The 263,670-nt window shown below is 38.3% G+C and overlaps 37 protein-coding genes, 1 long non-coding RNA gene and 4 other non-coding genes across 104 annotated transcripts; 26 read left to right on the top strand and 16 right to left on the bottom strand.

The window, feature by feature from the left end:
- The first annotated feature begins 115 nt into the window (after positions 1-115).
- Positions 116-2,312, top strand: LOC6569024 (negative elongation factor D). Its single transcript, XM_001995408.3, has 5 exons — positions 116-295; positions 374-1,086; positions 1,161-1,607; positions 1,668-2,149; positions 2,212-2,312. The coding sequence occupies exons 1-5, from the start codon at positions 233-235 to the stop codon at positions 2,241-2,243; spliced, it is 1,737 nt and encodes a 578-aa protein (XP_001995444.1). The 5' UTR covers positions 116-232; the 3' UTR covers positions 2,244-2,312.
- A 730-nt stretch (positions 2,313-3,042) lies between these two features.
- On the top strand, positions 3,043-8,566 carry LOC6569023 (beta-glucuronidase). 5 transcript variants are annotated; one of them, XM_001995407.3, is made up of 10 exons: positions 3,043-3,061; positions 4,189-4,246; positions 5,928-6,334; positions 6,407-6,719; positions 6,775-7,312; positions 7,373-7,516; positions 7,587-7,671; positions 7,723-7,899; positions 7,964-8,102; positions 8,182-8,566. In XM_001995407.3, exons 2-10 carry the CDS (start codon positions 4,201-4,203, stop codon positions 8,373-8,375), a joined length of 2,043 nt encoding a protein of 680 aa, XP_001995443.1. In that variant the 5' UTR covers positions 3,043-3,061; positions 4,189-4,200; the 3' UTR covers positions 8,376-8,566. The 5 variants fall into 5 exon arrangements, with proteins under 5 accessions (XP_001995443.1, XP_043070380.1, XP_032596877.1 ...); XM_043214445.1 differs by lacking the exon at positions 3,043-3,061 and having other exon boundaries at positions 4,186-4,246; positions 5,982-6,334; positions 8,182-8,564; XM_032740986.2 differs by lacking the exons at positions 3,043-3,061; positions 4,189-4,246 and adding an exon at positions 4,760-4,854.
- A 567-nt stretch (positions 8,567-9,133) lies between these two features.
- LOC6569022 (beta-glucuronidase) lies at positions 9,134-11,804 on the top strand. Its single transcript, XM_001995406.3, has 5 exons — positions 9,134-10,523; positions 10,583-10,899; positions 10,965-11,229; positions 11,291-11,429; positions 11,492-11,804. The coding sequence occupies exons 1-5, from the start codon at positions 9,309-9,311 to the stop codon at positions 11,653-11,655; spliced, it is 2,100 nt and encodes a 699-aa protein (XP_001995442.1). The 5' UTR covers positions 9,134-9,308; the 3' UTR covers positions 11,656-11,804.
- A 234-nt stretch (positions 11,805-12,038) lies between these two features.
- Positions 12,039-13,070, top strand: LOC6569021. The gene is made up of 2 exons (XM_001995405.3): positions 12,039-12,581; positions 12,647-13,070. The coding sequence occupies exons 1-2, from the start codon at positions 12,066-12,068 to the stop codon at positions 12,983-12,985; spliced, it is 855 nt and encodes a 284-aa protein (XP_001995441.2). The 5' UTR covers positions 12,039-12,065; the 3' UTR covers positions 12,986-13,070.
- Positions 13,071-16,050: 2,980 nt separating this feature from the next.
- Positions 16,051-16,122, top strand: Trnah-gug. Its single transcript has one exon. It is a non-coding gene; the product is annotated as a tRNA-His (tRNA).
- A 473-nt stretch (positions 16,123-16,595) lies between these two features.
- Trnah-gug lies at positions 16,596-16,667 on the top strand. The gene has a single exon. It is a non-coding gene; the product is annotated as a tRNA-His (tRNA).
- A 337-nt stretch (positions 16,668-17,004) lies between these two features.
- On the top strand, positions 17,005-17,076 carry Trnah-gug. Its single transcript has one exon. It is a non-coding gene; the product is annotated as a tRNA-His (tRNA).
- A 417-nt stretch (positions 17,077-17,493) lies between these two features.
- LOC6568954 (Golgi-specific brefeldin A-resistance guanine nucleotide exchange factor 1) lies at positions 17,494-24,758 on the bottom strand. Of its 4 annotated transcripts, XM_032741180.2 has the most exons (11): positions 24,398-24,756; positions 24,124-24,322; positions 23,548-23,964; positions 22,973-23,439; positions 21,913-22,884; positions 21,614-21,822; positions 21,325-21,551; positions 20,014-21,250; positions 18,874-19,940; positions 18,335-18,606; positions 17,494-18,274 (listed from the first exon to the last, which is right to left on the bottom strand). In XM_032741180.2, the coding sequence occupies exons 1-11, from the start codon at positions 24,497-24,499 to the stop codon at positions 17,717-17,719; spliced, it is 5,727 nt and encodes a 1,908-aa protein (XP_032597071.1). In that variant the 5' UTR covers positions 24,500-24,756; the 3' UTR covers positions 17,494-17,716. The 4 variants fall into 4 exon arrangements, with proteins under 4 accessions (XP_032597071.1, XP_001995440.1, XP_032597072.1 ...); XM_001995404.3 differs by having other exon boundaries at positions 22,973-23,964; XM_032741181.2 differs by lacking the exon at positions 17,494-18,274 and adding an exon at positions 18,685-18,814 and having other exon boundaries at positions 18,551-18,606; positions 22,973-23,964; positions 24,398-24,758.
- A 947-nt stretch (positions 24,759-25,705) lies between these two features.
- Positions 25,706-27,495, bottom strand: LOC6568953. The gene has a single exon (XM_001995403.3). The coding sequence runs from the start codon at positions 27,009-27,011 to the stop codon at positions 25,761-25,763; it is 1,251 nt and encodes a 416-aa protein (XP_001995439.2). The 5' UTR covers positions 27,012-27,495; the 3' UTR covers positions 25,706-25,760.
- Positions 27,496-27,575: 80 nt separating this feature from the next.
- On the bottom strand, positions 27,576-28,852 carry LOC6568952 (grpE protein homolog, mitochondrial). The gene is made up of 3 exons (XM_001995402.3): positions 28,663-28,852; positions 28,235-28,565; positions 27,576-28,157 (listed from the first exon to the last, which is right to left on the bottom strand). The coding sequence occupies exons 1-3, from the start codon at positions 28,746-28,748 to the stop codon at positions 27,897-27,899; spliced, it is 678 nt and encodes a 225-aa protein (XP_001995438.2). The 5' UTR covers positions 28,749-28,852; the 3' UTR covers positions 27,576-27,896.
- A 953-nt stretch (positions 28,853-29,805) lies between these two features.
- On the top strand, positions 29,806-32,704 carry LOC6568951 (NAD kinase). 4 transcript variants are annotated; one of them, XM_032740826.2, is made up of 4 exons: positions 29,806-29,989; positions 31,174-31,491; positions 31,549-32,128; positions 32,191-32,704. In XM_032740826.2, exons 1-4 carry the CDS (start codon positions 29,826-29,828, stop codon positions 32,476-32,478), a joined length of 1,350 nt encoding a protein of 449 aa, XP_032596717.1. In that variant the 5' UTR covers positions 29,806-29,825; the 3' UTR covers positions 32,479-32,704. The 4 variants fall into 4 exon arrangements, with proteins under 4 accessions (XP_032596717.1, XP_032596718.1, XP_001995437.1 ...); XM_032740827.2 differs by having other exon boundaries at positions 31,186-31,491; XM_001995401.3 differs by lacking the exon at positions 29,806-29,989 and adding an exon at positions 30,552-30,789.
- A 672-nt stretch (positions 32,705-33,376) lies between these two features.
- Positions 33,377-40,846, top strand: LOC6568912 (NAD kinase). Of its 5 annotated transcripts, none has more exons than XM_032740822.1 (5): positions 34,953-35,190; positions 36,221-36,978; positions 39,071-39,448; positions 39,532-40,195; positions 40,251-40,846. In XM_032740822.1, the coding sequence occupies exons 2-5, from the start codon at positions 36,614-36,616 to the stop codon at positions 40,536-40,538; spliced, it is 1,695 nt and encodes a 564-aa protein (XP_032596713.1). In that variant the 5' UTR covers positions 34,953-35,190; positions 36,221-36,613; the 3' UTR covers positions 40,539-40,846. The 5 variants fall into 5 exon arrangements, with proteins under 5 accessions (XP_032596716.1, XP_032596715.1, XP_032596713.1 ...); XM_032740821.2 differs by having other exon boundaries at positions 35,025-35,320; positions 36,415-36,978; XM_001995399.3 differs by having other exon boundaries at positions 35,025-35,190; positions 36,588-36,978.
- Positions 40,847-41,264: 418 nt separating this feature from the next.
- On the bottom strand, positions 41,265-65,754 carry LOC6568911. 4 transcript variants are annotated; one of them, XM_043214517.1, is made up of 25 exons: positions 64,207-64,385; positions 61,964-62,726; positions 61,797-61,889; positions 61,677-61,734; positions 59,499-59,635; positions 59,260-59,433; positions 56,885-57,371; positions 56,241-56,296; positions 55,049-55,133; positions 54,061-54,871; positions 53,815-54,001; positions 53,360-53,471; positions 53,130-53,282; positions 53,022-53,072; positions 49,801-50,119; positions 49,609-49,740; positions 48,168-48,604; positions 47,494-48,085; positions 47,254-47,431; positions 46,975-47,168; positions 42,821-44,351; positions 42,511-42,747; positions 42,338-42,448; positions 41,850-42,158; positions 41,265-41,783 (listed from the first exon to the last, which is right to left on the bottom strand). In XM_043214517.1, exons 1-24 carry the CDS (start codon positions 64,230-64,232, stop codon positions 41,850-41,852), a joined length of 7,233 nt encoding a protein of 2,410 aa, XP_043070452.1. In that variant the 5' UTR covers positions 64,233-64,385; the 3' UTR covers positions 41,265-41,783. The 4 variants fall into 4 exon arrangements, with proteins under 4 accessions (XP_043070452.1, XP_032597038.1, XP_032597036.1 ...); XM_032741147.1 differs by lacking the exons at positions 56,241-56,296; positions 56,885-57,371 and adding an exon at positions 65,457-65,754 and having other exon boundaries at positions 64,207-64,390; XM_032741145.2 differs by having other exon boundaries at positions 56,241-57,371; positions 64,207-64,390.
- On the top strand, positions 60,515-61,025 carry LOC116805921. The gene is made up of 2 exons (XR_004365455.1): positions 60,515-60,544; positions 60,620-61,025. It is a non-coding gene; the product is annotated as an uncharacterized LOC116805921 (long non-coding RNA).
- A 494-nt stretch (positions 65,755-66,248) lies between the features above and the next one.
- Positions 66,249-72,324, bottom strand: LOC6568910. Its single transcript, XM_032741041.2, has 10 exons — positions 72,126-72,324; positions 70,434-71,489; positions 70,246-70,366; positions 69,997-70,178; positions 69,677-69,927; positions 69,439-69,613; positions 67,759-69,382; positions 67,566-67,682; positions 67,334-67,480; positions 66,249-67,271 (listed from the first exon to the last, which is right to left on the bottom strand). The coding sequence occupies exons 2-10, from the start codon at positions 71,480-71,482 to the stop codon at positions 66,642-66,644; spliced, it is 4,296 nt and encodes a 1,431-aa protein (XP_032596932.1). The 5' UTR covers positions 71,483-71,489; positions 72,126-72,324; the 3' UTR covers positions 66,249-66,641.
- Positions 72,325-72,873: 549 nt separating this feature from the next.
- On the top strand, positions 72,874-75,896 carry LOC6568909 (polyadenylate-binding protein-interacting protein 1). 2 transcript variants are annotated; one of them, XM_032740940.2, is made up of 4 exons: positions 72,874-72,932; positions 73,035-73,145; positions 73,460-74,385; positions 74,479-75,896. In XM_032740940.2, exons 3-4 carry the CDS (start codon positions 73,489-73,491, stop codon positions 75,346-75,348), a joined length of 1,767 nt encoding a protein of 588 aa, XP_032596831.1. In that variant the 5' UTR covers positions 72,874-72,932; positions 73,035-73,145; positions 73,460-73,488; the 3' UTR covers positions 75,349-75,896. The 2 variants fall into 2 exon arrangements, with proteins under 2 accessions (XP_032596831.1, XP_001995432.2); XM_001995396.3 differs by lacking the exons at positions 72,874-72,932; positions 73,035-73,145 and adding an exon at positions 73,238-73,346.
- Positions 75,897-76,161: 265 nt separating this feature from the next.
- On the top strand, positions 76,162-84,214 carry LOC6568908 (EH domain-binding protein 1). 8 transcript variants are annotated; one of them, XM_032740934.2, is made up of 14 exons: positions 76,162-76,221; positions 77,164-77,441; positions 78,145-78,352; positions 78,486-78,667; positions 78,739-78,938; positions 79,349-80,153; positions 80,223-80,425; positions 80,489-80,889; positions 81,119-81,217; positions 81,329-81,667; positions 81,948-82,674; positions 83,085-83,181; positions 83,248-83,436; positions 83,497-84,214. In XM_032740934.2, exons 2-14 carry the CDS (start codon positions 77,338-77,340, stop codon positions 83,576-83,578), a joined length of 3,636 nt encoding a protein of 1,211 aa, XP_032596825.1. In that variant the 5' UTR covers positions 76,162-76,221; positions 77,164-77,337; the 3' UTR covers positions 83,579-84,214. The 8 variants fall into 8 exon arrangements, with proteins under 8 accessions (XP_032596825.1, XP_032596827.1, XP_032596824.1 ...); XM_032740933.2 differs by having other exon boundaries at positions 76,179-76,325; XM_032740937.2 differs by having other exon boundaries at positions 76,187-76,325; positions 81,948-82,083.
- A 987-nt stretch (positions 84,215-85,201) lies between these two features.
- LOC6568907 (GPI mannosyltransferase 1) lies at positions 85,202-86,637 on the bottom strand. Its single transcript, XM_001995394.3, has one exon. The coding sequence runs from the start codon at positions 86,635-86,637 to the stop codon at positions 85,285-85,287; it is 1,353 nt and encodes a 450-aa protein (XP_001995430.2). The 3' UTR covers positions 85,202-85,284.
- On the bottom strand, positions 86,625-86,842 carry LOC116805886. The gene has a single exon (XM_043214487.1). It carries the CDS (start codon positions 86,840-86,842, stop codon positions 86,645-86,647), a length of 198 nt encoding a protein of 65 aa, XP_043070422.1. The 3' UTR covers positions 86,625-86,644.
- On the bottom strand, positions 86,625-87,598 carry LOC116805885 (cx9C motif-containing protein 4). Its single transcript, XM_032740944.2, has 3 exons — positions 87,430-87,598; positions 87,171-87,330; positions 86,625-87,114 (listed from the first exon to the last, which is right to left on the bottom strand). Exons 1-3 carry the CDS (start codon positions 87,491-87,493, stop codon positions 87,075-87,077), a joined length of 264 nt encoding a protein of 87 aa, XP_032596835.1. The 5' UTR covers positions 87,494-87,598; the 3' UTR covers positions 86,625-87,074.
- LOC6568906 lies at positions 86,820-87,103 on the bottom strand. Its single transcript, XM_001995393.3, has one exon. The coding sequence runs from the start codon at positions 87,101-87,103 to the stop codon at positions 86,846-86,848; it is 258 nt and encodes an 85-aa protein (XP_001995429.1). The 3' UTR covers positions 86,820-86,845.
- Positions 87,599-87,665: 67 nt separating the features above from the next.
- Positions 87,666-89,874, top strand: LOC6568949 (dr1-associated corepressor). Its single transcript, XM_001995392.2, has 2 exons — positions 87,666-88,023; positions 88,194-89,874. Exons 1-2 carry the CDS (start codon positions 87,982-87,984, stop codon positions 89,223-89,225), a joined length of 1,074 nt encoding a protein of 357 aa, XP_001995428.1. The 5' UTR covers positions 87,666-87,981; the 3' UTR covers positions 89,226-89,874.
- Positions 89,875-90,393: 519 nt separating this feature from the next.
- On the bottom strand, positions 90,394-100,914 carry LOC6568948 (low-density lipoprotein receptor-related protein 6). Its single transcript, XM_001995391.2, has 6 exons — positions 100,048-100,914; positions 92,793-95,785; positions 92,479-92,636; positions 92,146-92,415; positions 91,444-92,068; positions 90,394-91,376 (listed from the first exon to the last, which is right to left on the bottom strand). Exons 1-6 carry the CDS (start codon positions 100,232-100,234, stop codon positions 90,570-90,572), a joined length of 5,040 nt encoding a protein of 1,679 aa, XP_001995427.1. The 5' UTR covers positions 100,235-100,914; the 3' UTR covers positions 90,394-90,569.
- Positions 100,915-101,090: 176 nt separating this feature from the next.
- On the bottom strand, positions 101,091-103,167 carry LOC6568947 (protein CLP1 homolog). The gene is made up of 4 exons (XM_001995390.2): positions 102,991-103,167; positions 102,360-102,912; positions 101,364-101,871; positions 101,091-101,284 (listed from the first exon to the last, which is right to left on the bottom strand). The coding sequence occupies exons 1-4, from the start codon at positions 103,087-103,089 to the stop codon at positions 101,167-101,169; spliced, it is 1,278 nt and encodes a 425-aa protein (XP_001995426.1). The 5' UTR covers positions 103,090-103,167; the 3' UTR covers positions 101,091-101,166.
- Positions 103,168-103,560: 393 nt separating this feature from the next.
- Positions 103,561-107,163, bottom strand: LOC6568946 (exostosin-3). Its single transcript, XM_032740966.1, has 3 exons — positions 106,724-107,163; positions 106,540-106,665; positions 103,561-106,486 (listed from the first exon to the last, which is right to left on the bottom strand). Exons 1-3 carry the CDS (start codon positions 106,952-106,954, stop codon positions 103,898-103,900), a joined length of 2,946 nt encoding a protein of 981 aa, XP_032596857.1. The 5' UTR covers positions 106,955-107,163; the 3' UTR covers positions 103,561-103,897.
- Positions 107,164-108,719: 1,556 nt separating this feature from the next.
- LOC6568945 (ankyrin repeat domain-containing protein 13D) lies at positions 108,720-113,298 on the bottom strand. Of its 2 annotated transcripts, none has more exons than XM_032740850.2 (7): positions 112,806-113,298; positions 112,477-112,609; positions 112,100-112,414; positions 111,121-111,437; positions 110,939-111,028; positions 110,098-110,879; positions 108,720-110,028 (listed from the first exon to the last, which is right to left on the bottom strand). In XM_032740850.2, exons 1-7 carry the CDS (start codon positions 112,902-112,904, stop codon positions 109,842-109,844), a joined length of 1,923 nt encoding a protein of 640 aa, XP_032596741.1. In that variant the 5' UTR covers positions 112,905-113,298; the 3' UTR covers positions 108,720-109,841. The 2 variants fall into 2 exon arrangements, with proteins under 2 accessions (XP_032596741.1, XP_001995424.1); XM_001995388.3 differs by having other exon boundaries at positions 108,720-109,701; positions 112,806-113,293.
- Positions 113,299-113,906: 608 nt separating this feature from the next.
- Positions 113,907-117,403, top strand: LOC6568944 (lysophosphatidylserine lipase ABHD12). Of its 2 annotated transcripts, XM_032740851.2 has the most exons (5): positions 113,907-114,015; positions 114,216-114,336; positions 114,842-114,878; positions 116,011-116,129; positions 116,185-117,403. In XM_032740851.2, exons 3-5 carry the CDS (start codon positions 114,844-114,846, stop codon positions 117,252-117,254), a joined length of 1,224 nt encoding a protein of 407 aa, XP_032596742.1. In that variant the 5' UTR covers positions 113,907-114,015; positions 114,216-114,336; positions 114,842-114,843; the 3' UTR covers positions 117,255-117,403. The 2 variants fall into 2 exon arrangements, with proteins under 2 accessions (XP_032596742.1, XP_001995423.1); XM_001995387.2 differs by lacking the exons at positions 113,907-114,015; positions 114,216-114,336; positions 114,842-114,878 and adding an exon at positions 115,547-115,647.
- A 433-nt stretch (positions 117,404-117,836) lies between these two features.
- Positions 117,837-137,557, top strand: LOC6568943 (protein enabled). Of its 8 annotated transcripts, XM_032740980.2 has the most exons (10): positions 117,837-118,376; positions 126,778-126,959; positions 133,852-134,173; positions 134,234-134,472; positions 134,688-134,964; positions 135,185-135,856; positions 135,919-136,077; positions 136,807-137,034; positions 137,087-137,207; positions 137,278-137,557. In XM_032740980.2, the coding sequence occupies exons 2-10, from the start codon at positions 126,955-126,957 to the stop codon at positions 137,304-137,306; spliced, it is 2,052 nt and encodes a 683-aa protein (XP_032596871.1). In that variant the 5' UTR covers positions 117,837-118,376; positions 126,778-126,954; the 3' UTR covers positions 137,307-137,557. The 8 variants fall into 8 exon arrangements, with proteins under 8 accessions (XP_032596871.1, XP_032596868.1, XP_032596865.1 ...); XM_032740977.2 differs by lacking the exons at positions 117,837-118,376; positions 126,778-126,959 and adding an exon at positions 129,578-130,181 and having other exon boundaries at positions 134,700-134,964; XM_032740974.2 differs by lacking the exons at positions 117,837-118,376; positions 126,778-126,959 and adding an exon at positions 129,579-130,181.
- A 2,707-nt stretch (positions 137,558-140,264) lies between these two features.
- On the top strand, positions 140,265-156,054 carry LOC6568942. 25 transcript variants are annotated; one of them, XR_006246581.1, is made up of 16 exons: positions 140,265-140,296; positions 141,208-141,514; positions 147,255-147,745; positions 147,903-148,025; positions 149,079-149,180; positions 149,278-149,457; positions 149,538-149,747; positions 150,417-150,628; positions 150,696-151,116; positions 151,488-151,676; positions 152,110-152,305; positions 153,816-153,978; positions 154,172-154,279; positions 154,357-154,512; positions 154,716-155,422; positions 155,702-156,054. XR_006246581.1 is itself a non-coding variant. In XM_032741237.1 (16 exons), the coding sequence occupies exons 3-16, from the start codon at positions 147,305-147,307 to the stop codon at positions 155,748-155,750; spliced, it is 2,763 nt and encodes a 920-aa protein (XP_032597128.1). In that variant the 5' UTR covers positions 140,265-140,296; positions 141,208-141,514; positions 147,255-147,304; the 3' UTR covers positions 155,751-156,054. The 25 variants fall into 25 exon arrangements, 8 of the variants coding, with proteins under 8 accessions (XP_032597128.1, XP_032597119.1, XP_032597130.1 ...); XM_032741237.1 differs by lacking the exon at positions 154,716-155,422 and adding an exon at positions 151,245-151,271 and having other exon boundaries at positions 149,538-149,714; positions 152,110-152,524; XR_006246572.1 differs by lacking the exon at positions 140,265-140,296 and adding an exon at positions 151,245-151,271 and having other exon boundaries at positions 141,212-141,514; positions 152,110-152,524.
- Positions 156,055-156,208: 154 nt separating this feature from the next.
- Positions 156,209-157,639, top strand: LOC6568920 (methylglutaconyl-CoA hydratase, mitochondrial). Its single transcript, XM_001995384.3, has 3 exons — positions 156,209-156,402; positions 156,485-156,817; positions 156,959-157,639. Exons 2-3 carry the CDS (start codon positions 156,499-156,501, stop codon positions 157,534-157,536), a joined length of 897 nt encoding a protein of 298 aa, XP_001995420.1. The 5' UTR covers positions 156,209-156,402; positions 156,485-156,498; the 3' UTR covers positions 157,537-157,639.
- Trnaa-ugc lies at positions 156,825-156,896 on the top strand. The gene has a single exon. It is a non-coding gene; the product is annotated as a tRNA-Ala (tRNA).
- Positions 157,640-163,734: 6,095 nt separating the features above from the next.
- Positions 163,735-168,983, top strand: LOC6568919 (proton-coupled amino acid transporter-like protein pathetic). Of its 2 annotated transcripts, none has more exons than XM_001995383.2 (7): positions 163,735-163,812; positions 164,909-165,036; positions 165,666-165,900; positions 166,768-166,889; positions 167,177-167,657; positions 168,064-168,191; positions 168,254-168,983. In XM_001995383.2, exons 2-7 carry the CDS (start codon positions 164,909-164,911, stop codon positions 168,597-168,599), a joined length of 1,440 nt encoding a protein of 479 aa, XP_001995419.1. In that variant the 5' UTR covers positions 163,735-163,812; the 3' UTR covers positions 168,600-168,983. The 2 variants fall into 2 exon arrangements, with proteins under 2 accessions (XP_001995419.1, XP_043070441.1); XM_043214506.1 differs by lacking the exon at positions 163,735-163,812 and adding an exon at positions 164,774-164,848.
- An 842-nt stretch (positions 168,984-169,825) lies between these two features.
- LOC6568918 (chromatin-remodeling complex ATPase chain Iswi) lies at positions 169,826-173,838 on the bottom strand. The gene is made up of 6 exons (XM_001995382.2): positions 173,691-173,838; positions 173,327-173,544; positions 173,014-173,268; positions 170,842-172,954; positions 170,568-170,728; positions 169,826-170,487 (listed from the first exon to the last, which is right to left on the bottom strand). Exons 1-6 carry the CDS (start codon positions 173,736-173,738, stop codon positions 170,205-170,207), a joined length of 3,078 nt encoding a protein of 1,025 aa, XP_001995418.1. The 5' UTR covers positions 173,739-173,838; the 3' UTR covers positions 169,826-170,204.
- A 510-nt stretch (positions 173,839-174,348) lies between these two features.
- LOC6568917 (protein preli-like) lies at positions 174,349-176,122 on the bottom strand. 2 transcript variants are annotated; one of them, XM_032741025.1, is made up of 4 exons: positions 175,740-176,115; positions 175,444-175,641; positions 175,163-175,376; positions 174,349-175,101 (listed from the first exon to the last, which is right to left on the bottom strand). In XM_032741025.1, the coding sequence occupies exons 2-4, from the start codon at positions 175,542-175,544 to the stop codon at positions 174,721-174,723; spliced, it is 696 nt and encodes a 231-aa protein (XP_032596916.1). In that variant the 5' UTR covers positions 175,545-175,641; positions 175,740-176,115; the 3' UTR covers positions 174,349-174,720. The 2 variants fall into 2 exon arrangements, with proteins under 2 accessions (XP_032596916.1, XP_001995417.1); XM_001995381.2 differs by having other exon boundaries at positions 174,362-175,101; positions 175,444-175,636; positions 175,740-176,122.
- Positions 176,123-176,166: 44 nt separating this feature from the next.
- Positions 176,167-177,105, top strand: LOC6568916 (probable elongation factor 1-beta). Its single transcript, XM_001995380.2, has 2 exons — positions 176,167-176,363; positions 176,441-177,105. The coding sequence occupies exons 1-2, from the start codon at positions 176,284-176,286 to the stop codon at positions 177,018-177,020; spliced, it is 660 nt and encodes a 219-aa protein (XP_001995416.1). The 5' UTR covers positions 176,167-176,283; the 3' UTR covers positions 177,021-177,105.
- A 224-nt stretch (positions 177,106-177,329) lies between these two features.
- LOC6568915 (invertebrate-type lysozyme 3) lies at positions 177,330-180,372 on the top strand. The gene is made up of 3 exons (XM_001995379.3): positions 177,330-177,552; positions 179,738-179,908; positions 179,973-180,372. Exons 1-3 carry the CDS (start codon positions 177,471-177,473, stop codon positions 180,203-180,205), a joined length of 486 nt encoding a protein of 161 aa, XP_001995415.1. The 5' UTR covers positions 177,330-177,470; the 3' UTR covers positions 180,206-180,372.
- A 605-nt stretch (positions 180,373-180,977) lies between these two features.
- On the top strand, positions 180,978-182,016 carry LOC6568914 (lysozyme). Its single transcript, XM_001995378.2, has 2 exons — positions 180,978-181,157; positions 181,225-182,016. The coding sequence occupies exons 1-2, from the start codon at positions 181,088-181,090 to the stop codon at positions 181,644-181,646; spliced, it is 492 nt and encodes a 163-aa protein (XP_001995414.1). The 5' UTR covers positions 180,978-181,087; the 3' UTR covers positions 181,647-182,016.
- Positions 182,017-182,125: 109 nt separating this feature from the next.
- On the top strand, positions 182,126-183,113 carry LOC6568870 (lysozyme). The gene is made up of 2 exons (XM_001995377.3): positions 182,126-182,500; positions 182,618-183,113. Exons 1-2 carry the CDS (start codon positions 182,227-182,229, stop codon positions 182,830-182,832), a joined length of 489 nt encoding a protein of 162 aa, XP_001995413.2. The 5' UTR covers positions 182,126-182,226; the 3' UTR covers positions 182,833-183,113.
- LOC6568869 (lysozyme 3) lies at positions 183,107-184,610 on the top strand. 2 transcript variants are annotated; one of them, XM_032740914.2, is made up of 3 exons: positions 183,107-183,194; positions 183,910-184,092; positions 184,264-184,610. In XM_032740914.2, exons 1-3 carry the CDS (start codon positions 183,107-183,109, stop codon positions 184,527-184,529), a joined length of 537 nt encoding a protein of 178 aa, XP_032596805.1. In that variant the 3' UTR covers positions 184,530-184,610. The 2 variants fall into 2 exon arrangements, with proteins under 2 accessions (XP_032596805.1, XP_032596806.1); XM_032740915.2 differs by having other exon boundaries at positions 184,285-184,610.
- Positions 184,611-185,313: 703 nt separating this feature from the next.
- On the bottom strand, positions 185,314-214,050 carry LOC6568867 (protein bunched, class 2/F/G isoform). Of its 2 annotated transcripts, none has more exons than XM_032740911.2 (5): positions 213,407-214,050; positions 187,138-188,153; positions 186,420-186,901; positions 186,256-186,347; positions 185,314-185,662 (listed from the first exon to the last, which is right to left on the bottom strand). In XM_032740911.2, the coding sequence occupies exons 1-5, from the start codon at positions 213,554-213,556 to the stop codon at positions 185,537-185,539; spliced, it is 1,866 nt and encodes a 621-aa protein (XP_032596802.1). In that variant the 5' UTR covers positions 213,557-214,050; the 3' UTR covers positions 185,314-185,536. The 2 variants fall into 2 exon arrangements, with proteins under 2 accessions (XP_032596802.1, XP_032596803.1); XM_032740912.2 differs by lacking the exon at positions 185,314-185,662 and adding an exon at positions 185,827-185,939.
- On the top strand, positions 191,821-197,932 carry LOC6568868 (pancreatic triacylglycerol lipase). The gene is made up of 6 exons (XM_032740913.2): positions 191,821-191,987; positions 195,258-195,357; positions 195,425-195,579; positions 196,115-196,588; positions 197,240-197,396; positions 197,454-197,932. Exons 1-6 carry the CDS (start codon positions 191,936-191,938, stop codon positions 197,671-197,673), a joined length of 1,158 nt encoding a protein of 385 aa, XP_032596804.1. The 5' UTR covers positions 191,821-191,935; the 3' UTR covers positions 197,674-197,932.
- A 5,794-nt stretch (positions 214,051-219,844) lies between the features above and the next one.
- LOC6568866 (protein kinase C, eye isozyme) lies at positions 219,845-224,671 on the top strand. The gene is made up of 11 exons (XM_001995373.2): positions 219,845-220,265; positions 221,063-221,094; positions 221,161-221,355; positions 221,647-221,775; positions 221,961-222,117; positions 222,503-222,731; positions 222,810-223,207; positions 223,266-223,467; positions 223,983-224,171; positions 224,230-224,370; positions 224,436-224,671. Exons 1-11 carry the CDS (start codon positions 219,952-219,954, stop codon positions 224,586-224,588), a joined length of 2,139 nt encoding a protein of 712 aa, XP_001995409.1. The 5' UTR covers positions 219,845-219,951; the 3' UTR covers positions 224,589-224,671.
- The last annotated feature ends 38,999 nt before the right edge of the window (positions 224,672-263,670 follow it).

Here is a 263,670-nt window from a genome sequence, read left to right on the forward strand (position 1 = left end):
TTTCTCTTTTGGTGGTGGTATTCGATAATTGCTTATCTATACTTATGCAAATGCAACACTATATTTATAAAGCAATTGCTTGAAAGCATGTTGATACATATCGGAATTTATATTTATCGATATAAAAGATGCTTCGATTAATGTTGTGCATTTTAATCAAAATAAAATTGTAATATAATAATTTTGATATATTGAGTTTTAAATTCGTGAATGCGCCTTGTTCATTATAAATATGGAAGTTGAATACGATGAGTCTGGTTGGCAGGGCCGTGCAAAACAACAGTCAAATACTGAGGTAAACAACCATTTACATTTAATTCAACGTGTAGCCGTCCTATCAAAACAATTTACTTGTCTTTTAAACAAATCACAGGATCTGCACGAGGACAATCCACAAAAGACGATTCAAGAATGCCTGGAAAAGTTTCTAACGCCCGATTACATAATGGAGCCAGGCATCTTCACACAGCTGAAGCGCTACTTCCAATCTGGTGGCTCACCAGAAGAAGTGATTTCTATGTTATCTGAAAACTATAAAGCGGTAGCTCAGATGGCAAATCTTCTTGCCGAGTGGCTCATTTTAGCTGGGGTCAAGGTGACCGAGGTCCAGGCCATGGTAGAGAACCATTTAAAGGAAATGATTCTCAAGTCGTTTGACCCGAAAAAAGCGGATACGATATTCACCGAGGAGGGCGAGACGCCAGACTGGCTAACAGAAATGATCGATCATTATACGTGGCGATCGTTAATATACCGGTTAGCTGAAGAATATCCGGATTGCCTAATGTTGAATTTTACCATTAAGCTGATATCGGATGCTGGATTCCAAAGTGAAATCACATCAATTTCAACGGCCGCCCAGCAAATTGAAGTTTTTTCCCGCGTTCTCAAAACATCAATTGTGAAATTTCTAAATAATCCCGATGACGTTCACGGCGCCATTCAGGAGTGTGCCCGCATGGTATGTCATGGCCAGCACACGTATGTCTACTCGCAAGTGCTGATCCAAGTGCTCAGTCAGGAACAGAAAGGTGGCTTCAATATGAAGCGACTATCCCAGGAAATCATCAAATACGCTTTGCAAAAGTACACAAAATTCAATCACATTTTAATTTTTTTTTAATTGCTCACATTTTTCCTGTTTCTGTAATTATTTTTAGCAATCAAAATGTTACGCCCATCACAATGGCTCTTAATGGTTCGGCGGTATATCCGCAGGCGTGTCAGGCTCTAACCTCAATGTTAACACGCAATACCTTGAATCCAGCAGATATCACCGTACTATTTCGAAATTATTCGGGCTCAGATCCGCCACCAATAGATCTGATACGTAATCCTCAGTTTTTGGAATTACTGGTCGATGCACTTTTTCGAGCTGGTGTCAAAATCAATCCGGAGCATAAGCCCAAGTATGTTTTTCTGCTGGCGTATGCCTCGTCTGTTATTGATCAGCCAGCAAAGAAGCGGACCCTGACTGAGAGAATGCTAAACAAGGACGAACTGAAGAGCACCATTCAGGCAATTGAAAAGGCCCATGCTATCTGCAATGTGGACCAGGGCTCCACAGAACTCATTGCCGAGCTGCAGACACTATACAACTGCATAAAGTAAGCATGTTAACTTGGAGAAATTCAATCATAGTAAATGCATATATTTTATGTTTTAAGGTTTCCAGTTGTGGGAGTTGGTGTTATCCGTTGGGTTGAAAATGTTGTTATGGAACCATCTTACTTTAAACTATCTACTGACAGTTGCCCCACACATTTAGCAGTACTTGATGAAGTTGCCGGAGTACATCCCACATTACAGCAGCAAATACTTTTTCTACTTATACGTTTATTCGAATCCAAGCAGGATGAATTGGAGATACTTGTGCAACTGGAGATGAAAAAGATGATTCTGGATCGCATGGTAAATCTGCTGACACGCGGATGTGTTGTTCCTGTGCTGCGATACATAAAACAATGCTGTGCAATAGAAGATACGGATGTTTCCCTGATTCGCTATTTCGTTACCGAAGTGCTCGAAACAATCACCCATCCCTATTCCGCGGAGTTTGTGCAGCTCTTTCTGCCGATGGTCGAAAACGAAGAAATCACTGGCACAATGCGCGGTGAAGGTGACAACGATCCTGTCTCGGAATTCATTGGTATGTCCTTTACGATAAATAAGTTGATTACTTCTACTAATAACATTTTTCCTGTGTTTCAGTTCACTGTAAGGCGCATTACACCACTGTATGACAACCAATTATTTAGCAATTTAATTACGAAATATTTATTTTGAGTCCAAATACATATGTACGTGAGTTAGTTAAGTGGAGTTTTATTTTGTTGTCTGTACATTTGTTCGATAGTAGCACTAAGCAAACTAACAGCTTAGTGGCAGTAGACAAAGCGGTCATTTTATCACTATCAAAATTGGCCACCGAATGGGCCTCAATAGTTCAGTTTAGCAAGCTACTAAATCAAGTAAGCCCATATTGTCGATAATCTCACAGCTGAGATTGTTTACATTGCACTTATAGAGTACAATAACCCCCATGTGGGTAAGCAAAAGGCAAGCACGCGATCAAAAAGTCCATTTACATATAGATACGTAAATGGACATGCACACAATAAAAACAATGACAAAATCCTATTGTTAGTTCAATCTCATTAATTGAGGGCTTGCTATGTAATATTAGTAGTATGTACACGTTTATGTATAAAACTTAGAGGCAAGAGTGGCATAACCGTAAGCCTAGTTCAAGCTAAGCAATCAGTCGGTCTGCGTACGCTCGCCTATCTCGTCGACATCGCTGTCAAAAATTTGGCCATGTATTTGTGTGCGTATATGTGATTATTTGTTCATTTATTATGCATGGTTTCGTCTTTGGCTGTCGTGAGTTGACCTAAGGCAAAGTGTTTTTAATTAAGTGCTAAATGTTAAAGAAGACTAAGCTTAATATGATATGTACCATTTTAAATTCCAATAGATAGTGCGCCTAAAACTTAATTCAAAAAATTTGAAGCGAAAATCGAAGAGTTTGAAAGCACTTAAGCAACAAAAGTGAAAATGGGTAAAGTGTTATAATAAATAATTATATTGAAATTTAATATTGGTTAACGTAATATGTAATTTCTTATACATAAATAGTAAATATTCTTTCATATAGGCTTAATTTATCAATTTCAGTAACATTCACATTTAGATTTTTCGTTGCCATTATTTTTGTTAGAGTACACTATATCCCATTATAAATTCTTACCGCTTTTAAAATATTAAATTTGCCAAACTTGTTATAAAATATATTTATGTGGTAATTATGACAAGTTATAAAATGACAAGTGAATGTCATTAATCAGCTACAAAATAATATAATATAATATATTTTGTAGCTGATTAATGACATTCTCTTGTCACTTGTCATAATTACCACATATATATATATTTTATAACAAGTTTGGCAGATTTAACATTGTAAAAGCGGTAAGAACTTATATTGGGATTTAGTAAAAGGTAAAATCGAAGAACAATTGATGCAGCTAAGCAAGTAGTCTTATGTAGATTGTGATGGCATACAAGCAAAATAAATTGTTGAATTCATTGAAAGATAACCCCGATGACCCCTGCCTGTTCCTGGCCTGGCCGATCAAAGCAGTCTGATATGCTTTAAGTTGCAATTCTTGTCGGTTTTTGTTGGCCCCATACAATGCAATGAACACAGTTTTGGATTTGGAATGGTCAACTTATCAGTGTGTGCGCGTGTGTGTGTGTGGGGGGGGGGGGTCTTATTAGGGCCACATTCGGTTCATTGAGAGCTGCCTACTGTCGAACCGTCAACTATGACTTATGTGGTTGATGGTTGTATGTTAGTGTTGTGCGTGAACTCCGCGTTTGCCACACGCTTGAGGCCAGCCCAGCACTACATGTAAAGAGTGAATCGAGTGAATTACTAAATAGCCCAGCAATGCCCTGCTTAATGACACATCCGCCCTGCGTTTCGACGGATTCGAGTTCTGCGCTGACTTTTATAGAAGCCGCAATAAACTGCATGGGTGATGGGTAATGGCTGCGGCCACGACTTTGGGTATTTGTGTGTGCTCGTCTTATCCAGCTAGCTGTATGTTCACTGATGGGCTCGCAAGCGATGGAACTCGACAACTTATTCAAATTCAGTTCACATTGACCAATCACACGTTGCAGTTCACTAGAAGAATGCATTTGAAGATACGCCTAACGCGTCGGAAACTTGAAATCTGGGGTAAGTTGTTGGTACTTTAATTGACTTAAAGCCCTAAAAAACATATGCAAATGTATTAGCTGTGCCGCGCCTTTTATAACATACATATGCAAATGCAATTGGATGTGCCTTGCATTTTAAGTGATTGCTCCACTTGCGACTCTTTGGTCTTTTAAATGTAGCTGCATTTGGCGCACCGACTCCAGTAAGCTGGCTGCAGTTACAGCGCAATATTCAGCAATTCAGAGAAATGTGTAAGTTAGAGCCACTAGTGAATACCACAATTAAAATTAATTTCAATAACTTACAACAAAAAGAACATTTTAGATTTTTGAGTGGATATCCATTGCGTTTGGTTGATTGACTGTTTGATTTCGATATTTGCAAATAGCTGTTATCAAATTTAGAGTCCACCGAGAATAGCTTTTTCATGTACATTTTTGTGCTTTTACGTTTGTCAACGTGTTATCAGAAGATAAATATGTAGAAGTGCAGCACTAAAAACTAACACCTAACAAATGACGGCATCAGTGTGCTTTTGACGGGCGAGCGAGAGAGTAATAGAATAGCTCTCATATCACCACATCATTATAACTACGATATTATGGGCTTGAGAAGACTTTTTAAATGTTTGTTTTTCGATTTATGTTGTCTATAGTGTTTGTAGCGTTGCATGTGATTAATAATCTAAACAAAATTTAGATTTATCCAGTGTACGAACGCAAAAATCAGCAAATTATTTTGTCCGTGTGTGACGAAGAGAGAGAGAGAGAGCTATTGTGCGTGAGCATGCTTAAGAACAGCTGTTTATTCCAGCTACTCCTCTTGAAACGTTAAAAGCTTATTACTCATAAATTTGATGCACTTTTGATTTGCATTGTTTGGCATTGTGCTAAGTGTTTGTAGTTCATACTCCAATTCCAAAGAGCGCTATAAATTTTATGCTACTGCGACTGTAACGGACGAAAGAGTGCTAATGTTTTTAATCTCATTATTGTAAGATTGAACAATTAATATTGGATTCCATTTCATTCCGTTACGTTCCGCACACTGATTTTCAACATAACAAATGCAAATGTGAGTACATTCATTTTAGACATTATGAAAAAAATGGACAAACAATGCGAGGTATTCTTTTTTCAACTTACAATGTGCGTTGACATTGGCACTGGCCGACTTTAAAGAATACTATGTATAAATGTACATGTGTATATACATATCTACAGTGCTAGCAAAAAAAAAAAAAAATAGCCCGCTCGCCCTGCTAGCCCTGCTCGGTTAAGGAGTAACAAAGAGTTTTGAGTTGTAACTCGGCAGTCATGGAAGGCGATTCCCAATAAAGTGTGTGAAGACATAGTGGTAGACTTAGACTTATAAGTTATAAAATGTATGTGTATTTGTTCCTTATAATACATTTCTTGAAGAATTTCCGAAATTTTGCGTTTTATGTTTACAGTTCTATTTTTAACTTTTTGATAAGTTGATTTAGCTTATAAGAAGAAAAACTCTACCAAAGTCAGATATTGATTTTGCCGCTTTTTTTTTTATTAATTAACGAAACAAAGCGAAATTGATTGTGTTATCTATGTCTCTTATCTCAAGTCCTGATTCAGATAGTAGTTCTTGTCGTTTGTCACTTTGTTGCGGCAATAACGGCATATGACATATGATACATTTAATATGCTCTTTCTTCTACTTGCAGCTCTCTCACTCACATCTCTGGTATTTGCCTTTTATATTCTGAACTTAACTTTAGCGCTTATTATACTCAACAAGGACGTACAGACTTCACGTGGCATGCTGTATCCACGCGAGTCAGAGACGCGAGAGGTGCGTACCCTGGACGGGATCTGGAATTTTGTGCGCTCAGACGAGTCGAACCCAACGCAGGGGATACGTGATGGTTGGTTCAAGGATGACTTGAGCAAGAGCAGGCCAACCATTCCAATGCCTGTGCCTGCGTCGTACAATGATATCACAACGGAGCAGGCGTTGCGGGATCATGTGGGCACAGTTTGGTACGATCGCAAGTTTTTCGTGCCTCGATCGTGGGCTCATGAGCAGCGTGTGTGGTTGCGTTTTGGCAGTGTTCATTATGAGGCATTTGTGGTAAGCCGTTGGCGATAAAATAAAAGGCGGAATAACAATGTTTTGTTGACCCATTTTTTTATTTTTTTGAAGTGGATGAACGGTCAGTTGGTCGTAAAGCACGAGATGGGCCACTTGCCCTTTGAAACAGAGGTCACACATTTGCTGCAATACGGTGCCGAAAATCGCATCACGGTTATGTGCGACAATGCATTGATACAGACAACTGTGCCGCAGGGGAAAATATCGGAAATGGCCAACGATGGTGGCGTTACCATAATTCAAAGCTATACATTTGATTTCTTCAACTATGCGGGTATTCATCGTTCCGTGCATCTGTACACTACACCAAAAACGTTTATCGAGCAGGTCGACATCAAAACGAATCTGACCAATAACAACAGCGGTAAGATTCAAATACAACTCACAATGGAACATAACTAACCGTATATCTTTTCCAGTGGGCCATGTTGATTACAGTATTATTGTGAATGGTTCCGCTACTAATGAGGCGGACAACACTTTATATGCACGACTGCTGCTATACAGCAGGGAGGGTGATCTTGTATCCAATGTTCGTTCAGACAGCAAGCTCCTTGGTTCATTGCAAGTCGAGAATGTTAACCCCTGGTGGCCGTATCTTATGCATTCTGATCCAGGATATCTGTACAAGCTAGAGATCAAGCTGTATGCAGCCAATGAGCAGCTATTGGACGTGTACCGTTTAAATGTTGGCCTACGAACGCTAAGCTGGAATAACACAACATTCCTCATTAATGGCAAGCCGATATACTTTCGTGGCTTTGGACGCCACGAGGACGCCGATGTTCGCGGAAAGGGCCTGGACAATGCCTTAATGACACGTGACTTTAATTTGCTTAAGTGGATTGGCGCCAATGCATACCGCACATCGCATTATCCCTACTCAGAAGAATCGATGCAGTTTGCCGATCGACATGGCATTATGATCATCGACGAATGCCCCAGCGTGGATACTGAGTATGGTTTCGAGCAGTTCCAATAAGCTTAAATCTCTATCTAACGTTTTGGCAATTGCAGAAACTTCAATCAGGTATTGTTGGGCAAACACAAATCCTCTCTGGAGCAGCTCGTGCACCGAGATCGTAATCATCCAAGCGTGGTTATGTGGTCGATTGCTAATGAACCGCGCACGGGGCAATTAAATGCCGACACCTATTTCCAGTGAGTTACTCAAGTATTATTATATGCCCATAACTTTATATAATAAATTATTGTGCGTATATTCTCACAGATTTGTCGCTAACTACACACGCTCCTTGGATGGTACAAGACCAATTACAGCGGCTATCGCAGTACCTTCAACTGATGACAAGGCGGTAAGTAGCTTACTGAAGTATAATTCACATGCTTAGCTAGTCCAATTATAGGGACGTTACCTGGACATAATCAGCTTTAATCGCTACAACGCTTGGTATAGCAACACTGGTCGTTTGGATATGGTAACGAAGCGTGTCATTGAAGAAGCCACCGCATGGAACAAAAAGTATGACAAACCCGTTCTTATGGCTGAGTATGGCGCCGATACGCTAGAAGGTCTTCATCTTGTAAGATTACTAGTAGCGAATAACACAATTGCAACTTAAATGTAGATTTTATTTCTTGTTAAAGCAACCAGCCTTTGTATGGTCTGAGGAGTTCCAAACCGCGGTATTCTCACAACACTTTAAGGCTTTCGATGCCTTGCGGCGCAAAAAGTGGTTTATAGGCGAATTTGTGTGGAACTTTGCAGACTTCAAGACGGCGCAATGTGCGTACAATTATATAGTAATTATTTTAAAGGCATTCTGAACATTTCCTGGTTTTCTTTACTCCTTCCTTTTCACCAGCTTACACCAGAGTCGGCGGGAATAAAAAGGGCGTCTTTACACGTGCCCGCCAACCCAAAGCAGCAGCACACCTCCTTCGCCAGAGATATTTTGCTCTAGGTCGCGAGGTGGATCAGTGCAGCTTGCCAGATGATCTGTTCACCTACATTGCTGATGTGGGTAACAGTGTCAAGCACGATTCCAGTGACCTATGAAGCTGATGGGATGATACATCTGCGAAACCCTTAAACTAAAAGCAGATAGAAAGTACAATCATATATACCTAAGTACATACGAAAGGAAATTATTGTAAATATTTTTACTGTTTTTATAGCCATTGTTAAACTTTGAACTGACCACAAATGCATTTTAGTGGCAATGCCCTTTTTTAAATAAAATGTGTTTCGCTTGTAACGTTGATAGATTTAATGTCGAAGAAAAGGAATTATCTTCTAAATGTTGTGCCTGTGAGAGCTTTATTTTTATTCGGAGTTTGCCTGACTACACTTATATGCTAATGTACATGAGGGTTACATAATAAAATTGAGCAAGTGGTCTTTTATGGTATGCAAGAAATAAAACGTTATTTATTCTCCGAGATTTCCCGTAGTTGGCAAAAATCAAGTTCTTTCAATTAGCATACTTATGCAGAAGAAATTACCACGAATGTATATTTAAATATAATCTCGACTAGAGAACTCATACTTAGGATAGAATTCAAAAATTAATTCAACCCACGAATCGTGTTTATAAATTTAAATGCAATTTTAAAAATGAAAGAAATTCTTAAATAAAAAAAATTATTAAATGCTTTAAGGAAAACGGAAAATATCTCTCCAAAATAATCGTTTTCATCGGCCAACCACCACAGCAGCTGCTTAACATATGTTAAGCCTGGTACCTCAAAAATGAGACGCACAATCGTCATGTCACCATATTATGGAGAGAGAGCGAGACAAATACTTTCATTGCCACCCAGTTGAACGTTTGTTATCGCAGAAAGCATTCCATCAGCGTATATATGTGTGTTGAATGTAATATGAATAATATTACAGAGGAATTCAGCGATACGGGCATTTCAACACATTACACATATAATGTTATAGAAACTTTTACTTTACTTTGATAAACATAATCCTACCGACATAATGCGTAATTCGACATGCATTTGGATTACTTTGCTCAATGTTTTTCTCTTCAATGGATGCGCAGCTTGTCCAAAGGAAAATTATGACTTTGCCTATCAGCAGGAATTTGAGGCAGAGTTTGAGCCCGAGCAACATCAAGAACAGCAAAAACTTAAGGAAATCAAATATAGCTACTCAAATATTAAGCCACCAGCCACAGTGGGATTGCTGTATCCGCGGGAGTCTGAGACACGGGAGGTGCGCTCTTTGGACGGTATGTGGTTGCTGCTACGGAGCAATGCCAGCGATCCGCTGCAGGGCATACGCGAAAAGTGGTACAACCAGAGCCTTAGAGCGACGAACCATAGCACAATTTTGATGCCAGTGCCAGCCTCCTACAACGATGTGACCGTGGACCAGCAATTGCGTGATCATGTGGGCACAGTTTGGTATGAACGACAGTTCTTTGTGCCCACACGTTGGCGTACGGATAAGCTACGCACCTGGCTACGTTTTGGTAGCGTTCATTACCAAGCTGTTGTTTGGATCAATGGCCAGGCTGCGTTACGTCATAACTTTGGTCATCTGCCATTTGAAGCGGAGATTGACAGTTTTGTGAAGTACGGCAGCGAGAACCGCATTACGATTATGGTCGACAATCGGCTCAACAATCGCACCATACCACAGGGCAAAGTGCTCAAGCAGGCTAACGATGACGGTGTCGTCTATGTGCAGACATATACGTTTGACTTCTTCAACTACGCCGGCATTCATCGATCTGTACACCTTTATACAACGCCGCAAACCCACATTAGCGACGTGGAGTTGAGGACACTGATTTCTATCAATAAAATTGGCCGCATTGATTATCGTTTGTGGTTTGGAAACGAGGGCTCCTTGGCTAGGAACTCCAACTATGTGCTTGTGCAGTTGCGTGACGAAACAGGCACTGTGGTCGCTCATCAAATAAATCGGGAACTTCGAAACGGCACTCTGCTCGTAACGAATGTTAAGCCCTGGTGGCCCTATCTAATGGATCCCGTGCCCGGCTATATGTACAGCCTGGAATTCCTGTTGTTCTCAACAGATGAGAGCGACGCAGAGGCGAACAGTCAACTGATAGATGCCTATCGAATGCCCATAGGAATACGCAGTCTCAGCTGGAACAACGATGGCTTGTACCTCAACGGCAAGTCGCTCTATTTACGTGGTTTCGGCAAGCACGAGGACTCCGATGTAATTTCTATATCATCCTAATAGCATTTGATGTATAATAAATTCTTACTTGTTGCCAGATTCGCGGAAAGGGCCTGGATAATGCGATGATTATGCGAGATTTTAATCTGCTTAAGTGGATCGGTGCGAACGCATATCGCACCTCACATTATCCCTATTCTGAGGAATCCATGCAATTTGCAGACAAGCACGGCATTATGATCATCGATGAGTGCCCCAGTGTTAATACTGATTTATTCGAACCACAACTTTTGCTTAACCACATGTCTGCCTTGGAGCAGCTCATTCATCGCGATCGCAACCACGCCTCCGTGATTGCCTGGTCGATAGCCAACGAGCCGCGCACTCAGAAGATGACGGCAGAAGCATATTTTGGGTAAAATGAATTCAAATATAAAGCTTGAGAAGCTGAAAAGTATAGTGTGATCTGTTCTCTGACAGCGCTTTGACCAATTATACGCGGGGTATCGCACATGGAAGACCGCTAACGGCTGCCAGTAACGTAGACTCGCCTTCCAAGTGCAAGATGTCACAGTTTTTGGATATTATTGGCTTCAATCGTTACAACGCCTGGTATCACAATGCGGGACGCACCGACATGATTGTGAGTCCGATGTATGAGGAGGCAAAATATTGGCGAGAGCGCTATCAAAAACCGATCATTGTCTTTGAATATGGCGGTGATACTCTGGAAGGATATCACACAGTAAGACCAGTAGGACATTTAATCAGATATTGCACTAATGGCATTCTACATATATATATAGCTGCCCGCCTTTATCTGGTCAGAGGAATATCAGACAACGTTATTCTCAAAGCACTTCCAAGCATTTGATAAATTGCGACAGCTCAAATGGTTCATGGGTGAATTTGTGTGGAACTTTGCCGACTTTAAAACAGAACAGAGTGAGTAAACACCACTGGCGATATGACCTATAAATAGCTTATCTTAAAAATATTATGTGCAGCCATCACGCGCGTGGGCGGTAATAAAAAGGGAGTTTTCACGCGCGACAGACAACCCAAAGCTGTGGCTCATCTCTTGCGACAGCGATACTATGCACTCGCGTTGAAACTGGACAATGCCAGTATGCCCGTAGATCTCTTTAACTACATTATCGAGTGGAACTAAAATAAAAAGTCAGAAAAATATACCAGGCTTAGGTCCAGACGCACTTTAAGCTATACCCGTATTTATGTAAATATATTAGCTATCTGATAACAACACTGTGTTATATATCTATACTCTTCAAATATTATTAAATAAACCATAAAAATAAATGTTTGTATGCATATATTTTATTGTCTTTGAAATACATTCCTGGAAATGTAGCTTTACAGAAATAGTTAAAAAATTAAGCAAACACTGATAAAATTACTGGGCAAGGCTAGTAATGAATTGCAAAAAGAGCTCTTCCCAGAAAGTATTGCAGATTGGGTCTGGGAATCACATTACTGATAAAAAATAAAAAAAGAGCAGCATTTATATAAAAACACAAGCACCCAGCGATGGGCGACACAATCATTTGAACTGCTGCCAAGATGCAAAACATTTTCGTGCTGCTCAGTTTTTTAATCTGCCTTGGAGTTTATGGTACATTTTCTGCGGCCAATGTTTCGGTCTTTATGGAGGACTATGTAAGACAAAACCAGAGGCAATACGAAGCGAAGCTCAGTCAGCTTGAGCATGATTTGGCCACATTCCGAGATGTCTATGCCCGGGAACTGGGAGTCATTCCTGTTCAGGCTGATCAGCTTGTCATAAAGCTGGAAGAGGCCAAAGCTCGTCTAAATCCCATTGAGCTGATCGACTTGTGGCATAAGCAATGTGTCCAAAATTATAGCGCATCTATTCCATTGGCTGTCACAGTGCGAAGCGCTCTAACCACTTGCTCGAATACGGCCCAAAGCAATCTGAACAGCATTCTAACGAATACGCAGAACACCTACAACAGCCTGAAAAGCTATTACGCAAGCAATTTAAAAAACTCGTTAGTCGACTGTGAGAAACGAAACTCCCTTTCGCAACTGAACTACACAATCTGCATTACGACTGCTGTAAGTACTTATTAAAAGAAGTGACAAAGCAACACAAACTAAAAATATTTCGACTCACGCACTAGATGGCCACTACCAACGCCTTCACGGTGAAGACCCTGAAAGCCTTCAACACCTACATGCAAGCAGCAAAGTGCGCCGCCGATGGGCGCATTACACAGGCCTGGGATTGTGCCTTTGCCGCTGTATTTAGCACCAGCTCAATATTGGGAGAGTCCATGCGTCTGATCGACGATTGCATTGCCAATAAGATGGCCTGCGCTTCCGTAGCCTGCAATACGGGTTGTAATAATCATATGATAATCGCTTTACGAGAGAGTGATTTCCAGAACACAACTATTGTGAATCCCTTCTTTGGACTGGACAGTAAGATTGGTTGCTTGGAGGTCAAGTTTAAGTACTAAAAGTAAACTAAATACTATTATAAACATTAATAAATCGAATTATACACATTTATAAACATTAATAAATCGAATTATGCAATTGAAATTTTGACACGCAGATTTATATTGATCAACGAGAAAACGTTAATATGCTAATTTAATAAATAGGCAGCATCAAATTAATAAAATATCACAATAGGCGTTCAGGTCGAGCAGCACGTTGCTTCCTGGCAGGAATTTGAACCTCCATTATTTTTTAACCTGTGGAGAAAGTTGATAAGATATGAAAAGCCACCACTATAATTTCATTAAGGTTTCCTTTTTGAACAAACGAGTTTCTACACCTTTAGAGACTTGAAAATAAATTTCTTAATGGGTGCTGTGGCAGCAGTAGTTTTGTGAAGTGTCTGTCTCATCTGTTAATCTCGCTTATTTTGAATTCAGTGAATGTGCCTGAAGCAAATGAAAAAGTTAAAATCGACAATGCAGCATCTTCGGTGCTATCAGGCAAATATTTTTAAGGGACAGTGTCTTTTAAAAAGGATTAAAAACAACAACAAAAACACGTTTCAAAGAATGGTTGAAAATGCTGCAAAAAAAAACGGAATATTTGTAAGCCCAAAGGAAGACATACAGAAACTATGGTGTATTGAAGGTTAACAATTCGGATTTTTAGATTTGATCATTTGAAAGCTGAGTAGGAAAGGGATAGTAATAGTTTACCAAAAAATTCAAGGAAATCGAACTGCATTTTCCAACATTTACCGCACAAGGGAAATACCTTTGCTTTAAATAAATTGATGATTCTATTTGTGAGAACTTTTAGAGAACGTGCTGAACTCTGAACAAGCTAGCAAACAGAAATGCAAGAGAAGTGTAGAGCAAATTTCCCACGATGAGCCGCTTAATGGAATCTTCTCGATCTTTTCTTATTTTCAACTAATCTGCATTTTGAATGTTGAAGGCTTTAAGTTTCTGCGTGTGTGTGTGTTGTGTATTATTCGCTTCTTGCTTTTGACTATTCAAGATGCTGTTCGAAAACTAAAACTCAGATGGTACGCGTGAGAATTTTCCACGCCCTGAGGCAAATTAAGGCCAGGTAAACAGCAGTTTGCAACAGGCTGCCTACATATATGTTCTAATGCACACTGCGTTAGGTGCAACTGATCAAACTGCCCTTGATCTTTTCTTTGACGAAACAATAAGGCAATTTGAGCTCCAGGGTGCTTGGCAGCATTGCTATATAGCAATTACCGCTGCTTCTCGTCACGATCATTTAATGTTTTTGCTTAGGAGCACAGCAAATGCGGGAACTTCTCTAAGCAAGCATTGTATGGGATTAAATTACATTCATAGGAACATTAAATAGAGCACCTTTTATGACTTTCTGAATGTCTTTGCCTATTTCTCGCCTTATTAACATCAACAACTCAAGCAACATTTTCAACATGTAAATTTAAAATCCAAATAGAGTTGAAAAGTGTAACAAAGAACAGCGAAAAACTGATCGTTAAACTCATTTATGTACGTACATATCTCGAAAATCAGGTATAACCAAAAATTCGTTTGCTGCTGACCTGTTCAAAATCAATTAAAAGAAAAACAACAACATTAATCAGATGGTAACGCAGCTGGTGGAGTGGAGATCTGCGGTTTCAAAACCCAATCAAGCTGAACAAAGAGACAGGTATTCAGCATCCTTCTATCCCAGCATCTGGTAAATCTTAAGTAGGAGAAGTTCCATAGTCTACCTGCGCGATGAGCTCTCTGGGTACGTGGCTGGTTTCATTTTAGATTGTCAGGGGATAAAGCATACCTAGCTGATTTTCTGAGTGCCTATTCGAATGCAACCGGTTAAATCTTTGACCCTTTCATTGATCAACTTGCAGTTTGGTATGCTTAAAAATTGCAATTCGTTAATGCATCAGAATGGGAAATCAATGAAGCGTAACAACATCGACGAAAACAGCAGGTTATCAAAATTGGGAGAAAGCGTAAAGAAATATACTGAGAAGATTTTAACGACACATGCATAATGCGTCAGCAATAGAAAACAAAAAATCAATGAAGCGTCACTCAACCTATAATAAACCCTGTTGGAAAACTCTGATATTCTCAACAAGAAAATCTCTGATAGCTCTGCTGATGATTTGCCAAATCGGTCATCCCTAAGCCATCTGTGTGTAAGTTGTTTTAAAACTAACGTTTCGACGACCTTTCCAAATTCCAAATATAGTTCCATTCAGAACCCAATATACACATAAAGTATTTATAGGATTTTCTAACAAAATCGCAACAGGCAACTGCCTATCCCAACTGTTATATATGTTGACCTGTTATGAACTAGTAAAAAAAATCGATGTATTTAATAGTCGTTCCTAATGGAAGCCCAAAAACAACATACTGTTGGGCGATAATTTATAGCGTTATGAATAAATAAATGTATATACATACTGCAAGCTGTCTACAGAAATAATTAGCTGTGCATTAAAATTAGTTTCACACTGTGCTCCTGGTAAAAGTAAGCTAGTTAAATACACAACAAAATTAAAACTAGAGTCGTCATTTATTATTATATTAAATGTATACACATATGCATGTGTGTGTTCACAATCGACATAAATATTCACAGCAAATGCAGCAGCGCATTGTTCATCTAAACAGGACACTTGCTTAAAGACATGTTCGCCTAGCCGACTGTTACACTTGGTTACACATTTGCAACAATGCTTCATTGTGATGCTGCTGCAGCTGCGCCCGAACCACAACGGGTCATTGCAGTTGGCTGTGATTACTGAACGCCGGGTTTCAACTTAAGGCTCTTGCTCCACATTTATGAACTGATGTAGCAATGATCCACAACTCTTTAAGACATTAGTTATATTTTGTGTTTGGGCTACCGATTGCTACGAATTTTAAATTATGTATTCAAACTGATTTTTAAAGCAATCGTTTGCGTTTTAGTTAAGCTGTGTGTAAGTTTGGTTCACCTAAAGAGAAAGGAAAAATATGCATCAATATCTTTTATTTTGTAAGATTTCTTAAAAAACAGCTTTTTGGACGCCAATTATCGACAACCTGGTGTAGCCGTGATCGTCTAGTGGTTAGGACCCCACGTTGTGGCCGTGGTAACCCAGGTTCGAATCCTGGTCACGGCATTGTTCTCGGCGAGCATTGTCACGAAGTCAGGTTGTAGATGTATATGTAATATTTTTTTCTTAAGTTTCGATTTCTAATAAATTTACAAATTATTTTAACGAAAAACTTCTTTAATATAATTTATATTTAATTATTCGTAAGGCAATTATTCGCGAACAGAAAATTTAACTTAATAGTTTTAACTTTAATTACGGATGTTATTATTTTAAGCTGTTTTATTTGTGTGGCATCTATTACTAAACGATTTTCCAATGCTAATACCATTTGACAGTTTCTTATTTATCAAGCTTTTCAAGCGCCATCTATCTTTCGATATTTGTTGCCAACTGTTATATCGACATTTTTATACGAAACAATACTTATTTAAGCGCCACCTGTCTTTCAATTATAATTTCAGGAGAACACAAAAGAATGTATTTTTCATTAGTTGTAAAAACCGAAATTTGGGCAACATTCACGAACAACTGGTATAGCCGTGATCGTCTAGTGGTTAGGACCCCACGTTGTGGCCGTGGTAACCCAGGTTCGAATCCTGGTCACGGCAATGTTTCGAAGCACATTGTCACGGAATCTGGTTGAATTTTAAATTTTTTTTGAGAGCATTAACAATAACTATCATATACCAGTATATTATACCATAAATAAAATTGATAACTGGGTACATTTTGCAAGACTCATTTACTGATTAAGCACCGCAATGCAGAATTGACAGAGATTTTTTCTTGGGATGCAACATCTAATTAATATTTTAATTTGGATTATACACACTTCAGTTTAAAAAAACGTACAGGTGAACATTTGCTAATTAATGTATATTTCATGGGTTTGTCGCCCTGCTAATGTTTAGAGCTTTGAATGTCGGCTTGCATCGCCCAGGCATAGCCGTGATCGTCTAGTGGTTAGGACCCCACGTTGTGGCCGTGGTAACCCAGGTTCGAATCCTGGTCACGGCAATATTGCTGGAGCCTATGTTGTCACGGACGGAGTCCCGGGTTGGTTTTTGTTTTTTTGCTTAATGCGAAATCGTCTGTACGTTGAATATATTTTATTGAATCATTCAAAGCATATGAGCTTGGGAATCCAAGACAGTTTTTTCATTCACAAATGGATTTCTTTTGCATATGCAACATTTATTGTATATTTTACGATTAAGATTTTGATTATTTACAATTGCTGTCTTGAATAACATACATACATATTGTATATTCATATAAATAGCATTCTAATTATTGTAATTGAAACTATTTTCCGTTAATAAAGCAGTGGTATAAAGCTTTATCGTTTTGCAAATACCCATCGAATTGGTTCGAATAATTACAGAGCCTTTTTTAATATTACTCGTCATATTGTAAAATCATAAAACGTGCGCGCTCGCGGAATGCGTTTATTAAAATGTATACTAAAAAAGATATTTAAAACTGGAAGTTTTGGTTGACCAGGAATTCATAAAAATAAAATAAGCGTTTTCCCATCTTATTAGTGAAACAAAGGTTACCATCATGTTCGCTACCTACTGCTGTCCATAGAGCATCTCAGAGCCAGGCGGTATGGTGCTAGGATCGACATTAACATTAAAATAGTTGGCTGGCGTGGCTACAGCTGGAAAGAGCACCTCAGCCGACGACTGTTCTGTAGTGATTGATCTTGCGGCACCTGCTGCAATGTTATGTTGTAAGGATTCTGTACATACTCCTGATAGATTTCAGCTGCATTGACTGTCTGTACCGCCGATGGAGCTTCGTAGACCGGCACATAACTGTGCACAATGGATGTGTTCGGCATCTTGGTCAACAGATGACTGAGTGGCACAACACTTTCTGTTGGCGTTGGCGGATGTGTCTGCGTCGTTTGTTGCGCCTGCTGCTGGTAATGTTGATAATGGTGATGCTGATACATTTGCATCTGCTGGTGCTCCTCTAAATTTAGCGACGTAGCTGGCACCTCATTAGCGTAGCTATTACTGCTGGTGATGGGTGCGGGTGCGCCAATTGGAGCTTCCACTTGCCGAGGGCTGTGAACGGGTGTTGTTAACGTGGTTGTGCTATGTGCAACAGCCACTGCGGCTGCTTCATTGATCAAATCGGGCAGCAACGCGTTATTGTTAGTTGGAGTCTGCAGTTCTATGGCTTGTTGGGGAGGCACCTGTATGGGCTATGGAGGTTTTACAAATACAAATCAGCTGAGAAAGCAAACAAATTAAGACAAGCTTACTTGAGCAAATGTAAAGCTTGGCGCTTGTTGCAGTGCCTCCGTCATAGGCGGCTGCAGAATGATGCTGCGCCGGGGTGATTCAACAGGTGACACCAGTGGTGTGGCAGCACCACTATCCAGATCACTATGGTCAGTACCAGCACCAACACCAGAGCTGACAATCAACTCCGTGTGCTGCTGTTGTGCTTGACTGGGCATAATGGCCACAGACGGCATCATCTGATGAACGTTTGCAGCGGCTGCAGCGTTTATTAACGTTTGGGCTCGCTTGCCTGCAAAAGGTGCAGTAGGAAATTTCAATTCTATATATGAAAATGAATGCCAAGAAATAAAAATGATCAATGACGAACACAGACATGCGAGCAGCAATGGCAAGGCATCATCTCATCTTCTTGTCCAGGCTCTTTAGCAACTTGAACTTGACACGGAAACGGGTCCATGGTTTCTTCTTTGCCGACGAAATAGCTGGCGAAAGCAAAGCTGCATGCGAAACGTGTTACCCCCCTAAAGCTATGCTTTACATTTGACTCTAAACGCACCTTCATCGTGGAACAGTTCCGTTTTGAGGTTTGGCAGAAAGTCGCCAATGCGCCGCCATGTTAGCTCCCACAGAGCCTGCTGGAGTGTTCCGTCCTGATTGTGAAACACTCGCACCGAGTGCATGACGAGCAGCATGTTCTTGAGTATTTCCTGCATCTGTTCCGAGAGCGTGTCCGAGCCCACCTTCATAAATCGCTCAATATAGTCCAATATTTCGAGCCATAGCTCGTTGAAGATGGAGCCCAGTTCAATCAGCGTCGTCAAGTGCTGCAAGAACATCTTTGACATAATGGTGGCCGTGCGTATGCGCGACTCTTCCAACAGACAGGCGTCCAGCTGACTAGCTGCGACACTCTCTGGCAATAGCTCGTTCAAAAGCGGGAAGAGGACATGCTGGAAACAGGAACACCACTCAGCTCCGGACAAGGTCTGCAAATCGTGCACAAGTAGGGCACGCTGCTGCAGGCAGGATATAGCATGAGTGCGCACCTCTCGCCGCCGATCCATGGCCAGCCGGGCAATACCCTGGAGTAGCGGACACCAACCGGGCGTCCACAGTGCACCGGATTGCGGCACTGTGCAGCCTTCCTCTGCCCACCAGCGAAAGATCTGTGCCGTGCGCGTGTACAAGGTATACATGAGGTCGAGTAGTTGAATTGATAATTGCTCGTAACGCTGCGCCAATTCCTCCTGCTCTGCGGCATTTGGTGGATGATTTTCCCCAACATCGCTCACCAGCGACGAAGTCAAATTACCGGTTGCCGTGGACAGGTCAACGACTGGCTCACGTGTGTTCTCCTGGCGGTTTTTCACGTTACGCTTTTTGACTGATGCTTCAAATTTTCGTCGCTGGCGTATGCCACCATCCCGGCACGCTTCCACAAATATCCGAATGCATCGCACGCACGCCTCAAAGTTATACGGTGTGATATGAGCCACACTGCGCACGATAAAGGCAAGCGAATCCCAGCACTTGAACAGTGCAAAGGGCGCATGGTCCAGCAGCTGGCAGTTGAACACCAATGAGCTTACAGTGGGCGTGATGGAGCTGGGCGGCGACTGAGGCCTAGAATAGAAGATTTGTGATAAGATAGTACAGATAGTTAGTTTAGTACGGATAGAAACACTTTAAAACGCACCTAGATGCTGTGGTCAATTCGCTATCCTTGTTAACCAGTATCCAGTTCTCAACGCTGGGACTAGACGTAGGTGGGGCAGTCGCAGACCTGCCCAGTTCCGAGTCAGATGTGTAACCGCGTTCAAGAGAAGTACCTACATCATTTTCGCTACTCGGTGTGCCATCGGATGTACCACGGTCATTGGTTGTTGGGAGTGTTAGCTGTAATCCATCTTCGAAGTTGGGCGGAACAGCACCAGCGCCAACGCACTCGAGTAAGTTGAATATGATCTGCCAATCCTGCTCGGAGTGAATGTTCTGTGCTGAAGTCTTTAGCAGCTCGTAGATGCCAATCGAAACTTGCTTTGAAATGCGCAACAAGAGTGCCGGTTTCAGTGCAAGCAGCTTTTTGAGCGACTGCAGCACAACGGGACAGAGTTCTTCGTTGCGCATCAGATATATGGCCAGCTTCAGCATAGCAACAATGCAACGATTAAGCAAATAATCATACCCATTTTCTGCACTGCTATACAGCAGCTGAAACATTTTATCCCGCACAGCTGGCCACAATGGGATCATACGATCTCGGTTATGGACGACAATCTTGACGAGAAACTCCATCCAGAAGACAGTTATATCTTCGGCATAGGCCTGGCCGCCAGTAGACTTGGGTGTGTCTGGCCCCTTCAACAGGAACAGTACGCATTTGAGTAGCTCCTGCAATGACTCTAGCTGGACAAACTTAGACTCTTGCAGCATTTGATCCAGCTGACACTCTTTGATGCATTTACGACCATGCTTGATAAAGTCCTGCTCTTCGAAAGTAGGCTCTCGCTGGCCGTCAGAGCTGATGAACGAGTAGAGGCTGGAGAAGAGGCCCGACTCTTGCTTCTCACGCGGTTTCTCCAATATTAGCGTGGCTTTGCCATTAGGCTCGCAAAAGTCTTCCACCTCCATTAGCGTTTTGGGCAACAGCTTCAGACGGAACAGCTGCAGAAACAGATCCAAAATGTGCTTCCAACTGTCGCGCGGACTATCACCATAGCCGTGAACTAACAGAAATACCGTTCGCATGGCCGCCTGCGCCTTAGCATTCAGTCCAAAGTTGACAGCCTGTTGAATCTCATTGTTCGCCGGCGCCGGTTCGTGCTGTTCGACGCTGCTCAACAGCGTTGTGAACTTGCACAGGGTCAATATAAGCGCATCGAAGTCCGCATTCAGATTATAATGTGCTGATATAGCTGCCGATTTACTGAATCCTGCCAAGTGCAAATTGGACGCTTAAGTGCTGAACTAAAACAATAGTTGTCTAATGTAGTAGTAGTTCTCTTACCCGCTAAAGTGCGCTGGTATCCCGTCTCGGTGCTCTTGTCAAACATAAAACTCAGAGCACTGAGTGAGGCGCCCCACACAATGTTAAAGATCTGCTTATCGTAGGCGGCATCGTTGACGTAGTGGAAGTGACCATCGTGGGTGGCGCCACGCCTCAATAACACTTTCCACAAATAGTTTTCACGTACGAGACCCGTCTGCTCGGCGGGCATCACAATCTCTTCGTTTCTGTAAGCACATACACATATTTAAGCACATTCGAATATACTTTAATCGCAACTGCAACTCACTTGATGCCATTGAATATCTGGACCAGCATTTCCTGATCAAAATCTTGTCCTCCATTCAAACCTCTTAAATTCTTTGTGAAATCATCCTGCGTCATGGGCACATTAAGTCGCTTGGCATTCGAATTGTGCTGATCCATGTTCAGCATGATGATGGCATATGCCAAGCGGAAGGCGGCATCAACATTCGCAAACGGCTCTTTGTTTTGAATCTGAAAGTAATGACTCCGTTATTAAAACTTATTGAATAATTAAAATATTTGGCTCACGAAATTGACAGCACTCGTATATTTTTAACTTACATGCCAATGATCGGAGAAGTGCTCCAAAACGAGGAATATCAATGGCGCCTCGCCCGGTAAGCGGAAGGTCTCCAGGTAGAGACGCAATGCTTGATCAACGCGTAACCCCGTGAAGTCGAACGAGTCCACAAAGTTGATGAGAATTTTCGAATCGACGTTCTTCTTTTTCGATATATATTCACCAATCATTTTCTTGTCTAGGCCTGGATTCTCGCGCAGGAAAAGCGCCACTTGCATAGGATCAAGCTGAGTGTGCAGAATGCCGTGCTCCTGCAAGTACTGAATGCCTTTGTCGGGTCGCTGATTGAACCACTCTGTGCCCTTAGACAGCAGTTGCTTTTTCTGCTTAACGTTCGCCAGCTGTTCACTGGTGATGGTGCCACCCTCGCTTCCTGACTGCAGGCGCAAACGCTGTGAGCTATTGTTGATAAAGCTCGCAATGTTCTCCACAGGTTCCTCGCCATTATCAATAACAATGCCCTCAAGACCGCTATTATGACGGGAATGACGGCTGCCACCAACGCCTGCCGGAGATGACTGCACCAGATCGTTGTTACAAGAGCTGTTGTTGTTCTTGGCAGCAGCACAATTGTGTTCGATGCAATCAATCACACTAATCAGCGTGTCCATGGCGATGATATGCGTACTGTAGATAGCATTGGTGGCCGAGAGTGTGTATTTGCTTAGCAAATTGGTAAGACTCTCAAACACGTCCGTGCAGTATAGATCACAGTCGTAATTGATGTACAACTCAGTGACAAAGCCGGGAATACGCCACATTTGCAGCAGATTATCCAGCGCCAGTTCGCGCATCTCGTAGGGAGTTTTTGGATTATCGCTAGCAATGATCTCGCTTAGTTTCTTTAGATAGCACTCCAGCTGAAACTTCAGGTGGCCGCGCAGTGATTCGAAGAGCAAAAAACAAAGTTGCAAATCAGCGGCAAATATGCTGAGGCGCTCCGAACTCAGTAGCTATTGAAAAGAATTAAATTTAAATATTTAAGCAAATGATTTTCGGAGGTTGTCTATGTAACCCATCATTAAAATATGGTTGACTAACCGATATTAAGCTTCGACACAATTCATCTTTTACTAACTCCAGAAGTGACTCATATTTGCCAATGTTGTCGGCGGCCACCTCAAAGGCAACTGTGAGCAGACCCAAACCAGTGTGCATCATACTGTCTGAATTCTGCTTGTCTAGCGGATTGCATAGTATAATGAGAAACCTGAACAGTTCCTGGATAAATGGCAGCCCATATGGTGTCAGTGAGGTTGACAAGGCAGCCGCATCTTGTGAAGATGACTGCTGGGTGAAACGCACCCCCACAGAGTTGATATACTCGCTGCTGTTGGCCTCGGTCAACGAAGTAGTCGGGAGTGTTGTTCGCTCCTCTTCCGCATCAGCTGGCATCAGATCAGATTTGTCGTTCTCCACCTGAATATTTGGCACATAAAGTGAAGTATTGCCAACAATTGTTGTGGTGGGTGTTTGTGTGATCTTGCCCTGCATATCAAGAATGTTGCCTGCGGGAGAAGCAGGTGTAGTGGCAAGTATGGGCGCCTTCAAATACGTAGGAGCCATCGGCGCGCTGTGCGGAGTCTGAGGCGGCTCATCGGATGTGGATGACTTACGTTGCACAGCCAGAGCGGTATGTGATTTGCGCCTATGCTTTTCTGTAGGTGCACCAGCCGAAGCATCACAGATGGTAAAGCGCTTCTGCAACACAGTGTCGCTGCGGTCTTCCGTAAACTGTGGCAGCCGCATGAAGAATAACAGCACCATGTCTTTGAGTGATTCTTCGGCGGAACGACGAAGCAGCTCGCTAAGGCGTGGCTCAAAGCAGATCTTAAAGCAGCTGAGCATCACTTCACACATGGACTCATTACTAACAGCGGCACCCTCCGGACTACGGATGAGAGTGTGTAACACTTCGATGACACGCATAAATGTTACACTATCCGATGACTGATCCGTTCCCATAAAGCGGGCGTGCGTCACAGCATCCGCAATCATCTCGACAATCACAGCAAGATTTGGAGTCGTGGGATCTGAAGGTTAAAAATACTTTAACGCCTTTAGCAGCATAAAATATATGTACATGCGATTCCTTTACAAAGCAAATATATAATCTTATGAATATTTTCTCAGATGCTCATCTACTGATTTATATAGGTATGTTAAATGGTTGATGTACATGTCTTCCTTACCAATCAGGCCATATGACAAGAATTTGTTCACCGAGGCTAGAGCGAGACTAGTTAATGGTCCTGTGGTGTCAGCAGTGCGAATCACCTCCAAAAAGGGTGCTAGGAACACATTCGGTTCAATTAAACGCAAGTCCTCAATGCGGTTTAGCACCTGCTTCAGATCGATGAAAAGTTTCAGCAAGGCGTCCTTGTCATCATCCTGAATTGATTCACAAATCTCGTTACATCTACATCTATATATATATATATATAAATATATGTATTAGACACTTACCACGTAGGCTGTTGCATTCCAGCGCGTACCACGTCGCATGGCCGTCACTAGCGTAGCCATTTCACCGCGCACCACATAAATGCCGTTGCCTGGGAGTGACATTGCGTCCAGATTGTCGAGCTGCGTTCTATAATTGCACCTAATTGGCTTCCACCTTTTAGAATTTGGCACGCAACAAACAATTATTGAAAACCCGCTGCTTCTTTTCTCTCACATATGTGCATATGTTTTTACTGCCAGTTGGACACAGCAAAGGCAGGCTACATATACACGCTCAGACTCAGGCACACACACTCGCACCAAATGTGTACGGAACAGTATGTTTAATTAAACATTTTATATATACCAAATTTGTCAATTATTTGTTTTTTCCCAAGTTTTTGGTGACGTTTACGAAGTGTATGTTCTGTTTAGTTTATTCAAAAGCAACTCTGTCAAGTTGGTTGATATGACTTCGATATGTCCATATTAAGGGTATTTCTTAATTTTTCGATACGTAATCGATTAAGTCGCATTTTTCTAATGCCTTCAAATGTCTTAATGAACTTCATTAACAATGTTATGTGAACTTTTCCATATTTATAATGCATATTAAATCTATAGTTACTCATGAACGTGTTTATATCTGGACAATCCAATATGCACTTTGGTTTAATGATTTCGAACTAGGCGGGCACTTAAACGGCCGTTGCAAGTCGAAGGTACGTATTGTCGGATCTATCGGTTCAAATTTAGTATCGATATCATCTGTCCCTTTGGTCAAATAACTAACTCAGCTGTTAATGTTAATGCAACTCACGCTGTTATGTTATTCAATGAAAAAAGTCATTTACCAGGCATTCCTTATGTCAATCAGACGAGGACGGGTTTGCTAACAGGTGGAAGCTATTTATACTATATAATTTGTTAAAACGAATATTTTATGCTGTCCAATGCACGCTCGTTTGTTTAATAACTAGAACTTTCGAGTGCTATTTTTAATGGACAAAGAATAAATTAGCAATCTTACCAAAGTGCTGCACTAATATTGGGTGCATCATTTTTTTGAATTGACTAACAAATTTAAATGTAAAATAAATGATATATTGTTTATTAGGCTAATTTGCATTGTGCGTTCGACAGTAAATTTTCGATGACTGTAGATAGGCGAAAATTATGCAAGGCAACGCTAGACCAATTAGATGACGACATTTAATAATGCATTGGCCGATTAACTCAGATCTTGCATTTTGAGGTGTCGCCACATGTTTCGAAATAGGGTTATGTGCTGCATGTAAACAATTTTGATTTATTTCAAGTAAAGCTACAGACTAAGTGTGTATGTTTATTAATTTAATTATACTTTATTGACGCAGTTGCGCATCTATTTTAATGTCTGCGTAGCTCCAAGTAAACGCTTTAAACTCTCGTCCTGCGACAGAGCTCTCTTCACGGCCATAAATAACTGTGAGTCAATGGCCTGGCTATGTTGGTGGACCAGCGGCAATCGACTGATGCGTTTGGCCAACTCGGCCAGCTTGGGCTGCTGCTGCAGGGAATCATTAAGCACCTCAGGTGATATGCTGGCCATCTGGGCAAGCTGCTGAATATGCGGCGCTACACGTTGATGGGTGGCTGATGACGTCGTCGACGGTTCTTTGGGTATGTTCAGTTGGGTCTGCATCGGCCTCTTTGTTGGGCGGCTTGGATTTACGGTGGGGACTATAATTTGCCTTGGCATGGGCTTTGCAGCTTGAGGCCCCAGTGCAGGTCGCAATGGAATCGGATAGTGATATGGCAATGGCTTTCGTACGAGCACGGGAGGTAAAACCGACACCGCACCCTGCTGATGGGCTGCCTGGCTGTGTGCCACCAGCACTAGCTTGCCCAGCATAGATTTGGGCGCTGTGCTGTTTTCTGACCAACCAGCCACACTATATTGTTTCTCAAAATCATTGGGACGCTGTATTAAGCTGCGCTCTTCCCCCCAATCTAAGTGTGGTGATATAATTGTTTTCTTTGTTGTTGTTGGCTCGTTTATCTTGACGGACGTATCATAATAGTCTGCATCTATATCTGAATTATTTGTAATATTGTCCTCATCGTTATCTTTTTGCTCAGGTAGAGAATTACGAGTGGCTTCTTCTCTCGAATTGGCAAGATCATAGTCCAACGATTCCAAGTAGGTCTTCATCAGAAATATGCCCTGGTCACTGGAAGTAAGTGTGCGAACGTATTTAATGGTTTCAAAGGCGTTGCCTGTGCCCAGCATCTTGCCAAGCTCACCGATGCTGGGCAACTGGTCCAAACGCTTTACTCCCAACTTATTGCGTGCGATATAGAGTAAATCCCTGGGATACTCGTCGACAAGGCTTGGTGCTGGCGTAGTTGAGATTGCAGTTGCTCTTGGCACTCCACTGATTGGACTTATGACTTTGTAAACGGGTATATTATAATAGAGCGCATTCTGCAACTTTGGAATCAATTTTGGATTGGGCTTTTCAGTATTCACAATTATTGTACTGTCCTGGCCGTAGTAGAATTTGGGAATCGGCGACAACCGTCCGCTAATGCACTGCACGAGAGCCAAATGCAACAAAAGGAAATCCAGTAAGCGTGCGAACATTGTGCTCATTTCGAGGTTAAAAGAACAACTGAAAGACGAACTGAAACCGGCCCTAGGTATAGCTCCATGGAATATACTCTCTTTGTTTCCACGAATTTTCGAATAGGCCTATGAGTTGATTTTCTACCTGCAGAGTTCACAAAATCTCATTTCCATTGAATTTTCACCAAGTACCTGTGTTATTATGCTTGCTCAGGGGTTTCGTGTTTCGAGATTTTATTAGGACGCAGAGCCGTATTATTATTTGTATTCTTTTCGCTTCAGGAGGCAGTCAAAAAACATGTTTGGCTTGTTTACCTTGCTAGTAGAAGACTTGTAACTTTAAAGACGAATAATGATAATTTTCTAAATGTAAATGCATTATTCATCCAGATACCAAATTTGGTTTTGAAAATTTGTACTTGATTGGTATTCAAGGAGGAGAATGCAATATAAAACTAGATGACACTCTTAAATGCGATATTTCATGGAAGAATTTCAGCATGCATTTACAGTGATAATTGTCATAAATTTAAATTATTAAAAAAAGTTATGAATTATAAGAACTAATCAAGTAAAATCAAACACATCGCATTAAAAAAAAAAAACTAATTAGTTTATTAAAGCAAAAGCCCTAAGGTCTGGTTTCTTACAGACAACTGTGGTAAAAATATGTTTTTGCTTCTGAACGAACCATAGAGCACTTAAAATCTAACGTTGCCTCACTTTAAACTCTAGTGAATTCTAATTTCACTAACTACTATGCAATTGTCTATACATTGGCAAACTTATATTTACATAGTAACGTACATAGCATAAGACAAATTTGCAAAAAATGGAGAATGGCTATGTAAATGGAGCTTTCAGCAAGTACACAAAATATGATTTTGAGGGGGATATCACAAAAAGATGCTATCAACATTTGGACACTCCCACTAGGGCTGGCCGTATGCAACGCTCGTGCAGCTTATAGCCGAGTTTGGTTACCTCCACAACAGTATTGGCCTCAACCGTAGTGTCCTCCTTCTGGAATAATGCCTCGTGCATATTGGGATCAAATTTCGTATTGATTGGATCGACAGGCTCCAGGCCATGACGCTTGAAAGCCTGTAGCAGAGATGCCCGTGTCATGCAGAGCCCCTCGAAGAGATTCTTTAGATCTGCATTGCCGTTAAGCTAAGTACGCGAACACCAACAAAAAAAAATTTGATAAAGTTAGGAACAATCTGGATAACACAATATGTATGGCATACCTTATCCTTGGGGACTGCTTGCGTTGCGTGGCCTAGTGTATCGGCCACCTCAAGCAAATCCTTGCAGAAACTTTGTATTCCAAAGATTTTCGCGTCGCTAATCTGTTTATTGAGCCGTGTGCGCATATTCTCGCCATCGGCCAACGCTCGCTTATATTTGTCTAGTAGTTCACGGTTTTGCTCTTTAGCCGTGCTCAACTCTTGCGTCAGCCGATCAATTTCCGGCGATAGTGGCGATTTCCCCTCCATCGCCTCATTACCCGTTGGCTGCTGCTGCTGCTTCTCTGTGGTATAGCAGCGTGGAAATTGTGTCTTGGAATTGCAACGCAATCTGTTGGGATTTGTTAAAGGGAAAAAAATATCATGCGTCCAATTGGATATAGTTACGTCACGGAATAAGACGCGCGCTGGATAGAACCGTTGCGTACCTTAGATTTTGTGTGCCAGCCACGGTCTTAATGTGGGCGAAACAATTTAAAAGCATTTTTAGGGGTAGAGAAGCCTTTGATGCCATTGAAACGTTCGTTTATATTTAAATATGTATGCAACTAACAACTTGCTTTGAATAAAAAATTCCCAGAAATAAATTTTGCCGCAGCGCTTACTAATCAATCGAAGGTTGTAATCGATGAAAATAGTTTTCCTGCAGAGCTCAGATCGTAACCGATATACAAAATACTGAATTTAAACTGGTATTTTGAAACGCGCAGCATTGAGCTTTTTGTTGTTGTCACGTGCGGTAATTCAAATTCGAGGCCAATGGTGTCTTGTCTACCCAAACATCCCTCGAACAGGCAACTGGGCAAATTATTAAATGAAAAAATTTTTAGTAGAACTAGCCGTAGAATTTTAAAAACGGTATTTTTAAAAAAAGTTTGCTATAACATCAAAAAAGTAAAGTTGAATGCATGCACATCATTATATGTGCGATAAACACGGCTTAATTGATGACACTCATTGTTTTCTATTAATTTGATACGCTCTTACTTGTCGCCAAGAGAAAGCAATTAATAATACAAAAACATAATATAGACATGAAATATCTTTAATACTTATACGCCCAAAACTGTAGAAGTCTGCGATGAAAGATTTGAATTTTTTTTTTTGCGGATTCAAAGCCCATAAATATGGATTTAAGGCTATAATCATGTTGCTTATGCACCCAAATCCATCCAAACTATTAAGCTGCATACTAGATTTGTGTGTGGGTAGGATTAGATGCGGGGTATATCCATGTCGGGCAGTCTGAAGCAGGGCATTTTTACTTGATTTGTATGGGTGTTGTACAATTGCTTAGAGAATGATCTGAAGAAATTCAAAGTTACGAGTATGTGAGCTCATTCAATACAGTATCTTATTCAATATATGTGCGTGTGTATGCAAATACATTCAAACCTAGTAGTGTATCCATCCTCGCATGTATGTATTTATGTATATATTCACATATATGTATATGTATGTAAATCGAACTGTTTTAGAAGTAGAGGCATATAGTATTTAGTTGAATTTTAACACTGCGACAGTGCGGTTGAGAACAAATTTAGAATCTTGCACAGCTTAATTAAAATCCAATCATAGGCATCCTGTTATAATGAAAGACGAGGATATGCAGCTGGCTCTCAAAATGGTTGCCAATTCGATATCTGTAGAGGGTGAAGTCGATAATGACGCGTCTATAGCATCCCCCGAGAATTCTCCAAAGCCGTTGAGAAAAGCTCGAGTGTTGGATTTAAATGAGAGACGTAAACAATTTCGGTAAGCAATCAGAGCAATAGTTTGAAAAAATCTAAAAATACTTTAAGATATACACAATCTACACATATACACATAAATGCATACATTTCACCACACTGACTACTAAAAATTCAAACGTATGTATGGTAAAATTTGAATACATTTGCCTAAGTATGTAAATAGGTATGTGTGCGGTATTTTTAAGTAACTACATGTAATTTAAAAATATCGTATGCATTTTATCACGTAATTGGATAACACTCTCTATTTATTAATTTAATAATTTTTTATTTTTCTGCGGTTTTTAAATTGATATATCGTTCATTGCGTAGCACTTCTATTTTGCAATAGAAAATTAATTTTGAGCTGATAGAACGCAGCAATATATTTTTGTTAAATATCATTAATATAGAAAGGGCAAATTTATTCTTGGCAATTACTATTAACTGTAGCAAAGTATGCAATTCCGAAAAACAGGTATTCCAAGTTTTTTTAGTTTTACGTATTTTATTTGTTGGCAAGGGCAGCGATATGCGAGTATACTTTTATCAGTATTTTGCTCGTCTCAGTATACTGTCACACTTAATAAGACTTTTGATTGAAGAACTGGTTGCACCACAGAAAAAGGCCTGGAGATCTCGGACTCCGTATTCGGCTCCGTGTACTAGTACTTTCAAAATGTCCAAGTTGTTAGAATCCCCTAACAACCACAAATCATCAGTGACACAAGCACAGGCGAGCCACGGGAACAAGAACAACGACAGAATTGATGGCAACGAAATGTCAAATCCAATCTGCGGCATCGGCAGCAGTTGGTGGTGGTAAGCGTTATCGTCTATCTGCCCCATCAATTGAGACTGCGACTGCGAATGCAAACTGTACACAGCATATTTTTAACAACTTCATTTTTGCTAAGTTTTTTTTTTCTAACAATATACTCGGCTTTTAATAGGCTAATTATGTTGCCTTGTGCACGCACGCGCAGCATTTATTTATTGATGTTCAATGATGGCCAATGATGAAGCGAGCACCCAAACCATATACACTAGTTATGATCAACTTAGGGCAACTGTTATTTATAATTGTAATTACTTATGTCCAATAGATAAATCGACTTGGATAGATTGACCCGTGTCCATTCTGAGAATATTTGAGTAAAATTCGCTTTTCGCAATGGATTTTTATTACTGCCTACTTATTTGTAGGCGCACACGCAGCTTAAACGCACCGTCGCCATTCCAGCAATTTGGGCCATGTGGCCGCATCATGAAGAATTCGGCGGTGGTTATGCAAATTCAGGATCCCGCCAGTCAACGTCTAACATGGTACAAGCCCCCGCTAACTGTACTGGTCATCAAGAAAGTTAGCGATGCTTCCGTGCTGGCGCCATTTGTGCAGCTGGTCAGTTGGCTGCTGCAGGCAAAGAATATGGTTGTTTGGGTGGAGTCTGCAGTGCTCGACGATGCACTTCTCAACGAGGACATACAGTTTCGAGGTATTCGCGACAAGTTGGTGACTTTCAAGTGAGTTTCAACTTTAATATTACATTATCTACTACGTCTACTTTTCTTGTCCCATAGAGATGGTCGCGATGATCTCACTGATCGCATTGACTTTATTGTCTGCCTTGGAGGCGATGGGACCCTGTTGTATGCCTCGCTTCTGTTCCAGCAATCGGTGCCGCCGGTCATGGCCTTCCATTTAGGCTCATTGGGCTTTCTGACACCCTTCCGCTTCGACAATTTCCAAGAACAGCTCACCAACGTACTGGAGGGTCATGCAGCGCTCACATTGCGTAGCCGTCTACGCTGTGTGATGCATCGTAAGAGTGAGAAGCGGTACGAGGTCAAACAGGCTGTCGAGTTAAATGCACATGCGTCTCCCGCTTCTAATAGCATTCTGGTGCTGAACGAGGTGGTCATCGATCGTGGTCCATCGCCTTATCTGAGCAATATTGATCTGTTCTTGGATGGCAAGTACATTACATCCGTGCAGGGCGATGGCTTGATTGTATCCACACCGACGGGCAGCACAGCATATGCCGTTGCCGCTGGTGCCTCCATGATACATCCCTCCGTGCCAGCCATAATGGTGACGCCTATCTGTCCACATTCGCTCAGCTTTAGACCCATCGTTGTGCCCGCTGGTGTTGAACTGAAGGCTAGTAGTAATAACAAAACTATTTTTTTCGACATAGCTAACTTACTTTTGGTGATTCATAGATTTCCGTTTCGCCTGATAGTCGTAACACTTCCTGGGTGAGCTTTGATGGTCGCAATCGTCAGGAGATCTTTCACGGCGACAGCCTACGCGTGACAACCTCAATTTATCCAGTGCCCAGCATTTGCGCCCAGGACCAAATATCCGATTGGTTTGCCTCGCTGGCCGATGGACTGCATTGGAATGTGCGCAAGCGTCAGAAATGCCTCGACGAGCTGTCAGATTTAACAGCATCTGGATCCGAGGAGACCTTCGATGAGATTGAAAATATAAAATTATATGACGTTTAGTGCGTAAGTCAAAGAAAGAGCTTAACCAATTTGAGATGCATGTGTGAGTGTACCAAGTCAAACAAAGTAATTGCTGCATACATATGTACATATGTTGATTATAATTTAACATTCTACAATGTTATCTTATGGTATTATTTTTAGCAACTCGAATATTTTTGTTTCCTTAGCTGATAGTTTGTATAATCACCGTTGCGCACAGTCAATTAAAATCGTTGGTCATTTATATTATTTAACTATAACTCATAACAGATCAGCAGCAGCCAATAGCTTTTGTGCTTATGTGATCATTATAAAATAGATGTATATATACATATATATGCAACATCTATCAATCAGAACTGTAGTAGAAGTACTTGCTGCTCGTTGGTTGGTTACATGTTGGTTACATGTTGTTCATGTTGTTCACCTCGATTTTGTCTGTTAGCGCTTCGATACGCACTTGGGCTTATCGAGCATCATTAGAAGGCTATTTGAGTAGAAAACGAAACGAACGAAATTGAAAGTGACGACGAGCCCCGTTGCTAGTAGAAAATGTTGCCCTCAGGCCGTACATGAGATGCACGACGAGTTACACGCTTCAGATCTTATGCTATTGTTTCATGTTTCATGTTTTTTATTTTATTATTTTTTTTATATTGTTTTTACCTTTTTTGTTAACAAATTCAAGGTGTGCATATCAATATCAAAAGGCGCATGCGTGTGAGTTTCAGTGTGTGTGTGCATCGTGACAGGTGTGCGTGCTTATCTAGTCATATGAAGTGCATAAAATCTCGGATTATGGGCGTGTGCAATAGTTGACTCTGTACGTTGGCAGCGCACGGTTGTGCGGTGTTTGTGTGATTGATATATTTATTATATGCACATAAATGTATATAGTTTAATTTATATTTAATTAATATAAAATATTAAAATGAATGTACGCGATATGGAGCGAGCAAAGCAACTTGTTAAAGGCGAAGCGGCGACTTGGTGCTGTCTCCCAAAGGACCCTGTAAAAAAGACGCTAGTGGGTAGTCTGCTGGACAAGCGAAATCAATTTCGGTAAGCTGAAAATATCGTGATTCTAATAGTTTACAACAAATTAACAGCCTTGAACAAGAGCAAACACGTTTGAACTTGAAAATAACTGAAACCTTAGTGTTATAGCAGTCAACTTTTGTCACTCTGCATGCGTTAAATTTATAATATCGGCTATCGATATATTGAATAAAATTGAATTTTCCAAATAGAAAGAATATTTTATCTCGACTCTTATATTTCAATATCAACATGTAATTATTTTATTGATCCAAAAAATGCAAAATGAATATTTTCTATGTTCAATAACAGCGCCATCATGTTACGCTTCTGTTCCATTTGTTACTCAGTCAGTTTAGTAAAATATTTTACTTATAATATTATGTTTAAGAGTAGCCATTTTATTGTTATACTTTTGCAAAACTATAAAACAAATTAAATTCATAACAACAGCTTTACTCTGTTAATAAAGTTCAAAATGTGACTTGTAAATTATGCCAATATAACGAACTAAATGAACAGCGCCCGGAACAACGGAATTAGTTTTTTTTTTTAGTTTACTGAGTCAGTTAATTGAACTTATTCCAAGCGATTCAATCAACTGTCGTATATACAATAAACTCTGTGTAAAATAAATTACTGTTCGCACGATTGTAGCACGTTTGACCGCGACTGCAAAATATATCATAGTAACATGTTAGAAAGATAATTGTTCGCAACAATTGTGTCATACCAAGGCGACCAAATTTCTTATGCGCGCATCCGAAATTGTTAAGCATGTCCTCCCCCCATGACATTACTAAGGCGACATCTGCGCAGTCTGTGCCAGGTGCAAGCGCAGCAGAGGCGACATCAGGTCCATCCTATCACGGCAGCTACTTCGATGAGCAAGAGAATCACTTGCTAAATGTGAACAACGCACGCCAAAAGCTTGCCAGCAATGGATCCGCATCCTCTGCGCCTGGTCCTGGTATACTTACGAATGGCACAGCTAGCGATATAGAAATGCGTTGGTGGTGGTAAGTAACATTAACAGTGCACATATGTACAGTGTATATATGTACATGTAGGTATGCATTCTGTATGTGTAGATAGTGCCAAGTCATATTCAATTAACATAAGTGCTTGCTAGTAGCAGTGTACATCAGCTGATTTGAAATGAATGTGAGTATCATTTAAGCTCGACTGTCAGCAGCTAACAATTACAGAGATGTTTGCATAACAAGCTTACAGCTCTTTTACATACAAGTTAGCACCTGTTTGCTTTGGTCACTCTTTCGCTGTCCATTGATTATGCGACGCGTGTCGAACTGTGCAGTGCTCAGCTGTTGTTTACAACCTGATCGCTGGCGTGCGCTCTATGACAACTGACAACGATCGTAAACTTTAATTTTCAAATCGCACAAAGATTTACAATTTAATCACCTTTTTGGTGTTTCAGTTCAGTTCAGTTATCGCTTGTTCACCGAACAGTGCGGTCGTGTTTGGTTAAATCTGTGTGCACGCGTTCTCTGTCTCTCTCTCTCTCTCTCTCTCTCTCTCTATCTTTCTCTCTGTACCGCTCTTTTTCTCCCTACTTCTACGTTTACTCTCGCGTTGAGTTTTTGTAATTTTTGTCTCTGTCGGTCGTTGGCTTTGTTTGAAGCTCGGACTCCATGTTTCTTGTGCTCAAAGCGTTGTCTTATATAACATGTAATTAGAGGACTCTCGTTTGAAACTTTTTATTAGCTCCCAAAGACTTGGCGTTTAGTCGTGCGTTTGAGAATCAGCCTGGCTTCAAATGGCCTGAGCGATTCCGGCAATGATAATCACTTGAGTATTTGTTAGTATAGACAATTGGCTTGAGATTTACAACTTGTTTCCTATATGTACCTTTTCTTTGTTCAATTAATCATCATTGTGAATTTCACATTAAATTCTCATCTGTCTATTGTCCCACGCAGTAAAGCTTTCTTTGTTTACGACACACTACCACAATTATATACTAAAAATAAATATTTAATTATTATTTTTCTTAAAATTTTTCAAATAATTCCTGCTGTGCTGGATTGCCCCTTTGTGGCCGCAGGCATGGTTGAAACTTACTCATTATTCCCCTTTCAAGTATCTTAAAGACCTGATCTTGAAAAATGTACATTTGCAGGATTGTGCTTGTAATCTCCTCCATAGCGTCTTTTTAAATAATATCGTAGGCTTCTCAAATTACTCAACAGTAAATTTTGTGTTCAAAACTTTCATATTGAAATATTATATTTGCATATATTTAAAATACATATGATTATATATATATATTCATATGTCATTGGATTTTTATTAATTACAAGTTGACTGCGTGTGATTCTCCTCTCCGCCCTCGATTAAGAGAAGCGGCCAACGGCCATTTGTTTCTGTTGACAAATTAAACCTTAAGCCTAGGAAGCATCTTGTTATATTGGCCTCTTTCACCCGCTTTCTCACTCTCCCTCTCTCATGCTATCTCTCCCTCTCTCCTGCTCAGTTTGATTTTTTGTTGGAATTTCTATGCAAATTAGTTGACGATAGAGCCGGAACTAAGAGCAGATCGGAGACGGAGATGTGTACGTAAGCGGGAGCTACAAATTTAACGTTAAGGTTTTTGTTAAAGTTGTTCTAAAAACCAGTTCGTTATTATCGAGGCAATTTATTGTATACAAATTTGATTTAATATTTACCAAATATTTAACTTTAACCCCTTTTCCTTAAGCATTTTTTGATTCATAGCATATTTTCGGTTTTTTTGGGCTAACAAATTTGAATGGTTGGTATGCTGCCTGAATAAATGAGAGTTCAAAGTGTAGCAAGCATATATAATTTGTGGCAACATATTCCGAATTTTGAACACCTTTAAAAAAAAGAGATCAAGGTTAAGTCTGTTTACCCTTTTAACCAATAAAATAGCAACCCCTCAGGGCCGTTTTAAGTCATTGCGCTAATTGCTCGCAATGCCAAGTAATTGTTGAGCTAATTAAATTCTAGCTAAAATAACTGCAGCAATGTGCAAGTAATATATAAACAAATTTTACCTTTGACAACGTCCAATAATTTGCAATTTGTGATCGTCACCTCTGAAGTGTGAATCATATGTGTGTTTTTGGCCATGGCCTGCCGATCAGATATTGACTTGGCCACTCTTCATCAGCATCGGCTCGAAGAGCGTTGGCACTATGGACTCGCTTGGTGCGGTGCCCGCGGAAGCAGCCAGCAACAACATCTCACCCACTGCAACGAGCTGCTCATGTGCCCGAGTGCCAATCGGCAGCATCAACAGCGTTTGGCCAAAAGCGGCATCTATTGCGATATAGAAATACAAGCCAACAGCAGCAGCACAAGTGCGATCAACGGTAGTACCAAGGTTAAGGAAAACATTGCCAAAAATAATCATAATATAACGGAACAGGGATTGGATGAGTATGATAGTTACTTTACGTCCACGACCCGACGGAGACGATCCGGCACTTGGCCGTAAGTAATGGTAGTCCATAATACCCCAATTAAAATGTATCTGAATTTGTATTTCGCACAATATTTTTATAACTTTGACAGCCGAATTACATATACTTTATTTCACTATCGATTAAGGGCTAACTTTATAAATATGCTTTTTCAATAATTTACTGTTAGTTAAAAGTGGATTCTCTCGCTGCTTGAAGCCTGAGTGTTTAAATTTTGCTATACTCAATATAAGTAAATTATTTACCAGTGTACAGGTTGTTCTCAACAAGGCCGCTACTGCCTGTAGCATAAATATATTTATATTTCAAGATCATCATCAATATAACTGTAAAACTGAGGAACTAGTTCGCATTGAAAGCAATAGACAGACGGACATGGTCGTATCAAATCGACTAGTGATGCTGAATTAGAATACATGTGCCTTAAAAGATTGGAAACCCTTTGTTTGCAAACCTAACGACATATTTATAACACCCTCTTCGATGGTATAATAAACTTGACAACCATTTATCAAAAACTTTAAAATGTTTTTAAAATAAACAACATAAATAAAACACTTAGGAGGCTTCTTAACATATGTGGCCAGTACAATCAGTACCATTAAACATTGTGGAGCTTGTTGTATTAATTTTATAGTATTACAAATATCAGTTTTGTAGTCAAATTAATCATTCTTCCAATATATGTATACTCATTAAATTAGTGGTACGCTGCTACCTTGACTAGCAGTGTCTTACGCATTATCTGCTTTTTGGTTGAATATATGATTTTTTGACAATACGTCTCTTTATTCATACATAGCTAAACAAAACATAAATGCGCTTGACCAAGTCTCAGAATGGGAGGTCATATGCAATCTTATAGATCAGCTATATATTGCATTTATTATATATGCACATTCATACTAAGATCAACCAGTAAGAACAGCTATCTTCAGCACATTGAAGTTCACATACCCTTGTAGACCGAAGTCAATCTGCCGGCATCAAAATTATAAATTAATTAAAAGTTGAAGTTTTAGTCGTGAGTTGGTTATAATATAATATTTATTCATATTTCCTCTGACAGCTATACTTCAAAGTATGCATGACCTGTAGCAAATCTTGAAGATATAAACAAAATTGAGGGACTAGTTGATCAAAAATATATGTGTACATACTTTATGGGATCGGAGATGTCTTCTTCAATACCATCTAAAACGTTATAAAAATAATTATTGGGCGTATTTGAATTTGTTGTTTATGTGTACAATTTAGGCAAACACAGCCATAAGTATTTGACCCTTTTGCACATATATATATATTTATACTTAACACCTTTATGCGGATACTTAAAAACTAGTTTTAACACCTAGCACCTCGAATGACACCATAGACACTTGCTATGATGTCGCCGAGTGTTTACCAAAGTCGATTGGTATTAAGCACTCAAACCACTTTTTGATCTGAATGCGGGCTTAAAAGTTTTTGTTTTGGCTACAATCTACTCCATTTGAAACAATCCCAATTAATTTAATCAGTGCCAGTTAGTGCGAGGCGTCATTCATAAATAAAACTTATTATCGCGGTTTGATATCTGGGCAACGCAATAAATTGAAAAAAAAAAATGGTGACAGGTTCCAAAGGTGTAGCAGGTCAGAAGACTTCACCTTTAATTTACATGTGTCTGTACATTTTCAGTCTGTTCATCGAAAGACAGAAAGACGGCCCTTAATTAATACCGTAGGGAAATTGACAGAATATGTTAAAAAGTTAATAAAGCGTGACTTTTGGTCTGTTTCGGCGACGTTTGTGGACTGTGAGTCTCAGCCTGAAATGTATTTCAACAGGAAATGGAACGTTTATAATTATAATTTAAATTAGTTCTTAAAAGTTTAATCATCAGTACTATTGGTATCAACATGAACATGTTTCACTGCGATTCCGGCGAAGCTTTCGTTAGCTAAAAGAAAATACGTTGGCTTCTGAATTACTATATTAGCTGAAGGTCAAATTCCGGAAACCATAGAAGCCGAAATAGAATTAGTGTTAATAAATTCAAAGGCTTACTAAAATACCAATTCATTTATTAATATGGAATATTGTTTTCTTATGTATTACAGGCGAACGCGTAGCCTTAACGCGCCTTCGCCGGTTCAGCAGTTTGGACCATGCGGTCGCATTATGAAGAACTCTGCAATGGTAATGCAAATACAAGATCCCGCAAGTCAGCGTCTCACCTGGTATAAGCCACCACTCACTGTCCTCGTAATTAAGAAGAAGGATTCCCAAGTGCTGTTGCCATTTGTGCAACTAGTCGAATGGCTGGTGCAGGAGAAGAATATGGTAGTTTGGGTCGAGTCCGCTGTGCTGGAGGACAAGTTGCTGCGCGACGACGTCAAGCTGGATCATGAAAGCCCCAAATTTAGGCAGGTTCATGAATATTACAGTGGAGTGCGTTCACGTTTTCTGGGACTGCGCGAAAAGTTGGTTACTTTCAAGTAAGTTGTAAAATTATTATAAAAGTTCAGATTGAATGATATGGCCATGTTAATAACTATGATTATTTTTCTTTCGTCATCAGAGATGGGCGCGATGATCTCACTGATCGCATTGACTTTATTGTTTGCCTTGGAGGCGATGGCACGCTTTTGTATGCCTCACAGCTATTTCAGCAATCAGTGCCACCAGTTATGGCCTTTTATCTCGGTTCGCTCGGCTTTTTGACACCCTTTCAGTGTGATAATTTTCAGGAGCAAGTCACCAATGTGCTTGAAGGTCACGCAGCGCTGACGCTCCGAAGTCGTCTGCGTTGTTCAATCCATCGCAAAGCCGAGCGCCGCAAGGAGTCACTGCAGCAGGCAAGCAGCAATGTAATTAAGCCCAGCGTGCAGCGACAGTACAGTAACGTGGGATTCACTGACTCCACAGCATGCAATAATAACTGCAGTAATGCTGCGCTGCAACCGTCCGGTCAAAACAGCATTCTAGTGCTAAACGAGGTGGTCATTAATCGAGGACCTTCACCTTATCTGAGCAATATTGATATATTCTTGGATGGCAAGTACATTACATCTGTGCAGGGTGATGGATTAATTGTGTCTACGCCCACGGGCAGTACTGCATATGCGGCTGCCGCTGGGGCCTCTATGATACATCCTTCTGTGCCGGCTATACTGGTTACGCCCATCTGTCCACATTCGCTAAGTTTTAGGCCAATTGTAGTCCCTGCCGGCGTTGAGTTGAAGGTAAAACGATATTTTGCTTATGTCTTGCTTGAGCCTGTATTGTCGTTTTCTTTAGATATCAATATCGCCAGACAGTAGGAATACATCGCGTGTATCTTTTGATGGCCGGAACGATCAGGAGTTGAACCACGGTGATAGCTTGCGCGTGACAACCTCCATTTATCCGGTACCCAGCATTTGCGCACAGGACCAGATATCCGATTGGTTTGACTCACTGGCTGAGGGTCTGCATTGGAATGTACGTAAGCGACAAAAGTGTCTCGACGAGCTTTCGGATCTGACGGCATCTGGATCCGAGGACACGCTCGATGAGTTTGACAATCTAAAAATGTTCGATTCTTAGTGCCTGCAGCTAATAGTGGCCGATTGTAGTTATAGTTTAGATTAAAGCGTTTACTAATCGTGTGCAATTTTTATACATGTGTATGTGTATTTAAGTAGGAAAATACTGTTGAACTATATACAGACATCTACATATATTGTACAAATTGAAATACCGTTAAATGTTATTTAAATGAGAGATTAGTGTATTTGCTTGAAATCAAATCAATTTAAGCATAGGTCCTAAGGTTTAATGCAGGTGCCTGCTAAGATGTTATAATTTTGTGTTAACTTTTTAATAGTAATAAATTTCTTTATTTACTAAAACGCTACAATATTCTGTTTAATTTCTGCAAAATGTTCTACGCCCTCCTTGTGATGTAATGATTTTTAAATTTAATTACGAAAGTATGCAGAGCGTTTTTCGAAGCCATGTTTTTCAGCCTGCGTAAAAGTATGCAATTAAAATGTAATTAGTATTTGCTGTTTCTGCGTTATTTAATTTATTCGCCTGGTACTTACTGCCAGAAAACAATATTTTGGCTTTCATGGACAAATCAAATAAAATGCTTCTGGATGAGCTTAAATAAAAATGTAAATGGTCTGTAGGCAACCGCAGTACTTAAATAAATACATCAGTAAAATAATACTGGAAGCTCTTGGTATCCTAGATGGGCAAAAAAGTACTTTCTTTCATAAACACTATATAATCTTTTGAGTACATAAATAAGAATGCTTTGTCGTTATTTGAGTAAGTTTCATGTCATACAATAGGCGTATAAATGTATCGAACATTTCATATAATGCCATTCATTTTTATTTTACATTAATTATATAGATAATATATTATATACAATTATTGTTTATATCGAAAATTTATGAACATCAACTTGTATTGAATTATTTAATGTCACTAAATGGAATATACATACGTATTATAAATCAAGCAAATTTTCACCCTTAAGCCAGTACAGCTAACAACTTTTTAAAGCAAATCTAGCTTTATTAAGTAGTTGGATGTTTTTATGTTTTTATATTGCCACCGACACTGCCAATTCAATTGGACAATGTCGTTGCTAAACAAACAACAAAACAACTGAACGTTAAGATTTATGTTTATACATGCATCAAAGAACTTCTAGTCTATTTTATATTTTTCTTAATACATTGAATGGGGGCAGTCACAATAATATGAGCCCAAGGCATATTCTTCTCTAAAAAGATTGCGGAATGGTTTGCGCTAGATAAGCATGGATACCTCGTGCCGCTAAGGAATAAGATATTAAAGTTTATTGTATTTTAAATTAGTTATAGTATTTTAAATTTATTTTACTTAATTATTTTCGATCCTATTTTCTTTGCGCTCTTCCTGCTCTATAAATGAGAGTGCTTCCGGAAGCATGTGCGAACCGGGTACGATTGGCAGCTCGCGGTCAATATTTCGTTCAGTGCTTATTGTTTCTAGTGTATCAGAACCAGTAGATGATGGCTGATCTTGCAAGTCTACGTCACTGTCACTAGTTGGAGCTGAAGGTATCGGCGTGGGTGTCGGTGTAAGGGATGTATTGGAAATAGCATCAATATCATCTTCAAATTCTGCGTCAGCTGCTTGCAGAATAGTCAGGATATCGGTTGGAGTTTCCTTGATTTAAAAAAAAAAAAAGAAAGGAGACAATAAACAATCAACAAAAATTTTGCCGCAACTTCAAGATAATTTAATACGAACATTTATACGATTCATATTTAAGTAATAAATAAATAAATAAGTTATACCATGAACTTATATATTAATTTCTCATACAATGCTAAAGATCAAGCTACCTTTGTTGCATCAACTCGCTGACGTTCATGCATTGCGCTCAAAAGTTCACGCAAGTGTTGGTTTTCTTTGCGCAAACGCTCGCGCTCAATATCGCGTTCATTGATTTTGGGCTACGAGTATAAATGAGATATATAAATTCATCTTTATTATGCGAAGATAACGGTTTACTTACCAAAAGAAGCGAAATTTGCTCATTCAACACACTTACAATGGTACTGAGAGCATGACAGGGAACGCTCGGCTCTAAAGAATAGGCGTGCTGTATGCGATTGAGTCCACATGATTTCCCTGATCCGAAAGTGGACGTTGAGCTTAAAACTTCATCCTTCGCAGTGACGATCATGGGCTGTGCCATTTTTGTGGAGTTGTTAATCAATGATAATGTTGTATGCGCTTTATTAAGTGCAGCCTTTTTAAGATAAAAACAAAATTTAAATTTAAAAAAGAGCATTTTCCAAACTATTGCGGATTTAACTACTAACCAAATTATCATATACATCATTGATTTCAATGCGATCACTTTTATCTTCAGATTCTACTACACTTTGCGGAAAATCGACGGTGCGGTAGTCTTTTTCAACTTTTTCTTTTTTATCGGTGGATTCAGATATCTCTGTGTGATATATTTCAGTTTCTTGTTTGACGCTCACATCTTCAATTGGTATTGCTACAAGCTCCGATTTCTTTGCGCTAGAGTCTGAGCTGATAAGCAGCTCATCGACGGGTTTCTCAGGAATGCTTTCGACATTAACGTTGCACTGTCGCTTGGCTATATCAATATTATTGTCGTCTCCCTGAGCCAGTGTCAAATTATTTTCTGTGGCTGACACACTTGAAAATTTAAACGGCGCCAACGGTGTAGACGCTGGTGACTTTGCTGAAATTGCAGGCAAACGCAACTCATCGATTTCACAATATCCATCATCATCTTCATGTATGGCGACTTCCTCAACATCATGTGCTTTCAGTGTTGGCATTCTCTTCAAGTGTGGTGTTTGCTGTTGAGCCTGTGCTTGTTGTTTATTTGGTGGCGGCAACGGCGGCGGAGATTGTATCGAGACTTTTTTAAGATTCTCCTTCTCATGACAATGGTCACACACAGCCGTTGATACGGCCGAAATCTCCATTTCCGGTGATACATGCATGTAATCATTTAAGATTTTTGTCAACACCTGCACTTGATCATAGGCAGCTAACGCAATATCAGCGCAATCTTTGGGTGCTTCAGGCATCATAGCAATGTCAACAATCTCGTTAAAATGCTCCACTGGCATGCGAAATATATCACAAATTATTCTTTGCTTCTCCAGTAATCCGTCGCGAATAGACGCATCTAGGCGACGCAATCGCTCCCCAGGCGTAAGCACTGGCTGAGCGGTGTGCGCCGGGTTAATGCTTATTTGAATTGCTGTTGGCTCAACAAGCGGTGACTGCATGAGTAATGTACGCGTATTGTTCGAATTGTTAGAGCAGACGATGCTCGCACTGTCACGCTTTGACGGCCCACCTACTAAACCGTAGTTCATTGCGCGATCTTCGCTGTTTGGTTCACGTGCGGATTGTGTGTGACGCAGCGCTACAGCATTTAAATCCTGTCCAAGTCCGGTCGGATAATTGTTGTTGGCCTCGCCGCAACTGCGAGTGGACATGGTGCGACTTATTGATGTGCCTGTATCGTTATGGCTAAGCCGTCGCTTAGCTAATACATTATAATAGCCGGCATTGTCATTGTTTGCACTTTCACGGCGGCAATTATCATTGTCATAGTTCTGGCTAGCAGTTGGTGCTGGTGTGACTGTAGCTATCGGGAGCAGCGGTGCCAGAGGTGTTGTGGTAACGGTTGCAGTGGCGCTTGTTGGATGCGAGCGGTCTGGTGTTTGTTCCACTGACTCCCTGGGGGTTTGTGATGCTATGACGACAACCGTATCATCGCCGGGCACATCTTGACTATTGGAACTTTTAGATCTCGCCTTATGCTGTTGCGCAGCAGCGTCTGATATGTACTTAAACCATCTGCAAATAGAACGATTTCAAATTAAATATTGTGAAATACAATATGTCTTCATCTTCATTTCCTTTTTGTATATATGTATATACATAATGGAGAAAATATTGCTTTGTGGTTTCGGCTGTGTAGCAAAGAGCGCCGAGTGTTGCTTTTGGGAATTAGACTGTGTTCATTTCTTTTTTTATGAACTTGGGTCTAGCGATTTTGCAAGTAAGGCTATGCCGCCACTGCACATACTTCTACGGCGCAAACCTGTAATCATGTTGACCGGTAACATAAATCTCATGGCAACTCCATGCAAGCTAACAATATTTTCTTGTTCAACTAAGTAGTATTCTTTCTGGGTATTTGCCAATAATTACTGATATTTATTATAATTAAATTATATTTATGTGTCTCTCAGCTCATAAGGCCCAGTGTCTAGCAAAAAATTTAATTGCCTGCCATAAACTAATTATCCAATATTTTTCAAAAATTCCAAAGACCGATGGCAGGTACATATATTAACCACCATAATGAATATATAATCCCAATAAACTGGGGTTCCCCCACTGGCTAGGCCGGGTTATGTAAAAAAGTACCTTAATTTATGATCACATATTATTTGGACCAGGGGCGTTATGGACACCTGGGTGCCATAAAACCCGGATTTTTTACGTCAAGTTGATTATTTTCGGTATAAATAGACCAATCCTTCGTAGTCAGTTTAGTTATATCCTGCATCTCGGGTGCAACCAGCCAACAAGAACTATGGGCAAATGGACTACCATTGACCAACGGAATCTCATCCTGGAACATTTCAAGATCGGATATTCACATCGCCAAATAGCTAAAATGGTAAGTCTATGCACCACAACTGTATTCAACATCATTCGGCGCTTCGTCGACGAAAATCGGATAGAGGACAAGGGCAGAAATGCACCAAACAAGATTTTCACCGAACAGGAGGAGCGGAGGATCATCAGGAAAATAAGGGAAAATCACAAGCTTTCGGCTCCAAAACTGACTCCACAGGTGGAGGATGAAATGGGGAAAAAGTGCAATGTGGAAACTGTGCGCCGGGTTCTGCGCAACCATGACTTTAATGCCCGAGTACCACGGAAGAAGCACTTTATATGCGCAAAAAATAAAGGGATTGGGATGACGTTCACCAAAACTCAATATACCTCAATATATTAAAGGAAAATTTACTCCAAAGTGCCGAGAAGCTAGGAATCCGACGTACTTTCCGGTTCTACCAGGACCACGACCAGAACAACAACCAAGCATAAGTCCGGATTAGTACAGTCCTGGCTTATCTGGAATTGCCCCCACATGATAATTCCACCGGTCCAGTCTCCAGATTCAAATGTTATTTAAAATTTGTGGTCTCTGCTGGAACATAACATCCGGAATCACAGATCCGATCTCAAGAATGCTTTGCTGGATGAGTGGAGCAAAATCAGTCTAGAAACTACCCGGAAGCTGGTATCTTCCATGAATAATAGGTTAAGGGAAGTTATTAAGGCTAAAAGATATCATACTAAGTATTAACATCCTTATTTAAGTTTTTATACACTTAATATGTTACTTTTCTAAGACGGGGCCAAAATAGCTTTGACATGTATTTTGGACATGTTTTCAGTTTTTGACTAATTTTAATTAATTAATTAATATTTTAATAAAAACTAAAGTTTATTTTTCAAACTTGATATAAAATGAAACAAATTGGCATTTAAACATTTTGCGTTTGTATCTTTGTTTAAATCTTGTAGCACTTTAAATTTTTTGCTAGACATGAGCTGAGCGGCACTGTATATGTTATCCAGAGCTATTGTAGTTGAACAAATCGTCACAATTGTTGGGATGTTGTAAGTTAAGTCCATTGTCACAGTCATTCTCCCCGTTTTTTGTGTTCATACATGAGTGTATATATATATAAACATATCTATATCGCATCTGTATACCATATAACCCACTCATTTAAACTAACTATAACTGATACTATGACCGTAACCGTAGTAGTGATGCAACTGCCTTAGGGCATTTCTGAGCTGGGCACAGAGTATCTTCCGGTTTGGCACTCTACCTTCTTTTGTTTAATTTGCATTTTTCAATAAAATATTCGTTCGAAACTTGAGCTGTTTATTGTGAGACTGGACACATTACAAACAGTTAATTCTAAACATGATCTTTGATACCTTGTAATTCCACTGATATCGTCGGTCAAGTTTCGGAGCCATTTTAATAAATGGAAGAGCGTAGCTTGTATAAAAAATAATCGTATATAAGCCAAAGAATTAAACAGGTTTTTTTTTTTTGATTTATAGATATAACTATTATATAAATATACGAATTGCACATTGACATAGAGATCTCCATTGTGATTAGAAACATAAACACTATTAGGTAGAAGATACACATAACTGTAACTGTGCATAACTGTAATATTGAATTTACTAGCCTATGTCGTTATGACAGAGTAACATGCACACGCGTCAAACATTATATGGAAACTGAGATAGCAAAGTAAGTCGGACATAACACCACCAACAACCAAACTCCTTGTAGTCCATATGAAGCATTCTAAAGTGTTCGTGACCGTAACAATTGGTAAAATGAGAGGTTATGTAAAAATAAATGACTTACGTTTTGCACTCAGAACTGCTGGGAGCACGCAGTTCAAGCATTTGTGAAGTCTTTGTCTTGATTAAAAAGAACGAGTTCTTGTCAGCTGCTTCCTGACGAACTAAAGTCTCTGAATCAATATTCATAATCGGACTAACAGGCTTATTGCTGACTGCTAGTGGCGTATGAAGATTCTTTAGCAAATATTTGTCGTCCTGCAAAACAATAAAAACAAGAAAATAGGTGGCAGATGCGCTTTGTTTTAGTCTCATACAAAAAATATTGAGAAATTTTTCTAACCTGTTTTGTAAGCAAAACAATCATATTTTCAAAGAGTAATCCATGAAGCTGTATACTAGGATTCTTCTTCATTGTTAAGTTGCCATCGTGTACAAGATGATGTTGCGTAAGATCTAGTTTTTTAAACTCGTCCTTATCATATGAAGATTTGTCTAATTTGCGCTGAATGTTTTGCAGCCTATAAGAGTTACAAAACAATATAATATGTGTGTGTTTACCATAGCACCAGACTTTGCTTACTTGTGAGCGTCCTCGGCTGTCTTCACAGCCTTATTTACTTCGACGAGAATCTTTTTCGATGACTCCACGGCGCGCTGGATGGAGTCTGCTTCAGTAGTATTTTCGGGTAGCACTCGAACAGTGACCTTATAAAGATTCTCGAATAATAGAGGGTATTTAGTCAGCCGCTGTAATACCGTGGGCAATAAATCCTTAAGTTCTAGTCGACGACAAGCCTTATGTGACTCAGATTTTTTAAGCAGTTTCTGTAACTGCTCATCCTTATGTCGCTTTTCTTTCAATGCTTCAAGTGCTATTTGCTGACGAGCGCAAAACTGAGCAGCATGTTCGCAAAGCACCTCACCCGATTGACCATCAAACATATCCGTCAGCAAATCACCAATGTGTTTTACAACGTGATTGTGTTCCACTCGACGTTGCTTTAACTTTTGTTCGAAAGCGCCATGAAGCTCTCGCAGGGATAGCAGTGCGGGTGGGAATAATATCAGTAAATGGTCTTGGGAAAGCAAAGCACTATCGTACAGCGGCAAAAAGAACAAACGATCCAACAATCTCAGAGTGCGAACGTGGTTACGTTCTGTTTGAAAGATTTCTGTGCATGAGTGTAAGGTAAAGTAAAGTGAAATTAGTTGCTGATCGTCATGGATATTTGACATATGCCTTTTTTAATCTACCATTAATTATTTCCTGCCGCTTCTTCTCAGCATCTGATAGCGCTGAAAGCATCTCAACTGCAACAAGTGAACTCCAATCGGCTTCGTTGAAATCGTCCTCATCGTCGCTATCGATATTCCATGGGCGCTGCAATGGCTGGTGGGCATTCCAGAAGCTTGTGTTGCTAGCACTGCTGCCACTTCCCACGCTACCTTGAAACGAATCCTGCTGGCTGTGCTGACTTGCGTGCTGCTGTATTAGTAGATGTGGATGTGGATGCTGATGCAAATTAGATGCACTGGATATGGCGTTGATACCAGCGGTTGCACCGGCAATACCGCCGGTAACTTGTTCCATTGAGATGCTTGGACTATCAGAGTCACCTCCAGAAGAGAGACTAGAATTTGATCCTCCCGTATATTTGGGAGTTGAGATGCCCACGTCCGGTTGCTCGTCACTGTAAATTGAATAGATTTTTCGCATTACTTTAGAATAAACGAACTAAAAGAATGAAATAAATGAGCAAGAATATATATACTTTATGCGTTCGGAGATGTTTATTAATGCCTGTTACAAATTGTTTCCCACAACGTCATTTTACCCTTATGTAAGTTTGTGCTTAACAGAAAAAGACTTACTTTTCATAAATTAGGCCAACCATCTCCTTAAAACTTTTACTACGAGTACATCGAGCTTTGCTCTTCATTATTATTTTCAAGGTTTCATGTAACTTTAAAAGATTTCTGAAATTTTTTTTTTCGCTTTTTACGTATATTCACCGGAATGTATTGAGCTTCGCTGCTGCACCGTTCTAGTTGAGTTAAGCGGAAATACTGAAACTGAACATACATATATGAACGAAAGAGGTGCAGCCTCTCGCACTCAATAAGTATAATTTGCGATGTTGACTTAAAGGCGAGGGATTGCCGGTAAGAAAACATTACGACCCTTACCCGGCCAATAAGCGAGAGAGTTTAATAAAAGAAGCGGAAAGTAAATGTGATAGGAGGACGTAGCACATATTATGCATTATTATACACGACCCACTGCCACTGTCGTTACCATCAGCTAATAAAGTTGATGTCACTGCTAAGGGTTGGCTGTTAAATTGATTTCATTGTTAATAGTGTCGGAGATGCTTCCTCCTGCGTGTAACTTACATTTGCAAAACTTAATATTACTACTTTCGCCTTTTTTTAAGGGTACGACCTTTAAAAATATACAAGTATGTCGTAAATATATCTATTGAAATTACTATATTTTGGACTACTCTCGGCTTCTTCAGAATTAAGTAAACGCAATTTCATTAACATATCTTACACTTTTCCCAACTCAAATCGCGAATTCTATCGAGATTTTGAACGACTCTATTAATTATGTATCCACTTCAATTCACGTCAGATAAATTCTAGCGCCACTACATCAAATTTCACTTACGTCATGTAATATAATTTAACTTACGTAGCACGCGACGATAAGCTGGGGTCCGAAGTTTTTCGACGGCTATTACGGCTCCGCTTGCTTGATAAGCGTTCCTTATATGACTCGGATCGGTTAACAGAAACTGGTGCGCTTTTGTGTTGTGGGTGAAAGCTGACAAGAGTTGGAATTCGATTTGTTGGTCAAGTATTATACGTTTGCTCAACAACTTACGATTCTCTCCTGGCATCCTTACTTTCTGTTGATTCCGATGCATTTAAATCGGTTGTAGAATTCATACCGATGCCACCTGTCAAGCTATTAGATAAGGTCGCTGATCCTGAACTCGTTGTAAGGTCTGCAACACCCGCGAAACTACCACTGCCAGTAGTATTTTCGTTGGCATTGCTGACAGCGTTAAAAGAAGTCTGCAAATCACTATTATTAAGCACAGAGGAATTAATGGATGTATTCCCATTGGAGCGAAAAGATATGTTAGCATCTAGCCTGCGATCCGACGGTTGACGAACTATCGGCGATGATTGCACACGATCTACGAAAAAAATCAGAATGTTAGAACATTAGTTAAATAGCTTAATTAGATTATGTCGATAAGCAAAAACATAAGGGCATATATTGAAGAAAATCATTTATTTTGTCCAATTATCTGCTGCCCTTCAAGTTGTACATAACGTATTTTCATGGAATATACTTGTTGAAAGAATTTGTGTGTAAATCTTGTACGTGATGTACATATTTGTTAATTAACTTTCGCGAAAAAAAACTTTTTTTAGAATTTACGCTTTGGTAAAGAAAACAACCAGACTCATAAATCTATTTTTAAAACTTGACAAATGGTTTGATTATTGAATAAATATTAGGCTGTATGTGCATGCCCATGTATAAGAATTTCATTGAAGTTTTTGACATTTATTCAGCATAAGGCATTTATTCAGTTTGTTCTTGAACGTTTTGAATCAAGTGAGTAAGTAAGAAAATATCACAATACATTATCACAACGCATTAACGATGTACATACGGTCGAAGCTTTGGAATGTGTTAATGTATGAAAGTAATATTTAAAATTAAATATTGCTTTCTGAGGCATCAAAATTATATTATTCACGTGTATTCCTTTACACTATATATTTTTATGTTTAGTTCTAATACACTTTTACCTTTTTTCTTACGTTTATTCGTATTAAGTTTATATAATAAATGTTTTTAAATTTTCAAACACAGTTTAATCACTTTAAATGAAACTGTTTTGTTAACAATTTAATACTATTTTTTAGATTGACCGTAATTCAATAACATTTCAGCACACTCACGGAAAATTATACAATTGAACTTATAGTCATCTATCAGCAAAAGAACGAAAGCACAACGCTACTGTTAACATTAAAATAAAAAGCTCTTTTTGTTAAAAAAAAATCCAAAAATACCTGGAAAGCTTACAGCGGTAATTTAAAAACTTTGTGGTTTGCGACTAAACGTTTTGGTATTATATACACGAGCTTTTCAATCGGTTACATCTCTAAAATTTGCACTTGACGCCTGTTCTATTTCAATTTCCCAGTTCGTTTCTTTTTCGCTAATGCGTTTTCTTATCACTCACCTTGAGTCGCCCACGAAAACTTTAATAGCCGCTTAAGGCTGGCATTACGTCGCACGGATGGGCCTGTTATAACAGGGTAGCTGCTATCCATTTTGTTTGACACACGAAACCGCTTGCTCGAATCTTTCGTATTTTACTTTATCGCAGTTTTACTCAGCCAATCATTAAAACTAAAAATTAAATTTTCTTACACCTGGGGTTAGAAGTTCTAGGTATATTAATCTCGTAAATACGTTGGCTTTTACAATTACTTGAAAATTAAATTAAAAATATTAAGCAAATCTACATATGTACTGGCACATATTTTGTAATTCCAGAAGCTTACAGTTGAAGTCGCCGTGTGCATATAGAGACAGACAAATATATATCAAGCAAAAATGTTTTGTCTAAGATTGTTTTTTACTCAGTTGTTCTGTTCGTGCTTTGTTTTTTATAATTTTTCCCATAAGCATGAATACATATGGTACACATACACTTACAGATGTGTTTTTGTCTCTATTATTCACCAAAGATAAACAAAATGTTAATTTAAACAACTTGAAGTATTCTACCCGAAAAGCTCGTCAATACCCTGTACATAGGTATTTACCTTTCATAAAGCGTGCACGTACATATTCATAATAAAACTTTGAAAAACAATTTGAAATTAAATCGTTGCACATGAAAGCACTGCAATAGAAATAAATTTTGCAATATGAAAAATTAGCGCGCATTATACAAATTTATGCATACACGCTTACAGAAAATGGGGTTTCTTTCGTTGAATTTGATTTCTGCAGTCGATCAACATTACTGAGGTATATTTCTAGTAGAAGTAGTATCTTAAAGATTGTGTCTTTTATGGAAATCGAAATTCTTATGGATTATAGCGAAACAATTGGGGGGTTATCGATAAGATTAGGTAAACTTGATCTTCGTGCAGCATACGAGAGTCTTCATTCCAAATTTAAAATCTCTCGCTTCTATACATACATATTTGCGTGTTTATATAGACAGGCTGAGGAACACGGAGGCGGACTTGATTGACTCGCCTGGTGATGCCGATCATATATATATATATATGTATATGTTAAATTATATACATTTTTATATATACATATAGTTATTGGGTCGAAGATGCCTTCTATTACATACAGTTTCACATCTACATGATACACTGTATTCCACTAAATTTCGACTATAAAACAATTCACATATGTATGTATACATACTGTTGAAGCACATAAGTTTTGCTATGTTAAAGTTTCCAAACAACTAAAATAATTATGAGAAACCAACTACTTTGATTGAGCCCACTAAAGTGAATGGCATTCATATTATATTCACTATGCCTTTTTTATTTATTTATATGGACTTGTATACTATGTGTACATAAGTATACAATAATTTAAATGCCTATCGCGTAATTAAAATTGTACGTTTCAGTCCCGAGTGCTCACAGCAAGAAATAAAACACTAATGAGAGATAACAGCACAAAAAACAGTTTTTAAAAAACGAGAGAACTTTTCATTTGCTTTCACCGTTCTGTTCAATTGCTGGTATTTAAACTCATAATTTGTTTGAGTTTTTTTTGTAATTAATAAAGCACTTTTTATTCTATGCTGATATATATTTTCATATATTATATATGCTTAATATTTTAAATAAAAAAAACTTGTATTTATTAAAAACTTAGAAAATAATTAGGGGCAACTGTTTTGCATATTTTATATATGCGCGCATTTCTTTATCAAAAATAAATATGTTTAACTTGTTTTTAGAATAGAAGCATGAAACTATTATTTTCTTTAAGAAACAACAAACTAAAATAGCTTCGCGTGAGACTTCGGCACTTACCGTTGCTCAACTCAGTTTCCATTTCCTCATCCTGGCGAGCGCGCTTTTCATCTAACAAAAAAAAAACCCTTTAGCTATATCAAGTATTTTTTGCACATTTTAACTCACTTGCTATAAAATCGCTCGTCCTGGGTCGTATTTTACCCATAAATTTACTAATTTTATTGTCGTTGTGTGGGTGTCGTTTTGCTTGAGGAAGTGGTCCCGGGCAGCTTTCGTCCAAGACTTTCGAGCACGGACGATGAATGTTTAATTTGCAATCTGAAATTAAGTAAGAATAAACCACAATTGAGATTAGTATGACACTCAAGACAGTGGCGCAACATTATGACCTTTACCTGTGCAATGATAGCCTTGAGGGCTCACACCCCATATAATCGTTTGACAATGATTACAATGTGTTACTTCGTAGTATTGGCGTAATACTAATGGATGACCACGTACAATCATCTAGTCAAAATAAATGGACACAATATACATTAAAAGAAAAACAAAAGCGTTATCTTCGAAGTGCCGAAGATGATATACCCCGCCAAGTTCTATCGAAACTACGCTAGCAAGTATAGAATGAGATTCTCACATTGCCTGCAAACAAACAAATAGATCAATTTCGTTTTACAAAAAAAAAAATCACTTGTTTTGAGTGGAGTGTAAAAAAAATGGACACTCACTAAAAAAAAAATATTTCTGCCTATTTGGGGGATAAAGAGATCTTGAAAAAATATTCACATTTTCATCAGCAAGCTGTATTTAGATCTAATAAATTCAATCTAGTCTGAATAATTTCACAAACCTTTCGATTTTTACCCATCAAGCGAGACTTAAAACTCTTTTCACGGCTAACAAAATGATGCACACGATCCACAATACTGTTTGGGTGCGAACGAGTAGTAAATATGCGGTGTATCACCGTTGAAAGTGCAGAACATAAGGCTAGTCTGCGAGCATCTTCCTGTGGTAAATCCTTTTCAACTTCCTCACTGTGGAAATAAATAAAGTTAAGCTCCACGGAAAAAACACGTTGGCAATGGGTCCTTACATCAACAATTGCAGATTGGGCATTAGATATTTGTCAATGATTTGCTCTCTTTGCTTGTCTGCCTTAGCTTCAGCGAGCTTGTCGTCGGTGGGGCCATATATGGTACCCAGGCCAGCAGTCCGTTTCTGCTGAAATTCCCGCAACTGCTCACTGATAAGATCCTTGGCGCGTTTGCGACTGCGTAAGAATACAGTTCGCAAAATTTCCACTTTGTCAAACTCTAGCTGTAACACATTGTCCACCTCCCTCGCTAAAGACTCGTCTTGCCGATACCAAGATAGAGGGGCACGCGGCACTAGGAAAGTTGAGTGTATTTCATAGGCCCATTTCCGCATGTCCTTGGAGGTACCTTCTTTGTATAATTCAGTTATTAGATAAAAAAGAAGTGGCGCTGGTTCAGAGTTTGATAAAACGTAATTAAGGAAAACAGCTAGAAATACAACATTTTCGGACTCAAGCAAGCGTGTTAAATTGTTGAATGGTCCATTTTCATCAATAAATGGTTCTTCTTGATCGGAGGAGTTCTCATCTTCCATGGAAATAATTTCCTTTTGAGTGTCAGTTGATTGAGACGCCTGTATACGGTTGGAATGTAATGGCTGCTGCGAGGGTGACGTTGCACAAGCCATAGGCGTAAAGTGATGTGATTCTATAAAGATTCCCGCGCCACCACTGCAGTTCTCATTAGGATCTTCAGGTACGGGCATATGCGAGCTTGTTAAATAAGGCGGCGGCGGAGTACCTGGTGGCGTCACCTCTGTATCTTTCTCAACAATCTCCCAAGAGCCGGAGGTGGTTTTCACTAATCTATCTGCAGGGTAATATCAAAATACAACACAAATTGAATTAGTTTCTTAACTTACATTGAAAGGAACTACCGGGACAAATGTTTTTTTTTTTTTTTTTAATTTTCGCCCATTTTTTAAAGTGGGGGAGTTGAATTTTTATAAGCTAATGCAATTAAGAACATAATAAATTGAATGTTTACCCGGGTGTCTTGGATGCATGTTGTCCGGGGAAGATCCAACGCGTCGATGTTTCATTTGATTTAATTGGGGTGTTTGACCAAGGACCTATCAAACGTTAAAGAAAATGTGAATTTTTAATAAGAAAGTACATAGATATACATATAATCTTAAACGCAGGACTTAAGTAAGACTTGCAATATATAGAAACATAAATAATAATAATTGGTTATGTATCTATTCACATACACAATATTTGCTTATATATACGTATATAATATGTATGTTTAAGAAATTTTTCAAAATAAATACGTAAGAAAACTATTGTGTCCCAAATTTGTATACAGTTAACCATAAATTGTTATTCACTGTGCATAATGCATATAAAAGTATCTTAGGCGCAGTTTTTAGTAAGTAATATTATGATTACAACTTTTAAACAGATTTTCAGATACTGCAAATAAACACTAAGTTTAGTTGTAACATATTCGTTCGCATTTTAAAATCAATGAAGATGCATAATCCTTATATACATCGAAGGTTACTAATGTGCACACTTGCATGGTTACACAATGCGTGAAAAGTGCATAAAGTCAAAGTAGACAAAAATTAACTATTTAGCTTTGAAATACCAAAAAACATTTATATACATAATTAATAACATACATATACACGCACACTTGTACATACATAAAATAATATTATTAAAAAAGGCTAAATACAAAAATGCTCGACTAAATGCTGCAAGTAAATATCCCAAACTTAAATTCCCTTAACGCTAATCAGGATAATACATATATTTACATATTTAAATTATAGACTCAATTTGCAGTAATAAATTTCATGTGTTATTTTGATTGATTGAATAGGGAGGAAAAGTTTTGCGTGGTAATGTGATAACAAAGATGAAAATTAAACAAATTAATGGCGTGTTTAACAGCTGTTTTTAATGAATTCAGAATAAAAAATGAACCAAAAGAAAATGATAAATATTTTAGAAAGTAAGAATATCGTTTAATCGAATTTAGATGTAGGCAAAACAATTTAACTCACATAATAACATGATACAATAAAAAAAGAAAAAACTAAGAGAATATCAATGAATATTTTTGAAAAAAAAGTAAGCTGCATTTAATGTACATGTAGATAAAACGATTTAAGCAATGATCGCAACTATAATTATGAACAGGGAGTGAGAGATCTTTGATTACTTACTGCAGTGGGCACACCGCTGAGTGGCTGGTGTTGTTGGTGCTGCTGCAATTGTTTAACTATGTTAGGGCGTTGCGATAATGGAAATGCAGCTTTAATATTGTCGCTTTGAACTGCCGTACATGTCGAGACAAGTGGGTAATTATAAACAGTACATAGAGAATTTGGTTGTGGACGTCCATTATTAAGGTTATGGCAGCTTCCACGATTTACTTCCTCCGACAGCATGCCAGGCTGCCGTGGTGGCAGTGGCGGTGGAACACAATCTACATCGAAGCTGCTACTATGGACCATGTCTTCAGTTGCAACGGACCGACAGGTGGTTTCCATTTGCAAAAACATTTGCGTTGTCATTTTTGGATCCGATAAAGCTTTAGTCTTCACTTTTGATCGCTTTGTCTTGACATTGCTGTTACTATTATTGTTGTTAAATGGAGAGCCACTGCTATTGCTAGCATTTGCCAATGACTGTGGGGAATTGCGTTGTGGACTACCTGCACGATCCAAGTCGGAAACCGGAGAAAACAGATGTATATTGTTTGCTTTGCCCAAATCCAAGGCTAGTTGTCGTGTTGGATTTCTTTGTGGTAGGGGTGGCGGTATGTCTTCTTCGATCAAACTCTTTGATATTGTAAACTTATTTTTACCTTTTGTTGCCGACGTCGATTTCAAAGTTTCCTTAAAGCGCTGCTGCTGCTGGTACACATACTGCTGTTGTAAACTACGCTGCGTATTTGGTTGCATGTTTGCCATGTTCGTATGAATGTGATGATATAGGGACTGCGACATTGGATTAAAAGCATCAGGTGTTCGCTGATGTGGTACGATGTCCGTAGTATTATGTAATGTCGAGGTTAGCAAATCTTTGTCAATCTTATTCTTTCGCGTGCCCAGCGAAAGAGACGAAAGAGAACGTGGCAGTAGCGAAAGGAATGCGGGTGATGAGTGTTGTGCTGATTGCGACTGTGGTGTGCTAGCCTGTTGCCTGTGATGATTGTTGTTGTTGTTGGAAAGATGATGATGCTGATTGTGATGAGGAGTGGTGACGGCAGACAAATTTTGAATTTGATTGTGCATTAGTAACTCAGTATTTTTGTCGCTTGCAGCTGCTTGACATTTAATTGTTGGCGTATCCTGCATATTCAATTTATTTAAGTTGATCAAATTTAAGAATTCACACATATTGAGAAATATGTATATATATGAACATATGTATATACAGATATATACAAGTACATAAAAATACATGTATAAATGTGCCAGTGGACCTGCATATGTGTTGATCAACGCTCAACATGAACTTTCTTAGACTAATTTTTTTACTTTCTTATACATTTTTTTAGTAATATTAGTTTTTTAATTTGTGAAAGGTTTTAATTTAGCGCGAATAAAGTAATGGTTAGAATTCATCCACAACATTAACTGCGCCCTGATCTTTAATATAGACGTTTTAAAGTATTTTAAACAAACATAATATCATGTAAACATTGATCATTTTAATGTCACTATATATTTCGCGGGATGTTTTGAAGTATGCACATATAAATGCGTTACAGCCTGAACGACACATATGTGTATTTAATATTCAATGCATATCTAAGGATACACAAGAATATCCACCGGCACAAGATTGTTAATGAAGAGATGGTGTGTACTATTTAACTAACATATCAGACGGGATATATAAATATATATATATACGAGGTGTGTTCAAAAAGTATCGCGAATTTTGTGTTTTTTCAGATATTATTTATTTATTCATGAATATCTATTTTGTCCCCTTCAAAGTAATCCCCATGAGATATTATACACTTGTGCCAACGGTTTTTCCAATCTTCGAAGCACTTCACAGGGGGCCAGATCTGGGGAATACGGTGGCTGCGGCATCATTAGTGTGTTGTTTTTGGCCAAAAAGTCGCGCACAAGCAACGATGTGTGAGCAGGGGCGTTATCGTGGTGCAAAAGCCAATTTTTGTTCTTCCACAAATCCGGGCGTTTCTGGCGGATTGCTTCGCGCAAATTGCGCATAACTTGCAGGTAATATTCCTTATTGACCGTTCTACCCTGTGGCAAGAACTCATGATGCACCACGCCCCTGCAATCGAAGAAAACTGTCAGCAAAACTTTCACATTCGACCGAACTTGGCGCGCTTTTTTCGGTCTTGGTTCGTGCGGCAGCTTCCATTGAGACGATTGAGCTTTGGTTTCCACGTCGTAACCATAAACCCACGATTCGTCACCAGTTATGACCCTCTGGAGCAAATTTGAGTCGTCGCGGACAGAGTCCAACATCTCATTAGCAATGTTCATGCGATGCTGTTTTTGGTCGCAATTGAGCAATTTTGGTACGAATTTCGCGGCGACCCGTCTCATGCCCAAATCATTGATAAAAATCGAATGGCATGAGTCAATCGATATGTCTAGCTCCTCAGCAACTTCTCTAACGGTGATTCGACGATTGGCCAATACCATTTTCTCCACTCCATTAATTTTTTCGTCTGTTGTTGAAGTGCTCGGGCGTCCGGCACGCTCTTCGTCGTTCACATCTTCTCGGCCTTCTAAGAACATTTTGTACCACCGATAAAAGTTGCTTCGGTCCAAGGTAGCTTCTCCGTATGCCACAATCAACATTCGGAATGCATCCGCGTTCTTAATTTCGTTTTTCACACAAAATTTGATACAGGTTCTTTGATCCATTTTTTTGAATAGGTAAAAATCGAAGACGATCCAAAACACGTGCAAGCAAAGCAGCTGTCAACAATTAAGTGAACATTCAAAATGGCCGAGCTTGTCGGCATAAGTGAGAGACATGAGTACCAACATAACGCTACAAAAAAATCGAAATTCGAATATACGTAACCCGCGAAAATTCCAAAATTCGCGATACTTTTTGAACACACCTCGTATATATATAAATATACATAACGCTATAGAATACACACACAAAACTTGTATATGAATACGTATACATAAATCTATGTACAGTTACTTTAATGCAATGTAACGGACAACTTGTACTCACCTCAGCTCCCACCTGCCGTAATTGCTCGCGAAGCTTTCGAATGTTTGCCTCCGACAGTTTATAGCTGGGATTATGTGTATCACCTTTAAGGCGCTCCAAATTCAATTTTTCTTGCTCTAACATTTTTTGTAGGGTTTGTATCTTGTACGATTCCATCTCTCGCCGTTTGATACTCTGCAATTTGAATATAAGTTGTCGCATATGTTGAAAATAATTTGGGTTTTGGTAAAATTACGTACGTCAACAGGTTGAGGACCAGTAATTGATGCTGTGCGATCGCGTCCTGAGAGTACGGGTGTTGTCGGAACAATGCCCACTGAGGTGGGCCTGGCCACCTTCTGGCTGCGCTTAACAGCCAGCTCAACAATTGTGGAAGCTTTAAGAAATATATAAAAATGAGGATAGATAGGCGTTACGAAAATAGTCAAAAAAATTAATTTTTAATTTTAAATTAATAGTTTGTCAACTATTTTGGTAATGGTCATATTACATTTTTTGAAATTTGTGTTAATCTCCGAATCATTTTATCATTACCATTATGCAGTTGAAATTAATAAATTGGAGTAAATTAAAAATAAAAGCATCGACAAGAACACATTTGGTGTAGATAACAAACCGGATTGCAAATGTAATTCATCGGATGATCACTCCTGAAGTAAAGATTTTGAAGATGCATGGAGTAGTACTGTTAAGAAATTTCAAAGTCTTCCTAATCACTGACGTCGCGTAGCTCAGACAATCTAAGAAAGCATCCGACAATTTTTGAAGTGATGAAAAGTAGGCCACAGAAATGATTTCTTCAAAATTAATTATAGTTTATATCAAAAATAAACATTTTTCAAACATTTGACTCATTTTTTGCACTGCGGAAGAGTGATGGTAATCGGATCAATGGTTGTTGTGATGATTATCAAATTAAGTATTTTAGTTGGCACCGTCTGGCTGACTAAAGAACTAGGTGTTTGGGATGGCCCCGATGCAGCAGCGTCAATATACAACCATATTAGATTGAAATCAAAGACCTACATGCAGGACCTCCACCAGAAATATTGCTCCAAATATATTGGGACCAACAAGGAAACCACGACGCCATGGCGGGAAACATTTGTCGAAGCTTGGAATGATAGCTTAAAAGAAGGCTTTCTGACAGTCAACCGATTACCTATATACTGCCATCATTTTAAAGATGATGTACAGAATACTATCGATCGGCTTCTCAATGGTGATTCAGCTCAGTAGTAGACGTTCTTATGGAATATTCAAAATATTTCTATAGAGAAATTTGGTACCATTGACTTATCCACATACATCATCATCAAAGTAGCTTACAAATTTATTTGACACTTAGATTTGCTTCCAGGAGTACATCTGCCTTATATGCCCCACACATGGTTATTTGAGCTGAGCCAGCATGTTAAAATATTAATATCCATATATATAAATATGTCATATACAAATAACAGTGCGCATATTCCAAGTTAAAGCTTGAAAGGAACAAACACAAAAGGTATACACAGCTCAAGAACCTTTTACTCTTGGATCGCAGCAGTCTTGAGCATCGCATAAGTTGGATACAATAAAGCCAATCGTTCCATCAGAGTTGCTAAGAACAAGGACGACAGTACTTGTGACAACCGAAACTAATTTTATCTTAGGTGGCTGGTAATATTATAATTGTACTCTCAAAATTTCAAATTTAAATACATATATAGATTGGGCCAAACTTTTTTGTCTTTTTCCGAAATTAAAATCCTTTTGCTTTGAAATGACATTAGATTTTGTTTTGCGCACAGGAGCCGTATTTTGTGTAATAATGACCACAAAACATTATGGTGTATGGAGTTCAGCAGACGAGGTTCAAGATTTTTATCAAACAACAATAAATCGTGTCCGTCCTTATGGCACACGAACGTGTGAATACCTCAATATTAGAATACCAGCACTTCCTCCCCAGCGAGAAAAAACGTTTATATGTATTCACTGCTATAATCAAGCATTAATGACGATGGGGGACATACTAATCATATGTCCCACGTATATACAATATATTTTGGAAAAGATATCGAGCATCATGAGTAAATATGCACAACGTGCACGCGAAAAGTACGGGAAGTATCAAAAACAAAAGGCAGAGGAGACGGAACGCAAGAGATGCATTGATGATATGTTGCTAGTGCTCCCAGTTAAACCATACCCTGATGCGAGCTGCAACTGTAGACGGAACTATACAGATAAACGTTGAAACGTCCTTCAGTGAAGCAGATAGATGGTCTGTTGGCTAATGAGTACTATTATACAATCTTGAATAACAAACTGTCCGAAGCTACATTTCATCCATTAGTGCGATAAAGTAAAACTTAAGCACGCGTCAAAAAACTATCGTGCGGTATTTGAAAAGTTGACCATTTTTTACAAACCTTTGATTAAACTCACTACAGTTGGGTGCTTTTCCAGCCGCACTTCTTGTCCATTTACCTAAAAAATAATAATCAGGCAGATAACAAAAATTGAATATAAAAAAATACAATACTACAAACCTTTAAAATCATATCTCCAGCCACTAATCCTGCAATTTGTGCTGCTCCGCCGGGCTTAACGCTTTCCACAAAAACCGGATTGTCCCCAGAGACCTAAGAACAGTAAATAAATATTTTCCAAAATTATTATTATCATTAATGACATTATATTATGATTTAAAATTTACCTTCATGCCATAGCCATTTTCATCCTTACGAACCGTTAATGTTAAATACTGAAAATTTTTTGGTGATGCTGGGTTTGGAGTTGATGATTTTGTCGCTTGGACGATCGGAGTTATTTGTACCTGAGGACGGGGTGCTCCAGATGAACAGGGGCTTGCCTCCAAGCTAGTGCCACTATCGCCGCCATCAGTGGTAAATACTTGACTTAATTGGACATTACTTCCTATTCCCATAGTGCTTTTGCAATCTTGCAATGCATTATTTGATTTTACGGGTGTGACGGGTGCAGCCACTGGCGTAGCACTTGCACCGCCATTGTTTTCCGCACCATTCATAAGTTTCGCTTTATTTTTATTCTGCTGTTGATAACTGGTTGGCAACGGAGGCGTTTGTGGTGGAACGTTATTATTGTTATTATTATTATTGCCGTGACTGCCACTAAAGCTGCTGGCCAAACTGCTCAAGCTGCTCGCCAAAGATGGTGATCGGGGTATTTTTGATTTATTGGCTGCCGTTTTCTGCTTTTGCTTGTTCTTTGAATTCTTTACAGATTTCTGCTTTGGAGGTGGCAACTCTGGCGGCAAGTCCTCGGCTCTTATGCCGCCAACGTCAGAAATGTGGCTTGATGCTGTGACAGTATTGTCTCCAATGTTGATACTATTTTGTGACGTTGACGTTGACTGCAATACCTGACTTGATTTTGGTTCCTCTGGTAGCTCTTCGACCTCATCGTACTCATGGTCGTCGTTACCAACATCGATCAATCTTAAAAAATAACAACATATATACTGATATACATAAATCCAATTACAACAAACATATAATATATGTGTGTGTGCGTGTGCAAATAAAAATGTGATACAATGCTGCTAAAGCTCTTCTTTCACTAAAATACATAACAATGGCTGCTGTGTACTTTTCGATGCCATAATGCACAAATACAATTGTTACTCTCCACATTCTCTTAAATGAGTGTGGATGTGGGTGTAGGTAAGGTTTGTAGTTTTAGTTTTTATTCACCACAAGACCTCATAATCAAATAAATCATGTATGTAACAAGTGCCACGGCCAAAGCCATGAGATCAACTCACCAAAACAAAATGACCACTGTTTGACCTTTTTTAATTGGACACAAATTAAATTGCCATAAAATAGATACAATTTAATTCCTGTACGTATTTTGTTGCAATATTGACTATACTACATCTGAACTTAAATGTACATATACATTCAATCTAGACAGAAAAGATACAATGACACAATCGATAATATTAAATGTGTTTTTCTAAAGCCCCACAGTCGATATCACTCACTAGTTTGAATTTACTATTTAAAATTTGTGTACTTCACAAGCAGGAATAATATATGAACAGAATATAGATGCCTGGTAGAGACAAATATATAAATGTGCAGATATATCGGGAAAGCAGATCACTCTATTGTGGATAAAAAGACAAATATTTCCATTTGCGCACCTTAAGTGTTGTTGTCGCGTTTCTGAACTGATCTTCACTACTGATAAAAGATGTCAGAATTACTTTGTTTGTCATCTACTGCATGTTGCATGTTCAATTGTGAAATATTTATAATATTCAGTCAACCACTTCGATACAGAGTATTCAAATTAAAAACTATTATTTAAATGCAAATTTTGGAATAGAATTTGGTGTACGGAAAAACGATGTGTGTACATTGGTATTTAGAGAATTATACCAGTTTCTATTAGCTTTTATTGTTATTACCGCGCAAATTTTATAACGATCAGACAATATACACAGAAGCTGTTCTATAGTGCGGAGTAATGGGAGGCAGCGACGCTGCCGCTTTCTAATGCCCGCAGCTTGCGACGAGCGTCCATGTATTTTTATACCCTTTTAATGTGTGCAGTGGATATATGCGTCCACTAGAAGTCCATATATTAATTTTTGAATAGTCTCTATAGGTGGGTAGATCTTAGAGCCTATAAAAACCAGAGACAACGAATTTGGCATCCTCTTATACTAAAATAAATTTTATTTGATTCGACATCACAATTTTACATTGCTGTATACATTTGATTTGATTAAAATTTATAAAAAAAAAATACTATTCGGCCCCCTTTTACACCTTTGCACTCCATAAATATCTTATTTATGGAAAAGTAAATAATTACGTATATATTTAAATTTTTGGATTAATTGAATTTAAAAAAGCATTTCTTGATAGGATTGCCCTGATTTATGCTTACACAAGAACCAGAACTTACCGCTTTTTAATTGATGGGTCATCCATAGAAAATCTCACAATGAAAATATCCAAATTTGTCAGAGAATCGCAGAAGATACTTGTGATAGCCGAATTAGTCCGTATTTACATAAGTGTAAAAAGCTTTTTATATTATCCAAGTAACATCAAAAGTGGATCCGGATCTTTAAAGGCACTGTACTTATCTGAAACACGATCAATACGTTCTAGGCAATTAGAAACGTCTAGAAACATATCCCAATTTCTTTTGCCAGGAAACTATATATAAATATGCACGCGATGAGGTTTAGTTTTGACAGTTTTTTTTTTTTTATATTTTCGAGTGCAGTAAAAATTAGCACTAGTACGTTAAGTGCGATTTAAAATATAATTTTTTTTTGGAAGGGCTGTTCGCACTAGATGCATAGTAAATGCAAGCCAATGCGCCCTTTTTTTTGAAGCTCTTACAAAATCTTAAAATCTTAGCTCAATTCGCGATCGCTTTGTTGTTGAATTTAAACGAATTAGTTTTAGCTGACCCTATAAAAAATACTGTAAGTGGAGGCGTGTATCGCCTGGAACTGGTTTTAACCAAAAAAAGGGCTGCACCCAAATAATTAACAAAAAAAATATGACAAAACAAATATATATATATATATAAAATACTTTATATAATTATATATATATATGAGTTATGCTTTATCAATGCACTGTTTTAATGCGCTCAATGCGTTGAGTGAAGGACTCATTGCATTTTGGGACGCAAATTAGTAATTGAAAGCGATTGCACACACATACGTGGTCGGTAATTGTACATACATACATACACACATGCATATATATACAGATACGTGTGTGTATGTATAGAAACAAATAATAATTCTATGTATTTATTTCACGCAGAATCCAAAATAATTGGTGTTGCAGCAAGAGAAGTATTTAATCTGCATAGTTAATACGTTATAACATCCAACAAGTGGCGGCGGCAGCCATATTGTTTTGCTCTGTGTTGCTGCTAGATCCAGAGGTGCGGGCGTGACGAATATTTTGACACAATACCATATAAGTTAGAACACATATTAGATTTCGGTTTATTTATTTTATATTATGCCAATATAGCGAATTAGTTAATAAATGTATACAAATTAGTACGATCCAATAATTTGAGTCGGAGTTCTGCGTTGGATGAGCACATACATACACCCATATTGTGTCACGAATACAAAAAAAAGCACGACACGAACGCACCTCTGGTTGGATCATCACACTCACCACGTAAATATGCATACATACGTATATATGTGTTTATTCATATGCTAGTTTATATACACTCACACTCGCGCACTTGACTGTTGCCTTTTTCTTTTATGGGCTCGATTTAATTGGTAGCGCACTGCGCCTCATTTCCTTTTACGCGCTATAAGGCTGACATAACTTTCATATGTATGCGTATGTGCGCAAATGTATATATATAATTATCAAGTGATTAACATTAATTCATAAATTTTTAATCTTAAAAACTCTTTTTTTTTATCACACAGCCGAACGCAATAAATGTTAAATCGACACTATGTTATACTCAAAATGGACACTGTTATTAGAGATGAGCGACTTATCGATGAATACGAAAATATCGATGTTGTCACAAATATTCCAATTTAAGAAATGTGGGAAAAATAAAATCTTATATGGGCACACCGATCGCCTTGAAAACCCGTCATTTTAGGAATATCATTGATGCCTTTTATACATAGTTATTTTAAATATTTATATATAATCTTATCTTATATATAAAACAACAGCAAAATATGCATCGAATATCTCTGAACCCACAGCCCGTCTTCGACAACAACCCGATAACAAATCTTTAAACCAATAACGCAACACAATCAAGAATCATATCAAATTTAGATTTGATTGCTATTTACTATGTTATTTTAAGTATTTAAACACCAACTACTTCGCTGTAAACAAATCTGTGGAATTAAATAAATAATTTATCTATATATATATTTATATAAGCAAACCTTTCTTACCTTGTTTTAATTTTAAAAAATGAAAAACTTCAAAAAATTAGTAAACTTTATTTTAAAAATAAATTGTCTTACAAGTATTAGTTAGAACTTATGCAACTACATATATTAATTAAAAGTCTTAATATTCTTCTCTTTGTTTGATATCGGTCATTCTAACTACAAATGTAAATACGTATACATTCACATAATAAATACGAAAAATTGCACTCGCTTTTTATCACTCTGTTTGTTTTCTATTTTTAGACAAAAGGATTATCATTTAAATTGAGCGTATGAAAAAAGAAACTTACGTGTTTAAGTGCAATTTCAACCATTCAAATACTATCATCACTGGGTAGCATAGTAACAATCCTATAAGTACGGTTTGTAAAAATTGATAACCATTTGCTGTGCTCCACCAAAATGTGGCGCAAGGTTGGCGTCACCTCCGATTCAATTGATCATATAAATTACTAGCAGATGACAAAGACTCTGAATGGGCATTGCCAGCTACATCAATACCAGCATTGTCGTCTCCATTCACATTACTGACAAATGGCCCAAGTGCTTCTAAGTGACGTGAACTCGCAATCGCAATCGACTCTTTATAGCTTTCACTTAAATATTTCTCTAGTACGTTAAGGTCATAGAAAACTCCCCCGTCGTCTAACACATGAAATTGGGTAAATTCGGCATTCGTATAGAAATTACGTGCTTTGTTGCCAACAAATTTTATAGATGACAGCAACTCGGGCAAGGTGGCATGACCACGCTTATCCTTCCAAAAATGTGTCTCTGTGTCTCTTACAATACCCGCCGATGGCATGACATATTTCTGTTCTACGGATTGGTCCGAGCAAGGTGACGCATCAACCTCCTCGCAACCTTTGGGGTGAATCTGCGCCTGACTCTGATTATTAAGCATATGTCTCACGCTCCAAAAACACAATTGGTCTCCACAGCTAACAAGAATCTGTAGGCAGGGCGAGAAACGCAGTTTCATTTCATGACCGGGCTCATGTCCCTGTTTTATGGTGTAAATATGGCTTAGGCGATCATTGAATGTGTAAAGCTATAAGAAAAAAGTTAGTTAATTAGCTCTTGAGCATGGGTCAACATATGTAACAGATTTACCTTTATTTGACCATTCGACAAGCCAAGGAAAAGCATTTTACCATCATTAGAAACTGTCAGATATTTAATCAAAGATTGACTATTTATATTTTCAATGCAGAGTTGCTTGATGTTCAGTTGATCGCCCGTTTTGTCCAATTTATAAATCTACAAACAAGTGTTTATGATTATTTAGCTAGAATTAATTGATACTTTTAAAGCTTAAGAAAACTGTAATTTTTTTGGGGCTCACCTTAATTATGCCGTCTCTTAAACCTAAAAACAGAAGCTTATTTTTAAGATCAAATCCCACCAGATCCTCCTCAGGTTCTTCAATAATTTGTAGTTTGGAATTAGGCGAATCTAAATGCTAGCATTTGATTAATAAGAAAGAGAAAAAATTATGACTTTTTGTTTGTTTTGATTAAAAGATTCAATCAACTCACATAAACAGAGAGAGCCTTCTTGGAAAACAGCAGCAAGAAATGTTCGTCAAAAAGTCGCGCATATATTGTGTACTCGCTCCACCAAATTGGTTCTCTTGTTTTGTTACCTTCTACTCGTGGCATTAAATATATTAAAGTCTTACGAGCATTTCGAGTTGACGCAATCAATGTCCTTAAATTGACCACTTTCAAGTAGTCGATTTGCTCAGTTATATAGTTCTGCGATATCCTTTTTTCGTCGCTGATATTATATATTATGCCATTATTGTAGCCGGCATAAATTGCATTATCATTGCAAGGGTATAAAGCAGTTATGTGGGTCGCGAATCCCAACTGTGGCGTTGGAATCGTTGACCAGTACGCGGCACAGTGCCTTCGGCCAAACTCTTCTCCGACTGCCGTTTGTATTTGGTGAATACGTGATTTGGAGTCTACGCTGAATAGCGTACCATTACTAGACATTTTCAATAGAGGTCGCAGGTGTACGTTAGGTTCAAGATGTACATTTGTATCACTGATATTGTCCACAGACTGAGCACTGTGTACCCATGTAATGGCATGGTTGTGATCGCCTGCAACATTTCGCAGCATGTATAAGTGTAAGAAATTTGTTCCAGCTGCACCACATAAGACAATGTATTTATAAATGGGGTGCTTCAAATCGTATACGTCCAAACAGATTATTTGCTCACGGACGTTGCTGATCAGAACATAATCGGAAAATTTTAGATCGTACACAATTAGGCCCACATCTTGGGTCCCAAGTACTAAGTAACGGCCATCTTTTGATAGTTTACTACATGTTATCGAGAGCGAGAGTCTTTCCAACGAGGGCAAAGTGCTGGTGTCTGGCTCATTTATACTGTTGTCATCGGTCTGTTGGAATGTGAATCGCTTTACGCTTGATTTACATATAAGCAACACTATGCATAGGTTACCATTGTTAAGTCGATCATTATATGATTCCATTGAAAGTGCCTCGTTATTGGGAAACTCAAGTTCCTGATCCTTTGATTGTCGGTTTAAGTTCCAAACAGTAAGCTTGCAGTTTGCTGTGCACAGCACATAAAACCGATCTAGGATTAAAGAAAAACAGCGCAATTTCAGCTGCTGTGTCTTTAACATCGGTGTACACGACTGCTTAAATTGTTCTCGTTTAGTTTCCCAATCGTATATACAAATATCTCCATTATTATATGCCACATGAAGTTGAATGTGAGTGGTCCTCCCGTCCATAAATTTCTCGTGAAGAAAAAATGATAAAATATTCTGGATAGAATGCGATCGATTAATTACTCTGTTAACCACTTGATCGTAACCTAGAGAATTAGTTGGATTGTTTGGACGTCGGAGCAGTTCTCGCAGTGACCAAAGCTTTAGACTTCCATTGCTGTGCAGTGTTAAAAGGTGCATTTGTGTGTTAAACACGCGCATCTCGATTATATCGCTGGGATTGTTTGTGTCGCTTAATAGATAAGTCGTATCGCCCTCCAACGACACGTCGGTAAGTAATATCTGCTTTGTGTTTAGTGCCATCAAGCAATAGTCACCGTATAGGTAGACTACACGTTGCACCTGGTCCTTACCCAAATTTATGATTCGACGGTGCTGGTGAAACCGCCCACTAAAAATAGAAGTACGTTCATAAGACTTTATACAAATATATAAAGATATAGTTACCGGTTTGTAAACCAAACGTATTTTGAGTATCGTTGCGCTTGACGAAGTGCCTCTTCAAAAACCGCACCTTTATCTGCCATCAATGCAATTTGCAATAGATTTGAATATTTTGACTTTATCAGCTGTTCTTCCACATTCGGCAAAAAATCCAGAAGAGCATCAATAAGTTCATCATCTACGTATTTTGAAGATCGTTATGCATTTGACATATTGTCTTTGTCCAGTTAAGTCTACTTACTATCTATATGCGCTTTGTACAACTTTAGAGTCTGCAGGGTAGGTAGAACTGATCCGCGAGCATTCCTTGGCGTTGTTTCGTTACGAATTTTTTTATCGAGAAATCGAAAATCCAAAAAGATTTTGCGAAACAAATTGGAGCGGTCGGTACTGTTACTGAGTTTGATCAAATGGTGGCCGATATGGCTATAAAAATAACTATCCAGATGTGGTAAAGTCATATCGTTATATTGGTCAAACTGTAAATGAATGCTAAACGGATTCATTGATTGTACATTTCAATTAATTACGTATACATTGGTCATGGTTAACAGCACTTACTTATAGTAATTTATAATTATTCTGTTTAGCTCAGCTTCATTTTTCACGGGCAAGTTCAACTCTGAGTATATGCCGGGCAGAGTTATTGTTAGGTTATTTGAATCCTTGTTTACCAACGAGTACTTGCAGAATTTATTTACGATAATCATTGGATTTTCACTCGTCCACACGAGGCCTAATAACTGTTTACGAATAGGAATTATTGAAAGAGACTCATTATAACTGCGAATAAGTGATTACAGTACTTACTCCGATAGGTATGTGGGCGGACTTAGGAAATATGAAGAGAGCTTCATATAATTGCCTTTCATTGAAATCCAAAACACTTAAGGACTTTTTAATTTTTTCAGTCAACTCTATATACCTTACGCTTAAATAGTTTTAAAAATATATCTTAAGTTTATTAATATGTGCATTTGTAGGTGTAATTTACTTACTGTTTAAAATTGTCTATTGTACAAATATCGTTGCTTATGCTCTTAACGATTATACCCAGGTGGAGCGGATTTGTTATTTGGTGTTTAGGTAGTTTTGCCTTTAATTCTTTTAGTAATTTTGGCTTTTCGGTGAGATATTTGGCACATAATGACTCTGTCTCTGATTTGGTGAGGGCGTCTTTTAGGGTGATATGGGTGGTCGTTTGTGCCGATAGAAAAGAAGCCACACTCTTGTATCCTGTGGTCAGTAGGATCTTGCATCCTAGGTTAAAGGCTTCCCACGTTTCCTTGTTCTTGACATTACGTAAGACCAACAAACAATTTTGGTAAGGTTTCTCTTTCAATAAATGTTGAAGCTCAGTTTTTAGCACTTCGATGCGTACGCGCGTATGCACGCTTTGGTCGACATTAGAGTGCCCTTTAGGTGAAATTTGGTAAAGAAACAATTGAAGCATTTGTAGACAAACCTCAGGTGTGCAGCACTCGCGTACGTTTAGCCAAAATATCTTGAAATTCATTTTCAATTGAACATCAAATGAGGAACAAACGTCTAAAACAAGCCACTGCTTTCCGGCCCCAAGGACGCCCTCGACTACAACGTTTTGAGCAGGTCTTAGCTTCAGTAAAGCCAATTCCAATTCCAAGAATGGTTTTATTCTCGGAACATTATACTTTGTGAATTTATGGTTGTCATTATACAGGCGGTCAACTGCTGAAATATATTTTTTAGTTCGATCGGTCGGAATCCTGCACTCATTTTGAATGGCAGACATTAGAAAGCCATAGTTGAGGTCTTCAGCGTCTTTCAGTCCCTTGACAAACATTTCCACAATTTCCTTTTGTTGGTCGCGCAATATCCACAACAAGCGATACGTTTGCTCATTTGGTGGAGACTTCACAATATCATCGACCTCTGTTTTTTTCAATATAGATCGCAAAAACTCCTCGATATCTCTGCAATCCAAATCCTTTTTGAAGTCTTTCCGAAAAACGTGTATTATATCCTGGCAGCTATGTTGTTGTTGGTCCCACGAGTTAATGGAATTCATCTTAATACTGCAATATCGACACAACATTAAACTATTGCATATACATTCAACTATTCAAATTACTCGGACAATATTATCCATATTGGTGTACGACGTAATTAAATAGAGAGAGATTTTTAAAACGCGAAAAGCACATAAAAGGAAACGCCAGTTAAGACACGTTGATGCTGCTTAGTTTGGGCAAACAATACTTTTACACAAGGTCGTGCTTGAATGCGACTTTAAAAAGACACAAGGACTTCGTTATATTTGATTTGCGATAAACGCTTTAAGCACATGAGTCATGAGAGAAGTATTATGTGCATAAAACGCATTCCAAATATATAAAGCATGCAAGACTAGTAAGTTCCCTAATTACTGAACTTAATAATGTGTATATACTGTCAGTAATGGGGTATATATCTCCCAATTCTCATAAATCGCACAGAGAGAGAGAAAGTTTATTTGTAATGGGCCACTATAATCATATATAACATTTTGAAGAAGGAAGTCATTGACCAGGATTTAAATTTAAATTATTAACAGTGCATAAAATACTAAGTTCAATGAACTTTTACATTACGTACATTATGCACGTGTACTTCTCCAATAACATACGTACATCTGTTTATCGACGAATAGTACAAGTTTTTGCTGAACTTACTTTGGATTCGTTTCGATTGAATATATAAATTATTCCAAATTTGATTAAAACTTGCGATGACACTTGATGAAAAATTGATATTGCTTATATACGAACACACAACGCACAGTGGGCATGAGCACATGGATTGTACATGAATGTACAAATATTATCTTTTCAATTAAGCTAAGAATAATATGAACTACTTGTCATTTCTTCTGATTTTAAGATTTTATCGAACACCCAAATAATATTTCGCTGTAAACCAAATTTGTGACTTGTTTATATATTTTTAGTGATCTGGCAGTGTGACCGAAAAAAAATACATTTACTTCAAAGCAAAAATACCAACAAAAAAGTGGAAATTTAGCAAATTCACAATACATACTAACAAATAAAAATTGGTATTTGGTCTTATAGGCCAGTCACAAAGAGTGAATTCTTGCGGGATGCATGGGAACTATTTCACGATCTGAAACACTGAAAACACTTCGCATCTGCTGTGATTGGTTATGGTTGAAAAACAAAGGAATGTGTTATTGCAAGTATCAACATTATTTAACTCAATTAGATGTTAAATTTTCCGAGTAGTTGATTTTGGGAATACTTTTCAGTATACAATATACTAACAATATTGGAACTTAAGCGAAACGATATTGAACTTATATGAACTTCTTTATTCGTTCAATTTCGTTCTTCTAATCGATTCGATACAACTGCACAACATATCGATACAATCTCAATATCAACTCTATGTAGATGTCGCGGTGAAAACAAGTTATTCGCAATAATTTAATACAATTTTCAGAAAAAGTAAAACTTATACTGGTAAAAATTGTAAACCATAAAACTAAAGTGAATAATTGTATACATCTGAATGTATCTTATATTAATTATGGTATAAATTTATACTTTATATATATGTACTAGGAAAAAGGAATAGAAAGTTGAATTGACAGCCAAAGGTGACGACGCAAGCAAGACGAAGACGAAAAAAAAATAGCATCGACGTATACGTAAAATTTCTGAACGATAATTAAGGTACGCTATGGAGTAAATATGCCATAGATGTGACATGTAAATTTTGAACAAAAATATTAGTTCCTCATTGCTGGTCTGAATTAGGGGCCAGTTTCCTGCAATTCGTCAAAATACAAATATTTTAAAATGAGGGAAACAAAATGTCTGCTGCTGCTTTAACCGAATTGGCGGCACTCGACGTAACCGCAATGGAGCGTGAATGTGATTTGCATTTTTAAAATTTCTTACAAATATATATATATTTATATGTATATATACGCTATATATTAATGTTGTATATTTACATGCATATTCATATACGTATTTGTTTTTAGTTTTTGAGTACGACGCCGCCGCTTCCGCAATGCAATCATGCCGTGCAACCTTCCAACCCGAGGATCAATACGAGCAATTGCGCCCACCGAATCCCGGTCCAGGTGCCCCAATTCCGGCCGCACCACAACACACGGGCGCGATTCCTCTCGAACAGCAGGCTCACATGTTTAACGAATTTGCCTCGGTTGGCTATGCACCAGCCGCATACGTAGCCGGTCCTCCTCTAAGTTTTGCAGCTCCATCTCAGCCACCGATTATGGGTGGCGATGTGGCGAGTAGTTTTGGTCAGTCAAAGCTTTCCGCTAGCGCGACTGTCTTTGTACCTAACCAACCGAGTAACAGCAATATGGGTAAGCGTGGACCGCCACCACAGCAGCATCATCATCATCATCAGCAGCAATATCAACATCAAGCATCTGGGCCAGCTCCATACTCACAACAACACCAACAACGTTATGTGAATGGTTATAAGCAACAGCAACAACATCAACACCAACAAAATTACAATCATCATCAGCAAAATCAGCAGTATAACAATGATATGCAGCAGTTGTCCAACTCGGTTCAGGCTCGCCTCCGCATTGGTAAACAGCCGTCACACAATGGTGCAATGGGAGGCAATTACTATCATCATCAGCAGCAGCAGACGCAGCAGCAGCAGCAGCAGGTACAGACACTGCAACACCAACAGCACTCACAACAATCACAATCGAAATTTCAACGTCATGCGCATTTAAATAATTCATTCCAACAAATTGCACAACAGCCGCAGCAGCAGCAACAATATTTCCAGCAACAGCAGCAGCATCACCCACAACCATCGACTTCATCGGCATCCGTATCAACTTCGTCGGCATCGTCGCATCCCGACATGGAAACGATTGCTTTAGAATACCTTGATACTGTAATACATTGCCTTAACCAGGTGAGTAATATTTAAAAAATGCAAAATTGTTATGTATGTTAATAGATAATCTTAATTCTATTCATATTTGTATTGTATTCACTTTTCATTCAGAATCCCGGACAATTTGATACAATTGCATCACGTTTCCTAACGATATTCGATGGCATGGAGAGCAATAATCATGTACTCTCAATCGCTATGGAAGATATATTTGAAAAATCGATCGAACAACCAAATTTTCGCTACATGGGAGCTAAATTGTATAATTTACTGCATATGCTGAATCTCAAGCCGGACTCTTTGTTTCACACCTTGCTCAAGCTAAAGCTTGACTATCACCAGGCCGAGGTGGCCAAGTATATGCAATCGGTTGAAAATCAGCAAAAAGTGCGGGAAACTGCCCTATTTCTAGCTGAATTGTATATGCAGTTGCGTGGCGACGATGATGCCCGCATCCAGCTTATAGCTGTGAATATTGTCTACTCGCTGAGGAAGCTTTTGGCATACGAGAGCCCCGAAAATGTGCGATGCATTTGTCAGACATTGAAGCTGGCCGGTTACGACCTGAGTGCCGATTGCCAACAGGACATGATTTTTATTATTACGGCATTGCAAGCGATCGAGACCAAGTCACCGGGTAAATATGCAATGGCTGCGAATGTAATTGCCTTGCAACAGAACAATTGGGGGCGAAAGGTTTCGAACGCTCTCGGTGGTGATGATGATGCTGTTGCCAAGCCACCAGAGCCGCCACGATTGAGCGATGAACCAGTGTTTTACGGACCCGATGGCCATGAGCTTACGGCTGAGGAAACTGATTTCCTGGCTGCTGAAGATGATGCCCCTGGCAGCGATGGCGACGATTTTGATGTTAGAGATAACGACTTGGAGCTTGACCCAGAAATGGATGAAGAGACTGAGCGTGCTTACAAGGACTTCTGCAAACAAGGCAAACAATTGCAGGCTAACAAAAAAACTTAATTTTTTTGTATGTGTGTAAAAACTGTGTGGTGTTGTTTTTGGCGTGGCAGTAAGGTTATTTATTTAAGTATACTCAACATATATTTAAAAGAGAATGTCTGGCAAATTATTGGTTGTGTAGTTGATATTTCAAATCATTTTTTTTCATACTTAAAAAAAAAAAACAAATTATTCATGGTTACAAATTATTTGTGATATATTACATCTATGCTTAGCTTTTATATATATATTGCATGTGTACGTGACTAATTATGTGCGTATGTGTGAGTGTGTGTATGCATCAGATTTTAAAAACATGGCACGTTCGGAAGTAACTATCACGTTTTTAAACATCTTGGTTTTATGTAAAAGGTATAAGTTGTAAAAAAAAAATTCTAAACGTTTTTTCGAAAACCTCTGCCACGCCGTAAAAAAATAAGAAAACACTTTTTGAGACTCGTACAAAATAGTATTCGCATGCCTCCAACACATCCATATGTAGATTCCTAACTGCAACACATTCAATTTGAAAATGCATTCTCTTGATCATATAAATCTAAAAACAACAGCCACGCTTAATTTTTTAATTAATTGTAATTACTGTTAAACAAAACGATTTAAATACATAAATAAAAAAATGAATTGCGGTTGACTTTGTCGTTTGCTCTTTGTTGTTTATCCAGAGTATTTTTGTGGACCATGATATCGTTGAAATATCGATACATATAAATAAGCATATATATCGAATCATTTTTGCGTTTTGCAACTCATTTTTGCGTTCTGTCCGCTTTTCGTGTTCTGTTTGGATCCCAAGAGCTACAATTTAAAATAAATAATGTTATAAATGCTTTTATAATGGCAAGCCAGTGACGTTGGTGAAGAAAATGTGTCAAGGTGTGGATTGACATATGCCGGAATGTGCAACTATAGCATATAATACAGTTTTTCTCTAAAGAGCGTGATGTCATTGTAGTGCTTTACACAAGCAATATGTACATGTATGTTCGTACGTATGTACACTCAATACTTTTCGTATATGTACATACATATATAATAATGTACATACATTCATTAAAAGTGCTAAATTGCTGAATATCAGTGGATGTAATATACATACACAAGCAATGAATAAACACTAATCATTTGTGTAGATGTAGATGTGCGAGTTTTTCAACCTTATCTGTTAAACAAATAATAAGCAGCAAACTCAAATTTAAAGGTCACAAAATGTGCATTCTTAGAGACATATCTATGCAAATGTACATTCATATGTATGTATGTGTATTTATATTATATGCGCTATAAAGAGAAAAAGAGTATATTTTGTTGCGCGAGGGTTTTCACATATAATGCCGATTGGTCGGATTGTTCGATATAGATTCTTATGTATATTTGTATCTGCAAAGATTCATACAACAATTCACTTGACATAGACATTTCAGTTTAAAATGCGGTAAATTCGATACATAATGTATTATTAACTGATGTCTGTATATGTTGTCACTTACAATTATGAACGAATTCATTACATTAAATGTGTTGGATATTCATTAAGGGTTCTAACTGGCCAACATCTGAATGTGGTGATAATAGTGCTAATATCTCCCAATTTCTCTTCCCTTTTTTTAATTTGATTAATTTCTTGTAAATAAGGAAATTTTTCACAAAATAAAATATGTGTTTTGGTCCGAGCAAAAACAGCAAACTACATAATAATAAAAAGTGTAACAACTCCAACTAAATCAAGTAAAGAGAATATTGACTTGTAAATGTGATATCATACGTATATTTCATGGGTATTACTTACAGAGGTGTATTTTGTTTTGTTTTGGATAGAACTTCAGGATAAACAGGTAAAACAAGAGACAAATATTTCTGCCAAAGTACGTATTTTATATCATCATAATTGTACTCAATAAAAGAAGCACAAACTTTACCAATCAACGACTGTGGATTGAGTTCGTGCCTTTACTGAAAATCCATTTTATCCTACACTGACTTTGTATCGCGATGGGCAGCGTTTGGAAACGTTTGCAGAGAGTTAATAAACGTGCGGCGAAATTTCAGTTCACTGCCTCCTATCATGACCTACGATTGGAAACCACCGCCAAGTGGTAAGTAAGACACTCAGTCATGATATATATATAATATACAATATTACTATACTATATATAATTTTAATATCCGTTTTTGCATTTGGTGTTATTAAAATGATTTCGATTTCCTGTTGACTCAAGATATACTACTCTACATTAACTGTTTCCTGGCACATTCAAGATTTATATACGAATACTTGTGTAAATGATTAAGTCAAAGCATATCTGCATCATGACTTGTGGCAGCAGCTTTAAAACGAAAATAAGCCATTGTTGATATCAACAACTTCTGCGCTCCTAAAGCCATTTACTTTTGTGATTACTTTTGAAATTGCGAGAAATAGCATATACAAATCTTAATATTAATTAGAATTAATTAATTAGACAAATAAAAAATTGTTTTTTAAAATTATTTACTGAATTTTAGTATGATTGTTTCTGCGTTGTTAAACACATTCGATTAGAAAAAATATATATATTTATATTACATCATATTATTTATATTATATATATTATGATTATATATTATATTATATATATTATGATTATTATATATATTATGATTATATATATATATACATATATATATATATATAATACATGTATATGCGAAATAATCTTTGCTTTTACGTTGTCCTCAAAGTTGTTAAACAAACGTACATACATTATTGTGTACATTTTATATGTATTTGCTTGCATATGTTATTTTAATTTGTCTTAGGCGCCCTTCAAGTCTCTCCGTTGTGTGGACGAGACGTTCGAGACGTGTTGCTAGCTCTCCGTTGCCATGGGAACCAGACATGATGAACCCACTAGTGGGCAATATTACGTGGCCAGTACCAGACAATCACGCTATATCAGTTACATTATTCAAGGATCCCCGCACTCACGAGCTGGAGGACAAAGATTGGACATTTGTAATCGAAGATGTACGTATATATATTATAGGTTAGGTTATTTAAATCTTCACAAAATATGTATTATGTAAACCCATACGCTTTATTTTATTAGGCGAGCAAAGAACCGTTCCAGTTTATATAATTATTTTATAAATGTTTCTAGATTTCACTACTGGGCAAAAAGCGTGTACTGGCAAACGCAAGCATCAATATGCGTAAATATGCTAGTATTGAGTCTACACAGCAGAGTTTTACATTGAACCTCAAACCAGTTTCTCGAAAAATAACTGCCGCTGATTTGGAATTGACAATCAGTTGTGTCTTTTTGCGAGAAGGAAAGGCAACGTGAGTACTAATTACAAATCCTTATACACCTCCTGTACATGCAAAATTAATTTATTCGGAAACCTCTTCAGCGATGAGGATATGCAGAGCGTTGTCTCATTTATGTCAGTTAATAACAATTGTGATGTAGCACCCCTTGACGATTTGGAGGATATACCAGACTTGGAAATGTCTGGAGATATCTCGGATAACTTATATGATTTCACTCAACAGTTGGAGCAGATGACGACAAGCCTAAATGGTTGTACTGATGTACCAACGCCGCTGAGCGGTGAGTGCTAATATCTTTATCTGTGGTAGAAATGTATTTGATTAGGCATTCAAATAATTAAAATATATATATGTATGTCTTTTTGTTTAAATGAATTACCATTTTAGATTAAAAACCATTGTTTTTTTGTGATAAAATGTAGTGGTACGATTTAGTATTTTGTTGTCATTTATATAATAATTCAACTCCTATTAGTGTTTGTATATGTAGAAAAGATGTCTTATAATTTACTGTAAATATTTATTTGACTAAAATGTGATTCAAAACTCTCTTTTTTGGTTCGTAATCTGTAATCTGCTCCAATGCAACACTACGCTGTAATGTCACAACAAAAATTTAAACACAACGGAATATGTATGATCATCGAATTATTGTAAATGTTAATATTTCGGTGTTGTTATTGTTGGTAGTCCCATCATTATCCGAAGACCCAACTCCATTGGCTGAGTCATTTAATAATTTACGTTTTGAACTAGAAGCGGATCGTGAAAACAAACAGAAAGTCGTAGGATCACCGCCTCGGATTTTGGTTGAAGCAAATGAAGCATTAAACACTCCGAGTGCATCAAATTCACAGCATGTTAGTCTCAGGACCCCAACCAAGGGTGTAGACGATGATCTGCCAAATGTAGAAAAATCAACCTTGATATTCAATCACAATGAAAGGTTCTATGAAGTGCTCACATCGACGCCTGTAGAAAATACGGCCGCTGCAACAGACAAGATTAAAAAAAGCAATTCGAACAAAGCTCTTATGTTTGAAAAGCAAGATTGTAGCTCTGCAGAAATATTGAAGTCGCCGAAATCCAATTCTTATGTCGGTAAATCAACTGCTGTCTCGAGTGTTACAACTCCCACCACCTCCACAACCACCAAGACATCTGAATTAGCCCAGTTTGTCGAGGAGCAGATCAAACCACTAGAGGACTTGGCTGTAGTATCCATCACTAAGCGCCCTGAACTGCAGCCCTTGAACTTGAAGAAAAGTTATGAGACTGCACCAATCATAAATAGTTTGGCAACGATTAAAAACTCAGCTTTGAATCCAGTAGAGAAAATCGCGCTGAAGGATAACACACCTGGCCAAGACTTGTTAGAGTGGTGCAAAGAGGTTACCAAAAATTATCCAAATGTTAAAGTTACCAATTTGACAACCAGCTGGCGCAACGGCATGGCTTTCTGCGCAATAATTAACAATTTCATGCCGCATTTGATGTAAGTAATAATTTAATCTCAACTTCTGACCAAAAAAAAATAATAACTGGCCACAATTGTTCATTATAGAGATATGACGAAGCTGAGTGCCCATGATGTTGTTGGTAACTGCCGCATTGCCTTCGATGCGGCAGAAACATTGGGAATACCACGGGTTATCGAGCCACGAGATATGAATTTACTCACAGTACCAGATAAATTAGCAGTTATGACCTACCTACATCAATTGCGGGCACACTTCACAGGAAAACAATTACAAATAGAGCAAATTGGTAAGTTAACCATAAAAAATAATATATATATATTTATTATATACATTCTTATTACGTTTTTAGGGCCGACATCGGACGAGTCCAGTTATGTTATCGGCAATTATAAGTCAGACAACTTGTCGCAGAACCTTATCAACTTTTCACACCTAAAGACACAGCTTTTGCCATCGCTGGACGACGAAGTCGTGAGCCAGCAGCAACAAATATCACCGACGAGTAAAAAAGACGTCAAGAATCTTATACTAACAAGTTCAAAGAGTATATTGGGTAAAGTCTTATCGCCGACAAAAGATAAAAATTCGATAAATGCAACACAGCCACAGACAAGTCAAACAACCAAATCTTTACTGGGTCGCCAGACTCCTCCGCCGATCGATGGTAACGGCGACACTGCATATGAGGAAATACAAAAGATTAACAAGGAACCAACGTCGCCTCTGACGCTGGATACCAATGCAACAAATGTAAGTGTAGTCTCAGTTTTAGATTAAGAATTTATTTAGCTGTAGTTTGCTCTTTGCCGCATAGAAGGTGCAAATATTTCGAATTGATGAAGCTCGGTAATTTTATTAATTAACATTATATTTATAGTTTTTTGGTTTACGTTAATTATTGATGTTCATTAATTTACATTTTATTTTGCGACTGCTTTGGCTTCTGCTTCTGTTTTTATTTTTATTTGAATTTTTGTAGCGAATTTTAATGCGCCACAAAGAAATGAGCGAAAAAGCTAAGCTAATGATGGAAAAATTAAAAATTTCGAACTGTAACGAGCGCCCAGATGCTAACGATGTAAGTAGTAGCACAAAGCTAGTTGCGCGTTGCCTGCATGTGCCGCATTTTATTAAAATTTAAAAGCGAGAGAATATATTTTAAACTTTTTGCATAACTGTCTTAACACAGGAGGAGCGACAGCAGCGATTACGGGAGCAGGCACGACGTCTCATATCAGAAACGAGAAGTAAAGTGACCGGACCAGTGAACAGTGGCGTCGATGGCCCCACAACCCCAACTAAGTCTAAACGTTTCAACTACACACCCGAACGTACCATTTCACCTATACACAATGGTGGGGATTCCTATGTCGACGTCACTACAAATCAAATAGCTTTCAACCGGAATAAGGCCGAGCACTTCGTGAACCACGCGAGTCCTAGTCATAGATTAAGCGATGGCAATAGCACTCCCTTGCAATCCTTCAACGCGGCTGTCGAAAGGATCTCACCAAAGCACGAAAAGAGAGTTTGTACTGGTTTTTAATTCATATAGTTCTTGCAAAATATCGCGATTACAATCTTAATATTTTATAGTTTTGTCCTCATGTCAGTCTGCTTGACAACTTAAGTCGTCGGAGATATGTAGTTAAACGATAGTATTTGTTTACTACTCTTCGCTAAGGGGTAAAATTCGGTAAAAACATAATTTAAAAAATCAAATAAGCAAACTTAAGCATATGTAAGTTTCGGCTTGCCGAAGATATTACTTATTTTTTTCTTATTCAATTAAAAATTTTGTTTTACAGAACGATAAGCTCACATATATTGAGTCCGAACTGGAAGCACTGGAACGCGAGCAGGAAGCAATCGACCAAAAGGCTAGCAGTCTCGAGGCCAAACTGCGGGCAGTCATGGGCGGTAATCCAAGTAATAATCAAAAGGGTACAAATCCTTTCCTTAGACTAATACGAAATAGCATCGGTGGTGGTGATGTCATTCGCATTAAACTGCTTGACTCAGATGATTCAAACTTATTTGGTAGTGATGTAAGTGGTACTGGTAGTGGTAGTAATGACGACGAAGATACACACAGTGACACTTCCAGCACATGCAGCCCCAAAGTGCACCGTCGACAAGCTCAGGCGATCGAGATGCAGCCGATGCAGCTGTCACGACCACGGCCAAGGCCAAGGCAACGCGCTAATTCTTGTTTTGTAAATGCAAACCTTAACTATCCAATTATTCGACCCACATGTCAACAACAACAACACTTACATGACCATCATTGCCATAATCATCATCAGCATGGTTCTGGCCAACGTCCGCACCACGTTCATCACGTGGAACCATGTAGTCATTTGCTTGGTATCTCCGCCTCAGTTGCGTCCTCCCGGCAATCCTGTGATAACCTGCAAGTTTATAGTGTATATGATGATGCCCTGCTAGTAGCAACCTCAGCGCCTCGGCGTCAACATGATCGCCACAATGGCAGCCAGCAGAAACAGCGACGTCAGCGTTCGCGTGGTCTTTATGGTAATGATGATGTCGTGTCTTAAAGGCCGAATATGTTGTTAACCGCTTTTGCAATAATGCGCGCAACAGCACGCCACAGCTAAACGCCTGCTCGCCCGCAACTCATTCATCTGTGTTTATGTGTTATTGCTTTTAACCTTACTGTTCAGTCAGCTCGTTGCATTTCTTTTAAATGGAGTTTAAACATTGACCTGCCTTGATCTAAATTTCTTAAAAATTTTAATCATAACCACAATGAAAATATCACTAATCGCAAACTAGCGCTCCACGACGGCGAGAAAATACAACCGCAAACATACTGTTTTTCTATAATACAGACTGTTTAAATCTTTACTTAATATGTATTACCTAGTTTTTCGTTTTTTTTTTTTCGAGTTTGGCGAGACTCAACAATCTTTTAATTTTCACAGAAACTGAAGAAACTGAGGAGCAATTACTTTCACAGTGGTTTACATTGGTAAACAAGAAAAATGCACTTCTGAGAAGGCAGATGCAGCTCAACATTCTGTAAGAACAAAATTTAGAAGATAACTTTTTTAATCGCCACTAAATCACCTTTAATTCTGCTATTAGCGAACAAGAAAAGGATCTCGAGCGGAAATTCACGATGCTTAATCAGGAGCTGCGCGCTGCTCAGTCCGTTGAGGATTGGCGTAAAACGGAGGTGCAACGTGAAAAAGAGCGACTGTTACTCGAAGAACTGGTGACTATTGTTGATAAACGGGATCAGCTTGTGCAACATTTACACAATCAAGAAATAGCGTATGTATACACTCTATATATATTATTATTAAACCAGCTGATGTTGTGATCCTTCGGCAGTATTGAGGACGACCACGAAATAGCCCGCGAACTTGAACAAGTAAATATTAGCGGGGGCAAAGAAAAGTGTCTCATTCAATAGACACAAATAACATAACAAAAACCAAACACCTGATGTAATTCAACTTGACTGGAGATTATACCTATAATACAATACAATAAACATACTTATGAAGCAGATCGAAGATTTCTTCGATAATCAGACGGGAAACAAGAGTTTAAAATGGGATATAAAATTTTCAAAGCAAAACGTCCGATAGCAAACTAAGCAGATTTCAAGTTTCATACAAATTTAAATAATTTAATCCAAAATAATATTTTCATATTTTAAAATAAAATTTTTACAGCATAACCATAACCATAAATTACGGAAACATTTCCTTTGTGCCATTAATCTTTTCCATTTGCGTTAAATTTCCGGAATTAAAAAAACAATGACCCAATTGTGAGTTAAATATGTTGCATAGCCTAAATACGTATTAAGCATTAAACGAAAACGCTTCATCCCTAAGAATATGTATAATATATTTTGTATATAAACTGGTCTTATTTAGTTTTTACCTTAATCTTATTTCATTATTTAATGGTGGTTTACTTTATGTTGCGATTGTCGTAATTGGCAATATGTAAAGCCGATGCTTCAACTTAATGATCCTTTTAAAATACAATTTTATATGTAAAATTAAAAACAAAAAAATTGCAAATAAACATGTGTTAATTACAAATTTGGCATTCACTTAGCTTATAGAAATATGCTGAGTGGGGATGTAGCTTGGCAAATAATAGAACTAATTATCGAAATTCTCTACCGCTGTACAAAACATAACATGGATTCGACCGAGTGTGCCTTGTGAAACTTCGACCGTATCATTTAAAAAATCGAGAATTTTAATTTATAATGGTTATAGTACAGAAAATATTCAAGCTGCAACAATGGAAGAAGTTACAACTCCGTTGGCGTTAATACCAGTTGATTTTCTTCCATTTTATTTAAGTGCAGCAGAGTTTTTAATGTTGCCACAAACGGCAAAAATTAAAAATGTGACGTGTACAGTAACACCTTTAGGTACCAGAACAGCTTTTGATACGGGAACCACTATAAGTGGTACAGCAACGTCTTAATATGTACATATAGGTTTAGTTTCAGAAGATTTAAACGTTAGTTTTTATGGTAGAAATGTTGAATATATATATTTTGATACAGATCCAATGAAAGTAACAGGGTTGGGTAATGTTAAAGGTGGAGAAATGTATGCAAATTATTAAAATCACGTTAATTCAAATGCAATGTGCGTACCACCACATATTAAACTATATTTTGTCCATGAGTGGAATCGTAATAAAAATCCAGATGAATCTAAATTTCCAGACTATTTGATTCATGACAAAGGTTGCGTTCGTTGCAGCAACATGCTCTTACCAACCATAAAGTGGTCATTTTAAGAGAGGAACATATTATTTCATACCTTTTAATAGCAAAGATTTTTCAATAAATTGAAATAAAACACGTACACATAATTCAGTTGTTTCTTTTTTCAAGGACGCAACCACGAAGAAAAGTGTACCAGGCGACATTGGTTTAAAAAGTACAATAAAATATGATGTATTGATAAATAATATTAATGATGCATATTGTAGAACTTTAGACACTAATTCCAAAAGCAAAAGCCATTTTTAAGGGATGATTATATTTTATTTAAAACAATCAATACAAAATTTTAAGCTAGTGTATAAATAATATATGTGATATCGGAGTTTGCTTATGTCACTTTTACTTTAATTCCTAGACTATTTTTTAGATCTTGCATTAAAAGATTTATGCTCGTAATTACTTATCAGCTCGACTAGGATGTAACCATTAATTAAGAAAAACACAGCACCCTGAACACCAATCCAAAAAAATGTATGCCAAGTTTTAAACTCTAGCAAATATGCTGGCAGAAGCCAGAGTACTTGACCACATAGCCACAAAGAAAGTAATGATGCACACCGAACCAAGGACAGATGCTGCAAGTTTTTAATGCATAACGGCAGAACAGTCAAATACCAAATGAAGTACTGGGATGTGACCACAGAGTTATAAGTGACAACAACAAAGGCCAAACAGAACACGCAAAATGCTAATGTCTGCCGATGTTGCCCAAAAGTCCAGCTCAAATAAAATAGAAGTAACAACTGCGGAACTACCACAATACACTTTAGAAGCAGACTGGATTCCTCAATGTCTTCTGCATTGCTAAGATATTGCAACAAAAAATATAGCGAAAAATTGTGGCGCATATCCTTTCGCATAAGGTGGTAGAAGTAGGCTTCGTAAATATATTGCCATCCATATAGTGCATAAAAAATCCAAGTGAAGGTTACCAATCCCAATAAAGTGCCGAACACTAGCCATAGCTGCTGCTTGTTAGGCAAAATTGTATTGAGTTTAAATGGTTTTGGGAACGGGCCAGTCGATAAGCACAGATAGTAAGCTAAACTGAAGACTATCGGGTAGATGCGTAAGTGTACCACAAATCCATGAGACAAACCGGCACAGAAAATGATTAGAGACTTTGGTAATTGCTGTTCCATTCTAATAAGTAAAGAGATACTTAATAACACAAAGAAGCTTGGTATGCTATCACCATTGCCACGGGTCGATATTACCGCTGTAAGCGGATTGTAGAGCCAAAAGCATGCAGAGATTAGTGCTGTTTTTTCAGTACGTTTACACTCGTCTCGATCCTTCTGGTGCTGCAGCAGTAAATCCAAGCGTACTTGCCCATAAATTAGTATACCAAGTAGTAGATCAAACATCGCATATATTACTTTCCCGTAGGCGGGATGCAGCAAAACGTTCGGTATTTGCATGTATGCTAGAAATGGGCTATAGCGGTAGGTGTGCCGGGCAAAAGGTGTATCTCCATTTAACGCCAACCGTGCACCGTCCGTTACCACTTTATAGTCTATGTCTGTAAATGGCACTAGGGATCTTGCATCGTGTAGTTGGGCATACAAAATGAGAACCAGTCGCAACACAGCAGATATCAGGAGATGATTACGGAAACTAAGATGGGACAGGTACCGGCATCCATTCTGTAGCCAAGTGTTTTTTTTAAGCGCCATCATTATCGAAGTACTTTGAATAGGATTGGACATAAAGTTCTTACAGCTTTGTCTTTAATTCTTTAGCGGTTTTACGTATACAGTCTAAAAACTCCTTAAACTCGGTCTCGCAAATCTTTTGCTGCACGTTAATATCCCGAGACACACACGCTGCATACAAAGATGCCTTTTCAGAGCACCTCGTGAGCAGTATTGGATAATTACGAAGTCGAGTATTGGCTTTGCGCACGGATTCCATGCCTTAGCGTTTATGTGGCGGTACACGTGGACCCCTTAGGGTTAAAGGATCTGCCACAAAGGCGTCGTAAAGCGGCTTTGAGAAAAATATCAAAAGTGATGTGGTTAAAAACGTAATTTGAAAGAGCCGCGGATTACGCTGAATCCAAGAGCGTTTCGGCAGTACAGCAGTCCGCTTGCGCAAATATGTTTGTTGTCGCTTGTCCAACAAATCCTGGAGTTCTTTGGGTGGCTTATATGGTGGCACTGATGATGTTGGCATTATTTGTTATACTAAACGAAGAGACGTTAATATTCTTGCAAGTCAAGCATATGAAAATATACAACACCCGCTAGACGACTTGGGAGTGCCTTTTGACTTTGGCTTTTCTAGGCGAGGTTCTTCCAAATTAATACCGCTGCAGCAAAGCGATTTCTTGTGCCACTTCAAACAGCAAATCCGCATTTCCTCGAGGACCTCAGTACATCTGTCTTCTTGGTAGTTGTTTTCTGCAATTGAATTTCAAATATTAAGAGCAAATTATTATTACATACTACAGAATTCAGGCATCAAATTGCATAATATGTCGAATTTTGCTATTTTCATACCTCTCAAGCAACTTTGTATACGGCAAGCGTAAAGTTTGCATGGATCCTTACTAACCTTAGGCATCTATGCAAACCACTGCAGTTTGTAACAATAAATTGGAATAAAATACGGAATTTGCTGACACAGAGATCAATTTATTAATGTGACTTTACGTTTGACATTCACAGCGAATTTTCCGCAGGCTGCCACACTGTTAAAATTTGTAAGCAATAAAACGACAGTCACATTGTGGAAGAAAAAAAAGATTTTGGAAATAAATAAATAGAAATCGGAAATACAAAAGTTCTGCATCATCTTTGAACTTTGAAATATCAATTGAAGTATCAAGCAGTTACAAAAATATTTGCTGATTGTTAAACAATTTATAGTCAACATATCGAGGTGAATGCGTACATAAGTATTTCTATGTGAATTTTTGCCATTCTCAATAAACTAACTATTAGGAACTATTCTTGTGTAAAAAAAATTAAGCAAGCAACTTATAATTTGGACTTATTATCTTAGTTAAAGGAAAATTTGATTAGCATAGGGATTTATTTGGAAGTGTAGAAATGCCGTCGAAAAAGAAAAAATATAATGCACGCTTCCCAGCGGTAAGTAAAATATCCGGAATCTTTTTTGGCAGAAATGCATTCTGCTTGTATGTAAATGCTGGGCGTCCATCAGCACCACGACGATGGGCTTATCAGTTTGTATATGATGCAAACGTGTGTTAGTTTATTAATTTGTTGTTTTTTATCGGTTCTTTTCGTTTTATTGGCAGGGTCGCATTAAGAAAATTATGCAGAGTGATGAAGAAATTGGTAAGGTGGCACAGGCGGTGCCCGTTATAATTTCACGGACTTTGGAGCTATTCGTGGAGTCGCTGTTAACCAAAACGATGCGCATAACAAATTCGCGTAACGCCAAAACCCTATCGCCATCCCACATGAAACAATGCATCATGTCCGAGCAGCGATTCGATTTTCTAAAAGACCTTGTCAAAAATATACCAGATATAAGTGTGGCCGAGGAGGCGGCATTCAATTACAACGATGATGATGCCCATAGTTCGGAAGAACAATATCCAGACTCGGATACGCCATATGACTTAAGCCTGCCGTCAACATCAATACGATCATTGCCCAATGGAAACAATGCCTCCTATGTGCGCTCTGTTAGCTTGAATGGAGCTGGACAGAAGCGAAATCATAATCCAACCGCACCACAGTCAGTCATAATGCAAACACAGATGCAACACCAACAGCAGCGAGTGCATCTGCCGACAAAGTTGGCACGGTCAGAATCAACGCCTGCGTATAATCCCCGTGGCAGGCCACCCAACAACAATGCTGCCCACTATAGTAGTAGTAGTAGTAGACGAGAACCTCAAGAAACTGCCATACCTGCGCCAATTTGCAGCTACGAGCTGCTGAACAAGCCTATAGTCAAAATTGATTATAGCAACGTCCAAATGACAACTAGCCCATTGTGCCCAACAAATGTTGATGCCGGCAGCACATCTTCTAGTACCGCATTAAACTTAAATATTGCGTCACCAGTTATAAACATTGATCTAACAAATATTGTCGCATCTGGCACTGTACCCACCCCAACGAAGATAAGCTACGGCATATTTTCGATGGATAAGACCAAGTGCTTCAGTGGAAATAATAATTCAATTGCAAAAATTGATACATCTGTCGACTACAGCGCTGGAAAGAATAAAGCTCCAATCATTCCAAAGGCCAATTTGACATCCGCGCCAATAACTGAATCGCTTTTTGAATTAGATGAAGACTACGACAACATTTAAATATAATTTTGTAAATGCACTTTAAATTATTACTATATAATATTATTATACTTTAGATATAAGTATGCAGATAATAACTTTGATAAATAAAGACCAGCGCTGCGAAATTTCGTAAATATGTTATCTAATTAAACCCACCACCCAGTAGTAGACATAAGAAATTTTTGTGGCGGCATTGCCAATAAATTTAAAAGTAGTTTCAGTCGTCCTTTGCTTAAAATTATAGTATCTGAATATATAAAAAAAAGGACACAAAATACACCAACACTAATTATTGGCAGGCATCCAACGGACTCTTCGAAGAATATATAGGAAACAACGGAAAAATAAATCATCTACAGCACAATTTTATTCAATAATGATGCCTGTAGACTTGGCAGCTTATGCTGATCAGGAATTAACTAATTTATCGGAAGAGACGACAACTTGATGCATTTCGTACCAAAATTAGAATACTTTCAGCAGACATTTGAATCGATCATTCATACTTTTGTAGTTCACGATAAGATTTGGAAGTATGAATTTACATAATTAGTTATCACTTTTTATATTTTATAGATTATAATTACTTGGATCTGTTATTTATTTTTTATAATTAAATAATTACTTTCACTAAATTGAACCATAACTAAATAAAATACTGTCACAATTACAAGATTTATTTAAATAAATATTTATTCATTTCTCTTGCTTATTATAAATCATGTATAGGAATTAAACAATAAACACACATTACTGAGGCACTTTTTGGCGTTTATAACAATGAAGAAGATAATTAAATAGAATGCATATCTTGTCAATATTGCTTTATAATAATAATTGGCTATTTACAAATATAGATCAAAATAAGTATAACAAACAAAATTTTATTTGGGTAAAATATATATGCGCATATCTAAATTATTTTTTTACTAGGAATAAATAATCATATTTTGTGGATTATACAAATTTTGGCACGCGGAATAAGTTTTCTTAAAAAAAATAGGTTGTTCTATTTTGTAGTATTCGTTTTAAATCTAGTTTATAATAGCTAGTTACCCTAAAGGATTGCAGTCTATAGGTGACGAACTTTATTTTATATGTTACAATAATATAAAAATTTCGCCGGACAAATGAAACTTAACGAGATCGAAATACGTACATATTAGTGTTTAAGATTATTTGCAAAGATATTTACACGATCCGGTCCTTTAAAATCGTCTTACTTTAAAATATACACATAAATATAAACAGTTAATAAATGATTAGGAATATATTAAGATATAACTAAGAATTATGATGACATTCGTTAATGTTGAATGTGCAGAATTGTGTTCCTTTTTTTTACATATAAAACTCGAAATGTTACGTAAATCCTCGGCTTGGCGACTGCACCGGTGAAGGTGGCGGTGGTAGCGGTGAAAAGTACGTTGAGCTTCGTGACGATGGTGATGGCGGACATGAGGACTCCGGCACAATACGAACATCGCTGTGATAATGGGAGCGAGGTGTTGGTGGCGGCGGATACGGTTCGCTATCATAGCCAAATTGCAAACAGACAGCAGCCGAGCTGGATGGCAACTTGCTGGTGGTGCCACCATTATTACTATTGTTGCTATTCGATTTGCTAGTATAGTTCGAGTCCGATTCGTCACAGATATCGGTGGAGCATGGTGTGGGCGGGGGCGGTTGATTAATGATCTTGTAGTGTCTGTAGGGACGACGCGAACGCGTTGCCGGCGATGGCGGCGGATTAATCGGATATGCCACCATGCTGCTACCATTGGTTGTTGAGCTGGATGCACCGGTTATATGATTGCGATCATACGAGTTCATACTGTTCCGCGAATTGAGAGTCGACATGCGCACCGCATCCGCTACGGAGGCAATTTTCGAGACTCGTTGCGATTTGGTGAGTGTCGACGGTGACAGGGGATCGGATGCCTGGTCATCCTTTGGCTCTGTGCGGCTCTTGCCAATGCGGGTGCGACAGAATTGCAGCAGATACACAATCGAGAATATGATTATCATCGTAGCACCAATCAATATCATAAAGATGCGTTTATCTGACGCTGGCGCCATACGACGCTGCACACAAATATCCGCAGACTCGTCGGCACCATCTGCGCAGTTCTCCCAACCATCGCAAAGAAGCGCAGTCGAAATGCAAAGCTGTTGGATTATTCGAAATTAATGTTAATATTTATATACAAGTTTCGACATACACATATATACCCACCTTATTGATGGGACACTGAAATTCACCCGGCCTCTTGCAGCAGTCTGCTTCGTCGTGGCCATTGGCACAATTTGTTGTGCCGTCGCAAACCAAAGCTTTGTCAATACATTCACCAGATTGGCAACTGAACTGATCTGCACGGCAGGAGGGACAACCAACCTCATCGGATTTGTCTGGGCAGTCTTTTTGGCCGTCACAGCGCCACGACGCCGGTATACAATCCTTGTTCATATCACTATTACCAGCCACGGGCGCCGCACACGTAAAGTGATCCGGCCCGCAAGCAGGCAGCGCACCACAATTTTCCCTATCCTCAAGCAACATCAGATGCTTGGGACAAGAGCAAATCTCACGTGAGTGCCCAACATCATCACCATTTGCTATGCAAATGTGTGAGCATTTCGTGCGACTATGCAAACAAGTGTGACTACGCAGCAGTTTCGCATCCGGTGTCCACACAGCGCGTATGTCCGTGATCTGCAGCAGTCGCTGAAGCTCGGCCGAACGACGCTCTCCTGTCACCGTGATGCGTTCCACTCCGGTTTTGTCATCCAGCCAGTAGACAAAACCACCCAACGCCGCAATGTTTATCACCTGCGAAATATGCATGGACACCAGCGTTTTTCTGATTGCAAATGAGAAGTGGAAATTAATTGTAAGCAAAGCAATGCTACGGGTCATATTTGTCAATGATTTACTTACATGTTTTTGCCATTAATGTCCATTGCATCTATCCGCTTGCCGTGTGCATAGTATATCATATCAGACTGCTGATCCAGAGCAAGCGTTGTAACACCCTCCAACTTATAGGCCAGTTCCATGCGCTCATTGCCATCGACGCGCGCCCTAATAATGGCCTGATGGCTGCCCACATCTGACCAGAAGATCAAACGCTTGCTCGCATGCACAGCTATATTGCGCGGCTTTTCAGAGTCTCCTGTGTCAATTACACCAATTGATTCGCCCAGAAAACTATATATATAATGTAGAGTACCCATTTTTAGATTGTTTTCTTCTTTTTCTTTTGCAGCGTACCTGGTTACGTTGATGCTGTTCGAGTAGGAGCACGTCCAGAAGAGTAAGCGGCCAATAATGTCAATGGCAATGTCGAATGGTTGGCCTGTGTTCACCAGCACACTGGTCTTGGTGCCGTTGGCCAGAGACCGTTTAATGCTATGACTGCGTCCTTCGATCTGAGTACGTAAATCGGGAAAATAACCAATTTTTATCATTGTGAAAATCATCGATTTATCTGCGCTATTTAATTTATAATATTACTATTAAACTTGTGTCGGAGATTAATACTGCTGTGTTAGATTACATTTATATGGCAATACTTGTCTTCTTACCCAGTAAATGTGATGCGTAATCGGATCATAGTCCACAGCTCGAATATTCTTGCCTGACACTGGCAATGGCACATTGGGACAGTCTGTGGAATTGGGGAGCAAGCGGCCGAAACTGTTGCGCTGACTGAAGATGATGTAGTTGCGCGGCGGTATGCAGGAGACGCCATCCTTGGCCAGCTGATAGTGGGTGGGGCATGCACAGATCATGCCTCGTCTCAGGGGCTGGGCGAGACACAAGTGCGAGCAGCCGCCGTTGTTCACCTTGCAGGGATTAACGCCTGTCTGTCGCTTGTCGTTGAAGACGAGCAGCGAAGTAATATACGTCATGCCAGAGTGGACAAGGCTACGATTTTGCCCAGTGACTTTGTGGACACGCTCAATGTCACCGGTGTTCCAGTCACTCCAATAGATATAGTCTTGATACAGCGAGACAGCATAGGGTTCATCGATATCGCTGTTGACGAGAATCTGTCGCCGTTTGCCATCCCAGTCGGCACATTCAATTTTCGCTGGACGCGATTGTGTCGCCCAATACAAACGCCTTGTGTCCTGGTCAAAGGTCAAACCGGCCGCATGATTTGCACCCGCAATAATTGTTTGGAGGTCATTGCCATCCATGGTGGCGCGTCGTATCAAATCGGACGGTGATTCCGTCCAGTACATGTAACCACGTCCTGGTTCCAGGACAAGGGAACGCGGCTCCTCCACACCTTTCCATAGTAGCACCCGACGACTGCTACCATCGAGACGGGCGACCTCAATGCGACGTGCTTCCGCATCCGACCAGTAGATGTTGTGCCCCAGCCAATCGACGGCAATGCCATCGGGTCCAATCAGACCAGAGTCAACAATGCGCTGCACATAGGAGCCATTCAGAAAGGCACGGTAAATGCATTTGCTTTTCTGATCCGTCCAATAGATGCGACGCTCCTCCACAGAGACGTCCAAGGCATGCGCATCGCGTACGTCTTTGAAGGGTATGCGTTCATCATTGTGATTACCCTCATTGTATTCAATCGAGATGCGTCCAATGTGCTCATGCCGTGAGAACAGTAAAAATGCCGCTGGCACCACACAGGTGCGTTTGTCATTCGACAGCTCGTAATCGATGGCACAACGGCAGACGTAATCACGCGGACGATTCAGGCACAGGTGAGAGCAGCCACCATTGCGGACAGCGCACGCATTCTGGCCACGCACCTCACGGAGTCTAGTTACCTTCAGCCCCATCAAATCCGGATACTGATCGACGACAACAATTCGATTATTCCCTGTTATTTTGTGCGCCCGATCAATGGAGCGCCGTTGCCAATCTGTCCAGTAAAGATAGTCATCCAGAATGCTCAGGCCAAACAGATGCTTGAGATTTTCACTGATCACCACACGCCGATCGGAGCCATCCATGTTGGCCACCTCGATTTTGTCCGTTTTGCCATCGCACCAATAGATCGTCTTCTGCTCAATGTCCAGGGCAATGCCATTGGGCCAACCCAGATTCTCGGAGACAAGTACAACACGCTCGGAGCCATCGAGGGAGGCACGCTCCACTTTTGGCTTGCGCTCATTCCAATCACTCCAGAACATCCAGCCGAGCGAGGGAGCCACAGCAATGGCACGTGGCTCCTCCAGATGTTCGTAGATGAGTACTTTCCGCGCTGTACCATCCAAACGGCAGACCTCAATCCGATCGGTTACCGTGTCCGTCCAATAGAGATTACGTGCCAGCCAATCCAAGGCCAATCCATCCGGATGCCGCACCTCTGAGGTGACAAAATCCGTAATACTGCTGCCATCGATATGTGAACGTCGAATTGTATACGCTTCCACATCGGACCAGTAGATATGCTCATCTACCGGATCATAATCAATTGCGATCGCATATTTCACTTTGCCCAGCGGCAATGGAAAGATCGTGTAATCCGGCGAATCCAGGGAAATTTTACTAATCTGCGTCCTTTGGACGATAAAGAGCATTTCCTGTGAACCATTCGCACAACTATTGGCAGTCAGGAGTTTAACGCCCGTAGGACAGGCACAGCTAAATCCTTGCGCATTTGTCGCCAGTAGGCAAAGGTGCGAACAGTTACCATTATTCTGGGCACATGAATTATTTTCATATGGCTGCAGCGAAGCGGACCAGGCGCGCACTGAATTTGGCGCCTTCGGCGTATCAATTAACTCCTTTAGCTCTTTGGTCTGCAAATCGAGAGCATTGAGAGAGCCACGCGACCAGTCTGTCCAGTAGAGGCGATTATCAAAGTAGGTTAAGCTAAATGGATACTTCAAATTGTTAACTATGGTGCGTCGATTGCTACCATCAAGTTTCATCACATCAATGAATCGATACTTTCCGTCTGTCCAGTAGATGAGTTCATTTTGCAGGTCAACCGCTAATCCATTTGGCCAGAACACATTATCCTTGACAAGGGTCATTCGTGTTAGGGGATCCCCATCCATGGCGGCGCGCTCAATCTTCGGATACTCGCCCCAGTCCGTCCAGATGAGCAGACGCTTGGCGGGCACCACAGCAATGGCACGCGGTTGATCCAATTCCGTCCAGAAGAGCACCTTCTGATAGCGGCCGTTCATTGTAGCCACTTCAATGCGATTCTTTTCGCCATCCGTCCAGTATATCTTGTCCGTATACCAATCGATAGCCAGTCCTTCCGGCTTATCGAGACCCGTTGATATGATTGTTTGCTTGGGTGCCTTAGCCAGCGGCAGGGATGAATTCATCTGAGCACATTCGATGATTTCACGGCCGCAGTCTGTCCAGCATACCAGATTCTTGGAATGGTAAAAGTCAATGGCCATCGCCTCGGCCAGATCCTTGACAAGCACATCGATCTGTGGGCCACCCGTTGGCTTCGTGATGTTGGCCACCTGAATGTCATGCCGTGTGGTGAACAATAGCGTCGCTGGCGTGTTTATGAACTGTTGTTGTGCAATCGTCGATGTGGACACCATCGGGGATGAGGACGCTGATCCGTGAACTGCAAAGGAAATCAATCCGTACAGTTGGGTTATCACAAAAACAAATTGTATCTATAATAAGTGCTTTTACATAAGTAAAACACCTCTCGTATCTACAGCAAGTGTATAGTAAACATAGTAAATCTTACATTTGTATTATTATTAAACAATAACATACTAATATTTAATAATAAAATAAGTCAAGAAATACAGCAAGCTTTTAGAAATTGTATAGTAAACATAGTAAATCTTGCATTTGTATTATTATTAAACAATAACATACTAATATTTAATAACAAAATAAGTCAAGAAATTGCTGATATAAGAATGAATACGGCGGATATTAGTAATAAAATTATGGTACGTTTGGGGTTGTTCAGGGTATCTCCTAGTTGAGTTTTTTTGACTTGACTTGATAACTGAAGGAACTTGAAGTGAGCATTCGTAACTGCTGGTTGTTTTTGCATCCAAGCCCGGACGGATGTTTATCTCCGGCGTTGAGCCAGTTGCAAACGGAAGTTGAAGCTATGGGCTTGGTAAACAAAATAGCCACTCAGCAGAAGTGGGTCTGACTGCCAACGAAGGTTGTGTGCCTGGGAGTCGAATTTTTTTTCTAAAAAGAGATTGGACAAGTTTCAAGCAAGTTTTCTGAAATGTATGTAAATATAAATTGCATATGCCTTATGAATGCAGTTTTAAATGTATGTATTTATGTTCATGAATTACAATTATTAGAAGATTTCCAAGCAAAGAAGGCTCTTTGTACGAGGAGCTTGATAGATTATTGCACCTACTTATTGATTTCTTTATACATTGAGCATATTTCAGACTTTGAAAGTCGACATAAATAATATTTTCACCTAGTAATATAAAGGATTGAAATAAAATAGTTATGTAACTAGTTGATTTTCATTTATATCGTTAGCATCAGGAGCATATATATAGCATATATATATATACATATATTCTCCTGTTTTCTCGTCCGAGCGCCATTAACTCGCAGCACAGCATGCAATTTGCACGCTTACAAAGACTTGCCAAAACTCAGCTTTTCGTTCACGCTTCGAGGAACAAATGGGAAAACTTCATCATGCTACCAAACATAAATCAAAAGAATGCTCGACTATAAAATACCCTGTACACATGTAAATATTTAAGTCAGATATGTCATCACAAAATATTCGTTTTGACTTATAATGATGTCTTTCACATATGTGAGAACAAGCCGACAGAAAATAAATGTAAGACATGCAAAAAGAAAAGCAGAATTGAGCTCAGAGCAATGCCCAGTATAGGTTTGGAGATAATGCAGCAAAACCAAAACCAAATGCTGCACCACTTCACTTCGACAACTCAGCAGTTAGCCAGCAGTTACATGACTATGTATAGTGTTTCTCATGAGTGCGCTGAGCTCATAATAGAATATCTGCACACCGCCCACACACTCACTAACCAAGCAACCAGTCAACCAACCAGCCAACCAACAACAACAACAACAGAAAATGCACGAGCTGCACGACTTGATGTAACCATGGCCAGACCAAACCTAAGCCCCACAATTCATATTATAATAACGATGTGGGTTGGTCTGAGGAAACAGCAGCAGCACCAGCAGTAGGAGCACCCATTCAAGGCAGTTCAGCTTTGCTTGCCATTCGCATGCAATATATATTGTGTTAATTTTTATACACTCAACCCAGCAAAGCGAGGTATAATGGTTTTGTGCTTGAGTATGTAACAGGCAAAAGGAAGTAATTCCGAGACCATAAAGTATATATATTCTTGATCGGCAAGAACAGCCCAGTAAATGTGGCGATTTTCTGAGACTATAAGAACTAGAAACTTCAAATATTGAATATAAGTTATCGTATATGTCGCGCAGATCAAGTCTGATTAATGTTATCGATAATTGCCCGCGTTATCGAATATCGATACACATCGATTTCCGATAGCAATAAAGCCACAATTTTAAAAGCAGTAGCTTCTTATTAATATGTAATATATATTGACAAACTCTCGATCAACAGCCCAAATTTATACAAGGTTGGATAAAAAATATCCAAGTCATATTAATCTCATTAGTTGTGAATACAAATTATTTTTTCTTCTGTCCCAGTGCCAGCCACAAGAAATGAGAATACTTCGAAGCATGCATACATTTGAGTGGGAAAATAATATATTCAACAACTGGATGCAGAGTATATCGTAGTGCAGCGCTCACTCTCGATTACAACATTCTTACTTCTTCTGCTGCTGCTGTTACTTATTTGTTGGCTGATAGTTAGTATTCACTGCAAACTGCTCCATCTATTCGATCTGCTTGCCTGCTTCATTTTACACCGTTGTTCTCATGGATAAAAGTAAAGATTGGGAGTCGTGCTCAACTCAGCGTCAACTGTTGCCCATCAAGATTGTTGCTTGACTGCTGGCTTTACGAAAATCAGATCTGAAAAACCCCAACACACACATTCACTAGGGTATATTGACCCATTAGCCTTTGCAACTATCACTATACAAAGTGAGAGGAACAGCATTTTGTGTTGCTCAATATTCCAACAATTTTCCATTTTGTCTCAACTAAGTTTGATGTTTTATTGGTGAAATTATCAGAGCTATTTTGTTCGTTTCACACAAGCACTCCTTTAAAAAAGCACACAATTATTTTACTGTTTTCTTTCTTTTCACCATTTGAATCAGGTAGTCCAGCAGCAACTAACAGCAATACGGTAAAACAAGGAATCGATTGAAATAAGAAAACAGCAATGAACACATAAGCATGTTCTGAATAAAAGACACCAACATATATCTTTTTATGTTCTTTTATATTGCAGCTCATTACTATAATGTGGTTTCAAACATTTCATATTAGTATACAAATGACTTACAAATGTTTCTCAACTGTATAAAAAATGAAATTCTCGATAAATTAGTATGCAAAACAGGATTTTCAAATAGTACATATCAAATCCATAAACTTACAGTTAAAGATCAAAATTGAGGCTAGGCTGCAAATAAAATAAATTTTGATATACAATATATATAATTTATATAATAAATGCGCACAATTTTAAACATCGAAAATAAGACAGCAGAACAATTTAGAGAGAAGAGCGAACAGTATATATAAGATTATGTTCACCAACTCCAACTTCAACTCCAAACCAAAAGTGACCGAAGACGCAGTATGCTCGTTTTGAAAGGATCTTCGTCGATTCTTAACGAGTTGCTGGTTTATACCTCGAAGTCGACGACGTCTTCGTCGCCGCAGTAAGGCTGCCAAAGACATCGCGTAAAGATAACAACAACAAATTACCATGAACAACAGCAAGGGCAAAAAAAAACAAGTAAGAATGATATAGTCGAAAGCGAGCTCGACTTCGATATACCCTGCATACAGCTGTTGAATATATTACTCTAGTTTATTTGCCAATCGTAATTAACGGGAAATATTTATACATGCAGAAAAAATATGTTTTCGACTATGACTTGGGTGTTTCTTATCCTACTACTGCTTTTAAAATTGTGGCTTTTATTGCTATCGGAAATCGGCGTGTATCGATATTCGAGAACCGAAAGCAGTTATCGCTCAAATTAAGAATACTTGATCGACGTGGCGTATTCGAGAATTGTTGCTCATCAAGAATACATATACCTTATGCGGTCGCAGTTGCTTCCTTTTGCCTGTTACATAATTTGGAACGAAACCATTATACCCTTTTTAACCAATTTCAATGCGTTCAGGGTATAAACAAAACTGAGCGGAGCACGTTGCAGATGTACCCATACATATATGTAAGTATGTATACTTATATGTAAATTGTTAGCAATGCATACATGGATAAAGCAAACCGCTCGTTTTTTTTTTGTTTCATGCTGAAATCGTTGGTTGATCAACACCAACACTAACGGATGTAAAAGGTGGACCTCAACACATACAGTGATCCAATTATTATAATTGTTATATTTAGTTTCCTTACAATTACAGTTAACACTGAATTTTTGACTTGAATTTTAGCTAGATAATAACAATAACAATAACAAAACCTAAACATATTATTTATTTAATGTCAACTAATGTCAATCAAATATACATAAAAACAGTAAACGAAAAACAAAAAAAAAAATTGATGAAATTAAAGAAAAATATCATATAATATCTTTCGTATTTCTGAGTGTTACGAAACATGTGCTCGCAGCAGCAGCAGCAACTCAACTTAAATTAAGCACAACAACAACTTCATCTAAGTGCAGTGATTAGTATGTATAGAAAAATAGCACTTACCATTTTTATACTGGAAACTATTTGGGATGCAACAGCCAATGATAAGTAAGAGGCTTATCAAATAATTGTTGGGTCGATTTTTACTGCAACAGTTAATGGCATATTTTGTTCTTCTTTGTGTTCTTTGGCACAATTGTTTATGCTTAATATTAGTACGATGGCTTGTGTATGGCCCACGACGAGTCATTTTACACGCCCCGGCCCGAAAACTGGAATTGCATTTGACTTAAAAAATCCTAAAGGCAAATAAACCTTCTCTGACCGCTTCTAATTTTCGCAAACACAAATATTAAATACACATTTTAAATTAAAAACGCAGTTGTTTTTTTTTTTGTCAATAAACTGATGTGTGCCACAGTTAGTTGTTGTGGGTGAGCGGGTGTCAGAGGTGTGTGCGAGAGGGGCGTGTTCTTTGCCTTCGGCTAACTGAGATATTTGGGTATATTTGGCGCAACAAGCCGGCAACTGTCGCACTCGGCCGCCGTACACTGCATTTCCGCACAAAATAGTTGCATATAAATACAATAAATATATTTAACAAAATATATTCGTTTCGTTCTACGCGTGTTTATTGCAGGCCATCAAAATTTAGCTGCGTTGAGTACAAATTACACTTGGCAGAAACTTGTTTTTTTTTACACTGCAACAAGCGACGAGCACAGCCTGGCAGGCAGCATATATATATTTCAAACGCTAAGTGCTACGAAATCAATTATAATTAATCAAACACGAAACCAAAAATATTGGTCTTAAGAATGTTCACTCGCACTGGTAGCCATTTTGTTGATGTTGTTTAATTGTTGAATTTTTTGTTAATTCGTTAAACCCTGTGATGCTTCCACTCCACGCTCGATACTACTCGATACTAAACGTAAGCAGACGAATGGCCAATTCAGCAGTTCAGCAGCCTTAACAGCAAACTGTTGTTTACATTTCTGTTATATGCTGTTGCGCATTATTTTGATTTAACATTAAATAAAAGTTAATGAAAGAATTAGTCCCAAAACTGTCTGCCATGTCTATAAATGAAAAAATTCATACTGTTTACAAATTAGATATATGTATTTGTTATTTATTTATTATTTCGATTTAAAACTAATATTGTGTAGCATGCCAATGTTAAGCATGATTGTCCATAAACTGTAATTCCGACCACAAGAGTAGCGCATTTGGCGGCAACGGTCGGGGCTGTGGGGAAAGCAGCATGACAGACTGTCGCTCCATGTCCACCTCGGTACTATATGTAAACAAAATGTAAATGTGAATCTATCACTCATTTGATCGACACAAAAATATTCAATCGGCTGGCAACTCACACACAACAGAATCCAGCAATGTTGGTGCCAATAACATCATCGTCCGTCGACTCTGCAAAGCTCAGCGTGAGAATGTGATGTAATAGTGCCGGTGTTGCCGTAACAGCGACAACCTTCTTTTTATTATCCTCTGCCTTCATGCCAATGGGCATGCAAGAATCAGGCAGCGGTGGAGCACCAATTTTGTAGAGACGCAGATCCTGAAACTTTACCTCAAACGAGAAGGGATAGAAGGGTGTACGGGCATTGCCATAGAAGTATTCCTTGATGCGTTGCTCCCGCGACTCGTGGCGCAATCCCTTGCTGCGTTCGACGACGCCACCACTTTTGGGCAGCAGCACGACATGCACGTTGGCGGGCACATCGCGCAATAGATCGTTGTACAAGCGTTCCTGATCCAGCACGAAAATGGCACGAGCACGATACGCTCGTGCCGCGTGCAATAAATGCTCATAGCCCGATCCCTTCACCCAGCCACAGGTGTTCACAATGATGCCCGAACTTTTCGCTGTGAAATTAAACATGGTTTTTTATTTTTATTTTGTACTCTTCTATCGAAGGTTAAAGTACATTATCTTGTTTGTCAGTCTGCTGAGCGCAACTTTTTTCTACACCCTTAAAGCTAGAGCCTTGAAACTTTGAATGCTATCGACAATTGCAAATCGATAATCAGCATAGCTGCCTTAATTTAAAGACTACGGTCAACAAATTCTGTTGGTAATTCGTTGGCAACGTCCTTCAAAGATCGGCATTGGACACTTACACCGTTTGTTAGTAATAACCTTAAAAGGGGAAAATAAACAAATCTTTGGACCACGCTCACTGGCGCCCCCAAAATCGATAAAGACCTAAATCTGCGGTAATTTAAGTGGTAATGTTACCAAAGTTCGGAGATAGATTACTAGAACCGACTATAATATTTTCTTATCCACCATCCATTTGGTAGCAGAGTAATTTTCAGTTGGTTACTATTATTTTTGTATTTGATGCACTTACTGCGCTTATTGGCATCCAGGGACTGGAGCGTAACTTCAGCCATTTTGGAGACTACCGCATTGTAGAGAACACTATTCCCACTGGGAGACTTGTGGCCAAAATGATAAACGAGCGGCGCCGTCTTGGCAAATCCGTCCTCAATGCTCGCCGGCCGTTCAATGAGAATGGTGGCCACGTTGCCCGCTACGGAAATGGCACCTTGACCCACATCAAGATCAGCATAAAGGGGTCGTCGGCCCACACGGACTGCATAGTTGAGCAGGATGCGGCATAGCGTGCTCTTGCCCACGTCCATTGGGCCCACAATGAGGACGCTCGGACCGCGTTTGTCCCTTTGCTCGGCCTCGAGGCGGAACTGTTCCAGGGCAGCATGACAATTAATGTATTGGACCATTGGTGTCTCCTTGGAAATGTAGCATACGTCCATTTGGCCAGAGACGTGGATTACACAGCCTTGGTAGGTGAATATGGCCACTTTGGCTCCAACACCAAACTCATATTTCTTTTTCTTTACCAATTCGGTGCCAAATAGCTCTGCAAAGCCAGTCAAAAGCTATGCCAAAAACATTATGATAGATTTTAATTTAAATCTGAATAAATAAAAATTATATATAAATAATTTTTTACATACCGTCACCAGCACCTTGGCATTCTTTTGCTCGATCTCGAAACGTAACTCAGAGTCGGCCTCCAATGTGTACTCCCTACCTTGACTGTTGTCTTCGGACATGGTCAAGTTAAATCAAGTTTATTATTAAATTATGTTTACTAAATAAATACAATTGCATCGATTGGAATTTGTAGTTCCCTTCAGTTCCGAGTTCGTTTAAACGGTTCATGGAATTGAACAAATGAACTGATTCACGTTCATAGTGCTGCCAATTTGGCCATTTTCCGGCTTTGCAATTATGTTGTTTTCTTGCTAAATGTTAAAATACAATTAGTGAATACTGAAAAGATATTAATAATTAATATTCATTTTAAACATTGTACATACGTAAAGTAACCATAAGATTGCACTCTGATTTGCACAAATGTGTCACTTAAGATCGCCAATGTTTTGTTCAAATACAATTTTTTTTTCATGACAAATGTAATTACAGTTCCGCCTAATTTTGTAGGCAAACTCCATTACTAACTACATACATACATCTCTACAAATTAAAATATATAACAATTATGCTAAAAATAAACAATTACATTGATGTATATTTCATTTATTTTCATTATATACAAAGTCACAGAGCTTAGCACATATTAAAAGTCTTACAAACACTTTGGGTTAGCTATGCATCCATCTTCGACAAGTCGAAGCTGGAACCTAGAATTTATTTATATATGGCAACTATTGTTTGATGACATATCCTATTTACATATAACATAAATTATTGATTTATTAAGTTTCTGCTTTACAGATAACAGTCAGAATAATATATAAAGATCACCATATAAGAGTGGGTATATAAGAGTCAGCATAAGTACGCTCGCTCGCTAGTGAATGATATGTGGAGTCGGAGTCTGAGTCTAAATCTGAGAAACTAAATGTACTTGAAGCATTTTTGCTTGTCATGTGGAATTCGCGTCTTGAACAGAATCGAATCGGCCCGGAATTGAGTGTTTAACAGCGGCGTATAGCCAAAGACTTGACTAAAGAAATTGATGCACTTGTGCCGCTCCTGAAAGTGTGTGTCATCCTCGCTGAGTGACACGGGGCACGTGGGACAACGGAACGTCCAACGCGAAGTGACCTTGACAGGCGGCCGACGCGTCAAATGTGAGACAAGAAAATTCATGGCAATGTCCTCACAGTTCATATACTCGTCGACCTTGTCGCGAATGGCCTGTGGCAGCTGACTGGTGTACAGATACATGTAATACTTATGGATGAAGGCGGCACCGGTTAGCACCATGCTCAGCTCGCAGCTGTAGTTCGAATTGTAGTGCCACATGCTGTTGCTGCTCAGGTCCCAGGCGTGATAGCGACCCGGGAAACCGACGACCCGGTCGCGATGTTCTCGCCACACGCGAAACCCGAACAAGATCTCGTCGTGCCGCAAATGAGCATCGTCGTCCACAGATAGAACTGCTTCCGTTTCGATCACATCGAAGGGCAGAAAGCGATTATTCAGCGAATTACGTGGCGCCCGAACCACGGCGACTGGAACACCAATGTCCGGCCAGCGTAGATCATCCAAGGGTGGCTTGGGCGAGTTCCATACGACGACCACTTTGTGGAGGTAGGGCAGGCCGTATAGGCGACCCAATGAGTCCATGAGCACCTGTTCTCGTTCATATGTCAGGATGACAATGGTGAACTGCTCGCGCGGATAATTGCCACCCAGTGCCTCACTGAACTCCTTGCCAGCGCCACCGATACCTTTGCCAATCGGTCGGAAACCGGTATGTGAACCCATGAACTTTGCCTCGGACGGCAGAGCTGGATCCGAGGGTAGTTGTGGATACAGGTAGAATGGATCCATCCAATCGTTCCAGGCTTCGCGCGAATGTATGCGTAGGACGGTGTAGTTGCGTCGGAATGCTGGACTTGCATAGGGTGGCTCAATGGGGCCAAGCGATTCTTCAGGTTCGGTGTCCATGCCCACCGGCGGCTCCGATTTCAACGGTATGAAGGTGCTATTGAAGACACTCTGGGCGACAAACGATGGCACCGGCCGTGGCGGTATGCCCAGTCTATCCCGCAAACTGGCTATCACAGTGTCCACCGTGGCCTGCACTGAACTCAGATAGCGTTCCCAAATGAGGCGACCCTGACGACGCAAGAGCAACAAATCCGCATCTTGAACGGCACGCAACAGGAAATGCAGCTCGGTTATGCGTGCCTTGGGCAGCAGGAGGGCAACACGCCGCCAGTCGATGGTCTCCGCATATGGCAGACGCAGCTCATCCGCACCCAAAATGACGGGCACGGCGCCGGAGCGCAACGCTTCATAGAGACGGGCCAACATTAGTGTGGAGCTGACTCGTTGACCCAACGGTGGCAGGATTAGCACATATGTGGAATCCTTGAGCAGCTGTTTGCGCGAGGAGTCCGAGCCGCAAAGTGTCCAGTCGCCCAAGGTGTCTGCGTCTTGTTGCTCCGTTGCGGGAACACACTGGAATTGCAACATAAACTGATCCTGCGTGGCACTACGCGACATATCTCGCAGGTGATCAAGTATGAAGTCATCCAGCGGCTGGGCGGGTTGAGCTGCCGAAGTAGGCCGTAGTTCACCCTGAAATGTGAGCAAGAACTTGCGTCGAGCTGGCACCATGCTTGCGCACTCCTGCCACACATCGCCACCGGGCGGGCCCAGAATGGGCGGCACAATTAGATCATAGCCAGGCCGGAACTGGCCACGATCAAAGGAGCTCTGCACGATTATGGCACGCATCGTGTTCTGTTCCAGCAGCGGATTGGTGCGTGCCGAATTGAGATCGCGACGTGCTAAATTAAGCAAAACATGATTGCGTCCATCGCCGCCCCAATGTGGCAACTTATACAGCTTCTCCATATCGATAGATGGCGATAGATTCCCAGCATCATCGCTGGACGGTGAACGCTCCTGCTGTTGTTGTTCAGCGGCCTGTTCCTGTGCCGCATAGCGATTGTTGCGCAGCAGATCCTGCTCCAGCAGTGCCTCACCCACCAGAACGAGATAAATGCAGGCCTGCTTCGGATCACGCACAATGTGCGCATTATAACCCAGTGTTTGTTTAATGGTCGTCTTTAGGAAGCCATCGATATCGTAGCCAGCATGCTGCACATTGTAAACATCCGGATCGTAGAGATAGACCGGAAGACCGGACGTAAGACTGCACCGTGAGTGATCAAAACAATTATGAATCTCACACGAAGCGGCCACGCCAGCACTGATCGCATTCATTTTGCGTGGCAAATAGCTGGGCAACAAGGTGCGTGGCAAAGCCAAATCAGGAGTGTTTCGCTGGACGGCTTCGCGTTGCGCCACCTGCGCCTGCTCCACGGAGATCTTGAGACGCTCCAGTTCGGTCTGTTCGCGCAATAGCTCCTGCTTCAGTTCCTCGATCTTTTGATTGTACAAGCTAATGTCAGACTGCAGCTTCTGGCGACGCGATTCTAATTCGCGCAGCTCCACAGAAACGGTGCTCTAAAAATACATTAAAAAATTAATATTTGTTTGCTAATGTAATTTACACTTGCCTTGATGCGGAGCATTTCCTCGATGCGCATTTTTAGATCGCCGGCCCGCATCGCACTGAAATCCTCGTAGGCATCGAGTAGTGGTCGACTGCGATGCACATCTGTCTGGGGTGCATCGTGCTCCACCTGCCACCCCATCAAACGAATGCATATAAATTTGTATCAGCTTAATTTCACAACTTACATTGAGCAGCTTGCGATGCGCCAGCAGTGGGAGCAGCACCAAAAGTAGCAGAATTAGAAGTGTTAACTTGTAGAGGCGACAATGTCGCATCCACAATCGATATCTTTGTGGAAGCGACGAGGAGAGTGAGGTTGTTGCTGTCACTTTATTTGTATCGTTAACGCTGTTGGCAGCTAAATTGTGATATGCTGCGTTCCCACTAGAGTTGTCCACGTCAAAGGCCAGGGACATGTTGAGGATATTACTGCCAGCAGCGTGCAATTTTATTCAAATTGTTTGCTTAAGCATGCAGCATTCGGGGTATTCACTAGTTTTTGCATATGTACACAAGTCTTCTTGGCTGCTGCACGTCGCAGATGGTGGCCGGTGTTTTCCAGCCCCATGCATTTTCAAATTACTTTCTATATGGGGCGGCACATAAATATTTATACATAGATTAATGTATTATTCACATATATAAATAATTCTTTTTGCTGAGAATCTATAACTCTTGGGGAGAATTAACGAAAATGTACAGTTTACTATTTGTTAACAGTTTTGTGAAGGTTAGCAGATTTATATGCGATATATCGATATATCGTAAATGTAATTAACGAAGCTGTTACACTTTCTCTATCGGAAGCACCAATATATCGCTCTGCCGGATAGCTATCGGTTCAGGTGGGGATCGACCGCGATATATTGGGCGGTAAGTTAACAATAATTTGCATTTCTTTCATAAATAAATAAAAATCTCTATCAGCCTAGTCCGCTCGCTACAGTGTTGGCTGTGTGGATGTTGTACAGTCTGTGTGTCCCTCCCTTCCTCGTCAATATTCACCGGAGAAATTCCCATTTACTATTATTCCATTCTCGTTCGTTTGTTATACGCTCATCTCACCCGATCACATTAATTAAACACTTCATCTTCATTCGTTTCATACTAGACTATTTAATTCACAAATCATGTCCCATTTTATTCACAATATACTTAGTTAATAATTGTTCATTGTGAATTTCTAATATTTTATTGGCCAACACTAAATTCTGTTAAATATGTAATATATTACTAATTATTTACTTAGCTTAAAGTTTACAAAAATGTATGATTTTTTTTTATATCGGCTGCTAAAGTGTGCACCACTGATGGGAAAAATGAGCATCACTGTTGCAGGCATTGCTCACCACTGATGCCTAAAGTGTTAGGGACGATCAGCTGTGTCTTCGTGCCAATTCTCCACAATTAATCGGCCGGGAACAAACTCATTGGTATGTTGGGATGATTCGAATCGTCTCAATGTTCCCTGGATTCCACTCCTTGGTTCCTGATTTGTCCCAGTTGTCCTCGGCAATCTCCTCCTTGGTGGCGGTGTTGGATTATTCCACCTGTTTTTGCCGCCGGTTTGCTTGTTTGTTTTTTATATTTATTATTTATTTTATTTTTTTTTATATATAATTATATTCCTTATTTTTCTGACTAATTTATTCACATTAAAAAAAAAATTTTATGAGCATGTGGCCTTTTTTTAATGCAAGATTGCATTAGCAGGGGCAGTTCATCTGAAAGAAGTTGGGCATCTTTATGGCTTAGAGGCTATGCTTGTAAAAGGCGCCAACACAGGTGCCTTGTCAGTATAATGAAGTTTATCGTACCCGCTGTTTGTCCGGGACAGCTTATTTACGCAGCTAACCTCCCGGGGGAGGCCGTTCGCTAACCGCAACCCGCGACTCGCCTGGTCGCCTCAGCTCAGCCCCATCCGAACCATCCCACAAGTTCTTTAGACATATTGTTTTGCAGAAACTGTTTGTCAATGCAGATAGTGAGGAAGGATTGCTTCTAAAATTGAGTACAATTTTTTTCGACAATGTTAAACCATAGTTGCCATATACCAATAAAATGTAGATACAAGTTGGTTCCAGCTTCGGCTTGTCGAAGATCGATGCATAGTTATCCCAAAGTGTTTGTAAGATTTTCTGTGACTTTGTATATAGCCTCTAAATGAAATATGCGTAAATGTAATTGTTTATTTTTAGCATAATTGTTGTATATTTTGATTTGTATAAAAATAAGGGAGATCCCAAACAGATGAGGCGCTATTGAAACAGTGACCTTTTACCAGCATAAATATAGCTTAGCTATTTTTTGCTTTTTGGTTTATCAAATTTTGTAGTGTATTTAAATTTCACAAAAATTCTCATTTAAAATATTGGTAATGCTGATTAGTAAATTGATAAACATAGCTTAAGATAAGTATATAAACTGAAATCAGAATGTGTTAGGAAAGTTTCCCTGGTGACCGGCGATTGACAATGTTTTTTCTTGTTATTCCCCTAGGAATTTGGCTTTGGACTTAAGATTTAAGTTTGTAAGGAAGATAAGTGGTACGATATATGTATATACAACTTGTAAAATACATTTTAACGAGTTGTTCTGAGTTGAGACCTTAGCGTTCCCTATTCAGAAAAAGGGATTTTTAGGAAGATGGGGAAATAGTTTTAGTTTTAGTTACATATCACAATCGAAATAAGAATATATGTTATCATTAGGAGAGCGAAACCAGTAAAAACTAATTTTAAAAAAAATCATTGTACAACAAAGCCGTAATTTTTACATACTAGAATTACATATATTATGATTTCAATTTTGGTATTGACAAAAGAGGAATATTTTGCTGCACACTTTGATTGACGCCAGACTTCTGTTTTTCTGACAACAGCTTAATTGATTGATTAGATGTGATTAACTAATTGGTTAAATGGGACGCGATGCGATGGGATGGACTGGCTAGTGCTCCTGCAGGCTGAGCTTGAGCGCTTGCTCAATCATCTCCTGCTCTCGCTGCCGTTCCAGTTCGTATTTATGCTGCTCCTGCTGCGATAGACGCATGGCCATTGCCAAATCCGAGTCTACATAGCGGAATCCACCGTCATCATCATCCTCGGAGACGGGAGAACCACTCGCATTCCCGTGAGCCCCCAAAAGCGATTCGTGCAGCACTCTAGAAGGAAAGGGAAAAAACAAAGCAAAGCACACACAAAGCTTGGGTCAAATTGCAAGTTTCTAGCAGTAAGCTTAAAGTTGGGGGAGGAAGGAAGGTTGGCCGAGGAATGTAATCTAGGGAAGGGAGGGGAACGTAATCTATTTGAAGATCTTCTTCATGTAGCTAAAGTCATTTTTGAACTGCGCACCCGCCGAGGCAGTCGCCAAATGAGAGGAAGAGTTGGGCACGGGAAAAGGCAATGAAAAATGGCGTCCATAAGGTTGAGTAGGTACGAGCACAGTGCGTTTATTCCAACAGGAGCGGGAACAGGAATTGCCGCTAGCACTAAATGAAGGCTCACTTGTTTGACAAACAGACACATCAGAATTATAATTATTCGATTAAATTGCTTACCGCTGCAGCTGTTCGTCATCCTCGGGTAGTAGTTCCGAGCCAACAGCATGCTGTTGACCGCGCAGCACCTCCCAGATGTCCACCTTGTCAGAGTCATTGTCCAGGCCGCATGCACCTGCACCTGCGCCGGCGCCACTCGTCTCCGCCAGACTCTGCTCGATGGCGTACTGCAGCATGTCGTCCTCGTCGAGAGGCATCTGACGTCGTGAATCGCCACCACGACTGACATAGTGGCTGGGTATGTCAAAGCAGCGATCGTCCACCAGGCATGTGACGCGATCCTGCTCCTGCAGCGTTGTCACATGATCTACTGGCAACCTCATGGCGAACACATTGCCAAACGTGATGCATGCATTGAGCACATGGAAGAGCGGTATTTCCACCTTGACCGGAAAACCGGCGGGCAGTTGCATTGTGATAAAGTCTTTCAATTTGGACACATGCGGACTGGCCATCGTGGACATTAGATCCAGTATGGGCAGCACTTGTTCCTGCAGCCGTATCGGATGATCCTCGGCCAGCCACAGATTGGCCTTGAAGCGCTGCACCTTGGTACTCAAATTCTTTGGCTTGCCAATATCCCGTCCGTGCAGATCCACCTCCGGACTAAAGTACTCCTCCACTGTGACCAGATGGGGTGTGCTCGCACCCGAGCCAGACACGCTGCTCCCATTGCTCTCCTCTTGAGCAGTCGCTGGCGAAGCACGATCTCCATTCTCACTACTACAGACGGGCGGAGGAGCAGCTACGGGAGCTGCATCACCGGGACGCGGCAAGGATATCTAGAGAAAGATTACAACGTAAAAGAGACTCCCCAGGAGAGTGAGCGATTTATACTTACGCTGATGGCTGCCGCATCCGTTGGCACATTCACGTAATCCTCATCAGCAATGCCCAGCAGACTGTGCAGCGGCGTCCGTGCAGTTTTGTTCTGCAAAGGAAAATGGATGAATATAAAATATATATATTTAATATATAATGAATGACAATCCTTATATATTAAGAAAGAAAAGAATAACTCACCTTAATCTGCTCCTCGCTGAGATGATCCATGCGCGTTTTGGTGACGAACTCCACATTGCTGGCGCCATATACCTTGCAATTGTAGCCATTAATCATCTCGGACTTTTCGCTGCGCCAGCCCCAAATGCCCGATTTGTTGCGCTCGAAACTGATCTTTTCCATCTCAATGTTGTTGGTGATGACGGGCGCCGCGAGACGAGCACGCACTGTGCCCAAGGGCGGTGGTATGCCCACAATATCACCAATATCGCTGCTCATCTGCTCGACCATAACCTCGTGGGTTACATGATCGATTTCAATCATTGTCGCCGTTTCCCCTAATGAGAAAGTATATCTAAATTAATTATATGTAAATAGGATTATACACACAAGTGGACATTACAATAAGTGTGAAGCAATTACTTTTAATTAACTATAAATTTGTAAGTATGAAATTGAGCTATCGAATAACATTAAATATGCCAAGAACATCACTAGGGATAGGAGATATGGCGTAAGCTCTAAAATGAAGGAAAAAATTAACACTTGTATTCACTCAAACTTCTCTACAAATGCTCTTAAGTCAGAAAAAACGCTGAAAGTCGCGGAGGATTCAATAAAAGTTCATCAGCAACCAATAATCGATAATCATATAGTGTTGGCTAAAAGTGATCCTTTTGAGAGTTATTACGAGCAATGGCAAGCGAAATTGGGAATTGTAGCCTCACCAACGGCTCAAACGCTCCAGTTAAGTTCCTTTGAAGACGCCGAAAAACTTTGCATTGGTTCATTAGGACTATCACGGATCACATGAGGCAAAAAAAAAACAAAAACACAATATTCTCTGCAATGATGAATATTAGATAAATCTGTTTGGTAACGTTAGTGACCGAAAATTAAAGAATTGCATATTAAATTAACTAGAAAAACAGTCAAGAATGGTTATTGTCTCCACATCCATTTTACTGCCCATGTAAGCATATATAGATTGTGGACTCACTGGCGCCTTTGAAGATGTATGAGCGATTACCACGCTGCCAGGTGTTATTGTCGAAACCGAGGAGCGTGGTATCGATGCGCACATTGGCTCCCCTCTTATAGACCTTGTAAGTGTCGCTAGGACAAAGACGCGACATGAGCGGCACCCACGACGTAAACTCCCACTTCATCTCGATGTAGAAATCTGGTGCGTCCAGCAGATGCTGCAACAGTTGCGGCACATGCGTTACGCGTTGCACATGCCGCTGTAAGTCCCGAACCTCAATGATGGCAGTCAATATATCCACATCCCCGGTACAAACGGCCTCCTGCACAACTGCAGCAGATATAAAAATATATTAAGGAGTTATATTTTAGAGGGAGGGGTTGGGGACTGACTTGACCAGCCTGCGTGCTCGTAGGTCGCATTGCATTTGGCGGCTAAAAGGCACTTGACGCATTCCAGATTCGCCAGACGCACAGCCATCATTAAAGGTGTCCGGCCCCGTGGATCGATTTTTTCCTTATCAATCTGCAAGTTGAACTTGGCTGAGAATATTGCTATTGTTTTTTGTTGTTTCTGTTGTTATCATTGCTATTATCAGCGAATCATTTTGGGGCACTAATTCAATTAGTAGCTTCCCCCAGTCCACAGCCCCTCACCAGCCACTCCCACTCAGAGCTGAATGTAGATACAGGCCCACCCAATGCCATCAGCCACCACCCACCTGGTCGGTCTGCAATTGTTGTTGCAGCTTCTCGGCGTTGCCATTCCAGATCTGCCAGTGCAGCGGATATTCCAATTTTACTTCCTCCAAACTCTTCATCCTCCTTCTCGCTCGCCCTCTCGCACTCACTCACTCACACTGTCGATGCGGCGCTGCCGTTGCTAACTAGAGTTGTATCGAATTGTTCAGAATACGTTCGATCGAACGACTTACTACACTGTACAAATGAACTGAGTCCCTTTACTGCTGTCGTTCATTTAGTTCGCAATTTCACTTTTTGCTTAACACATTGCGCTCGTTCTTGTTGTCATTAGAATTTGATGGTTTGTTAGTAATGGAATATTTGCGAGATTCTAGAAACACCGATTTTACAAGAAAAATTATGGAAAATATTTGCTTATGCTGCTCGAATCGTATTTGTTTATTGTTTCACTCGCTCACAATTTATAACATTACGCTAACAGAGCAAGCACAGGGCTCAGCTGTTTCTAACATAATTTAAATATTTGTATTTCACATTTTATACTAAACTGATCAAATGAACCGAGTCCCTTTACTGTTGTCGTTCATTAAGTTCGCTTTTCGCATTTTCACTGTTTGTTTAGCAGTCATAAACTTAATAATTCACGATTGCAATAGTTTTAAGCGATAAGCTCATTCAAGTTGGTTTTTGGTAATGAAATTTTAGCGAAATCTTTTATGCAGCTCGAATGGTTTATATTTACTGCTTCGCTCGCTCATCATTTATAAGAGTTTGATATCGAACAAACACAAAGCACAGCTGATCTTAACATTATTGAATATTTATTTTTCACACAGCGAGATAAAAACTTGAATCGCAAAAATGCCGAAAGGCAAATATACTAGCGAAATGAACGAAATTAATCGGCCAGCGACAGGGTGAGCTGGGCACAGTCATGTTCATTAATTCGTAATGGTAAAACTACAAGCCAAGCATATAATGACAATTACAAGTGAACACATTTTGAATACACATTCATTTCATTTATGGATATCTAGTTAAAAAACAAAATGTTATCGCAAATGCGATTGGAAACACAATCAGCTGTGTGGTAAATAGTGTGTACACACTGGCAACCGTTCTTGTAATAGAAAAATAATCCAATAAATGACAATTACTAAATACATTAACTGCATCACTGCCATTAACAAGTGAAAACAAAGAAATTAATTAATAGATAGGTAATTGGTGAGTTTGATATTTTTAATGCAATTCACAATAATGCAAATTTCGCGTCTGTAATTATGCATAGATTATATAAAATATAATTAAACTACAAATTAAAAATTGTGATTTTTCAATAACCAATGCTAAAGGATAAATGTAATTAAATTTGGGATGTGGCAAGTTTGAACTGAAAGTAATTAAAATAGTTTTTCAATTTACAGGTAGCCGTTGAAGAAAAAACCAAAAACACCCCATAAAATTACGGTTTAGATGAGAAGGATCTGAAAATAATTTGATTGCAAAATAGACAACTGTATTTGAATTACAGAACCAAAGACGTCGGTAAGTGTCCAATTAGCTTTAATTGAAGTATTAAGTAACAAGTGCATCAAATGAACTAAATACAACATTCATATTCAATTTAATTCAAGTAAAACTCAACAACAAAATGCTCACGATCAGCTGGCTGGCGTGAGAGAGAGAGGATGGATGGTGGAGAGTAGAACTGCGCTCTCCCTCGGCTTGTTGGTTTTTTTTGTGCATCACATTGTTTTGTTTTTGAGGTCAGTTAGTCACTCAGAGGAAACCAAACACGGCTCGCCTTTATATTCCCGTCTCTATTTCGTTCTAATTCCAATAATTTCCAATAAACGCAATCATCTAATCGTTACCTATTAATCGGTCAACCATTATGGTTTTTGCTCTGTTGTTGATTTTCTGTTCGTTACACTCTCTCTTTCACTCACTTGCTGATCGTGTTCTTGTTTTTGCTGTTGTTGTTTAACATTAATGCCAAACTTTCTAACCAAATGTTTTGTTCTCTTTCTGTCATTCAAACTATTTGCAGTTATGCTTTTTGCGCGTAGGCGGCGTTTCTTCAAGAGGTGAATTCCAGTGTTGCTTCCTTGTGTAAATAAATGCTTCATTAATTTTTTGATTTCAAGAAAGCTTCTTTATTTTTCATTGGTCAGCTTCTTCCTTTGGGGCTCTACAACATTCATTTATGTTTATTTGAGTATCTTTTATGTACGTGTGTGTGTGTAGTTTGTTGCTGATTGTGGAATGCGAAAATCGGTCAGCGAATTAAAGTTGTTATCGATTCTTTATCACAAATCACTCATTCATTAATGTGTCACACTTAAAAAAAAAAGCAACATGAAAACCTATTATCTGCAACAGAGTACAAAGTTTAATTATAAATATACATAAATATTAATTATATGGCTGAGCTTCGCTCATTTTTTTGGGGTTTTGCATGCATATTTAACGCATAATTTTGTATTGTGTGTTGTGCAATTATCTATTAATAAAAAAATAATCAAGTAACTTTGTTTATTCTCTTCCCGTTGATCGTTCGGCTAGATGCTTAGTACGTTTGCAATAATCAGTGACCACGCACACACAAAAAATAAACAATTATTTTGCACAATAAAGTCCGCAATTAAAAAGGCTCTGCTAAAATTAACACAAAGGCTAAATCGAAATAGATATATAGAGAAAACATATATATATATATATATATACATATATATATATATATATATATATATCGTAATCAGAGGAAAGAATGTACGAGTTTCACAATTGTTTGAAATTAGTTTTCTATGCAATAATCATTCCCGGAACGATCCTCATTAGTTGGCTGACGGGGCTGTAAGTATTTATGCTCGATGAACCGTACAAAATAAAAATTTAAAAAATTTGAACGTTAGAACAATTGCCTGCTTTGATTTTGATTTTTATATATGCACATTTGTATTTATTGTATAATTTTTTTTGTTATATTTGTCTATTTTTATTTAATGATTTTATCATATATTTACTTGAATCGTGGCATAAATATTTAGCATATCCATATTTGGCAATCCGGAGAATGATTCAAAAACAAAAATAAAAATGTTTCATTTATGCACACGTATATTATTTATAAATTTGAGTGTGTTTTTAGATTAGTTGTAGTATCCTTTGTAGTTATGTAAATGATTAATACGCAAAAACGATGTGTATCCTCCATAGAATTGGACTGCCCTTTCTGGTGATAGCGCTGTTGTTGTTCCTCGTCATCTTTGTGCTGCTCCCATTGGCCTTTCGCTTCTCCGTGACGTTACAGCGCAGCATACTCTTTCTCACATTCAGTAAGTATTACCTTTTTTTTGGAGTTGCGTCTCGATTAAAGTCGTCTTCTTTTAGTCACCTATCCGAAGGGATTGGATCTCACGCAACCAGCGAGCATTGGACTCTATGCCACACGCAACTTTTACATCACCGTCAAGGATCATAATGCGGACGAGGATGGTGTGAGGATTGGCGTATGGCATGTGCTGCCCAAGAATGCCGTGCGTCGCTTCAAACGCGAACTTCACGTAGAGGAGGCCTACGAGCAGGAGGAGCAGCAGGCTGGACAGTTGCAGCGGGAGCAGTCCAAGTCAACAGTTGAGCAAGCAAACAGCAACAACAACAACAAGCAGCTGGAGCAGGTGGCGCCTGCTCTGCGTAACGAGTTCCCCGTAATTCTGCCCGAGAACGAGCAGATCTTCTACGAGCGTCTCTTGCGCATTCCCGGCGGCACCGTCGTTCTCTATCTGCACGGGAATACGGCGACACGGGGCAGTGGACATCGCTCTGAGGTCTACAAACTGTTGCGACATCTCAACTATCATGTCTTTTCTTTCGACTATCGAGGCTATGCGGACTCGGATCCGGTGGCGCCGACGGAAGATGGCGTTGTGCGCGATGCTCTGATGGTCTTTGAGTACATTGCCAATCTGACAACGAATCCCATCTACATTTGGGGGCACTCACTGGGCACTGGCGTGGCGACGCACATGTGCGCCAACCTGGCGGCTCTCAAGGGGCGTGCGCCACGTGGCGTCATCCTCGAGAGTCCGTTCACCAATATTCGGGATGAGATTCGGCTGCATCCCTTTTCGCGTCCCTTTCGCCGTTTGCCCTGGTTCGATTTCACCATCTCGGAGCCGATGTACAGCAATCGGTTGCGCTTTGAATCGGACAAGCATATCGACGAGTTTCCGCAGCCCATTATGATTGTCCACTCGGAGGATGATGTTGTGGTCCCCTTTCACTTGGGCTATCGACTCTATCGCATTGCGCTGAACAAGCGTAGTCATGCCTGGGGCCCAGTGGAATTTCATCGCTTTGAACGGAGACACGGTTACGGGCACAAGTATTTGTGCCGTGCACCGGAGATGCCCGGATTGGTGCAACATTTTGTGGAGAGCTACCGCGATGCGATCTATTAGACAAGATAATTAGCTAAATATCATACATCCATCTTTGTATTTGTAACGGGAGTATTTTAATCTAATTTTATACCGACGTAATGTTACTAAATTTACGATCGCACGGTGCATACAAATTAAAATAGTAATTTCTAGGATACAAAAATGATTGTGAATTTGTCTTTGTAATTTTTTTGTAAGTGCAATGCGAATTGCGCGGCTACGATAAGTGTGTGCACACCAAGATATACTTATCGATTACTTCTGCACATGCATGCAATATCGATATCACGTTGCACTGTGTAATATGATTCCCAGCCAGTTAACAGCTGTTAAATGCCAATTTTTTAATTTCATTTCATTTCGACCAATTTACATCCACTTCTAATCATATTCATCAAAGACATGTATATTTTAAACTATCTAAAAAATTCTAAATAACAGCACTTTGCACGGCATACGCTGTTAAAAACATTTAAACAAATGTTATGTTAATAATGAAATGTTACTGTTAAACCAGGGCTGCTCGCATGCATTATTTTTTTTACATCAGATCAAATATGGCGCTGGTGTGTTGTTGTCACTGTCGCAGTTCGGCTAAAAATTAATTCGCGTTAATCGCGACGTCTTGCAACAAAAAAAATCGCAGTCATTCGCTAGTATTAATCTATGCAACACAAAAACAACAATTGTGCAAAGTTCCTTTCAAAGCTGCAACGAAAACGGCAAACGGAGCACAAAACGAAGTAGCCAAAAAAAAGAAAAAAAATTGATGTCTACTCCTTGACAAGGAGTTCGTAGTTCGTAGTGTATGTGCGTGCATGTGTGTATGAGTTTGTTTGTGTGAGTGAGTGCTGTCACAAAAACACAGAAACAGGAAAAGTGAAAATTAACGAAACTTTAGAGAAAAACACCCCTCCTCCCTCCGCCCACCACTCCACACCCGAAGTCAACTTGCAGCAAATAGATATTTACACGCGAATAGATTATAAGTCGCCCGCCGCCGCTCGCTTTGAGTGTGTGTGCAGTAGCAGAGGAAAAAGGGAGTAGCTGTTAAGCAGCAGCAGCAGAAGAAAAGGCAGCAGCAGCCGACAGCAACACCAAACGCGCCGTTTTCACTGTGCAATTAAGCAAAATGTTGTGGTAAGTGTTTTGCCATGCATTTATTTATTTTTATAGTTTCACAACTGCAACTGCAGCAGCATCTGCATCTGAGAATATATTTTCTGCGCATGTTTTTGCCCACAACTTCCGCTGCTGCGACGTCGGCGTCTACTGCTTCATTCCTGCTCCCCTTTTTGCTGCTTCTTCTTCCACACAACACGCCCTTTTTTCGCATACGTCTCTGTGTGTGTGTTTTTTTGTGTCAGTTTGTTTATAATATATATACATATAATAATTTATTTAGTTTGCATTTTGTCGTTATTTTCTGCCTTCAGTTTAACAGCTGTCTTTTGTCTGCAGCGTCTCTAACCCTGTTTTTGCATTTTTTTTACCTTCGTGTGTGCGCGTTTGTGTACCAGCAGCTGTGTCCTGCGTCAGCTAAAATTGTTTTTTTTTTTGTTGCATTGCCTTTTGAGCTGTCTGCTACAACACTCGGACTGACCGCCTTCTTAATCTTGTTCTTCGCGGTGCTTGTTTGTGTGTGTTGCTGGGCGCAGGCTCATTCTCCCTCTCGCTCGTTCTATCTCTCTCTTAACGTGCAGCTTTTTTTTTTTGTATGTTGCCAAACAAACAAAATTCTGGGAGCCAATTTGGCAGTGTGTGAGTGAGAGAGTGGGAAAGAGTCGCGACGCGGGTGGAGCTGTTATTATTTCTTTCTTCCTCTTCTCCTTCGCTTTTATCTTTATCATGTTTGTTTGGAACTTTATTTATGCCTGGGCAAGTGGCTTTGGTTTCTTTAATGTCAATGCACTGCAGAGAGTCGCCACTCCTCTTCCCATCATCCCCCCCCCCCCCCCCCCCCTCACACGGCCCCGGCCCACCCCTCCGCATATAAAATGACAGGCAAGTTGCATCACTGGAGTTGCCAGATGACTCACTTTTTATTTTCTGCCTGCTAAATGAAGCGGGCGAAAGACCCGCAGCTCTCTCTTCCTCAGACCCACACACACACAGATACAAAAAATAGCCCAAAACCAGTTCACAAACGTATAGCGAAATTATTTGTTATTGGCGCTTGCAAATTTGAATTCGTTTATTACATTTTTTTTGTGCTTTTCATTTCGTGTTTGTTGGCCAGTGTTGCATAGCTGCAGCTGCTACCAAACTGTTGCCCTTTACAGCGGAGTAGTTGACATTACATACACACATACTTGTGCTTACATGTGCTTACACTACACACACAAATGCACAGATGCGCATATAACCACATAAGTCGAACAATTTTAGACGAGTTGTTCTTCCTCTTCCACACAGTTAACAGCAGCAGTCGCAACTGCAATTGGGTCGAAACTAGATAACTATAGATAAGATAAGAACTAAAATTTAAATATGTTTATATATCATACACATACACACACTCACACACATTGCGCACAAATTCTTTTGTGCGCTTATACGCACATTCATATGTACATGTTTACGTTACTTTAAAATAAAAGAAATCTAAGAAATCTCTGCAATTAATTTTTCATCGTATAATCCGCTCCTCCACCACCTCGCCTCAGTGGCTTACCTTCGATTTGTTTATGTATGCTTGTAGCAGCTCAGCTGACTGCTCTGAATCATAAAGTTGCTACGTCAACTTTGATTCACTCTGCTGTGACTAAACTACGTGTCATAGCAGCCAACTAGCTTGCTGCTGCTGCTGCAGCATGCATTCAACTGTAGTTGTCTGTCGCAAATGTAATTAACATTTCCTCACCAGTGTGACCCTACGTCCCCCATACGCTGCTACGCATCATTCAACAAAATCCACATTATCTGTTTTTTGTTTTGCTGCTCTGTGCTGTGCTTTGAAATTATGCGGGCAAAAGGGAAATATAATACCCTACTCTCTTTATCCATTTTGTATTTATTTTTTCTAACTCGACTATGCTAGACGAGTGGGTGGTCAATTACTCAGTTAGTCAGCAGTTACCGCTAGTTTCCTTCCTTTTTGTCTGATAACGTAATTACTAGCAATCTTAAGACTTTGAATATATCTATATATATATTTAATTTTATGGTGCGCTTTAGCGTCATCACCTGCATAATTCATAGGAATTTATGAGTGTTCGTCGGATGCATGAAACGTGTTTTGATTTTCATTAGAGTGTCAACGTTTTGTTTTTTCTTTGTTATTGCTGCCTGTTTTAATAAGTTGCTTGGTTTTTTCATTCATTAAATTTATTTGCTTTGTTTCAGGAGTAGGGAAAAGTGGTTCAACGAGTAACTCTAAATGCAATACCGCTCTTTTGAAAACATTTATCAACGTTGTCAATTCAGACACATATAATAATATTTCCGTTTCCATTTAAGAAGTGTTTTACTACACAAAGCAATGGCAAGCAATGAAATATTAGGGTAGCCTTTTTCTAGTGCAGAGGAAAGCGCGTCAGATTAAATGCACTATGCACATGAATGCCACGATGAGTCTTTGAGTCTCTCAGTCTGAATCTGAGTACATAATGTATTCATATGCGTGATAAATAAATACCGCTTATGTGGCATAAATTGTAGTTACTAGTTATACGAACTGCACAGATAAGCACAACCGACAAACGAAAACCGAGGACCGAGTATGGGGAATGGAGAATGGAGAACGGAGAGAATGAAATTCGCTTAAGTGGCAGCTTTTCAGGCGTTTCGTTCCATTGTCTTGGCTTTGGTTTTGCTTTGACTTTGAAGGCCATCGCATTGGCTCAAGTACAGACAGACAGACAGAAAAACAACAAGCAGCACACATATGATATCAAGAAAATCATAATTTACAATCCTAAGCAACACATATATATAATGTGTATATAAGAAAAAGAATGATATTTGAGTTAGAATAAAGCAATAGCAAACTTTTCGCTGGCTGTGCAAATGCACTCAGCGAAATTCTGTAGTACCTTAAATTAAGGTAAGTGCTCAGATAAAAAGAAACAACCTTATTGCTACTGAAAAGTTCCAAATAAAAAAAGACATAAATAACGAACCAGCTGAAATTCTGATAATATTAATGGTTAGCATTTTTAATAGTTACTGAAAATGTCATCTAATTTTAATTGAATTTTATAAATATATATTATACTATACTTACTATATGTAAGAAGCAGCATCCTAGGGGCGCATGTTTTGAATTGCAAAGACGGCTTTGCTTTAAGCAAATTGTGTGTTCAAAAGCAATTGGCGGTGTTGAACAATTGTTTACGGCCTAAATACTTTTCCACAAAAAAGGAAAACAAGTCGAGCTCAATCGACTACGATATACTCTGCATCAAGCTGTTAAATATATTCCAGCTCTATTGCGTCTGCTGTTAGTAATGGAATCAATATGGGAATATGTTTTCGACTATAAGTTTGGGTGATTCCTATCCGATCCTAATGAAATTTGAGCAGTTTATCAATAATATGTCAATGTATATTATATATTTATTAAATTACTGCCTTAAAAATTGTGGCTTTTATTTCTATCGGAATTCGATATTGATCGGTATTCGCGAAACGGATTATTGATAAAATGGAATAAACTTGATCTGCGCGGTGTATACGAGATCTTATATTCCAAATTTGAAGTTTCTATACAGACGGGCATACAGACATCGCTAGATCGACTCGTATATTATTGATCCAGATCAAGAATATGTATTTCACAGATGATTCTTTTTGCCTGTTAAATGCATTTGCACAAAATTATTATACCCTTTTCCCATTTTTAATGCATAAATACAGACTTAGACATTGCTACAAGTTGTGGCTTGCTACGTGTTACAGCCACTGATTCTTGCCACCAAGAAAGCAAGTCGCCCGCATTCTCTCTTCGCCCTCCCTCTTCGCCGCGGTTCTTTTTCTGTCTAACGCTCTGTGCTTGATGCGATTACAATTTAAGGCAAAATTATTTCTGCAAATTTCTTTAATGGTATTAAAATATATATATTCAACTAGTCAAGTCTAACTAAAACGCCTATTTATTGCTGCACACTTTCTTTAAATTATTATTTTTTTAAGTGTGAATTTCTTGGAATAAATTTCCTTTATTTTTGTTGATATTCATGTTTTTTTTTGTTTTTTTTTTTTTTATGGCTTTCAAGGTAAATATCGAAAACGAATCAGTTAAGCTCCGTTGAAGGGGGAAAAAACTGCATGAATAATCATTATAAATATGTATTGTAATTCTGATATTCCAAAGACCATATATTTCCCCCCAACCTTCTAGCCCCGCATTCCCTTTCCCCAGTCACTCAGTCAGCTGCGGAAGTGCTCCATACGCTGATTAAAAAGAAATCTTGGCGATGGAAGGCAGCAAAATATGAAATTGAATTGCTTGCTACGCAGCTGACCATCTGAGTTGATATTAAGTCAATAGTTGCAAACAGCAAGTTGCAAGCTATAAGCTGCAAGTTGCCCTTTTTTTCAGCCCTTTTTTTTTGTCTGCCTCTCAGACTCTCAGACTATACGCATAGAGGAATTGCAGGCACTTGAAGTGCTTCCGCTCGGTCTGCAAATGGAAATGGAAATGGGACTGAATCTAAAATTTCACAGGCAACCAGCAGCAGGTTTCTTTTTGTTTTGAATTTTATTTTTTACTTACGAAAAGCAGACGGTGCCAAGTTTTCTTTTCGTTTTGATTGCATGGAAACACACACACGCACACATACAGAATGAGCTCAGTTAGCAACTCTTGGAGGCAGGTTGCAACTTGTGGAGAGATTTTCTCTCTCTGGCACTTGAGACAAGAGCAAAGTCTTCTGAATATTGCCCTTTGCCAGTATATACGAGTAAATATTGCTGGCAGTTTACCTGCAGTTTTGTTATCCTATATTATACGAATGCAGAGGGTATTTTAATTATCAATACGTTAAGTAACATATTTGATAAAGCTCTAACCCCACTTTAAGTTAGATTGATCAGTTTATAATTGCAATAATGTTCATAATTGATCAACCAAATATTCCTTGATAATAAAAAGAGACACCCACTGACTTGGAGGAGTATCTGAGATTAAACTGTATGCTGTATTTTTATGATATTCTGAACCCACAGAAAGAGACTGTAAGAACTAGAGACTTTAAATTTGGAATATAAGTTCTCGTATACCCCGCCCAGGTAGATCGATTTTGTCGATTACTGCCCGCGTTTCTCGAATATCGATTCCCAATAGCAATAAAAACACAATTTTAAGAGAGGCTTCTTATTGATACATCAAACACATTGACACATTTTCAATCAACAGCCCAAATCTCATCAAAATCCGAGACATGACACCCAAGTTATAGTCGAAATAATATTTTCATTTTGTTTGTGTACTTCTCCCCCTCTCCCCTCCCTCCCCCTCTAATAGTGCCCTTCTCTTCCTGATTTCATGAGCAATCTGATTGTATTATGATTATGATAGTTTTATGTCAGCTTCTCATTTTAATTCTGTGCAACGGCGCCAACGTATGAGTCTCATTGTCGTCACGTATAATATAATTGAAATTGGGATTTCTTATAATATATTTCTAGTTATGAAAAGGGAAGGCAGTTGAGAGTGAAGATGCCTTAATTATTTAATAATCGGCAGTCTTTGGCTCCCAAAAAGAAAAAAGATTTGTTGTTTCGCCTCACTAAACTGAAGCAAAACAACAAGTACATAATAATAATGAGCACAGACTACAGAGTTCGGTTGTGCAACTTGTGCTACGAAATAGAGTGTGTGTCCCAAGCAAAACCGAAACACATTTCGATGTGTTGGGGCTAAGAGCCACTAACTTAGATACCAGCAAAATATTAATTGGCAGATGAGAGAAGCCCTGCAAAAAACAACTTGACGCTTGACTGAATTGCTGATTGCTGATATGCCTGGGAGTCTCTTATGTTTTTCTACTTTTTTTTGTAGTCTTGATCGATTGATCGTCTTATGGATTTGGGTCAATCCCAGCAGTAGCCGGGTTTGGCAAATCCATCAGCGAGTTGACATTTGAAGTGGGCCGTAAGCCAAATTGAAGCACTATTATTTTTCCCAACCAGAGAGAAACAATGGCAAAGGCAAAGTTGCCACTTGTTAAACCAGTCTTGGGCTCTGCTCACCTTGGCCAAAATGAATTCGGCTTTAAGTGAGTGCTAGACAGATAATACCAGAACTATGTGGATAATTGAAGAGCAACTTGAACTGGGATTATTATTATTTTAACTCTAATCGGGCTAAAGATATTGCCACTTTTGATGACGTAAAAAGCGTTTGTCACGTTGAGATGAGTCAAATTTTTGCTTTTGACAAATCTAAAGAGTCACGCAACCAAAATAGGGGAATTTCCATTTGCAATGCGGTATAAATTTTTTTTGTCGTTTTTTGTTTTTGTTTTGAGTGCAAAACATTTCCAATTGGGTATGTAACAGGGTTGAATTTGCGGGCAGACTAACTGACATAATGCCGAGCGAGAACAGTTCTCGTTGGAGTCATGGAAATTCCTGGAAATATGTTTGTCAGTTTGTCAATGACAAAAACGTGCCCCACACTCGGGAAAAATTCGTTCTGAAAACTTAAATTTTTCTTGTTTTTAGAAATACGTTCTAAATATAAGAAAAAAAATTCGAAAAATTAGAAAAGCAAATCGACAATACCAAAATAATGGGGATTTTTTTGTTTAATTTTTTTAAAAGAAATTTTTTATATATTAAGAAATGCAATTGAAGAAAGCAGAAATACAAACCTTAATTTTCATGTTTATATATGGGAAATCTTAAAATACGTAATGTTTATTAATAATATAATATAAACAAATAAAAACTTTGTATGTATATAAAAAAAAAAGAGAATCCCTTGGAGTTACGTTTGCCACTATAATTATGGTGAATTTCCAATATTCATGGCGATTTTTTTTGCTGATAGTATGTCCTGTGGCCATGTATTCAAAGCTTGAAAGTGCGGACAATCAAGTCGTCGGTTGCTTTTCGGGTTGAATGCCAAAACTGAGCGCATATTGAAAATCGCTTTGATCGGACTGCTTACTTGTTTACCCATTAGATGCAAAGGCAACCAAATGCTAATCGAGAAGTGGGAGGGAGGTGAGTTACAACGACTGGGTGGCGGTTTTAGGGGTTGGTTTTTTTGGAAACCCTCATTCAGTGGGATAACATTTCACTTGTGAACGTTTTAATTGCCTGCTTCCTGAGTGAGGGAGAGCATCTCACATCTGGCAAGGGTCAAGACAAATGAAGCCTTACATGTGCTCAACGAGATCTTCAATGGCTTTACGGGATTAGTTGATGTGTGTTTGGTCAACAAACGGAATTGCATGCATAGCAATTGTCACGTTTGATTTTATCCTCTCAACAACACTTAGAGTTAGCCCATAGTAATAAGTTCTGTACCGTTTCCAATTTAGAACAGTTTTAGCAGATTAATGAATTGTTTTTCTTTAAAATGAGAATTCACATTTCTTCTTTTTAAAAAGGGTTTTCTTAAAAGTTTGAAATTGTTTCTATAAAAAATAGGAAAAATCTACATATTTTTGGGATTGTCAATTTAGGATAATCTTTTCTAAATGTTCGAAACTTTTTTCCTAATAATTAAAAATTATTTCTAAAAACACGAAAAAATCTATTTTTAAGGGCGATTTTTATTTTGGGGCTGTTTATTATAATTTAGAGTGATCTTTATTTTGAGTGTAGTTGGTCCTAATTCTGCTGAAAGTAACTTTCCAGGGTGCTTAATCTCTTCCAGGCAAGTGGTTAGAGTTAGACTATAATAAAAAGTTCTCTGCCGCTTCAAATTTATAACAGTTGGGCGTTCAATCGTATTCAGCACTTCCGGCAACAAAGCGGTCGTTGTATACAAGGACGACAACGATGGGGCAGGTTTTGCAGTGAAACTATTACGCAAGCCATGCTAAAGTGGGTTGGGGGTTGGTGAGAGGAGGGAGGCAAGATAAAAACTGGGTCAACATCTTTTTAGCAGCGTGACACATTTTGCGGCGCTTTATGCGCGCTTATGCGTTTTCTGTTCCTGGGGGTTTTACGCTGGTCGGTCTTGCCTAGGATAGAACCTTCTCCGGGGGCCATGCACCGACCCGATTCGAAGCTATATTAGCATTTATTATGGCTTTCGCTACCCGTGCTGCTCTCCATTATTCTTGTAAGTTTCTCAAGAAAGAAAGAATGAAAAAGTAAATAAGCCACGAAACAGAAGAAGTCGCATTGTCTTTCAATGGTTTTATTTCTGTGTATTGTTTGCCCGGTTTCGCTGTGCATATTATTGCGCTATTATGAGCTGGCTTTCACTTGCTGTTGATTTTAAGCGTTTGTTTAATTGATTGGGCCTAGTTGTAGTCTCAAGGTATCTTTTCATTGATCTAGAAGAAGAGCCAAATTCAGAAGAAGTATACATTCTATTCTAATCTAGATATCGTTTCTTTCATTTCCACTCCACTTGCAGATCTTATAATTGTTATAAAGAACAATTAATCAACGAGGAGAAAAGCAGCACCTGGTTGGAAAACCGGGAAAGCACAAGAAGCCAGCCCTTAGTTTTCTCCCCACATATATAGCTAGAAGTAACGCACAATTTTCCCCCGAAGAGTATCCAACATCAACAACAACAAACCAGAACAAAATGACGTAAGTAAAACATTCTGTTTTCTATATATATAATAAATATTATGTAGTTGAGACATTTTACATTGTGGCAAAGTTGCTGTAATTTATTTGTCGTTTGATTTTTCATTCGCATTTGATTAAAATGAAGGACATTTCAATTATAGTTAGATGGTTGAATTGTATCGATGGTCGCCGTCTGTCCATAAATTTGGTACTTAACTTAATTGACGATATGATGACAATGATGATTCTGCATTTTTTGGCATGGGTAAATGTGAAGAATGTATAGGGATCTCTTTTTTTCATTATATATATAAAAAAATCACCCTAATTTTTAGTAAGTCGCCATACGCAATGACGCCATGGTTTGGTCACCATATTATTCAGAAAGTAAGAATCTACAATTTATGGTTTTTAAAGCCATGGTTTGCATTTCTAAATTTCAGGCTGAACAGAATAAATCATCTTTTTGTTATCCTGATCGATTTAGGGCAATCCTTTCTAAATTTTAGTAATTTTTTTTAATATTTAGAAATTATTTCTTAAACAAGAAAAACTTTATAGTTTTTAGGGCGATTTTTTTTCTGAGTGCAGTTAAAGTACGGAATCTCCCAGTGTTCTTATGCGCCGTCATGAAAATGTGCTTCCCAGCAGCGTGTGTTTAATACTCGTAATTTGTTTGACTATTTGACTACGTTTTAGGCGGCAGAGGAGTGGCACATCCGGCTGCTTCCTACCTTTCTGCCATAGTCAGTTGCCATGTTTGCTTAGTCAGGGCTTTTGTCTGCTGTTGTTGTTATTCTTAACCGATGTATAAGCAAAAACGCAGTCAGTTTTGCGGCGCATTTAATTTGGGGCGTGCCATTTTTATGTAATGTCCGTGAAAATTCGACCGGCTCAGATGAGGTATGCCCCAAAGTAGACTATGCCAGACTAGACTAACTGAAGCGAGTGCTACATGAATCACCAACGAGTGTTGTTTTCCCCACCGATGTTGCGGCAAGTTCGGGACAAGTTTAATAACATAATTGATTTGAAGTACGCTTTCAGATTTTTTAAGCGTAATGGAAATGCATTTAGCTGGCCAAACATTCATTAATCCAATCAAATGAAATTGAGACAAATTATAAAACTATGTTTATAATGTGAAAGCATTAACTACACGTATTGAATAGTCTATTATCTAAATAATATGAAAGCAATATATTTTTGGTTAGGGTTATGGTCTAGCTTCAATATTTCACTTTAATTTGGAAACATGATTTTCATACTGAATATATCATTTCCATAACTTCCTCAAACCTAAACCGATTTTCAAAAGCAAGGCCGCTTTAGTCGTAGGTCGCTTAGATTAAAACTAGCAGCTAATTATACATTGACATATTTTAGATCAACTGGACAAAATTCATCAACATCGAATATGAAATATCCAAGTTATAATCGACAACGAATTCTAATATATATTTAACAGTTGAGTGCAGGGTACATCATAGTCGAGGAGTTTACACTCTAGTACAGCATTCTTGCCTGTTAAATATAAAGCGAATCTGAATTTTTGTAAATGAATTTCACTTGGGCCAAGTCAACATTTTCTTGTTTTGTTATACGTTGTGGCCAAAAAGTTGCCAAATCATTTAAGCCACTGTTTGATCTACAGATAAAGTTTGACGTTTGAAGTTACGATTTCGACTTCGATTTCGAGGTTGAGTTCGAGCTGGAGCTGGGCCCCAGTCAGGTTACTACAAAGCTATTAAGCTGCTCACTAATCGTAGTTCAGATCAGACAGAATTAAAGACCAGACGCGCGCAATATAACAAGCTCTAACAGCAACAGCAACAAGCATAACATTCACAACAGACAAATGCCATATTATTTGGAAATGTACGCTTAAGAATTGTAGAATACAAAATTAGAACTGATTCAGATACTCGCATACTCAACACCAGGTTCGACTCTATAAATATTTCATAGAATGCCGCAAGCTGTGTATCCCCCTCCCCCAAAAGACTTTCGTCGACCAAAGCTTTGACGAGAAAAAAGGCATTTAATAGTCGTCGCTTGGCGGGGAAATTATATTGGACTCGTTTCTTAAGTAATTATTGCACAGGAGCATGGAACAGACTGACTGATTGACTGACAAAATGAAGAACTGAAACTGAAAGAGGCTGAGTCCGCGTTTAAGTATGCTGCGAGCACGGCTTTAATTGAAATGGTCTCTCACGAGCAGACGACTATACGATCTTAAGGGACGGACGTAGCTGCTATGTATGTAGCACAACTCATTATTTTATTGTGTTTTTGAAGCATAATTATTAACCTTTTAGCCCAGTTCAAAGCCGCCAGACATATTTTTTGTCGTCAGCCCTAGTTCACGCTCTCTCTGCGCTCTCTGTGCTGTGCTTGCTCTCTCCGGTCTCTTTGTAGCATTCAGTCCTCTCTGCGAATGCAGCCAAACTCTGTGATTGGCTCGCCGCTCACTCTCGCGCTAGCTCTCTGGGCGCTTAACGCGAGCCTCGATTCGTTTCGTTTGGTGTGTTCAGTCTCGATTGAGGTTCGATTTCGATCAGCCGCAGCAGCAGCAGCAGTGGTAGTGAGATTTTTTTCTTCTATCGTGTGAACGGAGCGAAGTAAAGCAAGCAAAAGCAACGCTAAGATAAACATAAATTCCATTTACTTTATTAAGAGATTTGTGGAGACGCCGTGTGTATTGTGTGTGGGATCTCGCCTATGCGTGCGTGTGTTCGTGTGTCTTGTGTGTGTTTTTGCCGCCTCTGCAAATGTTTGCTAGCTTTTAATGGCCATGAAGAAACTCTATGCGAAAACCTCATTTACGAGCAAGAAATCCAATGGAAGCGTTGTCAAAACAGCATCTGGTCCCATTCTGGCCTACCATCAACAGCAGCAGTCCAATGTCGGCGCACTGTGCGAGAAGCAACACGAGCCCGACCAGCTGCTGATGGTCAAGCGTAGCCAGAGCCTACAGTACAGTAAAGCCATGCCCAAGGTCAGGGCTGGCAGCGATTACTACAGCATTGCGGACCTGCAGCAATTGGATCTGTTGGACTATCGCCATCCATTGTACCATCATTACCAACAGCAGCAGCAGCCGCATCATCCACATGCCACAGTCTACCATGAGCATGAGCAACTGGTGCTGCAGTTGCCCATGGCCACGACGACGACGACTCTGCCCATCTATGAGGCGCCAACCTGGACGCAGGCGCTACTCAATGATCAGTCCTTGTACGTACAGACTGGCGTGGGTGCTGTTGTTCCATCAATGCACAGCAGCCAACATGTCGATGCTTCATTATCAAAATCATCATCATCATCTCCATCGTCATCATCATCATTGCCTTCATCATACACAAATACTGTCTCAACATCGCAGCCAGTCTCTGCTTCCTCTGCCCCCCCTGCTTCCTCCTCCTCAAAATCGACTATTCTATGTTCTACGCTACGCAAGTGCGTACCCCTGCCCCTGCCACAGTCTCCGCATCCGTCCCCATCCCAATCTTATTCTTTCACCACAGCTTCTTCATCTGTCAATTGCTCCTCGGCCTTTGTCCCGTCCCGACTCTCCAGCTCCTCCTCCAAGTCGTTCTCAATTAGAACGCCAACAAAGCAGCAGCATCTCTACAGCAACATACATCATTATTTGCTGCTGCAACAACAACACCAGCAACAACAACAACACCAACAACAACAAAAGCACAATAAACAACAACATCAAAAACAACAACAACATATACAACGCATACCACAGCGTCGTCATAATTCGGTTAAAGACAAATTAATTGGTTGCCCCACAATGATTTTTACGTATGTTTTGTTTTTCATGTATTTTTTTATTATTTTATACTCTGCTGCAGCTGCTGCGTCCTTGTTGCCATCATAGTTACAGATCTTGGCCAGAAAACGTGATTCAATCTCTTATGTGATCTTCCATTGAACATCTCAACTGAATCTTAATCTCTCACGTACCACAAGCAAAGATTACATTCGAAAATCGAATTAGAATCGCTCGATTGCGGAGGGTTTTTCTTTTTATTTTAGCCTGTTCTGCTTTTTATCCACATCTCAGTCGTCGTCGTCAATGTGCTCGATAACTGTATATAATTTAACGCCAATTAAAAAATGTAAAAAAAAAGATTGCTTTCGTGCTTGTGAGTTCAGTTGAGTTGAGTTTGGATGATGAATCTGCATTGAAAACTTAACGCACGAATTAATCCACAAGTCGAGCACAAAATTTCAAAACTAGCGAAAATTTCACCAATAATGGAGTATTTAAAGCGAATGGGGGGAGTGCAATTTGCATTAATTTCATTACTTGAACACGGGCGATTATTTGTTTAGCCAACCCCATAATTCTCTAGAGTGAAGCCAGTGAAATGTTTGCGAATGTGAATCTAAACAAATTGGCATGAGTGTTGTGTAAGTAAGTACACTCAGGAAAAAAGCATCATAATTTTTGCGCCCAGGGTAACTCACCTTATTATTCAGAAAGCATATTTGTAAAAAAAATCGCGTTCGGCTGTCCGTCTGTATGAACGCAACTGTTTTCGACACCCTTAGAGATAGGGACTTGAAACTTAGAACATATACTGGTCTGTGCCCGCGTCAGTACGTTCGAGTGGTGCGACCACTAAGGAGCTAAGAAATCGATAAAATCGATATTCGCCAATGGATAAAGCCACATATAAATTTCGTTGGTAGGTTGTTGGCGATGTCCTTCAAAGATCGGTTTATGCCACGTCCACACCCGCCGTCTCCAGGAACTTCGACCCTAGAAATCTAAAATGCGTATATCTTATTTTACTACTGATGATATCAAAGTATTTCACAGTCGGTTACGCCCGTCTGCAACATTCTCTCTTGTTTTTTCATATGTGTACGAAGAATTAACATTCGTTTTTTGTTGTCTATATACATTATTATATATATTATTAATAAACATTAGTGTTTTAAGATTTCATATGTACAAAGATTGTATAGTAAATTTCATTAGTTGTTTCTGCATTTTAGAAAGGATATTTTTCTGAAAATTTGGGTTTGCATTTCTACCTTTTAGTAATGAATTATTTACTTATAGAACATATTTCGAAAATAAAAAAAACAACGTTTTTGGGATTGTCGACTTAGGACAATTTTCCAATTTTGTAGAATTCTTTTTTCTTATATTTAAAAATTATTTCTAAAAATAAGTCCAGTATTCTGACCGATGGTTTTTCTGAGTGTATTTGCCTCCATTCTGCCTGCCAACTGTTCTGCACAGATAAACTTCACTTTCGTTCCACGGCATCGTATGCTCACTTGAACCGATCCAAGCCAAACCAAGCCAAGTCAGCACGTTTGTTATATAAGGCCGCACAGCTGTGGACCCGCCAGGCTTCCCCCTGACTACTGTCCTCCCTCTTACTCACCAACTTTATTCATTGCTCGCTGTCTGAGCTCCATTTAAGTGCAAAACTAGTCAACTTTTGGCCAGGCACAGTTGTTAACTGAGAGAATTTTGCAGTAAGAAAAAAGAAAGAAAAACTCGTTTTTTCCTTTTATACCCTGCTAATGCGAGCATAAGAGGTATATTGCGTTTGTGCAATGAATGCAACTTTTTTTTGTCGACATTCCTAATGTTCGAGAATCGATAAAATCATTATCTCCCGCAATTTTAAGGCTACAGTTACCTAATTTGGTTGATAGGTTGTTGGTTGACCTTCAAAGATCGGCATCGTCGCCCCTAAAATAAAATGACTAAGTCTTTTAAAGTGTTTGAGCTTGAGTCACCAAAATTTGGAAGGTATATTAACCGACTTGAACGACGCCCACTACTTTCCCGGTAATCGCCAAATTGATATATCTGAAAGTGTAAATCTATATAACTGCATTTAAGAGCTAAGATTACAAAACTTAGGTAGATTACTGAAACCCTGCTCCAAATATCTCCCGTAATTTAAGAGTCAAAGTTAGAAAACTTGGAATGTGGATTACTAGGAACTTACTTCAACGATTTGTAATTCATTTGTCATCTGTTATCAGCTGGTATTTCTTATTGGTATTTCAGACTAGTGCGCAGTCGCTTATTCCCAACTGCAAAATTCTCACTTGATTTTGCTGCTGCGGTTGTGGCTGCTGCTGATGGCTGATGTTGGGTCTCTCTGTCATCAGCCTCTCGCCCAGTAACATTCAAACGATAGACTGACGACGGACTGCAAACAAGACTGCGGCTTCTCAGCTCATCGTTCTTGTCGTGATTTTTCAACTCTTGTGCGTTTGTGTTTACTTTTCCCGGTATAATTGTCAATGCTGCTGCTGTTGCAAAAAAAGGAAAAGAACAACAAAAAAATGTAAAAGGTTGTGTAAAAGTTCATTAGAATTATTTAATCGGCCTGCTGGCGATGATGACTGCGTGTGACAGGTGCGCAATTCTCTCATGCGAGAATGATGATGAGAAGGAGGAGGACAAGGGGGATAGGTTTCTACAATGAACGCATTGCACTTCCTGTTCAGCTCCAGCTTCAGCATCAGACACCAGCTTCAGCTAAGCAAGATCACTGCACTCGGAGTTGGCCGCATGAAACGCTGTGAGAAAGTCGAGAAAAAGATGAGTGTGTGAAGAGTGTTGAGATATGAAATCTAGTCAAGCGTACTTTTGTATTGATCATCTAATGGTTTTCTGATTGTTATGCGATTCTCGCTATTGTTGCTTCCTGGAATATCTTTATCATCTCTCTCTCTCTCTGTTATGCGATTCTCGCTATTGTTGCTTCCTGGAATATCTTTATCATCTCTCTCTCTCTCTCTCTCTCTCTCTCTCTCTCTCTCTCTCTCTCTCTCTCTAATTGTTGTCACATACCTTATACTTTATACTTTAATTCTGGTTAAATCATATCTTCTTTTTTGTCTCGGTTTGCAGTGAGCAAAGCATTATTGGCGCTCGCGCCTCTGTGATGGTGTACGATGACAACCAGAAAAAGTGGGTGCCGTCGGGCAGTTCGTCGGGTCTGAGCAAGGTGCAGATTTATCATCATCAGCAGAATAACACATTCCGTGTGGTGGGTCGCAAGCTGCAGGATCATGAGGTCGTTATCAATTGCTCCATACTCAAGGGTCTCAAATATAATCAGGCAACTGCCACGTTTCATCAGTGGCGCGACTCCAAGTATGTTTATGGTCTCAACTTTTCCAGCCAGAGCGATGCCGAGAATTTTGCGCGCGCCATGATGCATGCCCTGGAGGTACGTAGTCGCTCTCTCTCTCTCTCTCTCCTCTTTGCTAATGTCTGAAATCTCTGCTAGGTGCTGAGCGGTCGCGTAGTTAACAATCCAGCCGGCCAGCCAACAAATGGTAATGGTTACGAGGAGGATATGGGTTATCGCACGATGACCAGCGAGGATGCGGCCATATTGCGGCAGAATAACGGCATTGGTGGTCACACAACGCCCGCGGCTCAAACGCCCACCTCGCAAACGAATCAAAATAATATACCGCAGAGTCCGCCAACGCCGCAGCAGCAGGGACATCATCGCACCAGCAGGTGGGTCGTCGATTTAATTCTACTACCAGGGCATGATGCTCTCCATATCATCATCAAGTCAATCAATCAGTGTTTTGATTTCGTTCATTTTTCTTCTCTTTTTCACTACACACACACACACACTCACTTCTGTTTGTTGTCGTCATGCCCCATCACTCATACACACACACACACATTCGCTCGATCGATCTTCATAATTTGCTCACCAAATAAAGGAATTCCCTCAGCGCACCGCCGGCGCCACAGCCACAGCAACAACAGCAACAGCAGCAATTGGCGCAACAGGCAACAGGTAATCACTACGGACCCACCGCCAACGGGCCCACGTCCAATGGCCTGCCCCAGCAGGTCAATCCACAAATGCAAGTAGCGCCAGTACCAGGCCAGACACAACAGCAACAGCAGCAGCAACAATACCAACAACAGCAACCCGTCTATGCCATACAACAGCAACAGCAACAGTTGGTGCAAGCGGGCTATGCGCCTCCCCAGGTAGGTGTTGTTTTTTGGGTATCGGCTAGCTTTTGAGCTGGAGCTTATGTTGCTACTTTTTACCTCTGTTTCTGTTTTCTTCTGTTTCTGTTTCATTGCATTCCAAAAACATACGCACGTCTGTAAATTGGCTTGAATACTACCCACAAAAAATAAAATAAAAACGTACCAACCCACTACCAACCACTACAACCACCTACCATCGCTACCAATCCGCCAGCAGTACCAGCAGCCCCATTATGTGCTCTCAAACTCTAATCCCAATCTTAATATACATCAATACCCGACACAGCCACCGCCACCGGTGCATCAAAACGGAGCCGGCGGACCCATCTATGGGGCAGCGCAACCCGCTCATATCCCGAGTTCAGCCAGCTCCAACAGTGTTGTGTACACCAGTCAGCCACAGCTAATGCCACAGCCACCACCTGCTCCTGGCTACGTTCAGCACAATGGCCAACAGCAACAGCAGCAGCATGTGGAGAATCCATACAGCCAAGTGCCGCTGGCACCGCCCATGATGCAGCAGCAGCCAGTTAGTGGCGGTGTTCCAATGCCGCCGCCACTAAATCGCATGAGCAGTACGGGTGGTCCCGGGCAAGTAGGTGCTCCAGCGCCGCCGCCACCGCCACCCACATTCGGTGGTGCACCGCCGGCACCACCCCAACTGTTTAACGGAGCACCAGCGCCGCCACAGCCTCCGGCACCACCGGCGCCACCTGCCATAGGTGGCGGCCCACCAGGTCCAGCGGGGCCAGGTGCACCACCACCGCCGCCACCGCCACCAGGCATGGGTGCGGGCGGCGTCGTCGGCAAGAAGGATGATCCACAAGCCGATCTTATGGGCTCGCTGGCCTCGCAGCTGCAACAGTTCAAGCTAAAAAAAAACAAGGTGAGTAAAGGCCCGCAAAAAGTTGATATGTGTCTAACAAATCTTTCGATTGTTTCTCGTAGTCCACCACAGTCGCTACGGAGAACAGCGGCAGCAGCACTTCCAGCGGTGGCAGCGGCAATTACGGCACCATTGGACGCAGCTCCAACGGCATGGCCTCCATGATGGACGAAATGGCCAAGACGCTGGCCCGACGTCGTGCGCAAGCCGAGAAAAAGGAGGTGAGAGCCATATCAAAGAGAATTTGAATTGGTGCAAGAGAACTTTTTATTCCATTCATTGAGAGGCTACTCCTTATTGACCTTCCATCATAGGTCAAAAGAATTTTTACGACCAAGACCAATTCTGGAATGCAGATATTGTGTGTGGTCTCCACAATATTCGATTCACCAAATCTGTGCAAAAGAACTTCTTTATTTGCTTCTTTTTATCGCTGCAAGTGGGATGCATTAACTCCATACACCGATATGCAATGATCCGTGTTTTGTTTATAGTTAAATTACTAAATAATGAAATCGTTTCCAAATTTATTTTTCTGTCCCCTCTCGACCGACATGCCCATTACTCTTGCCCACTTTCTCTTAAGCGCTGTACTACTCGGTATTCGTTGAATTAGTCTCTTCAAGTACTCTGTGATGATTACAATAAACTTTATTATGTAATCAATTCAGAGTATTTTACTTTTATCATTAAGAATTCAATTCTATACGTGCAATTCATGCATTTCCGCATGCATTTCAGGTTGGGCATCTTAGCTAATTCATACCAACTAGTTTTTTGTTGGTCTGATGGGTTTTTTGTGGGTCCACTTTCCATTACGACCAGAAATATTAGAAATATTTCTAAATTAAATTTAAATATTAGATTTTATTTTTAGTTTAATTTAATTTTTTAGTCGTCATTAAATAAGTAAATTAATAAATATATCTGCCCTCCGACACAATGTGCAGCCTGATCCGGAACCCGAAGTCAAGCAGCGGCCATGGGAAAAGTCAAATACTCTGCCACACAAGCTAAGCAGTGGCAGCGGCGGCGGTGGGGCCACTTCCAATTCGCAAGGCGGCGGAGCCAATGGCAGCGCCGCTGTCACTGGCAACAACACAACGAACAGTGGCGGAGAATCGCCGCGTCCCATGCGAAAGCGTTTCGGCAGCGCCAGCGAGGAGACCATTCTCAAGGTGAGTTGGTCAAGGGCAGCTAACTGTGCTATTCTAACCAAAAACTGCTTAGCAGGTCAATGGCGATGGTCTGTCGCTAGCGCTGTCCAATAGCGATCTGGACACGCTGAAAGCGGAAATAGTACGCGAGATGCGACTGGAGATACAGAAAGTGAAAAGCGAAATTATAGACGGTAACCTAATCTGATATCATTTGATATATATCCCTTTTATAATATGCATTCGTCTGTATTGTGTTTTCAGCTATCAAATCAGAATTCAATCGTAGATAGATCAAAATACTTAGTCTCTAAACAGCCTCTCACTGTCTGCCTACCTGCCTGCCTGTCTGCCTGTCTCTCTGCATCGTGTATAAGAAATAACAACAACAATAGCACACTGTCTCCTAAATGTGAGCATACACCCATGTGGGGGGCGTAGAGTGGACGTGTCTACGGCAATCGGCACATACAAATCACGAACTGAGAAATCGCGTCAGATATATTTAAATGTGTAATTTTAAATATTTTAAACTGTGTATTTAAATTAAATATTTGAATGGCGCCCAATTGGGTATATATACAAGCATATGCACATATATATACAAATTTATATATACATATATATATATATATATATATGCTATAAATATGTATGTGTAATTTACATATATATACTGAAGTACGCAATTATGTATCAGCTTTTTACAACAACAACATGGAACTTTAGTCAAAATAATTGTAATTCTAATCTCGATTTCTAAGTGACACGCAACAACTCTGTAAACAAAACACAAAAAGTTGTGCGTGCAAATTGTAGTATGTAATTCTTACAAACACTGTACATTATTTTTACATAAGTATAAAGAAAACTTTAAGGTGAACAAGAAATGCAACAATGAATCCCTTCGCGTTGTCTTTTTTGGCCCTGGTCTGCGTATCCTTGGTTCTTCCTCCTCATCTCCATCTCTCTCAGTCATTCTTAGCCTCCGAGCATTGATTTCAAATGCATTTTATTTTCGCTTTTTTTAAATACCAAAAAAAAAAAAATGAAAAAACTCGTATTTAACATAACACATAAACATAAGCCAAAAATAAACCCACAAAAAAGAAAAACAAAAACAAATCAATTTTAACAGGCATCTATATATTCTACACATAGGTATACCAACAACAACAACAATACACACATAGACAAACAGATGCGAATAATAAGCAGTATTGTATTATTAACAATAAAAAAAAACACGTGAGTCACAAATCCACATATATTACATATATGTATTGCTCTCTTTACGGTCAACATTAATTAATCAAAACTATGTATTTAATCGTTGCATTTGATCACTCTTTGAGAACTCTTCAAAATTTCCCCATATGAAATGAAAAACACAAAAAAAAAAATCAATTTCCTAAGTCACGATCTCATTACAACACAAAAAGTAGTTTCGATTGAGAAAGAGTGATTTTGTGTATGACACACACTAAACAGAACATTTTTTCTAACAAAAACAAGCAACACACATGTCTTTATAACATTTTAAAGCGGAAGAGAGTGTGGTGTGTTCAGTACTTTTTTTAAAGCATTGTATATATATATATATATATATATATATATATATATATATATATATATATATTTGGATGTATATATATATATATATACATATTTTATATATATATACATACATAAATACTTATGACAGATATTGATAATCTATAAAAGTTCTAAATAACGAATAAAAGGAGAAGGCACATGTATTACCTACAGCGAAAATTCAAAAGTAAATTTAAACAAATTGACTGCTGCATAAATAAACAAATACATAAATACACACATACATATATTCATACATACATATATTCATAACATACATGGATAAATAAATAAACATATGAATAACGAGTAGCAAGTTAAATATTTAAAATACACCTCCGTTTAGAGACCCAAATTGTTTTCCTAGTTGATTCTGAAGACAAATTGAGTACCAATTTCCAACTTCCATATACAATTAAGACTAAATAGTGAAATTTATACAACTTGAACTTGCAACATGAAGCATTATTAAGCAAAAAACATACGAATATGAGAATCGTTGGAGACGAGTTTAGTTATTAAGACATACACATATAGATATATATATATATATACATATATATATTATATATATATAAATTAACGAAGTGAAATTGTTTATTAAGCGTAACATTTATTTATGTAACAAAATAAGGGATGGACATTAATTTTTTCATATGTAATAATTTTTGATATTGATTGTGTGCAAGGTCGATTTAGAGATACATATTTAATCCTAGTTCCATATATATATATATACATGATATATATATGTACATGATATATATATATATATATATATATATATATATATATATATATATGAACGATGTATATGAGAATGTTATGATTTTTGTATTTTTATATATGATGTTTTCATTGGTTGCAAATGCAAACAACTGCAAAAAGTTAATAATATATAATAATAACAATAACAACAACAAAACAAACTATTTTAAACACGAGATGATCAAGAAATGGAAAAAGAAATAAGCTTGTGCAGTGGTCAGCGCGTAATTTGTATGTATTAAATTAAATATATATACATTTAATTATACACTTATATACAACAATTATTCAATATACATGCATATAAGAAAAAAAAAGGAGGAAAAACAAGCCTCGGCGTCAAAAGCAGCAGCAGCATTAAAAACTTGACATCAAAGTAAAAATCATAACGGATTCATTTTAGACGTTTAAGTGGCATAAGTTAAAAGCGGATAAAACGTAACGGAAGCGAACGGTATAGAAATGCATAAGCACATTTCAAAGAACGTAACGAGAAATAAACAACAAGCGTTTGCATGTAAAAAAAAAAAAAACAATTGCAGTTTTATTACCCCTATATAGTTAATAGGACTTTATAATATAACGCTGGGAGTTGTAAAGTAATGTTTTTTATTTTTTATAATGTAATGCGATTTGATAATATATTTGGATTTTGAAATATGCGACGTGATAATATAGTGGGGTAATTATAATATAATGGGATTTCATTATAAAATAATTTTTTATTGATTACTCCAAGACAGAGCGGGTATATTTATAAAATGTCTTAAATTATGGCAATAAATAAATAGCCGATAATTTGTTGAGTCTCACTAGTTCCACTCTGGCTCACCTCTAGCTCGAACTGGAACTGGCTATCGTTATCGAAGTCCAACTGAAGAGTTGTTAGTCTTATTGAACAGCTGAGCGCGAACGGGTGGTACGAGCGCAAAAACTGAATTTTTTGCTAAAAACGCCTCAAAAATCAAATCAAAATTTTTACCCATAGCTGGAGTACACGAAATTAAAAAAAAATAATTTGCTCGACATATGTTGTGTGCTGCGTAGTCAGACTCTTATTGGAACTCTGTTACATTGTGTGTGTGTCTACATGTGTGTGTGTGTGAGTCCGGCTGGGACAAAATAAAACAGCGGCAAATGTTGTTGCTTGCGCCTATTCGAAAGCAGATTGACGAAACCGAATGCAAAAAGTTAAAACAAGAACAAACACTAACAACAACAACAGAATGCATATGTATCTCTGCATATGTGTGTGAGTGTGTGTGAAATTTGGCAGCAGCGACATAATAATAAGTAGCAAACAAAAAAAAAAATGTAAGAAAACTACAAAAATAAAATACAATTTGTACTTGGCTTGCAAATACTTGCAAATGATATTTGTACATAAATACTGCCTGTTATTATCAAATGTAAAGCGAATAAATGCAATGTAAAATACAAATTCAAAATGTTAAAACAAACTGCTTACAAGCATATCTATTTACAATATGTTGTTTTCAATGATGAAGCTGCTGCTGATTTTGTTGTTGTTGTTACGAGCTAAAAGCGGCTTAAAATACATAGCTTTGCATGTGTGTGTGTGCATGTACATATGTAACCCAGAAACGTGGCGACCCATGTGTATGTGTGTGTGTGCGTGTGTTGTTGAAAATGTCGATTGCAAAGCCTAATTTGAATTTCGTCGGCTGTCCGCCGAACTTATCAGTGCGACATTAAAAATATCAACAGTAACAGCTTATTGGGTTGTTGGAACAATGCCAGCCAAGGCAATGCAAAAACAAAAGAAAAAATTGTGTGCTTAACCGAAAAACAAATGTTTCTCTTTCACAGTTAATTTTACGACTTTTGTAAAGTTCATCACACGTTGAATCGCCCGCCTAACTACTCCACCCCGCACCCGTGCCCACGCCACGCCCCTCTCAGTCTTCGTTATTGAAAAAAACTTGCTCAACAAATAACTAAGCGGCGATCTTTTTATGTGATACGAAAACAAGCGGCAACATTTTTAGTCACAAATTTGTGTTTGAAAGTTTTGGTTTTTGTTTTTTTGGTGTACAAATTTGTTGTTAACATTGTGTTAACAGCAACATTTTATATCTACTCTCGAGAGACTCGCAACAGCTTTTTGGGCACAAGTGTGAGTTGAAATTTTCGCCCAATTTTGTTGTAATCTTCTTTAATGCATTCATTGAATTATTGCTCACACTTGCCTGAAACTCATTCAGCTTAATTGCTTTACACCCACAAAAAGTGGCGCTCAAGACTCTACTCGAAAATTGCTGGCATACAACTGAGGTGCACTCTGCACACAGCCACACACACACACTCATACGCAACACAAACACGCACGCACCCACACACACACTCATACACACATATAAATATTATCAACAAATTTTCTATTTATACATTCTTATGCGAACTAACAAACAAAACGCGTTTTTTTTTTTTCATCTTGCCCTAAAACAAACACCGAAATAATTTATGGAAATAAAACAACAAATGCCAAAAATTCTACGTATCGTGTAAAAAAATGTACGAAAAATTGCAACGCATATCCTGCAACAACAAACGACAAACTACACACAATAAACAATAAATTACGCCGCTTCTTCTGTTTGGAATGGTGAGTAAATTAGCGCAGAAAACCAACCCCCTTTAGGGGTACGTAGAGAGAGAACTGTGTGAACTACCCCCACTTTTTGGACTGTGTTGGGCTGGGTTTAGGTTTGGGTGTGAATTCATATACTCTACATTTATTTGGAGGGGGTATTTACATATTTTATTGTGAACTGTGATATGCAGCAACTCAAAACGTAAATAAAAATACAAAATATGAATATAAATATATATAATAAATAGTAAATCTGTACTTAAAATTTAAAATGTAAATATGCCTTTCATGTTTGCATATTTAAATTACAAACAATAGAATAAACAAAAAAATTATACGCTGTACGTTTAGATGTATGTCTAAACGTATTTACAGATTCTATTATGAAGCAAAGAAGTCGATTACAAACTTTAATAAAAATAAAATATATATATATATATATATATATATATATATATATATATATATATAATAAATTATTGTACAGATTCCGCTGTAGCACCCTTAATTATTATTAATTTATATATTAGACTGTTTAACAACTTTTAACACATTAGACGACAATAGGTTGCTGACCCAATCCCAATCTAAATCCCTTGCCACTCATCAAATTTAGTTGACAGCTGGAGATGGAAAATCCTTCAACTCCCTCTTTTGTTTTTTTTTTTTAAAAGAGTCCCTCACAGTCAGTCTGTCTGTTAACCTAATAACCGAGTTGCATTCGCTTTGGCCAACCCCCAAAACGCAACGGAGTCGTTTTCTCGTATTGCTCTCAGCTCTTACTCTCTCTCCCTCTTTCTGACAGAGAAACATTAGTTATGTATTTGATTTTCTTTCGAATTTATGCATCTCAAATTGAAATAATAATATTTAATAAATCAATTTAAGGTTGCCCTGACAACAGACACAAACACAGCGGTCAAAACATTTGTACAGAGTTCAAATACCTTAACAGATCACAGTGTATATCAATAGTGGACTGAGCTGAAAGCAAAGTGTCGGTCAAATAATTGTAGAGAGAGGGAGAGGGGGAGAGGGGGAGTAGGAGAAGGAGGCGCACTCAGAGACGCGACAGCTGTTTACAAAGTAACTTTGAGCTGATGTCAGCAAAGGGCACTTTGCCTCAAAAAAAAAAAAAACCAAAACAAAATCAATATCAATCGAAAAATAAAAACAAAGTCTCTGTGCAAGTGTGTGTGTGTTTGTGTGTGTATGAGTGGGGATAAGCTGTGAGGACATAGCACAATATAAAGCATTGCTGCTAATTCACATATACATTACGGTTTAGTGTGGTTCCCAGACAAGATAATCGATAGCAGTGCCACAGCAGTTAACTAGTCGCTTCAGTTCGCATGCAAAGTCGAAAGGTCTGCTAGCGTTAGCATCTGAACTTTGCTCACAACAAAAATCAGCACCTACAGCAGCGGCAAGAACAGCATGAACAATTTGAACTGGAATCACTGTTAGCCAGACAAGCTTTCGGTGCTCTGTTAGCGACAGGATCACAATTTTAACATGCGCTTATTTAACCCTTATGCCTGGATATCAGAACTCAGAATTATGATATAGATTTTTAGGTATATACTTATATATATATATATATAAGTATTTTCAAGTCTTTAGATTTATAGTCTCTGACATCCGTTTGTTCATACTGACAAGGCGAGATCGACGCTTCGGTTGATGCTGATCACTATTCTATGTACCTAATGGGGTTGTAAATGCTTCCTTCTGCCTTTTAGATACTATTGCATAACTTCATTATGTACTTTTTACCCATTTTAATGGGTTCTGGCTACACCGCCGATAACATACCCTTGCCTGAACTTATGTTTATAAATATATATTTTTTTTTTGATAAGGTGCCCAGTTTTTCGTGCATCAGTGTTGTAAAGCGTGCGTTAGAAGCCATCGTCATTAGTATTTGGCACACATGTCGTATGTGTAATAATGCATGATAATGCGCTACGTACTCGCTTCGCACACAAATATTATTTGTTACGTAATGATGATGAGAGTCACACAAAGTGGATCGTCGTCGATCTCGAATTCGATCTTGAACTCTGATCCTGACTTGTCTGGGTCTGGGTCTGTGTCCAACAGCCAAAACTGCTTTGATTTACTTCGAAAAAAATAACAAATAACTTATTCAAATCTTAAGCTTCGCCTGAGTTTTCACAATCAGAATTATAATGCCACAGGCATTTGTGTGCTTGTGAATGACATCATCAAAATATGAATTTCGCACATGTTACTGACCCATTAGCATTTCCCCCCATTTCCCTTACATAAAAGTAAAAACGATAAAAGAGTAAATAACTGAGTCTACTTTGCTAGGCTTGCACTGATAAGAACATTTTAGCTCTAAATTCAATGAATGAATCAGCCGAGACTGCGAGTTAAATCTCGTTTTATTTTTTTTTGGGTTAATAAACATTAGGAGCAATTCACGTTCATATCAAGTGCGAATATTCGCATATCAGTTAAACAAATTACTGTTGCTCATTCCAGCGGCTTTCCAGTGTCTTTCTAGCTCACTTCCGATGACCTTCCAGCTGTCTTTCGCATTACGAGAGTTTTATTTAAGATGTATTTGAACTTAACAAGCAAAGGGCCGTAATTATTTTTCTGCATTATACTTAAGTTAACTTCTACTGTTCTCATTCTCATTATTATTTAATTACCGCTTATGCAACATAGCTAACGGTAAATGGACTGCAATTAAAGCGCCATCTGTTGGGAGGTCAACGGCCTATGCACAAGCTTTGCAAATGCAAATTTTAAATGAAAATGCAATCTAACATAAGTGTTATGTTTGTTTAACATAACATACATTTAATATATACATATATCGCTAATTATTTGGCTTAAAATCTACGTCTGCGTTGAAAAAATGAACATTTGTTCGATTGCTAACAGTCAACACTTTGAGGGTCTGCCAGCTGCCCCTTGGCAAGCCAAAGCAGAAGCAAAAACAGCGCAACATGTTTTCGTCAGCTTTTTGCTTTTGTTCTATGTTCTATGCTTAAAAATACCCACGAATACTTGTTGCTCTCGCGTACCTACCCTCCCTCCTCCCTCCCCTACGGTGGGGGGTCAATAGACGCGCCAGCGAATACACAGACACAGGCAAAGCACGGGTGCAAAGGGTATGTTGTTGCCAGATGAGCTAACCAAGCCAAGCCAAGCCAAAGCAAGTCGTTAGTCAAAGTCAAAGTCAGCGGCGGAAGACTAAGCACATGTATATAAACAAATGCATACACACACACGTACTACACATGTGTAATATATATACATATAGGCAGCTGAAGCACAGTTATGCTTACGCTTAACGTTCTACACATATGCGTGCATATATAAACAGACCAAAGGGCACACAATGATATGTGCGCTCTGTTAATAACATATATTCGCAATGTACATATATTCAGGAGCAAAGCTGCTAAATACATAATGTTATTTCTATTGTTTTGTTGGAAAACAAGTGGCTAATAGCAACGGCCAATAGCAAACGTCCAATAGCAATCCGCTCAGTTGGCAGACGAAACGTTTGCCAAAATCTACTGAAATTCAATTTTTGAGCAAATGTTTAAATATTAACTGCAGCGAGTGCTAAACAATGAAAGGGGGAGAGGAGGAGGTATTTGTATGTATGTATTTATTTATGTAAATACATGAATTTCGTTTGCTATACTAAATTGTAAACTATAATAATACCTATGAAAAATATGTGTTTTTTTAAGCAGTCTATAAAAATAAAAAACACGTTGCCCAAGTAAAAGGGGCAAGCTTTCGAATACGATTCCAAATACGAATTCTAGCTGCGTATTACGTCATTTCTTTTTCTGTGTGTGTGAATGGTATGAATTCATGTATGTATGTGTGTGTGAGTGAATGTGTGTGCGTTTGTATGTGTATGTATGTGTATATATATATTTATTTACATACAATAGATACATGCTTCATTCTATGATCTATCAATGGGTATTTCAGCTGTGATATGCAATTTGTAACAATTTGAAGTTAAAAATTCTACAGCATATTTATTTATTTATTTAATCTCGTTAATACAAAAAATAGAAAGAAAATGATATTAAATGAAAAATAAAATTTAATACTTAAAAATTAATTTGATAAAAATATAAATATTTATCAGATTTCTGTGTGTGTGTTTGTGTGTCTGCATTTAAATGCAGAATGGTGCAAAATTTTAAATCCAAACAGATAAAATAGGTGCTATTCACGAGACAAGACGACAAGATAGAATTCTTAATGATAAAAATAGAGCATCAATAAATTATTTTCAAATTAAATGCGATACATTTTAAGTTTACTTTTTACAAAAAGCGATGCCGGCAAGTATTTCAAGAGTATTTCAATTGTATCTTTGTCGAGGCATCCATTTTTTGCTTGTTTTCATTTTTTGTTTCTTTGGACTTTTATGTATTTGGCTTGTTCTTCGCACACATTGCGACCTCAAAAAGTAATGACGTCAATACTTGGCCGCCTTCGACTCCAGCGTGACTCTCCCCTGCCTTTGTCCCTCCCTCTACCACTCCTATCTCTATATCTGCCTCTCCCAGTTGGAGCATGAAACACAATTAAGATAAATTGTGTGGCAAGCTCTGTGCGTCGGCGCATTCATGCTTTAGCTTAGTTCAACAGATGAGCAGATAGATAGATAGAATGAATATACATATATGATGTGAGAACCGTTTCTCATTTTGGGATACACACAGTCGATGGGCCTGCAAAAATTGTGTTCAGTTTCATTTCGGTTCGGTTTTTGAGCATAGCACAATTTATCATTTGAGTTTTTCTTCTTCTGTTATCTTTTTTTTTGCCGTCTTTTGGGGCTTTAAGCATATTATTAATAAATATTAATATAATATTAATTTGTATAGTTTTAAAAACGATTTCACAAATTAAATTTGGTAACTTTCTGAACAGTTTTTCTTTGTGAGTGCTAAGCTTTTTTTATATATCCCAATGAACAAATATTTTTTTAAATATCTATAAATAGACGTGGGACTTCTGTTGGCCGAGAGAGATCCCCGAGCCATACACAGATTTTGACTGCTTACACAGACACACACAACCACACACACAACATACACACACTTACACGTAAATGTGGCCTATATGTGCCAAACTGTTTCGATATCATTTTCGAAGTTATTCACTGGGTTTAACTGTTTCCACTTTCAGTCCGGCACGATTATAATGATGATGTTGTAATGATGTTGAACTATGGATCTAGCAGATCAAATCGATGACTATATCTGTTCATTCGAAGGACTTGGTGATTTAACAATGGACTCCTTAGCGATGTTCATATTCCTCTGGGCCGTTCTGGCCCTCTTCTCCGTTTGGCTGTGCAAGCTGCTCTACAACAAGTATCTCATCAACAAGGGCGCCACAACCACAGCCAGTAGCAGCAACAGTCGCCAGACTATTGTTGCACCCGGCGGTGGCGCCTCCTCGGCGATCAGTGCCGCCAAGTCAGAGAAACGTTCTTCCGAGCCACGCGAACTGATGGCCACCAAGAGCAAAATCGATGATCTGTCCAAGCCACTAACAGGTAGTAGTTCAGCGGGACGCGGACGTTCCACAGCATCGCCCATGGGTGGAGGAGGAGGTGGTGCTGCTGCTGGCGGACCACGTCGTCGAGTGGTCCGTCAGAGTTCGACTGGACCGGAGAATCGCAAGAAACGCTACGTACCACCACCCTCAAATGTGGTCGGGCCAGAAACGGTGAGTAAATTCCAGATATCTATTATTTATTTACCTACTATTTATAATATCTATCCCAAATGTCTGTTATCTATTACTACTTATATTATATATCCCAAATGACTGCTACCTGTTAATATTTATCATACGTATTTATATTATCTGTCTTCCCATTTAGAGCTCCGTTACGTGGACGAGTCAAGTGTTTCGCTGGCTGTACAGCGATCTGGTTATTGTCAACGAGCTACTCATGTCCTGGGTGATAGCCATTAACGATACCCTGCGCATATCCGCCGAGGAGGTGAGTACATTAATGCATGACATCAGCTTTGACATCATCGTCATCGACCATCTACCATCATCAACAGAAAAACAAAATTGACCTGAATCTTAGAAATTAGTCATACTTTTGACGACCAGGTTAACTCACGTTATAATGCATAAAGTATATTTCTAAAAATGGGGCCTTCAATTTCTGCTTGTTAGAAATGCATTTCTTAATAATAGAAAATATAGAAAAATAAAAAGCACCAACAAGAAAAACTTTATAGTAGTCGGGGCGATATTTTAAGAAACGGAGCTATTTTTTTTCTGAGTGTGAGTGAGAGTCATCTACATACAAATATAATTGTGATGTCATTAGGATGTTCTCATATAATGCAGTGCATTGAACTTGGCTCCCCTAGAGTGGCCTCGACTTTCAACTTGAGCGGCCTTTTACTACCATCAAGACTTAATTGGGTAGACAGTTGCTCATCGGCTCAGCAACTCAGCCATGGCCGGTATCGAAAACGCGTTTCGAGCGTCGCTTTTTACACGCTCTCCCCGAACGTAGGCCAAGGTCAGAGTTTTATTTGTGTGACTACACTCAGAGAAACAATCGCCTTAAAATTTAGGAATTCGCCAAAATATATTTCTAAAAGCGCGGGTTTTATATTCTTAAGTTTTCTAAAATGTAGAAAAAGATATGTATAATTTTCAGTATTTTTTTTTATATGTTTAGATAGATTTTAGATCATTTATAAATTCATATAAATTAAAAAAAAATATATAATAAAATAGAGTGCATTTCTTAATAATTGAAAATAAAATAAGAACAAGTACAACTTATTTCTTTCCGAGTGTACTGCCCAAATGTGGTTTGTTAGTCATTCTCGAGTTTTGTCACAATTCTATGGCTTATGATGTGGCATATTCCGCATCACTACACACACAAATATGAGCTGCTTCTTTATAATTGCCACTTACGTAATGCCCCCGAAAAACTTGAAACTGGAAAACAGGTTTAGCTCCACGCCGTAACCCCAAATGTACCGTATCTAATGTGTCCAATGTGTCTTCCCTTGTTTTGTAGCATGGTGTGGCTGTGGAAGTGGTCCGAGTTCTGCCCGACAGCCCGGCACCGGGCCTCAACAACATCTTCTGCAACTGCGAGGAGCACAATCCCGCCGAAATGGTGAGCAAACGAATATCATATTACATATATATATATATATAAATATATTTATGTATATCATACAATTATTACCTAAATGGGGAAAAAATTCTTGCAGCTTATCACGTTTGATTGTGACGCAATGCCCGTGCTTCAGGTGAAGACGTTTCGCCAGAAGTGGGGCAAGGTGGAGACCTCGCATTATAAGGTCACCGTTTCGCGATTCCGTGCACGCATGTCCATACCCATCAACTACAATACGCTCAAGGGTGAGATGCGTGTCGATGGCTATCCGGACGTAAGTACAATGATGTCTGCAGTTATGTCATATATCAGAGCATAACCAGGATTTTTTGCTTATCTCCTCCTTCAAAATAGGTGCGCATTGCCATGAACAGCGTGGGCGCTATCAAGGCAATGGATCAGGATGAGCAGCAGCTGCAGACAGTCATCAGTGATATACTGACGACGGCACTCCGTGAAACCACCTATCCGGTGGATTTCTCCATTTACTCTACCTGCCCCCGTGCAGAGGTGGAGCCACTGGATTTGCCTGTAATATATCCCGTCCATTATGAATCGCTGGCGGTGAGCGTGTGGAGCATTGAGAAGCAGTTGCTCTTCCGTTATGTGTTGTGTTGTGTGACAGTCAATGTCTTTTTTAATTGTTTCTCTGTCAATCACCTCTCCAACTCGGAGACTGTATAGCGTTCTATTGGTTACCCCCACCTTGTATCTCTCTCTCTCTCTCTCTCTCTCTCTCTCTCTCTCTCTCTCTCTCTCTCCTCTATAAATTTCCTTATATCCATAAAAACACACACAGTTAAAAGATCGACAACACTTCTCATTGTTCTTGCGACTTGAAAGCCAAAAATCTCGTCTTCACTTGTATTTTTTTTGTTGTTTTTTTGTTTCGTTTATGAAATTCGCCTTTCGTCCTTTCACAAAATGTGTAACATTTTAGCATTTGCGTTTTTGAGTTAAAATGTTATATTTTGCGCTCTCTCTTTTCAGGGCAATCAATATTTTCAATATTATTACAATTACTAATTAAATCAGACCCATTCTCTTACCCCCTGATCTATTATACCCCCATCCCCAAATCTAAAGGCGAATTTCATAAGCTACTCCGACTACTAGATCTAAGTGTTCTCTCTCTGAGTCTTCAGTTGGTCATCTGATTTAATTCATTCATTTGTCCATTTGTCATTGTCGCTCATTGCATGCTCGCTCGGCCCAACAAAAAAAAAAACACAGTACAACATGGATCACAGCCTGGGGTCGGGAATTCTGCGTGATGCCCAACACATGGTCTCCGGTCGTCGGCTGCTGGTGAAGATCGTCAAGGGCGATGGATTGCGCGATGCTCACGACCCGTATGTGGTCATCGAGATGGATGAGCCGGCGCAGAAGAATCAAACGGGCACCCAACGCGGTAGCAAACCCTACTGGGACGAGCACTTCCTCTTGTAGGTCACCATTGCCCCATTAACTGAACCCCTCTCATTAATCTACTCAAATTTGTCAACTCTTTAGCGAACTCTCCCCACAATCTGCTGAGATACTCTTTGAGGTCTACGACCGTTCAGTGATTGCATCCGATCCGCCCAAGTTCCTTGGCCTCGGCCTCGTCGGCATCGATGAGCTCGCCGTGGGTCCCGCCTCTACGCAGCTGTTGCAGTTGCAACCGCGTCCTTACGAGACCCATCCGGTTGCGGGCGCCATTACCGTTGATTTTGTGTTCATCGAGGGTGCCGAGATACCGGCCGGTTCTCGGCCGAATCGCCTGAAGGAGGCGCTGCGTCTCAGCACACCCGCCATCAATGAGCACATACGCAACGGTGCCGACCTGGCCGATGCGGCTGTGCGTGCCCTTCAGGACGGGGCACTCTCGGGTGGCGCTTCCAACGGTGGACAGACACAGAAGAGCACCCTCATCATCCACAGTGTGCAGCGGGTAAGTGTGAGAATTGAGAAGGTATCTCCTACGCCACATTCCCCTGAAAGATCATTATTCTCTTTCTTTGATTTTATTATTTTGTTATTTGCGACCTTTCCTTTTTTCTTCCATTTCCCCGCACGCAGAACTCGAGCAATCCAAATGCATTCAAGGTAACTCTTTTAGCCACATCACAATTCCGTTTCAGCGTTTTCAGTTTCTTTTAGTTGAGAGTCAAGTAATTAACCATAAAGCCACCAGTCACGATGACTATATACAAGTCAATCTAATCACAAAATGTTTCTCGTTCTGTTTATTGATCGTTTATTTGCCTAACCCTGCGCTTCTCTAACCAATCAACTCAACTCAACATCATCCACCAATACCAGGTTGAGTTGAACAAAGATGGTCACATCGAAGTCATCGAATCTCCCACAGAGCTCGATCAGGCCGTTGCCCAGGCTTTCGAGCGTGCCGCCAACGAGGCAGCCAGCGCCCAAATCGAGCCACGGGCCGCCAGCCCGGCCGACAGCCCGACGGGTGGCACAACAACAGGTAACGAGGAGAGCACAGCCGAGGTGAGTACAACTACACTCAGAGAAAAAAATCGCTTTGAATTTTATTATTTTTAAATTTCATATTACTTTCTGAACTTCAAAAAGGGGTATTTTCTAAGAATTATAGTTTGCATTTCTACGCTTAAAAAATGCATTCCTTAATAATGGAAAATATTCTACAAAAATAACTCCATATTTTTAGGATTGTCCATTTAGGGCAAGCATTTCTAATTAAAAAACAAAACCAATAAAAACGTTCCAGTTTTCATGAGGCTTTTCTAAAATCCAGATCGATTTGTTTTGCTGAGTGTAGCCGAGTTCCGCATGGTTCTATGAGTTCTATGATTTATGCAAGCATGGCATGCAGACATATATATATATATATATATATATATATATATATATATATATATATATATAAATATCATCAATAACTAACTTCGACTCTTTGCAGTTTGGACAGCCGAATGCTGCCTCCTCGCCGAATGGCAGTGGCTACCACAACGACTACAGTTTGAATGGCAGCATTCAACTTACCGGCCACAACTCAAACAGTTTACAACGGAATGGCGCCATGCAACAGCAGCAACAACAGCAGCTGTTGCAGCAATCTGGCCTGGAGCTGGATGATCGTGGTCGCAGTAAAAAACGTAATTTCTTTGGCACTCTCAAGAAGCGGCTCAGCCGTTCCAAGACACGAACCCTATCGGCAGATCAGCCCAATAACAACCATAAATCACAATCAGTCACCAATCCAACAACAACAACAGGCACAGGACTCACAAGAACAGCCCAAGGAACCCTCAATGGTGAATCTTCCCGTTCATTATCTGTCGATCGTGCAACTCTGTCTAAAAGCAATTCACTTGGTAATTACCCAATCAGTCCACTCATAATCCCACCTTTAAGTCCACCGAAAACATACAATCGCTGCATTTATTTGAAACTCATTTAAACTCTGATAACAGCTTGTATTGGATAGTTTAACACGTAATTAGGGTAGAAAATAATATTAGGTTAGCTTATGGTGGTTGTCAGCAAGGGAGGATAATAACAGAGCCTAGGGTAAAAACTTCCCAAAGCCATATCTTTCCTGAAAGCTAAGACTTCTTAGTCATGATTTGATTCCCAGATTAATACTACATTCAAAGTTGAAATCTTGATTCTGACTTTAAAATCAGGTAATGCACCCAAAAAAACTTGTAGCGACTAGTCAAAACTTTCCCAAGCCATAACTTTTCCAAATGGAAACTGATTTCTTAAAACCCGCGCTTTTTAAATGAATTCCACATTCAAAGTTGAAAACGCAATTCTGTCTTGAAGTTGCTGTTAAAATTAAACTCGCAAAAAATAAAAAAAACAATCTACATGTAAAGTTGGAAAACGTTTCTGGCTCAATGTCTATATTCAAAATACATCTTCTTAAAAATTTGGTTCTCAGTTGAGATTCGAAAACTTTACAATCAGAATAGTTTTTTTTTTTTATCTTTCCTTACAGTTGAGGCAGCTATTAATTTCTAATGAGCACATTATATTCTGTTAACTATATATCGTATCTTATCGAAATCATTTCGTATCACATTCAATAAATGTTTCCACTAAATGTTTAGGTTAGGCGATGCATATAAATACATGCATATATATGTCAGATTACATATCGAGACCATTTATTGAGTCCTTATCTTTATGTTGTTGTTTGTTCTACTTTTTCTCCCTCTTTTTTTTATAACTTTTCCCCAAAACTTAACGCTAACCAAACTGTCTCCTGCACAAATACAAATACAAATACGAACCTGTATGTACACAACATTTCTTTAAATCCACCGTATCTACTTTATATATTATGCTTGTACGTATTGCTTTATATTTTACACTGAACACACACCTCTTTAAATTATTTCCAAATATATTTTTGCACACTTCTATTCTAATTTATTTGGATATTTTGTTTCTGTATTTTTATTTTCATATGTGCCATAATTAATTTTATGCAAATAACTAATTGATTGGTCAATCCGGGTGTTTTGGTGTGTGCCACGCTACGCTTTTTGGCTATGGATGTATTCTTTTCATACTATGAACAAAACACACTTTTATACTATTTATAACCACATAAATAACTACTGTTTCAATGACAACAATATCACAAAAAAAATGAAGGACCCCGTATGGGCATCGGCTCGTCCATCACCGATCACCACTCACGACGCTCTTCAATTTCAGAATCCTCAGCCATCTCAGGCTTCTCCTCGGCCAGCAACAAAACCTATGTCCATGAGGCATCCACACTGGTGCTGGAGACCATCGAGAATGGCGTTAAGCGGTGAGTAATATTCTTATTGCCCATGTTATTCCTCCTATTATATTCAGCTAACGAAGGTAAGAAACTATGATGGTTTTGTGCAACGCAACATATACGTGTCTGTGTCCACGTCAGATAAAGTTTGTATAAGATTGGTATCAAAATATTTTGGAGTCGATACCCACTTGTTATTAAAAGCATCCATTTGTTACAGGCATTTTATTGTGCCGCTGGCGATTGCACAGAGGCCACGCTGGCGCCGCAAGGGCACTAAGTTGCACATTTACAATGATCACACGTTTATCGCCAAGCATTTGAGCGGGTAAGCCAGATGGGCAAGGGCAAATCTGGGGATTCCCCTTGACTGACACTCTCTTTATATATATTTGCAACTTGCAGCAGCGGATTGCAATGCTCGATCTGCATGAAGTCCATACCACGGAGGCCGGGCAAACAGGGCTATGAGTGCCGCGACTGCCAGCTGATCTGCCACAAGCAATGCCACATTAGGGCGCCGCAGTCATGCCCCAATCCCACTGTACTCTCCATGGAACTGTAAGTTGGGTTCTCCACTCTATCTTTGCTTAGTCCTTAGTCCTCCTACTCCTGCTGTTCCTTTTATTTTGACTCGATTCGGTGGTTGGTCCTTGCTATATTTGTAAGACTAATTTATTTTTATTTTTTCAATTTCTCTTTTTTTAAACACATACACAAAAACACTCCCGAACTCTGCCCCACTGCTCTTTGGCGCCATGTAGAACATCATTTCCGGTACTCTCAGAGCGAAATTTGAACATAGTTAACTGAAGCAAAAAAAAAAAAAAATTTATAAATATATATATTTACAACTAAATATTGAATACAATACAATATTCTTGAATACTATTCTACTCTGCTGTTAAATACTGTTTACTACATGCAATTATTTCTGTGCTACGTTCCTTGCCTCCTTTTCTTTTTGTTATTGTAACATTTTGCAAAAATTGGCGTCAGAATTACAAAAATTGTTTGGCATTCATTTTCGATATTAATTTCGGTCTTTGGTATTTGAAATGCTTTTTGCCAACTACAAATATCTGCCTATATTAACACACACCCACACACACACACAAATATAAACATAAAAACCTACATGATTTTTAACATTTATTGATGTTTTTCTATTTCACACAACTCATACAAAAATCAAACTTTAACCGGTTTGCCATTCTCAAAACCCGCAAAAATATGTATTCAAAACATGGACACAGGATGCCTAGTGATCAGTAAAAAAAAATTTTAAGCAAGTTGAGCAAAGGTAACAACAAAAGTTTAAGTGAATTTAGTTTAAGCCAAGATGTAATTTTGACGCCAAGTACAAAGTGTGCAAAGAAAACAAGAATATTCAGAAAATAGATTTTTAGGTTGAAATTCTGATGAAAGCTTAATTTGACTTGAATATTGTTTGTCGAATATAGGAAAATGGGTAAGCCTTTCATCTGCATGAAGTTTTACTTAAGTTTTTTTTGTCACCTTAGCCAATTAACACATAATTCTATGCGCAGGATTTTCTAACAATTTTAAAATGCTATTGTTATTTGGATCGAATTCTATTTCTCTTGATTTATTTAGGCCGCCTGTTCTACATTTGGTTTTATGTGTGTTAACTATCAATGATTGCTTTGTACTTTAATCTTTTTGTATTTCAATGTATGTTTGATAATTCTCTAACTATTCTTAATATATCTCATTTTTCTTTTCACAGAACGAAACTTAACTCAGTTGTGGCGGATCGTAGCATTAGGAAATTGTAAAAATCTACAATCTACATTAATTAATACGAATCGAAATAATTATTTTACATAATTTGCATTATTAACACTAAAAATCGACAAGAAATGAAGTCGGCAAGAAAATGAAAATCGTAAACTCACAAAAACCGAAATCTGTCTATGCTATCTATAATTATGTTATTTATTTTATACTCAAGTGCAATATTTTGTTTTTTTTTAAATGAAATTGTAATGGATCAACAAACAAAAAGAAATCTTTTCTACCATCACGAATAATGTACAAAAGATAACAAACATTTTTAAATAAAACTTACTGGTGAAGTAATTTTTTTATTGTAATTTGAATTTTGGCGCGCAGTGGCAGCACTTGGTTTGCTGGTAAGTGGCAGCGCTTTCTAAGCGGAATCAAATCTGTCGTTATCGATAGCTGCAAAATTGATCACACAGGCCAATATGTTTGTCAACACTGACGCACCTGCAACTGTTTGTGTACCCTTTTGTCATGAAGTTGTTGTTATTAACACTTGTAAAGGCAAATTGATTTGAATAAATGGATTTTCATATCCAGGCACATTTATTAGGGTTGTTACTTACAGATTTTAATAAATTTGAGTTAGGCTACAATTGTTGATATATCTTAAGGGTATTCAAGCTTCGGCCAAGCATAAATTATGTGAGTCTTCTTCTTCGATTTCGTTCTTTGATGTCTGTTTTGTAATCATATTTTTTTTGTTGGTTGGTTCGTTTTATTTTAGATTGAGCAAGAAGAATGTCACTCCTATTGCAGCATGTGGCAAAGCTAATTACGCGCAATTCAGCAGCAGCAAGCAGATGCCGCTATGCAACCGATGCAATTTTGGGCGATGGCAATGAGGTGCTTGTGGAGCGACTCGATGGCAAACAGGCCGGCATAACAGTGCTGGGACTGAATAGGCCGGCAGCAAAAAATGCATTCAGTCGTGGCCTGGTCAACACGTTTAGCGACATCCTCGAGGAGATAAAGCGCGACAACGATTCGCGTGTAGTCGTCTTACGCAGCCTCACACCGGGAATCTTTTGTGCTGGTGCCGATTTGAAGGAGCGCAAAGGTAGACGGGGGATGTAGCTCAGTGGTAGAGCGTTCGCTTTGCATGTGAAAGGCCCCGGGTTCAATCCCCGGCATCTCCAGCAAGCTCACTTTTTTTCTTAATTTTTCTATATCCTATATTTTTGAATTCTTATTTTTTTAGGCATGACCACCGAGGAGACCAAGGAATTTGTGAACCAGCTTCGTGGGCTGCTTGTCTGCATTGAGCAGCTGCCAATGCCAGTGATTGCGGCTCTGGATGGCGTTGCTTTGGGTGGGGGCTTGGAAATGGCACTCGCCTGCGATATACGTACAGCGGCAGCGAATGCGAAAATGGGTCTGGTGGAGACGCGTCTGGCCATAATACCCGGCGCCGGCGGCACTCAACGACTGCCCCGCATACTCTCACCAGCCCTGGCCAAGGAGTTGATTTTTACGGCACGTGTGCTCAATGGAACAGAGGCCAAGGATTTGGGCCTCGTTAATCATGTGGTGCCTCAGAATGAAACGAAAGATGCTGCCTATCAGCAGGCCGTAAAACTTGCCGAGGAAATTCTACCTAACGGACCGGTGGGCGTGAGAATGGCTAAGCTGGCCATAGACAAGGGCATGCAGGTGGATCTAAGCACGGGCTACTCCATCGAGGAGGTCTGCTATGACCAGGTTATACCCACAAAGGATCGATTGGAGGGGTTGGCAGCATTCGCTGAGAAACGCAAGCCGATATACAAGGGTGAATAACAAGTGAGAGGGGAATTCTAATTATAAGCCAAAGTGCATTTATTAGTTATTGTTACCAAAATACAATTTTGAAATGCAATTAAATATGTAACAACTAATTCAATTGTCAATCTGTCAGTTATGTTTGTCAGTTATGTTTGTTGTTTAGAAATGCTGTCTGATATATATATGTATATATGTAAATAAGCCATAAGCTTACATCAGCGCATTAGCAGTTTAGTTGCTTTCATTTTTAGAGAGGCACTGCCAACAAAGAGCTTTTGTTTTAAGCGTTAAGTAAATACGCTATATTATAAAATGTTCAATAATATTCATTAAAAAAGGCGTTAACGCGATGTTCAAACATAAATACAATACGGGTGCGTTTTGCAAGCTTTTTTTTTTCTTATGCGGCACTTGGCAAATTAATCTCAAGGACTAGCGACTAGCAAAACAAAATCAGTTGTTTCTTCTCCCTGCACAGCTGCTGACCCACTTGCAAAATGTGTGCCACGCCCTTGTATGCATTGAAGCCGCACCCGCCCAAAAATATATAAATATACCTTAAATATCAATGTATAAAGATATCAAACGCTCATTCAATTAACATGGTGTTTGACTGACACCAGGCAAGGTCACTGGCCGGAGCGGAGTGTGTGTTGTGTATGTTTCAGATTTGACATCGCAAATCGCTTGCTTGACTCACGTAGCAAATCGGATGCGACAATCTAAAAAGGCGGCTACGACGACGACTAATGTCACAGCGCACTTTGCATACTAACCAACTACTTTCGACTCTCAAAAGCCTAAAAAAAAGTACCTTGATCCCACATGTTAAATATTATATGTATATCAACAAGCAGCCTAGCAGCAACAGGCAGAAGCTTAAAATTGCGGCTGTTATTGCTATCGGAAACGATATGTATCGCTAACTAAGGCAGTTATCGATAAAATGGCATAAGCATGATCTGCGCTGGGTATGCAAGAATACATGTTTTAAGACTAGTTTTTATAGTCTGCGAGATGCGCTTGTTCATAGAGACTGACAAATGGAGATGGCTGTTCATGGGTCGGAGGTGCCTCTTTCTACATACCCAAGCATACAGCCATGATACCCTTCATAAGCATATTCAATGGGTTTAGGGTATATTGCACAATGCGGAACCGCGGTGCGGAAGCTCATCGACTATTATTTATAAAACAATAAGGCACATAAGAAAAACATATTACGTGCTAAACGAGTTTTATGCATTTTAAATGATCTTTGCTCAACTTGAATATTATGTTTGGATCTCGTGATTTGCATTGCAATGAGGGTGGCACCACTGGAGGGTGTGAGGGGGGAGTATATACCCTGCACAACACACTTTCCAGGTATTTTGAGCGGACATATATATATATATATATATATATATATCTGCCAGATCTTTGCCAACATATATTTGACCTTTGACTCATCTTGAGCTGATAAAGCATTGCTTTGTACATGAGTGAGTTCATGAATTTATTATCTATGTATGTCTCCATCTGCGTCACACGTTGCGTATACGCCACGTCTCACGCATATCTAACGGGTATCTATATGTACTATAGATGTATAGGTTGTTGTACAAATTAAAGATTTAACAGACAACAAATTTACAAGCAATCAATTTAGACAATTGCGTTAAAAATCCATTTTGAGGTAAATAAAACTTAAATTACAAAACCCGAAATTGTAAATTGTAAAATTTTCCATACATCAATAAACTCACTACTATCTACTAATCTATTTAGCAGTGTGCATTAATTAAGTTTCAAACTGAACTCGAAACTAATTTAAAAAAGGCGCAGCACGTGAAAAAGTTGCAATCACAATTTGTGCGTTCCAAAATTTTCCACTGCCCCACTGAATGGAACAAACACACAAACAACAACAACAGCAACAACAATCGAGCTTTTCATATTTTATGGACAGACAACAAAATCGAGTGCAACAACAACAACAACAAAAACAATGGTCACTTGAAACAAGTTAATCACAAAACTCCATGATTTGACTTAAAGAGACGCCTCAAGGCGACAATAAAAAGTACTAACAATACTCGCACTAAGTAATTGCCATGTTTTACAGTACTCCTAACACCCTCCCTCCACTCCAGCTTGCTCTGGCGCTCTTTAAGGCACCTTAGCAAATTCTTAAGTTTTAAATGTTCAATGCACTCTAACAGCACTCCCTCCCTCCTCCTCCTCCTCCTCCACCTTCTCCTCCACAAACAACAACTTGTTGATGATGACGGTAATGAAGCTGCTCCTGCTGGCAGACAGCCTGACTCTTGTGCATACAGGGTGGCTCTACAACAAAAATGAAAAAATTAAGTGGCTAAGACAGACAAAACTCGTGATAAATAAGTTTTAATTTGGAAAATCTTTTTTGAGAAAACAGTTTTACCTACTTTTGATGCTGATTAAGTTTATTGCTAGGTTTTTATTTTAGTGTCTGTTGCAGCGGATGCATCAAACGCATTGTCACCCTGTGCGAAACAGCGTCGACTTGTCTCGCTCCACAATGCCCAAAAACCGAACTTGACATAGAAAGCACAAGAGAGTATGAGAAAAAGAGAGAGGGAGATGGAAAGAGAGACCAATTTCGATTCACCAGCGTCACGGTGTTGTTTTTATTGTCCATTTGCGCTAATTGCTGCCCCCCATAAGACGACACTTGTAAGTGTGGTGTGTATGTGTGCTGCATGCTGCGCAGCTCTGCTCTGGTATGCGCTGCTCTGTCGTCGGCAGCAGCAACAAATTCAAGCAGAAACATTGGCTTAATATCAGTCACTAACTGATCGGCAGAGTGTTAACAACACGACAAAAGTTTTCGAAAAATCAGATGGGAAAAGCGTGCGCGCGTCTTTTTAAAAACCAAAAAAAAAGTGACTAATTTTAAATAAACAGTTCTTTTTGTCTATAACAAAGGCATCTAAACAACGGATTGTAAATTATTGTGTAAATTAAAATTAGCTTTTGGCTAATTACCCCTAATAAAGACTCATTCTCAAGCGATTTTGTAGCGATTTAAGAGCATTAATTAACGCAAGCAAAAGTTGAGAAAAGTGTAAAGAAAATAATAATAATAAATGGTGTTAAGGAGGAGGACAAACAAATTGTTGTAGTCACAAGAAAATACGAAGAGCATTGTGCCAAATTTAATATTAAATATTAACACAGACAGATTATTAACAAAAGGTAATGGTAAATTATAAAAAACTAGAGTCTTAAATGGCGTGTGTGAAACATGTAATATTGTAATTAAATAGGACACGACGAATTCCATCGAAATAATAGTAACGTTCGCTTCTGTTAGAGTTCTTTTTATTTATATTGTTTTTTTTTTTTATTTACCCTAGCTACATTTTAAGTGATCTCATTACTTATGATTAATGTGTCGCTCAAAATTTAAATAACAAATTAAGCTCGGATTTTTTTTTTGGTTTATTAGACTGGACACAAAATTGCACCCAAATTGTGCATTAAATTGGTTGATTTTCAATGATAACAATTTTATAGATATCGATTTGCGATCCCCAGATCTTCAGATAAGACAACAATAAACTTGAGCATTATCTGCTAGCGAGTGGACTTTCATATAAGGTCCAATGTCTGCACAAATTCTTAACACTTACAAAAGACAAACAAGGCTTTACAAACCGCATGTACGGATTTCGTCATACAAGTTCAATATTATTAATGGGAACGTTGGCTGTTTCAGTAATTCAGATGCGACGAATGTATTTGCTTAACGAAAGTGATCTCCCCGTCGGGGGTTGCGAGGTGTGTTAGATCACTTTTGACACTGAACATACAGGCTCAAGTGCGTGTAGTGATTTATTAAAAATCCAACGCGTTTCGGAGAGCAAGAACAACAACCAGTACGAGATACTGAGTTCAATATACCCTGAGCACAGCTGTTGAATATTGGTAAATTTGCCTTTAAAAGATTTATACACTCAAATTTAAGCAGCTATGGAAGTGCTTCCATTTCTTTTGGGGCAAAACGTTTTCGATTATATCCTGGATATTTCTTGTCTGATCTTGATGAAAGTTGATCAAGAATATATCAATGTATATTATAAATCAATAAGAAGCCACTGCCTTTAAAATAGTGGCTGTTATTGCTGTCAAAAATTGATATGTATCGACTTTTGCAAAGAGTATTTATATTCCACATTTGCAGTCTCTACCTCTTATAGAGTCTGAGATCTGCGTAGGCATACAGCCAGACAGAAGACTCGGCTGTTGATTCTGATCACGAATATATATACTTTATGGAGTCGGAGTTGCTTCATGTTGCCTGTTACATACGCAAGCGCAAAACCATTATACCCTTTTTATCCATATTTAGTGGATTGACGGTATTAAAAACAACAACATATCCAAAGCACGTGAATGGAATCAAAACAAAAAGCAAAAGAAAAAAAAAAAAAAAAAACAACGGCGAAACAAGAAATGAGAAACTCTTGCAAAAAAAGCAGCCAAACAAAAAAAAAGCGGCTTTTGCTTAATTTGGTTTTAATGCAATGCATTGACCCAAAATCCGAAGCTCCTCTGACAGATCTTAATTGATAATGTACTCAACATTTAACATTTATCGGTAAATCAGCGCAGGGCGTTGCTCAAGATGCTCAAAAAAGAAAATTAAAAAGCCTAAAGGAAGAGTTGATGAACCTAACAATTTTTTTTTAAATGTGCCCATTTATGTTTCCCACAATTACGAGTGCAAGTTTCCCATAAGATTGTTTATATAATGCTAGGAGCAGGTTAGCGGCGATGTTTTAAAGACGTGGATCTTGTGATTAAAATGAAAAATGGAACCATCAAAGAAATTCACAAAGACTCAATCTTCGTTGGTTCAGGAAATTATCTTGAATCCATCTTATATTATTAAATTACTACTTACATTTTTTCATTTTATTTTTTTTACTTTAGTGTAAAATGTGCATGCTTAATATACAGATTTTGTTGCTTTTAATAATACTTATAAATGTATTTCCTAAAATATTTTTTTTTTTTTAAAACAATTACAGTGTTTGTTATTTTTTTTTTAATGAATTAATCAATTGTTTATTTTCATAAGAATTTTGTAAGTATCGCATATTCATATTTATTGGCTTATTGCACTCAAATCTGCACTGATTTTATGTTGATAAGACTTAATTATATTCATTACAAACATCATTAGCGAACATTCCAAATAACTGTATTTACTGTCAGACAAATAAATTGGCAGTCCACAGATATATACATATATACATATTTTCTTTCTCTTCTAGCGATCGTTTCATTTTAGTAGTCAAGATATTAGCGATATGCTGGTGCCTGAAACCAGATGTCATTGACAGTTTAGCATAATCATAAAACGAGTGACGCAAATGTTTAATCAAATTATATTAAGTCAACGCTGTGATGCGATTATAATGCCAGTCTAGTGCTTATAAACACAAATCATGCATCTAAATAAGTCCAATAGTAATCTAACATCGAAAACTAATCAAATGTCAGTTATGATTCACGATCTTGTCCGATCCGCGTGATGTCGTAAAAATCCGACAAAATAAAAAAAATAATAATTAATAATCGCCCGCCAACTGACCAGTGGGCCCAAATAATATGTGACACTTGTCAATATTTCGCTAATCGGGCCGTAAATATATATTTCCCATCGATTAAGGTTGTAACTACGCAAGCATTTTGTAACTGAATGATATAGATACTATACATAGTATATATATATATATATGTATGCTATAGCATTTGTAAAGGATGTCAATGCCGCACACAATTGTGACACTTACTTCGCTAATCTTATCAGCTGAAAATAAAATTAAATACTTGGAACAACTTGTTAATCGTATCTTTTGCTAGATACGTACAAATTGCAGTTGTTAAAAAGTAATATTTAATTATTGGGAAATATAAAATTATATTAAAATGATAGCATTTAGATGATATTTAAATTAATACTAAGATGTTTTCAGGCGCTGCCATAGTTTCCGCTTATCGGTGTTATCAGTAATCAGTAATTGATTTTAAAGGTAGCGTTGAATATTTATGACGTGCTGCCTGATTTATTTTATTAATTACTGCTTCATGGTATTTGCCTTTGGCTCCAATGTTAACCTTATCATCGGGGACTTGCTTTCCTAACACTTTTTCATTTGGCGCCGGCCCCAATTTTCAGTTGCATTTGGCCCGAGGCCGCGTTCGGTTCTAACCAGTTAGTTGTTCTCGATTATAATATATATAAATAATAGCTAAACCGTAAGTTCTGGGCTCGTTTAAAATTCCGTCGCTTAAAAATTAGATTACGCAAATTAGGAAATTATATACATATTCAAAAGTGTTTTGAATTTCTTGGTGAAAAGTTGAATTGAATATTGAGTAATCATCACAATATATTTATAAAAAAAAAAGTCTCCATATATATTAAACAGTCCGCTTCAGAATGTACATGGCAAAGTAAATTTAAACACTTTTTTCGTCGTTAATTGCAAAACTTTATCTAATTTCTATTTTGCTCGAAACCTGGACAAGCGAAAAAGTTAAAAATGTATCTATATTATATTTTATAATTGGGTGTTCCAAATATCTGATTTGAAACACTTTTTATAATTTATTTTTTGCTCAAGGTTTTTATACATTATGGTAAAAATTAGAGGTTTTCAGAAAACTCAGAATATATTATATTCCATATATGTATAGTATAGTATAGTATATTCTGTTTGAACAATTTAATTTAATTAATAAATAAATAACAAGTAAAAGGAGAGCAAAAAAAAATGTTTTGATAAATTCATTCATAATAATTTGAGTAAACATAATTATCTTTCAACAAAACTGAATTTAATTATCTTTATTAAATAGATAAAGTAATAAATAAAAACATTTAATGATAAATATCTAAATTTTAATGCTTTTAATTTAATTACAAAAATATATTTAAAATGTTACAGAAAAGTCTCTTTTATACTTACTGTTTTTACAAAAATCCTTTTAAAGTATTCACTATAAAAACTATAGTAAAGAAAATGGCTTATACTTTGCATTAAAAAATTCTTTTATAAAATTCAAATGAAAAACTTTTAAAACTTTCAAAACTTTTGAAGCTCAAGTAAGGACAATTTATTGAATAAAACCAAAAGCACGTGGAACTTAGTCATGTTGTTGCACTTGAGAGGAGCCATAAAAAACATTTACCAGCTATTAACTGTACTTAAGCTACTTGTAACGATAAGATATGGTTGGCATGCGCCTGGACAATCTCTCGAGTGGATTAGCCATGGCAACCGGAATCAAAGTAGCCAATCATATAAAGCATACTCAAGCACTAGTTTATCGTATCATGTGACCTTTGCAGATGACAGATAATAAGGCATATGCACCCGATACCGAGCCAAGCAGATCGGACTCGGTCACCAGGACGGAATCAGTTCAATCGCCACCATCTTATAATACTGCACTCTCGCTGAATGACTTCAACTCAAAGTAAGTAAATCACCTAAAATGTTTATTTTATTCAAATAAGTATAGAATTGGAGCTGAAATAGATCACAGATCAAGCTCAGTATTCTAATTGTTATTAAGATGATCTTGATCTTAGTTTAACTTTCGTAATTTTACATTTTTAGAGTAGAGAACTTTATAGCTTAAAGTAAATGTGTGAGTTCTTGATCTAAGGCAAACTAAGTTGGATTTGAAAATTGATGTGCTATGATAGATTTTGAATTTTATTTGATTTTTTTTTTGTATTTAACATTTATTTTTGGAAACAAACAAACAAACGGTAAAAAAATGCCTTCAGTGGGATTTCATATCAAAAAGGTATTTTTTGTCACTATCCAATTCGAGTTACGGAAATTTCAACTATATTTTTGACTAATGTAAGAAAATTTTGATTTCATCAACCATTTTCCTTTTCTTTTCCTTACGTATTTATAACTGGGATTTCCGTAGGCTTCTTCTTATTAGTAACATTTTCAATATTATCATATCTTCGAGAAATCTCTAAGTGTACTTAAATTTGTCAAATGTATCTTATAATAATAAGTAAATGTTTGTAGTCCCTTTTGAAAAAAGTAAAAGTAAGTATTTATATTAACTATTTGTGCTTCCAGGGTCAACTTAACGGAAAAGGATCAATTGTCGCTCGATGAGGCCGCCTACAATCCTTTTGAGCATCGGGATCCCAATGGTGCCAGTGCTGGCGGTGCTCTGGCCCATCTACTCAAGAGTTCGCTGGGCACCGGTATTCTGGCCATGCCGATGGCCTTTCACAATGCCGGTTTGCTGTTTGGCGGTATAATGACACTGATCGTTGGCTTTCTATGCACCCACTGTGTGCACATTTTGGTATGTAGTGCCAATCAAGCAGAAAGCTTTTTAACACCTGGCTTATTGGTTGCTTCGGTTGCTATTGACGCAATTGAGGAGATTTACTTAGTCGGTGGCTTAAGTAGCTCAAGGCCCGGACAAAGTAATCAATTGGTAAAGCTTTTTTGATAAAGACGCAAAAAAAATTGCTGGTTGCGCTTAAAAACGCGCGCAAAATGGCCTAGCCAGATAAATTTGAAGTTTTTATGGATAGATGACAATTTGTGCGCTATAATCATAAAAATAATCCATCGTAGAAATCCAATAATAAACATATATGTCATACTGATATTCTTAGCCACTAAATCTATATAAATATATGTATAAATGTATATGTATAAATATATGGAACCACTGGAGGGGCAGATATATGGTTTAAGATTCAAATTAGATTAACAAGCAACAAAAAGTGCAAGTAAGTAATTTTCTACGACTAGATTGAGATATCAGTAGCCTTATCTGAGCATAGTGGCAGTCGCCGATTGCCTAACCATATACATATAATGATCGATGCCATGTACTTTATAGAGGTGTTTATAAATAAGTTGATTTCAAAAAATGGGAGCGGCAAGTGCGCAATTTCCATTTGGGTAAACATTCAGCTATTCCAACAGAACTTGAATAAGTATAGCTCATAGAACTGACTAAGAATGAACGGATTAAGAATAATAATATATGATATAAGGACTTACTGAAAACTAACTATTGCCCTTCCTAGATCCTTGATCCGAGATCCTAAACATATTTTATGTATTTAACAGTATCTCCTATGCGAGCTCTGTTTTTTTTTAGAGTATTCTAACTTGTTTTATATTTTCTATTCCTATTTTCTTGTTCATTTTTTAGGTAAAAACTTCGCACAACATATGTCTGGACGCCAAAGTTCCCGCATTGGGTTTTGCGGAAACCGCTGAGAAGGTCTTCGAGTACGGGCCCAAAAAGTTGCGACCCTATTCCAATTTTGCCAAGTAAGTGTTTAAAGAACTGGTCATGGTTTTGCTTCTGTTGAACAAATAATGTTGTTTAGAAACTGACTACATAAGTGATGAGATACTTGTTATAGCTTATATTCACATCAATATCATATTATTTAAATTCAGATAAGATAACTATGTTTAAGTAACACAAAGAAAGGTGGTTTCTTTTTTTTTTTTGGCAAAAAAAACTTTATCAAAAAAGTTCGGGACATTTGGGGACTGTGGACTTAAGAGTATTTCCGGGTCTAATGCTGACAACAACATTATGTTTATTGCAGGCAATTTGTGGACATTGGACTGATGGCAACATATTTTGCAGCCGCCTGTGTCTATATGCTGTTCATAGCGACCTCGTTTCACGATGTCATCAACTATGATGTGGGCCTCAAATGGAATGTCCGCATCTATGTTGCAATGACGGTGATACCTTGTCTATTCATCGGTCAGATCAGGAGTCTCAAGTTTCTGGTGCCCTTCTCCCTGATGGCGAACATCTTCATTGTGATCACCTTTGGCATTACACTCTACTATATGTTCGATCAGCCGCTTGTCTTCTCCAACAAACCACTGATTGCCCCTGCTGCCCACATTCCTCTCTTCTTTGCCACAGTGATCTTTGCCATGGAGGGCATTGGTGCTGTTATGCCCGTGGAGAACTCGATGAAGAAACCGCAACAGTTCTTGGGCTGCCCGGGCGTCCTTAATACGGCAATGATTACGGTCGTCTTACTCTACGCAATTATTGGATTCTTTGGCTATGTAAGTACACCTGATGATCTTAATAAGTTAAGTGTAGCATTAATCTGGAGGTCAAAACATGATAAAAAAAAAAAATAGGAATGTTTTGGGCTCAATCCTTCATACACTTTCTGAATTTCGAGCTAAAATCGCGTGTGCAACTTTAAATGAAGGTTTAAAGTTTAGGGAGCTCTGATTTTTTAAAATCGTGCCACTTTGATAAAGATATGGCATTTCAAAATTTGGGCACATCTCTAAAAGTTGTTTTAGGAACTCAGAATTACGTCTAAATCTTTGAATGCAGTTAAGTCATCTAAGTTAGATTATTAATAATGATTGTTTTGTCAATTCTAAAGCCACAGTCCGAAAATTCCGACACGAATATTTTCATAATGTTTAATTGGCGAATCTATTATGCAATTTTAAGGTGCGCTATGGAGATGAAGTACGTGGCAGCATTACGCTCAATCTGCCCCAGGGCTACTGGCTGGGAGATACTGCCAAACTGCTGATGGCTGTGGCCATTCTCTTCACCTACGGCCTACAGTTCTATGTGTAAGTTTTGCAGAGTTTATATTTGAGTTAATCAAGAATTAATGGGTTAATTTGCACTGCAGTCCCAATGAGGTGTTATGGCGCAAGATTCAGCACCACTTCCGGCCGGAGAGGCACAACATTACGCAGATTCTGTTGCGTTCTGGGATAATATTGGTAAGTGGTGGGATCGCCGCTGGCATACCCAATCTGGAGCCGTTCATCAGTTTGGTGGGCGCTGTGTTTTTCTCGCTGCTGGGCATATTTGTGCCCAGCTTCATTGAGACTGTGTATCTGTGGCCTGATCGCCTCGGCTGGTGCAAATGGAAGCTGATCAAGAACGTTCTTTTGGGCATCTTTTCCTTGCTGGCGCTTGTTGCCGGCGCCGCTGCCAGCATTGGTGAGATGATCAATCCGAAGGATAACTAAGTCGTAGTGGACACTCAAAGTAGTATTAAATGAGATGCAGGTACTCCTAATTCTCCCAAGCCATGTTGAGCATGACTAAAGGTAGCAGCTGCTGCTGCTCCTGCTAAATGATGGACTGCATTGCATAAAGATGATATTAATTCTTAACTTCAAACACCGATTATATATGCACATATATGTTTGTCTTATGTGTGCCTAGTAAGTACCTGTTGTATCTGTACATATACACATATATACATGTATGTACACAGACATCTGTATATGTATTTGTATTAAAAACTAAACCGCAATCCATAGAATTTATAATCATATACATTAAGCTAAAGCAACTTCTTTTATACGCATTGAATTAATAAAAATGTTAAATCTTTATAAATATTTAAATTGTTGCAATCTTGATAATTCTCTGCTGATTTGACTTATCTCTTACAATGCTTGCAATCTTTAGAGCATTTTAATAATACCCGATTGTGGTTGGAGCGAAGCTCGAAACTTACTGGAAAATAACATTATTACACACAAAATTGCCACCTCCTCTCTGTCTTTATAACACAAAAATATTGTGTATAATTTAAAAAGGAAACGGACTTTTGTTGGCAAGGAAATATGGAACTAATTTATTTTCTTTTTGGAGCTGGCTGCTGTACGGGATAGCAAATATTATTAGGTTGCTGCTTTGACTAAATTGTCTCTAAGCAATGAATGTGTAGCATACTTTGAGCATAAAATGGCTCTAAGTCGACTATATCCTTATAAATCTTCGTAGGACATGGTGCGTTAGCATCACACGATCCAATTCCATCGAATTACATTCACGGATTTAAGAAACCAAACACAGAAAAGTTTATCTTTCGGGTGAAATATAAGTCGAAAGCACAAAAACCCCGTTTTGTCCGAAATGATTTGGATGTCCAGTTGGCCAGTTGGTAGCCCTGAGTAAAACATATTTTTTGACACCAGTCAAGCCATATCTTTGTCAAAAGTGATCAGATTTTGACCAATTTTTCTTCTTTATAAATGGTATGACCTCTAGAATAAAACTGCTTTAAAAAAAAAGATATATACTCATAAAAGTATGCTGCATAAGAGTTTGTTGTTTTTTAAGATACTTTAAATGGCCATATCTTTGTCAAAGTCGATTTTGTCGAAATTTGTGTTTTTTGTTATGGTTTCCCTCTAGAATAAAATGTAATCTGGACCCCCTAATGTCAGAAATTAGTCATGCATTTTTTTCAGTTTGTTGCATTATTTTCCATACACATAAAAATTAAAATACAATAAATTGAAACTTAAAGCAAAATACAATTAAGTGGAATAGAATACAGCGGCGCGCATTTATAAGTATATTAATAGATATATAATAAATTTAATTTTTTAATTAATTTTTAGTCTGTGAGTGTGCGGAGTATGTGTGTATGGTGTGTGTGTAACTGGAGGAGATAAGAACTGCAAACATACTCAATGCATATGAATGCGATTAGCTCTCAAATCGAACCATGATTTTCAATTTCAACTACAAACTAATGCTGTGCGAAGCTTTGATTATATAATAATAATAATGAATATATAATATTGTTATTAACTGAATAATGATCTGATTACTTATTACTTCTTCTTCTTTTTAGCGTTAGAACTGGTGGCAGCCACTTCGTTCTTGCGCTTCTGATTCGACTTGGCCTGTGGCGTCGGCGCCGGAGTGCTTGTGTTACTGCTCCCCCCTCCACCACCCGGCGTCTTCGGTGTCTTCTTCTTCTTCTCAGCCCGCTCCTTCTCCTCAAGCTCGAGATTCTCGCGCTCAATAAGCGTAATCAGCGTATTACAGCGTCGTTGCAATTCCAGCGCAGTACGCGATTTAATAAACCAATCGAAACGAAATTGAGGTGAGGCGCTGTAATATAAATATAAATATATATATATATATATATATAACCAGAGAAGGTTTCATCCAAAAAGAACATTCCAACTCACCGTATGGCGGCACGCAGTTCCTCGTAGACGTTCTCCTTGTCGAAGCCGAGCTTGTGCAGCATGCAGACCAAAAATCTATCCTCAATTTCCGTATAATTTTTGCCTTTGTTGTTGCCATACTGCAGACGCAGCTGATGGAATGGAGCACGATAGCGGGCCATCTATAAAAAAGAGATAGGGGGATATATAAATAAAGATATATAATATATAAATATACATAAAAATATAAATATAAATATATATTTATACACATACATATTTCTTTTATATTCACCTTTTGATCTAGGGCTTTTTTGATGGAGAGGCGGCGTTGGATTTTGCCCTCACCTCGCTCGATTTGTCCCATGATGCGCTCAATGTCCTGGAGTTCGGTACAGCGTTCCCAGAACACAGCATTGTACTCGATGACCTCCTCGGGCGTTTTACCCTCAACATCCTTGGCAATGTTCTCGATGTCGTCGCGTCCATATTTTTCATTGGCCTTGATGAATTGATTGAAGTCACGCTTGGTCCACGCCGTGAATCCCTGCGAGAGCAACGACTCTTTCTCGAGCATCTCATCATCGCTGAGCGGCTCGGCCTCATCAATTTTACGCTGCTCCTCGCGCTGCACTTTGCTCGCCTCCGATCCGAGCTCCGTATTCTTGGGCACCTTGTAGCCGACGGTCTTTCGGAAATAGTAGATCTCCTGATCCAACAGCTCGAAGAGGCGTGGCGGAAAAAATTGAAAGTCCTGCACAATCGGTTGCTTAGGCGGACGTGGTGCTTTGGGTGCCTTTGGCTCGGAGACGCGGAGCGCCTCCCGGAAATAGGCATCGACAGCATAATTCGCTTTACGCTCACGCTTCGGCGGCTCAATCCAATTGCCCAGCGCATTTAGCTTCTGCTTTTCGCGCCAATCCTCGCCCTCGAACTGATAGACGGATGAACTGCCCGCCTCGCCGTTGGTGTCCATGGTGAAGGTGCGCAATGATGACTCGCCCATGCTGTCCAGCTGTGCCTTCTGTTCGGCCGTCTTCGCTTCGCCACGTTCCAAAATTACATCGATGTCCTCGTCCGTGATGTCCGTCTCTTTGGAGCTGAACACCTGATTGGCTCCAAAACGTATAATGTTCAGCATCTCGTCCTTGTTGAGCTGAGCACGATTGTCCACGAGACGACCGCCTTGAATGACCATCTTATCCAGTCGCAACTTCACTTCGGCCCGTTCCACAATCTTCTCCTCGACGGTGCTCTCGGTGATCAGCCGGAAGACACGCACCTGTTTCTTCTGGCCAATGCGATGGGCACGATCCATCGCCTGTAGATCCATCTGCGGATTCCAGTCCGAGTCATAAATGATGACAACATCGGCAGTAGCCAAATTGATGCCCAACCCACCGGCACGCGTAGACAGCATGAACAAGAATTTGGTGCTGTTGTCCATGTTGAACTCTTGGATCTGTCGATTGCGATCCTCGTGCGGCGTCTGTCCGTCCAAGCGGCAATAGTTGTAGTTGCGCCAGTGACAATAATCCTCTAGGATGTCAAGCATGCGTGTCATCTGCGAGAAGATAAGGACACGCGATCCCTGCTCCTGCAGCTTGGGCAACAATTTGTCCAGAATTGCCATCTTGCCCGAGTTGTACACCAGATGGGAATCTGTCGTATATGGTGGACCCGGTTCGGCTCCATCGAATAGATACGGATGATTGGTGCATTTTCGCAACTGCATCAGAATATTTTGGAGTCGCATCTTCTCCACTTTGCCCGCACCGTTCACAATGTCAATGTCCTTGAGCAGGACTTTTGTGTACCAATCGCGCTGCATCTTGGAGAGACCCACAAAGATCTTCATTTCCTTCTTGGGCTTCAGTCGTTTCTCTACCTCCGCCTTGAGGCGACGTAATAGAAATGGTTTGAGCACTGCATGGAGACGTGTGACAAGCGCATCATCGCCTAGGCAGGTGTTCGTGTTAAACCACTCATCGAAGTCCTCCGAAGAGTTGAAGACATCCGGCAGCAGAAAGTTGAGCAGCGCCCACAGCTCATGGAGATTATTCTGAAGTGGGGTGCCCGTGATGAGCAGACGATTGGCTGTCTTAAATTCGCGCAAGATCTCAGACAACTTGGACTTTTCGTTCTTGATACGATGCGCCTCATCGATGACCATGTAGCGCCAGTTGAATTTCTTGAACACGGACTTCTCGCGTATACACATCTCATACGAGGTGACACACACATCCCATTCGCCCGGCAAAAGCACGTCCCGTATGAACGTATTACGCGTATCCTGATCCCCAATAAGGCAGACAGCGTGCAACGATGGACACCACTTTTTGAATTCATTCACCCAATTCTGCAACGTTGACTTGGGCACTATGACAATATGCGGACCAGCTTGATTTCTACAAGGGAGTTTCATTTCAGTAAATGATAAGATTTGTTAAGTCTCCATTCGACTCACTTGAAGTGTTTTAGGTAGCCCAGTAGCGAGATTGTCTGCAGTGTTTTGCCCAGACCCATTTCGTCAGCGAGGATGCCGTTGATGCCATTCTCATACAGCGAGATCATCCAGTTTAAGCCACGCACCTGATAATCCCGCATCTCCCCCCCCTTAATGTAAGCGGGCGAGGCGTCGAAACGAAATAGTTCCTTCGTTGCCGAATCCTCGGCGAGTAGTTCCTCATCCTCCTCCTGCTCCGTTTTGCGGTGTCTATGGCTGCATCACAAATAATAATAATAATTATAATTATAAGTAGGCAAAGCTAAATAGTTACTCGGCGACATCTTTGTCCTTGTCCTTGTCTTTGTTCTTTTTGGGTCGTCCTTTTGGCTTTGTGGGGCTCTTAGCACTATTTGTCATGAAATGCGTAAAAATCTCCGTTTGCTTCAGCAGATAATCGAAGCGTCGGCTGCGATCCGATTCGATTTTATTGTCAAACTCGGCCTCTTTTTCACCCGAGCTGCTTGTTGCCGCCTCCGACGTTGTCTCATTCTAGAATAGATAACATAAAAATACACAAATGCAATTTTTTGTCAAGCGGCATGCGGCGTCTTTTTTTCGCACTCTTTTTCTCATTTTCTCTTTCGTGTGGCGAAAATTGTTGGAAGCGTTGCTTTGCTGGTTTAAATTGCACTTACAGAGTTTTCCTCGCTGGCTTCCACTGTAGCTGTCTCTGGTTTTGACATGTTTCCGCTATTGCAATTTGATTTTCGGCGTTTGTAATTATTAATTATTGAGTTTTCGAAATTATTTTGGTTTACTGAGAGCGTCGCGCGGTATTGCGTCTGTATGAGTGAACGGCAGCGGGAAAAAGTGGCGTTTGACGGAGTTGCCTTGAAAACGATTTATCGATGAGTGTACGTTGCTCAAAACGAGGGCTGCAAACGCGAACACGAACTATTAAAGCACTTTGACAAGAGTTGAGGGGTAAATTTCAAATTTAATTGATGAACAAAATCAAATATAACAATATTCAACACAATTCATATTTCATATATTAGCGAGTGCAAACACTAACTTTCAAATCTCAAATCAAATAACAAAATAATTTCAATTATTCAATAAAATAAAATATAACAATGTGTTTCTTAATTATTATTATTAATTACTTTGAATTTTGGTTACTTTTTCTTATTAGTAGACCTTGGAGTAGATTTGAATTATTTGCTTGTGCACGGGCAGCGCAATCATATCTTCCTGAGCCTTTTGCTCCAACTTTTCTAGGAGAGCCTTCTGTTTGGCAGATCGCGTTGCGCTTCGCTGCAGAATGATTTCGATGTACTCGTCGAGATTTATGTATTCGGAGTTGAATATTTTTTTATTTTTTATTTTTTAACCTACTCATTTATTTTATGTATGTATGTACAATATTATATTACATAAAAGACCGCATTTTTACAATAACAAAAAATTACTCTTTTTTCCTGCGAGCAAGACTCCCATAAAGATCGGAGATGCTTTAATGTATGAGTGTTTGTGAGTGTGTTCAGCATTCTCCTTTACACACACTCGGAATGAAATGCAGCAAATAGTTCAGTATGCGATTGTTTGGAATACATTTGTGCATGCAGATACAAGTGTGTTATATATATATATGCTGCTGCGTTAGTCGACTCTCGTTCCGTCATCTTGTGCCGATTCCGCTGTTTCAGTTGAGACGTTTCAATCTCAGTTACGCACTGAAAATAATTGGGCAATTTTGCTCGCATGACTTTTGCAGAACTCGTAGCCAACTTTGGCTGTTCTTTTGAGCGATTCCGATTTGCTGCTGCTGCTGTGATTGGTTGTTGTTGCCAAGGCCACATCCGCTGTGTTTTGTTGTGGATTTACCGTTGATGCTGCTGCCTGCAGCTGATGCTGGGGAAACATGCGACGCAGAACATAATTGAAGCCACTCGATGCCTTGTTGCCGTTCAATTTGAAGCGCTCAATGCCAAAAGCGCGTATCGCACGCGAGAAGCCAAATACCTGCGAGCTGATAAAAGCACGACGCACGGCCAAAGTGCGACCATCTCTCTGCTCGCTATAAACAACAATTTCGTCCACTTTCTACAAGCAACAATCAGTTTTACTTGTGTCACACTGTGAGGGGGCCAAAGTTCAAACTCACCATGATCTTCTTCATACCCAGATTGCGGGTGAATGTGGTGAATGTCTTCTTCACCGGATCCAACACAGAATCCTCAACAATTTTGACCGGCACATTGTTGTAGAAACGTGCACCCCACTTGGGCACCGGATTTGTTTTGGAGAGCAGCCGACGCGAATACAATTTACCATCGCGCACCTCGCGCCTAATTGTGTCCTCGGTAAGCACATGAGAACTGCAGCAGCACATAAAATGTATGGTTAATCGACAGACCTGTAAAATGTAAGCGATGGTGTTCGCACCTGGAAGGATTGGGGTAACGGTTCCAATAGGCAGAGACTACATGCTTCCAGCTGTAGTCGAAAACCGTCTCCGTGCGACAAGTGGACGCAGTGAGAACCATGATGACTGCAACAGTTTGACAGCAACTGAGCGAAAGTAAAAGGATTCTAGAGGGCGCTGTCACGCAACGAAAGCGAAAATCTTGTCCGTGAACTGAACTGAACGAAGAAGAAATCGATAAGCAGAGAGCATAAAGATATATTGTTGTTGCTTTAGCTATAAATAGAGACCGGGTGGCCTGAGCAAAACTACATACCTTCCCCCTTCACACTCGCAATCTCGTGAGTGGGTCGTGCTGTGTGCAATGCTTTATTTGTAGTTGTGCCGCCCGAGGCCTACTCGTCCAGAGACTGATAATTTTGGGATTTCTCTTGCTTTGGCGTTGTGTAACTGCGTCACTCAGAAATACACAGGGTGCTTCCCTCCAGCCCTCTGTATAGTGTTGTAGTAGTTATCAATGGAAGCGCTATTTTGATATACGAAATGCCGTTGCTGCTGTATTGTGGTTGCAACTGCAGTTTATATGCAATTTGTTTAATATATTGAAAACAAGATTTGCTCAATATAACTTAAACTAGCTCAATTAAACAACCGAACAGCAGAGCCAACCGGAAGCAGCTGATCGAAACAGTACTGCATAGAGTATTTTTATATCGATATTTGTTAAGATTAATCAATAGTTGTGCACAAAGTATCGTTTAGCTTGCACATCCATCGCTCTTTTGCACACACGCTCGCAAACGGCACACGGTCCAAATTCTTTTAGACGCGAGTTTAAACACAATTTAAACGCATTTAAAATGGCTTTCGGTGATGTTAAGACGCCTCAGGGCCTCAAGGAGCTGAACAACTACCTGGCCGACAACAGCTATATCAGCGGGTAAGCATAAGAGTGAAAAACTGAAAGTTAGGTTAAACACGGCAAACACGTCGGCAAATAAATATTTTTTATTGCAGCTACACCGCCAGTAAAGCCGATTTGTCCGTGTTCGATGCTCTAGGCAAGGCACCAGCTGGGGATTATGCACATGTTACACGCTGGTATCGCCACATTGCCTCCTTCGAGGCCGGCGAACGTGCTGCTTGGAGCGGTGCTCCTCTGCCACAATTGGCTGGCGGCAAACCAACCGTTGCAGCCCCCGCTGCCGATGATGATGATGATGTGGATCTGTTTGGCTCCGATGACGAGGATGATGCCGAGGCTGAGCGCATCAAGGCAGAACGCGTTGCTGCCTATGCAGCGAAGAAGTCAAAGAAACCCGCCCTCATTGCCAAATCATCGGTGCTGCTGGATGTGAAGCCATGGGACGATGAGACCGATATGAAGCAGATGGAGCAACATGTGCGTACCATCGAAATGGATGGCTTGTTGTGGGGCGCGTCCAAATTGATGCCAGTTGGCTATGGCATCAATAAGCTGCAGATTATGTGCGTCATCGAGGACGACAAGGTGTCCATTGATCTGCTCCAGGAGAAGATCGAGGAGTTCGAGGACTTTGTTCAGTCCGTCGACATTGCGGCCTTCAACAAGATCTAAGCAACGATCCGATCACGACTGAGTTTTTTAGTTTCTCTTTTCTTACTCAACACACAAAATAAAACTCGAGCGTAGCTAAAGAAAATTTGAAGTTTTGTTACGTTTTTTGAGTGGGGAAGAAATTATTCGTTTGTCAATTCACGTCAGACTACAGGGTGTTTCTTCTTCGTCAGCCGACTTGTTGACACTGTGCTTTTATTAAGTTCGTGCTCAAAGTTATTTGTCAGAGTCAAAGTTAGTCGCGAGCGCCAAAAGCTTTTTTTTGCAGTGCACAAAAGAGCGCAGCATGTTCGAATCGCAGCTTAGTTCAACGCGCAGCTCAAACGCGACCGGTTCAAGCAGTGCGCGCTGTACGCATAAATCTTCAGCGTATTTTTTCGAGCTTATTTTGCATAATTAATTGTAGTCGATTTTTGGTGGAAAGAACAAGCTGCTATTATTATTATTATTATGGCTGGAAACAAATTGTGCTGCACTTTGGCAATTGGAGCCATATTGTGTTTGGCATTCTCGGTTCTCATCCAAGCACAGGGTGAGTCAAATACCATCAGAATATTCTGAATTGGGATTCTATCAGATAGACAGAGGGACGGACAGACATGTTTGTCAATAGCAATATGGAAATACCTAATATACTTTGACACCGGATTCGTGTATTTCATTAACACTAATTAGCATTCATAAAAATTCAAGATTCTATATTTTTGTCGCATTATGCGTTTCTTCTTCTTTTTTCTATACAAAAAAATATATATCATATATATATACATTTAGTTAATTTTTAGTTGTGTGTTATTGAGCTGGGGCAACTCATCATCATTAGGGGGGCATTGACAGATGATTTCAGTTACGTGTCATTGTGGCCAAATACTTCCGATATTAATAGACTTGTTACATAAAGCGGAACTAAATTTATTGCCTGCGTTTAAATGCATTTTTAATAGTTGAGAAACTAGTTGCTCAGCAATGATCATAATAGCCAATAACTATAAACATATTTCACAGTTATAATGACCGAACATACAGCCATAAAAATGTTATTAAAACCAGCTATTAAGAAAACTGATATATTCAGTTGGTTGAATGAGATATGTCTAATCAATAATATATAAATACTTATGGGATCTCCTTCAAGGATCTTCCGAACTCTTTCCAATAATATTATAAACTCAGGCAATTTACACTTTGAAGAATTTCCCAATTATTTCCGCACACAATTTTGCAATCACTGTTATTGCTAGATCCGGGGAAAAACATTTCTTTTCGTGATATGACATTTTGCCTAAGCATTGTTCAGTACTCGTAATTACCCTATGACTTTTATATATATATATATATATCCCTTCGTGTGAGATAATCTCTGCGATTTCCAGTTAATACACATATTGGATGTATCATTTCTGTATAATTATAAAAAGTATTCGTTTACTCATCGCACTAAATTAGAATTGAAATAAAATTAAATAAACAAAGAGATCCCATTTAATAATATAATGAAAACAAAAATGGACTCTTAGTTTATTCATATTTTTACCTAACTTGATACCTTTTTATGTTGGTTCGTTGAACCCCAAAATGTTAAACCAAAGAAACAAAAATAACGTAATTCTTTAGCTCGAGTTTGTCACATCAGACAAACGGGTCTCAAATTGTGACATTAATCAATTTCAAGTAGTAACAATTAAAAAAAAAATTAATAATAATAATAAACGACTATGGGTCGCTTCTTGCATACAAAATAAGTAAGAAAAAATGTGCTCAAAATTAATTTTATATAAATATAAATATAAAGAAGGAAAAAAGTCACTTAACGAGAAAAACATCTGCCATACATTTCGAAAAGCTGTAACCTTGTACAGCCCACAAAAATGTCAGAAGCAATGAAATATTAAAAGGAATATCGCAATTTGCTTGGATTGTGCGTCGTTGACAAGCCAAATTGACTCATGCCCACTAACAAGTTCGAACTTTTTACTAAAAAATATAAAGAAAATATGAGAAAAAAAATGTATACAATAAAATCTTTAACGTGGATGCCTCAATGCCTGCCATTGAAAGTTGTAAAACTAGTTCGGCAATGTCTGAGAGCAACAGAATAATAATAATAATACATCGGAACCGTTCGGTTCATGGGCGTACACAATTTTATTATGATTCGCCTGCTGTATATCATATTCCAAATATATAGATTTATATATATATACGCATACTGTAACGATAAAGTATATATTTTATTAAGGCTCAGTCTTAGCCTCAGCTGTTGTTACACGCTTGTTTACAATCAAAACCGAGTGAGAGACAGAAAGAGGGAGAGAGAGAGAGAGAGAGAAAGAGAGAGAAAGAGAGAGAGAGCGAGAGAGAGAGAGAGAGAGAGAGAGAGAGAGAAAGAGAGAGAAAGAGAGAGAGAGAGAGCGAGAGAGAGAGAGAAAGAGAGAGAGCGAGAGAGAGAGAGAGCGAGAGAATAAGTACGACGATGACATGTGCGAGAGAGAGAGAGAACAAGTACGACGATGACATGTGCGTGCAAAAATGTGACAGAAATTTCCAGTTTCTCGACTACGGTTTGTCCCAAGTTGTTCAAAATGATGCTCGCAATACACAATACAATATTATTTGTTTTATAGGTCACTCGTATAGAAGTCGCGGATAAGGCGCTTGAATAATTATTGATAGTAGTAAAGTAATCAACATAAACTTTGCACTCCTAATAATTATAGATAAGCCGGTTACTGATGTCTGTCTGGGCTGCATTTGTGAGGCGATCAGTGGTTGCAATCAGACCCAGTTTTGTGGCGGCGGAGTCTGCGGCCTATTCAGGATCACCTGGGCCTATTGGGCTGACGGCGGCAAGCTGACACTGAACAATGAGAGTCCTCTATCCGAGGATGGTAAGTTTTTGCTCTACTTCTTTACTTTGATATCTCCCTCACTCTCTTTCTCTTATTCCCCCAGCCTTTACAAACTGTGTTAATGATCCATATTGCGCTGCAAATACCATACAGAATTACATGTCCAAGTTTGGACAAGATTGCAATGGAGATGGCGGCATCGATTGCTACGATTATGCGGCCATCCATAAACTAGGTGGATATGGCTGCAAGGGTGAGCTGAGTTATCAATATCAGAGTGCTCTCGATAAGTGCCTGGTCTTGTTCTCGCCTCTTGATGTGCGCAACTCGAAATAATCCCTCCAACAGCTAATCTACTAATCTACGAGTATATATATATATATATATTTTTTTTAATTATTTATATTTCGAATTGGAATGTGAACTGTGCAAAAACTTTATGACAATTACACATCAAAGGAGTGTTTTTATTTTAATAAATGAACATAAAATTTCTAATATAAGGGAAATCATCACAGATTAAAGTTTGAGAGTGAAATCTAAGCATAGAAATCAGTTTTATAACCTGTTTTCAAGATAAGCTAGGTTTTGCGCTTGAAGATATAATGGTTGTTCTTAAAGCTTTGGGTTTGAGGCTCGACTAAAGCTTTGCATTTCTTATCTTCCATATGACTGTCGCAAGCTTTGAATAATCTGTTGTTTCAAGCCCTTGCTCAAGTTTCTCGCTATGAAATACCCTGGCAGTAAAAAGCACTTTGGAAAGTCTACATAAAAAATTAAGTTTTATTTAATACCTAACTAATATGGGCCGCCCTCTGAACTCTTTATTTGACTTGATTTCTGTGAACTATAAAACATTTCGATTTCGTTCAAATGTAACCCAAACACTTGGCATTATTCCGTTGGCATTTTGCTGCTTCCTGTTGATGTTATTAAAAATGTAGTATTTTTAAATACTTAAAATTGAAGAGAGCTACACTCTAACCTCTAAATTTTCTTATAAGTGCATATCAGATTCGACTAAGTCTCTCCACGACGCCCTAAAAACCGGTATCATTGACTTTCTGAGTAATAAGTAGTGATTTGCCGTTGAAGCTGAGTGCATTTACGTCCCAGTAGCGGAAGTGTTAGAACGTGCTTCAAATATCTCTCCCTCTCTCTATGTAGTAGGAGACATATATATATACATGTATATATATATATCTGGTATATTGAAAAATGCAAATCTTACAGCTCTTATGCTTGTTACTTGCTTGCTTGTTATCGCCTAGCTTGGTGCGTGGACAGGGTAAGTTTTCGAAGCGGATATATATATACGCAGATATATATCTGTATATTCATTTGATTGACTGCAGGCCATGTGCTGGATAAGCCAGTCACCGAACTATGCCTCACCTGCCTCTGTGAGGCAATGTCTGGCTGCAATGCAACTGCAATTTGTACTAGCCAGGAGAAGGGTATCTGTGGCATCTTTAGGATTACGTGGGCATATTGGGTCGACGCTGGCAAATTGACGGTGGGTGGCGAACAACCCGATTCGGAGGAGGCCTTTGTCAATTGTGCAAATGATCCGCACTGTGCGGCAGACAGTGTCCAGAACTATATGAAGAAATTCAATCAGGATTGCAATGGGGATGGTGAGATGGATTGCCATGACTATGCGAGAATACATAGAATGGGCGCTTATGGTTGCACCAGAGAGATGCCCTACAAATATCGGACCACCTTCGAAGACTGCATCGAGAACTATGAGGAACAAGGATTAGGGGATGAGTGACAAAAGTGTATAAAATTAAGGATTAAGGGTTTTTTTTTGTTCTTTTAACAATTTTGCCGGTATGAACATATTTGTTCATCATGATTTGAATATTCATATCGAGTTGGAAGAGATTTCAATGTTGAAAAAAGTTAATAAATATCTATCACTGAAGAAAGAGACAAATAGTAAAAAAGTTAATAAATTTCCATCACAATAAGTTGCTCAAAATTCGGCGATATTTTTAAAGCACATTTGTAATATAAATGTAAATGATATTTTTCTATATTTGTATATATTTTTATACTTATATAAAATAAATATATAAATAAATAAATGATGATAGTTATCAAATTGCGATTCCCCAAACAATTGGCCGAATTAACAATTACGCAATAATTTTATTTTATTTTCTTGAACTATACTATATTACTACTATACTATATACTATATACTATATATAGTTGATACTAAAACCCCGACAAATAGCGAGCTTATTGTCGCTGCGACGCACAAATAAAGCTGAACAACCAATCTACAAACAATATCAGTTGCTTGCCAGGCGTGGAACGTATCGGAAATCGGAAAACCTGAATAGAAAATGATGTTGATAAAAAGTGTCCGTTTGTTGTTGTTGTTGTCGCTACTGTGTTTTGTGGGCGTGGCCCAGATTAGGGCGCAGACAGAAACGGAGACGTATCGAAAGCGCCCCATTACGGAGACGTGTTTGCTTTGCATGTGTGAGGCACTGAGTGGTTGCAATGCGACGAGTATCTGTGTGAATGGGGCATGTGGCATATTTCGCCTTACCTGGGATCAATGGGTGGACTCTGGACGTCCAACGGTGGCAGGGGATTCCCCCCTATCAGATACCTGTGAGTATAAAGTCAAGTGTGCGACGCAGATCAAATCCAAATATTATCAATGTCACATCAGCAAATATATTACAAATTAATTAATAATAATTTAAATTATTTGCATATTTATCACAGCATTCACAAACTGCGCTAGTGATCCATATTGTGCGGCGGATACGCTACAAAACTATATGTTCAAATATGGGCAGGATTGTAATGAGGATGAGCAGGAGGATTGCTATGACTATGCGGCCATACACTATATGGGCCCGTTCAATTGCAAAGCCGATATGCCCTACAACTTCGAGAATATATTCAGAATATGCATCGAAACAGCCCAGCGACAATAACAACACTAGTCGAATTTATTAGCTTGTAACTATTTATTCCAGACAAAGTACAGTCGATTATGTATATATCCATATACAAGTGGGATTTTCCATCCAATAAAATACACAATTGTTACCAGTTTTGAATTTGATCTTCTTTTAAAATAATCAATGCAAGCAAAGTGACTCAGTCGTGCTCAAAGCGTGGCGGAGTCAACACAGCTCAACAGCTCGGATAACCTGAGACGCCTATAAAATAATATTAATATTATAAAAAATTAAATAAATAATTAAAATGTTTACCACTCGCTGTTATTTGCCGTGCTTCGTATTTATTCTGTGGATATCACTCGGCCTGTTGCACATTGGTGCAGCTGATGATGGTAAGCAATTACCCCTGAGTCAGCCTAGCTCTGATGGTATTTGTAAAAAGGACTTCAAATATAGTAGAACCTCCCTAGAAATATTCGTAGCGTTTTTAAAATTTATAATTAGCCAATTGAAGTTCAGAGCCAGAATCAAAATTCAACATTATTTTCAGCATCAATTACAGGCAACGATGTAATTAGTTCTCATAGTTCAATAACGGAAATGAAAAGCAATACAAAGTTGGAACATATTCTTAAGCTTTATCGGAACCACACTTTACTATTTATCTACCGAACCCGTAACTGTCCCGAAATACGATTCGGTTTGCGATCGGAAAAAAATTGACACAATTTCCAAAATATTTTCAATTATTTGATTATAAGATATGAAACCAGGCTTAGGTTAAAATTTATAAAAAATTATATTCGAAATCGGATAATATTCTCTATTAGGGATAAATTTGCTTTTTCCAGTAGTACCTTTTTAAAAACATTTCATCGCCTTCGCACCACTGCAGCTGTAGTGTGAGACAATTATCTGTATATAGTATATATATCAATTGTTCATTTATTATGAGAATGCAAACCGGCTACGCTGGAATACCAACTAACTTAGTATCGAATCGTATATATTAAACGAGAGTCAAGTGATTTATATGCTAAGCAACTTGTACTAAAGCATTTCCTGCCCACTTAACTAACTCTTTCTCTCTCTCTCTCTCTCGTGGAGATTTGATTGTTGACAAACCCGTTACGGAAAACTGTCTGGAATGTTTATGCGAGGCGAAGAGCAACTGCAATGCGACAAAGATATGTGTAAATGGCGCCTGCGGCATTTTTAGGATCACATGGGGCTACTGGACGGAGGGAGGATCGCTAACGTTGCCAAATGACACCTCATTGTCGGAGGAGGGTGAGAAACAACAACAACAAACCTAAAAATCAGAATCAAAAGCTTTTTGAATCAAATTGCACAATTTTAATTTTTAAAAGCACAAGATGAAGGAGAGAGCAACCATAAAATGGGACAACGAATAGAAAACAATTAAAAATCAGAATTAGAAATTTTTATTTTTTTACGTAGTTTTTTCTCTGTATTTTTTAGCGTTCACGAATTGTGTGAATGATCCGATTTGCGCCGCCGAAACGATTCAGAAATATATGTATAAATATGGACAGGATTGCAATGGGGATGGGCGCATCGATTGCTTGGACTTTGGGGCCTTACACAAGATGGGCAATCTGAGGTGTCAGGATGAGTTGCCATACACTTTTGGCCGGATTTTCCACAAGTGCCTGAAAAGGAAGGAGCGTGATGCCAAATCAAAGGAATCATCTATAACTAAATAACTTGTCTTTATTTGTTAGGGTTTTTTGTTATTCGAAAACAATTAAGTTGTAATACACATTGCTTTAGGTTTGCCATTTGAACAGTTTCCAATCTATATAGAATTATAGTTGTGGTATAATATATAATACATAGTATATATATATATATATAAGTATATATATATATATGTGTATATATATTATTAATAAGTTTTTATTAGTTTATAGTTTGTAATATGAAAACTACTTAAGAATTCTTTTTCAACTTTGTCAACGTTCACTAAATACTTTCTCTCTTCTTCTTCATGTTATTATTGATTTTAAAGACGTTCTTAAATTTATTCTGCAGCGTTTTTTTCTGTTTTAGCTCTGCTTCTGTTTTTTTCTCTACGGTTTTTGGTAATAAAATCTATTAGGCATAGAATTGAACTTTGAATCAAATGAATATCTTGTTTTTTTTTTCTTGTTTAATTTGAACCTTAATCTTAGAATCTCTCGAAATTGTTAGTATTTATTATAAAACAATTGTTTCGAACAACCTTTAAACTTATGAGACAGATGAGTTTGTTAGGCTTGATTTAATAAAAAAAATAGAGAAATCAAAAACAGGTTGAATAAAATGTAGAAAATATACGAACATTGAGACACAACTTTTTTCAATGCTCTGTTCCTAAGCCAGAGTCACATAAGTCTCTCAAAACAACAGACAAACAACTACGAATTAGTATAAACAATCAATTATAAAATAACAAAAAATTTGTTCTTTATAATTGTTGCACTAAAAAACAATTTTTTGTGTTTATAGTTTTTTTTTTTTTTTGTTTACTGGTGTTCGATAAAAAATGAAGATATTTTTAATAAATACGACTAAATTAAATAAATATCCTATAAATACAATCAAGCTCGTTTTATGTGGGGTGAATGTGTGATTTATGTGTGTGTATCAAGTCTATATTATGTCTGATATAATACAGATGCCAGTTATCGCTTGCATAATTTTCAATGTTAACTCTGCAGGTTAATTCAGTTTATTTCTTATTGTTGCCATCGTTGGTCAATAATAGTTCCTTGGCCTCCTTCTTTCCCCGCTTCTTCTCCTCCTTGGCATGCAGCTTGGCCAATCGCTCCTCCTCCTTGGCGATTCTTTTCTCCTCCTTTTGCCATGAAAATATATGAAATTAAATGCATAAAATTGGCTTTAATAATCTGTTTTTTTTTTTAATATTTAGCTGCACATTATATTTTTGTGACAATTTTTGTTGATACTTAGCAGCTCTATTTATATAGGGCATATCAGTACCTACTATTGCGGTCAGTATATATTAATCGTTGGACAATATTTAAATTTCTTGTAAATTGTTTGAGTTTGTTTGAGTTTACGGAGCATCTGCTAGTCTATCAGTTAGCCTGACGACCTTTTTGCTTGATTAACTTGCAATAAATAGAAAGCAAAAAAAAAAATGAATCAGATGCTTAAAAAAAGGGCATTATGAGCTACTTTTTTTGTTGGCAACAACAGACCGATTTCCCCCTCCTCGCTCCCTCTTTGTCAACTGCTAGCATGGCTGTAAAATTTATGCCTGGTAGTCACAAAAGACGCGTGTTTAATGAAAAACTTTTGCAGCAAACGAGGCCAATTACAAACAATGTGGCGCCCCCAAGCGGCAAAACAATAAACGCGCATACAAAACAAGCACGGCGAAAGAGAGAGAGAGAAAGAGAGCAATAAAAGTGGAGGGAAATTCACCTTTCTGGCTTCCTTTTCAGCCTTCATCTTGAGTTTCTCCTCCTTCTTCTTGCGCTCCATGGATTCGTTCTTCTTGTTGTCGGCTTTCTCCTCTGCCAAAAAAAAATTGGCCAAGCGGAACATAATTAATTTCTGGCGTCATCTATCGTGCGGTCAGAACTTACTGTGATAGCTGCTGCTGATGTTGCTGCTATTGTTGTTGTTGTTCTTGATGTTGTTAGAGAATAGAGGAAAAGTTCGACTGGAAGCGCTTGAAGAGTGTGACCTACAGTTGCCCACACCCCCAACGCCTGCCGTCGACGAGGATGGGGATGTGGAGGAGTTGCCCACAGTCGTTGTGACCTTGGAGGTGGTGCCACGTCCACTTTGCCCCACCTTGCCGGCTGGCAGCCCAGCTCCGGCGGCAGCATTTGATGTCTTCTTTTCCTTGGGCATCACATAGGCATTCTTGGGCAGCGAGTTTTTCGAGTTCACCGGACAAATCTTGGCACCGCCCGCCTTAAGAGGCGGCGGTGCCAGCGGCGCTCCAGCCGTGCAGCTCAACTGTATATTCATCGGACTGAGACGCCGTGGCGGTGGCGGCGATATCGATTCACGCAGCAGTGGTGCCAGCTCATGGCTGCTTGATTTCGTGTATGAGGCATAGCTGGGGGGGAATAGAGAGAGACAGAGATAGGCAGTGAAAGATAGCGTGAGAACGAGTAGGAATTACATAATCGGCTTAAATACGTTTTCCCAATGTTTAAAACATTAAAATACAAAATAAAATAATTTTTTTATTTTGAAATTACTTTTAAAATACATGAAAAATGTTATATTTTTGTAGGGCGATTGAAATTTACTGAAATTTGAATCGAATTTTTTCGGAGTGAAAGTACGCACCGAAAACGCGGATTGCTGACATGTACCGGCGAGGGATGTGGCACTTTGGCTGGACTGCGAAACTCCTTGATGGGTGGCAGTCGATTCTGGAGATCCAGCATGCGGCTCTTCACATGCCGCCGACCAGGATACGTGTGCGTTGGAGTGGGTGTCATGGCACCACTGCCACAACCGCTGCCACTGCTGCTGCTGGATGAGGACGCGGAATTGCTGAGCGTGCTTAGCGGCTTGCGGGGCACAGCGCCCGAGCAGCCGCTGGGACAACCGCCATGATGGGAATGATGAATGCCAGTGTCCCGTGGCGACAGCGAACCAACGCTAGCCGACGAGCAGGAGGAGGAGCCTGATGGCGAGATCAACTGATGATGCTGTGGATGATGCTGCTGATGTTGATGATGATGATGATTGTGATGAGTGTTGGGTGAGGGTGGCGCCAAATGATGATGATTGACACCTGGCGAGCAGGGACCGTTACTCGATATGGAAGACGTCTTGGAATAGTGCGAGTAGCCCGATAGCGTTGAGCCCACCGACCCCGTCGACGAGCTCATCGAATAGAGGCTGTCCGAATGCGAAACGCAGCGTCCATGGGCGCCACGTGATGACGCCGCACGGCGCAACGTCGCCTGATGGAAGGCATGATGCTGCTCACTGTGCGCGTCATTCATCGAATAGGAGCTGGCGGAGGCAATGACTCCGCCAGCGTGTACCCCAGCGCTCGACCAGCTTTTGGCACCCATCGAATAGCTGCTCGCCGACTCCTGGATGCGCCAGCTGCCCGACGAGGATGTCAGCCGATTCACCCGCGCCCGACAGATCACACAGCGTAGTGGCAGCAGACGCTGGGCAACCGCACTCTGGATGGTCTTCACAAAGCAGCGGCGACAGACGACACGATGGCCACATGGAGAGGTTTGCATCGTTGCTCGCGCATTGATGCAGATCACGCACTCATCCTCCTGCGAGGTGGGCGGATCCGGTTCACTCTCCTCCTCAAGTTTGCTCAGCAGTTTGTCCTGTGTATCAAAAGAGAAGTTAATTTTATTGACAGAGTTGAAATTCTCATGTTCTTATATAAATATTATCTACCGCCTAAACGTATGCAACTGTTCTTATATATTATTTTAATCAATTCCCAATTTCCAATTGCAAGGCAATTTTAGTCAATATTTGTAGTCTACTTTAATTATACTTTCAAATTTAAAATATATAAAAAATAATGTATTTTTCTTCCATATTCTATTTTTAAATTTTCTGTAAAATCCAACAGCAAATTCTTTGTCAATTCACATTTCCAAGCACCTATATAACAACTTGGTTTAGTTAAAGTTGAATCAATTTCAATACCCATTCTATTAACATTATTCTCATTACTTCGACAATACTAAGCAGAAATCCAATACCAATGCCATTTAGTTTTCATTTATTCTCTAATTTAATTCTGCATTTTAAGCAACCTACACTTGTTACATTTTTTATCTTATTTAAATTTTTCAAGCATCTAAATAATATATTAGCTTAGTTATTGTTGAAGCTCTCTAAGTGAATTTATTTTGTAATTGAAATATGCTATTATCTATTAATTTTATAGATATTTATTAGCTGTTAGTCAAAAGTAAACAGTAAAAGTGTTTCGCTGTCGAAATGAAATTTTGGCCATATTGAAATTATGCAACTATGTTTCATTTATTTGCGGTCATTAATTAACTGTAAATTATGTCAGCGTCTGCTACTGCCAAGGACACAGCCGGAACCTTTTTTCACACGCCCATAAAATAAGGCAAAGTTTTCAAAATATATGAAATTGTCTCGATTTAATATGTTTACTAACTGCTCATCAAATTGGTCAATACACAGTAAACACTTAATGGACGCCTTCCATATTTGCTTATAAATATTTATATAAATATAAATATATCTATTTTTTTGGGTAGCATTTTGACCTCAGGCAGTTTATTATTATGCATTTATAAATAGTTTATTGTATAATTTTTAATCTGGAAGGAATTGTTAAAATTCGCATTGTTGACTTGATTTTTTTATTGTTGCTTTTTAATTGCATTTCTTGTTTTTGTTATTTGCTATCATTAATTTTGTGAGTCAGCAAGTCTTATTGTGATATTTTTATACGCCTTTGGAGGGTAGTAAACTTTTATGTTTTATTTATTTATTCCTTTAGGTTTGCTTAGACTCTACTACGATTGCATTAAATAACACATCAACAAATAAATTTGAATAAATGGAAAACTATACAAAATATAATTACTAAGCTTTTAATAACGTTTTATTTTTCAGAACCCTTTACTAAATGCCTCTATGAATGCCGAATTTATTATGGGTACTCCATTTCCTTATGGACTATATGGACTAATAATTTATGAGGTTCCTGTAACTGGTTCTTAAAAAATATTGAATTATAGTTCGTGTTTCTATATACTCATTTCTATAACTCTCAAGAGTATTAACTCTTTGGCAAACCAAAAAGGAAAAAAAATAAATAGAAAAAAACCTCCATCATTTATTTCTCGCACGAAGTGTTTGTTGCCAGTTAATGGTTTTTATGACATATTGAAAGGCTTTAGCATAGCTATTGGCTATTTTTAGCGCACTTATTGTGAGCTTACTGTAAATATAAATAATCAATTGCAATTATTGTCGTGAAATAAACCCCTTTTAAGAGAGTGATGAGAACTCAAGGCAAGAGGAAGTTGTAAACGTATTTACGATACAAAAAGGTTGTTGGACGGCTTCGACCTGGCCAATGGACTAGAACACTGGAACACAAGTAGAAATCGCCTTGCACTTGGTGGCGTTCATGGCTAAAAGCCAACACATACACATACACACGCACACACATGATGAAGGCTGACTGAATTGCAATGCCAATTAGCCATTGAATTACGATAGCTAATATGAAACGGCGTGAGACCTCAAAGTATTGCCATTTAGAAGTTGTATTCGCTGTCATAAGTTGTGCTTGAAGCTATCTATTTCTAGATATTGTGCATCAGCAGTATTTGACCTTGACTACCGGTCTTCATCGTCAGATTACAATCTGTGCATAAATCAAAGTTAACAGACACCCGCAACTTGGATAAAATGAATGCGTTTGATTAATGCTCTTAATATGCAAAAGTGGGCATCTCGCTAATTGACCCGCAACTAAAGCTGAAAATATGTTCAAGAAGACAACAGAAGAAGAGGCAGATGAGTTGAGGTTGGTCACCACTGGTCAACGAAATGCGATAAGTACCATCATCATCATCATGATTGTCAGCGGCGAAGACAACTGAGAGAGCATCTCATATTGGCATATTGGAGTGGAATCCAAAAGTCAGCATTCGGTCAAGGTGAGCCGGCTGGTTATATTATTATACACTGCACAAAAAACTTATTGGGAATACATCATAGTCTTCTTCATTCTTTCACGTTTATATTTTTTTTAATTTGTTGTAGATATGAAAAAGTCTGTCTAATTTAAATATAAATTTTTACTTTTCTTTAAAATCAAAATCATAAATTATTATTTTTTGGTGGATCTGATAATATCTGTATAAAAATCTGCGGTTCACTTATCAACTGTATTTCTTAGATTTGTTTTCAGCTTATATAAGATACCCAACGATAGAGCTGATACTTACTAAATAAAGCTAGGGCGAATCTACACATTTTTAATTTCATACAAGGTTTTGAATTTCTCACAGTGTCTTAAAAGAATCACTCTCTAAAATCGCTGAACAATAATGACAAAAGACTAAAGTTTATTTTACTTAGTGGCCGATCTACGACATATTGTCTAATGTCTCAATTCTTAAGTAATTGCCAGTTTTTTTTTTTTTTTTTGAACTGATTTATGGCAATATAACGCCTAATTTCTTAAGCAGTTAGCAGTTTTGTTTTGTTATTTTTGTGGCCCACCCATAAAGATGCTCAACTGACTCAACAAAAAGTTCATTTCGTATGCTGTGCGGACTTTGCGAGGTGCGTGCGACACATCAGGAAATTAAAAAAAATAAGCAATTCAACGACTTTTCCACTCCAGTATGTGGGTGTGTGTGTGTGAGTGTGTATGTGTATGTGTATGATTAGTGTAAGAGCGAGTGTGCGTGTGAGTGTGTGTTATTTGGCATGCGCGATTAGCTAATCTAAATATTTTGCACACAGGCTAAGGCGGACCATTTTGAAAATGGGCGACGATCAAGTTCGTTGCCTCAGTCTTTTGTTTTGGCACAGAGCCATGCGAATTGATTGAACTGACAGACAGATAGAGAGACAGACAGACAGAGAGACAGATAGCTGACACTCCAATTAGCAATCAAAGCAAGCAAACCCGACATCAACTTCTAGACAACTCAAAGGTTCCCAGTCATCGTTGTTATCGTCATCGTCATCGTCGTCGCTGTCGTTGTCGTTGTGAGTCTCAAGCAGCGTTCAGTTCGTCTACGGATCTTGTTCAGAACAGAGTGTTGTTGGCGGTTAAGAAAAAAAATTTAAGTTCGTATTCATATTTTTGTTGTGTGTGTGTTTTATAGACTCGCCCAAAATACGCCGTGCAATAAATGCGGAAGTAGTGTCCATCCAAATACAAACAGTTCTCAAAGTGTGAAATTTGTCGATTTGCCGTGTTAAATAAATAAATAAATATATATATATATACGAGTATAAGTATATATAAATGTATATACATATATTCATATACGAAAAATATATATCTATATGCTGATGAGCATGTCCCAAGTTCATTGAACGGCTCAATATCGACGATATTAAGTATATAGCTTACTAACATTTTTTTGCTATGGTTTTGTCAGCTGCGTCCACATTATGCAATGTTTTTACATTTATATTGGGTGAGTTCTGTGTTCTCAGCTTTTAGCACCCCTAAAAATATAATAAATTCTCAGATCTCTTTGGTGAAACTGTTGACTAAATCTTTTAGTCAGATAAGTGTAAATATGTTGTTCATAAGTTCAAGGTGGTGTGCATTGTAAATACTAAAACGATACCTACAGTACTGGTCTAAAAATAATATGTGTGTAGATAAGATTGGAAGTGCCAATTGTTGACATTTGATGCATGGTTACTCTGTGCCCAGCACTGACAAGCAGTTAGCTTGTTTGAGGGTTTACTCAGCTGTGAAAGAAGGCCGACTGCCTTTTTTTTGCATTTTGCCTTTTGCCTCAGCGACCAATCGATGAACAACAATGGAACATCTGATCCGTGCTAACTTGTAAATAAAGTCAAGGTCTGTAGTCGATAAATTGTAGGGGCGAGATTTATATTTGTAATCTGGACGGACTTATGTACATATGTATAAAAAATGTGAAAATACTTGTTGCAGCTGACAGCATTTTTAGTTAATGTTGAAAATTGGGCGTACAGTTAATGGAAAAAATTGTATAATAAACTTGTGCCAAATCCGAGCACATAAACTATATATACATTCTTGATAGAGACTAACAATTTTGAATATAAGTTATTGTTTATCATAGGCAGATCAAGTCTATTTTATTTGATCGATAGTAATCGATATGCGATAACAATTAGAAACACAGGTTTAATGGTATAGCTTTCCGATTGGTATTTGTTTTCTATGCCAACTTGATCAGATTCGGCATATTTCCTTTTGCTGTGGGAAATATATGTACCAGAATCGGACGACTATATCATTTAGCTCCTATAACAAAAATTAGTCTAAAAGCTGAGAGTTTTTGCTAGAAGTATAAATAAGTCATTAAAGTTCAGTTGAATGTTAAAAGCATACATAATAAATTTAGTACGAATAAGTACCTTTCATATTGTAAATTCCCTTTTGAAATTTATTAAAAAAATCCATTTACTTAAATTTGCTGAGCGCTAATAAAAATATTTCGCTTAGCCTATAGAATTTTATTGCGTTTCGGAAAATGCAAAATGATTCCACACATAAATCACAAGACCATTTTAATATGTCGCCACAGAAAAAATTACCTACATTTTTAAATGAAAAGAAACCCCCCCAATTAGTTTGAGTTTTATGACTTCGGGGCATCCCTCGGTCTCATTATATATACGACGACATTTTAATGGCCAGTGACAGTTACCTTAGAATATTGCTATATTATGTTTAGAACTTAACCCATAAGTTCACAATGTGATAATTCAATTGACAGCCAACAATGACAACTTAAGCATGAGGAAGATAATTAGCTGAGAAACAAAAAATTAAATAAAATAAAAGAAACATTTAAATTAACAACAGCAACAAAAAAAGACATCAAGTAAAATGCACGGCGTGACGCTGCTAAAATAGACGCGAAACGTGGAAGCAAAGCGAACACAAACAAAAACAAAAACAAAACGAGTTGTTAACAACAAACAAAGTAAGGCATTCAAAACTCTTCCGCTCTGCAGCGAAAACAAAAAGGTATACTAGTGATAAATTTACATATTTATCAGATATCTAAACTACATACATAAAATTGGGTATACAGTGTTGAACGAGATCAGAGTAGAGAAGAGAACGCCATAAAATGCTACTCGCTTCAAGTGACCTTGCCTAAGGTCATGATTATTAGTTAGTTCTGCATTTTATCGAAACGGAATGAATTCAGAAACAACGCTAAATTCCAGTAGCAAAACAAAAGCGAAATAAAAAAACAAAGCGATTACACGCTTGCTGCTACAATACGAGGTATTGACATTGCATTGTTGACCCAGTGCCACGCCCCCACAACAACAGCGTCGCCGCCCCCCACCTATTCGATACAGGGTTTGTGATAAATTGAAACTCGATAAAAACTTGTTTTTGTGACAACTCGTTGGATACACTGAATAATTGAAGACATTGGTAATGTAAACAAAAAAAAAAAAAAGACACCTGCTGTGTAAATATTTGTATAAATCTTAGATTTTAAAGATTTTCCCACAGATTTCAATTTTTAAATGAGATTTGGTTATTCAACAGTCTCCTTGAATAACATAAATTGACCATTTTATATAAGGAGTTATTAATTTTCAGAAGATCATTACATGATGTATTATTGATTTTAAGTTAATCAGCTCAGTTTTATTTATTTCGAATTATTCATTATTATTAATACAAGAAAAAAGAAGTTATGAGATATGTTAATAAGTAAGTTAATATGAAGGAGTATTATGAAAAAAATTAAGAAAACATTTATAAAAATAAAAAGCACTTCGATTTATTTTATTAAGTCAAGCTATTCCTTCGTACAACACACATGCAAAGGGCAATATCTTAAGTGTAAACACTTTAATTTCAAAGAGTATTCTTCTTTACTTTAGCTTAAAGTTCTTCACATTTTCAACTTAGCAAAAGTAGTCAACGTAAAACGAAGTGTATTCATTAGTCGCCAAGTTTCCTAAGCTATTTTATATGCATTTGTCAACATATATACACATGTAATCGTTATGAACATATAACATTTGTGTCTCTGCATAGACGTAATACGCAAATGCGTCACGTGCTGCTGTTTGTTGTTTGTTTTTATACTCTGTACCCATTAACAATGGCTAAAAGGGTATGTCGAATTGTGTCAAAGTATGTGACAGCTAGAAAGAGTCATCTCAGATCCTAAAAAGTATATATATTCTGGATCAGTATGAACAGTCGAGTGCAATTTTGGAATATAATTTATAATCAGATCAAGTTTGTTTCATTGGTTTCACTGGTTTCAGGGTATCTGCTAGTCGCACTGCCATGAATATATCTCGTTTTGTTGCGGTTGTTGTGGTTGTTGCTATTGTTGTTTTGTGCTGTCAAAGTTGTACGTTTGTTGGTTTATTTTTATAGGAAGCTCGTCACAATCGTCACAATCAGATTCAAGTCCACGGCTAACTTGAGCTGTGCCTCGCTTCGTTGGCTCGCTGCTTTTTTAGCCATGATATGTGCATCGTTGTGGTTGCTGTTGTTGGCGCTGTTGTTGGCGCTGTTGTTGGCTTGTTGTTATTAGCTGCCTAATAAATCAATTAGCTATCAGGCACCATTTTTCACATGTCAAATTAGGAATTTGTAATGGAAAATCTCTAGCTTAAATATTAATTATGCTCTCAATTTCTCTCTTTCTCTCTCCCTCTCTCTCTCTCTCTCTTTCTCTCTGTCTCTATTTTATTTGCAGCTGGATCGCCAATCTTCTACAGTGCTGCACCGCGGGGCAGCTGCAGCAGCTGCTGTGCGATACGTGAAAGCGAGGACATTAAGTTTCTGCTATACACGAGGTGAGTGGATTTGTCCTTGCTCCTTGACTCGTGCATATTGAAAGGTCATTGCTTGACATTTTTTTAGGAAAAACCGCAACGCGGCCCAGCTGCTGCAGTTGAGTGACGATGCTCGACTGGCGCGAAGCAATTTCAATTTCAATTACCCGTTGGCCATCTATCTGCACGGCTTCTCCGAGTCGGCCAGCGGCGACCAGCAGAGCAGCCAGCAAATGAAGGATGGTAAGCGAAATTATTTTTACCTCAATCTAAAAATGTCAACATGGCTGCTCATCATCGCTCTTTTTTTATATACTCCAATCCTTTGGGCCAAAAAAAAAATGTGTATTGGTTCTCCGAAGGAAGGGAGACTAAATACTTGGATTATAATCGTATGCAGTCTAAAGACAAATATGTCAAGCAGAATGTTCGAACTGTGGAATGTTTTGACACATTTTGTCTGGCTACCTTATATTCTAGGTGAATTGTATTAATCTAGGGCAATCTTTCTCTGGACCCTTTCCCATATCCCATTCTCGAGATAGATTTGAACTCTCATTTTGAGCTAAAATGGCGTTTTAAAATGTAAATACACTTTTAATCTAAAGGTCAAAAGATGATTATTTATTTTTGACAAAGTTGTGACTGTGGAAACTTTTTTTACTTGAAGTGTGCAACAGAAACAAAATTGTTGTATTTAGCTCTATTAAGTATTGAGCAGCCGGCTATTTGACTTCGAGTGCCACGTTCTCACTTCTTTTCTTTATATACCCTGCAGCATTTTTGCATCGCGGCAACTATAACGTGATACTGGTGGATTGGAGCGCGATGGTCTCTGTGCCCTGGTACTCCAATGCCGTGGAAAATCTGCCTGTGGCTGCGAGATATTTGGCCCGATTCCTGCGGTATTTGGTGAGCAAGGGGTATGCGGTGAAGCACATACATCTGATTGGATTCAGCTTGGGCGCCGAGGTGGCCGGCTTTGCGGGCAAGCAGCTGCAGGAGTGGGGTATTAAGCTGACAAGGATAACGGCTTTGGATCCGGCCTTGCCGCTCTTTGAGGGTAACAGCTCCAATCGTCGACTGGGTCCCACAGATGCCCGCTTTGTGGATGTGATCCACACAGATGGCGGAATTCTGGGCAATCCGACAGCGATGGGACATGCAGACTTCTATCCGAATGGCGGACGACCCTTGCAGCCGGGCTGTGCACGACAGGAAATAGCCAATAATCGGTGGCTGGGCATCATTAGTAAGTGATTGCAATTCGAGCTGCGGCTTAAAGCTGGACAGCTCTTAATTGTAGCAATCATTAGCATCATTTCATCATTTCACAAAGTAAAATAAAGCTGAGTGATAATTCTTACTGCGAATTTTATTTTTTTCACTTATGGTTTTGAATCTAAGCAATAATTCTGAGCTAAAACCGTGACTCCAAATTAAAAGCCATTATTCTTCAAAATTGCTTCAGTTTTGACAAAGTCATATATAAATCCAATTTGTACCCTGATAATTATCGATACCGCAGAAAATATGAAAGCTAGTCATAAAATTTTTCATCTAAGTATAAATTCAGAGAAAATTTGGCAAATCGATATAAGAACTCCAATATTTGAGCAAATATCTGCGATTATAGTAGAAAGAGATATTAAAGATATTTTGAAGGTTAATTGAAGATAAATATATTTGTCTCTTCTGAAATAGAGTCTCACTATTCTCACCATTCTCCATCTAAAATGGGAAAAACATTCAATCTGTCATTCTCTGAAAATGTAAAGATTACAAGAGACCAGAAAGAGACATTAAATTACTGCTGCCTTAAATTAAGACTACGGGGTATATACATATGGTTGTTGAGCACACTCATCTAAAAAACCGTTTCGCTATCTTTTACGTATTGCAGTTGGCTGCAGTCATCAGCGCGCATGGGAGTACTTTGTGGAGAGCATCCGGCAACCGTTGGCCTTTGCCGCCGAACGTTGCGAACCCTCGCAAAACTTTGGTATCTGTCGCAATGGCAACAAAGGCGTTGCTCACATGGGCTATGCCGCGGATCCAAGGTGAGCAAATCCCAATCAGAAATAACATCGAAACTTCTTAATTTATATTCTTCACAGACTGCGCGGCAAGTTCTATCTGGAGACGAATGATGCGAAGCCATTTGGACGACATATTCAATCCTCATCCGGCTCAATAATACCTCAGTTGCCCATCTCCTATAAAATGCCAAAGAATGCCACCAGGGAATCGGCGCAACTGAGGCTCAAGGAGCGGCAGGAGCTGGGAGACGATAACAACACGCTAAGCAACAAAATCGACAACATTGCATTGGCGTGACAAAATGTTGAATGTGTCCCCGATTCCTCACTCGCTTTTCTTTTCTTCCTTACCCGAGATTGAGGGAGAGCGAGATTGAGATTTATGTGAGCTGCGTGATTTTGACGCAATGCAGGGATGTTTCGTCCTCATCCTTTGTAGTAGTAGCAGTAGTTGTAGCTGTAAGTTGTCTTGTGATCTGTCTATTAAGTATTGTTAGCACGTAAGCTGTTTTATCTATCTTAAAAAGAAAATACAACCATCTAAGTTGGAATGAAAAGCTTTTGCCATTTGGTTTTTATATATTGTGGCGTAGAGAGAAACTGAGGCTTTAAGTGGCTCTATTGGGTATTCATTTGGGCTTTTGAGTGTATTCAACTAATTTATTATGTGTATAGTCATATAAAATCCTTAATATTTTCGGCATATATCCGGATAGAACTGCATAAAGGAAGACAAATGTTCCAGTTTGGATTTTAGAAATCATTTGTTATGGCAAGGAAAACTTTTAACTTGTTTCCAAGTGGATTTGTTTGGCTAAAATCTAAACATGGATTTCAACCAAGAATCGCGTTTTTAGCTTTAAATGAAGTTGTGATCTACAGTTCAAATCATGATCAAAAAGTCCGAAATTTTAAAACTCAGGTCGCTTTGGCCAAGTTATAGCTGGGGAAAGTTTGCAGTTGGAGTTTATGGGATAGAATCTATACATGAATTTTGAGTCAGAATCGCGATTCCAATTTTAATGCAGTATTTATTTTGAGACCAAGTCATTCTCAAATTCAATTGGGAGGTGAAAGTATGAAATGATACTGAAGGTATCATAGTATATTGGTTTTGTGCAGTGTCCGTCATGATGTCTGTCTGTATGTCTATATAGAGACTTGAAACTTGGAACACATAATAGTGTGCGCCCCCGTCAGACAAAATGTAAAAATTGGAGTGCTACGTCCACCATTGGGCTAGGAAATTGATAAAATCGATACCCCCGCCCCTAAAAACAATAAATATCTCCCGCAATTTAAGAGCTACAGTTACCAAACTTCGAAGGAACGGCACTATCTTATATATACCACGATTTTAAAGGCATACTACGACAGTACTTATTGTACTTATACACCCACACTGTTCTTTGCTACTTGTTATCCGCTGGAATAACTTATGCTATCAAAGTATTTCGCAGGCGCTGCAACGTTCTCTTTTTTTATTTGTATCTTTTATCGATTCGCATTATTTACAACTTTCATGCGGTCGTTTTACAGCCTTGCACCTCGTGCAACTCATCAAAAATAAATATGATGCAGCAAGCAACCCAACAAATCCCCCTCTCCCCCCTCCCGTGCGCATACCTGATCGAGTTTGACCTAGTAAAATGGTAATCAAGGAAATTCACAAATCATTGGCCTACGAATATTTACCTAACGCAAATGCAGCAGCAGCAGCAACAACAACAACCACTTGCAAACTTGTAGCTAGCAGCTGCTGCTAGTTGCAACCTGGTTGCTGCCATACATGCCACCAAGTCGCTGCTAAGTGGCACTGCAGTAGAGCTGTCACGTTTGCTTCTTACTGCTTGCCTCATTCGATGTTTTTGCAAATCTGCAGCGAGGCAAAAAGGAAGGGTTCTCATTAATAATGCAACATACACCGACACACACACACCCCTCTTCCACAACTTCCGCTCGTTAAGCGTTGGCCTATGAAATGAGTTGAAAATCGTTCGCCGCAGCAGTTCATTGCACATTATGGCGCACATCCTGCCGGTTTTGTTCCTGTTCCTCTTCCTCTTCTGCTTGGGCATACACAGGTTGCACAGTCTTAAATGCAGCAATTTACAGTTATTAAATGTAACTAGTTGCAACCTCAAACTGTATTATTAATTACATTTTAATTACGCCGGCAATTGCTCACACTATTATTACCATTATTATTATTATTATTATTCTTATTAGCACAATTATTATATTTGGGCGTGTTCTGCCACCCAATTCTTTGCAGCAAACTAATAATTTTGTGTGCTTTTTGCCTTGGTCGATTTTATTATTTTTGCTGGCTGCCCTTGGGGGCGTATACTTAATATTTGATGTACATATTTTTAGTTGCTACTACTGCTGCTTCTTCTTCTTCTTTGCAGTTTTCTTAGTTGCTGCCTGCTGTTTTCTAAAGTTTCCCGTTGCGTCATTGTCGAAGCCCAAAGCACTTCGCATGTCAAATTTTGTTTGTTTTCTTTCTCTTCTTTCTTTTTTTTTCTTTTATTTTTTTTTGTCTTCGTCTACCCTAACTGAAAGGTATTCTAATATAGTTAAGAGATGTTAAATATAATAAAGTGAAGTTGTTTAGTTTTAGGGCTCATTTCGCAAATACAAGAGTTAACAGAAACTAACTGAGTGAAACAAGGAAATTAAGCTAACTATTTAATTCAGATCTAGAACTGGGATTTGAACCGAAATGTGAACCTCCCTAATTCTTTAAAAACTCAAAACCAGAATCTAAGTTTTCTTTACTACATTTCTGACGTGCTTGTTGTGGGCTATACCTGATAAAAGTTTAATAATCCATAGACAGAGAATCAATCCGAAGCTGAGAGGCACAATTTGAGCTGGAATCGGAACATATATTTAATTTATAACTGCGGAATCATGTAAAAAGCTATATATTTCCATAATTTTCCATACAACATTTATTGACATCTTTGCATCAGAAATTATTCGAACTAGCCTATATTTAATAAAAATCTCTCAGTTAGAGTATTTACAGTTAAGCACTCGGCATTTAGCTAGGCTTTTTAGTTTTATGAGCGACTAAATTAAATTACTTGCGTTTTTGTTTCCGCTTTTTTTTTTGGCATGAGTCACGCCTAAAACGAAAACTAAACCGAAAAAATGTAAACATAAAAAGAAAAAAAAGAAAATAAAAACAAACTGTCTGTGACGAGGGTTTTCTAACGGGAATTACAGGATGTGGTATGTGTTATGTGGCACAGGAAATTAAAGTAATGCGCGTAAAAGCCCTCAATGAAAAATGCTGTACAACAGACTTCCTTGCTTGCTTTCTGAGCAAATGAAAGCCATTTGTAAGGACAATGTGCTGTATTGAGAAATCAAATTAATTTACTCAGCACAAAAGTAAGCAAATACACAAATATAGAAATACATAACCCCAAGGGACATCAACTGAGAGACCCTGACTTAGCATATCAATTATATGCGACAGTCGAGCAGCGGTTGTGCTTTGGGCCAATTAAGTATGAGTTGCGATTATCATTATATCGTTATAGGGTTGGTTTTTTGTATTTATTTATTTGTATTTTTTCTATATCTGTTAGGCATGGCATATATGACAATGGCCAGTGAACAAGTTGTTCACACATGCAGAATGAACGCGAGCCAAACTCGAGCAACTCCCACGCAGCGACCACAGAAAATGACTGAGTAAGGAGCGTGTTGTCTAATGAGCTGTTTTTCTTTGAGGTGCCACTTTACAATTGATTGATTGATTGACTGATGATCAAGTTGTGTGTTGTTGTCGTTGTTTGTTGTTCAGCCTGTAGCTATATTACATATTTATTGCTCACAACTCTAATACAATTTGGGACATTCTCACTAGTATGTCAGACATTTTGACATCACAAAGTAGGCTACTACTTACAAACATGAGTTTGCATGTATTCACCCAGTCACTCAATCATTCACTCACTCACTCAGTCACTCAATCAGTCAGTTAACTTGACATCAGCTTGTTTTCATTTTGGCTGCACATCCTGAAGTTTAAACTCTCAGGTACTAGACTAAATGGGCACTCGCCTAACTAACCGAAAACAGGAAAAGAAAATAATTAAATCGATATGGTTTTGGTTTTGTCAATTTTTGTTTTATTTATTTTTGCCTGTAGCTGATATACCCTGTTTTAGTTCCAATCTACAATCAACTGTTAAATAAAAGCTATATTAAATAACAGTTATTCAATATTGAAGAGTTGAGAATCACAACAATGCATGGCTTACTGACAGTCGTTTCATGTTACACACGTATATGAACTCTATTCCAATTTATGATTACCATTACTTAGATGTATTTTATTTGAGCTCAAAGTTGAGATTGTGGATTTGCTACACAATAACTGTAAGCTACTTATAAAGTCTCAGAAATCGGCGGATATACAGACATATATATATATTTTATTTTACTTTCACGATTACGTTTACTTTTTTACTTTATTGAGTACTATTTTTTTCAACTTATTTGAAGAATAATTTATATATATCGACTCGGCAAGTGATGCTGATCAAAAATAAATATCCCTTATGGTATATAGATTTATCCAAGGGTATATATTTAAAAATATGTCTTGAAACCTCTAACACGAGCTGGGTATCTTTTTATAGAACACACGTACGACAGTGCGTCAGTTGGACAGAGAGACAACAGGCAATTCCATTAAGTAATACAATGAAAGGGCGACTCATGTGAAAGCACGTGCCATATGAAACTGTGTGTGTGTTTTTATTTGTTGCATACTGGCGGGAGCAACAATGTCAATGAAAATTGCATTTATATCAGCGACATTTACGTGTCAGCGAGTCACTTTACAAGTATGTGTGGGTGTGTATGTGTATGAGTGTGTGTGTATGTGTGTGTGTATGTGTGTTTCTTATATATATATCTCATGTTGTCGCTAAGTGAATTTATTGCATTTAATATGCTCTTCATGTCAATCACAGCGCTCGACGTCCCTCAATATGTTACATATTTTTATAGCAGGCAAACAAGCTAACTAAACCCACAATAAGATCAGGGATAGAGGGAGGGAGAGAGAGAGCGATAGAGAGAGCAAAAGCAAGAGCGAGAAGGTGACACATTTTTTGCTATCTGTGCAGGGTGTTCTAATTGTCGCACATATTAAAATCCAATTAAATACGATAAAACCCATATAAGCAATACGAGTCTCACGAAGCCTGCCATCTGCAAAAGCCAATCAGCCTGTCTGACATTTAAGCATTGACACTGAAACCACACAAAACACAGTAGAAATAAAATAGCGATAAAAATAGCTAAAAAACACGAAATCAAATTAAAAATGTAAGCAATACTTTAGCAAATCTTTTTGCGAGCACTTTATCAAATAAAACAGATTGGATTTCTATACTAATTGCAGATTTAATACCATAATTCTGATTATTTATTATTAAGCTAATAGGAAACATAATATATTTACTAAATATTTGAAGCAAAAACAAATGTGGTGCTTGACTTATCATTTTGGGTTAATACATTTTTAAACGGCTATCTCTCGCACGTTGAAGCTTATAAACACTTCCAAGACGCACAACTTGCACACAAGTGTTGGACAGTGTCCGCTGTTTATTGTCGCTCACTGTGGCTGCGGCTATTTATCAATAGAAGCGCTGGCTAATTGCAAAACTTGAACAGGCAGATAGCAGTGGTAACAACAGCAACGACAATGGGCAGCAATAACAATGAGTTGTAGCTAGACAGGAGACAAGAGCAGAGAATGTGCACACAACAACACACACATACACACACACACACACACACACACACACACACACACACATAGGCAGAGGGAGATCGGGAGGCCTGTCTAAAGTGCAGCCATACAAATTGGTGACAAAAGTGTCAAATTTGCCAACTAAACAGTGCAGACACACACAAAATAACAAGCACACACACACACATGCATATATACACATGTGCAAGCAGAGTCTCATCAGGCGTAATTATGGCTTTTAACACACACACATACACATAAGAAAGGGCTGAAAGTGAAAAGTTGAAATTGCCGCTGCGATGCCATTTTTGGTTCATTCATTGAAAGCCAGTTGACAGCGCGCTAAAAGAGCGAAAGAGAGAGTGCAGAGAGAGAGGGGAGGGTGTGTGTGTGTGCAAGTGTAAATGATATACTAGTTAGTTAGCCCTTAGTTAGCTGACAGCATGAGTCATCAAAATGGCATAATTGAAAGTTGCAAGAGGCCAACCGAGTGAGAGAGGGAGGAAGGGGCAAGGGACAGGTGTGTGTGTGCTGCGAGCACTTTCTTTTTCTACTGTTTCTTTTTGTGAATGTGCAAAATGCCATGACTTCAGCGGGTAGAAGAAGAGGGAAAAGGCTAAAGCAGGGAGTAGCTGTGGCAGTTGGGAAGAGTGGTTTGGTTGAGAATCGACTCAATTGCAATAGTGCTGCAAATGCTGTAAGTGCTAAGCTTTGGTGTGACGAGTGCGCGTCACAAAATAATTTACACACTTGCACTTAACGCAAATGGCTTTTAAATGAGATGTGAATGAAAAACAAAAAAAACCCGTTGCCAACTTTTCAGCGCAAGCTCAAATTGAAACAAGGCGTGTGAGTGTTGCGTAAAGGAGAGGAGGGGAGGGGGAAGGAAGGGGGTGTTGCATAAAACGCGGATTTAAAACAATTGTCGTTGCTGGCAAAACTTGATTCAATGCAACTGCCAGAGATAAAAACAATAAATTTAATTGTAGCGCAGCCTTGAGCAAAACCAAAACCAAAAGCTCTAAAAGAGCAGCAATCGAATTCTGGACACCCTTACTTTTGCGGAGAGTATTTCAATTATAAAGTGGCAAGTAGCCAACAACCATATCGAATTACTATATCATGTATGGGAACAATATGTCCAAAGATGGCTTCTCGTTGTATAAACAAATTTGTTCTTTATCAAGTTCTCTGAAATCAATCAGTTAATTTTATTATGCTCCTCAAATCGACTTCGGTTGCTTTCATCGGAATAATCGGTGGTTTTCTTTTGTTTGTAATTTATAGTTGAAATAACATGAAGTTGATGTCTGTCTGCAAGAGTATGTTAAGTTCAGCATGCCTCAAATAGCTACCCACTTCTATTTGCTGGTTTTTTTTTTGCTAAAAGTTGTGTGCGCCCATTGTGTGTGTGTGTTGATGGTGTAGATTTTGCGGGCGCTTTTCCAATTTCGCATCAGGCATTTCCTGCGCTGCGGCGGCGTACATTACAAAATTTATGACATTGTTCTTTGCAGATTTCAATTTTTTTTGTCTTTGCGAGACAAGCTTTTAGTTTTGCATAAAGTTGTTGCTACCGTTTTCAGATATCCTGCAGTAGATAGAAGCAGCAAATGGGTAGCTGGACAGTTAGAGATAGAGTGAAAAGATAAATTGCCCGTACCTTAACAGCGTATCTTAATGTTGGGTTGGTTTTTCAAGTGTAAACTTTTCTGCTGGTGTTGAGTTATGCGACGATATGGTCAATGTTGCCCCTTAACTGAATGCTGCAACTTTTGTGGCTTTCACTTTGAAACGCATAATGAAAAAGAACAAATGACACAAAGGGGGAAAAGAGAGAAGTAAGAGAGACAGAGCGAAATAGAGAGGCGGAGAGAGAGAGAGGCTATGTGTGTTGTTTGCATTGAGAACTGCATGGATTTGCACTGGAAAGATAATAATGAAATTGAAATGAAATAGAAACAAAAACTGCATTGTTTGAAATTTTTGTTGATAAAAGTTTCTACTCATGATAAATATTTAAAAAAATAAGTTAAGCATGCAGAAACTACTCATATGGGCTCGGAGCTAAATTGTCGATATCAAAATTGTTCTATAAATTTAAACAACCAAACGATTGTTCCTATGGCAGCTAAATCTTATAACAAGATGATGTTGATGATTCTTTTCCAAAATGTTAAAAGTTCAATAAAACGCATAGCTGATGAGTTTGCTAAGCATAGCTTGTACAATGGAATATAGGGACAGAGGAACATGGTTATATCGACTCTGCCACTGATGCCGAACAAGAATATATATATTGCAACATCTCAATTTCTATAGCTAACCTTTAAATTGAGATATAACTGTTGCAGACTAAGCTTATTATTCACACCGTGTTTGCCAGAACCAGAGCCAGAGCGTATAACAACTTATATGCTCTCCAATGGCCAATGGTTGAAAAGAACTCCGCCAGGACTCGGTTAGCTCAGCTGCTAAACGCTTCAGTCAATGCAATTAAAGTAAATGCACAACAACAATCAGATTTGCCTTGCTGTACTTTCTATATACATATATATATAAAGAAAGCGGAGGTCGAAATAATATGTTTTGGAAAATGTAAGAAATATGCTTAAAATATAGTTTAAAATTATTATTTTTAGTTTTTAATCTAATCACAAGTGAGCCTGTCAAAATAATAGTAATGAAGCTATTATTTCTAAAAATTATAAATGAGGTGTTGATATATATTGTAATAGTATATGTAGATACATATGTAATAGTTGTGAAGCTAAATATTTGTAAAAAATAGTTATACTATTATTTTGATCGCAACTGTGAGTAACGCACACTATATGCAATACAATGGCTCAGACATCGCGTGAGTTGCGCTAATGCATATTGCCACACCCACGCTGCACACAATGCTTTCTGCTTCTCTTTGGGTTGTGGCAGCCACGTCGAATGCAGCACGTGAGCAAACAGAAGCAACTGAAGCCAACACCTGATATTCTTGTAAAATTAAACCAAAAACGACAATGACTCGAACTCAATGCGTAAACAGTAAAGTTTAATGCACTCTAATTGCACGGGGAAAAGAAAGCGCTTTTACGTGTCGTGCAACCAGAGTCTGACTCGGAGTTGGAGTTTGAGTTGGAGTCGGTATTTGTCGCGACGACAAAGCAACTAAAACTTGCCTAAGGCATCATTAAAATAGTTACATTGCGAAAAAATAACAAGTAGGAATGTAGCGAGAGATGAAGAGACGGAGAGCGACTAGGGGACGCCCAGAACCTAAGTCTCTCTTTATACATAGATCTGAGTTATTCAAATCAACTCATTGAAATTAATGCATGTGTGAGTGAATGCGTAATATTGAATTGTATGTAAGCATTCACTCATACATATGAATGAATGTATGAATAAATGTATGAATATATGAATTTAATTGTGTATGAATGTAATGTATAAATATGTATGTATCCATGAATATATGTGTGAATGTATGACTATATATATGAATGTTTGTGTGAATGTATTAATAAATGTATGAATATACGTATGTATGAATGTAGTGTGAATTTTTGCACATGCTGCTATATAATTTGATTAATACGAGAATTTCTCAAGTGTTTTTCAACCGATCGAGCTAAAATTTGTACAAATAAACAACAATATGTCAAACTATAAACATACTAGATATGGGAAATATATCTTTAATCGATTTGGATGGATATTTAATATAAATGGATATATATATATATATATATATATATATATATATATATATTCTTGATCAGCATCATATATATTTATATATATATATATATATATATATTTATATATATGTATATATACTTTATGGGATTGTATATACTTTCATCTGCCTGTTACATACTTTTGCACAACTTCAGTATACCCTTTTAAATTAATTCGAATGCTTTAAAATTCCTGTTTTACTCTTGAATGTATAGTAGCTCTGAATGCTCAAGAATATGATCGATCATATATACAATATATACATGAATTGCAATCGATCAAATCGTTTGCTAAATTACACAAGATGGCCACGACTTTTCGCGCCGTGTAGCAGAATTTAAATAAAGCCAAGTACAGGTACGAGCACGTTGCGTGTGAGTTGACTTTAGCTGCCGCTGTTACTGAGGCAAGGGACACAAAAGTTCAGCCACTTGACGCTTGACTGTGGCAACAAAGAAACAAAGCAACAAGAACAATGGTCGCCATGCGGATATCCGGTTAAGTTACACACACGTCTGCGTGTGCGTGTGTGTATATGTGTACGTGTTTAACGGTCATCACGTTGATTAATGTTTGATTTTAATGATTTATTTAGTCCCGTCTGCCGAGGCTGCCAACAGCAGCAGCCGTCAAAAAACCCGAATAAAACAGGTATAAACAAGAATGTGAACGCCAAAGTGCTGTATCAAAAGACCATTTATAATGTTGGACGACATTTAAAGGGGAAAAGTGGGGTTGGTATGAGAAAGGGGGATGGAGGTGTCCTTTTGGAACACTAAAAACGAAATTATTTTCAAACGTTTTGTGTGATTTATTTGGTGGGGTGTCTGTGACCACAAAAAACAAAAAAAAAACGTTACAGAAAATGAAGCCAAGCCAAGCCAACGCTCTGTTTCTGTTGCTGGCCAAGTTCTGGCATTGTCCAGCTTTTGGATGACTAAGCTGGTTTTTTTTTCTGCTGCTCAACTTGCCAAGTCAAATTGTGTGGTCAGTAGCAGTACCTTTATATATATATATATATATATATATATATATATATATATATATGTATATATATATATATACTTGCATCTGCAATTGTTTGGCCAAGCTGCAAATTGCATAGGACGACAAATGTTATAACGGCCAGCTAATAATAATCGGCAGCAGGCAGCAGAACTTTCAATTTATTTCGTTTCGTATCGTTTCGAAGGTAAAGTCTATTCATTTGCAGGCCGCATTTCAATGTCAGGTCCTAGCGCCGTTTGCTCGACTTCCGCTCAACTAAATTATAAATTATTGCAGCCTTGCAAAAAATATTTGTGAAGCGTGTTTTTCCTATTTTTTGATATTGAGGATTGAGGAGTATATTGGTCTGTGTATTTGGCACGTGTATTTTTCTAGGTAGTCTAAAAAATCGATAATGTCGATAAGTGCTAATCGATAAGAGCGCTCACAAGTTATATCTAGAGTCATCAAATGTGACACGTAGATGCTTGGTAAAGTATTTCGGTTAGAGACATATCAATTTTGTTGCCCACGCCCATACCCGCTACCCCCAAAATGGCTAAATACTCGAACTACCATTGTTTTAGAGCTGGAGTTGCCAAATTTGGCAGGTAGGGGAACATTTATTGAACAGAAAACTCCTTGTATATCTATAGACACCTTATTTTATACTATATCCCATGCAACCTTAGGAGCTAAAGTTAACCATTACAAAAGATTAATGGAAATCTCCTGCTATGTCTATAAAAACTTGCTTCTACATCATACTATAATATGTCTTTGAAAATCTAAAAGTTAAAGTCATCCAATTAAAAGTGTTACTGGAAATGTTCCCATTTATCTAAAGCAACCTTCTCCTATATCCATTTACATATATACCGTACCATATCCCCCACAACTTATGAACTTAAGTAGCCCAATTGCAAAGGTTGATAGAAACCTTAACCTATATCCACAGAAGCCTCTATGGACCTTTATAACCATGCCTCTATAGCCCTTTATAACCATGTATATATTAAAATACATTTCTCACAACCTAAAAGCTAAAGTCACCCAATTGAAAAGGTCACTGAAAGTCTTTCGCTATATCTATTATAAACCTCTCCTATATCCATTCTATCTATATATTAATTATTATTTAATAGTCGCTCCGTTCTCAAGCAGTTTTCTTTTACCAGCTGTTATCCAGTGTATTCCTCAGTCGCTGCAAATTTTTCGCTCTGGATTTCTATTACTTTTTTAGTTAAACTTTTATTTTCTCAATTCGGGTTATCTGTTTGTTTTTTTTTATGTTGCTTTGTCACGCGAGTTGTGAGCATAAAATTCGGTATTTTGGCTGCTTGTTAAACATTTGACAGCGTTTCGCTTTTAAGTAGGACTCCAAATGGGGTCTAAAATTCTCATTCTACACTCCCCTCCCTCCGTTCCGTATTTTCCATTCACTAATCAACATTTAATGGGCTGGGACGCATAGGCGTATGCGTCATATTTGATGCCCGTTTACATGAATAAGAAAATATGGCGCATACGCCACACATGCTACAGGATATTTATCTGTTATATATATTATATTTATGCGTATGTGTGTGTGCAAATCTGCTATAAACATCAACATAATAAGACACCGTCAACGCTGGCAATCAGCTGTGGCTAATTCTCCGCCCAGCTGCCGACGTTTGGGAAATGTGTGACAGACGAGAGAGGTGATAGGCGCCTCATGCATTGTTTGCCACATGTCGTATGTACAACGTGAGTCAATTTGTCGCCAAGCCCACACTTTTGGGGACCAGCAGCGAGATTGCAGAGCCATCACCTCAGCTATGGACTTGTTTAGACTTTTCAAAGAAATTACTTTTCAAAATTTGTAGAGATTGAGCAGAAGTTAGCAAACAGGAAGTGAAAAATATTTATTCTTTGTTTTAATTTGCGAATGTCGTAGTCTTTTAAATTGAACTGATGGGAATGATGATAATATGTGATCAAGCCTTACGATCATGCGCATCCTTCCCTTCTATAGTTATGGTCAAGTGTGTAGTGTGGTAGCCTTTAGACATTGATTACTCTAAAATCCGAGAGTAAATCCACAACTCCTAAGCGGAAGCAATTATTCAGTTACTTCTAAATTTTCTATTCTTCGTCCAACCATGTCTCAAGTGGGGAATGAATACTCTACATATTTGTACAAGACACATGCATAATAATTGTATTGTTTTTTTTTTGTTTTTTGCGATCCTGTTGACACTGTCAATATAACCTTAGTCCATTTCGGACTCTGCTCAAAATTATTCATTTGTTGTTGTTGTAGAAGTAACTTGCTCTTATAGCTTCTGAGATCGGCTTGTGAACATGGCTATTGGTGCTTATAAAAAAGGCGAAAGGCGACAATGAAAAGTAACTCGCTGGGATTGGGATCTCTTTACAGTATATATCTCAAAATGGTAAATGTCGATCTCTATCTCTAAATAGAATATATCTTTATATAGTATAGTATGTAATCTTTCTATACAACCCAGTTGACAATCGCCATAAAACCCACCTAATTTAAAGTACTCTCAAATACAGCCTCACATTTTCAGTTTTCTGCTTTAAGTAGGGTTTCTTTCACTTTACTTGCAGCAAATAAAACTTGCGTTTAGTTTTGACTATTTACAACGCACTTTCGACTCGATTGCTCGAAAAGCACGACAATTTTTTGGATATCGCACAACAAATATCTCTATAATGAGCTCATTGCTAGGCGCTCCCAACTATCACCTCCTCTCCTATGGTTCCCCCGTCGCTCCACTCCCCTTGTTTCCACCGTTCCCCCTAGCTTTGTCAGCTAATTTAAATGCCAGTTGGCTGTTGAACAAAACTGTTTAAGATAGCCTATGTATTACTCGACTCTACACTCCACTCTACACTCCACTCTACACTCTACACTCTCCACTCTACTCCCCCCTTCCCCGGCACGCCTTTCAATTACTGCCTCATTTGCGTTGGGCGTTGCGTTGCGCATAACTTATTTGGTGGGGGGTGGGGGGCGGGGGTGGGGACATCCATTTGTAGAGGTTTCCCATGACCCATGGCTTTCGACATTAGCCTAATTGTTGTTAGTGCCCATGCACACACAAGCACATACACGCACACACAGGTAAAAGGCACATTTTAGTTTTTTTAGGCATTTTGCTGGCCATTTAATTGTAAAAGCATTTTAATACGCAACTTTTTTCTTACTTGCTTCCGCTAATGTTGCATTAAAGCTTGTGTGTATGTGTGTGTGTGTGTGTGTGTGTGTGTGTGTATGTGTGTGTGTGTGTATGCCGTTCTTTTCAAGGTCGCGTGCAGAAATTACAGTCACGCGTCAGATTTTTATGCAAAGCAGGCAAAACTCAGAACTCAGCCACTTTTCAAAAGTACTTTTTTTCTTCTTTCTTTTTTTTTTAAATTTGCAGTTGTTATTGTTGTTGTCATATGTAAATTTTAACATATGTAAATATCCAAGTGTGTGTGTATGTGTATGTGTGTGAGTGTGTGCTTTTGCTTGACTTTGGCCTGCCTTTTGAGCTGGTCATAAATTTCAAGCAAGTCTCGTTATTCTCAAGTGAGCTTAGCCTTTTTTTTCTCCCAGTATTGCATTGTTCATTTTCAGTTATTGTTGTCATTGTTGCTTTGCAAATGCAAATGAGCAGATAGAAATGCTTAGCCTGTGGGCAAATTCCTTGATAACAAGTGCGAAATTGAGAGCTTTAACCAGTTTGGAATCCAAGGAATTTGGTCAGGAATCATTCCGTTGAGTTTGGACAAAATCTAATTGATAAAATGCAAAGCTTTGAAGCTTTAATACCTTTTATAAATCATTTAAAAAACATAGTATGAAAAGACTTCCTCAAATAATAAACAACTATTTATATGTAATTTTTAGTTTGTAATCAAATTTATATATACAATTCTATTAAAGACACTACTATATATATTTCTATTTAATTATTAGTATGAACTTAAACTAATATTTAAAATTCTATCAAATACCCAAGAAAAACACTTTTTCAATTCCCTAAAGTTCACAGTCCATTTAATTTCAGTGTTTAATGTTAATGTTCCGCATAGAGCTGAGCCCATTTTTTGGAATTTGGACCCAAAATGCAAATAGTTTCACGCCTATACACACACACACACACACACATATATATATATAATGTCACACAAATTTACGACATATTTTATGGACGAAATTTCCTTGGGTTGACTTGACAAAAAAAAAAATAAAAATAGAGAAAAGGCTAAGGCAAATTTCACCTTTGACGATTTATGCTTCCCATTTTCAAAAACTATTTTCCAAACTTGAATGCGAGACGAAAGCAAACAAAAATCTAGAGGAAGAGAGAGAAATAAAAAGATGAATAAGAAGAAGAGAAGAACAGGAAGCACTTTAAAATGTCAAAGCGATGTAAAAAGCAGCAGAAGCTGAAAAACACACAAGCAGCGCAGTCTCTGTGCAGCTGCCGCACTGTCAACATTCGCTTTTCGTTGTTTTTTTTCAGATACTTAAAGCCTTTTCTGCTTGTTGTTGTTGTTGTTGTAGCTGAGAGGCTAATCATGCCTGCAGCTTTGATAAAAGCAGCCGACAACAATTTTATTGCATGTGTTTTATGTGCGCGGAGCATGATGAAAGCCAAATCTACACTGTAAACAAAAAGTTACTCGAATATGTAATGTTTAATCGCCTCGACCGAAATGTGGCTGAGGAAATGACCAAGAAGTGGTGATGAGGCAGACAAAGACAAAGAGAGAGAGAGAGAGAGAGAGAGACAGAGAGAGAGAGGGAAAAGCTTGAGAATTTGTTAAATTGTTGATAATGTTTTTGCGGACTTGAGACAAGACATGCGAAGACATAAAATAAAGTATAGGGGAACAGAGTGAGAGAGAGAGAGAGAGAGAGTGAAAGTGAGATTATATAATATAGATATAAATATAGATAGAGAGAAACAGAGAGACAGAGACGCAGATAGAGAGATATATATAGATAAATAGACAGATATATGCATAGATATATAGATGAAGAGAGAGACAGTTAGAGAGAGAGATGGATAGATATGTATATATATATATATATATATATATATATATGAATATATGGCGAGATAGAGAAGAGGCAGAGATAGAAGCTTGAAAATTTCTTAAATTTGTAAATTGCTTTGTGGAGCTGACGGATTAAGCTGAAGATATAGAATAAAGTAGAGATAAATTGAAATAAATATATAGATCGACAGAGAGTAGGAGAAAGAGAGAGAGAGAGCGAGAGAAAATAGCGTTTGAGTTACTAAAATTCTGAAATTGTTTTGTGTTAAAGAGAGAGAGAGATTTGGTTGCATTAAATTATATAATATTATGTTTTTGGCCAATAATGCAACTGGCTCAGGCCAGAACTGGCGTGTTTTCCATACACTGAATTGAAAGACGAGTTTATATTTGCATATAAAATATGCTCCATGTATTAAGCGAAGAGTTTTTTGTACTTATAGATAAAAGTTGATCTTACGATTTTGTGATGGAGGGCGGAGAGTTCGCGTTCGGTGACTCGTCGACTGGCCGCCTCGCGTCTTCGCTGCCGGAACTGGCTGTATTTGTAGGCGAGCATTACACCGGGCAAGGCGAGCGCCTCCAACGGAGACTTCCTTCCAAAGGGCATCTCTGCTCAATTCGTGTCCTTGGAGTTCTTTACGTGCGAGTGTTGAATTATTGCTTTAGGTGTTTTGATATATTCACAATTTGAGTTGAAAGGAGTTGCCTCGGCTAGTGTCTCATTATTATCGGTAATATTATTGGTATTATTGCTAACAATTTTGTGTAAGCACAACACGATTTAAACATTGTGTGGTTGCCCGGGCAGTTTGCTTAAGCGACTCTACCCACAATTTTTCATAGATGTTTCATCACTGGCTTTTCCGTTTTCTTCGCATGCTGCAAATTCACACTTTGCATTCATCGTCGATTCACCTGTGTGTGGTGTGTTTGTGCGTGTGTTGGGAAAACCATTTCTAATGAGCCACTTTCACTCACTCTCTGCGATTTGTATCCACTTTTATGAGTGTGTTGCAAGTGGTTTTCTTTTGAGGAGGCAAAGGGTATATTGTATTCACACATACACACACACACACACACACACACACACACTTACACACCCTTGAGCAATAAGATGTGTATGTGTACATAAACAAAAGATGATTTTTATTTATATCTTCGATTTACGCCAAGACCATCTGATTTAAATTCTCAATAAACTCCATAATTTCTCTGTTTTAAAAAATGTGAAAAAGTTACAGCTTAAGCAAAAATAGTTTTAAGATTTAGTTGACTCCATTTAACGATAGTTCAAATTATTTATTTTCCGTATTTGCTAAGCAGCAACTATTAAGGAAAACGTTATTTAAAAATGATGAAAGTGCATGTCTAAGAACCATGAAATTCGCAATGGTTCTGTTTTATTTTATTTACTGTTAAAAAACTACAAAAATACTAGTTGCATGGCAGTTTTTGAAAGCAGTTTAAATAATAATTTAATACGTTTCCGAAAGAGAAACCAAATACAAATTTATTATATATAATTTATAAATACAATTTATACCATAATCATTTAATATAATATAATAATAAAATAATAAAATAATACTAATAATAATAATAATAACATAATATAATAAATTAAAACTTTAGCAATAAATACAGCTAAAAATATATTTCCTTATTCAATGTTAAAATACAGATAAATCCAAAAAATAAAATTAACGCATATAAATAAATAAAAGTAAACTAACAAAATATAGTTTATATTCACGCAGAAAAAAACTCGTTAAAAAAACAATCGGACTAAAAATACTTTAAATATGTGTTGAGTTTATATTTGTATTTGGCATAAGTAAAATGCATTAATTAATAATTATAAAAAGAAACACACTTTTTGCCCGTTTAGCTACGTAAACAACACACAAAACAAACTTCGATTTAGTGCCAGACAATTTAAAAATATTTAGAGATGTTTTCTTTATATTTTTTTAAGGTTTCATAATTGAAATTTGATAGCCTTGGAGCTGCCATAACGAAATGCTGCTGGCCAATTAAAAATTTCCATTTGTTGTGGAAGTCTGGCAAATAAATTGATGCCGTGGGAGGGGAATGGGGTGGTTTGGGGCTCTTATCATTATTTGTCAGAAACGTTGGCATTAAAACTGCTAAGAAGTTTATGCTTTGACTTTTGGCACTGCTATCAAATTACAAGGCGAAAGACGAACATTAATTTCAATTATAAATCACACACACAACCAAACACACATATACAGAAGCGCATAACTGTAAATCACAAGTGAAAGGGGAGTTAGGAGTAGAGTGGGTGGGTGATGTGTGGGGGTAACGAAACTGTCACTGATTACACGCTGCGTTTAGTTTGACTTTTCTTTGTATACAAGTTAAGCCACACACACACAAACATATCCACAGAGAGACACGAGCGCGCACAGCGAAAGAGAGAAGGAGAGAGAGTGGGTGAGGTGAGTTTGGAGCTGAAGGTAAATTCGGTGCTTGCACCATTAGCTTGTGCTTTTTGTTATGCGGTGACACGTGCGTCGGCGGCCAACGCAGAACGTTGAATGTCGCAGCAGCCACAGCAGCAGCTTCGCAAAATTCCCACGCAAAGCCAACGCTGGAAGCTGCGTATCTGTCTGGCTATGTGTGTGTGAGTGCGACGCATTTCCAGTGCTGGAGGTGGAGTCGCCTTCGTCTCTGTTTCCAATGCAGGTTGTTTATTCGCACGCGGTTTGCTTTTTATTTGTTTTGCTTCCTCTTCATGCTTATTTTTTTTACTTGAAAAAAACACGCAAATTTCTATTATATTTTTTTTTACACTTATTGGGGCGCCATGAATATTTTGTTGTTGTTGTTGTTGATTGCACGGCGTATGTTGCACGAGTGTCGCGTTACGTATTCGCCGCGTGCGCACTTATTTTTGGCAACCTGCAGCGTGGCGCCTTCACAAGCGACTGCTGTAAAAAGGATTTACGCTTGCTTCCAGCAGCTGGCAGCTGACAGGCCAACAACAGCTGCCAACTACGCAGTCGCTACAAATTTACAGTTAGCCGGCTATATTGAGTTTAACAGTTTTTGTGTGCTCTTTTGCCAAATTGTTTGTGTCTCATAAACAAAACGTCATCACATTTACTGTGTGTATGTGAGAGTGTGCAAACAAATCGCAAACAGTGGGCAGCATTTACGTTTACAGTTGGCGCAGCTTTTGTACATTTTTGTTATTGATTTCACCTCAGAATCAACAGAGTTTTGGAAAGTGTTGGAGCATGGGCTAAATATGAGAGAAAGAGATTTTGTATAGGAAAAGAGATTTGGAGAGGAATTTAAGGCTATATAAAGGTGAATTGATGATTTAAACAAAGGCGACTTATAAGAGTGTATGCAAAACGTTTATATGTAATTTTAAAGAAATACAAATACATCTGAGACTTATAAGATTTATTTAAGAATTAAAATTAATAGTTTTTCACATGGACAAATTCAGTCCGAAAGCGTTTCCTGGAATGTGCCAAAACGCAGCATTTAAATTTATACAGTTTTTGTTGTTGTTGGCCAACTCAATTTTACGAGCGCTTTTAATTAACGGGTTTGGCATTGCTTTTTGCCGTTAATTGTTGTGGCTTTTGTGACATGCAACAAATTTATGTCTGTGGCCAGCAATAATAATAATTATAATAATAACAATAACAATAATCAAGGCCAGTTGGTTAAGAACTATGAATGTGGCTAATTGTAGAGTTAATTGAGCTCCAAACTAATTTTTATAATAAACACTTTCAATACGCAACATATTGTTAATAATAAATTAAATAACTTTGTACGAGCAACATGTTGCTATCGTTGGCATAGTATATAATATATTACAACATGCTACTAATAATCAATTTATGATGCAAAATGATCAAAATGTTGCCGGCACTTTAATCTTAACATTACACACATGTTAACTATGTTAACTAACAGCACACAAAATACACTCTTTGCTGCTGCTACAGATCAATAGGTTTTAAGAGCGCAGGTCAAGCAACAAAAACAACAACAATAAATTACTAAATGACCGAAATATACGTGAAAGTGAAGAGAGCCAAAAAACACAACAATCACGCAAAGCAAAGTAACTGGAAATGCAGCAGACGACTGTGCTACAACTTTACTAAAACTGTTATACGCGCTGAACGCAAGCTAAATTAAAATGAGAGAGCGTGACAAAGAGAGTGACAGAGTTGGGTCGAGGGGAGAGAGTGGGAGCATTGCGCTCTCTCTCTCTCTCTCTCGCATGGCCTGCTTTACTTGAGTGCAAAAACAATTTGCGAGGCAAAACAAAAAAAAAAAACACTGTCACGAAAACGACAAAAAAAACACGAACAAAGCGACGCCATGGAATTGATGACGTAAATTGAAAGCAAGCCAGCAACAACCACAACAATTGCTATTTGCATTGTACCATTACATGTCCTTAGATTTGTCTGTCTGTCTACGCCACGCAATCTGCTTAGGTGTGTGGGGGAAGGAGGAGGGATAGAGGTAGAAAGATACAGAGGGGGGCAGGCCATGTTTCTGCCTTCGCTTGTTTGTCGAGCATTTGTCGAATTGCGAGCAACAATAAAAAGTACACTTCGAAGAAACGGATACATTTATGAGTGAAACTTGCAGTTATTGTTGTTGTTGTAACTCAAAAGACATTTTGCATTGTTTCGCGAGCGTTTTCACGTCTCGCTGACAACGCTTCCACTTCCGGTTCAGCTTCAGCTTCAACTCTTTGAGTTGGCGATGTGTTTTTAATAAAATTGGTCACCCAAATAATTAATACATTATAATAGAAAGCTGTTTAGTCAAAATTAAAAAATATATAGAACGACACAAAAGAAAAGCAATTTTGGTATACAAAAAGTGAAACATTTAATTTAAGATATTATTTTTTGAATATTTGCATTAACTATGAAGGCTTTTTGAGGCTTTCGTCCCACATTCTCATCAGAATTCGAGATTAGATTAATCGTGTTGGACACTGTATAAATTTAAACTACTCATTTATATAGCTGTTTTCATCAATTATGGTTATTATATGATATTCCACACTTTTGAACAATAAATCATCATAAAATAACAAGATAATTAGGTAATGGCATTGACACCTGCTGAATATAATAAGTAAAAACTGTTATTATTCTTCAATGTTTGAATAGCAATCACAAATTCAGATATTAAGCAGATTTAGTCACGCGCTCATCACTAATCCCCTTGCTCCGCCGTCATGTCAGAACATGTTAGGACACGTCACGGACTTATGTTTAGCTCGTCAGTTCCAGTTCTGTTTCAATTTCAGTTTAAGTTTAGGTTGACTTTGCAACTGCAACAGCAGAAGCTGCAAGCAACCTGCAGTTTGGCTTTGTTTGTTTGCCTGTTTGTTTGCTGTGTGCGTCCTTCACACACACACACACACACACACACACACACACACACACACATACACACACACACACACACACATACACACACACACACACAGTTTCTCATATTTCCCTGTCCTTAAAAACTTTTGCACTTTGAGCTCAATTTGGTTTTCGTTTTTCTTGTTTTTTGTTTCGCTGAGTTTTGCATTTCTATTTCTATTTTTAGGCAGCCACAAAGCTCGTTGCACACACACACACATAGAAATGCTAAGGCTAAAGGTTTTTTTTTTGCCGGGGGGGGGGGGGTGGGGGGAGTAAATATTGTTATACATCAATCATACGCCATGTTTTTTTTTTTATGTATTTGTTGCTTACGAATTTCTCTGTTCATATTTCTCATGCGAAAAATGCATAAATTAATCATGAATAAATAAACAAACGACAATTATAAGAGAGAATGGAAGAGCGAGATGGAGAGTAAGAGAGAGCAGCACCTTAAAATTATTGTCTCTGACATTGTTAAAGTTTGTTGACGCCGTCGTCGTTGCACAAACAGACAAACAGAGACTGTCCCATTGACGTCACAACATGACTGCACATAACACACTCATACACATACACATACAACAGCAGCAGCTGCTGATTGCCTACCCCTCCTTGCTCTTTCTCCGGTTTGCCGCACTGCAATGATAGTACATGCCACAAGCAGCAGTTGCCAGTTACCAAATACTACATGCCACATGCCTCCCCTGACCTTAGTCAAATTGTTTACACTTATCACGTCAAATGATTGCACAGAAACAGAAACATTGGCCAATCATCAATTTGGACATTGTAAACCTGCTCTGAATACAAATGATTTATGTAAAATTGTAAAAATAAGTAAAATAAAATAAGTAAGTAAAAGTTTAATATGTCCAACGTAAACATGTTAATTAATACTTGTGATTCGTGTGATTTAAATGCAGTCTAATCATGATCAAAATTTCCTGGCTTATGAAAATCGATTCAGATTTGACAAAGTTAGGCTATGGAGGAATTTTTATTTATCCCCACAACAAGCAATTTTCGAACGTATAATTTTAACATGAAAAATCTAAATTAGTTTTCGACTTTAAATGCTGTACTAATCTAGAGGATAAGCCATTCGCAAACCAAGCTTAAAGATACCACTTTTAAAAATGTTATGGTAAGGTGAAATCTTGACCCATCCCATACAATCACTTCGTAAGGGAATAATTTTACTATAAATATCCAGCCAGATTTCCATTTTCAATTTAAATGTAGTTTTAATCGAGATAAGAATAGAGAGAGAGAGAGAGAGAGAGAGGGAGAAGGAGAAAGAGAGAAAGTGCTCGAATGGGATTAGAGGTGTATTAGATAGGTATTCGAGGTATTCAAGGAGAAGCTCTGGAACTGCTGTGGGGCACCATCAGCTGCAAGTCGGGCACTTGGTTGGCTTCCTCTTGTCCCTAACAGCATTTGACTATTTAACGCTGTGGGTCAGTTGCTTTTAACGCTTCAAAGTGCACAGTTCTCAAGTCGAGTCCAAGAAACGAAAACGGCTCAAATTTAATCCTTTTCTTTCGTTTGGGGCAAGTCCTTTTGGGCCATGGCTGCCGCTGCTGTTGCCACACCAGGCGCCACCGTGCTACCTTCTGCTCCTGCTGCCGGACCTGCTGCGGCAACAACCGCTTCGACTCGCAAAGGTCCTGCTGGGGCAGCAGCAACAGCTGCCTCTGCTGGCAAAGGACCACAGAATCAGGTGGAAATCGCTGGGGAGGCAAATATCGTCAACTACATGAAGAATAGATTGCGCAAGGGAGCAATGAAGCGCAAGGGTCTCGAGGTGGTCAACGGACACCGATTTGTGGTGCGCTTCTTCAAGCAGCCAACCTACTGCGGTCACTGCAAGGATTTCATTTGGTAAGTGGGCTAAAGCCACAGGCGAAGGAAACGCAACCACAATCAGATCACAACAATAAACAACAACAATAATGGCAACAACGAACAGTGAAAATAGAAACTACATTCATGACCTATTTTCAAACGGAAGTTATTTTAATATAATTTTTTGCTAGTTCTTATTTAAATACCCTGTACGCATAGGGTGTGGTGTGGCGTGGCATCAATTGTGTTGTAACAAAGGTAAACATCTCCGATATAGACTCTTCTATGTTTCTTATTGCCGATCTCAGAGATGATCATAATTAAAGTAATCAATCGATAACTATCAGTACACATCGATCTACAATATCAATAAAATATTGATATCTAAGGAGACAAATTATTGATCAATTGGAAAATTTTCATTAAGATCGGCTAAGAAACCCAGATTTTGATAACCAAAACTTATTTTGATAGCTAGGTTCGGAATATTTTGCAGCTGGGGCATTCTAAATTGTTTGCATTGATTTTACTATATTCTACTATATTTACTGAAATATTTAAGTTTCGTTTAATCTCATAAATCTGAGAGATAACACCCTGAGTTTAGGAAATGTTTTGAGTTTCTTTGAGTTTTTCGATCTGAATTAAAGTTCGCAATGTAATTTTTACAGGATATCTGCCCGTCGACTACTTTTTTTGTGTTGCCTAATTTAATTAGTGCTTTGTAACTTGACACGTATTTTTCTTGTTCTTGTTCTTGTTGTCTCTGTCTCACTGTTTCTCTCTCTCTCTTTGGTTTGCTCTCTGTTTCATTGTTGCATTGAATAATTCAGGGGCTTTGGCAAGCAAGGTTTTCAGTGCGAGGGTAGGTTGAAGACTTTAGCAACAAAACAAGGACATGGACTAATTGCACACTAATTTCGCACAACAGAATGTCGCTTTAATATACACCAGAAATGCTGCAAGTTTGTGGTCTTCAAGTGTCCTGGGAAGGACACCGACTTCGATGCCGACTGTGCGAAGGTGAAGCATGCCTGGATCTCGACCACCTACACCACACCCACCTTCTGCGATGAGTGCGGCATGCTATTGCACGGCGTTGCCCATCAGGGCGTCAAGTGTGAGAGTAAGTTCGGCACGAGCATTATTCACTCACAAAAAACCCACAAAACCTACACCCTTAATTTTCATAAATTGACCTAAGAAATAGAGAGTTTTTCTTGTTTTCCAAATCATTTTTAAATATTAACATAAATTATTAAATATTTGTGGAATACATAATTGCTAAGTAACCATTCATTTTTGTATAATCACATCTATAAATTTTAGTAATTTACTTTTTGAATAATAGAATGACTAACTATTCTAAAATTTGTTTTTATGAGTGTAGACCTTATTTAATATTTGTCCCATGCAGATTGCAATCTGAATGTGCATCCAAAGTGCCAGGAGTGTGTGCCACCGATGTGTGGCGCCGATATCAGCGAGGTGCGTGGCAAGCTTCTACTCTTCGTGGAGCTCAAGGGCAACAACTTGAAAGTGGAGAGTGAGTAAAAACCACAATCGGAGTACTCTAATTATTGATTACACAAGATTTGATAGTGTTATCAATTTGGAGCCAATTCCTCAGAAATCTTAAAAATATTTCATCTTTTTCTTCTTGTAACTTAATTTAAAATATCATGTACTATTTTTAATTTAATTTATTTTTATATTAATACTACCCTTTAGTCAAGGAGGCAGCTAATCTTATACCAATGGATACCAATGGCTTCAGTGATCCTTATATAGCCGTCCAAATGCACCCCGATCGCTCGGGACGCACCAAGAAGAAGACCAAAACCATACAGAAGAATCTCAATCCGGTCTTCAATGAGACTTTTACTTTGTAAGTGATTTTTCTAAAATGTACTATTCATGATGAGCATCAAAAGTCGGGTCGATCTAGTCATGTCCGCCAGTCTGTCTAAATGAACAAACAGATATCAGAGATTAGAAGAGCTAGGACTTATAATTTTGAATTAAGTTGCTCGTATTTCTCGTTTCGATAAAAATCGAATTCCGATAGTAATAAAACACACAATTTTGAAAATATTGTCTTCCAATTTATTTATTTATAATGTATCCGATCAAAACGATAAATTATTATGATCGGATTTGGAAGACAGGTTTTTGTTAAAAAGGTATCTAGGTACCTAGGCGAGCAATCTCTTTCCTTTTGTCATGTGCTCCTTTATTGATCTCTAATCCCAAACATCGATTGCCACTCACAGCGAGCTGCAGCCACAGGATAGGGATAAGCGTCTGTTGATTGAGGTCTGGGATTGGGATCGAACCTCACGCAACGATTTCATGGGCTCATTTTCCTTCAGTTTGGAGGAGCTGCAGAAGGAGCCCATCGATGGCTGGTACAAGTTTCTATCGCAAGTCGAGGGTGAACACTACAACATACCCTGTGTGGATGTCATTAATGATATGGCCCGACTGCGCGACGAGGTGCAAGTGAGTTAAGCCAGCGACGGGTGCTCCAATTAATCTTACATTTATTCAAAATCCCTAACCGAAAATTTGCAATCTCAGCTCGAGCGTCGTCCCAATGAGAAACGACGCATGGACAACAAGAATATGCCGCATAATATGAACAAAAGAGATATGATTCGCGCAGCTGACTTTAATTTTGTGAAGACCATTGGCAAAGGATCATTTGGCAAAGTTCTTTTGGCCGAGCGCCGTGGCACCGATGAACTGTACGCGGTGAAGGTGCTGCGCAAGGATGTCATCATCCAAACGGATGACATGGAGTTGCCCATGAACGAGAAACGCATCCTGGCGCTGTCGGGTCGTCCGCCCTTCCTCGTCGCCATGCACTCCTGCTTCCAGACCATGGATCGCCTCTTTTTTGTCATGGAGTATTGCAAGGGAGGCGATCTCATGTACCACATGCAGCAATACGGACGCTTCAAGGAGTCGGTCGCCGTGTGAGTAATCCCGGTTAAGGTTTCTATTTCTATATTCATTTTGTTTTTTCGCTTTCAGCTTTTATGCCGTGGAAATTGCAATTGCTTTGTTTTTTCTGCACGATCATGACATCATCTATCGCGATCTGAAGCTGGACAATGTTCTGCTAGATGGTGAAGGACATGTGAAACTTGTGGACTTTGGGCTGAGTAAGGAGGGCGTCTCAGATCGTCAGACAACGCGCACCTTCTGCGGCACACCCAACTATATGGCCCCGGAGGTGAGATACTCCTAAACTTTATATCTCTATAGGAGATATTGAGAGGTCTTCGTTAAGATATAGATATAGACTTTATAGAAATAGATTTGCGGGTCTGAAGAATTTTGCTTACCATTCTTAGGCGGAAATGAGTAGCAATCTATTAATCAAGAGTATATATATATACATATATAAATATTCCTTTTAATTCTGAAGCTTCAAGAATGTGAAATAAAAGTTGCGTCCTTAAAAACCGACTGATCCAATATAATGCTCTACCTTCAATAGAAGAGTATAATTTCAAGGACATATATATATATTGGATGTCTTACTGTATTTTCGAAAATGTAATTCTCCAAGCACAAGTTCAAGTTGAAGTTAACGAATGAGTTTCAACTCAGATTGATTAGATGTATTAATAACCTAGAGGAGTGAAAGAGAGTGGGAGATGTTGAATTTAGAAATAATATCTTCTAAACATAACAAATTAGGAAAATGCCACACATTCTTACCAATAACGAATTACCTATTGTCAGATTGTCAGCTTGGATCCGTATTCGACAACGGCTGATTGGTGGTCGTACGGCGTATTGCTCTACGAACTGATGGCCGGGCAGGCGCCCTTCGATGGCGAAGATGACATCTCAGTTTTCCGCAATATTAAGGACAAGAAGGCCATATTTCCCAAGCACTTCACCCAGGAGGCTATGGATATTATAACGAGCGTAGGTTGAATATCTCTTTGGTATAATAATACTTCATTTCGTACTTTCTGCCATATAGTTTCTGGCCAAGAAGCCGAATAATCGTTTAGGGGCTGGTCGCTATGCCCGCCAGGAGATCACCACGCACCCTTTCTTCTGCAATGTGGACTGGGACTCGGCGGAGGCTTGTGAAATGCAGCCCCCAATTGTGCCTAGAATTGTGAGTCATTTTTTCCAGCTTTAATCGCGTCTGGAGATTATTATTATTTTTGATTTCTTTTGCAGAAACATCGCAAGGATATAAGCAATTTTGATGAGGCGTTTACCAAGGAGAAAACGGATTTAACTCCAACGGATAAATTGTTCATGATGAATTTGGATCAAAATGATTTCATTGGTTTCTCATTTATGAATCCCGAGTTTATAACCATAATTTAAGCTTTGCGACTACTGTTAAAAGCTCAGGTTGCAGGACACAATAAAGGATTTCAATGGAAGCTTTGTCAAGCTTATTCGTATAACACATGTGTTGAGCGAAAGCCTTGTAAACATTCGATTAACATTTAATAACGAACTTTACTCTCTTTAACATTCGACTAACAGTTAAAGGCGAGCTTTTAAGGTCTCTCTTTACGGCTACTGAGAACCCAGATAGTAAATGACAACAAGCCAGGCAGTCTCTGGCTAGAGACGAGCCCGGTCGGAGCTGTTTACCCTGTTTTTGAGGTCAGGTGAACCAAAAAGAAAATAACAAGACGGGGGAGGGGGAGTGCGGTGGTAGCTACTTGCCCCTTTGGGCCATGAACACTGAACTTTAACCTTCAAAAGGGGAAACACAAGCAGAATTCGCATGCGAGATTAGTCAGGGGAATTGCCGAAACAGAAACTCAACACGCAAACTAAACAGATGTAAGGAGGATGAAGTAGATTAAGAAGAAGAAGAAAAAGCGAAGGAGGAGGAGGAGCAGGAGGAGGAGGAGGAGGAGGAGGAGGAGGAGGAGCAAGAAGAGAAGAGCAGAGGAGAGCAGAGGAGTAGGCCGAGTTGGCTAATTGACTGACCTGCTCTTAAATGATGAACTGTTCTTAAATCTTACAATTTGTCAAGCGACCCCGTAAAATTTCATCAGCTTGCAGCAACTAAATGAAAAACTTGTTGCTGCCTCCTGCTTGTGGCATGTTGAACGTTGCTCGTTCGCACACAGAAATTAGCTGTTGCAAATTCAATTTATTTTGCACTCTTGTCATCAATTTTTTCTGGCACTCTAAATTTACCCGTCGAGCCTCGCGTGCGCTCAGCTGTAAAATTCTTCACAATTTTTTTTGGCTAACACACACACACACACGCACACACAGGTCAGACAGAAAATGCCTTTTGCTTTTTTGTGGGGTGTTTTTGTTTTTTAATAAAAACTATAGCGGCTTTTGTGTGGAAGAACCCTCAGCTGTCTTCTGTGCTTTTGGGTCATGACCGCAAAAATAGTTTCGGGCACACCAAAAATATTTCTTGGCTCGTCTCTTTGCAGACATTTTAATACAACAAATTCCTTGGCCAATATATCACCCATCCCCCCGGAATTGGGCTTCGTCCTGACTGTGAAGCAGTTGCAGCAAACATTTGAAATTCCGCCAAAAGCCATTCAAGGTGCTGGCTTTCGCCGACGAATAACCCATTTCATGGCCAGCCATTTGACGGGCAGTTAGTTATTCTACCTCAAGAGCGATTGCTTTGATTTTCTCATGCGGTTTGCCATAAGGTGAAAAGTGGACAGCACCATTTCAATTAATTGGCAATCGTTTCATTCAAATATAATCTATATATACATATTTATATTAAATATCTGCAGTTGATTTCGTTCTTTTGGTGTAACTGTAACAATTTCTCTTCTCACTCGTAAATGTATGAAAAACTTTGTTAACCTTAAACTTCACTTTGGCAACTTGTACAACTTATAACCTTAAGTACCGGAACCTGATGCGAAACACGATTCAGTTTGACATCCTGAGTTGGTGTTGTAGCTAAAATCGCATAGCCCAATTTGCACCTTCAATGAACGAATTTGAAGTAAAAGCTGTTGATATTTTCGAGATATTTATGGTTATGATATTATTTATTTAAATCAATATATTTTATAATTTTTCAAAATATATTTGATTATGATTTCTAAGTACATTTGCTGAAATCTCAAAAATAAATCACACTCCAAAAGCTCAAGAAACTATCTTTTGAAGTCATTAGCAAACTAAGAGTCTCAAAGTTTCTGTTCGGAAAAGTAAACAGTTTTCATTCTTCTTACATTTTCTCAGGCCTTAAGCCCCCTGTTTGCACACTATTAGTGGCAGCAATTTGCAGTTTTACGCGGACTTTGCTGTGGCAGCCACAAGCCACAAGCGTTGCGTTGCAATGCCCTCGCTGTTGCTGCTACCTGAACCGCAAAATATGACTCTGTCCCCTAGCTGAAATGGGATGTGGCAGGAACAGCAGCAAAGACAACACTTCGCATTAGGATGTACCAAAGTGCTTAACACAATATAAATAATAGCTGCTCGCATGTGTGTGTGTGTGTGTGTGTGTGTAGGTGTAGAAGGAAACTATCGTCCTGGCAGCGAAATAAAAGAGCTGAGCACGCCTCACTATAAAATCTGCAAAAGCATTCTTTGAAGGCCTCAGCTGCTAAGGCTAATGAAGCCTTGACCAGCCAGCAGGTAAATGTGCAAATAAATAAAATAGTCCAAGTCCAAATCTAAATCCAAATCCAAGTTAAACTCCAATTCCAAGTACAAGTCGAAGACGGGGATGGAGATTGAGACCGCATATAAATCAGCTTAAGAAAGATTTTCGACTTAGGACACATAAACCACAATTAGGAGCTGTGAGCTGCTGTGACAAGTGACAGTGCTAATGCCGAAGGAGTTGAGTTTGGGAGTGCACGAACTTTTGAGACTCTAGCTAAAAGAGTATAGTGGATATATGAATTAATAATTTATACTTTATTTTATTATTCTGAGTCGAGTAGTTGGTAAACAAATTAAACTTTTAAACTAAAGCTTTTATTGCTATTGGATATCGATATGTATTGGGACAGCTATCGATAAAATTAAATAAACTGGATCTGAGCGAGGCGTATGAGAACTTATATTCCATTCTTTAGAACTCTTATATTATGCTTTATGAGGTCGGTGCTGCCTTCTGCGTGTTACATACATTTGCTCAAAACCATTATACCCTTTTTAACCATTTTTGGTGGCTTCAGGGTATAATAAAAAATATAAAATAAATATAAAAATATGCAACAGAAAAAATTTCTTGGCTCGTGGCAAACAAAAAGAAAATGAGCTGCTTCAAGGACATTAAAGTAAGAGTGCGTGAAACGCAGCCTTTTTTATTTTTGCAGCTCCCCTTTTTTTATTATACACTTGCAGAGGCTATTATAATTTTGTCGTGCGGTTTGTAATGTAGTGAAGGAAACGTTTTTATCTTACTATGATATCCTCTTGATTTTTATTTATTTTATCTTATCGGACTACTATCATATATTTATCATTGGAATAATCGCTCGACTGTTGAGCTCTATTTTGTTTACAAACTCATCAGCTCTGGGTCTTACAATGCTATTAACATTTTGAGAAAATCATCAACATCGGACTACCATATCCCATATATAGCTACAATAGGAATAATCGGAAGGTGCTTGACTCCTTTCCGCAAGAGTATTTTAACTGAAAGTCATTCTCTTCTGTTTATTTGGTTATGTAAGAAATAAATATGCGCATTTTTATGCGTATCCAACAAAAATATATCTGTCTATACATATATATATATATATATAAATATTTCTATATATTTATTTATCTGTGCTTTTGACAGTCGCAGCGGGATATGCAAATCGCTGCGCTCCATTTCATGGGCACTGAAGCCTGGCTGACTGGCTGACTGCCTGCTAGCTTGTCTGAGAGGATTTGGCTTAAACAAAAAGTGGTTGAAACGCTGCACTCAGCAAATTGTCGAATGCAACTGCAGCTGACAACAGGCAACAGACAGCAAAGGAGGAGGAAGGCATGCAGGCAGGCAGTCAAGTGAGCAAGAACCGTTAAAGGATAAAGGCAAACAAGGACACACGGCAACAGTTTGTTTGTCAAAGTGTTGAATGCGCGCAACGTGTCCCAAAGGGAGTCCTTGGATAGCGGAGGAGGCGGAGAGGGATGGCAGACAAATCCAGAGAGCGACATGTTTGCATAGCGGATGAGCAATAGTCGAAGAAGGGAAACACCATATAGGGGACATGGTCCCAAAAACAGTCCCAAAAACAGTCCCAAAAACAACAACAACAACAACAAAAAGAACAACAACGGGTAATAACTGGAATAACCTAGAGAGTGTTCGACTAGCAGATACCCAGTACATAGCTCTAAATACAAAGAACACTTGCCGCAGTAGTTCGTTCAACATGACAAATTTGTTTATTATTATTATTTAACACTTTTCATATAAAATGGAATATATAACTGAAATAAACAGAATATATGTATATGATAATTTATATTCTAAATTCGAAGTCTCTAGCTCTTATAGTCTGGCTGGTCCATACAGATGGACATGACTTAAACGGCTGATCAAGAATATATATTTATGGCACGCAGTTTTCAACTTCTGCTTCATTACACCCGGCTTGCTCTTTTTTTTGAATGGGTGCTCCGAGTTATATCTGTAAAAGTACGTCCAATGAAATTAATTCACTAGGATCAAGGATTGTCATTGTCACCAAGGACACATTCAACATTGAGCCTGAGCTAATTCAAAGCAATATTTTGTGACTTTTGTGGGTTCACAAAGAGGGACAGCTAGAGAGAGAGATAGAGAGCGAGAGAGAGATAGAGAGCGAGGGAGAGAGCGAGGTAGTTACGCTTGCCATGGCCATCAGAGAGGAAAAGAGAGAGGAAGATGGGGAAAGTGAGAAAGCAACTTAACAGTCTCGTCGTGTGCTCAAGCGGAAACGGAAGTGACAGTCTATAAAAAAAAGATGGACGGCAGGACACGCAGCGCTTTCAGTTAGCCTTCAGAGTGCTGCCTGAGGCATCACATGAATAAGAAACAATTCTTATCGTTATCGTTGATTCACACAAAATTATTTGCATAAATATCTAAATAATCATATAGGGGCAGTATACACTGCAAGAAAAGCTAGCTACTTTCAGCTCAACTAAAAGCCAACAACTTTAACTTCAAAACTCTGACTTGGCCGAAATTTTCTGCACGCTGCTGCTGGACAAGAACATAAAACACTCTGACATGGTCATAAAATGTGAGAGCTACGCACTATTTTTGCACACCGACTCGTTAAAAAGCGATTTGAAATTTGTTTTTATGTTTGCCACTTTTTCACTTGTTTATTTTTACGATGCGGGGGTGGCACAGCTGCTGACACGTGCCACAAAAAAAGAAAAGAAAAGAAAAAGAAAATATGCAAATAGAGAGAAACATTTCAAGCGAAATTATTTGTAGCCATTATTTTTACTTTTTTTTTTGGGTATTTGATTTGCAGATTTGAGGTGCAGGCAAGTGAAATGAATATGGTAATAAATTGAAGGGGGCGTGGCATGTCCAGAGATACCTTTCATTTTCACACAAATATCTTGTTCCGAATAGTTTCACTTAAAGTTGTTTCCTTTAAACCAGCACACGACTCATCAGTTCAGACATTCGAGCGAGTCGTAAACAAATACGAATGCGACTACGAATGCTGACAAGTGAATGTGAATGTGAGTCTACTTCTGGGCCATGGGCTTAGAGAGTGTGATAGTGAGAGAGAGGGGTTAGTTTTGAGAGAGAGAAAATAATGTAATTTAGCTTTTCTCTTAATACTATCATTAATAATAATAATATAGAAAATATTTATATATGAGATGCATTGCCAACAAAATAGTTATTTACACAATAACTCAGCTTTCGACTGATTGTTCCTATGGCAACTATATGATATAGAATTTTTATCTCAATTACCCTCCACAAACGTAATGATTGTAATGTGTCAAATATTTGTTTATAATTTTATTTATTTATTTGATTTGATTTTCTCTAATACTCTCTATATTAACACATTGTTTCTATTGATTTAATCTGTTCACTTTTTCCCCCTCTTTAAACATTTCTGTGCGCCACTGCCCAGTCACACACATACATATGTGCTTTATAGATTTATGTGCATATATAGTTGAATGTAACGAGCATGTCCAATCAGTCAACTACCCCTGGCTTATTCGAAATCCCAGTGCAAACAGCGTTCATGAAATAATTATGCAGACTTTACGTTACGTTGCGTTATGCGAAAGGTAGAAGGAAGTTACGCATTTCAGTATCAATCCAATCCCAATTCCAGTTTCATTATCCCCAAAATTTAGTAGCTGTTAAAACAACACACACACACAGGTAACGATGGAATGTGTGTTTCTGGATTTTTCTTTCTATCTTTCCTGGTTATTAAAAATGTAACTCGCCAGCAATTTCAATGCTTTCTTTTGCTCTGTATTGGTCCAATATGTAGTTGATATATCCTATAAACCCACTGGACAGTCGTGTGCTTAATTAAAGCGACTCATGCCATGCTATGAACGAATTTATGACACGCTTGCTTCATAAACTTATAAACTGCAATAAAAATACACTGAATCACAAGCAACAACGCAACGCAGAGGCCTGGGAAAAGGGGAAAATGTCGCCCGTTTTGTATAAGAATCCGTCAATATTGAATAGACAAAGTAACTTGGCCAAGTTGTTCGGTCGTTGCGCTCGTTACGCTTCACTGCACTTTAAAAGCGCAACGAACCTCTTATTTACGTGTATGTGTGTGTGTGGGAGGGGGGGGGGGGGGGTGTGTGTATGAGTGTGGGGTGTGTATCGTATCCAGCGACACAATGGGCGACTTGCTTGCTTGCATCAAAGTAAATGTCCTCGGAGCTATTTGGCTGACTTTCATATCATTTGATTGCCAGCCACGCGGCGGGGGCGGCGAATGCGTGCTTTTTATTTTACTACTACACAGGAAGAATCCTAGTTTAATAGTATTAAGTATATTAAGTATACGACGTGGATCATGCATTTAATCAGTAAATTAAGCATGTATGAAAGCAGGAGAACGGGAATAAAGATCGAGTGAGAGATGGAGAGAAAAAGGAAGATTAAAGATGAGAGAAAGAGACGTATAAGGAGTGAGAGAAATAAATATGAAAAGAGCGAGATAGAAAGAGAGAAAATGGGAAATAAATAGAGAGCGGAATAAAGTAAAACAGAGAGAGAGAGAGAAAAATGAAAGAGGAAATCGGAAATAAGATGGAGAGAAAAGACTTCATTTTATTTACTTATTGGCTTCACTTTAAATTTAAATCTATTATTTTTTTTTTAACTTTAATCTTAATTTTACTTTTAAAGCTTTTGACTGTTTTGAGTGAATGTTAAAAAAAAAATGCAATCTGAAAAGAAAGGTTAGAAGCTTTACTCTATTTTTATTCAACTAATAAATAAATTGCTTGAGAACGAAATCGAATAGGGAGAAGACAACAAACTTCTCTTTATTATTTATTACACATTTTATTTGTATTTCTTAAGCTATTATTATTTTATTTGATTATTTATCTATACATAATTTCTTTCTGAATTTTTCTCCCTGTGTACAACAGTTAGTCGTTGGCTTGCTAAGCATATATTTTTATTGCATATTCAAGCGTTGAATTTTCATGTATTTTCAATTTGTGCAACTGGTTGCCAATGAACGAGTGTGTGTGTGTTAGCCTATATGTTGCCATGCTTAATTGAGTGCATATAAGAGGACTATTATTGGTACGCGGCTCAAAAAAAGAATCGTTTCCTGTTCCGGTTCCCTTTTCAAACGATGACCTTCAGTGAAAAGCGAATTTATTTTTCATTGCCAAGTTAAACAAAAATTATGCACTGGGAATGTGGCAAATATTTATGGAATTGCGTGTGCGTTTACAAAGAAAAAGAAGAAACAGATGCGGAAGAAGAAGAAGAAGAAGTACTCAATGGGCATTTAATAAAAATGCACATAAATTGTTTGTCGGCCAAGGCAACACAAGAAACAGGGAACAAAGGAGAGGAAATGGGGCAGAGCTGAGCATGTGCTGGCAACTGGCAAATAATTGCCACTCCCTGTACCGTTAACTTAAGTGCCCAATTATTGGCGTTTATTGCGGCTTTGGGTTTTTCTTTTTTGCAGCACATAAATTGCTTGGTATCGAAAATGTTACTCTGAACCCATTAGAAATGGGTAAAAAATCATAGAATGCAGCTGTGTAAGGATTTCCGACTTTCTAAAATATATACTGTACATCAGTATTATCAAGTTGATTTCAGTGACTTTATTGACAATACATTTAGAAGTTCAAGTCTATTTAATTTTATAGATAACTGCCACCCGTTTTGGAATATCGAGACACATCGATTAACGATAGCAATAAATAACACAATTTATATATAGTCTTCTAGTTGACATATATTTTATTCTGATATTATTGAAATTCTGTTAGCTAGAAAGAATTTTCATATTGAAGAGACAAGAAGCAACATAAAAAAATCCAATAACTTCGAAGTAATTGCCCAAAAATGAAGAACGCTCTGAAAGTAAAAAAAATTATCTGTTTTTCAGAAATAATTTCTAAATATTCGAAATGGATTTATATTATTTTTCTAAGTGTATAAACAATCTGGATTTAAAGTATCTCCCAGTTGAGCCTTTTAGCTTGTTGTATTTGCAATTACTGCAATATTATGCGGTTCTTTCTATCGTTTACATAATTAATCCCCACAGTGCACTTGAATCTCTTCTTCTCTCTTTCTCTCTTTCTCTCTCTCTCTCTCTCTCTCTATTTGTCCCTCTGTCCCTCTGAGTCCTAATCAGCTAAGCAGCACTTCGTTGAAAACGAACTGCCAATTTGAATTTGACAAAACGACGTCTAGCAAAAGACAATTTCTATGTTTTTCTCTACTTATTTATAAATATATTTATTTTTCAATTTCGCGATAGCAGTTTTACCCAGGAGAGCAGCATCTGTTATAAAGGATGCCCCATTTATTGGGTGAGTTGTTGATGGGGGGGGGGGGGCGAGTTGAGTTTACGTACAGGCAAAGAGCGATTCAATGTTGCTTGCATAGCATACCGATGAGACTGAGATATACAGGCAGAGATGCTACACTGACAGACAGACACAATACACGATAAGACTTACAACTACATTAATAAACCAGAGACAGATATAGTGTATGTGTGATAGAGAGGTGTAGAGAGAGAGAGAGAGAGAGAGAGAGTCTTACATGCGAGGGTAGCTTGAAAATTAATTCTTTATGAGAAGGGAAAGGAGAGCAGATGCTTACCACCACAAATACTCATCAGCCAAAGACTACTTAGCAGGCAAGTGAGAATCCTGCTTGGGAAGGAGCTGCGGGCGATTAATAACAGTGCTGACATAACTGAGTAGTTCTTTTCTCTTCTAAAGACTCAATAATATAAATGGGGCAAGGACAGTCGAGGACAAAGAGCAAAAGCTGCTGTCCGTCAATATCAATATCATTATAAATCAAGCAACTCCAAAGGAGAAGTGGGCCAAAAGTGGAAACTAAATCTAAGGCAAGTGTGTACTCCAATTTGGATATATATGTATATATATATATAAATAGGTTTTCCATTTTGTGACTTCAATTATTATTTAACATAATATACAAGTAAGTGAATGTAATTTGAAAAACTAAACTGCCTCTCTATATGGATCCGACTAGTGATGCAGCTCCACAACATATACTTCTAGTACCCTATACATAAAGGCATCTAAGCTATAGCATGCATATGATAAGTCTGCAAATGAAAAAGAAAGAATTAAAAGTACGAGAATTAAGAAGTGAGAAGAAGTTTAACTTTCTTTTTCATTCACTTTCATTTTACTCTACCATTTTATGCATTTTACTTATTAGAACTCATCATACTTGAGATGCAAATAAATGATAGCGCCTCTCAAATGCGCATAAATTATATATATATAAATATATATATATATCAAATATACAAAAAATATATATATACAACTATATATATACAATCTGGCGCACGTTTTACTCTATTCAATAAGTCACCTGTCATCAACTTTTCGGTTATGCCAAGCATCTACCGTTAACCACCCACACACACATATTCGCACACACATACTCGCACACACACAAGCAGAGAGTTCATCTTTGATTAAAAATGCATGTCGTATACACAATTCAAGGAGTGGCAAGCATATTTTGATGCGTCTTGAAGAAGACTTGAAGACTCGAAGAAAAATAACGAATATTTTTGCCAATTCAAGCTGACAAATAAAGCAGCTGTTGTTGTTGTTGTTATTTCTAATACTAATGTTAATGCTAATGTTGCGTGTAAATAATGTAGGGCATAATCAAAGTAAAAAGTAAAAATGAAAGTGAAAGTCAAAATGAAAGTGGCGAAAAAAGGTCAAGTGCAATGGCAAAAAAGCAAACAAAAAAACGGAGATGAACACGAATACGAAAATTATCGGATGGAAAAACCTGACTACGGCCAAAAATAATCATGAAAATCAGAAAATCTTAATTTGTTCTCCCCCTCGCCTCCTTAATTGTAAAGGTAGTAAAAATAAATACGAAACGAAATGAATCGCATAAATACTGTTACACAAATGGAGCGATAAATGTTGCTTTGACCAGCGGTGCGTATACGCAATGTGCAAATGCAAAGCAGTAAATATAGTGGATAACGGAAATTGTTAAGCGCTGATAAGCACTGATAGCAAACACCTCGAAAGTGGCTCAACACATTGGTAAATTTTTGAGCAGAAATAAATTTCATTTGTATCGATGGCTTGGGCTCGTTAATTTCAAAACAGATTGGAAAAAGGCCATCAGCAAAAATGTGATTAAAGTTGAGATCGAAAGCTGTTAAGGGTGTCATTAAATTTTAAATTTATTAGGAGACTTTTGCTGCTACGATTATAATAAATATGTATTGGTTGCATGCCATAAGCGATATGAGAGATTAAAAAGATAAGATTGAAGCTGGGGAAAATCTACTTTTTTCAATGGTGCCATAAAAATTGGGCATTTTTCTAAATACTCTCCTTAAATTGGGGACTTGGGATTATGATAAAAAATAAATACATAAATTGGAAACAGTAAGAATGCTGTATTCACGAATGCTCGGCTTGAAATAATCTTAGCCTGCCCTTGATAAACGAGAAGTAGTTATTTTAAATTATATTTCAAAATACTAATACTATCGACTCCTTGAATAAGTACTTTAGAAATATGTGGTCTTAAATTAACATTTGCCATTTTTGAGCTTTGCAATTGTAAAGTTGCAAATGCAGTTTACACTTAATTCATTAATTCAACTTTGGCTCTTGCCTAACAATTAAAGTATTCGAGCAAGTCGGCGTTGCAGCTTAAGCAAACTTTCTGCAGACGTGATCAAAAGTTGAACAAGTGTCTTATTCAACATAATCGTCAATTTACTCAACATAATCGCTTAAGCAGCCCGTTTGAGAAAGTTGATCAACAAAATCGCTACCAAACAACATAAATTGAAAAGCCAAGGAGAGCTGAGAAACTGCTGGCAAAGTGTAAAATGAAATTGAAAACTGACAAACGATTCCATAAGCACCGTTATTATCACCATCATCATTACTATCACTATCATCATCATCCTAAACTAACATCATCATCTTTATCGTCTCCTTGGGCTGCATCAGCTGCAGGCTTTGGGGATGAATTACAAAATATATTGTGTATAAGAGACAAATGCTCTCAAAGTTGTTCTCTTTTTTTATATGGCCTAAGCCCATTGAAAATGGTTAAAAAGAGTCTGATCAAGTTGTGGAAAATTAAAGTATGCAACGAAAAGTAGGAAGGAGATACTTCTCCAAAAAGCACATGTACATAGTCTTGATAACTGATAGCCATAAGACACAATATTTTCAATTTATAACTTTCTAATTGGGTTTGCTTATATAATTTCATTAAGATCTGATAAGATACATGGCTGAAAATTTTATATTAATATTCATCATATAAACACTTGAATACAGGGTATCTGCAAGTCAAGCTCTCTCAGTTAAACCACTCTTGTTGGCTTTTTTCTTGTGTGTCTTTTCGTTATCCATTATAGGCAAAAATTGCTCAATTGAAAAGGAAAGCGCAGGCAGCAGACAACGAAAGTCAGAAACTTTTCATTTTTCGGCAATAGAAAAGTTTTCACATTTTTTTCGCTTTTGCGGTGCATGTGTGTGTGTGAGTGTACAAGTGTCCTTGATAGCCAAGAAAGAGAGAGAGAGAGAGAGAGAGAGAGAGAGATAACGTAACAACTGAAGCATAAAAAACGTGCAGAAGGCCAACAAAAATCTCTGCGAAAAGTGCACAAGAAGTCAAGTTCAAATTCAAAGTGTTTTTTCTTTTTTCTTACCAATAAATTCAGCTGGAAATGTAGCTCTCCCTTAAATCACAATTTCTGATTTATAATTCGAGACAAGAACAAGATGAACAAAATTTAGTTATGGTGTAATATTTAATATGTATAAAGTGTTTCACAAAATCTCAAGGCCACAGGCAAAGTTAAAATAAAAGCAATCGATTAATATCGTTAGATATTAAATTCTTACGTACGTACAATTGAAAAGTATACAATACAAATTGTCGCAACTATTTTAACCAGCTTTCCTACGACGAAAAAAAAATGGACACGAGATTTCCAGTCAAGAACTTCATTTACAATAAATTGCAGCCTTACATGAAATGAGTCTTTGGCAAACCCTCAAAAAAAAGGGAAAAAGCTGAAGAAAATACTGTTTGACAGTTTGACTCTCAAGGAAGCGAAGAAGATGATGTAGTTGTAGTAGTAACAGTATAAGAATCAGCAGAAGTCCAACAGTTGCAGGCTGCGCGCAAACGGAAACGGAAATGAGCAAAGAGAAAACTGTGTGAACAACGTTTAGCAGAGCCAGCGACAAAAAGAAACGGAAGCAAGTAAGAATGTTTGAGTAGAGAGTGCGCGACTATCAGATGCCCCTCCCCTCTCATTAGCCGCATACAAAAAAATGTCGTAAATATGAAAATAAGATTTTCCTCGTTGAAATTTATACAGATGATCAATATTATGTTAATCTATAAATAAAGCTATTTAAAAAAAATATATCCTGCAAAAGTATGGTTTTTATTTTAGGTTAAATTTTTATATTTATCATATTTTCTTATTATTATATTCAAGCAAGACAGTTATTGATAAAAAAAAAATTAACGAGAGCTCACATTTCAAATTTAAAGTCTATTTTTCTTATAAAATCTGAAATCGCCTTATTTATACAGACAGACAGACGGACATGGGTTTATCGGCGCGGCTAATCTTGATCAAGAATATATATACTATATGGGGTAAATTGACTCGACCGTTGATCTTGATCAAAAAACTATATACTATTTGCTTTCTCATGGCTCTAGCACATACCCTAACACAACTTCAACCCGCCCCTTCTTACCCATTTTTTAAATGGGTTCAGAGCATTCAAAAAAACAAGAACAAGAAAATAAATGGCAGTCAGCGGAAGCAGCGATAGACACAAAAGGCGTACGAGAAAAACGTGAAAGAAGCAACAGTTCAGTTCAGTTGAGTTCAGTTCAGCTGTAAAACATTAAATGAAAATAAGGCAGAAGCAGGCAATGCCAATGACTGCTACTGCATATAGAGAGGTGCGTAAATGGTGGGGGAGGGGGAGGTGCCATAGTGCTGGGGGTAACAACGGGCACAAAAGCAAACAAATCAGGCAAGTTAAAGCAGTTTTCTCTCTTTGCAGCATTGCTGTATGTATGTCGCCTTCTTCTCTCTCTATCTCTCTGTTTCTCTTGCCCCGCTTTCTCTCTCTCTCTCCCTCTGTAGCTATGAGCGTAAGCAAAACATGGCTAACGTTAACTGCTAACGTTAATATTAACGTGAACTAAAAGAACCAGAGCCCAAAAGAAAGAAACCCTGAACCGCTTCAAGGCTTTGAGCAACAAACGAAAGGAAGCTGAAAAAAAATCACCACCCACACGAGTGCAAAGAAAAAAACAACACATCAGTTAGTTTGGGCTGGCAGGGAGTAGGCGACTAAGGGCTACCCTACGGTCGTTATCATTTAATGTATGTATATAGAAATTATTAAAATATGTTTGTACGCTTTCAACCCGACAAAACTTTCTAGTTTTTTAAAATCATATTATTAGCTTAGCAAGCAAATCTTCTGAGCACAACTTGATGCTAAAAATTATGTTATGCTATTGACAAACTAACACTAAAAAAATAAAAAAACTAGGGTATAGATATGAATGTTGTGTGCTACATGCGAATGCATGTTAAACGAGAGCAGAACTGCCATAAATTGGCAAAAACTGGCAACAGGCAACACAGTTTCGCCCTTAAGTGTGGTTAAAGCCAACTGCAACAGCGCCACAGGCGACACAAAGAAAGCAACAAAATGCCACAAAATGCGATTGGCATTCGACACTTTGTCGCAGCACGTGCACAGAAAATGGGACCAGCAGCAGAAACAGGAACAGTTGGGATAACAATGCCAGGACTGCTTGTGGATTTTTTTTGTTGGATACCCTGGACAGAAACGTTGAACGTTCCATGTCCAGTTATCGCACTTGATGCCTGGCAGCTGCTTAAACCCAACCTAACCCACAACACACACACAGCAGCACGTGTTTGTTGGTGTGGTGTGATGTGGTGGTGCAGCTGTTGTCTAACGGAAACACCGCAGGAATTTAAGTGCTTCCGCTTTAGGGATGAGGCATGCCACAAGGAGTGCACCAGATTAAATCGATAAGCGAAATCATAACCAACAGCGACGGGGAGTCCCCCCCAAATCCCTTTCAGTGACTACAGCATGTGTGTGTGTGCGACAGGTCAAGAAAAGCAAAGAAAACTCTGCCGCTGGCACACTCGTAAAAAATTCTCTAACATTTGTCTTGTGTTTAGAAAAAAATTTAAATAATCGACTATCCCAAACATATGTAATTTTTTTACATTTTTTGTTATATATATTCTATTATTAACACAAACAAATTTCTTAAAACTATAAATTCAAGCCGTAATTTTAAAAAAAAAAACCTTTCAAAAATTCGACAGGAAGTAAACTTACTTGCTTCACTTTTATATTAGGGTTTTAAGGTAAAATGTGAACTTTAAATATGCTAATGCTTGATAATAATAATATAAGTCACAAAGAAATCTTAAGAAATCTTCTACATACACACATAGGAACACACAGCCTGGAATTTAGATATATTTTTAGCTAAATATGAAGATAAATATTCCATGAAATTTTGAAATGCAAACCCTAATTTTTAGAAAACCACAAGCATATATTTTAGAAATATGATTTATAAATAAGAATTCTAAAATGTGTGCTGATTTTTTTTTTTTTTTGAGTGTGGCCGGCTTTGCCTGTCGATATCGAAATAAATTATTTGAGGCATTTTTGGCTCTAACCCACAACCCATTTCTTGATTTCACTTTTTTTTTCCTGATAACTGCCTCACATCATTTGGGCATTAATAAAGGAAAGAAGCTGAGCAAAGTGTTCAGGGGACTTGCCAAGGCACACAATGAATCAAATAAAAATCAATATTGAATATAAAAAATATATAACAAAAATCGGTAAATAAACCAAAGAAAAGAAAAGAAAAAACAGTTGTGCACATTCTGCAGGAGTTGCATGACTCTATAGAATATTACCGTTAACTGGCAAAAGGGAGCAAGAGACAAGTTGGCTCTGATGTTAGCCAGCCTGCCTGAAAGTGAACAAGTGACTGACTAAAGAATGATGAATTGTTCGTCTTGTTGCTCCTTTTTGCATGCAACGATTTATGAATATATTTAATAAGCAAATTTCAAGGAATTTATAGCAGATATCATTAATAATGTCATATTTATGATGTTGTTCATTATATAAAGCGGAAGTCGTGGCAAATCTTTAAGAGATGTGAAAAGAGATCTAGAGAAATTGGCAAGACTTTAAGTGCTATAAGACGCAGACTCAACCTAGACTCCAAATCCAAATAAAAACAAAATTATTTAGTTTTTTTGATAATGCTGATAAAAAAAAATGTTCCTCTCGAAAACTCACAGTTTTGATAAGGTTAAGCACTGATGAAGTAAATGCAAGAGTTTTTGCTTAAATGCAGTAAGAAAGGAGAAATGTTAATCCGCACAAAATTTGCTGGGGTTTTAAGGGAGCGAAAAAGATTCAAGAATAGAAGTAATAATAATAGAAAGTTGAGACAAATACGCCTGCGGAGATTAAAGATATATGCTTACATGTATGCGTAGGCTGTTTTAGGGTAGGGCAATGAGGGACCGGCGCAGGGGGCAAGCTGTGTGGTAAAGCGAAGCCTTTAACGATGCTCTGACATTTAAATGGCCACATTAATTACACGCCCCGTTGTGCCACAACTCCTCTCGGCCCCCAACCGCCAACAACATCTGTCGAAGGGGAAGTCAGCATCCATCCCCAATGGTTAACTGTGTGTGTGCGTATGCCACATTTGTTAATTACTTTTGGCATGTACTGTTTTTGTGCTGACCTCAGTGAAAGTTTTTTGTTTCTGTTTTTGCTTTTGGCATTTTACAGCAGAAAATGCTTTCTCAGAATTCAGCTGAAGTTTGACAATTTTGAGGCGCAGACGAACAGACGGACGGACAGACGAACGGACAGACAGGCACGTGAGTCTGTGGGAAGGTTGAGGCGAAACTTATCCACCTGCACCACTCAGAAAAAAAATCACCATGAATGTTAGTAAATAGCGCTAAAAAATATATAATCTTTTTCTTTTGTTGTTTTAGAATTAATTTCTTAATATTATCAATCCCAAAACTATTTCTTTGACATATATTCTATTTTTGAGAAAATAAAGCATTTCTACAGATTCCAAAAATTTTGTTCTAAAATTGTGAGACACGTAATGAAATTCACTGGCTCCACGCTTACCTTAGAGCTTAGGTGTCATCTTCCGAATTTTTTAAAATTAAATTATATGGATATATTTATATATTATATACATTTCTATAATTTTTTTAAATTTTAGAAAAATTCAACCAGAAATTTAAATGCAAACTCTAATTTTTTGGAAGCCACAAGTACACATTTTAGAAATTTTCTTTCTAAATAATAAGGCGCAAAACGCCAAGCGATTTACTTCATTTTAGGTTGAGTTTTTTATGAGTGTATTCACAAAGCAAAAGCAGAGAAAACTCGAGCAGAAAAGCATCAAAAGGCAATTAAAAAAAGCGCAATGCTATATGAAAACTACAGATTTCTTAAGACCCCGCTCTCTACCTCTCTCTCTCTCTCTCTCTCTCACTCCTTCACTTTCTTCGCGTCTTCGGCAAGGCAAAATTGTTTTGTAAAATGTGTTTGTAAAATGTAATACGAAATGAAAAAAATGAAATAAATAAATAAATAAGACATTTGTTCACCGGCAGAATTATAATGCTCTCAAGCTTCACTTACAGCGCAGCAATAAGAGATCAGTTTGTTTCACATTACACTCTGGCCTCTCTATTTCGTGAAAGAGCAGTGCAAGTTTGTACTTATGTAAGTATATGTGTGCATTTTTGTAGTGTGTCCTTTGTGTGTCTCTCTGAGGCAAGCACAGCATACCCTTCAATAGCTGCGAGCGACAGAGAGAAATGTTGACAACTGTTAAATTTATGATTTGCATTATCAACATTGAATTGCGTCAACGGGATATGCATGAAAATGTTATGTGATGAGAATGTGCCAATTATTGCTGCTCTTCTCTGTGATCACATTACACACTCACACGCAGATACGCCGTTAGCCAATGAGTGGCGATTAATCAGGCTCCAAGGCAAGGGTGGAAAAAGAAGAAGGAACTCAAAAAAAAGATTGTAATATTTTATTACTCGTCTGCGCAGCATGCGTAATTATGTGCTGTAATCAATTCACACAGAAAGCTCACACAAACACACACTCACACACACGCAACAATCGTAAATTTAAATCAAATGCTGAAATTGCCAAACAAAAGTAAAACTCGGTCAAACATCATGCACTGAGTAAAATTAAACATAAAGCGAACTGTAGTAAAAATACAGAGAACGTTTCACACTTCAACAGATTTAGAACAATTTGAATTTTGTAAATTGTAATGGATTTACAAGATCAAAGTATTTCTCAGAATAATAAAAATAATAAAAGGCTGAGTTATCTATTCTTTTGACTGTTCGGAATTTTTTTTTGCATTGTCCGAGCACTCTCTTGACAAACTGTATATATATATATATATATATCTATGAATGTTGCTTAGCATTTTGATTGCTCGCCAGCCAATTTTGCTGTGCAGGCCAACACTTTTAGCACATAATAATCATATAGAGGCTCCCGCTGCAATTACGCTGAGACTACGCCTCAGAGCTGTGGGGCGAAGTTAGCGAGGAGGGGGCAGCACTTAAAGTCAGTAAAGTGTAAAAAGGGGCGCGACTGCTTTTGCCAGCTGGTTGAAGACTTGACACAAACCGACAATCGATAATCTTACAACGGAGGCCAGGAAGAAAGCACAATGGACAAAAAGAAAATGGAAAAAGAAAATTGATAAGAAAAAACAGAAACTGTTAGATGATTGGCCTTAGGAGGAGTTTACTCCTTTGCCTAATTACCATTGAACTTGCCAATTGAACAACTAAATTATATATTTATTTATAGTCAAGAAAACTACTTCACTTACAATTCTTTCAATTTATCGAATTCAATTCAAATTTAGATATTCAGCAATTAAAATTTAAGAATGCAATAGTCGAGAGTGGTCGACTAAAAGATACCCTTAACTCAAGTCCTAAACTATATAATATAGAATGCACACTCTTGGTTCTTGACCGATTTCTATATAATTTGTTGTTTATAACAAGGTATATAATTACTGCCTTAATAAGATGTATATTCAAAATTATGATTTTTAATGCTTTCGAAAATATGAACCGATATTCGCGAAAGGGAGAAGTTATCGATTAAAGTAACTGAGATCTCTTTATCTATGCAGACAGCAGACAGATAGACAGACGCAGCTGGGCAAATTAAGTCAGCTATTGAATTCTATCAATATTCGCTATACGAACTCAGTATTTCATACATATGCCTTATGGGATTGGAAATGCTTCATTCTCAAATGTTGGTTTACTTGTGACGAAATGTTATCTGATTGCATTTATCTAAGATGCATATTCGTTAAGCTGCAGTTGCAAATATCTGCAGCGCCACTCGTCCTTAATGTGAATTTGATTAAAAAATTCCAACGGAATATAAAAAGACAGACTGTAGTATACAGATATAGTTATATATATATATATATACATATGATATATAAACGGGTAGTCAATGAGGCTTCACATCGCTAGCAGACATCGTTTCAGTTGCCATCATCCTCGATAGCCTCGATAACCGAAGCTGCCAGTTGCAGATACAATTTTCAACCAACTAACTTTCCATCAATGGAAAACTGAAGTGGAAAACTGTAAATGAAAAATGCGCGCGGAAAAGTATTAGACTTCAACTTCAATTTTCGATTTCTTTGCACAAAACTCCTCTTAAATTTAGCTAAATTGCATATTGCACATACGTATCGTGTTCCCAACCGAACTAGCTCTAATTGAAATTTCATGTTTTGTGGGTCACTCGAGGCACATCGATTCGTCATTTGCAGTGTCACCTGTGTCGCTCAATTAGCTAACAGGTCAGCTCACATTCCCCCCTCTCTATCTCTCTGGCTGTCTCTATTCAGTATTCATCTTAATCAAATATTTCGTTGATTGCTGCTCGGCGAAGAGCACTTGCTAGTTCTGCAGCTGGCCTTACTGTGTTCATTATAAATGATACTCAACAAATACACACTCACAAACACGCGCACATACTCATATGTGTGTGTGGCATACTCAGTTCTCCTTAGAAATACCTCACTGACATTTGTGCAACACTTTCATTTATCTTATCGAATGTACTGACATCTTTTTACCTGCCTGCCACTCAAGCAAAATACCCTTACCAACTAACTGTAGTATGAATAATGCATCCAGATTGAGTTAAGACTTCAGTTTGCTAATTGGAATAATTGGAGTTGGTATTAAATAACTTCCATTTGGTGAGCTGCTTTTAGATAGTATAATTTTGTCGGTTTCAAGCTAATAAATTCATCATATTGTATCATATGGCGCCGAGTACGGAAAAATAAGGTGTACATTGTGTATAACCCTTACAGAATACCAAATACTTATATACGAAAGGATATATAAAATATATTATATATAATAGGCAGAAAATAGCCATCCGACTGATATATAATATAACCAAGATATATAATTGATCAATTGTATAAATTTCATTAAGATCAATTATCAGCGAGCTGAATATATATTTAACAGCTGGGTCTAGGATCTTTTTTAGTTGAGGGAGCGCAACTAGAGTATTCTAAGCTGTTTGATATGATTTCTCTATATTGTAATTTACAAGACGTAAACCATAATTTATCTAAAAATAAATATACCATGTATTTTCATTAAAATATCATTTAAATCGATAAAGATAATTTTGTTAAAATAAACATTCTTTCCAAAATATCGTTTAAGTCTTGTTAAACCTCCTAATTTCTGGCTTCTGATAGAGTATCCGAAAGTTGTCTTTTAAGTTTGCTCATTTGTAATTAGCAAATGGTTACCTGCCACATGAAAAGCAACCTGTCCTGCCAGTTTCTAACCCCCAAGCTTTTCAACCCCTCTGCCCCCTAGGTGAATTTCTATAAACAGTTGTGCACTTAAGATGCTTAAGCAAGCGAATTTCATGTTGCAAGCGTTTGCAGCACGTGTTGCATGAGTTGTTCTTGTTGCTGTTGCCGTTGCCGTTGCGTTTAGTTTGCTTTTTCTTTCTTGACATTTGGCTTGATCTGTGATTGTTGTTGTTCTCCAATATTTATTCAATCGATTCAATCGTGAACTTGAACGTGAGCAAAAACTTTGCTTTGTTGTCGTTGGCAGCTTGGCAAATGGCAAAAATAAATTTGATTTATGCGGCGAGCAACTTTGTTCAGAGTAAAAACCGAGCAAAAAATGCAGGCATATCAATGAAACTGAAACCGCATTCAATTCAACCTCTGCAGGAAAACTTTTGCAAACCAAAATTTCAATTGACAATGTGTGTGCGAGAGACAGCAAATGACATTGCATTGATTTTCAAGCATAAATCTTGGTCAAATCACAAAGAGAAAGAGAGAGAGAGAGAGAGAGAGAGAGAGAGGGGGAGAGAGAGCATTCAGCTCGCAAAACTGGCTGCTTCAAGCAGATAATGCCATAAAGTAAAATTTGTATGGAAATTATTCAACACAAATTCTCAGACTGGATTTCGTATTAGTATTCGTTTGAATTTGAATTTGCATTTTTGAATTTTTGTGCTCGCAGGCTTTTCATGCAACATTTGGTTATCACTGCTGCCAAATTCAGCCAACAACAACTTACGTCTTTGTATTTGATTTTGGCCTGTTATTCCGTGTTAAGTATTAGTTGGCTGCGAGGGGTGTCTTCCATTTGTGCAAAATATGAAAATATATGGTTAGAATTTTAGAACGAATTTAAGGTAAGCAAGCAGAAACGATGCGAGAGAGAGAACGGAATAGAGAGAAAGGGAGAAAGAGATAGGAGAGAAATAGCGAAAGAATGATAGTAGTCAAACTAAGTAGCTTCTAGTCGGATACTTTCTGTTACCCTTCTGTATTTGAAAATAGTTTGAAACACAGAAGTATATAGATAGAGAGAGAAAGAGAGAAAGAGAGAGAGAGCATAATCAATACATACCCAAGAACAAAATAATTTTCGTATTTTCTGTTCTGTTCAATTCTGCCAATGTTTCAACGCTAGTTTTGAGTCCCAGTTGTTGTGTTGTGTTGTGTAGTGTGTGCACCCCTCTCCCAACACTTCAGCCTCCATGTGAAATTGGCATAATAAACAATGACAATGTGCGTGCAAATGTTGTCAAGGATGCGCCCAGGAGGCAAACAGACGGAGAGACAGACAAACAGACAGAATGCGAATGCTGCCTGCTCGAAAAATGAGTTAGCGAGCTGAGTGATGCATGAATGCGAATGACTGGATAATGAGATGAAGAGAGAAGAAAAAGAAGATGAAGAACTAGATGGAGAAGAAGAAGAAAAGTATGTTAGCAATTGGAATTACGAGCTATCCTAAAACTGTCTTTGAGTCCAAGTAACTCTCTCTCTCCCTCTCCCTCTCTCATTTTGTGTGTTCGTCTGCATCTTTACCGCTGTCAAAAATATATATGCTTACATATCAGCAACAATATCTACTACAGAGAGAGCTATCAGTTATATACTTGCTAAGAAAAATCAAGATGTCGAAATCTTAATGGCCTAAAGGCCTTAATATAAAGCCTTACACTATAAGTTAAAGGTAAATAAATATTTTCCCGGTGTAAAACATTTGCTTAAACTTGGCAAGTAAATATTGTTCAACTGTATAACAATTGCATGTACATTATACAAATGTTTAAAGTTTCCATTCAATAAACTTAGTTTGTAATTTCCTTCTAAACTTCCTCTTTTTCTTTTATAAATTTTCACTATTGGTCGCACATTTTTTCTGTAAATTTCTCTCAGTGTTGCGAATTTACCTCAATTGAATATGAGTTATAAAAATTTCATACGTTTTCATCTAATATAAATTCTTTGGTAAAGTAAGTGATTATTGTATATTATTCTAGTTTCCTTCAAACTTTCGTTTTTTCATTACAAGTCGCAGTTTCTTACCTGCTAATTTATCTCAGTGCTGCTGCTGCAGTAGATTTCTACTTAATAAATTCTCGCAGTGTTGCTGCCATCAACGCATTTAATACACGTCAGTCAGACAAAATGGCACGCCTAATGTTCTTATGGCTCTTACCCCTCCCCTCCTCTCCCCCATCACCACCCCCCTTCTGACCCATTCCTTCATCTGGATTTCATTGTACGCTTTAGTTGCTGTTAACTCCCGTCCATTAGCCAGAGGGGAGAGCTTGTTATTTGTGGTAACTGGATCATATCTCTCTCAGCTGCGAACTACTTAGTTATCCCGCCTGTAATCCACACACGCACACACACTTGTCGAGCCAGACCACCCCACCCCCAGCACACACATACTATCGTACTATGTAAGAAGGAAAGTTTGGTGATTGATTAAAGCAGATTGAGGACATAAATTAATAGCTTTAATTAAGCATAATTAGAGGCTGTGCAACAAAAGCAAATCCATCAAAAGTCGCAGCTCATATAGATCAAAATATTGATAAATGTTTCCCCAATATAAAAGGGAGTTAGGGAGTACTTTCCCTTGTGGCTATGAAAAAATTTTTTAAATGAGCACAACAACATTTCATGGAACAATATGTATTTTTAATGCAGTTCCATTTCTAAATTTAATTTAGGCTTTTGCCAGCTGTGTGTTTGTGTGTGTGAGTGTGTATATGAGTATTTATAAGTCATTGGTTCGTTGTTGTCCTTTAACGATTCAATGAGCTCTAAAACGACTTTATTGATTTTATGTTAGCTTACACTCGATACAGAAGTCAACTCGGGCATTGAGGGTTGACACACTCACAGAGACATACAGAGAGTGAGAGAGAGAGAGGTAGAGAGGGAGAAAGGGAGAGAGAGGGACCGATTATAAATATTAATCGCATATACAAATGCGCAATTTGGAACAAAGCGTGATGTGATATGGGCAAACTGAAGAAGACGAAGTAAAAGTAGAAGCAATTTGGGAGTTCAAGAATGCTGAGTTGCCACCATGAATAAATTAATGAAGTGATATGTTGTAAGCAATATGGGAACGCTTATCTTGTCTTGTTATCTACTAAATAAGGGACAATTGATAATGACGATACATGCAAAAAAGCCCTAATATTGAGACTCTAAAATATATTTAAAACTAATAAATGAAGTGAATTGTCAGTACAGTATATATTCACAGGCAGTAAGTACTCTATACAATCTGAAAGTAATTATTTCAAAATATGTAAAATATAGCTAAATAAGAACTTAAAATACCTTACTCTCAATGTAAATATAATCGTAAGACAAACAGATGTACATTCAATGATTATAATAATGATTATAATATATTCATAATTGTTATAAAGTAAATTGTATAGCTATTGATTATAGCTGTTTTGTTATAAAATACTTTAAGTGATTTTGATGTGGATATCTCGGCAAGCAAAAAAGGGTGGTATATGATATATTACTTCGATCTTACTGAATATTTTTATTATTTGATGAAGCATAATACTACGCAAATTGGGTTTGATTCTGGTATATATCTCTTTATATCTATACAGCTACGATGTTTTGATTAATACTAATATCAGTTCTGGTTAATGATTTTTAATAAATGTTCTGAATTTCATTCTCTTAGCTTTTGGTTAAGCGAACCAGTTCTGTTATTGGACTACCGAACAAAATTCAAGCACTAACGATAAAATATTCATTATGTAGTTATAAATCAATAGTTGTTTAAATATTTCTTATAATTAAAATAAAATAGTACTCAAAGCAACAAAGGGAGTTAAGCTGGTTTTTATTTTGTCTATTTTAATTATTATGTTGAATTGTAAAGAATTGCCCTGCACTCTTCTCTCCAAATAAGTGAAGAACAGGTCTCAGAATTAGAAAGTCATTGGCAGTCAAAATATTGTGCCGAAAAAAGAGAAAACACTTAAAAGAAATGACTTATTTTTTGTTGGCAAGTGAAATAAAGCTTTGTGTGTTATTTTTGGTCCTGCTTGTTTGATATTGATTTGCATGCGTGGCACGCCAAACAGTCTGTGGCACTTGGGCACAGCTAACACACACAGAAGCAGTACGCACAGGTAACGATGTGCTAAACTCAGTCACAGTTAAAGCGGCCAAAAGCACGCAAGCCAAACAAAAGTGGCCCAAATCGAGAAGAACACTTGGCCATTGACAGGCTGAGGTAAAAAAGCAACAGGCAGCAGCAATCCTATTTACCCCCTCGCCCCGCACACCTATCACATTCCCTACGTAACAAATAAGGCATTATTATAATGAGTTCTCCCCGGTATATTATGAAAACAAAAATAAAATAATACCACGAAAAGAAAAACGGCGAAAGGAAGAGAATTTATAATTCTCATTTTGCATATATTTCGGATTGAGTGGCCGGGATAGGCACTTAATTACTTGGTTTGTCCATTTGCTGAATTTTCATTTTTTTCATTTTCATTTTTGTGTTTTCTTTATTTTGGTTGCTTGGTTTTTTTGTTTATCTTAAACGGCGACGCTTTGGGGCATTTCGTATTCGCTTTTTGCGCTTAATTTGCGACGCTTAAACTTCGACCCCGGCAAGAAACAAAACGAAGCGAATGAAAGCCGGAAATGACAGCTGGAAAAATGTAAAAGGGAAGCAAGGAACAGACAAAGATAGAGAGAGAGAGAGAGAGAGAGAGAGAGAGAAAGCGCAAAGCATGCAAACAAGACTTAGACTGCCACATGCCACACAGTATGGAGTGGAGTCAAGCAGCTGTTGCCCGCTTCACACTCTTTGCTCGAGTGCTTTCACGAATTCGCTTTTGTCTTTTGTCTTTATCATTGTTTTTACCTTTGTACCGCTTTTTACCCTTAAACTGCTGCCCAGTGGCACAGCGAGAAATACCCTCCACCCTCGAAAAAATAAATGGGATTGAAACAAGGGGCAAGTACCGATAGGTAAAAATATGCGATGAAATTTGGTTCAACAAGGATTCAGTGCTTCCATTTCCAATTCGCATAATTACGAGTTGTCAGTTGAACAATTTTTGGATCAAATAAATGTTCGTGTGCTTAAAAATCACTTGCATTCAGTTTTGGTGCGTTTTTATATTGTTTTCCATAATCCTAAGCTGCATTAAAGATATGAACATACTTTTTAATCCATTAAACATGGGATGAAGGGTATAATGAAGGAGTGAAAATATATGTAATAAGTAGAAGGAAGCATAAGGCCCATAAAGCATTTATATTATTGATCCAAATCAACAACTGGGTCGATTTAGCCCTATCCGTCTGTATATCAACTTTAAATTATTTTATTGATAGCTAAATTCCTCGAATATCGATACAAATCGATTTCCGATAGCAACAACAGACACAATTGTGAAGGTATTGCGCATATATATCAATATATCTAATATACCCAGTAATGTAATTGATTAACTGTTAAAATTTAATTGGGATTGACTCAAAAGCACAGATATTGCTAACCACCGTTTAATTTAATTTTTTTATTTTATTGCTATTTATTTTATGTTTTTCATAGTGATTTCCAAAGTGCTCAAACTACTCTCAGCAAGCTCAATTTATATTTGGTAGCTGATTTCAGGGTACCGGTTAGTCGATCTAACGAGACCACTGCATTCGCACTTCTTCTTCAAGACTTATCTTTTGCAAAATATACACATATAACTGCAGCTGCTGACGTGTAAAATTTGTGTAGAATTTCATAATTCAAGCTCACATACAAAATAATAATACTATATGCTTTAAGTACTTCTCGCTCTGCTATGTCTGCGAGCCACAAAGATATAATATTCTTCTGCATGGCTTATCTCTAACACAATATATCCACAAACACATACACACACACATATATATGTACAGCCACACCATGATAGCGGCTGCCGTGTGAACCTGATAAAAAAGAACAGGCTCAGAAAGTTAAATCGCCTAGTCTAAGAACAATGAACGTCCTTTGTGTTGAATACTTCTGAGCTGCTGTTTATTTGACTTTTGTTCGCTGTATTTTCCTTACTTTTTCCGTTTTTTTTTCGCTTTTTCGTTCCAGTTCTGTTCCCGTTTCCAATCCCATTCCCGTTCCCGTTCCGTTGTTATTTCTTCGCTTTCGAAAAATTTTTGTATTTATTTTGATACCGCCGCCAGCAGCTGCAACTTTGTCATTTTTGTTTATGGCTAGAATATCTTTTACTCCCTTTCCCAACTTGTTGTCCTTTGTTTATTGTTTTCTACCTGGCATTTTTCTGCCTTTGTAGAACATTCGCAATTAAATGCCACAAGCTTATGTATTCACACACACTCACTCGAACACTCACATCTGGGCAAGTATAATTAACGCACATGACTAGACCAAAATTTGGTCTGACGTAGGCGTTGAGCCAGAAATGATTGGATTAGTGTGACCAGGCAGTGCGCAACGGTCGCACACAATTAAAGGTGTAATTAATTTGCACTCAACATCGAATTAATGAATCTATTTGCCATCGAAATGTAAACTGCCACTTAAGCTCAATTTCTCCTATCGAAGCTGGCATTTTTTGCTCTGGGGTTTGTCTTGCATCGGAATGCTTTTCTCTGCTTTTCTTTGGCTCTCCCCAAGTTATTTCACTCAAATTACATAACAGCTGCTGCTGCAGCAGCATCAACCTCAGTTAGGGAATAAAGACAACGTTAAAATCTAAGCAGTATTGCTGAACTATTCACACTAGTAAATATACATAAAATTTAAAAAATGTTAAGTACCATTTATACATCTACTGCAATAAATAGCATGCAGCGCTTAAAGAGTAACATGCGAGATATAAATAAATAACGTACTTATAACAATAATAATAATAATAATACATTGTACTGTACTGCACTATTTATACTTTTAATAATTTAAATTTATAGCCCTTTTATAAAAGCTCACGAGCTTATACTTAAGTCAATCAATTGACATTCAACTCATCAGCTTAATGCTGACACTTTCAAAAGGACCACACACAGTCATTCACACACACATGCTTACATTGTATTATATATAGTCACGCCCACTTTTAATCCACATCGCAACCGTAACGCCTCCCACATTTCGCATTTCACATTTATTTTGTGGCTGTTGCAGAATTGCCTTCAATGCTTGCAGCTCGCCTGCAGCTTTTTGTTTGCTTCGTAATTAAAAGCCATTGAAACTTTTTTGGCCCCAGCTTGGGGAATATTCTGCAATCGCAACTCGGAGCCCTGCAGCTGAAGTGATGTGCAATTGATTTAGTCCGAGTGTGTATAACTTTTAATTAAACAAACGCAGCTGAACATAAAACACACAAAACACATGAACAAAAAAAGAATCCAGAAACAAAACGCTGCGCGTGGCAGCTCATCTAATCTGAAGACCAATGCGGCGTATACGTGACGCCATAAGAGGTGAAATGTGCCATCTATTCTGAAAGACACTCCCTCTTCATCTTGCGCTCGTCATTCTGCATTTTGGCGCACACAATTTCCCACTTGGCACGCTTTTCAGCGCTTATACCCAGTACTTAGAATTGTCAGCAGGATATAGACTTTAAATTTGCTCGTGGAAAATGCAGATTGGATTTATTTTATTTAGCTATGACAGGATGTCGAAGCGAGATGTATTTCGATCCGGTTGCGGCAAAGCTCATGAATTAATTACGATTTTATTTTGGTATTCTATACTCTATTATGAACTAAAAAAATCGCTTTCAGTAATTGGTCCTTTCTTTGTTAAATTTCGATTCCGATTTGCCATTTTTATCGGGAAAGCTGCGGTTCGGGTTCCGTTTCCGGTTTGACACCCAGCTCCAAACAATTCCCACCATTCGATTTCCGATTGCAATAAGAGACATACTTTTCTTAAACTGCAGCAATTTCCCCCAAAAGTTAAATTTTCAAGCCAGAAATTAATTCGATTTCCGATCGTCTATCAGGCAAACGATTTACAACGCTTTCTATTATTGCTTCCAGTAAGTGTTTCCTTAAAAATAATGGTTAACTCGTTTCTGCTACTACATTTCAATCGGTAAATCTGTGGTTCTAGTTTGACAACCTGCTCCAAACGTTTCCCAAAAAAATGCTTTCAGTTTTTTTTTTACAAAAATTGTATCTTGACACAATATAAGTCAAGTGCAGCAATTTCACACAGAAGTTAATTCGATTTCCGTTCGCAACAATTTTACATTTTTGCTAATGTCTATAAGAAGTATGATTTATGACAGCTTGTAGACTTGGGCACAGGGTAATGCCCAATCAGGTTTTCCCTCTATTTCTCTCTCTCTCTAGACGAAAACCTGCTTAATTGTTTTTTTTTTATTAAATTGTGTCTGTCGCTTGCCACGTTTTCATCTCGTTCTCGTCGTCATCGTAATCGTCGTCATCATCCTGGCACGCGTTACAATTTCCTTTTAATTACATGCCACAAGTCAGCAGCTGTTTTGCGTGTAAATTAGTTGAAGCTGCGGTTCACATCACAAAGTTGATGGTGCCACGGTGCTACGTGTTGAATCATTCTAAAGGCAGGACACAAAGAAAAAAGAGAAAAAAACGAGCTCCAAACTCGCATTAAGTGCCCGTTGGGCATATGGACCTGACAACAGCAACAACCAAAATAACAACTCTCATTTGGCCATTACAAATGTGAAATGTAAAATTTTGCAAATAATTTCACATAATTTTTTGGGACATTTTCGCTTATGGCCCTTTTACCTTTTTCTCGTGTGACTTGTGACTTTTACCTTTTGGGCTGCAAATAATTCAAGTATAATGCGAACTTTGCATATAAATTGGCATTTCAGCTTGCCAAAAGAGTCAGGGAGATGAAGAGATAGAGGAGGGTATATGTATGTATAGCAATTTGTTTAGCATATAAAGTTTCCCATTGCATCTAATCCGATCTGTCAACTGGCAACATCTTTTCATCACTGCCGAACTTAAAACGATATATGAGTTTGTAGTTCAGTGCTTAGAGACGAGCGTTGAAATTATTTATTGATTGTGATGATGATTTTGACCTTAAAAACGAGTTTCTGCTGAAGTTTCTGTTGTAGTGCTGATAAATTTGGGAGTTGAGCGTCAGATTTATTTATTACAAGCGATTAAATTAAAAAAAGGGAAAAATATGAGAAATATACGAATCGAATATAATAAAATAATAATAATAATGTTCCTTATTTTAAAGAAAAGCCCCGGATTCGAATTGTTCACATTGAATCTATACAAAATCAACTTCAATCAAGTTAAGTTAGGTTCGGCTATGGCGGCTGTTGGCTTTTTTCGAATCGATTTATCTTATACTCTTCATCGTGGTAGCTTCTGTAGAAGGGATTGACAATCTGGTTGTATAAGTTGGCTATCTGTCCTAGATTGCCTTGTAACTTAAACAGACTTTTCATGGGCTTCCTCCCTTTCTCTCTCTGTTTCTCTCTGTTTCTCTCTCTTTCTCTATCTCTCTCTCTCTCTCTCTCTCTCTCTCTCTGCATTTCTCTATATATTCGCAAATCCAGGACACGCCAGCAGCAGCTCATTTGTATGAAGTTCGCCATTAGTCGAGGCCAGCCAGCCAGCAGCTGTCACACATAAGTCAAAAGTGTCGCTCACAAAGCAGCTGCCCATAGTTCAATTGTTGTTGCCACCACCTCCTCCCCAGGCACCCACTCTATCCAACCCGCTTTTAATCCTCACTCAACCCGGTCTATTGTTCTTAGCCAACTCTGCAGCTCTCGAGCAGCGACAAACTCTTGATCTTGCTCATTGCCAGCCCATGTCACAAAACTAACCCAACCAATCCTCCCTAGCTTCCCCCATATCCTGCTTCCCTTGGTCTGTCTTTCAATGGGTGAGCTTGTGAATGTCATGTGCAGTGTGGCGACAGTCATCACAGGCTGGCACATCCTCGTCCGCGTCCTCATCTGGCTGGCATGCTGGCCAAGCACGCAAACATTGAAGCCGAGACACTTGCGTCCATTGTTTGCCCAACGAACCAGCATTGTTTGTGCCAAAGTGGGCGTGGCCTCTCAAGTGGGCAGACGTGTAGCTAATAGCAATCTCCCCCTTCCCCTTGCCAACCTGCGCCTCATAGCCATACAGCATGTGTTTAGCTGTCATTTTGTTGATTTATGCGTTTAACGCGCATTTTCATAAAATCTGTGACTATCGATTGTCGTTTTGTATTCTCTTCAGGCTCTTCAGGCTCTCCAGGCATTTGCATCACAATTTTCAGGGCGTGTCACTTTCATATCACATTTTCCGCAACATTTCCCGCCGCAAACAAAGGGAAATGCCTAATTACAAAAAGCGCCAAATTCAAATGAGGCAAAGTGGAAAGCGATTCCATAACTAGATTTGCGCAACAGTTGGCCAACTGATACCTCCTGCGCGCTGTCTCTCTCTTTCTTTCTCTCCCTTTCCCTTCTCGCCATCTGTCCCTCTCTATAACAAGCCGGCAATCGCTTAATTTAATAAGGCATACGTTGCCAGCGCCAGCAGAAATGTTGCCAAAGTTGTGCAAAACTTTTTTGACAAGTTGGCCAGAAAACGCGGGCGGTGGATTTTTTTGGGCTTTTTCTTGGTACTTCTGAGAAAGCAGTGTATATACATGTCGTATATACTCATGCTTGATGGTAGCAGGTTTCATTACAAACTTTTTACGGACAAGTAAGGTCGACGTGCGGACTGAGGGGTGAGAGGGGGACTTTGGAGCGTGCTGCTGTCAGTTGAACACATTTTTTTGAAATGCGAACCCAAACTTTAAATTGTCTTTTATTTATTAATTTTTAATGTTTATCATTTTGTGTAGCGGAACAAAACTTTTTTCCCGCAAACTTTTCTTAAGGCGCTTTAAGCTTAAATAAACCAAAATCTAAATTTCAAAATATTAAATTTAATAAATTCTTTAACGCTCTTTGTTTGGTCAAACTAATTTGAATACAACTGATATTGAATGATCAACTGTTAATTCGTCAATTTATCACAACTTTCCATAACTCTGTTAAATCTTATTCACTCTTGAAGAAATTTAAGTTTAGCTCGCTTGCTTCGAAATAAGTCTAAGTGGTGACTATAAAACTAGAATATCATGGTTTCAGTTACACGGGCAATCTTCTCAAATTGGATATCTTTATGAAGATTGTATTACTATATCTAATAGTTGTCATTGTAATAAACGGGCGAAAGCTGAGTTCTTGCATAAACAATATTTATGTTTACCAACTTAACCAAACCCATCAGTTACACATGCAATTATGCTTTTATCTTTTTCACAAAAATTAGTTTAGGATCATAGAAGATAAAACTGGAACGGGTCTGGCAAAGCAACGCTCCTCTCCCTGTCTAAGACTTAGAAACGAACTTCTATTGAGAGCATCCTCAATCCAGTTTGAATTTACGATATCCACATCTGGGACACAAATGTCAAGTATTTACATAAAGTTCCTTAGGACAATCAATTAAGCTCATCTGCTCAACACAAATCAGGAAATACTTTAAGAACTTGGAATCACTCCCATTCATCCATCCCCAATGACAACTAATTTGACAGCTCTCTGACCAGCCCAAAAACAACCTGGTCGTAAATCTATTAGACAACTGTATCGCCAGAACAAGCCTAGAGACCTCCACTTGAGAGCTCCGATATAACCATTAATCATTTTCAATTGAACCAGTTTAAGTCAGAAAACTTCTATAATTCAATCAAATTGATTAGCAATATATTGATATATATCTGTTATGAAATACACCCAACTTTTCAATGTATTGCTTAGTAATTTAATGATTGTCCGTCTAGACATAAATTTTGCATACACATAGAAGGGAAAAATTATATAATTTTGTTTTTTTTTATTATTATAAATTTGTTAAACATCTGCCATCACTTAGAAGCATTTTTTTTAATATTTGAAATCATTTTGAAAATGTCACCCAAGTGCTGCCCACTCGCTGGGACTGCTTTTAACAATGAGCCCAAAAGTATGTAAGCATATTAACAATTCCACATGAATTTCTTGCAACAACAAAAGAAAGAGCAACGAAAAACGATTGCCTGCTGATGAAATGCCTATCAATAACGTATTTTATTCGCCAAAACTGCCTATTTGCAGCTGGGAAATTCAAATGAATTGCGAAATTTTGATTCTTTTTGGGAACACTAACATTCTATTTAATTTATGCGCATAAATAAATAAATAAAACGCTGCAGCAGCGCCAACAAAAACAACAATATCAATAAGAGTAGAACATGGAATCCCCTTTTCTCACACCTCCACTGCGCCAGAAATTTTTTTTTTTTGCACAAAAGTAAGAAAAAAAAAACAGAAAAAATTTATATATGGAAAACATATTCAAATGCAAAGACCAAAAAAAATGCTGAAATTCAAAGCAAACGAAATCGATGCGTACAACAAAATTGATATCGAACAGCAACAAAAGCACAAAAGCCGAGACGAGACAACATTTTTGAAATGGCCAACCAAATATATACAATGCGACGTCACCAATTCCAGATATGCTAAACAACGCAACCTCGCCTGAGAAACTGACAAAGGTATAAACTGAAATAATGTGAGGGTCGAATGAGCTTTGTGAGTAGGGTTTACTTTAAGGTTCTGAGAGATTTGAGACAATTGAGGCAAAATATCTAAAAAGAAAAATAGCTTTGGCACAACGAAGATTAAATACCTTTGGTGAATGGAGTCAATGGATGGAGTTGACGTAATCTTAATTATACTATAGCTTTACGTTATAGTAATCCGTTGTCGATGAGCATTTGGTTGGTTTAAATATTGAAACAAACAAGTTTTCAATACAAGAACTAATCATTCGAGCGATAGTAGTGCGTTATTGATGGTTATTTTGCTGAACTGTGTTCATTATAATAATACGCAGATTTTGGTAAGTGCAGATATATTTTTCATACAAGAGCTCGTCTTTCGACCGATTGTTCCTATGTGAGCTATAAAATATTAAGTAGTCCGAACTCGATGACTTTGGCATATTGGATAAGTATGGTGTTGATATATTATTAAACAAAAAAGTTTTTCATACAATAATCAAATTCCGACACTTCGCTCTTATGGCAGCTATATGATAAAATGATTCGATCCGGCCAGCTTTTGAATTATAGGGCAACTGAAAAGACTTTTAGACATTTTTCTCAACCATTTATATTTAAATTTGAGAATGCAATTAAACACAAGATTCTTAAGCATAACTCTACGTAGATAGTTATACCAATGACAGTATATCTATCTATAACTCTGTATCTTTATAGAATTTGGAAATACCATGATTAAAAAATGTTTAACAAATATCGTTATAAGCTAAAATCGAATAAAGAGTGATAAGTGTTGAATAACCTTAAATTCTACTCAATCAACTCTTTTATATAGTGCTTGTCTACATATTCTAAGGCACTTCAACAATCGTAGTCAAATTTCCCACATTGCTCAATCAGTAACTCATTAGTGAACTTCACACCAATAATCTGAGTATTTAAATTCCGCTAACAATTCCCAATTCAATTCAACCGATGTTTAATAATTTTCACACAATTATTTATAGAACATTTGATTTATTCACTTGTTGGCTCGCTGCTCTTCGCTGATAACTCCCAAGTAACATAAAGGCAACAAGATAACAACAACAAATGTGACGCATGTGCTTTGCAAAGAAAAAAAAAAAAACAAGAAAAAAGGCCACTTTACGATTGGCAATCAGCTTTATAAAAAATCGCGCCTTAAATGCGTAACAACAACAGCAACAACAATGATAATAATCAGCAATCGGCAAACATAAGAGATAAAAAACAGACGAAGTCAAGCCAAAACAATTTAATTTCAATTTAGTGGACTGTGCCTTGGCAATCAGGGATATGGCTTACACACTATGTGTGTATATGTATATATATGAGATGACGTCTAAGCCAAACAAATAAAATTGGGATAGGTTTTGGTTTTGGCGACGTATACGAGAAGTGTGCATAGAATATCTACAATAACAACAACAAGAGCAAAAATATATTTTCAACAAACAAAAAAAAAACAAAACAACGACTGGCAAAAAGCCAGCCATCAGGCGTTAGCATTGTTAATCTATCTGTATCTGCATCTGTCGCTGTATCTGCATCTGTATTTGTATCTGTATCTGCACATGCATCTGGAGCTATATATTTCTCTGTATGTAATTGCATCTATATATGCAACAGCATCTGTTAAAAAAACAGATGCCAAAAGTGCAGTCGTGTTTTGGAGAGAGAGAGAGAAAGAGAGAGAGAGAGAGAGAGCGCGATAGTGTGCGAGTGAGAGAGAGTGAGTTTGCATTTATAGTCAGAGTTGTAAAACGCCAACGCATCGCAAAAGTAGCTGCATTAAAAACGCTGCAAATTGAATGCAATAAAAACCAATATCAAAAGCAACGTCAACATTTGCAACAGCTGTCGAAAAATTGACACCGATCTCAGAATACGCTTACCAAATATATAAGATTTATAAATTTAATTTAATGATTAAACAAGTAAATTAATGTAAATTTAATTGGAATGTTAGTATATTAAGGTTCTATATTAAATCTTATAATCAAAATAAATTCAGTATAAGAAAAAAGTCTTTAAGGTAAAAGTATGTTTTAGTAAATGAGTACTTCTAAGATATGTTGTCCGTATTTAGGCAATTTCAATACAAATAAATCAAAACATTGAACTTGTTACAATCGTTACGACATTCAGAAATAATCATTAAACTGAGTTGCAGAAGTGCAACGTTAAAAAAAGGGTGAGCAATAATTGAAACATTCGTATATATATATATATATATATATATATATATATATACTCATATCACTTTAAGAGTCTAAAAGAGAGAGCAAGTGAGAAACGGTAAAATTAAGTTGTTACTCAATATTGTATTTCCAAGCAATCACACAAATATTTGCATACTCTTCCTTGCAAAGTGATATTTGTGGGTCGAATATTGAGAGAGAGGCTATAACTAGAGAGGGAAAGGTAAGGAGATAAGAGAAAGAGAGCGAAAGAGGGAGCGACAGAGGTAGAGCGAAGGAGACATTCAAGCAATAATTAAAATATTCTTCCTTACTCTCAAAGTTCATATTTATAATTCGAATAATGAGAGAGGCACTCTCTAACTAGGGAGAAAAAGATATAAAGTCGGGAGAGAACAAGTGAGAGAGAAAGAGAGAGAGATAGAAAAAAAGAAGGAGAGAGTGACTCTTCCCCATCAATGCTGTCCGCTATTTTCCTTATATTTACAAGATCCCTTCATTTAATATATTAAAAACATTGTCAAGAAACTATAAAATTTCACTTAGGTGATAACAAATGAGAGAGGGAAGTAGCTCGTCGCAAGTAGCCAAGTAGCCAAATAGCCAATTCGCATAACAAACAAGCTTCAATTTAGATAGACAAAGAGAAAGACAGAGAGAGAGAGAGAGAGAGAGAGAGAGAGAGTGAGATTTACATACATGCAACACATTTGAATTCATCTCATTTATTACCAATCTACTAACATAGTCAAACTACCCGACGCGTATCTCGCATACCCTACGATGCCTTGAAATTGAAAGCCGGAGCGCAATTGAACGCCTCTGTTCTGTCTGTCGGCACAGTGGGCCAATCGTCAGTCAGTTCGTCGCGAGCGTCGAACCGGTGTGGCCTGTCATAACAAATCGACAAGCAGCAAGCAGCAACGGCGGCTGCGACTGCGACTGCGCTGTTGGCTGCTGGCTGCTGTGAAGATCGGCGAATGACCAGCGTTCGTTTTTTCTTCTTTTTTCGTGTGTGGCAGACAGAGTTAAATTGTATCTGTATCTGAACGATACGCAGTGGCCAGCGGCAAAACGTACGTGAAACGAGAGCGAGACAGACGCGACGAGGAGTCAAACAATTCGCAGTTGGTCGTTAAGTGAATTTATTTTATTTTATTTTTTAATGGCAGACGGCATCGATTTTCACGAGATTTTTCGCAGATCGTTGATTGATTCGATGCGGGAACATTTGTTGCATGCCGCGTTTGTCATGCTCAATCAAATGCTCTGAAAATCACATGCTGTGTTCTCTCTCTCACTCTCTCTCTCTCTTCCTCTCTCTCACTCTCCGTCTCTGTTATTTGAGTGCAATTTACTGGGCTTCAATTGACAAAGCGGCTAAAGCCAACAAAAAAAATTCAATTAAGACGCGACGCCAGCGCTCATTTTTTGGCGTAAATTCAATTAATTTGCACAATAAATACAAACACAAAAATAAATAATAATATAAATTGAATAACAATTGTTTGCATAATGTACAAAAATTTCATAAAATCAAAATACGAAGCTAACAAAATATATTAAGGCGTCCCTTTAATAAATTTGCAAATAAATGGAATAAAAAGCTACACAAGAAAGAAAGAATTGTTTCTCTTGATGATTGGTATTATTATTGTAATTTTTACTGCTGTGATTGCTCTAATTGTATAAATTATATTTGTTTTGGCCACACTCACACTCCCCGCCCCTGCCCCAAATACAACTGGCTTGGTGCGTGTGAGATTTTTATTAATTACTCTTTAGCCGCTGTCTTTGGCAATTATTGCTTGCAAGTATTTATTGTGGCGCTCAGTATTGTTTTTGTTGTTGTTATTTTGCATTTACATGCTAAATTATTTTTTATTGCCCTACGTAATTAGCAAAATTGTTTTTATCCAGCTGCAGCAATGACGTCACAAGCACAAACCAAATACCATTTTATTGCTTTTGTTCTTTTTTGTTATTTTGCGTAGCGCCCAAACGAGCGACGAGCTTAACGAGGGGTGCTTGACAAGTAGGATAAATAAGTGGTATGCATATTTGGGAGTTTTTTAAACTTTATAAATTACAAATAAATTAATTACAAATATATTTCGGCCAGAATATTTAAAAAATATGGGTTCATTACTTGTATAGTTTGAGTGACCTATATATATTAAAAATTCCATAAAATTTATATTATTAGTATTCACTACATATTTATTTACTCACTTATAAATGTTTTTGTTTGCAGATTCAATAATTAGATTAAGTTTTGTCCATAATCTTTGCAAACTTCCCTCGAATTGATTACAAGTTAAGTTGATTATCACAGTCGGCCACCGAATGTGTAAACAAATCGAGCAAAGAAACCCACAATTATTATAGAGCTTTCACAAGAGCCGAGCCTAAGGCAAATGATGAATGATATTCAACATTTTTGATGGGATTTGCAAAGGGTTGCGCAACTCTTGAGAGAAGCAGTGAAAGTGATGGCAAATCAAATCAGTTCAAACCAAGATTCTGGATATAGTTTCATTTTATATATGTTTGTATATGAGTCTATATTTATATCTATTAATCTTTAACAATTTGATAATTCTCATGTGATCACAATTCGACTAAATTATCGCTGGATCACTCAACGCATCCTAAATGGATTTTAATTGGCTTGCGGCATTCATTGAAATGTATTGCTGTCTGTAAAACTAAAAAAAACACATCTACTCTTATTATTTTTGCGCATGTTATTTATGAATTAACAACAAGAACAACAACAAACATTGCTCTAATGTGAAATGAATTTTCCAACAGATAAGTACATGAAATCCTAAACCATTTTAATGCAAATCATTGGCACAATTTACATGTTGTGTCTGAGTGTTTGTGTGTGTTGTTGTTCTTTTTCTCGTGTTTGTATAGCAATTTATGAGTTTTACACAAATATTTGGCATTTTTATTAGAGGCACTCAAAACGAGAACTGCTTAAAACATTTCAAGTGCCCAACAAAGTTTGAGTTTTTTTTAGTTTTGTGGTTCTGGCCGCTCTTTGTGTTCTGTTTCTTTATGGAGTGGCATGCATAAATAATTATTGCATTAGTCGCAATTGTTTGAGCCACAGAAATACATATAAAAACACATATTATACATATATAAATACATATATGTATATATATGTGGCGAAACGTGACACTTGGCTATCAGATTTTACACCTGGGCGCTAATAAAAAAACAAGCAACATCGCGAAGGTTGCTGCGGTTGGGGCACGTAAAATACAAGTAGTTCGACATATCGCAGTCATAAGTTCTACTTATTGACTAACCAGACCAACAGTCAAACAGCAGAACAGTCGGACTGACCAAAAGCGTTGATAACTCGATCGGGTTTTTCCAATTACATTCTCACTTATCGGGCCGGTATTTAATGCCATAATACTCTAAGGAATGTCAGCTATGTTAACTAACACTAACACTATACGCTCTTGGACAAAATAATAGTACTACTGCTTCATAATTGCAAATTCTAGTGTTCACATAAAATTTACATAATTTGTCAACTATATTTGAAGTATTTAGTTTTTAATTTTAATTTATTTTTTAATGTGTGCACTTCTATTATTTTGCCCGCTGCATGTTCATATGGTCAGTGCTATCTTAACATTGAACTTATCACATTTCAAAAGTTTATCGCTGATGGAAGAATCACTCAGAGGCAGAAAGAAAATTCGATAAAAAAAATATTGACAACATATTTAAAAAATTCTATTATTCTTCTGTATGCTCTAAAAATTACAAATAATTAGGTACGGTTGGGAAAGGCACTAAGAAAGGACAGCAGACGAGAAGCCATAAAAGAATTCG

This window comes from Drosophila grimshawi, unplaced genomic scaffold (assembly GCF_018153295.1).
Source record: "Drosophila grimshawi isolate 15287-2541.00 unplaced genomic scaffold, ASM1815329v1 contig_131, whole genome shotgun sequence".
NCBI lineage: Eukaryota > Metazoa > Arthropoda > Insecta > Diptera > Drosophilidae > Drosophila > Drosophila grimshawi.

What these genes read in the sequence shown, in the direction of transcription:
- LOC6568908 (XM_032740934.2), top strand. Translation starts at nt 77,338, where the DNA reads ATGGGCAGCGTTTGGAAACGTTTGCAGAGAGTTAATAAACGTGCGGCG. An exon ending in TGTACCAACGCCGCTGAGCG is followed by an intron (nt 78,939 to 79,348) that starts GTGAGTGCTAAT and finishes TATTGTTGGTAG; the next exon opens with TCCCATCATTATCCGAAGAC. An exon ending in CAGATGCAGCTCAACATTCT is followed by an intron (nt 83,182 to 83,247) that starts GTAAGAACAAAA and finishes TTCTGCTATTAG; the next exon opens with CGAACAAGAAAAGGATCTCG.
- LOC6568918 (XM_001995382.2), bottom strand. Translation starts at nt 173,738, where the DNA reads ATGTCAAAACCAGAGACAGCTACAGTGGAAGCCAGCGAGGAAAACTCT. An exon ending in AAGCCAGCGAGGAAAACTCT is followed by an intron (nt 173,545 to 173,690) that starts GTAAGTGCAATT and finishes TATCTATTCTAG; the next exon opens with AATGAGACAACGTCGGAGGC. An exon ending in AAGGACAAAGATGTCGCCGA is followed by an intron (nt 173,269 to 173,326) that starts GTAACTATTTAG and finishes TTTGTGATGCAG; the next exon opens with CCATAGACACCGCAAAACGG.
- LOC6568951 (XM_032740826.2), top strand. Translation starts at nt 29,826, where the DNA reads ATGAAAGACGAGGATATGCAGCTGGCTCTCAAAATGGTTGCCAATTCG. An exon ending in GAGAGACGTAAACAATTTCG is followed by an intron (nt 29,990 to 31,173) that starts GTAAGCAATCAG and finishes ACTTATTTGTAG; the next exon opens with GCGCACACGCAGCTTAAACG. An exon ending in CCGCTGGTGTTGAACTGAAG is followed by an intron (nt 32,129 to 32,190) that starts GCTAGTAGTAAT and finishes GGTGATTCATAG; the next exon opens with ATTTCCGTTTCGCCTGATAG.
- LOC6568866 (XM_001995373.2), top strand. Translation starts at nt 219,952, where the DNA reads ATGGCTGCCGCTGCTGTTGCCACACCAGGCGCCACCGTGCTACCTTCT. An exon ending in GCAAGGTTTTCAGTGCGAGG is followed by an intron (nt 221,095 to 221,160) that starts GTAGGTTGAAGA and finishes TTCGCACAACAG; the next exon opens with AATGTCGCTTTAATATACAC. An exon ending in CAACAACTTGAAAGTGGAGA is followed by an intron (nt 221,776 to 221,960) that starts GTGAGTAAAAAC and finishes ACTACCCTTTAG; the next exon opens with TCAAGGAGGCAGCTAATCTT.
- LOC6569023 (XM_001995407.3), top strand. Translation starts at nt 4,201, where the DNA reads ATGCATTTGAAGATACGCCTAACGCGTCGGAAACTTGAAATCTGGG. An exon ending in TGCCCCAGCGTGGATACTGA is followed by an intron (nt 7,313 to 7,372) that starts GTATGGTTTCGA and finishes TGGCAATTGCAG; the next exon opens with AAACTTCAATCAGGTATTGT. An exon ending in CTTCAACTGATGACAAGGCG is followed by an intron (nt 7,672 to 7,722) that starts GTAAGTAGCTTA and finishes GTCCAATTATAG; the next exon opens with GGACGTTACCTGGACATAAT.
- LOC6568914 (XM_001995378.2), top strand. Translation starts at nt 181,088, where the DNA reads ATGCAAATCTTACAGCTCTTATGCTTGTTACTTGCTTGCTTGTTATCG. An exon ending in TAGCTTGGTGCGTGGACAGG is followed by an intron (nt 181,158 to 181,224) that starts GTAAGTTTTCGA and finishes GATTGACTGCAG; the next exon opens with GCCATGTGCTGGATAAGCCA.
- LOC6568906 (XM_001995393.3), bottom strand. Translation starts at nt 87,103, where the DNA reads ATGCCAACATCATCAGTGCCACCATATAAGCCACCCAAAGAACTCCAG.
- LOC116805885 (XM_032740944.2), bottom strand. Translation starts at nt 87,493, where the DNA reads ATGCCTAAGGTTAGTAAGGATCCATGCAAACTTTACGCTTGCCGTATA. An exon ending in TATACAAAGTTGCTTGAGAG is followed by an intron (nt 87,331 to 87,429) that starts GTATGAAAATAG and finishes ATTCAATTGCAG; the next exon opens with AAAACAACTACCAAGAAGAC. An exon ending in ACTCCCAAGTCGTCTAGCGG is followed by an intron (nt 87,115 to 87,170) that starts GTGTTGTATATT and finishes CTCTTCGTTTAG; the next exon opens with TATAACAAATAATGCCAACA.
- LOC6568953 (XM_001995403.3), bottom strand. Translation starts at nt 27,011, where the DNA reads ATGAGCACAATGTTCGCACGCTTACTGGATTTCCTTTTGTTGCATTTG.
- LOC6568907 (XM_001995394.3), bottom strand. Translation starts at nt 86,637, where the DNA reads ATGTCCAATCCTATTCAAAGTACTTCGATAATGATGGCGCTTAAAAAA.
- LOC6568945 (XM_001995388.3), bottom strand. Translation starts at nt 112,904, where the DNA reads ATGAAGAGTTTGGAGGAAGTAAAATTGGAATATCCGCTGCACTGGCAG. An exon ending in CGGATGCGGCAGCCATCAGC is followed by an intron (nt 110,880 to 110,938) that starts GTAAGTATAAAT and finishes ATCTTTCTCTAG; the next exon opens with ATATCCTTGCCGCGTCCCGG. An exon ending in GATGACGAACAGCTGCAGCG is followed by an intron (nt 109,702 to 110,097) that starts GTAAGCAATTTA and finishes CTTTCCTTCTAG; the next exon opens with AGTGCTGCACGAATCGCTTT.
- LOC6568943 (XM_032740974.2), top strand. Translation starts at nt 129,733, where the DNA reads ATGGCCATGAAGAAACTCTATGCGAAAACCTCATTTACGAGCAAGAAA. An exon ending in TCAAGCTAAAAAAAAACAAG is followed by an intron (nt 135,857 to 135,918) that starts GTGAGTAAAGGC and finishes TGTTTCTCGTAG; the next exon opens with TCCACCACAGTCGCTACGGA. An exon ending in GCGAGGAGACCATTCTCAAG is followed by an intron (nt 137,035 to 137,086) that starts GTGAGTTGGTCA and finishes AAAACTGCTTAG; the next exon opens with CAGGTCAATGGCGATGGTCT.
- LOC6568947 (XM_001995390.2), bottom strand. Translation starts at nt 103,089, where the DNA reads ATGTCCGAAGACAACAGTCAAGGTAGGGAGTACACATTGGAGGCCGAC. An exon ending in CCTGGATGCCAATAAGCGCA is followed by an intron (nt 101,872 to 102,359) that starts GTAAGTGCATCA and finishes TTAATTTCACAG; the next exon opens with CGAAAAGTTCGGGCATCATT. An exon ending in ATTGCTGGATTCTGTTGTGT is followed by an intron (nt 101,285 to 101,363) that starts GTGAGTTGCCAG and finishes GTTTACATATAG; the next exon opens with TACCGAGGTGGACATGGAGC.
- LOC116805886 (XM_043214487.1), bottom strand. Translation starts at nt 86,842, where the DNA reads ATGGAATCCGTGCGCAAAGCCAATACTCGACTTCGTAATTATCCAATA.
- LOC6568954 (XM_001995404.3), bottom strand. Translation starts at nt 24,499, where the DNA reads ATGTCACTCCCAGGCAACGGCATTTATGTGGTGCGCGGTGAAATGGCT. An exon ending in GGAATGCAACAGCCTACGTG is followed by an intron (nt 24,323 to 24,397) that starts GTAAGTGTCTAA and finishes GAATCAATTCAG; the next exon opens with GATGATGACAAGGACGCCTT. An exon ending in ACTTCTCCGATCATTGGCAT is followed by an intron (nt 21,823 to 21,912) that starts GTAAGTTAAAAA and finishes CATTACTTTCAG; the next exon opens with ATTCAAAACAAAGAGCCGTT.
- LOC6569024 (XM_001995408.3), top strand. Translation starts at nt 233, where the DNA reads ATGGAAGTTGAATACGATGAGTCTGGTTGGCAGGGCCGTGCAAAACAA. An exon ending in ATCAAATACGCTTTGCAAAA is followed by an intron (nt 1,087 to 1,160) that starts GTACACAAAATT and finishes AATTATTTTTAG; the next exon opens with CAATCAAAATGTTACGCCCA. An exon ending in TCCTGTCTCGGAATTCATTG is followed by an intron (nt 2,150 to 2,211) that starts GTATGTCCTTTA and finishes CCTGTGTTTCAG; the next exon opens with TTCACTGTAAGGCGCATTAC.
- LOC6568909 (XM_001995396.3), top strand. Translation starts at nt 73,286, where the DNA reads ATGTCTGCTGCTGCTTTAACCGAATTGGCGGCACTCGACGTAACCGCA. An exon ending in AACCGCAATGGAGCGTGAAT is followed by an intron (nt 73,347 to 73,459) that starts GTGATTTGCATT and finishes ATTTGTTTTTAG; the next exon opens with TTTTTGAGTACGACGCCGCC. An exon ending in TAATACATTGCCTTAACCAG is followed by an intron (nt 74,386 to 74,478) that starts GTGAGTAATATT and finishes CTTTTCATTCAG; the next exon opens with AATCCCGGACAATTTGATAC.
- LOC6568870 (XM_001995377.3), top strand. Translation starts at nt 182,227, where the DNA reads ATGATGTTGATAAAAAGTGTCCGTTTGTTGTTGTTGTTGTCGCTACTG. An exon ending in TTCCCCCCTATCAGATACCT is followed by an intron (nt 182,501 to 182,617) that starts GTGAGTATAAAG and finishes TATTTATCACAG; the next exon opens with CATTCACAAACTGCGCTAGT.
- LOC6568868 (XM_032740913.2), top strand. Translation starts at nt 191,936, where the DNA reads ATGGTTTTGTCAGCTGCGTCCACATTATGCAATGTTTTTACATTTATA. An exon ending in CAGCCAGCAAATGAAGGATG is followed by an intron (nt 195,580 to 196,114) that starts GTAAGCGAAATT and finishes TATACCCTGCAG; the next exon opens with CATTTTTGCATCGCGGCAAC. An exon ending in GGCTATGCCGCGGATCCAAG is followed by an intron (nt 197,397 to 197,453) that starts GTGAGCAAATCC and finishes TATTCTTCACAG; the next exon opens with ACTGCGCGGCAAGTTCTATC.
- LOC6568942 (XM_032741228.1), top strand. Translation starts at nt 147,242, where the DNA reads ATGGATCTAGCAGATCAAATCGATGACTATATCTGTTCATTCGAAGGA. An exon ending in AGCACAATCCCGCCGAAATG is followed by an intron (nt 149,181 to 149,277) that starts GTGAGCAAACGA and finishes AAATTCTTGCAG; the next exon opens with CTTATCACGTTTGATTGTGA. An exon ending in ACTGTACTCTCCATGGAACT is followed by an intron (nt 154,513 to 155,701) that starts GTAAGTTGGGTT and finishes TTCTTTTCACAG; the next exon opens with AACGAAACTTAACTCAGTTG.
- LOC6568911 (XM_032741145.2), bottom strand. Translation starts at nt 64,232, where the DNA reads ATGGATGACCCATCAATTAAAAAGCG. An exon ending in CTGGAGATATGATTTTAAAG is followed by an intron (nt 61,735 to 61,796) that starts GTTTGTAGTATT and finishes ATTATTTTTTAG; the next exon opens with GTAAATGGACAAGAAGTGCG. An exon ending in TCAAGGCTATCATTGCACAG is followed by an intron (nt 53,283 to 53,359) that starts GTAAAGGTCATA and finishes ACTTAATTTCAG; the next exon opens with ATTGCAAATTAAACATTCAT.
- LOC6568946 (XM_032740966.1), bottom strand. Translation starts at nt 106,954, where the DNA reads ATGTCCCTGGCCTTTGACGTGGACAACTCTAGTGGGAACGCAGCATAT. An exon ending in CGCATCGCAAGCTGCTCAAT is followed by an intron (nt 106,666 to 106,723) that starts GTAAGTTGTGAA and finishes ATGGGGTGGCAG; the next exon opens with GTGGAGCACGATGCACCCCA. An exon ending in AGGAAATGCTCCGCATCAAG is followed by an intron (nt 106,487 to 106,539) that starts GCAAGTGTAAAT and finishes ATGTATTTTTAG; the next exon opens with AGCACCGTTTCTGTGGAGCT.
- LOC6568912 (XM_032740822.1), top strand. Translation starts at nt 36,614, where the DNA reads ATGGCCTGCCGATCAGATATTGACTTGGCCACTCTTCATCAGCATCGG. An exon ending in AGACGATCCGGCACTTGGCC is followed by an intron (nt 36,979 to 39,070) that starts GTAAGTAATGGT and finishes TATGTATTACAG; the next exon opens with GCGAACGCGTAGCCTTAACG. An exon ending in CTGCCGGCGTTGAGTTGAAG is followed by an intron (nt 40,196 to 40,250) that starts GTAAAACGATAT and finishes CGTTTTCTTTAG; the next exon opens with ATATCAATATCGCCAGACAG.
- LOC6568948 (XM_001995391.2), bottom strand. Translation starts at nt 100,234, where the DNA reads ATGACTCGTCGTGGGCCATACACAAGCCATCGTACTAATATTAAGCAT. An exon ending in GACATTAATGGCAAAAACAT is followed by an intron (nt 92,069 to 92,145) that starts GTAAGTAAATCA and finishes ATTTGCAATCAG; the next exon opens with AAAAACGCTGGTGTCCATGC. An exon ending in TTCAGTGTCCCATCAATAAG is followed by an intron (nt 91,377 to 91,443) that starts GTGGGTATATAT and finishes ATAATCCAACAG; the next exon opens with CTTTGCATTTCGACTGCGCT.
- LOC6568949 (XM_001995392.2), top strand. Translation starts at nt 87,982, where the DNA reads ATGCCGTCGAAAAAGAAAAAATATAATGCACGCTTCCCAGCG. An exon ending in ATAATGCACGCTTCCCAGCG is followed by an intron (nt 88,024 to 88,193) that starts GTAAGTAAAATA and finishes TTTTATTGGCAG; the next exon opens with GGTCGCATTAAGAAAATTAT.
- LOC6568919 (XM_043214506.1), top strand. Translation starts at nt 164,789, where the DNA reads ATGGTTGGCATGCGCCTGGACAATCTCTCGAGTGGATTAGCCATGGCA. An exon ending in CCCTATTCCAATTTTGCCAA is followed by an intron (nt 166,890 to 167,176) that starts GTAAGTGTTTAA and finishes TGTTTATTGCAG; the next exon opens with GCAATTTGTGGACATTGGAC. An exon ending in TACGGCCTACAGTTCTATGT is followed by an intron (nt 168,192 to 168,253) that starts GTAAGTTTTGCA and finishes TTTGCACTGCAG; the next exon opens with TCCCAATGAGGTGTTATGGC.
- LOC6568869 (XM_032740914.2), top strand. Translation starts at nt 183,107, where the DNA reads ATGTTTACCACTCGCTGTTATTTGCCGTGCTTCGTATTTATTCTGTGG. An exon ending in CATTGGTGCAGCTGATGATG is followed by an intron (nt 183,195 to 183,909) that starts GTAAGCAATTAC and finishes TCTCTCGTGGAG; the next exon opens with ATTTGATTGTTGACAAACCC. An exon ending in CACCTCATTGTCGGAGGAGG is followed by an intron (nt 184,093 to 184,263) that starts GTGAGAAACAAC and finishes TTTTTTACGTAG; the next exon opens with TTTTTTCTCTGTATTTTTTA.
- LOC6568867 (XM_032740911.2), bottom strand. Translation starts at nt 213,556, where the DNA reads ATGCCCTTTGGAAGGAAGTCTCCGTTGGAGGCGCTCGCCTTGCCCGGT. An exon ending in CCGCCCTCCATCACAAAATC is followed by an intron (nt 188,154 to 213,406) that starts GTAAGATCAACT and finishes TTTGATACACAG; the next exon opens with GACAAACTGCTGAGCAAACT. An exon ending in CTGAAAAGGAAGCCAGAAAG is followed by an intron (nt 185,663 to 186,255) that starts GTGAATTTCCCT and finishes TCATGGCAAAAG; the next exon opens with GAGGAGAAAAGAATCGCCAA.
- LOC6569022 (XM_001995406.3), top strand. Translation starts at nt 9,309, where the DNA reads ATGCGTAATTCGACATGCATTTGGATTACTTTGCTCAATGTTTTTCTC. An exon ending in CTCTGGAAGGATATCACACA is followed by an intron (nt 11,230 to 11,290) that starts GTAAGACCAGTA and finishes ATATATATATAG; the next exon opens with CTGCCCGCCTTTATCTGGTC. An exon ending in CGACTTTAAAACAGAACAGA is followed by an intron (nt 11,430 to 11,491) that starts GTGAGTAAACAC and finishes TATTATGTGCAG; the next exon opens with CCATCACGCGCGTGGGCGGT.
- LOC6568915 (XM_001995379.3), top strand. Translation starts at nt 177,471, where the DNA reads ATGGCTGGAAACAAATTGTGCTGCACTTTGGCAATTGGAGCCATATTG. An exon ending in GGTTCTCATCCAAGCACAGG is followed by an intron (nt 177,553 to 179,737) that starts GTGAGTCAAATA and finishes TAATAATTATAG; the next exon opens with ATAAGCCGGTTACTGATGTC. An exon ending in GAGTCCTCTATCCGAGGATG is followed by an intron (nt 179,909 to 179,972) that starts GTAAGTTTTTGC and finishes TTATTCCCCCAG; the next exon opens with CCTTTACAAACTGTGTTAAT.
- LOC6568910 (XM_032741041.2), bottom strand. Translation starts at nt 71,482, where the DNA reads ATGAATTCCATTAACTCGTGGGACCAACAACAACATAGCTGCCAGGAT. An exon ending in ATAATTATAAATTACTATAA is followed by an intron (nt 69,928 to 69,996) that starts GTAAGTGCTGTT and finishes GAATCCGTTTAG; the next exon opens with CATTCATTTACAGTTTGACC. An exon ending in TAAGAGACGGCATAATTAAG is followed by an intron (nt 67,481 to 67,565) that starts GTGAGCCCCAAA and finishes ACTTGTTTGTAG; the next exon opens with ATTTATAAATTGGACAAAAC.
- LOC6568944 (XM_001995387.2), top strand. Translation starts at nt 115,562, where the DNA reads ATGTACGAGTTTCACAATTGTTTGAAATTAGTTTTCTATGCAATAATC. An exon ending in ATTAGTTGGCTGACGGGGCT is followed by an intron (nt 115,648 to 116,010) that starts GTAAGTATTTAT and finishes TATCCTCCATAG; the next exon opens with AATTGGACTGCCCTTTCTGG. An exon ending in CATACTCTTTCTCACATTCA is followed by an intron (nt 116,130 to 116,184) that starts GTAAGTATTACC and finishes GTCTTCTTTTAG; the next exon opens with TCACCTATCCGAAGGGATTG.
- LOC6568916 (XM_001995380.2), top strand. Translation starts at nt 176,284, where the DNA reads ATGGCTTTCGGTGATGTTAAGACGCCTCAGGGCCTCAAGGAGCTGAAC. An exon ending in GACAACAGCTATATCAGCGG is followed by an intron (nt 176,364 to 176,440) that starts GTAAGCATAAGA and finishes TTTTTATTGCAG; the next exon opens with CTACACCGCCAGTAAAGCCG.
- LOC6569021 (XM_001995405.3), top strand. Translation starts at nt 12,066, where the DNA reads ATGCAAAACATTTTCGTGCTGCTCAGTTTTTTAATCTGCCTTGGAGTT. An exon ending in CAATCTGCATTACGACTGCT is followed by an intron (nt 12,582 to 12,646) that starts GTAAGTACTTAT and finishes CTCACGCACTAG; the next exon opens with ATGGCCACTACCAACGCCTT.
- LOC6568917 (XM_032741025.1), bottom strand. Translation starts at nt 175,544, where the DNA reads ATGGTTCTCACTGCGTCCACTTGTCGCACGGAGACGGTTTTCGACTAC. An exon ending in CGTTACCCCAATCCTTCCAG is followed by an intron (nt 175,377 to 175,443) that starts GTGCGAACACCA and finishes GTGCTGCTGCAG; the next exon opens with TTCTCATGTGCTTACCGAGG. An exon ending in TGGGTATGAAGAAGATCATG is followed by an intron (nt 175,102 to 175,162) that starts GTGAGTTTGAAC and finishes TGTTGCTTGTAG; the next exon opens with AAAGTGGACGAAATTGTTGT.
- LOC6568920 (XM_001995384.3), top strand. Translation starts at nt 156,499, where the DNA reads ATGTCACTCCTATTGCAGCATGTGGCAAAGCTAATTACGCGCAATTCA. An exon ending in CGATTTGAAGGAGCGCAAAG is followed by an intron (nt 156,818 to 156,958) that starts GTAGACGGGGGA and finishes TTATTTTTTTAG; the next exon opens with GCATGACCACCGAGGAGACC.
- LOC6568952 (XM_001995402.3), bottom strand. Translation starts at nt 28,748, where the DNA reads ATGGCATCAAAGGCTTCTCTACCCCTAAAAATGCTTTTAAATTGTTTC. An exon ending in GCTGGCACACAAAATCTAAG is followed by an intron (nt 28,566 to 28,662) that starts GTACGCAACGGT and finishes AAATCCCAACAG; the next exon opens with ATTGCGTTGCAATTCCAAGA. An exon ending in AAGCAGTCCCCAAGGATAAG is followed by an intron (nt 28,158 to 28,234) that starts GTATGCCATACA and finishes TCGCGTACTTAG; the next exon opens with CTTAACGGCAATGCAGATCT.